This window comes from Salvelinus alpinus, chromosome 30 (assembly GCF_045679555.1).
Source record: "Salvelinus alpinus chromosome 30, SLU_Salpinus.1, whole genome shotgun sequence".
Classification (NCBI taxonomy): Eukaryota; Metazoa; Chordata; class Actinopteri; order Salmoniformes; family Salmonidae; genus Salvelinus; species Salvelinus alpinus.
The window spans coordinates 26,421,015-26,709,372 of NC_092115.1; the positions used below are offsets into that span (position 1 = coordinate 26,421,015).

Here is a 288,358-nt window from a genome sequence, read left to right on the forward strand (position 1 = left end):
AACATCAGGTTATACAATACTGTCACATTCCTGACCTTATTTCCTTTGTTTTGTCTTTGTTTAGTATGGTCAGGTCGTGAGTTGGGGTGGGCATTCTATGTTATGTGTTTCTATGTTGGGTTCATTTTCAATTAGCCTGATATGGTTCTCAATCAGGGGCAGGTGTTTTACGTTTCCTCTGATTGAGAACCATATTAAGGTAGGCTGTTCTCGCTGTTTGTTTGTGGTTGATTGTTCCTGTGTCAGTGTTTGTGCCACACGGGACTGTTTTCGGTCGTTTCGTTCATTTCATTCGTGTGTTCCTTCCTGTTCGTGCGGTTATGTTATATGTTCACAAGTTCAGGTCTGTTAACGTCGTTTACTGTTTTGTAGTTTATCAAGTGTTTTTTCGTGTTCGTCTTTCTTTAATAAAACAAGTATGTATTCAAACCACGCTGCGTTTTGGTCCGATCCATGCTCCTCTTCAGACGAGGAGGACGAGCGTTACAAATACACTTATGTTTTGTTCGAAAATGTGCATATTTAGAGCTGCAAACCGTGGTTATACATTGTGAATATGTAGCATCGATTCACCAAATTGTCCGGAGATATTTTGGACACTCACCTAATCTGACCAAAGAACTCATCATAAACTTTACTAAAAAATACATGTTGGATAGCAAATGAAAGATACACTAGTTCTTAATGCAACCGCCGTGTTAGATTTTTAAAAATAACTTTACCATAACAAACAGCTTACGTTATAGCGAGACAGCGCCCGCAAAAAGTGCGGATAATAGGACTAAACATTTTCCACAGAAATACGAAATAACATCATAAATTGTTCTTACTTTTGCTGAGCTTCCATCAGAATCTTGTACAAGGAGTCCTAGGTCCAGAATAAATCGTTGTTTGGTTTTAGAATGTCCTTCTCTCCTGTCGAATTAGCAACCTTAGCTAGCCATGTGGCGTGAACATGTCCATCTCCTCGTGACGCATAGAACGGAAAACTCCAAAAGACCCATTAAACGTTGAATAAACTGATGAAACTCGGTTGAAAAAACCTACTTTATGATGTTTTTCTAATATGTATCAAATAAAAACAAAGCCGGAGATATTAGCCGTGTATACCGAACGCTTATCAGAAGACAATATGGAGGTGCTTCGCGCGCCTAGGTAGAGAAAGGAAATTCCTGACCTGCCACTCCAAAAGCTCTTGTTCGACCTCAGATCAAGCTAGACACCCCATTCCACCTTCCACTGTTGACATCTAGTGGAAGGCGTATGAAGTGCATGCATATCGATAAATATTAGGCAATTGAATAGGCAGGCCCTGAAACAGAGCCTCGTTTTCAGATTTTTCACTTCCTGTCTGGAAGTTTGCTGCAAAATGAGTTCTGTTTTACTCACAGATATATTTCAAACAGTTTTAGAAACTTGAGAGTGTTTTCTATCCAATAGTAATAATAATATGCATATTGTATGATCTAGAATAGAGTACGAGGCCGTTTAAATTGGGCACGATTTTTTCCAAAGTGAAAACAGCGCCCCCCTATTGACAAGAAGTTTTAATGACTCCAACCTAAGTGTATGTAAATTTCCGACTTCAGCTGTATATATGAAGACAAAAGTAACTGAATGTTTTTCTACATATCACTACCAATATAGAAAACTGACAACAATACATTCATCTTTAAGATAGTGTCACCTCCGTAAAATCGTCTCCCTCTCATGCACCCAGACTGAGAGCTAAAAGTCCACGCTCCAGACTGAGCATGTGCGGCCAGTTTACCAGGTCGTGAGCACAATTTTACACAAAACCAATAACATGTAAAACAAACTCAGAAATCCCTAACAAATGGATTCTTTATAAAAATCTCCTAGACAAAATCCAGTACAAGTAAGCTACTCAGTAAACAGTCTCTGTGACACGTAAATCGTTTTTACAGCAGCTAGCATCAAGCTAACATGTACTCTCACTCATTGTAAATCACGTTCTTCTCTCACTCAATTTGACACAAAACCAACACAAAACCGTTCCTAACATGATGATACCTTGACAAAGTTATTAAATAGCATGTTATTACATATTCTTTCAATATTAGACAGTTTGGAAGTTCTGTTACATACCTGTAATAGTAAAAAGAACAGACACAAGTTTACATCTGCAAAGTTCTGGCGCATTCTTTATTCTGAAGAATGGTGCACGCACTTGGCCAGGACTTGCTGTATCTCCTACTACCACAGTGTAACAGCGCCATCTATTGGCCTGATGGACTGCTAATGCTAAAGCATGTAGAATATATAATTTTGCTTAAGACAAATACATAAACAAATTTGTTTAAAAAATAAAGGGGTTTCTATTTTTAGTGACTTAGTTTTCAAACCATTACACTAGCATAGCGAAATGTACAGTGCTGTAAATCCACATGTCGTAAGTTCATATACAGTATAGCTCAATGAGTAAATCACTGGTTTACCAGTACTAACGCTACCGCATCGCCTTAGTTGTGTTACCTAACACAAAACTGTCTCCAAAACTGCAAAGTGCACAGTACAGTAATAAACCTACCGGTCAAAGGGAATGTGCTTGATGGCCAATGTGATACAAAATGCTGCAAAGTAATATCAAAATGTGCAAACTACAGTTCAGGTAAAGTTGTAAAGACAAATTATCATTCTGTTTTAATTAGCTAACTAGCTTGCTTTCAAAGTTGAGAGATTGGGTGTATGTAGCTACTGAAATGAGTTAATCTCTCAATTTTGCATTCTGTCCTATCCAATAACATTCTGTCCTATCCAACAGGCACCACATGTGAGAACTAAAATTGTCGTTGTCTACATGCAATTTTCTCTTAATAAGCTACCCATCGTACCCCCCCGCCCCGCTTTTCTCTGCCTGGCGACAGAAGTGAAACCATGGCCAGACAAACACCTCCCTCTCCACTGAGAATATTTAAGTATGTCATTGTCAAGTTCATAGGATTTAGGCTATAGATTGATCCATGACAGACAGACAATGTTACTATTCACTAACTCCACCTTGTGTCTGTGTTTCAGGAGTCAACAGACAACACAAAAATACACATTCATTTGAGTAGCTTATTGTGGAGGTAGGCCTATGTCACTGTAAATAACATCATAACTCACACATGTCCAGTAAACTGAGAAAGAGAGGATTCTTTCTCTCCCAACAAATGCAAATCAAGTCACCGTCCATGACTGCCCAACCCTGCTAACATCCATACACCACCTAGATGAAGTAGAGTCAGGACTCTAACAAGGCTTGACAATCATGGGAGGCTTGACCCGGGTGTTGATTTCCACAGTGGGTAGGAACCCGACGGCACTGTCTTGACTGTGTACAGAGAGAGAGAATCCCTGCCTGATTCCTAGGTCTCTGGGCTGAACTGAGAACAGCAAAATGGTCATGTATGGACCAGATCCATGACAGACATAATGAGAATTCAACAACTTACCTATCTGTTTCATGTGTCTGACAGGACTCAGGACTCCCGGGCTGTGTGATGCAGACCAAGGACAGAGGCTGAGCAAGCAGCAATATTGTAATATTGACATAAAGTGAAGATGTGGATATTCTGTTGTTCTGTTTATCATTCAATGTCTGTTCTGATAATGTTTAAATAACATACTACAATTACAATATGAGCAAACACTGGAATGGAAAATAAATTATTATTATGTATAGAAAGCCCACATGTTAATTATAGACTACTGCGCTCACGGTCCTATCACACGATACCCTTCATTGACTGAGGGTGCCCAATGTTACAATATGTTTGAGGGGGGCCACATTGGCATTTCAATTGTTATGGGAGTCCTCATGAGCACCACTGAAGATAGAACCATGTCTGTACTCTAACACGCCACCACTCCCTCCTGTCTTGGCTATAACCTATAGTACAGTTGTAACGATCTTCGTCTTCATTGGATGAGGAGTAGGAAGGATCTGACCAAAATGCTGCGTTGTAAGTGTCCATGATAATGTATTATATCAGAACACGAAAAATACAAAATAACAAAGTGAATGAAAGAAATGAAAATCGAAACAGTTCTGTATGGTGAAAACACAGACACAGAAAACAACCACCCACAAACAAAAGTGGGAAAACAGGCTACCTAAGTATGGTTCTCAATCAGAGACAACGATTGACAGCTGCCTAAACATAGAAATACAACACCTAAACATACAACATAGAATACCCACCCACATCACACCCTGACCAAACAAAAAATAGAAACATACAAAGCAATCTACGGTCAGGGTGTGACAACAGTATACTGTACACATTCTGTTACAGGAACACTAGTGTTATGTTTAGAGAATACAAGCTAACTAGTCATTTTGTATTCTATATAAATCAACAGTGTAATATCTGGCTCATCAAAACAATGTTCAATAAACTGGGCTATTGTATTAGTAGCTATCTATATTGCTATACAAGTATTGGTGCAGATTCTAGCTAGTTGTTGCTTTCCTTGGCTCCCTACAAAAAGCTTTATTGCTAACTGTTATATTGGTCATCTACTAGCCAGCTAGTGGAGATACTTGTAAACATTACAGCTAGGTCCTTCCAGCTGTTGTTTAGTTAGATAGCTAGCTACTAACTACCTAACCTTTACTCTTCAGATAATTAGCATAGTTACAGGTACTCTTATGCATGAAACAAATTTGGAACCAATTATCCACAGTAGCTAATAGTTACTGGTAGCTAGCTTTATTGGCCCAGAGAGTAGGTTAGCTAGCCTCTAGCTTCACTTGTAAAACTCCAGTATTATCGCTAAACCCTGAATTTATCCTTGATCATTTAATTCCGTTGCAGAAGGACAGGAGGAGAGTGGATGGTCCTTCACCTTGTCGTAACTATCGTTAGCTGTGCTGTGCTCCATAGCAATTAGCGAAGCTACCCTGACCTTGACTTTTTGGTTTGTTTACAAATCGCAGAGTGTGGGCTGTGCCAGAGACCATATGGGCTGTGCACTCGGAGGAAGGTGGAGATTTGCACACCCAATTAATCAATATTTAGATTGTGCCATACGTCGGTGTTCAGAGGGTGGAACTAAACAAGCATTTCCGCACTAGGACAGGAATTAGGTCAAAATAGGCAACTTACTCTGGAGGGGTCCTATGAGCACCTTATGCCAAGACCAAATTTAAAGAGATGCATTCTACAGACATTTTTGTGTTGGGAGAGCAAAGTTGGGAGAGCATGAAAATAATTTTTAACTGGTATAGAAGTAATATAATTTATTGATTTAAACTCACAGGGGGAGGATTATAGCACAAAGAGGCCCTCTAGAACCAACCCCTTCACACTCTAGAATCTGAGGGTGCTCTTATCAAAGCAGGTGTACTATTTCACTGTGAAGTTCAAGTTTAATTGTCACGGCTAGAGTGTTAAACACTTCAAAACAGCCCAGAGTAAAAAAGTAAAGGGGTCGATCACAAAACTACATTTAGTAACGACGGGCGCATGCAATTAAGGGGCCCAGGATGCAACTGAGATCATTAGGCAGGTTTGAGCTTGGAGCCGAGGGCTATTTCACGACAAGGATGGGCCCTTGAATGAGTGGATAGCGGAGGCTTAAATAAGAGTAATACCACCATGGGTGCCTCTGCCTGGGTCCAAATGGATGTCTGACAGTAGTTGGAAGTGATCGATGATAGGGACTCGTTAGGAGAACAATACTATATTAGATAGCTAGGTAGGTAAACTTCAATAACTCAAGGTACCCTCTCTGTGATGCATTGCTGGATTTGTGGTTCCTGGCATTGCTGAAGTTGGGTATTTATGGTTTATGATAGTCTGAATATTGTTATCAGCTCTGGTTTATATGAAAACTGCAAAAATGTGGCATAAAAATAGCAACACAACATACATCCATTGTTCGGCTAAACATGTTGGAGAATGATTGTTGCATATGACACGTCTCTAGAAATAGCCTTATACTATAGACTATAGACTATAAAGCAAGATTATGTTTGGTGTTAAATTAACTTAAAAGGCCAGTGAAGAATGTTAACAAGATGAGTCTAATCAAAGATCTAATCAAATCAAATAATTTCTATTTTTAGAATGAACTAAAACGTCAATGCTTCTAGACACCACTATGATGGTTACACAGATGCTATAAATGGCATCTTTCATTCCATTGAGCTTTCATTAGGGGCACCATAGTGTGATGCGCCATAGCTGTCATACAACTCCAGACAGGTCATTATTCTTAGTCAACAAAGGTTAATGTAAACAACAGTCCAAGTCAGTATCTACTCTGCTCACATAGCTGTGTTTCTGACGGGCAAAAGCATAAAGACAGTCGGACAGAGGAAATAATGTGACCTATCAACTGTAAAAAATTTCAGCCTGCATATCTACATGAATGGCGTCTGCAAGTGTAGGGTATGTGAGGGTCATGGTTACACGTCTTTATAGCGTTGAGTGTTAATAAGGGTCATATCCTGCATGCATAATGACTCCACTGTGCCTTGAATGACGCCACCTCCAGATCTGTCTCTGTTAAACAGGCAGAGCTATTGGAGAAATAGCTAGTTAACATTCAAACAATGTACACATTCATGGTATATATCAAATCAAACTTTATATGTCACACAATACAATAAGTGTAGACCTTACCGTGAAATGCTTACTTACATGCCCTTAACACACAACAGTGCAGTTCAATATTTACCAAATAAACTAAAGTTAAAAAATAATAAAAAGTAACACAATAATAACGAGGCTATATACAAGTACAGAGTCAGTGTGCGGGGGTACAGCAGCCACTACACAAATGGAGGGGGGGGGGGGGGTCAATGTAAATAGTCCGTGTAGCCATTTGATTAATTGTTCAGCAGTCTTATGGCTTGGGGGTAGAAGCTGTTTAGGAGCCTTTTGGTCCTAGACTTGGCGCTCCGGTACCACTTGCCGTGCGGTAGCAGAGAAAACAGTCTATGACTTGGGTGACTGGAGTCTCTGACAATTTTATGGGCTTTCCTCTGACACCGCCTATTATATAGGTCCTGGATTGCAGGAAACATAATGTATTCTGTAGAATGTATATACCGACTATACAGACTACTCATTATTCATATAAAGTACATACAGTGCATTCGGAAAATAATTCAGATGCCTTGACTTTTTCCACATTTTGTTATGTTACAGCCTTATTCTAAAATGGATTAAATAGTTCCCCCCCCCCCCTCATCAATCTACACACAATACCCCATAATGACAAAGCAAAAACAGTTTTTTAAAGATTTTGGCAAACTTATAAATAAAAATATACATTTGCATAAGTATTCAGAACCTTTACTCAGTACTTCATTGAAGCACCTTTGGCAGCGATTACAGCCTCGAGTCTTCTTGGGTATGATGCTACAAGCTTGGCACACCTGTATTTGGGGAGTTTCTCCCATTCTTCTCTGCAGATCCTCTCAAGCTCTGTCAGGTTTGATGGGGAGCGTCGCTGCACAGCTATTTTCTGGTCTCTCCAGAGATGTTTGATCGGGTTCAAGTCCGGGCTTTGGCTGGGCCACTCAAGGACATTCAGAGACTTGTCCCGAAGCCACTCCTGCATTGTCTTGGCTGTGTGCTTAGGGCCGTTGTCTTGTTGGAAGGAGATCCTTCACCTCAGCCTGAGGTCCTGAGCCCTCTGGAGCAGGTTTTCGTCAAGGATCTCTCTGTACTTTGCTCCTTACAGCTTTCCCTCGATCCTGTCTAGTGTCCCAGTCCCTGCCGCTGAAAAACATCCTCACAGCATGATGCTGCCACCACCATGCATCATCGTAGGGATGGTGTCAGGTTTCCTTCAGACGTGATCCTTGGCATTCAGGCCGAAGATTTCATCAGACCAGAAAATATTGTTTCTCATGGCCTGAGAGTCTTTAGGTGCCTTTTGGCAAACTCCAAGCGGGCTGTTGTGTGCATTTTACTGAGGAGTGGCTTCTGTCTGGCCACTCTACCATAAAGGCCTGATTGGTGGAGTGCTGCTGATATGGCTATCCTTCTGGAAGGTTCTCTCATCTCCACAGAGGAACTTTGGAGCTCTGTCAGTGACCATTTGGCTCTTGGTCACCTCCCTGACCAAGGCCCTTCTCCCCCGATTGCTCAGTTTGGTCGGGCGGCCAGCTCTAGGAAGAGTCTTGGTGGTTCCAAACTTCTTCCATTTAAGAATGATGGAGGCCACTGTGTTCTTGGGGACCTTCAATGCTGCAGAAATCTTTTCGTACCCTTCCCCAGGTCTGTGCCTTGACACAATCCTGTCTCGGAGTTCTGCGGACAATTCCTTCAACCTGGTTTGGTTTTTGCTCTGACATGCACTGTCAAATGTGAGACCTTATATAGACAGGTGTGTTCCTTTCCAAATCATGTCCAATCAATTTGTAGAAACATCTCAAGGATGATCAATGGAAACCTGATGCACCTGAGCTCAATTTCTAGTCTCATAGCAAAGGGTCTGAATGCTTATGTAAATAATGTATTTGTTTTTTAATTGTAATACATTTTCTAACATTTCTAAAAAACGGTTTTCACTTTGTTGTTATGGAGTATTGTGTGTAGATTGATGAGAAAAAAATATACATTTAATCAATTTAGAATAAAGCTGTGACAACAAAATGTGGAAAAAATCAAGGGGTCTGAATACTTTCGGAATGCACTTTAGACTTCTGTGTCAGGATCAACTTGAATCTCTATGTAAGGTATGTGGACATATGTTTCAACTCAAAAACAAATAATTTTAATTGCTCCCAACATCCCTCTGAATTCCTCTGAAAACAATGCTTTCCTTACTAAAATGAAAGCATAAATATTGCATAATTGTTGCCGGTTTTCAGATACCTAGAATTGAGAATGATTTTGAATAAGATAACAGCCATCTCCTTTGTCTTTGTCCTGACAAGCAGACATCCTAATTGCTCAGAGAGAAGACCAACAGATGCCTCAATAATGTAACTGCCCTCATGCAGCCACTCAAGTGTCTCCTCCAACGTCCCCATCCCCACAAGTCCCCATCCCCACAAAATAAAACAGACGGACAATTATCTTCGATGCACCCCTGTGACACTATCATGCCATGATTTGCTCAGTTGGGCATTTATACAATATGGCTTCCTGCCAACACAGCCAGGCAGACAGATAACCTCTGAATGAGAAGTTTATGAGCTCTACTGTCTCCACCATAGCCATGGGCGACTGGCTAACGCACATCACAATAATTGACGTCACCCTGTGTTTAGTCTGCAAGAGGAGTAGAGGGTTTTGGCCGACTGGCGCTTCCTGCTCTCTCAACTCCGACGCATGCACAGTGGTGCCACGGCTGGCATGCTGGGGTATGTCACAGCTACATGCCTTTTCACACCCCGCACTCGGCACGCTGTAACATGTCCCATTTCCTCCCTACCAGGTCAAAACAGGACCACGGCACAAAACAATTAGGCAGATGTTCTCTGACGCCATCAACGAGGGACAATGAGACATGGCCGAGGTGGTTATTATCGAGGCAATCGGACATCTCATGAAGCTAGTTTCAAGAATGTATTTTATTTGATGGTTAATTTGTGATGGTTAATGATGATTGAATGTTTGAATTAAAGGGTAAAATATGTTTTACTAATGTGTTATAGATACAGATCAACATAAAGGCATTTACAGTTTATTGCGTAGGTAGGCATGCTGTAATAAGACCATTGAAAAAAGGCTTTACCCAAAGGCAAGGATATATTGTACCATACTGACTGCTAGTGCTGGACTAGAGCGTCGATACGTCTGCTGTACCTCCTATACTGTCATACAGTAATGTCACAGCTCCACAGGAGTTACTGATGCATGAAATGACAGGCCACTGAACAGGTGAGTGAAATGAGCAAGATAGGCTTGGAATTTCACCTCCAGCTTGAACAGATGTAGGATCTTAATTTGGTCACCCTGTTGCAAAACATGTGTATTTGAGGTCTAAAAGGCTTCTGAAGTTTGTAATTTCCACTTAGAAATTTCAGACTTGATTTCACTTACGAAAAATGTATTAACCCCTACAAAAATGACCATTAATTCTAATTTAAATAATAATTGAAGTTGCACTATGCAGAAATGGCTCCATTTACTGGTTGGAAAAATTATAATTAGTTTGCTTAATTTAAGTTTATGTGAAAAAACAAGCAAGTATAGTGTGGAGAATCATTGTACCATCTAAACCACTGTGAAATATATATATATTTTTTAAGTATTTTCAGCTGATTGAATCTGGTGTACATAACCAAAAGTAAAAGACGCAAAAATGAAACTTAAGAATGTGAAGCATAGGAATAGCGCACATTGAAAAGATCTACCGCTTCTTAGACTTGATTTAATTTAATTTCTATGTAATTTGGTCGGGTCACCCAAAACATTAAATATTGCACTTTAACATTTCCTGTTGCTGCAGGATTATTTTTCTGCTGTAGCAAACTGGCTCAAATGTAGATCCTACATCTGTAGTGCACACGCACACACACACACACACACACACACACACACACACACACACACACACACACACACACACACACACACACACACACACACACACACACACAGCTGAATAGGGCTGGGCGATATGGCCAAAATATCATATCACTGTATTAAAAAAAAAATGGCGGTATTTGACAGTATTTTATTTTTTTGAATAATAAAAGTGAATAGTGCGTGACCCTAGGGTGGCAACACATACATTCTAAGTGATTCTCTATTTTGGTTGTTTTATACTGTTCAATTCAACTTTAACCCAAAATTATTTTCAGCATTTTCAACCATTTCTGCATTTCCTGCACTCATTTAAGATCATGCATGATATGGGCAAACAATTTAGGCCGTATTTTTTACCAAATGTTGCAACTGCAATTTGACTTGGGTGAACTGTTGAAATCATGGAAACAGAATGATTATTCATATTCTATAGTTAGAATATAATAGTGGGCACTTCGAATAGTGTTTGACATGACAGCAAATACCAGGGATGGAGTTAATGTGACAGGGTAGGAACCAAAGTGTTGACAATTGTTTCCTAGGGGACCCTATAATCTTTGGTTACATTGAATGTTTTCTCTTAGCTACTTCATATAGCTAACATATTCTTGCTTAGCATATTCCTCTTTGATTTAGAAGATACTGTTGCACAAAAACATGGTCTACACCATCACTGGTATTATCAAGCTGTATTGCTAGTTATGTTTTGCTATGACTCAGTATATTTATTAGCTAGCTAGCGATTAGCATTAGTGACTAACAAGATTTAGGCCCAACTTACTAAGAAAAAACAAACTAGCTGTTTGCAGATGTAAGAAACATAAACTAATTGTGTAATTATAGAATGCTAGTGGATTTATATTAGGAAGCAAAGTGAAAACAGCATTGTTGTCATCAACATTGTTTAATGTGCTGCATTGACCATGCAAAGACTGAACACAAGTGTCTTGTGGTAGAGTCACAAATGTGTTCCTTGAATGACAGGGGGCGGGGCTAGGTCTGTATGGAAAGAGAGCAGAGAGAGATGACTCAAGTAAGGAAGTAAACTCCAAAAATGGATGTTGCATACGGTATATCACATTTAACAAACCAAACATTCAAATACCGTTATAGAAGGACAAGTAAAAACCCAAACCGGTCCGTGCATCAATACCGGTATATCGTAAAAGACGGTATAAAACCCAGCCCTACAGCTGGACTGTAATTTTTGAGATGCATCACCAAACATCCAGACCAGTGCTAATGGTACTAGATCTAAGATGAGCTGGGATCCATGGCAGTGGCACCTGTTGAGTCCTCATGTTGTGTTGTTGCATGAACCCGCATGTGTTCTCACTATAATTTGATCAAATCCCAGTGACAAAGAGAAAAAAAGCTGTTTGTCATGTGCCAAATAACCTAAAGCTTTTGCAATTTTCAAGATGCTTAAACAAGGCAAATCTTTTGAAAAGTAGCTCAATAAACAACAGCATAAGTCAACAATAAATCAAATCAAATCAAGCTTAATTCATACAGCACATTTCAGACAACGCAATGTGTTTACAGGAAAAAACTATATACATAAAAGCTGAAATAATTACTACACAACAAACATAAGATAAAAAAAACAAGAGAATGATACAAACTGAACAACTAAAAGCACCCTAAGGAAAAGCAAAGCTAAAAATATGTTTTAAGATCTCTTTTAAATATGTCCACAGTTTCGGCCCTCTCGGGTCCTCTGACAGGCTATTCCAGAGGCTGGGGGCATAATAACTAAAGGCTGCCTCTCCATGCCTCTTGGTCCTAGGCTTTGGGATAGTTACAAAATAAATACCAAGTTAACACCCTAAATTGCTACTGAATTTCATACAAATCATTGACAACTAACGCAACGTGTATTACAAGTTATTAATTTCAGACTTGTAATACAAAAAGCAGATAGTCTTGATTACATTGCGATGATAAACTCTCATGACGATGACTGTAATTAAAAATCTGAATCCTTTCTGTACACAGATCATTGAATCTGAGTTTATAGGAAAATCTTTCACGTCCTACTGTGACTCTCTCCAATCAATTAGCTGTAGGAGAATTCCACTGCACCAGAAGGGAATTGGATTATGTCATAGATTACGTTATGCAATTGTTATTCATCACGTATCGGTTTGTTTTTTAGTAGTGTGATGGAGGAGAATAAGAGATGGGGATAATGTCTAATTGGTATTATCCCCTTGGCTGACTCAAGGTCAGAGACATCGGCTGCTTTTCATTATCCACATGATATCATATGATAGCATAGACTGCTGCCGTATATTTATCTCAATGGTTTTAGACAGAACTATGTTTCTCCCTATTGCTAATTATTGTATTATACATTTTAACTCTTCAGAGTTCTTTGAGGACTACTTCTGAGTTCATCATAATTAAATGCTACTTCACACCCTCCCATGTAAAGCCAAGCTAGGCATGATCCTTTTCCTTCTTCTTTTCCCAGCATTTGGATGAGCTGAGCATCGTAAAGAAAATCAGTTTCTGGTGACTGAGCATAATTCCAGGCAATTCCTCATGCTCTTTGATCAATGATGACTGAGAGACAATCTGTCATGACAGTTTACTGCTGGTGTGGTTATTATCAACAGTAGACTGCTGAAATCTGGATAATTATGTCACATTTTCACAGGCACTTTCACCTCACCAAGTCAGCACCTTGGGAAGTCAAGACCAGGCTCAGGGTTCAAATCCTTGGGCGCCATAATGGAATGTCAGTTAAATTTAGGCCCTGTGCTGTAGTCTAGGATTTGGAGTCAGTCAACTCCTAAGGCATACTGTCCACTCAACCACAACACATTCGCTCAAATGTGAGAGATATAAAAAATAGATATAAATACACTGACCTCCAAAATTCTACAGTGATGTCCACTGAGAGGGTAAATGTGAACATGGTTTAATTGAATTAAATGTGCATTCCTTGGGTTTTTATTTGTATTGCACATAGAAAAAAAACAAATGCAGAAAATAGCATCTTTGTGAATTGGAAACACTAGTGAGTTCTTAGTGAGGAAAGTTGTTATCCTAAGCCACCCTCTGCCTTGTATTCGTCTGCTTGGTGAACACAATGTCGGAATCAATCTGATACTCACTTGTGAAAGTCACAGTAGAATTTAAATGAATCAAATCAGATAAACATGCACAGACACATGCACACACACCACACACATGCACACACACCACACACATGCACACACACACCCACACACACACCAAGACTCGCTTATCATGATGACACAGCCACTTACTACCCACGCTGAAATTGAATTAAACACATGTTCGTTCCAATTGCTTCAATGTGAGCAAATATGAGTTAAGCAAAAGTCTCTCAGATAAATATGTGCATTACAGTGCACTGATATACTCTGAACATTCACATTGACTTTGAATCTAAAGGCAGAAAAGACTGTAGCTAGCAGCCAAGTACACAACCTTATCACAACTATATATCAACCGGCCTTAATTGGGAGTCCCATAGGGCGGAGCACAATTGGCCCAGCGTTGTCCGGATTTGGCCGTTGTAGGCCGTCATTGTAAATAAGAATTTGTTCTTAACTGAATCGCCAATTTAAATAAAGGTTATATAAAAAAACATATATATATTTAAACAGAGCAAGCCATAATTGTACGAGATGTACGTTCAATGACAGAAGAAACTGTACATCAATGCGTTAAAACGTAATATCTTCTATCACAACCACTAACATGTTATCTGCTCTACTACAGGCCAGTAATATCTTCTCTCACAACCAGTAACATGTTATCTGCTCTACTACAGGACAGTAATATCTTCTCTCACAACCAGTAACATGTTATCTGCTCTACTACAGGACAGTAATATCTTCTCTCACAACCAGTAACATGTTATCTGCTCTACTACAGGACAGTAATATCTTCTCTCACAACCACTAACACGTTATCTGCTCTACTACAGGCCAGTAATATCTTCTCTCACAACCAGTAACATGTTATCTGCTCTACTACAGGACAGTAATATCTTCTCTCACAACCAGTAACATGTTATCTGCTCCACTACAGGACAGTAATATCTTCTCTCACAACCAGTAACATGTTATCTGCTCTACTACAGGACAGTAATATCTTCTCTCACAACCAGTAACATGTTATCTGCTCTACTACAGGCCAGTAATATCTTCTCTCACAACCAGTAACATGTTATCTGTTCTACTACAGGACAGTAATATCTTCTCTCACAACCAGTAACATGTTATCTGCTCTACTACAGGACAGTAATATCTTCTCTCACAACCAGTAACATGTTATCTGCTCTACTACAGGACAGTAATATCTTCTCTCACAACCAGTAACATGTTATCTGCTCTACTACAGGACAGTAATATCTTCTCTCACAACCAGTAACATGTTATCTGCTCTACTACAAGACAGTAATATCTTCTCTCACAACCAGTAACATGTTATCTGCTCTACTACAGGACAGTAATATCTTATCTCACAACCCCTAACATGTTATCTGCTCTACTACAGGCCAGTAATATCTTCTCTCACAACCAATAACATGTTATCTGCTCTACTACAAGACAGTAATATCTTCTCTCACAACCACTAACATGTTATCTGCTCCACTACAGGCCAGTAATGTCTTCTCTCACAACCACTAACATGTTATCTGCTCTACTACAGGACAGTAATATCTTCTCTCACAACCAGTAACATGTTATCTGCTCCACTACAGGACAGTAATATCTTCTCTCACAACCAGTAACATGTTATCTGCTCCACTACAGGACAGTAATATCTTCTCTCACAACCACTAACATATTATCTGGCCTACTACAGGACAGTAATATCTTCTCTCACAACCAGTAACATGTTATCTGCTCTACTACAGGACAGTAATATCTTCTCTCACAACCAGTAACATGTTATCTGCTCCACTACAGGACAGTAATATCTTCTCTCACAACCAGTAACATGTTATCTGCTCTACTACAGGACAGTAATATCTTCTCTCACAACCAGTAACATGTTATCTGCTCCACTACAGGACAGTAATATCTTCTCTCACAACCAGTAACATGTTATCTGCTCTACTACAGGACAATAATATCTTCTCTCACAACCAGTAACATGTTATCTGCTCTACTACAGGACAGTAATATCTTCTCTCACAACCAGTAACATGTTATCTGCTCTACTACAGGACAGTAATATCTTCTCTCACAACCACTAACATGTTATCTGTTCTACTACAGGACAGTAATATCTTCTCTCACAACCACTAACATGTTATCTGCTCTACTACAGGACAGTAATATCTTCTCTCACAACCACTAACATGTTATCTGCTCTACTACAGGACAGTAATATCTTCTCTCACAACCAGTAACATGTTATCTGCTCCACTACAGGACAGTAATATCTTCTCTCACAACCACTAACATGTTATCTGCTCTACTACAGGACAGTAATATCTTCTCTCACAACCAGTAACATGTTATCTGCTCTACTACAAGACAGTAATATCTTCTCTCACAACCAGTAACATGTTATCTGCTCTACTACAGGACAGTAATATCTTCTCGCACAACCACTAACATGTTATCTGCTCTACTACAGGACAGTAATATCTTCTCTCACAACCAGTAACATGTTATCTGCTCTACTACAGGACAGTAATATCTTCTCTCACAACCAGTAACATGTTATCTGCTCCACTACAGGACAGTAATATCTTCTCTCACAACCAGTAACATGTTATCTGCTCTACTACAGGCCAGTAATATCTTCTCTCACAACCAGTAACATGTTATCTGCTCCACTACAGGCCAGTAATATCTTCTCTCACAACCACTAACATGTTATCTGCTCTACTACAGGCCAGTAATATCTTCTCTCACAACCACTAACATGTTATCTGCTCCACTACAGGCCAGTAATATCTTCTCTCACAACCAGTAACATGTTATCTGCTCTACTACAGGACAGTAATATCTTCTCTCACAACCAGTAACATGTTATCTGCTCTACTACAGGACAGTAATATCTTCTCTCACAACCAGTAACATGTTATCTGCTCTACTACAGGACAGTAATATCTTCTCTCACAACCAGTAACATGTTATCTGCTCTACTACAGGACAGTAATATCTTCTCTCACAACCAGTAACATGTTATCTGCTCTACTACAGGCCAGTAATATCTTCTCTCACAACCAGTAACATGTTATCTGCTCTACTACAGGCCAGTACTATCTTCTCTCACAACCAGTAACATGTTATCTGCTCCACTACAGGCCAGTAATATATTCTCTCACAACCACTAACATGTTATCTGCTCTACTACAGGACAGTAATATCTTCTCTCACAACCACTAACATGTTATCTGCTCTACTACAGGACAGTAATATCTTCTCTCACAACCAGTAACATGTTATCTGCTCCACTACAGGACAGTAATATCTTCTCTCACAACCAGTAACATGTTATCTGGTCTACTACAGGACAGTAATATCTTCTCTCACAACCAGTAACATGTTATCTGGTCTACTACAGGACAGTAATATCTTCTCTCACAACCACTAACATGTTATCTGCTCTACTACAGGACAGTAATATCTTCTCTCACAACCAGTAACATGTTATCTGCTCTACTACAGGACAGTAATATCTTCTCTCACAACCACTAACATGTTATCTGCTCTACTACAGGACAGTAATATCTTCTCTCACAACCAGTAACATGTTATCTGCTCCACTACAGGACAGTAATATCTTCTCTCACAACCAGTAACATGTTATCTGCTCTACTACAGGACAGTAATATCTTCTCTCACAACCAGTAACATGTTATCTGCTCCACTACAGGACAGTAATATCTTCTCTCACAACCAGTAACATGTTATCTGTTCTACTACAGGCCAGTAAAACTTCTCTCACAACCAGTAACATGTTATCTGCTCTACTACAGGACAGTAATATCTTCTCTCACAACCACTAACATGTTATCTGCTCTACTACAGGACAGTAATATCTTCTCTCACAACCAGTAACATGTTATCTGCTCTACTACAGGACAGTAATATCTTCTCTCACAACCAGTAACATGTTATCTGTTCTACTACAGGCCAGTAATATCTTCTCTCACAACCAGTAACATGTTATCTGCTCTACTACAGGCCAGTAATATCTTCTCTCACAACCAATAACATGTTATCTGCTCTACTACAGGACAGTAATATCTTCTCTCACAACCAGTAACATGTTATCTGCTCTACTACAGGACAGTAATATCTTCTCTCACAACCAGTAACATGTTATCTGCTCCACTACAGGACAGTAATATCTTCTCTCACAACCAGTAACATGTTATCTGCTCTACTACAGGACAGTAATATCTTCTCTCACAACCAGTAACATGTTATCTGCTCCACTACAGGACAGTAATATCTTCTCTCACAACCAGTAACATGTTATCTGCTCTACTACAGGACAATAATATCTTCTCTCACAACCAGTAACATGTTATCTGCTCTACTACAGGACAGTAATATCTTCTCTCACAACCAGTAACATGTTATCTGCTCTACTACAGGACAGTAATATCTTCTCTCACAACCACTAACATGTTATCTGTTCTACTACAGGACAGTAATATCTTCTCTCACAACCACTAACATGTTATCTGCTCTACTACAGGACAGTAATATCTTCTCTCACAACCACTAACATGTTATCTGCTCTACTACAGGACAGTAATATCTTCTCTCACAACCAGTAACATGTTATCTGCTCCACTACAGGACAGTAATATCTTCTCTCACAACCACTAACATGTTATCTGCTCTACTACAGGACAGTAATATCTTCTCTCACAACCAGTAACATGTTATCTGCTCTACTACAAGACAGTAATATCTTCTCTCACAACCAGTAACATGTTATCTGCTCTACTACAGGACAGTAATATCTTCTCGCACAACCACTAACATGTTATCTGCTCTACTACAGGACAGTAATATCTTCTCTCACAACCAGTAACATGTTATCTGCTCTACTACAGGACAGTAATATCTTCTCTCACAACCAGTAACATGTTATCTGCTCCACTACAGGACAGTAATATCTTCTCTCACAACCAGTAACATGTTATCTGCTCTACTACAGGCCAGTAATATCTTCTCTCACAACCAGTAACATGTTATCTGCTCCACTACAGGCCAGTAATATCTTCTCTCACAACCACTAACATGTTATCTGCTCTACTACAGGCCAGTAATATCTTCTCTCACAACCACTAACATGTTATCTGCTCCACTACAGGCCAGTAATATCTTCTCTCACAACCAGTAACATGTTATCTGCTCTACTACAGGACAGTAATATCTTCTCTCACAACCAGTAACATGTTATCTGCTCTACTACAGGACAGTAATATCTTCTCTCACAACCAGTAACATGTTATCTGCTCTACTACAGGACAGTAATATCTTCTCTCACAACCAGTAACATGTTATCTGCTCTACTACAGGACAGTAATATCTTCTCTCACAACCAGTAACATGTTATCTGCTCTACTACAGGCCAGTAATATCTTCTCTCACAACCAGTAACATGTTATCTGCTCTACTACAGGCCAGTACTATCTTCTCTCACAACCAGTAACATGTTATCTGCTCCACTACAGGCCAGTAATATATTCTCTCACAACCACTAACATGTTATCTGCTCTACTACAGGACAGTAATATCTTCTCTCACAACCACTAACATGTTATCTGCTCTACTACAGGACAGTAATATCTTCTCTCACAACCAGTAACATGTTATCTGCTCCACTACAGGACAGTAATATCTTCTCTCACAACCAGTAACATGTTATCTGGTCTACTACAGGACAGTAATATCTTCTCTCACAACCAGTAACATGTTATCTGGTCTACTACAGGACAGTAATATCTTCTCTCACAACCACTAACATGTTATCTGCTCTACTACAGGACAGTAATATCTTCTCTCACAACCAGTAACATGTTATCTGCTCTACTACAGGACAGTAATATCTTCTCTCACAACCACTAACATGTTATCTGCTCTACTACAGGACAGTAATATCTTCTCTCACAACCAGTAACATGTTATCTGCTCCACTACAGGACAGTAATATCTTCTCTCACAACCAGTAACATGTTATCTGCTCTACTACAGGACAGTAATATCTTCTCTCACAACCAGTAACATGTTATCTGCTCCACTACAGGACAGTAATATCTTCTCTCACAACCAGTAACATGTTATCTGTTCTACTACAGGCCAGTAAAACTTCTCTCACAACCAGTAACATGTTATCTGCTCTACTACAGGACAGTAATATCTTCTCTCACAACCACTAACATGTTATCTGCTCTACTACAGGACAGTAATATCTTCTCTCACAACCAGTAACATGTTATCTGCTCTACTACAGGACAGTAATATCTTCTCTCACAACCAGTAACATGTTATCTGTTCTACTACAGGCCAGTAATATCTTCTCTCACAACCAGTAACATGTTATCTGCTCTACTACAGGCCAGTAATATCTTCTCTCACAACCAATAACATGTTATCTGCTCTACTACAGGACAGTAATATCTTCTCTCACAACCAGTAACATGTTATCTGCTCCACTACAGGACAGTAATATCTTCTCTCACAACCACTAACATGTTATCTGCTCTACTACAGGACAGTAATATCTTCTCTCACAACCACTAACATGTTATCTGCTCTACTACAGGACAGTAATATCTTCTCTCACAACCAGTAACATGTTATCTGCTCCACTACAGGACAGTAATATCTTCTCTCACAACCAGTAACATGTTATCTGCTCTACTACAGGACAGTAATATCTTCTCTCACAACCACTAACATGTTATCTGCTCTACTACAGGACAGTAATATCTTCTCTCACAACCAGTAACATGTTATCTGCTCCACTACAGGACAGTAATATCTTCTCTCACAACCAGTAACATGTTATCTGCTCTACTACAGGACAGTAATATCTTCTCTCACAACCAGTAACATGTTATCTGCTCCACTACAGGACAGTAATATCTTCTCTCACAACCAGTAACATGTTATCTGCTCTACTACAGGACAGTAATATCTTCTCTCACAACCAGTAACATGTTATCTGTTCTACTACAGGCCAGTAATAGAGGCACAAGGTGCTCTGGATAGATGTGTAGACGCAGCCTGTACTTATGGATGATTATAGATGATTAGTAGGGATGGGTAAGTATCCCCTGAAATGAGCGCCACGCTCATTTCAATCATATTTAGCCAGTCAGTTCTATATATATCTCCCTAATCCATCTGATCCCTCACTGACTGTTTGTTCCCATAAAAACCTGTTCATTAATTTATATCAATACCAATCTGTGCAAGCATGCCTTGCACAAATGGAACTAGGGGTCACACCTGCTTGGTAATTCACCAGAACACGATGTGTTTTTGTTTGGTGGTTATCCTTACCATAATCTAATCTATTTTGCTATGGGAAATGATGCCTCTGGTACATGTATTTACTGTGCATACTTGGAATATTGGCTTGCCTATAGAGATGCATCTGATTCTTACCATAATGGTATCGTGATATTGTTCCTAAACCGAATCCCTCATAAGGAATTTAATGACATTTGGGAAAATTGATAAAATCATAGTAATTTTGTACTAATGCAAATTCAGAAGTTAAGATACTTATAGGCATATCATGTTTACATATTTTATGCTGGCACAATACCATCACCTTTGAAAATGCATGAACAAGAGAGACTTCCATAGAGTATGTTGATGTGTTATACTGTAGCAACATCAAAGGCAATGTCCTAGTCAGTACAATTCTCATTAGGACTGTTGAAAAATGCTTTATTCTCTGCTCAATGATTTCTATCGCTTTGTACTAGTGAGACATTAAGCCAAGTTTTTTTTAATTTTTTGTTGTTGTATAATTTGGCAACATTATAGACAGCATATCTGACTGCAGGTTTACATCAACTGGTAAAGTAGGAAGAAAATAAGATGAAATAAAAAAATTATCAATAAAAATAACCCCCAAAACAAATAATAGTTTAACTATACAGTGTTACTTTACCTTCACATGCCAGTATTGAAGCCAAAGTTATGCTCTCTTTTCTGGAGTGCTGATGTAGTTTTGTACAGTTACACAATCAACACACTTAATCTCATTTGGACATATAGTATAAAGTTCAAGCTTGAAGGCTGATCTACAAAACAGTGTACTACTGTATTGGCCACACCAAAAGCTTAGCTTATCTTGATTTCTCTCTCCAACTAGTGTGAGATTTATTTATAAGGAAGACTCTAGCTAACTTTAAACAGCCTGACTGGTCATCAAAGAACATTAGGAATCAGAAAGGCAGTTCTTTGCACACAGATGATGGAATTAACAAATGCTACAAGGAATTAGTATTTCTAAGTGGCATACAAATGAGTTGTTATGCTTCGTCTCTCCCAGTGCTGCATCACATACTTCCATGCGGTGGTGTATGTTTCACTCTGGTTGGATTAGTGAATATTATGCAGCACTGAAATCTACTGTCAAACCCATTCGTTGTGTAAATTAGTCCCAGACAAAGATTTCTGGCAAGGGGGAAACCGCCTGATCATTTGAGAAGAGATCTACCTTCTAGATTTCCAACAGGAAGTATGCATGTTATGTGGCTCCGTATCTGCTCTGTTGTCACATTAAACCAGGGACAGAAAGCAGACACACGCCTCGGGAAGCCTTTAGAATAAAAACATAAATAAACCCTGGCACTAAACGCGTTGAGACTTTCTGGGTAGATCCAGAGGCAAAGCTACCCCCAAATTCCTCGATCTTTGGAACGATAAATTATTTGTAATAAGATCTATATAAAAAAAAAATGCTAATGGATTCCTCACTCTACTCCCCTTTACGAAAACAGTCTGCAGTCAGAGTGCAGTATAACTGTAGTTAGAATGCAATATAACTGCAGTATGCTGCAAATACTGTGCCCAAAATAACCCAGTTTTTCTTACTGCAGTAATTTGGCAGTGTAACTGCAGTTACAGTGCGGTGTAATTACAGTTACAGTGCAGTATAACTGCAGTTACAGTGCAGTATAACTGCAGTTACAGTGCAGTATAACTGCAATCACTGCATCCAAAATACCACAGTCAACTGCAGTTACTACACTTTTACTGCAGTTTCAAAACAGCAATCTTTTTTTGTAAGTGTCTCTTTGGTGCTGACTGGCTAGAACTGACTGGCTAGAACTGACTGGCTAGAACTGACTGGCTAGAACTGACTGGCTAGAACTGACTGGCTAAATACTTGAGCTGATCAACACTGCTGTTGATTAAGTGAAGTGCTGGTAAACTACTGTATTTTCCCGTAGGCAGATGGAGTAATCATAAAGCTTTTTCCCACTGATCCATTAGCATGAATAGGCTATGTACCAATTCAGTCAGATGCTTGTATACTGATGTCAAGAGTCATGTTTTTATACCATCCTAAATCTAGGTAGGATAATCATTACAGATAGACCAATTATGTCCTTTTCAAAAACGCTAATAATTGCACCTTTACAGAAACCAGTACATTTTAAACGACGACAACACCCATAATAACGGTTGACTCATCGAATCAATGTTCCTGTTCAATGACAAACAGGATATACTGTGAACAGCCATCACTCCCAGAGGAAGTGGCTGCTTTTCGACACGAGCCTTTAGTCATGAGCTGTGTGGAAAAGTCTAGGTAAGTACTGATGGATTTAGGGGTCACACCTGGTCTGGTAGGGCCTCCGGTCATGTTGCAGCCCTTCCTCTCTCCTCTCCTATTGGTCTCACGTGAGGCACCCAAGGGCAGCCAGGAACTGTGACACCTCCTGCACTGTCTGGGGCTACTTCCTGTCACCTGATCTCATCCTCAGTTTCCATGGAAATGTCATAGGTGGTTCTGTTTAACTGATCTGGAAATAAAATGATAACTAGATGAATTAGAAACAATAGAATATATTGAATCAAGGTGATTAGAATAAAACTACACACACTGTTGTATAAAAAAGGTTTCTTGATGTAGACCCATTATGAGTCGAAACGTTGTACTTATGAAAAAAACATTGTGTTGTTTTATTCTAATTGCTGTGACCTGTTTTTCGTTGAATCCAGCACCTGGCAGAAATGCTTTGGTTGTGTACATTTTACATCTGAAGAACATATGTGTCAGTACATAATACTGTAGCTTATCGACATGATTTCCCAAATGTTTGTGCTGAATAAAGTCATGCATCAAAGCCATACAGGAGGGGATGAAAACAGCCCTGGACACGAACACAGTATTAGGTCTGTTGAAAAGAGATGAATGAGACTTTAGTCAATGGGCAGGGGGGCAACAATCAGGACTCTTGATAACGTTGGAGGGAATAGTCCGTAAAGACTCTACACTGAGCCGCCTAACAAATTATTCTCTGATGTCTGCAGGGAGGATAAGACTTCCACTGCTTTGTACAAAAGACATTGCTAAAGTTATGAGGGTCAAAACTCAAATTGCAATTTAATCCAAGGGTTAATGTAGTCAACTCTTGGTAAATTCACAGGCATTGGAAGAGATTGGTTGTATTGTTCACATTATTGACATTGTGGCTGGGCAAAATAGGGTAATTTTAGCCATATTGTTTAATGGGTACACTGTACAACAGCTGAATACAAATGACCGGTTACGATATAATACCAGTTTTACAAAGTGTGCGTGCCGATTGAATCCAAGTACCATTGCCACAAGTCAGAGAACAGATTCCATCTGCATTCTACTTTAAAAAATGACATCATTCTCTGAGTCTTTGTCTTCCCCTAGGCCTCCACTGCTAATGGATAATGTAAGCTAACACACCTACTTAACCAGTCTAGGCTTCAAGCAACAGTAAAAAAAAATTAACAAATTAAGACATTGCCAAGAAGAGGTTAAAATTAATACATTTTCGAAATATAAAATATGTTTTCTAATAAGTCAATAGTGTATGATAATTTAGAGACCGTTAGACCAGGCTCTGCTGTATGCTTTGGGGGTTGTGAAGCCATATGGGGATGTGATGTAGGAATGTTGCACAACACTGCCCTCGGGTGGTAGAGCAGACACTCAAATACTGGAGCACCTTTAGCTCTTTAGCTCTTTTTATTCCGAAGAATCAAGAGAAAGCAATTCCTTGAGAATTGTGAGACTAGGGAACCCTGCATAGGGTATATTATTAGTGTACTGTAGGTTTATACTGTGCTAGTATAAGATTATTCTCAGTGCTGATACTAGTGATCTTAATTCAAATACCCAACATCTGTAGGTAAATATGTGGTTCTGTTCTGTAGCCTATTTTCTGCAAGACCTCTACTACCAAGTCAAAACTGGGGAATAGTGAAGCTGATTGTGGCCAAAAATGGGTACAGGAAGAAAAGTGTTATTTTTATGCTGATGTGTAATTTTGCATCGTCTCCTCCAGAGCAACAGTGACGCTTATCCAGAGTGGCATGTTGTTGTCTGTCTGCCCTCATCACCGTTCCACTCCACTAGCACTAAGCTATTTGACAGATATGTTCCAGACTGCCTTTGAAAATATATGCTGTTAGCAAACTTTTGCTTATGATTATTGACAAAATAAATGTAAAAAAGTTGTGGGGAAGAAAGAAACATCGCTCTGAATCCAAATTGGTATTTATCATTCACACATAAACACACAACATGGCATATAACAAATACTTTGCTACATTACATCACTCCCCTTTGTCATTTATTAATACTGTAAGCAAATACCCCTGCATATTGACTCAGTACTGGTACCCTGCGTATATAGCCAAGGAGTGGGCTTCTAGTCAGACTCAGGTGTGCATACCATCCACCGCTTCCGAGTATATTACTCGCTTACGTTCAGTCCCTGGCCAATAAAGTAGACGAGCTCAGGGCGAGGATTACCTTCCAGAAAAACCATTAGGGATTGTAAATTACTGTTTTACGGAATCATGGATCTCTTCGGATATACTGTCCACTCAGCCAGAGGGGTTCTCTGTCCATCGCATGGACAAGAAGAAAGAACTTTACGGGAAGAAGAAAGGTGGAGGTGTATGTTTCATGATTAACTACCCATGGTGTGTTTGTGGTAACGTACATGAACTCAAGTCCTTTTGTTCTCCTGATCTAGAATACCTCACCATCAAATGCCAAGCGCATTACCTCCCAAGATAATGTTATTCGGTCATCGTCACGGCCGTGTATATTACACCCCAAGCCGACATCACGACAGCTCTCAAGGAACTACTCTGAACTTTGTGCAAACTGGAAACCGCATATCCCAAGGTCTCATTTATTGTACCTGGGGACTTTGATACAGGAAATTGGAGGAAAACGCTATATCCACATCATTTTCCTTCCTCATGTTGCCATCTATTTTGTGAAGTGCATCAGTCCCTCCTGCAGCAAAGCACCCCCATAACATGATGCTGCCACCCCTTGCTTCACGGTTGGGATGGTGTTCTTCAGCTTGCAAGCATCCCCCTTTTTCCTCCAAACGTAATGATGGTCATTATGGCCAGTTCTATTTTTGTTTCATCAGATCAGAGGACATTTCTCCCAAAAGTAAGATCTTTGTCCCCATGTGCAGTTGCAAAACGTAGTCTGGCTTTTTCATTGTGGTTTTGGAGCAGTGGCTTCTTCCTTGCTGAGAGGCCTTTCAGCTTATGTCTATATAGGACTCGTTTTACTCTGGATATAGATACTTTTGTACCCGTTTCCTCCAGTATGTTCAAGGTCCTTTGCTGTTGTTCTGGAATTGATTCGCACTTTTTGCTCCAAAGTACGTTCATCTCTAGGAGACAGAACACGTCTCCTTCCTGAGCGGTATAGCGACTGCGTGGTACCATGGTGTTTATACTTGCGTACTATTGTTTGTACAGATGAATGTGGTACCTTCAGGCATTTGGAAATTGCTCCCAAGGATGACCCAGACTTGTGGAGGTCTACACAGGTCTTGGCTGATGTCTTTTGAGTTTTCCATGATGTCAAGCAAAGAGGCACTGAGTTTGAAGGTAGGCTTTGAAATACATCCACAGGTACACCTCCAATTGACTCAAATTATATAAATTTGCCTATCAGAAGCTTCTAAAGCCATGGCATCATTATCTGGAATCTTCCATAATGTTTAAAGGCACAGTCAAATTAGTGTATGTAAACTTTTGACCCCCTGGAATTGTGGTACAGTGAATTATAACTGAAATAATCTGTCTGTAAACAATTGTTGGAAAAATGACTTGTGTCATGCACAAAGTAGATGTCCTAACCGACTTGCCAAAACTATAGTTTGTTAACAAGAAATGTATGGAGTGGTTGAAAAACTAGTTGTAATTACTCCAACCTAAGTGTATATAAACTTCCGACTTCAACTGTACATCGTCATTGAACACTGGTCACTTTAAAAATGTTTACATCCTGTTTAACCCACTTCATATTATATAGTGTTCTAGTCGTGGCTCATCCTATATAACTACTGCTGTACAAACCATTCTATTCATACAGTGCATTCGGAAAGTATTCAGACCCCTTCCATTTTTTTCACTTTTTGTTACGTTACAGCCTTATTCTAAAATATATTAAGTATTTTTTTCTCCTCAATCTACACACAATACCCCATAAAGATGAAGCGAAAACTGTTTTCTTTACATACGTTTTCGGACCTTTTATATTGAGCTAAGGTGCATTCTGTTTCCATTGATCATCCTTAAGATGTTTCTACAACTTGATTGGAGTCCACCTGTGATAAATGTATTTGATTGGACATGATTTGGAAGAGCACACACACCTGTCTATATAAGGTCCCACAGTTGACAGTGCATGTCAGAGCAAGAACCAAGCCATGAGGTTGAAGGAATTGTTCGTAGAGCTTCGAGACTGGAATGTGTCGAGGCACAGATCTGGGGAAGGGTACCAAAACATTTTTGCAGCATTGAAGATCCCCAAGAACACAGTGGCCTCCATCATTCTTAAATGGAAGAAATTTGGAATCACCAAGACTCTTCCGAGAGCTGGCCGACTGGCAAAACTCAGCAATCCGGGGAGAAGGGCCTTGGTCCGGGAGTGGACAAGAACCCAATGGTCACTCTGACCGAACTCCAGAGTTCCTCTGCGTAGGTGGGAAAACCTTCCAGAAGGACAACCATCTCTGCAGCACTCCACCAATCAGGCCTTTATGGTAGATTGGCCAGACGGAAGTCACACCTCAATAAAGGGCACATGACATCCCACTTGGAAAAGGTACCTATAGACTCTCAGACCATTTTAAACAAGATTATCTTGTCTGATGAGACCAAGATTGAACTCTTTGGCCTGAATGCCAAGCGTCACATCTGGAGGAAACCTGGCACCACCCCTACTGTGAAGCATGGTGGTGGCAGCATCATGCTGTGATGCTATTTTTCTGCGGCAGGGACTGGGAGACTAGTCAGGATCGAGGGAAAGATGAACGGAGTAAAGCACAGATAAATCCTTGATGAAAACCTGCTCCAGAGGGCTCAGGACCTCAGACTGGGGTGAAGGTTCACCTTCCAACAGGACAAGGACCCTGAGCATACAGCCAAGACAATGCAGGAGTGGCTTCGGCAGAGGACTCTTGAGTGGCCCAGCCAGAGCCTGGACTTGAACACGATCGAACATCTCTGGAGAGATCTGAAAATAGCTGTGCAGCAAAGCTCCCCATCCAAGCTGACAGAGCTTGAGAGGATCTGCATAGAAGAATGGGAGAAACTTCTCAAATACAGGTGTATGTCACGCCCTGACCATAGTTTGCTGTGTATGTTTCTATGTTTTGTTTGGTCAGGGTGTGATCTGAGTGGGCATTCTATGTTGTTTGTCTAGTTTGTCTATTTCTATGTGTTTGGCCTGATATGGTTCTCAATCAGAGGCAGGTGTTTGTCAATGTCTCTGATTGGGAGCCATATTTAGGTAGCCTGTTTTGTATTGTGGGTTGTGGATGATTGTTCCTGTTACTGTGTTCCTGTGTTTGTGTTGTCACTTTACGGGACTGTTTCGTCTTCGTTCGTGTATTCGTTATTTTGTTTGTTTTAGTATTCCTATTATAATGGATACTCACCACGCTGCATCTTGGTCCGACATTTCTTACTCCTCGTCAGAGGAGGACGAAGAGAACCGTTAGTGTGCCAAGCGTATAGTGTCATACCCAAGAAGACTCGAGGCTGTAATCGCTGCAAAAGGTGCTTCAACAAAGTACTGAGTAAAGGGTTAATGTAAATGTGATATTTCAGTTAAAAAACAGATTTTGCTTTGTCATTATGGGTTATTGTGTGTAAATTGATGAGGGACATTTTTATCCATAAGGCTGTAACGTATCAAAATGTGGAAAAAGTCAAGGGGTCTGAATACTTTCTGAATGCACTGTATACACTCAATTGTATATATATATATGTAAACTCAGCAAAAAAAAGAAACGTCCCTTTTTCAGGACACTGTCTTTCAAAGATAATTCGTAAAAATCCAAATAACTTCACAGATCTTCATTGTAAAGGGTTTAAACACTGTGTCCCATGTTCAATGAACCATAAACAATTAATGAACATGCACCTGTGGAATGGTTGTTAAGACACTAACAGTTTACAGACGGTAGGCAGTTAAGGTCACAGTTATGAAAACTTAGGACACTAAAGATGCCTTTCTACTGACTCTGAAAAACACCAAAAGAAAGATGCCCAGGGTCCCTGCTCATCTGTGTGAACGTTCCTTAGGCATGCTGCAAGGAGGCATGAGGACTGCAGATGTGGCCAGGGCAATAAATTGCAATGTCCGTACTGTGAGACGCCTAAGACAGCGCTACAAGGAGACAGGACGGACAGCAGTGGCACACCAACAACACTGCACAGGGTCGGTACATCCGAACATCACATCTGCGGGACAGGTGATGGCAACAACAACTGCCCGAGTTACACCAGGAACGCACAATCCCTCCATCAGTGCTCAGACTGTCCATAATAGGCTGAGAGAGGCTGGACTGAGGGCTTGTAGGCCTGTTGTAAGGCAGGTTCTCACCAGACATCACCGGCAACAACGTTGCCTATGGGCACAAACCCACCGTCGCTGGACCAGACAGGACTGGCAAAAAGTGCTCTTCACTGACGAGTCGCGGTTTTGTCTCACCAAGGGTGATGGTCAGATTTGCGTTTATCGTCAAAGGAATGAGCGTTACACCAAGGCCTGTACTCTGGAGAGGGATTGATTTGGTGGTGGAGGGTCCGTCATGGTCTGTGGGAGGTGTCACAGCATCATCGGACTGAGCTTGTTGTCATTGCAGGCAATCTCAACGCTGTGCGTTACAGGGAAGACATCCGCCTCCCTCATGTGGTACCTTTCCTGCAGGCTCATCCTGACATGACCCTCCAGCATGGCAATGCCACCAGCCATACTGCTCGTTCTGTGCGTGATTTCCTACAAGACAGGAATGTCAGTGTTCTGCATGGCCAGCGAAGAGCCCGGATCTCAATCCCATTGAGCACATCTGGGACCAGTTGGATTGGAGGGTGAGAGCTAGGGCCATTCCCCCCAGAAATGTCCGGGAACTTGCAGGTGACTCGGTGGAAGAGTGGGGTAACATCTCAGAGCAAGAACTGGCAAATCTGGCGCAGTCCACGAGGAGGAGATGCACTGCAGTACTTAATGCAGCTGGTGGCCACACCAGATACTGACTGTTACTTTTGATTTTGACCCTCCCTTTGTTCAGGGACACATTATTCCATTTCTGTTAGTCACATGTCTGTGGAACTTGTTCAGTTTATGTCTCAGTTGTTGAATCTTGTTATGTTCATACAAATATTTACACATGTTAAGTTTGCTGAAAATAAACGCAGTTGACAGTGAGAGGACGTTATTTTTTTTGCTGGGTTTATATATATTTATATTCCGGACTCTGACATTGCTCATTGTGATGTTTCTTAATTTCTTTCTTCACATTTTGGGGGTTTGTATGTATTGTGTAGTATTGTTCGGGACTACTGCACTCTTTGAGAAAGAAAGCAAGAATTTCGCTGCACCTGCAATAACATCTGCAAAATATGTGTACGCGACCAATAGAACTTTATCTTATTTTTAGTTTTGCAGTTATTTTAGTTTTTCCATTATTTAAAAAAAATCTCTGCATTGTTGGGAAGGGTCATAAGTAAGAATTTCACTGTTAGTCTACACTTGTTGTTTATGAAGCATGTAACAAATACATTTTGATATGATGAATTTGTTTTGAAATAGGATGGAAAACAAAACAAAACCTTGCATGGTAGCCCATGCCAACCCTCTTCCACAAAAATAGAATAACAGTCTATCTTCGCTCCAGCATCACCAGCATCACCACGATCATTCTGGAAAGCATTCATTATATGCACCTCCTCCAGTGCTACATAACAACAAACAGAACAACAGAAGCTGGAAGTTGGTGGGTCAGGCACTTTCCTCATATGCAGGAGCCAGGGGCTGATGTGACTTAATGAGCTGTCCCATTTGGCTAGCTGAGTTCCTCCAGGCCCGGCTCTAATAGAGGAGAGGCTCCCTCTCTTCTCTCGCTTCTCTTGCTTCCGTGACCTTCTCTTGTCTTCCCTGTCTTCACAATCAATTCATCTTCCTCCATGTGATTTGCAAAAGGGACTCAATTGAATGCAGCCTAGATCCGTGTCAAGGATTTCTCTTTCTAAACTGCTATCACAGAAACCGAAAGTGGTTGCTTTCAAGGATAAAGGGAAATTGGTTCCAGCAGTGGAATATTACTTACTGGCACAAAATCTGACTTTTAACAACACACACGTCCTCCTCAAATTACATGAGATGCTTAGGCCGTCCATCACAAGGACGTCATTTTGAAAATAGTCATGCATTTTTAACTTCCATAGAAGATTTTCCTTATGGTGTGGAGGAGTTGGTATAATATTACAATATACCTACAATATATGGCCACGTAATTAGAGCAGTAAAAATAAAAGATTTGTCATACCCGTGGTATACGGTCTGATATACTACGGATTTCAGACAATCAGAATTCAGGGCTCGAACCACCCAGTTTATAATTCTGATTATAAATCACCAGGCACAGAATACAGATAATCTTGACGGAAAATTGCTTTTAGTTACACATATCCACCTCAATGTGTCATATTTTTTAAATGTGCATGATGTGTGGGGCGTGCCCAGAAGTCTGGAAAGAGTCAAAGGTTAAGTGTTAAGTAAATGATTAGGGGAATCTTGCAAATCCAAGATTAATTCTCATGAATGGCTAAAGAGTATGGATGACAGAAAGTTAGTGGGCGTAGTGTTGTTAAGACTTTAGTGCTGCTTTTGATGTAATTATCATCAACTGTTGCTAGGTAAACTCAAATGTTATGGTTTTATGTCTGTTGCTCTTTTTCTGAATGGAAAGCTTTCTATCACAAAGAAGGGAAAACGTTTTTCCTTAAATGGTGGCTTTTCAGACAGTAAAGACTTTACAATGTGTTGTTCCTCACGGCAGCTGCATAGGCCCACTCCTCTACTCTTTCTTTACTAATGATTTACCCTCAGCAATGAATAAAGCAAGAGTGGTTATGTTTGCTGATGACTCTACAATGTGTAGCGCTGCATCAGCATGTAAGGAGCTAACAGATGTACTGAGCAAAGAACTAAGAACGGTGTCCGAGTGGGTTAATAATATGAAAATATTGGTGTTGAATATTTCTAAAACAAAATGTATTGTATTTGGTCCAAGATATGCTTGCTGTTGACCCCCAATTGTGAGTAGAAGAAGTTAAAAAGAAACAATGTACTTAGCGTCACGTTGGACCTCTATCCTGGTCTGAACATGTAGATAATATTGTAAATAAAATGGATGAGGGCATTGCTGTAAAAAGAACATTTTCTGAGTATGTAACATCCAGCACTCTGAATCAGGTTATTCAATCTTTGGTTCCATCACACCTAGAATACTGTCCAGTCATATGGTCATCTGCAGAAAAAGAAATGTCTAAAAAAGCTCCAACTCGCTCAAAACAGGGATCCCAGAGTAGCTCTCCTTATTACTGTCAACCGAATGCATCATAATCTCTCATGGCTTCCCGTTGAAGCAGATTATATCCAGTCTTGAATTTCTTTAGGAATGTTATATAAAAAACATTCAGGGTCTCTGATACCCCCCAGGCAAAAGACAAATCTCCTCAAATCTAGTTATATAAAGAGCCATCACTGAATGGAATTATTAACCAACTCACATCTCAGGCAAAAAGTAAATCCACCTTAAAGAAAACAATAAAATAACATCTAATGCGATTGACCATATAACTGGACAGATACTAATCTCAGAGAGTATCTACTGAATGTTAAATGTATCATCACCTGTTTGTTATATAAATAGGCTTTAATGCCTATTTGTAAATGTTTGTAATGTAAATTAAAAAATTTCGTAATGTATTTTTAGTTTTGTAAATAGTTCTGTAATGGTGATTGGCAGGACGTTATGGCGACAGCTAATGGGAATCAATTCAGAAATCAGGTACCAAATAATATTTATATTGAAAGGAGGGCAAAAACAGAACATTTGTGAAATGTTTTCAGATTTCATTATTATTATTTTTGCACTGTTGTAATCAGAATGTCTAAGAATATTACAGTAAGTATAAACACATAAGTACTGTAGAGTACTTAATGTTACTTAAACCACATACCCCTCTGTTACAATTACAGCAGAATAACTTTGGGCTCCCGTGTGGCACAGAGGTCAAAGTGCAAGAGACGTCACAATAGTACCTGGTTCGAATCCAGACTGTATCACATCCGGCCATGATTGGGAGTCTCATAGGGCGGCGCACAATTGGCCCAGCGTCGTTGGGGTTCTGCCGGAGTAGGCCGTCATTGTAAATTTGTTCTTAACTGACTTGCCTAGTTAAATAAAGGTTACTATTCAATATAGTATGATATAGGCTACATATAAATGTACTGTACTGTATCTCATGTTGAGTGTACCTTGTGTAACTTGTCAGTCTGTAAGTTACCAATATCGTAAGGTTGTATTGTCCCTTTAGTAATGCAGAGTCAAATCTGAAGTGACATACACTATGTATACAAAAGTATATGGACACCCCTTCAAATGAGTCGATTTGGCTATTTCAGCCACACCCGTTGCTGACAGGTGTATAAATTCGTAGCCATAGCCATAGCCATAGCCAAACATTCTATAGCCATATTCCATAGCCAAACATTGGCAGTAGAATGGCTTACAGAAGAGCTTAGTGAATTTCAACGTGGCACAGTCATAGGAGGCCACCTTTCCAATAAGTCATTTCGGCAAATATCTGCCCTACTAGAGCTGCTCCGGTCAACTGTAAGTGCTGTTATTGTGACATGGAAACATCTAGGAGAAACAATGGCTCAGCCGCAAAGTGGTAGGCCACACAAGCTCACAGAACAGTGTCCTGACCTTAATCCCATCGAACACCTTTGGGATGATTTGGAATGCCGACTGCGAGCCAGGCCTAATCGCCCAACATCAGTGCCCGACCTCACTAATGCTCTTGTAGCTGAATGGAAGGAAGTCCCTGCAGCAACGTTCTAACATCTAGTGGAAAGCCTTCCCAGAAGAGTTGGAGAGGCTGTTATAGCAGCAAAGAGGGGCTAACTCCATATTAATACCAATGATTTTGGAATTAGATTACAACAAGCAGGTGTCACATACTTGTTTATCTAGGAAACAATATGAATCAACAGGAGAATCTTTTCCAACATATTTATGAGGTCTTATCTCGAGGTCGGGGCCACTCTCATTTTATAAGGCTGTTATCTGCTAGCTAGGCCTAATTGAGGATATGAGAGAGACTGACTAATCTAATTCTGCTGAGATCGTAAGATGAATTTCAGAGCAATTCCTGACATTTAGGAAATTGTTATGTTGAGTTTCACCAGCTAAATTAACCCCAGGAGGCTAGACTCTAGCCTGAGGTTACTACATTGAGCCAATCAAACAATGATTGGCCGCCGGACAGGGAAAATAATTAGTCAGACTGCCCATGGCTCAGGTGGGTCTTTTCCAGATACCTAAATCCCTTTAACATGTCAGAAAGTAAGACACCATGTGGTAGTAGAAACTACTCTGGGATGTCACAGCTCTGGGATGTCATAGAGATGTAGGGCTCTCTTGCTCTCTAGAGTCCCATGGAGGTGAAGGAACCAGTACTTTGCTTCTGAAAACTTTTAATGAGAAAATGGGGAATTTCGTTCCATGTTGTTGTTTTTTTCTTATTTGGAAATAGAGAAAAAGTGTTCGTAAAAGAGGTTGGATATGTTAGAGGATAGTGCTCCGACGAGAGGTTCCGGAAGTGGATTCTGAATCCTCGCGATAGAGATATTAGTGTGTAACTTTGAGATTCAGTTTTCTCAGAAGATTGCAAAACAATTTGTATGTTGATGTAGGTCCCATCAGTTATGAATGTTTCAAACTCTGAGTTGAGAAGTGTTTTTACCATCGGTTCCTGGTTTCAAAGAGCACCAAAAACTACACTAACCATGAGCCTTAGCGTTTCTACCATCACAGAAACAGACCCTGGGCAGAGAGAAAGAGGCAAAGTGAGGGGGGAATGAGAGTGTCGAATTTAGTCAAGATAAAATTGCTATTTTGATATGTGAGACTTAATTAATATAATAGAAGTTTCGTAATATTTAGTTTGTTACGAGTGTACTGATATACTGTAAGTGTGATGCATGTGACATCCCGGCAACTGTGAGAAAAAATAATTTATAAGGGAGTTGAAATTTGAGATGGTCTATGCATGAGGCTAACATAGCATCTCACTCTCCATTGAATACAGGCGGTTGACGTCAACACACCTCATCGAATTAAAAAAATCTATTCACATAACAAGATGTATTCAACAATCCAAAGAGAGGAATATGTGGGAGCTTCACAGCCCGCCGTTCTGCTCTGTAGACAACAAATCCCATTGTTAGGGCGGAGACTCAAGAATTTTGTCATTATATCCAGTATCTCTGCTCTAGGTCTGTTCTAACACAACTAAAATCTTGCGTAATTTCATTCGATGCTCGATCTGCCCATGGGAGATTATAACACAACCCTTCAAATTAAGATTGTGCCTGTGACAGTGCAATCTAGTGCCATCATGTGTTCACTAAGTTCTCTTGGTTTATTTTAGGGCTGTGTAACTTAGCTAGCTAAATTACTATACATTGGAAACGCAACACCTCGCCCAACCAACAACTGCCATGTTTCTCAAGATGACCAAGTAAAGATTCCAGTGGTCTAGTGACTTGTATCTGCTCTATAATTGGACATTTCAAACCGCAATGCTGAATGGGATGAGTAGTTTTCTTCCCCACTAACTCTGGTATATACACAGTCTTGTACTCTCTACTTTTCTTTCATACACTGTACAGTACCTGTCAAAAGATTGGACAGACCTATTCATTCCAGCGTTTTTCTTAATTTTGACTATTTTCGAAATTGTAGAATAATAGTGAAGACAAAAAATTATGAAATAACACATATGGAATCATGTCGCAACCAAAAAATTGTTAAACAAATTAAAATATATTTTATATTTGAGATTCTTCAAAGTAGCCACCATTTGCCTTGATGACAGCTTTGCACACTCTTGGCATTCTCTCAACCAGCTTCATGAGGTAGTCACCTGGAATGCATTTAAATTAACAGGTGTGCCTTGTGAAAAGTTAATTTGTGGAATTTATTTTCTTCGTACTCTTCATACTCTTGAGCCAATCAGTTGTGTTGTGACAAGGTAGGGGTGGTATACAGAAGATAGCCCTATTTGGTAAAAGACCAAGTCCATATTATGGCAAGAACAGCTCAAATAATCAAAGAGAAACGACAGTCCATCAATACTTTAAGACATGAAGGTCAGTTAATACGGACAATCTATAGTGCAGTTGCAAAAAGTGCAGTCGCAAAAACCATCAAGCGCTATGATGAAACTGGCTCTCATGAGGACCGCCACAGGAATGAAAGACCCAGAGTTACCTCTGCTGCAGAGGATAAGTTCATTAGAGTTAACTGCACCTTAGATTGCAGCCCAAATAAATGCTTCACGGAGTTCAAGTAACAAACACATCTCAACATCAACTGTTCAGAGGAGACCGCGTGAATCAGGCCTTCATGTTCGAATTGCTGCAAAGAAACCACTATTAAAGGACACCAATAAAAAGAAGAGACTTGCTTGGGCCAAGAAACATGAGCAATGGACCGGTGGTAATCTGTCCTTTGGTCTGCTTAGTCAAAATTTGAGATTATTGGTTCCAACCGCTGTGTCTTTCTGAGAAACAGAGCAGGTGCTCCGCATGTGTGAATCCCACCGTGAAGGATGGAGAGGGAGGAGCTTTGCTGGTGACACTGTCTGATTTATTTAGAATTCAAGGCACACTTAACCAGCATGGGTCCCACAGCATTCTGCAGCGATGTGCCATCACATCTGGTTTGCGCTTAGTGGGATGATCATTTGTTTATCAACAGGACAGTGAGCCAAAACACACCTCCAGGCTGCGTAAGGGCTATTTGACCAAGAAGGAGAGTGGTGCATCAGATGACCTGGCATCCACAATCACCCGACCTCAACCCAAATGAGATGGTTTGGGATGAGTTGGACCGCTGAGAGAAGGAAAAGCAACCAACAAGTGCTCAGCATATGTGGGAACTCTTTTAAGACTGTTGGAAAAGCATTCCTCATGAAGCTGGTTGAGAGAATGCCAAGAGTGTGCAAAGCTGTCATCAAAGCAAAGGGTGGCTACTTTGAAGAATCTAAAATCTAAAATACTTTTTGATTTGTTTAAAACTAGAAAATGGAAAAAATAGAAAATGGTAAAAATAAAGAAAAACCCTTGAATGAGTAGGTGTGTCCAAACTTTTGACTGGTACTGTATATATATATTTTTTAATGGTTTTGAATTAATTGTTCACCCCAGAGATTTTTGTACCTATTCAACATTTGGAACCAAGCGACCAGCATTTTGTTGAAATTTGTATGCTTGAAATGAATGGGTGTGTCAGTTCCGGAACCATAACCGCGGAAAGATCATCGGTTCCCTATTGGGTTTTTCTATGTCTCATTTTTATAATGCAGGTGTATTTTTCTATAATGCTAGTTAAAAATACAGTGTAATCATTCATACAATTTCCCCAGCATTTCAAGTAATGCATTGGCGGTATACATTACAGAGATAATGTGATGAATAACAATGCAACCTTTGATGCATTCAAGTACATTCATAGTTCCTATGTGATAAATATTTTCATGAATATATTCAAAAGGGTCTATTTTTGAACATAGTGAGTCACAGAGTGTGACTTGCTGACAGACATTCCCAACCCCTTCTGATGAATGCAATATGCTTGGTATTTTGGTAATATTTGGTATATTCTGCATTCACAGCCTTGGCGTCGGCTGGTACACTTCAATCAGCCTAATCCTGGCAGGGACTTGGGCAGGAGAAAGAGAAAGATTAAAGAAGGCCACATTTTCAACAGTCTGATCATTCAAATGTGACTGTCATTTCTGGCATTGATGATTGACATTCCTCCTGGCCACAATGTCACTTTTATGAAACCAAAACAATTCAAATGCTTCAGGTATTTGTGGTTGTAGAACATTTCCCAAACTGTGTGGCATGGCTCCCTGAGAAAGTTCCCTAATCAGCATCTTAACCAATCACTGAAAGGGATTATGACGAAAACTCATGAAACGTTGACGATGAACACTTTTACATGATACAAAAAGGCTGCACTTCGAAGAAAAAAATAATAATCTACAAAGCGTAATATAACACATGGCTCATCTTTAGAAGCAATAAGCATGCTCTCATTAACGCAACATGTTGTTACCTCCGTTCACCAAAAATCCCACAAGCTCACACCACTTTCTAAGAATGTTATGCAAATATGCTTACAACTGAAATCAAAGAGGAGCATTTATCTATGCAATGGTATGTCTATAAACTACAGCTGTTTAGAAGCAGCCAGCTACTGTCATTTTTTCTATACTCCAATTGTCAAGAGCACACCTCTGCAGGACTATGAACTAGTAACACAATGCAGTTGGGTCTATAATTGCAAGTCTGATCTAGGAGCTACTTTCCCTGTCACGACCAAATGTAAAGAGTAGGCCTATGCAGCAGAGAGACTTTGGCGTTGTGATTAAATTCCTCAGTAATGAAAGCTCTCCTGGGAGAAGGGCATTGTGCATTGGGAACAATGTGAATTAATATGCCTTCAATCCAGAAAGTTCAGATCAAGTCGCTGCCAAGCGGGGGGTATACATTATTAAAGCAATAAAATATGAAAACCTTTAGGCCAGCTGTTAAAGGAACAAGAGCATATGAAAATGTTGAGTAAATGAGTCCGAGAGATAACATGACAGATGGAGATGAAACGTGCGTCTTGGGAATCTCTGTTTACTTTGGCACTAAATAAGCCACAGCGCTCTGTGATCATCAGAGTAAATAAACACATTCCACCCACAGAGTAAAAAAACTATGTGTTTTATTTTGTAATGCAAACATCCCTTTCATTTCTCTCCCCAGCCTGTGCTGTAAACTCCTGTGTAGACGTCCCCTGGAAATACAGACTACAGTGCACAAAGTCTTTGATTCTCCAGCCTCAGATCTTTCTTCATCATACAGGTCTGTGTCATGGGGAGGGTTCCCTTGATGAGTTCCGTGAATGGCAGCATTCTAAAGTGAGCTCAACGTGAACGACAACTGTTCTGGAAGTCAATATCACGCCATGTGTCAATCTTGACATGCATTAGACACATGTTAGTATCATTGTATCGCTATATTGAGACCAAATCTAGCATATCAATTAGGTCTATCACTTGCGAGTGGCCTCGTGCCATTTTCAAGTCCTCAGAAATAGTTTTAGAAGTATGATCTCTATCAAGTAAAGGATCCTTGGCTTCAATGTTTACTGAGTGTGACCATTCCTGAAACCAATAAATAAAACTAACCTTGTCAATACTGTACCCAGGCTTGATGGAATGACTGCCGTATGCACTTGGCAAACTGGCAAGAACAGTACATTCCATTTTCAATAAAGACGTTCCAAAGTAAGGCGTTGCCAATGCCATGCTTTCAAATAAAAAATTGAATGATGAACACTGCCAACGTACAACAGATTGAACTCAAATTGATCGTCTGTTTATGACAGAATAATGTCATATTCAACATCTGTATGAAGCAGTCAGCGATGCGCAACATTAGCTGCTGTAGTTTATGTTAATAGAGTACCAAGAGCCAGAACAGACAGAGGAGAAGAGCTTTCAGTTAGCAGCCAGTGGAGGCAGAGGGAAGGCAGAGGGAAGGAGGCAACCAGGTGGTGGTTTTAATTGCTTTTTTTCAACCCCCTCTTCAGCAGGCCACAGCGGCCCGAGACTATGGTGTGCACTAGACCTTGTTCCAGGCCTCTAATTGGAATAAAGTCAATAGAAGATTCAAAAAACATATGTTTTCAGTCTCCATCTACAGTAGTTAATGATTGTTCATTTCATATACATTTGGAAGCCTACTGAAGTAAGGCAACGCACACTTTATAAATATTTGGCAGGAATACTGTACGTTCTTCTTTGACTTGTAGAATGCAAGGATGAAGGACATCAATCTTTAAAATTGCTGCTAACAGTTGACCTAGCTGGTTTTAAGAGGTATTTCCTTTCTCCACACAGTTTTAAAGGATAATTATAATTTACAGGATAAATCATTTCATGATTTTGGATAAAGCTTTCTCAAAGTGCATGTGTCTTAAATTTACAGTCACAGAAAAGTATCCTGATTGCTGAAGTTATTTTTTCAATGGATTAGCTCAGACAAGTATCACAGGGAAATTACTAGCCTATATTGGAGATTAGTTAAACTGTTTACCAATGTAATTATGGCATAGCATTTGTAGGGAAGGAGAGGTGTCTGTTGGCACAGAGACAGTGATGAAAACGGCATGCATTATGCAAGCTGGGGAGAGAGACCGAGTGGGAATAAATGTGTTCTGAACTGCAGTAGTGTGATGTATCATTGTTTTGCACTGAGTATCAAACAGCAGCTAAAGAGAACCTAAGTTGGGTTCGAATACTCATACTAACCGCACTATTTGTGATGTAAATTGAGTATGTAGTATGTTTATTGGTCATACAGTATTATGGATATAGTCTCTCAAGCAAAAAGTTGCATAGCAACAGCATCTACTTCCGGTAGACAAGCGAAGCGCTAGTACACTCAACTGAAAGGATACAGTTCGTTTACAGTATACTAAAATTAACTAATGGTATGTAGTGTATATACTGATTAAGTATGTAGTATACAGTATGTTAGCATGGGTACAACATACATTAAATACTGGAGTAAGGATTGGAAGGTTCCTCAAGGGCAGGATTAGCTGAGAAGTCATCTGTACTGAGCTCTGGTTGTACAATGTCAGATGATGGGATCTGATGGACAGGCATAAATTATCCCTGACAAAGCATCTGACGTAGAAACTCAGTGAGTCCGGCAGTCCTGGACGCTGCTGGAAAATGAAACCTCTCTATGGCGGGACTGAGGAAATGAAAGAATACCCATTAATGGAAAATGAAACCTCTCTATGGCGGGACTGAGGAAATGAAAGAATACCCATTAATGGAAAATGAAACCTCTCTATGGCGGGACTGAGGAAATTAAAGAATACCCATTAATGGAAAATGAAACCTCTCTATGGCGGGACTGAGGAAATGAAAGAATACCCATTAATGGAAAATGAAACAACATTAAATGTGGGTAAAGAGTGGGAGTACAGAGTTACATAATTTAGTCTAGAAGATTTGAGTAGCCTACTTTACTTTTGCTAACTATAGACAGTGAGGTGCAGGTGGATTGGCAAAGACCTGTCCACAAGATCAATAGCCCTATAGAGAAACTGACCGCAAACCCCTCATCTAACTGACCAGCGAGTGATTTATATACTTGCCAAAATATATTGGCAGGCTACCAGTGTTGAAATCAAACCGGAATCATTATTATTCTGACAGGCTGACTGATGTGGACGACAGAGAGGAGAGAAGAGAAGACAGGCAAATGAGGGACATTTCTTATTGTCCTACAGCACAAACATTTGTGTAATTGACTGGTTTTAGCTTTCATGACAACAGAGGAGCTGATATTTGCTGAGGTAAGAAAGCAACCGGAGCAAAAATGTCAATATATGTCAGGTGAAAGACATGTTGGTAAGAGAGGAACTTTTAATTGGCTAAAGTTGTGCACATCCTGGCACATTTTCCAATGCCTAAAACATGTCTCCCACGCTCACTGCAATACAACTGTTGATCACTAGTAGGCCCACATAATAAACGTACACAACACAACAATCAAACTTGAAATTGGGCAAGGGCGAGGTCGAGGGACGTGACACTGAGGCTTGTCCACGCACATTTTGAACCAGTGTTTGAGAGGGCGCACAAAGTGATAGAATACTTATAGATTAGCATGATGGAAAAAAACATTTATTGTCAGAAGTATTTCACATTTAACTTTAAAAGACGCTCATTACAACAAAACATCATCACTCTTTGCACATTATTTTTCTGAAGACTGTTTCCCGCAGTGCCCACTTTCTCAATCAATCGCTGATTCTTGAGAGGTTTCTAAAACATGGCAACTTCTATTCTCCTTGACATTTTTGTTTTCTGTTCTTATGAAGAGCCTTAACTATAACAGCGTGATCCAAGCTGAGAGGCAGTTCTCTTAATGCAATAATCCCCCTGCTAAGGGCATGGAGGGGCTAGGGCAATGCGGTGGGGTGCCAATCCCTGCACAGCGGGCTGGTAAGTGAGCGCTGCTGAGTTTCCAGGTCAAGGATGACACATTCTAATATTCAACCTTGGGCCTGGTAGTATTAGCATGTTTTTCAATTGCTTTTAACAAAGTGAGGAGATAATTGTATAACTCTGGTACCTCTGGTGACAACAGAGGCTGTCCTTGGATTTAGTTCTTCCTTTACCTTGAGCCGGACCACCGGAGACAGCTAATGTAATATTACACCATCTCAGGTAGTTAGACTGGACTTAAATTATATAGTACGTCCTTGTTGTTATTGTAAGGATGAGAATTGGATGTTCATCATTCATGACTAATGCCTGACATGTCTATAAATGAACCTGTGTCTCGTGAACTAATCTAAAGATGGTGGTTGCATGTCCGGGAATAAGGTGAGCGCCGTATGCTGTCTTGTGTCCAAATTTCATCTTTCCTTTATCCCACAATGAGCCATTTTTTACAAAGATCTGTGTAAACAATGGCTTGTTGCAGGATGAAGCAAATCTTTCCTATAGCTGATGGTCCACTCTCCGAACCCTCCAAACTGCGCTTAACATTGGTGGCAGCAGTGAAAAAATCTGCTGAAGTTATCACTGTATCAAAGAACAAGTGTCTAAATGTTAGATAGCATACAGAAGGAGCAGAGCACCACATTATTCTTATTTGCACAGTCATCTCCATCACTACTAGATGTCGGGCAGGTGAACAGTGAGTACTACTTAACTGTCCACTTGTCTGAAACATCAATACCAATTAATAAATGGATGCGACTAGGTGCAACAAATCAACAGTTGAAATCGGAAGTTTACATACACCTTAGCCAAATACATTTAAACTCAGTTTTTCACAATTCCTGACATTTAATCCTCGTAAAAATGCCCTGTCTTAGGTCAGTTAGGATTACCACTTTATTTTAAGAATGTGAAATGTCAGAATAATAGTAGAGAGAATGATTTATTTCAGCTTTTATTTCTTTCATCACATTCCCAGTGGGTCAGAGGTTTACATACACTCAATTAGTATTTGGTAGCATTGCCTTTAAATTGTTTAACTTGGGTCAAACATTTCGGGTAGCCTTCCACAAGCTTCCCACAATAAGTTGGGTGAATTTTGGCCCATTCCTGACATAGCTGGTGCAACTGAATCAGGTTTGTAGGCCTCATTGCTCGCACATGCTTTTTCAGTTCTGCCAACACATTTTCTATAGGATTGATGGCCACTCCAGTACCTTGACTTTGTTGTCCTTAAGCCATTTTGCCACAACTTTGGAAGTATGCTTGGGGTCATTGTCCATTTGGGAGACCCATTTGCGACCAAGCTTTAACTTCCTGACTGATGTCTTGCGATATTGCTTCAATATATCCACATCATTTTCCTGCCTCATGATGCCATCTATTTTATGAAGTGCACCAGTCCCTCCTGCAGCAAAGCACAACCCACAACATGATGCTGCCACAACCGTGCTTCACGGTTGGGATGGTGTTCTTCGGCTTGCAAGCATCCCCCTTTTTTTCCAAACATAACGATGGTCATTATTGCCAAACAGTTCTATATTTGTTTCATCAGACCAGAGGACATTTCTCCAAAAAGTACGATCTTTGTCCCCATGTGTAGTTGCAAACCGTAGTCTGGCTTTTTATGGCGGTTTTGGAGCAGTGGCTTCTTCCTTGCTGAGCGGCCTTTCAGCTTATATCGATATAGGACTCGTTTTACTGTGGATATAGATAATTTTGTACCTATTTCTTCCAGCATCTTCACAAGGTCCTTTGCTGTTGTTCTGGGATTGATTCGCACTATTCGCACCAACGTACGTTCATCTCTAGGAGAAAGAATTGCTCCGAAGGATGAACCAGACTTGTGGTGGCCTACAATTTTCTTTCTGAGGTCTTGGCTGATTTCTTTTGATTTTCCCATGATGTGAAGCAAAGATGCACTGAGTTTGAAGGTAGGCCTTGAAATACATCCACAGGTACACTTCCAATTGTCCTAACCGACTTGCCCAAACTATAGTTTGTTAACAACAAATTTGTGGAGAGGTTGAAAAATGAGTTTTAATGACTCCAACCTAGGTGTTTGTAAACTTCTGACTTCAACTCTATATTCAATGTGCGGGACATAATTAAGGCTATGATTAAGAAGTTGGAGCTATTTTCTTTCTGGACAACTCTTTCCACTCTTTCCATCGTTGTATGATTTTTTGTGTGGAAATGAACTCAAGCTTACAGAATATGTCAGATGTGATGTAACGAAGCACCTGAGTGACCTGGGTGCGCAATTACGCAGGTACTTTCCCCAAATAGACGGCACAAACAACTGCATTCGTTATCCCTTTCATACCCTGCCTCCAGTCCACTTACCGATATCTGAACAAAGAGCCTCATCGGAATTGCAACAAGCGGATCTGTGAAAATTGAATTTAATCAGAAGCCACTGCCAGATTTCTGGATAGGGCTGCACTCAGAGTTTCTTGCCTTGGCAAATCGCGCTGTTAAGACACTGATGCCCTTTGCAACCACTTACCAATGTGAGAGTGGATTCTCGGCCCTCACTAGCATGAAAACTAAATACAGTCACAGACTGTGTATGGGAAACGATTTAAGACTGAGACTCTCTCTAATACAACCCAACATTGCAGAGTTATGTGCATCCTTTCAAGCACACCCTTCTCATTAAACTGTGATGAGTTATTCACAATTTTTGATGAACAAATAAGGTTTTATATGTAAGATGGATAAATAAAGAGCAAAATTATTGATTATTATTTTTGCCCTGGTCCTTTAAGAGCTCTTTATCACTTCCCACAAGCCGGGTTGTGACAAAAACTCACACTCATTCTTGTGTTTAATAAATGTATTGTATAGTGTGTGTGTGGCAGGCTTAGAATGATGGCAAAAAACAACATTTGAGAGTGCGCTGACCCTGGTGCTAGAGTGGGTACGCAGCTGGAGGTTGAATGTCTGAAGGGGTACGGGATTATAAAAAGTTTGGGAACCACTAGTCTAGCCTATACTCCAAAATAAAAACAATTTGAGTAATCACCGTTGAGTGTACTGGATGGACTGGTTACCTTATGCTATGCTCCAAAATGTCTATCCATGAATCTGGGAGAGAAGGTATAGCCACCCCTAGGCGATGCTGTTTGTTCATTGATTGTGCAGGGCGACTTACAGTTAGCCTACAATTAGTGAATTTGTATTTGATTGAATAGCCTAGGAATAGGGATTTGTTTTTATATTTTATATAATTCATTGGGTGACACATTACCTTTAGCTATACAGAATATCTCACCACCATGTGTTTCCATCTCCTCCTCTATTCCTTTCTGAAGCGTGCAGACGGGCTGTCAAAAGTTTTGTGAAATATGTTTCCTTGCGAAAACATGTTACTATTGATGTTCCCGAATAGATTCACTTGGTTTCCCAAATGAAGCACTGGGTAGCTGCAGGTTGGAGAGCCCATGGCATACAGAGTTTGGGCGGAATATCACCTGTCGGGCAGGGAGAGCCTGCTCCTCAAACAGGAATATCACCTGTCGGGCAGGGAGAACATGCTCCTCAAACAGGAATATCACCTGTCGGGCAGGGAGAGCATGCTCCTCAAACAGGAATATCACCTGTCGGGCAGGGAGAGCATGCTCCTCAATCAGGAATATCACCTGTCGGGCTGGGACAGCATGCTCCTCAAACAGGAATATCACCTGTCGGGCAGGGAGAGCATGCTCCTCAAACAGGAATATCACCTGTCGGGCAGGGAGAGGCTGCCCCTCAAACAGTGGTTGATGCTTGGAGTGAAGTAAGTGTTGTTATATTTATTTCTCTCCTGTCTTTTTTCCCCTGTCCCTGTTCCTGCCCCTGTTCCTGCCCCTGTTCCTGTCCCTGTCCATTTGATAATGGGCAATTCTAAATGTAAACAAATTGTACATATTAGTAAAATCAAGATTAATTGAGAATGGTCTGATGGGTGAAAATATGATCACTTGATGAGAGAACAGCCTGAAACAAGGAACAGAGCAGAAGCTTTTTTTCCTACTTCCTCAAATCATCAATAGGCTATCGTCGCACCATGCAGCCCATCTATATCTTTTTATTTTTAAGATATTCTAAGGTTTGTATCATTCACAACCAAAGTTGCCAAATAACAAAAAATCTAGCATATACCTGTTTCAAATGATCACTTTTACGCTCAACATAGCCACTTCACATGCTCTGTAATGGGAAAATCTGATAAAATAGAATCATGGCATGAGACTTATAAGCATATCTTGTCAGCTATATGAACAAGCCTACAGCCTATGGCATTGAGCATAACCAGATAACATAGGCCTACTGTCACGCCCTGACCATAGCTTGCTTTGTATGTTTCTATGTTTTGTTTGGTCAGGGTGTGATCTGAGTGGGCATTCTATGTTGTATGTCTCGTTTGTCTATTTCTATGTGTTGGCCTGATATGGTTCTCAATCAGAGGCAGGTGTTTGTCGTTGTCTCTGATTGGGAACCATATTTAAGTAGCCTGTTTTGTATTGTGGGTTGTGGGTGATTGTTCCTGTTACTGTGTTCCTGTGTTTGTGTTGTCACTATTTCGGGACTGTTGCGTCTTCGTTCGTTTATTCGTTATTTTGTTTGTTTCAAGTAATCATATTAAAATGGATACTCACCACGCTGCATCTTGGTCCGACATTTCTTACTCCTCGTCAGAGGAGGACGAAGACTTCCGTTACACCTACAGTAGGACAATTCATATTCTGTTCTTCTAAAATACATTCTCTTCATATAGTGTTTCTTTAGACCTGACTAAAATACATAACGGATTCATTGTGATGGTATACATTTAAATTGATTTATTTTAAAAAATGTAGATGTTCCAAAGGTGCGCATCAGCGGCTTGTATGCATGGAGGCCTGGAGATGCTTTTATTTAATTTATTCAACCTTTATTTAACTAGGCAAGTCAATTAAGGACACATTCTTGTTTACAATGATGGCCTACCCCGGCCAAACTTTCCCTTAACCCAGACGACGCTGGGCCGCCCTATGAGACTCCCAACCACGGTTGGTTGTGATACAGCCCGGGATTGAACCAGGGTCTGTAGTGATGCCTGCAGCACTGAGATGCAGTGCCTTAGACCGCTGCAAAACTCGAGAGCCCTAAACCTATTTATGGTTAACGGGATCGATATGACAACAGCCAGTGAAAGTGCAGGGCGCCAAATTCAAAACAACAGAAATCCCATAATTAAAATTCCTCAAACATACAAGTATTTCACACCATTTTAAAGATACACTTCTTGTTAATCCCACCACAGTGTCCGATATCAAATAGGCTTTATGTAACGCTCGTCCTCCTCCTCGTCTGAGGATGAGCAAGGATCGGACCAATATGCAGCGTGGGTTGAATACATAATGATTTATTAAAGAAAGACGAACACGAAGAACACTTGACAAAATACAAAATAACAAAACGACGTGAACAGACCTGTACTTGAAAACATAAAACAAGAACGCACGAACAGGAACGTACACACGAACGAACGAACGAACGAACGAATGAAACAGTCCCGTGTGGCACAAACACTGACACAGGAACAATCACCCACAAACAAACAGTGAGAACAGCCTACCTTAATATGGTTCTCAATCAGAGGAAACGTAAAACACCTGCCCCTGATTGAGAACCACATCAGGCTAATTGAAAATGAACCCAACATAGAAACACATAACATAGAATGCCCACCCAGCTCACGTCCTGACCAACTAAACAAAGACAAAACAAAGGAAATAAGGTCAGGAACGTGACAGTACCCCCCCCCCCCCCCCCCCCAAGGTGCGGACTCCGGCCGCAAAACCTGAACCTATAGGGGAGGGTTTGGGTGGGCATCTGTCCACGGTGGCGGCCCTGGCTCTGGACGTGGTCCCCACCCCACCATAGTTAATCCCCGCTTCCGTGGCCTCCTCCTAATGGCTACCCACCATATTAACCCCACTGGATTAAGGGGCAGCACCGGACTAAGGGGCAGCACCGGACTGAGGGGCAGCTCCAGACTGAGGGGCAGCTCCGGACTGAGGGGCAGCTCCGGACTGAGTGACGGCTCTGGCAGGTCATGGCTGGCTGACGGCTCTCGCAGGTCATGGCTGGCTGACGGCTCTGGCAGGTCATGGCTGGCTGACGGCTCTGGCAGGTCATGGCTGGCTGACGGCTCTCGCAGCTGCTGGCTGGCGGGCGGCTCTGGCGGCTCCTGTCTGGCGGGCGGCTCTGGCGGCTCCTGTCTGGCGGGAAGCTCTGGCGGCTCCTGTCTGGCGGGCGGCTCTGGCGGCTCCTGACTGACGGACGGCTCTGGCGGCTCCTGACTGACGGACGGCTCTAGCGGCTCCTGACTGACGGACGGCTCTGAAGGCTCAGGACAGACGGGCGGCTTTGACGGCTCAGGACAGACGGGCGGCTTTGAAGGCTCAGGACAGACGGGCGGCTTTGAAGGCTCAGAACAGACGGGCAGCTCAGACGGCGCTGGGCAGACGGGCAGTGCAGGCGACGCTGGGCAGACGGACAGCGCAGACGGCGCTGGGCAGACGGCAGACTCTGGCCGGCTGAGGCGCACAGTAGGCCTGGTGCGTGGTGCCAGAACTGGTGGTACCGGGCTAAGGACACGCACCTCAAGGCTAGTGCGGGGAGCAGCAACAGGGCGCACAGGGCTCTGGAGACGCACAGGAGGCTTGGTGCGTGGTGCCGGAACTGGTGGTACCGGGCTGGAGACACGCACCATAGGGCGAGTGCGTGGAGTAGGAACAGGGCTCTGGAGACGCACTGGAAGCCTGGTGCGTGGTGTAGGCACTGATGGTACTGGGCTGGAAACACGCACCAAAGGGCGAGTGCGTGGTGTAGACACTGGTGGTACTGGGCTGGGGTGGGGAGGTGGCGCCGGATATACCGGACCGTGCAGGCGTACTGGCTCCCTTGAGCACCGAGCCTGCCCAACCTTACCTGGTTGAATGCTCCCCGTAGCCCGACCAGTGCGGGGAGGTGGAATAACCCGCACTGGGCTGTGTTGGCGAACCGGGGACACCATGCGTAAGGCTGGTGCCATGTATGCCGGCCCGAGGAGACGCACTGGAGACCAGACGCGTTGAGCCGGCTTCATGGCACCTGGCTCAATGCTCAATCTAGCCCGGCCGATACGTGGAGCTGGAATGTATCGCACCGGGCTAAGCACACGTACAGGAGACACCGTGCGCTTTACCGCATAACACAGTGTCTGCCCGTACTTTCGCTCTCCACGGTAAGCTCGGGGAGTTGGCGCAGGTTTCCTACCTGACTTCGCCACACTCCCTTGTAGCCCCCCCCAATAAATTTTTGGGCTTGACTCTCAGGCTTCCAGCCTCGCTTCCGTGCTGCCTCCTCATACCACCGCCTCTCGGCTTTAGCTGCCTCCAGCTCTTCACGAGGGCGGCGATATTCTCCAGGTTGTGCCCAGGGTCTCTTACCGTCCAGAATTTCCTCCCATGTCCAGAAGTCCTGTGTATGCTGCCGCTGCTGTCGCTGCTGCCCGTTACCACGCTGCTTGGTCCTTGGTTGGTGGGTGATTCTGTAACGCTCGTCCTCCTCCTCATCTGAGGATGAGCAAGAATCGGACCAATATGCAGCGTGGGTTGAATACATAATGATTTATTAAAGAAAGACGAACACGAAGAACACTTGACAAAATACAAAATAACAAAACGACGTGAACAGACCTGTACTTGAAAACATAAAACAAGAACGCACGAACAGGAACGTACACACGAACGAACGAACGAACTAACTAACTAACGAAACAGTCCCGTGTGGCACAAACACTGACACAGGAACAATCACCCACAAACAAACAGTGAGAACAGCCTACCTTAATATGGTTCTCAATCAGAGGAAACGTAAAACACCTGCCCCTGATTGAGAACCACATCAGGCTAATTGAAAATGAACCCAACATAGAAACACATAACATAGAATGCCCACCCAGCTCACGTCCTGACCAACTAAACAAAGACAAAACAAAGGAAATAAGGTCAGGAACGTGACAGTACCCCCCCCCCCCCCCCCCCCCCCCAAGGTGCGGACTCCGGCCGCAAAACCTGAACCTATAGGGGAGGGTTTGGGTGGGCATCTGTCCACGGTGGCGGCCCTGGCTCTGGACGTGGTCCCCACCCCACCATAGTTAATCCCCGCTTCCGTGGCCTCCTCCTAATGGCTACCCACCATATTAACCCCACTGGATTAAGGGGCAGCACCGGACTAAGGGGCAGCACCGGACTGAGGGGCAGCTCCAGACTGAGGGGCAGCTCCGGACTGAGGGGCAGCTCCGGACTGAGTGACGGCTCTGGCAGGTCATGGCTGGCTGACGGCTCTCGCAGGTCATGGCTGGCTGACGGCTCTGGCAGGTCATGGCTGGCTGACGGCTCTGGCAGGTCATGGCTGGCTGACGGCTCTCGCAGCTGCTGGCTGGCGGGCGGCTCTGGCGGCTCCTGTCTGGCGGGCGGCTCTGGCGGCTCCTGTCTGGCGGGAAGCTCTGGCGGCTCCTGTCTGGCGGGCGGCTCTGGCGGCTCCTGACTGACGGACGGCTCTGGCGGCTCCTGACTGACGGACGGCTCTAGCGGCTCCTGACTGACGGACGGCTCTGAAGGCTCAGGACAGACGGGCAGCTTTGACGGCTCAGGACAGACGGGCGGCTTTGAAGGCTCAGGACAGACGGGCGGCTTTGAAGGCTCAGAACAGACGGGCAGCTCAGACGGCGCTGGGCAGACGGGCAGTGCAGGCGACGCTGGGCAGACGGACAGCGCAGACGGCGCTGGGCAGACGGCAGACTCTGGCCGGCTGAGGCGCACAGTAGGCCTGGTGCGTGGTGCCAGAACTGGTGGTACCGGGCTAAGGACACGCACCTCAAGGCTAGTGCGGGGAGCAGCAACAGGGCGCACAGGGCTCTGGAGACGCACAGGAGGCTTGGTGCGTGGTGCCGGAACTGGTGGTACCGGGCTGGAGACACGCACCATAGGGCGAGTGCGTGGAGTAGGAACAGGGCTCTGGAGACGCACTGGAAGCCTGGTGCGTGGTGTAGGCACTGATGGTACTGGGCTGGAAACACGCACCAAAGGGCGAGTGCGTGGTGTAGACACTGGTGGTACTGGGCTGGGGCGGGGAGGTGGCGCCGGATATACCGGACCGTGCAGGCGTACTGGCTCCCTTGAGCACCGAGCCTGCCCAACCTTACCTGGTTGAATGCTCCCCGTAGCCCGACCAGTGCGGGGAGGTGGAATAACCCGCACTGGGCTGTGTTGGCGAACCGGGGACACCATGCGTAAGGCTGGTGCCATGTATGCCGGCCCGAGGAGACGCACTGGAGACCAGACGCGTTGAGCCGGCTTCATGGCACCTGGCTCAATGCTCAATCTAGCCCGGCCGATACGTGGAGCTGGAATGTATCGCACCGGGCTAAGCACACGTACAGGAGACACCGTGCGCTTTACCGCATAACACAGTGTCTGCCCGTACTTTCGCTCTCCACGGTAAGCTCGGGGAGTTGGCGCAGGTTTCCTACCTGACTTCGCCACACTCCCTTGTAGCCCCCCCCAATAAATTTTTGGGCTTGACTCTCAGGCTTCCAGCCTCGCTTCCGTGCTGCCTCCTCATACCACCGCCTCTCGGCTTTAGCTGCCTCCAGCTCTTCACGAGGGCGGCGATATTCTCCAGGTTGTGCCCAGGGTCTCTTACCGTCCAGAATTTCCTCCCATGTCCAGAAGTCCTGTGTATGCTGCCGCTGCTGTCGCTGCTGCCCGTTACCACGCTGCTTGGTCCTTGGTTGGTGGGTGATTCTGTAACGCTCGTCCTCCTCCTCATCTGAGGATGAGCAAGAATCGGACCAATATGCAGCGTGGGTTGAATACATAATGATTTATTAAAGAAAGACGAACACGAAGAACACTTGACAAAATACAAAATAACAAAACGACGTGAACAGACCTGTACTTGAAAACATAAAACAAGAACGCACGAACAGGAACGTACACACGAACGAACGAACGAACGAACGAATGAAACAGTCCCGTGTGGCACAAACACTGACACAGGAACAATCACCCACAAACAAACAGTGAGAACAGCCTACCTTAATATGGTTCTCAATCAGAGGAAACGGAAAAAACCTGCCCCTGATTGAGAACCATATCAGGCTAATTGAAAATGAACCCAACATAGAAACACATAACATAGAATGCCCACCCAGCTCACGTCCTGACCAACTAAACAAAGACAAAACAAAGGAAATAAGGTCAGGAACGTGACACTTTACAGTAAAAGCACCACAAATGATTATGTTAGGTAAGAGCCAAGTCACAGTCATTTTTCCAGCCAAAGAGAGGAGTCACAAAAATCAGAAATAGAGATAGAATTAATCACTAACCTTTGATGATCTTCATCAGGACACTCATAGGACTTCATGTTACACAGTACATGTATATTTTGTTTGGTAAAGTTCATATTTATATCCAAAAATCTCAGTTTACATTGGCGCGTTATTTTCAGTAGTTCCAAAACATCCGGTGATTTTGCAGAGAGCTACATCAATTTACAGAAATACTCATAATAAACATTGCTAAAAGATACAACTGTTATGCATTGAATTTTAGATCCACTTCTCCTTAATGCAACCGCTGTGTCAGATTTTAAAAAAACTTTACGGAAAAAGCACACCATGCAATAATCTGAGAACGACGCTCAGAGCCCAAACAAGCCAAAAAGATATCCGCCATATTGTGCAGTCAACAGAAGTCAGAAATAACATTATAAATATTCACTTACCTTTGATCTTCATCAGAATGCACTCCCAGGAATCCCAGTTCCACAATAAATGTTTGTTTTGTTCGATAATGTCCATCATTTATGTCCAAATAGCTCCTTTTGTTAGCGCGTTTGGTAAACAAATCCAAACTCACGAAGCGCATTCACTAGGAGCAGACGAAAAGTCAAAAAGTTCCGTTACAGTCCGTAGAAACATGTTAAACGAAGTATAGAATCAATCTTTAGGATGTGTTTAATATAAATCTTCAATAATGTTCCAACCGGAGAAATCCTTTGTCTTCAGAAATGCAATGGAACTCAAGCTAACTCTCACATGAACGCGCATGGTCAGCTCGTGGCACTCTGGGAGAGACCTTACTCAATCCCCTCTCATTCGGCCCCCCTTCACAGTAGAAGCATCAAACAAGGTTCTAACGACTGTTGACATCTAGTGGAAGCCTTAGAAAGTACAACATGACCAATATCCCACTGTATCTTCAATAAGGAATGAGTTGAAAAACGACCAACCTCAGATTTCCCACTTCCTGGTTGGATTCTTTTCTCAGGTTCTTGCCTGCCATATGAGTTCTGTTATACTCACAGACATCATTCAAACAGTTTTAGAAACTCCAGAGTGTTTTCTATCCAAATATACTAATAATATGCATATATTAGCAACTGGGACTGAGTAGCAGGCAGTTTACTCTGGGCACATCTGGGCACCTTATTCATCCAAGCTACTCAATACTGCCCCCAGCCATAAGAAGTTAACACATTGAAGTTTTCCAATATTTTCTTCCTAAACAAGTATAGTGTCTATTTTAAATGTATGAAACAAGGACGTTTCATCTGGCAAAAACATGGGTACCATCATGAAAATGTGTCTGAATGATTTAGTTTTGGTTTTAGATAATCAAACAGTTAAATAAAAAATATGAATGAAATGTTACAGCCACTCCCTTTTATTTGTCTTTTAGAGTTATTTAAGTGATAATGCCCTCGAAATGTCGGCGAGAGACAAACAGCAAAGTTTATACAAATCTCTGCTGTTGAAAACTAAATGTTAGTCTAAAAGAAATGTGAGATAATGTCTAGATGCTTTTTAGAGTGGAGATCAGGTTTATAAATTGCTTGGCTGGGGTGATGAGACAGTGGATTGCGTAGTCAGATGGACGCTTAGTGGGAGGTGGACGAAAGTAAGGATAAGAATTCGATGTTCATCATATTGATTACTTATTCCTAACCTTTGTCACGTGAACTAATCAAGATGGTGAGTTAGAGCTACATTATGATTGATTATCAAACAGGTGGGTCTAATCCTGAATGCTGATTGGTTAAAACAGCATTCTATTTAAGCAATAAGGCACGAGGGGGTGTGGTATATGGCCAATATACCATGGATGTCAGTCAATAAGCATTCAGGGCTAGAATCACCCAGTTTATAGTCCACAAGTTACCACCAGCTAAAACTATGACATTAAAATGGCTATTTACTCTGTTCCATCTGACTACGCAATCCACTGTCTCATCACCCCAGCCAAGCAATTTATAAACCTGATCTCCACTCTATAAAGCATCTAGATATTATCTCACATTTCTTTTAGACTAACATTTAGTTTTCAACAGCAGAGATTTGTATAAACTTTGCTGTTTGTCTCTCTCCGACATTTCGAGGGCATTATCACTTAAATAACTCTAAAAGACAAATAAAAGGGAGTGGCTGTAACATTTCATTCATATTTTTTATTTAACTGTTTGATTATCTAAAACCAAAACTAAATTATTCAGACACATTTTCATGATGGTACCCATGTTTTTGCCAGATGATGCAAAGGAGAGAAATGTGGGATGCTGCAAGATATCATGAAATATGCCACGGGCAATGTCTCAATGAACTAAGGATGTTATGCAATGATATCATCTTAGGACATTCGGGACACAACTTTTCCTGAGTTAGTATTAGCTAATACATTTTTGGCAAAACACAAAAACACAGTCAAATCCGGTCCTACTGCTAGCCAGACTGGTTTGATTGACATGAATGTAATCGTGCCAGACATCATATGAGGGGGAATGGCATCTAGATGAAACACTAGCTAAGGTGCAGTGTGTCCAACAGCCAACTCAGCAGAGCCATCAGGTTGAAAGTATTGATGTGCATATCACATGGCTGATGTTCCAACATGTGTGAAACAGAAACACACTCTGCTATAGACACACAGAACACACGCACGCACGCACGCACGCACGCACGCACGCACGCACGCACGCACACACACACACACACACACACACACACACACACACACACACACACACACACACACACACACACACACACACACACACACACACACACACACACACACACACATACACACACACACACACACACACACACACACACACACACACACACAGATATTTGGCTCATACTAAAATGTGACAAAGATTTGGAAATCGAAAACACTGCTTTTGTGCTAATGACCTGATGTTTGGGATGTTAACAAAGGTGATGATGATGATATTCTCACTGTGTTTAAAAGTCAGATTTTTAGGTAGACTAGCCCGATATACAGTAACGTGTCCTTGACAAGAGGAATGAAAGCTGACAGGCCACCGCAGGCACCACTAGCCTGTAAACAATATTACTGCTGTCAATGTCAATGCACATGGATCCACAAGCCACAGCTGGTGGACAGGCTTCCATTTCAAAGTAGCGATTAAGTCCCTTGTTTTTCACCTGACACCGACTGCTGCTATCATAGATTGAATGATTAAAATTATGGTTCCGGTCAATAAGCCTGTCAGAGCAGATAGGCAGGTCCAAAAAGCTTTCCAAGACAATACCCGTATGCCTTTGGCTCAAGAAGCTATCTGATGTTGTGTTGTTCAAATGTTGTTGGGTTAAACTTTTGGTTGATCTAATCAGTTCTGAATTCAGAGTAAATTCTTTAAACTGTGTATTTCATGCTACAGGTATAAACATTGTTTATATGTTACAAATGTTTTACTTCTACTTTTTAGTAATATAGTTCAATCTAGAATATATATTTTTTCAAATTCAACATAAACACTCTAAGGTAGGTATAGTATTACCTTGGTAATCCTGCCCTCATTTACTGAATGCACCAACTGTTCAGCTAATGCTGAGGGGAGTAGGCCAGTGACCTGGGGCTATCTCAAATTATGTTGGCCGAGGACGGTGGATCTCTAGCCAAAGGGAAATTGTCCCATGTCCCTAGATTAGTGTGAAGTGCAACCCTAACTACTAACAGCCATGAGAGAATAGTAAACTCACTTTAGTAACAGCCATGAGAGAATAGTAAACTCACTTTACTAACAGCCATGAGAGAATAGTAAACTCACTTTACTAACAGCCATGAGAGAATAGTAAACTCACTTTAGTAACAGCCATGAGAGAATAGTAAACTCACTTTACTAACAGCCATGAGAGAATAGTAAACTCACTTTACTAACAGCCATGAGAGAATAGTAAACTCACTTTAGTAACAGCCATGAGAGAATAGTAAACTCACTTTACTAACAGCCATGAGAGAATAGTAAACTCACTTTAGTAACAGCCATGAGAGAATAGTAAACTCACTTTACTAACAGCCATGAGAGAATAGTAAACTCACTTTACTAACAGCCATGAGAGAATAGTAAACTCACTTTACTAACAGCCATGAGAGAATAGTAAACTCACTTTACTAACAGCCATGAGGAACATTTTTGTTTAATAATAAAGACACTTTCCTAACAACAATGAGAGGAGAGTACTCACATTCCTTGTGTTTGTGAATGGAAGCACAACATCAACAGTCACAAGACTATTTCACATTGAAGATAATCAATAACGCAGAAGCTTCCATCAGACCAGTCTGCTGTAGCAGAAATGTTTCATTGCACTTTCAGACAGTATAAATTCCATATCGGCCTCACAATGAATCGCGCAACGATTCTTGTTTAAACGTGATTTATATGGGATTTCACAGGCTATCATTCATATATGGTATTTTAACCATGTTATAAAACAGGGAATAATCACAAGTAGAAACAGCAGTAAATTGAACTGTCAAAACAAAATATGGGAGGTAGTTTATCAGAGAGTACAATGTGACTATCAATGTTCCCTACTTGTCTGGACTTTGAATTTAGCTTTCCATTGAGCAGCAGGCTGTCGAGTGGCCAGGGCCTGATTGGTCTATTTTGATGGGAATGGTGTACCAGCAGGATTTTGATGGCACCAGGGCTTTCACCGACCACTTACTGCATGATTTCAATCAATCAGTGTTGCCGGTGCGCTACCCAGGTTGCTAGGATTTTACTCTGACTGCATGGGATCATTATGATTACGATAATCTTTGGGGAATGTCATGCTTGGAAATGTCAATTTTGAATGGTGTTTTTTTTATACCCTTTGTGGCCTTCATCTTCTCATATGTTCAAAATGTGGCAATTATTGCCTGCAACCGCAATTTGTGATAATTAGAGCCCGACCGATAAATCGGTTGACCGATATTGTCAGCCAATAGTAGCCTTTCACAGAAATATTTGTATCGGTCTTTATTCCACAGATAAAGCTCCAATATTATATACTTAGAATAAACAAATATGTTTGCTCAATTGCAGTAATTTTTTTTAAATTGTCAATGGTTGCCTGAAGAGGGCGCTCTCCTGTTGCTCATTGAACATCATTCAGCCCGAGCTCAGAACGTGAGAGAGAGTAGGAATGGTGGTTTACATGAGTATCTTGCCACAGCCAGCTTATTTGAATAATGAAATAATCAAAAAAGCACTTCACCAAGAAAGCAGCCCTGTCCTCATCACATTCTCACGTACAGTGCCTTCAGAAAGGCATGACTTTTTCCACATTTTATTGTTTTACAGCCTGAATTTAAAATTGTGTCACTGATCTACACACAATACCCCATAATGTCAAAGTGGAATTATGTTTTTGGAAATCTTTATAAATTAATAGAAAATGTAAGCTGAAATGTTTTCAACCTTTTTTTTATGGCAAGCCTAAATAAGTTCAGGAGTAAATAATAATAATAATAAACATAATAATGCATGGACTCACTCTGTGTGCAATAATAGTGTTCAAGCTATATATATATATTTCTTTTTTTTAAAGTATGCTTTTCACCTCTAAAAAACAATGTATCGGCAGATATATCAGTAACCGATTACTTTTGCCTCCCTAAAATTGGTATGGTATCGGACTCTCGTGATTATAAGGCTATAACGTATGACAAGATTACGTGCAGTTATTACTTGTGCAACACATGGACACAATGAAATATGTGCACATTGTCGCATGGGCTTTTATGATGAGGGTTTTGTGAGCATACCAGACAATGTGTCCCTGCCAATCTCAGCCACACACACACACACCAGCGGAGTGTGGCTCCCTCCCTCACCTCTCCACATTGACAAAGCCGCCCACGTCCTGTAGAGTTCCTGCACAGCTCAGCTTGATGTTTCATCATGTGCCTTTTCCTTATGTGACATGTAGCATGGGAAGTCTGAGAAAGTAGAGGCAGGCTGACAGCGTGAATAAGGAGGGGGTGTGGTCCACACAATAATGTGCTGTTCCAAACAGAAAAACCTTTTATATTGTCATCGGTGATATGGTGGAGCATGTGAATTAACTGTTGAACATGGGCACCATGGCTCAGCTGAATCTACCATACCAGAATATTATTAAAGCGGTCTATTTGTGAAACAAGAATTGAGAAATAAATTACTGCTACCATCACTGATACAAGGAGTAATAATCGAAAATAAATGTGTTTTCCAATAAAAATGTATTTTAGTTCCAATACTTTTTACTCATTTCAGAAAACCCAACTATGAAACATCATATTTGAGATGAGTGCACAATCTCCAAGAATACATGTTTTAGTCTTTGGAGTCTACTACATCCAGCCTTGCTACAGCAAATGAACACAGGCATTGTACTTGATGTACTCACTTTGAGCTGGCCAAACCCAGATCCAGAGTGAGAGATTGGAAAGCATTAACATTTAATTTGTGTTCCATCTGTTTCCTTGTCTCTGCTCCTGTACCGTTCATTCCCAGTGGGTCTGCCTCACTATAAAATTGTGCCAATTATGAGAGACCATGTAAGAACAACATTGGTGCATCCAGGAAAACATTAGGGAACAGGAAGAAAGAGAGGAAACTTCCATCAGAGCTTGACCAAGCTGAAACGCTAGACAAATGTCCTGAAGGGGTATTTTTCATTGGGATTGTTGGAGCTCAGCTCAGACAAACCGTACCATTCAGAATTCATGCTTTTGGGATGTTGATATACTTGGCTCCCAGTCCAATTATTTCTGCCTGACAATTGTGGCACCATTACCAAAGTCATCAGAAATAAAATGCCTAAAAGCAAAGCATAACAGTTTGTAATCATTGCCAAGATTATAGGCTTGTGCAAAAACAAGTGTTTGTCTTTTGACAGGGACATACAGGAAGGTGCCCGTGTCCATTCATCTTTCATCTGCACTTTCAAACATAATGCTGTAGCTTCACAAAATGGTGGTACTGTGCATTCTGGTAACAATGACTGTGGCAACCTCTCAGAATGAAAAAAGCAATACATGTATTATTGTGGGTTGGCTACACATCACAACAAACCTACATACTGTCTGTTATCAAAATCATCTCTGGTTGTTGTATCGACAAGTAACACATAAATCATACACCACTGCATTTTTGAAAAATGAAAAGCATGTGAATGAGTGATGTAGGAGTGATGTAGACCACCACCATTCATCTTGCTAATTTAAAACATAATGAAAGCCAACAACTGTGTCTAGAAACTCATCCCAGCACTGCTGGCCACAGACAGAGGTATTGATCTACTCTTTGATCCAGCTCATATACTACATCAAAGTGCAGCTCAAAATGAAAAGAGAAAGAAATCATATTTGCCACCCCTTTCTCTCCCTACGAAGGACAGAGCACTAGCAGACTCTGGTTATGCACCACACCATCACCTGACTATGCACCACACAGTCACCTGGTTATGCACCACATCGTCACCTGGCTATGCACCACACCGTCACCTGGTTATCCAGCCCAATAGAACAGAGAGCTACTGTAACACGTACACGACCATTACAATTACAGTTCTTTACTCATCCTAAACAGACAGATGGTTTCAAATGAAATCAGTAACATTTTAGGGAATTATGTATGACCATACAGGCTATTTCTAACTACCATTTCCAGGAAATACTTTTGAAATCCAAGGCAGGTGTGTCGAAAGAAACAGGAGGTGAGAGGTAGGACTGTAGAATGCAGATGAGGAACGAGTCTTTAAAACAATTCACCTCCCGTGGTGATTGGCTGTGGGAAAATGATTACAGAAGTTGTCACAAAACTTTATTGACTCAGATTATGAACTTCATGACAAAATTTAATTATTCGATCAGATAGACTCTGGCAGTATATGTTATACTTGAATCGACAGCTGTGTTTTTGTTCTCTACGCTATAGTAGCTTCCCAGGAACAATATAGTAAATATACAGTGATAAGAAAATTCAAGTATTTTTTGCATCCTAGTATTGCAGAAAATGTCATGGTGCTGGAGAGAGAGAGACAGAGAGACAGAGAGACGGAGAGAGAGAGACAGAGAGAGAGAGACAGAGATAAAGAGACACAGAGAGACGGAGAGAGAGAGACAGAGATAAAGAGACACAGAGAGACGGAGAGAGAGAGACAGAGATAAAGAGACACAGAGAGACGGAGAGAGAGAGACAGAGATAAAGAGACACAGAGAGACGGAGAGAGAGAGACAGAGATACAGAGACAGAGATAAAGAGACACAGAGAGACGGAGAGAGAGAGACAGAGATAAAGAGACACAGAGAGACGGAGAGAGAGAGACAGAGATAAAGAGACACAGAGAGACGGAGAGAGAGAGACAGAGATAAAGAGACAGAGAGACAGAGAGACAGAGAGACAGAGACAGAGATAAAGAGACACAGAGAGACGGAGAGACGGAGATTCACACTTCCAAAATAACTTCCAAGATGTCTCATGTCTGACACTTTTTTCATATTTCATCCCGTTATATTGATCTCTGGTAATCAGGATATCAGGCAGGGAGGATCAAATCAAATCAAATTGTATACACATGGTTAGCAGATGTTATCGCGAGTGTAGCGAAATGCTTGTGCTTCTAGTTCCGACAGTGCAGCAATATCTAACAAGTAATCTAACAATTCCACAACAACTACATAATACACACAAATCTAAGTAAAGGAATGGAATAAGAATATGTACTTATAAATATATGGATGAGCAATGACCGAGCGGCATAGGCAAGATGCAATAGATGGTATAAATACAGTATATGCATATGAGATGAGTAATGCAAGATATGTAACCATTATTAAAGTGATTTTATTATAGTGACTAGAGATCCATTTATTAAAATGGCCAATGATTTCAAGTCTGTATGTAGGCAGCAGCCACTGTCTTAGTGATGGCTGTTTAACAGTCTGATGGCCTTGAGATAGAAGCTGTTTTTCAGTCTCTCGTTCCCAGCTTTGATAAACCTATACTTGTCACGTTTGCTCCCGCTCTTCCCTCCCCCTGGCGCTTGAGGGCGCCAGGTTTCCCTGCATCACGCACTCCTGCCATCCATCACGCACACTTGTCTTCCCTCGTCACGCGCATCAGCGTTATTGGACTCACCTGGACTCACTTATCACCTGTTCATTTCCTCCCCTATATGTGTCAGTTCCCCAGCTCTGTTCCCCGCTGCTGTATTGTATTGTTTTTGTCTTTAGTATTAGTTTGCTGACGCTGTTTCTGTCTCGTTCTATGTCTGTTATTAATTAAATGTTTCACTCCCCGTACCTGCTTCGTCTCCCTAGCGTCATCACGTGACAGAATGCAGCAGCCAACAAACGAAGCATCGAAGAGTACTTGCGTTCCGGTTGGTATGGTGGCATCGGCTCTGGGTCGCCACTGATGGAACCGGGGGTGCCTACTCAGCTCGTCGGGCTTCCACGCCCTAGCTGGCTCGAGAGGTTTCCTTGCTTCAGTTGGCTCAATTAGCGCCCATCCCACGTCGGGCCTCAGCCGGATCGTCAGTTCTTGTTCGCCCAGCCGTTCCAGGAGTTTTTTGTGTTTTTTGGTGACATCGGGGTGGATTCCGTCGCCGATGGAACTGGGGGTGCCTAAGCCAGCCCGTTGGGCTATCACGCCCTGGCTGGTTTGAGAGGTTTCCTTGGCTCGGCGGCTTCCCATCCCACGTCACTCTCCACCGGATCATCGGGCTCCCTCTCTGCAGCGGGATCGACAGGTGTCTTGCCTCAGCCGGATCGTCAGGCTCCCATGCCTCAGCCGGCTCGCCAGGCTCTCACGCTCCTGCCGGTTCGTCGTGCTTCCACACCCAAACCGGCTTGCCCAGCGCCCATGTCTTGGCCGGTTCGCCCAGGTGTGACGCCGGGTGGCGCCCCAAGGGGGGGGGGGGTTGCTGTCGTGTCTGCTCCCGCTCTTCCCCCTGGCAGGTTTCCCTGCATCACACACTCCTGCCATCCATCACGCACACCTGCCTTCCCTCGTCACGCGCATCAGCGTTATTGGACTCTCTTATCACCTGTTCATTTCCTCCCCTATATGTGTCAGTTCCCCAGCTCTGTTCCTCGCTGCTGCATTGTAATGTTTTTGTCTTTAGTATTAGTTTGCTGACGCTGTTCCTGTCTCGTTCTATGTCTGTTATTTATTAAATGTTTCACTCCCCATACCTGCTTCGTCTCTCGAGCGTCATCACATGTGACAATACTGACCTCGCCTCCTGGATGGTAGCGGTGTGAACAGGCAGTGGCTTGGGTGGTTGTTGTCCTTGATGATCTTTTTGGTCTTCCTGTGACATCGGGTGCTTACTGTAGGTGTCCTGGAGGGCAGGTAGTTTGGCACCAGTGATGCGTCGTGCAGACCGCTATCAAGATGTGCGTACTGGTAGCGAAGTCAGGTGCAGGAGAGCAGAGTTGTGAACAGGCGCACACTTTATTTAGGCAGGAGCAAATAGCAGACGAACGCAGCTGCGTAAAACCTCCAGCACAAACAGGCTAAAGTGCAAAGCGCAAAACAGTCACAAATGCTAAATGTTTACAAAGAAACATACTACGTGGAATAGCCACGGTACAATGAAAACCAGCCTGGCGCGTCACATAAAACACGTAACACAAAACAATTTCAACACAAAGACATGGAGGGGAACAGAGGAATAAATACATGCAGTGTGATTAGGGAATGAAAACCAGCTGTGCAGGGAACAAGACAAAACAAATGGAACAATGGAAAATGGAGCGGCGATGGCTAGAAAGCCGGTGACGTCGAACGCTGCCCGAACAAGGTGAGGAGCCAACTTCCGCGGAAGTCGTGATAACCGCACCACCCTATGGAGAGCCCTGTGGTTATGGACGGTGCAGTTTCCGTATCAGGCGGTGATGCAGCCCGACAGGATATTCTCAATTGTGCATCTGTAAAATGTTTAAGGTGACAAGCAACATTTCTTCAGCCTCCTGAGGTTGAAGAGGTGCAGTTGCGCCTTCTTCACCACACTGTCTGTGTGGGTGGACCATTTCAGTTTGTCCGTGTTTGTCCGTCTGCTGTTTCCTGAAGTCCACAATCATCTCCTTTGTTTTGTTGATGTTGAGTGAGAGGTTGTCTTCCTGACACCACACTCCGAGAGCTCTCACCTCTTCTCTATAGGCTGTCTCGTCGATGTTGGTAATCAAGCCTACTGCTGTTGTGTCGTCTGCAAACTTGATGATTGAGTTGGAGGCGTGCATGGCCACACAGTCATGGATGAACAGGGAGTACAAGAGGTGGCTGAGCACTAACGCTTGTGGGGCCCCTGTGTTGAGGATCAGTGAAGTGGAGATGCTATTTCCTACCTTCACCACCTGGGGGCGGCCCGTCAGGAAGTCCAAGACCCAATTGCACAGGGCAGGGTTGTGACACAGGGCCTCAAGCTTAATGATGAGCTTGGAGCGTACTATGGTGTTGAATGCTGAGCTGTAGTCAATGAACAGCATTCTTACTTAGGTATTTCTCTTGTCCAGGTGGGATAGGGTAGTGTGCAGTGTGATGGCGATTGCATTGTCTGTGGACCTATTGAGGCGGAATGCCATTTTAAGTGGGTCTAGGGTGACAGGTAAGTTGGAGGTGATTTGATCCTTGACTAGTCTCTCAAAACACTTCATGATGACAGAAGTGAGTGCTACGGGGCGATTTATTCAGTCATTTATTGCAGTTACCTTTGCCTTCTTGGGTACAGGAACAATGGTGGCCACCTTGAAGCGTGTGGGGACATCAGACTTGGATAGGGAGAGATTGAATATGTCCGTAAACACACCAGCCAGCTGTGTGAGACACTTCAATGGGTCAGTCACTGCCTTTGTGTTAGAGATGTCAGGCTTACTCAGGGCTTTTACTGAGAACAGACCTAAATTTGCATCCCAAATGACACCCTATTCACTGCATAGTGCACTACTTCTGACCAGGGCCCATATAGGGAATAGGGTGCCATTTTGGACACAAGCCTAAGCTGAGCCACATTTATAATTAGTTGTGAGCATTGTAAATGTGCAGAGCTCTACGGACGATCCTAAGCTTCTCTCTGGGCCATGTGCCAGTGGATGGGAGGGGAGGGAGGAAGTAGCTGGTTATCAAAATCTTTACTGTGGGATAATGGCATCCACAAGACAATTAAAATATTATGTTTTTCGATCACATGGTTTGACTTAATACAATACAACAAAGCTAATTAGGAGTGACATACTGTTAAGTACTAGTAATTCTACGAGTACGATCATCATGAGTAATGCTATGAGTCTTTCTGAACTTTCACTGACAGCCTACTGTAGCCCAATCCTCCTTACTGTAAACTACAGTATACAGCCATAATTCACATGAGTACTATTCAGACGAGCAATCTCATATTAGTCATTATAGTTTTACAGACATCCATGCAGACAGACAGAAACAGACACACACACCCTCTCAGTGCTATTGTCACGTGTATTGACAACACAGATACAGTAAATCATGTCTGTAGTTGGCTATTAGTCACACTTTGACTCATGACAGAAGAGATCATCAGCAAAACAATTTGCTTTATAATGAGACAGCCGTCTTTGTCTATCATTATTCCTTGTTTTTAGGGGGGGGGTTAATGGGAAATGAATGTGTAGGTCACAAAGCTTTCTAAGTGAAACACAGCATCAACATCCATATCAAACACATTAGATTGTAGTATTGATGGAGCAGAGACAATCAACATCTATTTAAGTCTAACATGTAAAACAAATGTTCGATACACCATGGCCGGCATGTACTTTGTGCCTTCCCTACAATGTCCATGGCATATTATCTACCAATCGTAATATGAATTGAAAGCCATCTACTTTATTTCCTATCTTCAGCTTCACAAATGACCTATGGACATTCTGAAGTGTGAGTGTTGGTATCCACCTGCCAATTGCTTACATTTTCTCTGATGACTAAGGCATTTATCTGATGCTAAATGTAATAAATTAAGGGAGTTGTTATATTTAAAGACACAGTGCAGTCAAAAACGTGTTTTCCTGTGTTTTATATACAGTATAATTCCACACCAAGAGCTTGGAATAATACTGTGAAATTGTGAAAATTATAATAATGCCCTGTTAGTGTAAGATCTGTTTGAAAAGACTGCCTGAAATGTCAGCCTGTTTTGGTGAGATGGAGTTTTGGCCTGCCTGGTGACATCACAAGGTAAAAATAGAGTTCCAAACATCTCTGCCAACAACAGCTAGTTTTCAGTTTTCCCCTCCCCACTCAGACTACTCCCAGACAGTACTACACTCTTAGAAAAAAGGGGTTCCCAAAGGGTTCTTCGGTTGTCCCCATAGGGGAACCTTTTTGGTTCCAAAAGGGTTCTACTTGGAACAAAAAGGGTTCTTCAAATGGTTCTCCTATGGGGAAAGCCGAAGAACCTTTATTTGTTCTAGATAGAGTGTAGCAAAATTCTTGCTTGAAAAATTGCTCTTTGCTAAGAATCAATTTTAGTTAAATTTTTTTACCATTTTAATTGAAAACAATCACAGTAAGGTACTCAATTGTTACCCAGAAATTATTTGCTATTGAGATAAAAATGGCTGCATTGGACCTTTAAGAACCACAGCGAGTTAGTGAGTCCTCCAGGAAGACAGACAATCTGCTTCAGTCTGTACTTTATGAGACTGTTCATAAAGAGGATACAGTGTGGATATTTCAGATGTTGCTAGTTGTGACTGCCATCCAGAACGAGAGATCAGGGATGGATGAATGGTGGGTAGCATGCAGGAAAGGTCTGGGGCTCCACCAAGTGGCACCACCAGCCCCTCACACACTGGCAAATCTTTGTCATTCAATCTACCTTAAAGTGGGGAGGTGTGTAGTTGGCTACGTTTAATGATCGTTGAAGAATATGATGCATCTGTTATGATCGAAGTCTAATTTGTTTTAATGGGGTTCTTTACAGTGGCTCTAACGTGGTTTTACACATTCAGAAGCATTTGATTCAGGGTTACTTTCAATAAAGCCACATGGGCGCCACCCAGAGGTTTAGAAATAAATGTCCTCTTTCTCATTTAGGTGTAACAGGCATGGTGAGCCATTCACTAACGAACACTAGGGCACAGACTAACATAGAAATAGGGACGTTACAAACACAGTATAAACCTCTCAAATTGGTTTTTCAGTGTGATGTTATTCACTGTACATATAGGGATTAAGTTCTGTCATGAAACTATACATACTAGGAAAACAACTACACAATAAGTCTTTCCCGATTTAAATAGTTGGCATGCAGTACATTGCATGAAGTATTAGATATTTTGCATTTAGTATTAAGTAAGCATTTCCTGATTCAGATATTTCTATATCATTCAATCAGATATATCAATATTGAATTCAACAGGTTGACAGTACTGGAAATGAGACCCTACAGGATAAGTAACCGACCTTTAACCATTTAAGCTTTCAATGTCAACTATCTATGTGATGAAAACTAATGTTAGGACAGTACCGTCAAGACTAATGGCAGTTCTGCACTCAATCGACAATCTGTCTGAGAGAATAATATGCTTTCAGTGATCATGTTAAAGGTTATCATCATGCCTCACTGAAGATATAAAACATGTCTCATCCTAGTGGGTCGGTATCATACAGTCAAGTGTCACAAGTCACACATTGGCCCAGCAGCAGTTTCTGCCTGGCAATTGGTTATTGCTCCATGCCTAAGGATGTGATGACATTGTTCAGTGTCACTTTGTGCACGTGGAATATCTACAGTGCATTTGGATAGCATTCAGACCCCTTGATATTTTCCACATTTTGTTACTTTACAGTCTTACTCTAAAACTGATTAAGTCGTTTTTTTCATCTCATCAATCTACACACTATACACCATAATAGCAATGCAAAAACAGTTTTTTAAGATTTTTTTGCAAATTGATATATATAACATTTACATAAGTATTCAGACCTTTTACTCAGTTCTTGTTGAAGCACCTTTGGCAGCGATTACAGCCTCGACTCTTGGATATGACACTACAAGCTTGGCACACCTGTATTTGGGGAGTTTCCCCCATTCTTCTCTGCAGATCCTCTCAAACTCTGCCAGGTTGGATGTGGAGTGTCGCTGCGCAGCTATTTTCAGGTCTCTCCAGAGATGTTAGATCGGGTTCAAGTCCGGGCTCTGGCTGGGCCACTCAAGGACATTCAGAGACTTGTCCCGAAGCCACTCCTGCGTTGTTTTGGCTGTGTGCTTAGGGTTGTTGTCCTGTTTGGAAGGTGAACCTTCGCCCCAGTCTGAGATCCTGAGCGTTCTGGAGCAGGTTTTCATCAAAGATCTTGCTGTACTTTTCTCCCTTCATCTTTCCCTCGATCCTGACTAGTCTCCCAGTCCCTGCAGCTGAAAAACATCCCCACAGCATGATGTTGCCATCACCATGCTTCACCATAGCGATGGTGCCAGGTTCCTCCAAATGTGACGATTGGCATTCAGGCCAAAGGCCCGAAGAGTTCAGTCTTGGTTTCATCAGAACAGAGAATCTTGTTTCACATGGTCTGAAAGTCTTTAGGAGCCTTTTCAAGCGAGCTGCCTTTTACTGAGGAGTGGTTTCCGTCTGGCCACTCTAGCATAAAGGCCTGATTGTTGGAGTGCTGCAGAGATGTTTGTCCTTCTGGAAGGTTCTCCCATCTCCACAGAGGAACTCTGGAGCTCTGTCAGAGTGACCATCAGGTTCTTGGTCACCTCCCTGACCAAGGCCCTTCTCCCCCGATTGCTCAGTTTGGCCGGGTGGCCAGCTCTAGGAAGAGTCTAGGTGGTTCCAAATTTCTTCCATTTAAAAATGATGGAGACCACTGTGTTCTTGGGGACCTTCAACGCTGCAAAAATGTTTTGGTACCCTTCCCTAGATCTGTGCCTCGACACAATCCTGCCTCAGAGCGCTACAGACAATTCCTTCGACCTCATGGCTTGATTTTTGCTCTGACATGCACGGTCAGCTATGGGACCTTATATAGAAAGGGGAGTGCCTTTCCCAAAATAATGTCCAATAAATAGAATTTACCACAGGTTGACTCCAATCAAGTTTTGGAAACATGTCAAGGATGATCAATGGAAACAGGATGCTCCTGAGCTCAATTTCGAGTCTCAGAGCAAAGGGTCTAAGGTATTTCAGTTTTTTTTTACACATTTGCAAAAATGTATAAAAACCTGTTTTTGCTTTGTCATTATTGGGTATTGTGTGTAGATTGATGAGGAAAAGCATTAGTTTAATCAATTTTAGAATAAGGCTGTAACATATCAAAATGTGGAAAAAGTCAAGGTCTGAATACTTTCCAAGTGCACTGTATCTTTAAAGTCAATGCTCAGTCGCAACTCACTGTGCTGTTGAAAACTTCAACCTGTTTCGTTGGCTTGTATTAAACACTGTAACATATTTATAACAAATGAATGATTAACCTAATAGATAAATCCAGTGATAAATCATATGTTATATCTGCTCTGGCTTACAAAGACAAGGGGGATAATTTATTCTGAACTCCCATGGACAGGTTTTTGGTATATGGTGATATATTATTGTAAATGGTGGCAGGTTTTTGGTATATGGTGATATGTTATTGTAAATGGTGGCAGGTTTTTGGTATATGGTGATATGTTATTGTAAATAGTGGCAGGTTGTTGTACATGGTGACATGTTAGGGACAACGGCAGTTTTTCATATTTTATACTACCTTGACCAATTATTCGCTCATTCTGCCGAGCATATGAAAACCAGTACTCAGTAGTTAATTACCGTAATTTGCCTCTGCACTGTGTGGTGTGAATCCCCACCCATTAACTGTAGATGAGGGCCATTTGCAAATTATCCAGTGCGATTAATGTACTGCTCTATCCAAAGTAGCTGTATAACAACAGATGGCAGTGGAGGTCATGGAAGAACCATTAGTATGGATTCAGCAGAATGACAAAACGAGAGATAAATAGACTGTGTGCCTCTTCAAAGCTGTAAACACTGGCAGAACCACACAGCTGTCATCAAGGTCACAATCTGACTCTGACTGAGGTATTTCCACTATGTCTAGCAATGTACAGCATAATACATGTTAAGTCAGAATATTTTAAGACAGTACTTTTTTCTATATGTCACAAAAAACCTTGATGAAAAATATTCAATTTTTTTTGCTGATCAAAACATATGCCCACTGTCAGGTTCTCCCTAGGAGAGGTGGGTGTGGAGTCAGGCGCAGGAGAGAGCGAATTACAAGAAAGGGCGTTTAATTACAAGTCCAAAAGAACAGGAACAGGACCACAACAGTAGCCACAAAACGACAGGAACGCAGTCCAGAAAAAACACCCGTTTAACAGAACAAACCAAAACGCAACCCAAACAAATGACAGCTACACGAACAATCCCGCACAAACCCAAGAGGGTAGGGCGAGATTAAATACCCCACTAATAACCTAAACTAGAACCAGGTGAGCAACAAGACAGACAAAACCAAACAAAAAAGAAAAGGGATCGGTGGCAGCTAGTAGACCGGCGACGACAACCGCCGAGCGCCGCCCGAACAGGGAGAAGAGCCACCTTCGGTGGAAGTCGTGACACTCACGTTATAAAATGGCGTTATATTCATGCCTATTTGGTGAATCATACGTGAATTTCATAAGGGCTTGCGATTCGTGATCTGCGTAATAATACATAATGGTTGTCCATGCAGCATGCTGTATAGCTGTCAGAAATCATAATCTTCCTGAATTGGTAAATACAAGTTGAGTCGAGCTGCATAGTGTTTTCTGAGTCTAGAACCCAGAGATAAAATACAGCCCTCCTGTTTTAACCTTCAAGTTTCTGTCCACACCTCCTCTTTCTACTCCAGCTCAGTTAAATGTTGCAGAGAGAGAGAGAGAGATGGACGTGGGTTATTCTGGAGTGAAGTAACAAGACTAACAGGAAAACTGTGTTCACACAGTTAGCCTTCCGCTGCATCAAACACCTCAGGTGAGATGACATTCATATGAAACTGACTTTTTATTATAATGAACTCATAATTCAACCAGTTACTGTAATTTCAAAGAAGACAATGATGCTTACATTTTGAGATTGTAAACACTACGTGACCATTTGAAATTCAGATCCATCCTAATTATGAAGGGAACATGCAGAGTCGTAGGCAGAAATTACCATGTGCCTGGGCCTGAGTAAAAGCGACTGGGACAACATTTTCCTAAAACAAATACGGCAAAAATACCCAGACATCAGTGGTGTAGTCGTTGTTCATAGAGAAGTGTATATATTCAAATTTTGCCAATAAATTCCCAAAAGGCCTGCCTGGCAAATAAAAGGCGCCCTTTGTGAAAACATGTATGAGAAGCAGATGTAGGCTACTCTGAATGACCTAAAATCATGACAATTCAAAATCCACCATGATATCCAGAAATAATAGGCCTAGCGCTTATGGCTGATATGTTAGGCTAAGGGACTAGATAACCGCAGAGGTAAGAAACGGAACAGAATTTTATGGTGGTGCGTTACATGAGAACGGGATACTCGGGGAGTTCCTGCACTTCACAGCAGCTGAAGGCTTAGACGCTAGTCGCTGATGATTCATCTCTTATTGTGCATTTTGCTAAAGGAGATTTATGGGTTATAACTTTGCCACGTGATTTTTGTATGCCTAGGCTATTGTGTCTATAGGTGATATTGTGATCGCTACCAGATCAAGTCAGGGTCCTGGTCTAAACCCATAGACTGTCTATAAAGCGCTTCTATCAAGAAGCTAAATAAATATGCTAAACTGTAGAACTCATGAGAAATTGGAATAGATGCACAATTCTCATTGTGAATGTGAATATCAGGAGTCAGAGAACAGAGCGAAGTGCGGAGCTGTCCGGATGCTGAAATCTTTTATCCAACTTTCGCGGGCTCAGCCAGCGCCGGCCAAGCCACATCGTGCCTGTCGTGCTGAATAATATAGACCTATTATATGGTACCCATACTGCTAAATGTTTGTGTAGGCTACTTTTTGCATAGTATCTCTTTTGGACTAAACAATTGATACAGTACGGCATATACCTCCAAGTGAGTATATGCAATGCCCACTGAAAAGAGGTGGGTATACAGTGCCTTCAGAAAGTATTCACACCCTTTGACTTTTTCCACATTTTGTTGTTTTAGAGCCTGAATTTAATTTACATTTACACATTACATTTACATTTTGTCAATGGCCTACACACAATACCCCCTAACGTCAAAGTGGAATTATGTTTTTCACATTTTTTACAAATTAATAAAAAATGTTAAGCTGAAATGTCTTTAGATATATTAAATATTCAACCCCTTTGTTATGGCAAGCCTAAATAATTTCAGGAGTAAAAATGTGCTTAAAACAAGTCACATAATAAGTTGCATGGACTCTGTGTGCAATAATAGTGTTTAACATTATTGTAGAATAACTACCTCATCTTCGTACCCCACACATACAATTATCTTTAAAGGTCCCTCAGTCGAGCAGTGAATTTCAAACACAAATTCAACCACAAAGACCAGGGAGGTTTTCTAATGCCTCGCAAAGAAGAGCACCTATTGGTAAATGGTTAAAAAAACAGACATTGAATATCCCTATGATCATGGTAAAGTTATTCATTACAATTTGAAAGGTTTATCAATACACCCAGCCACTACAAAGATACAGGTATCCTACCTAACTCAGTTGCCAAAGAGGAAGGAAACCGCTCAGGCATTTCACCATCAGGCCAATGGTGACTTTAAAACAGTTACAGAGTTTAATGGCTGTGGTAGGAGAAAACTGAGGATGGATCAACAACATTTTAGTTACTCCACAATACTAACCTAATTGAGAAAAGAAGGAAGCCTTTACCCAATACAAATATTCCCAAACATGCATCCTGTTTCCAAAAAGCCACTCAATTAATACTGTCCCGAATACAAAGGGTTATGTTTGGGGCAAAACCAATACAAGACATTCCTGAGTACCACTCTGTCACGGATCCCTCCGGTACTGTTGCTCATCCCGTGCAACAGTACCGGAGGGATCCTGTGTCATTATGCACACCTGGTCTCCATATTCTCCCCTGATTACTAATTGTACAAATGTGCCCTTTGGTTCTCCATTGTCTTGTCAATTATTGTTACAATGTCCGTTGGTCGTCTGAGTACCTGTGCTGTGTTGTTTTGGCTTTCGTGCCACTTGTATTGTGCAGATGATTACGGGCTTCGTCCCGTGTGGAATCATTGTGTGGGTGTATGTTACGGGTCTCGTCCAGTGTATTTATTCGAGGTACTCCTCGCTCTTTTGTTTGGGTTCAACCCTGTGTTTGTATACGTGTTTGTTTGGTCTTTGTCCCCGTGCCTTTACATGGCACGCTGTAATTTGGGTCAATAAAAAAAAACATTACGCATTTCTGCACCTGTCTCCCGATCCTTTATACCAGCGTGACACACTCTCCATATTTTCGAGCATAGTGGTGGCTGCATCATATTATGGGTATGCTTATAATCATTAAGGACTGGGAAGTGTTTCAGGATAAAAAATAAAACCTGGTTCAGTCTGCTTTCCACTGGACACTGGGAGATGAATTCTCCTTTCAGCAGGACAATAACCTAAGGCCAAATCTACACTTGAGTGGCTTACAGTTTTGACCTGAATCTACTTGAAAATGTAGGGCAAGACCTGAAAATGGTTGTCTAGCAATGATCAACAACAAATTTGACAGAGCTTGATGGATAAAAAAAAAAATGATGTGCAAATGTTGCACAATCCAGGTGTTGGAAGCTCTTAGAGACGTACCCAGAAAGACTCGTAATCGTAATCGTTACCAAAAGTACTTCTACAAAGTATTGACTTGAGGGGTGGGAATACTTACAGTACCAGTCAAAAGTTTGGACACACCTACTCATTCAAGGGTTTTTCTTTATTTAGACTATTTTCTACATTTTACAATAATAGTGAATACATCAAAACTATGAAATAACACATATGGAATCATGTAGTAACCAAAAAAGTGTTATTTGAGATTCTTCAAAGTAGCCTTGATGACACCTTTGCACAACCTTGGAATTCTCTCAACCAACTTTATGAGGAATGCTTTTCCAACAGTCTCGAAGGAGTTCCCACATATGCTGAGCCCTTGTTGGCTGCTTTTCCTTCACCCTGTGGTCCAGCTCATCCCAAACCCTCTAAAAAATGTAATGATAGGGTATGCTGTGATTGGAATAACATGCTGACTAGACCAGGCACGAGCGTGTGTGCGTCCACATGCGCCATCGCGCACATGTTGATTTTGTCCATCATCACCAGACACGATCAAGACACGCAGGTTGAAATATCAAAACGAACTCTGAACCAACTATATTAATTTGGAGACAGGTCAAACCACATTAAACATTCATGGCAATTTAAATGGCTAGCTTACTGTTGCTAGCTAATTTGTCCTGGGATATAAACATTGGGTTGTTATTTTACCTGAAATGCATTATTTTACCTGAAAGGTCCTCCGACAATGAATCCACAGATTAAAAGGTAAACCTAGTTCGTTTCTAGTAATCTCTCCTCCTTCAGTCTTCTTCTTTTTCTTCTTTGGACTTTATATGGCAGTTGTGTGGCGGAAGAATCAGAATTAGTTAGGTAACATAGATGATTAAGATGTCTTATCTGCATAATATGCTTATATGATATGCTTGTTATTAAAATGTATCCCTTCGGACTCTGGTGTTGGCAGTTGCACTTCTTCCCTCAGCTGGGGCTCAGTCACCTGAGGCCCAGAGAGGGGAGAAGTTAGTCATGTCTTCCACATGTCTCTGGTGCTATGCAGAATATCAGAAAGAGAAGAGAACATTATCCTCATATGTAAATCTGTCTTTACCTATTCTAAACCATGTGAAGGGATGGCATGATTAATGGGGAACCACTTACTTGTCTCCACAATGTCTGTGCGCTAGTCACTCCCTCGTTTGGAGAGATTATGTCTGACCAAAGATGTGTGGGGTAGTGTCTGGAACCATTGTATGTCATCTCTGATGTTGCACCTATCCTGGAGTAGTGTATGACCTAGAGGCTCACTCCCCTCAGTGAGCTTGTCCAGGTGTGTGGTCAAGAAGGTGTTTTACTTGAGATGGGGGTATCTGGAGTTGACAATTGATTTATGCCATGGAATGAATTGGTGTTTCTGTGCTATGAAGTACCAGGAACAAGATCGGAGCTTCGTCTTAGGGGCCAGACTAAACAATAAGAATAGTCTTCATAGAAAATGCTATCTGGCTGCGGGATACTCCTTTCTCATATGCCAAGTGACCCATTCCATACATCTGTTGTTTGTCAAGAAGACTAAAAGTACGTATCTTTTCTATAAAAGATATTTGTATTCGTTGTATGTCAGAGCTAATTGCCACAACAGTTGGACGTTTTGAGCCGACCAGTCTTATCATTATAGAAACAATTGCTCTATGCTTTCCTTATTAATAAGTTTTGAATAAAGTAATATCCTGATTGGTGATTGACCTTGTCTCTCCTCATTGTTGATTAGAATTTCCACCACAGTTGGCAACCAATTTTAAGTGCATTACCACCACCAACTGGACTGGAGTGTGGACCTCAGTTCATCTTTCAATCACACACGTGGCTACGCAGGCGCTCATTGACACACAGTTTGGATTAAATTATTGAATAACATGTACGTGTACATTTATTTTGCATCTCTCACGCACGAGTGGTGTGGTCAGCATGCTAGGCTGAAATCATCATACATAGCGTAATATCACAGGGGGTATGAATACAGTAGCTCACTTCAAATATACAGTAGGCCTACCAAGGCAGACATGAAAACATTAGGCGGAATCATAAATAAACAGTATTCAGGTTTACCTTTCTTGTGTATTTCACGTATTACAGCACAAGGAGTAGACGCCTAGGCTTGGTGTTGGTGTTGAAGATGGAGATTATTTCATTATAGTCCGAAGAGTCACTGACTTCCCTTTCAAAGGACAACAGGGCTAGATTGTTGAGACGTGCAGTCAGCATTCAAGATCTGACGAACGTTGATGATTTGGCCTGTACTGTAGTGGAGACGTCTCTAAATACTATATGAAGTCATAAGAAGGGTGATGATGGCCCTTACTAGCCTATTGATGTCAGGGAAAATGTTAGGGCTGCAGCTGTCCAAAACTTCAATAAGGGACGGGAATTCCTGACCTCCCCCCACTTTCCGACGCAGTTTCTGAATAAATACAGATAATTCAGCATCCTCAACAGAGATATGATAGTGATCACATTGGGCCAACAGTGAGCGAGGCTGCAGACTCAAACAGCTCCTTTTGAGTATCTGGACTCATGAGTCTAGCGTTTTGGGGCAGCTGCTCTAGACGATTTAGAATTTTTGGATCATATTTGTGACTCGTTTCAAGAAACTAGGCGTATGTCGCGGGTCACTACTTCAAAGGAGAGCCATTTGAACGTAAGCTGGAAAAAAAAATCTAAATGCGTTTGTTTGGGCAGAAATACCTTTTGGAACATGTGAACTTTCATGTGCCTTAATAACAGACTTGTATGCCATCTGTAAATACGAACAAAACTGTTAAATTACGAGCCTAGTTGGTTTAGCCACAGAAAAAAACAGCAACCTTCCCGCTAGCCATGATTGGCTGAGATAATGAGTGGGCTGGACATGCCGAGAGATGAGTTTCGGATTGATCTGCCATGTAGCAAGCTTCTGTCTATTTGAGCTGGTCAGTATATGTAGGTAATCCTGTCTAACGCTGCTTTAAAAAAAATGTATCGCGTAGTAGAACTGCATAAGTGTTGCTCTCCACTTTCTGGGGGACCGAATTTTGAAATCAGTGGAATTAGAGTATGATAGCTATGGAGATGGAGAAAACACCTGTCTCCGGATTACATCTTCAAACTAAGGGCAACCATGGCATCTGTGTGACAGGGAGAGGCTTAACAAAAGACTCCACTATGCAAGTAACAATTTCAATAGAATGTCACTGTGACGACTGTTGATAGACGTAGCTGGTAAATTCGCTCTGTCTATCTACTCTGATTTCAGAGCACGGGTAAGATAGTCTAGCTAGCTACATTTTCAGATATTACAAATTTCTAATTTTGACAGAAAGTCATTTTTATTTCAAGTTAGTGTACTGTTAGCTAGCTAGCTAATACTAGCTGGCTGGCTCACTAGCTAACGTAACGTGTATGATCTTATTGTTCGTATCTCAGAGCCATTGCTAGTTATAGCCTAATATTAACTAGCTAACATTGAACCTGGTTGGTTAGCCACCTGTAGATTCATGCAGGGTAGTAACGTCATGAGTTGGGATTATGGTTCAATGTCTATCTAGCTAGCTAACTACATGTCTTAACAAAAGACTCCACTATGCAAGTAACCATTTCAATAGAATGTCACTGCGACAACTGTTGATAAACATAGCTGGTAAATTCGCTCTGGCTATCTACACCAATTTCAGAGCACTCTCATCTGAGTGTGCCAAAGCACAGAATAACTGACGAATTTACGAACGCTCAACACCTGTTGAATATGGCCGGTGTCAGTAAACATTGGCAAACAAGCCTAAATTGTTGCCAGCAGCACAGTTGCACTCATCAACGCTCTGGATAACATAAAAACATCCTAACCAGTTCTGCTAGGGTGAGTAAAATGGTCAGTGAACGGTTCTCTCACGTTTGCCAGTTATCTTGAGTGCTTGACTGTTGTTGTTAGGACAGAACACTTGGATCAACCCTTAAAGAAATGGGTGGGCCTAAAGCTTAAGAGGGTGTGAACAAAGGGCCTAAAGCTTAAAGATGGTGTGAACAATGCTGAATGGGTGTAGACAAAGAAGAGCTCTCCAATAGGTACCAAAACATTCAAAGGCCATTTTCTCAAATGTGAAGTTACAAGTTCATCAACTTTCAAAGCAGAATTACTTTTCCATCATTCCTCAAATGCAGTGTATGATATACCACTTTGTAGCTCTGTGTCTCTTCTTTTATCCAATGTAAAAAACACAATTTCAAATTTTGCAACATAAGACTGAATCAAGGTGGTTTGGATATACATTTGGATATACATTTTTCAAAATCCCCAAAGTTGCACTTATTAATGGCCTCTTCACTCGCCCTATGTCGATGTAGTGCTATGTCCTGTTTAGCGCACAGCATAACAATGTCCAGAACCTCTTTTGCATCACGAAGGTGCTTCCAATCCTTATATCTGTCTCTAACAAATTAGCCTTCCATAGTGGCCTCTAGGAAATGTCTACACATTTTACAGAAAACAGCGTCCCCTGTATTCCAGCCAATAAAACTGTCCTTCCCACTTCCATGAGAAACACAGATTTTTCATTGATCACTTTAATTGGGCACACTCACATTTTTGGTTGTGTGTGTGGTTTGCCAACTGCAGACAAATCTGCAGGTGGATTTGTGATGACAAGCTCACCGTAACAAGGTAGGGCTTGAAGATGGCAACTTAGCTGGGCTGTGGAAGTTGAAGCAGTAGCCATGCTAGCCTCCTCATTGGCTAATGACTAGACAGATTGGACTCTGGGGTCTTCATTCTCCATCCGTGGCTTTTGAAAAAGCCCTTTGAACTTGGGTTTGCCAGAACTTGTGACTAGCTAGCTAGCACTATCTCGCATTAGCAAAGAATTGCAGAGGGTCAAAACAATTTGCCCACTGTTAGCTAGCTAGTAGTACTTGTGTGGGGAGGGTAGAGGTACCATATGATTGCTGGGTCTAATCCTGAATGCTGATTGGTTAAAACCGCATTCCAAGCGGAGTCTATTCCACAAGTTACCACCGGCTAAATCTATAACATTACAATGTATTTTTCCTCTGTTCCATCTGACAGCGCAATCCACTGTCTCATCAGCGCAGCCAGACACTTTATAAACTTGATCTCCACTCTAAAAAGCACGTAGACCTTATCTCACATTTCTTTTAGACTAACATGTAGTTTTCCACAGAGGATATTTGCAGCATTGTTTCAATATTTAAATTCGATCTGCAGCTGTCCCATAGTAATGAACGTGTCGGGAGTCAGGACGAGACAAACAGGCAGGCAGCATTTCTCAGCCAGTCGAAATCATGAATCAGCTGGCATCATTTGAAGGGATATATACAAATAAATGGCAATTGAAAAAGGGATAAATGAAACGAAGTGCAGCTAATTTCCAGTCTTTCCAGCTTCAGTTTGAAGTGATTGTGTTAGCTGTGTTGTTGGCTAGCTCCTCTGAACAACAGTGTTCTGACGAGCGAGCATATTTTCTATGCCAGGAAAAATTGTGCCTCGTTGGCTCATTTTTATGGATGTATCCAAATAAATGTCACTAGAAAACAGCTTAAACAAATGCAAATGCAGCTACTGTTGTTATTCTTTTTGACGTGACTGTAAGTTAGCCGTAGTTGGCTAGCTAGCAAGCAAGGGATAAGAACGTTGTCAGCCAGTATGGCAATGGAACATTTAGAACGAGTAACTGGGTCGCGTCCATAGATACAGAACAAAAAGACTGACCGACTGGGTCGCGTCTCTAGCATCCGAACCTATAGAACAAACGACCAGCTGGATTGGGTAGCAACCCAAGATTTGTGTTGGGACTATATCTTGTGGAAGATGAAATAGTATGAATTATTTCATAAAAATAATGTTTTTAATGAAAATACTGTATGTCAATCATTATTTAAATATGTTGATAACCCTTTGTATAAAAGTGATAATGCCCGAGAAGCCGGTGTTTGTAGGATATATTGGCACGTTTTGCCGGCCCTCGACTTTAATACAAAGTGTTAACAACACTCTGACAATATATCCTCCAAATATCGGCTTCTGGGGCATTTACACTTAGATCCCTAGTACCTCCTACTGCATTTATCGGCATTTCTGATTAGTCAGGAGACAATGCAAACAACAAACATTTATGATTTGTATTTTATTTTTTAATATATGTTAAGCCATCCTGATTGGGTGTCCGAGTGTTCAATCCTCTGGCCCTGCTATTGCTTCAACTCTGGACCCATGTACTAGTAATCCATGAACTGTAGTAACCCAACTCATTATAGTAAATTAATGACAGTAACAGGTTGACATGTGGCTGGTAGGAATACAGTACAGTAGATCCCCTGAAAGCACTGCAGAGATCAACAGGGTTAACTGAAAGTCAATCCCCAAAGTTACAGCAGGCTTACTAAAGCAATACAACATTTTGAGATTATTCTAGGAATCAGGAGATATGGTTTTCCAGGTAATCCATTTGAACAGCTGAAAAACACTCACATATTTAACAAAATATATATTTTTATAGCCTAAACTGTATATTTGTTCATCTGAAAAACCTGACGATAAGTGCACTATACAGTAGGAATGTATAGGTCCATATGTTATACTAGAAAAACCACCCTTACCGTGTGACAAATGACTGAAGCAAGAGGCGACTGTATCAGCACAGCAGATACTATCTCTTGGAAAAAGCCCTCTGGACCTTATATGTGTAAAGTAAAGTTAATTGGGTATTTGTCAGGAGAAAGCTTTGTTTTGTTCATTCCACTAAGAAGAAACTGTGGGCTTCATGGAGAAAAAAGACAATTACTCTATAGAGTAATTGCATAGTCAATTATATTTCTGAATTACGACTAACTACAAAACAAATTGCTCTAGTCTATTTTTATGTGAACAAGCGAAAAAGCTTATGATTTGACCAGCTCAAAACATTGAACACTGGCTGACTATGATAGTACTGTATACAATGTGAGATATTGTATTGGTTTATTGAGGGAGGCATATTGGGGGGAAAAACGAATGAGAAAATACTATAGTATACTATGGTATAAATACTGTAGTATTACAATATTTATATATAGATGCACAGTAAGAGCCTACAGGGAGTTTTAAACAAGTAGTACATGTGTATGTTTTCAACTGAGAAACAAGCCCACAGATGTGAAACTTACCCTGACCTTGGTGGGTGTAGTGTCCATCATTATTTAATTACATGCGTAGCCTTTTCATACTCATGGGATTTTATGAATTCATCAATCAAATCTTACATTCTGAACCACCTTCCCTTTGGAGGAAATAGAATTTGTGGAGTCCATACCAATCTCCAGAGAGGGAAAATAAGTGCAAATGCATTTTACAACATAATTTTCTTTGTGCCTAAATATCCGCATGATGGAAGACAATCATAAGTCTTACCAGGTAGCTATAAGCTGGCCAGGGTGCAATGTTGCAGGAGCCTGATACCACACAATCCAGATACTGCACTGTTTATGCCCAAAAAGTATGTTCATTTCCATTTTGATGTCAGACTGGATGTGAAAATAATGCTTTGCATGTGTAGGGAATCCGTCTAAGCCCTTAAGAATATGCATAAATCCTCCACATATTTTAGCCGAACTAAAGCTTATTTTAGCTAGGAAAAACAACAAGTTTACACACATTCCATGTAATTACGTTAGGGAAGTTGCCGTCTGCTTCGTTGAGCACATTAGGGCTTGATTTGTGTCCACCCTGTCATGGTAGATTAACCACCCTGTTAGAGAGGGTGCTACTCTACTTAGTCATTAACCTGTTCTGACTGACCTTGCCAGGGGCTAGACCCTCTGAGGTCTCACTCTCATGTACAAGCTGAGGACATGCTTCGTTTATATGCAGCGCTTAGAAGCCACTATCCAGTCTCTTATAAGGATCAATAAGGATGATAATATCACTGACTACATTATACAGTATACTATAGATTATATAGTGTTAACAATAACATAACAATCCATTTTAGTAAATTTCTGACCTGGTAATATTATAGGTACTGTAGCCCATTAAATACGTTTTCTCCTGGGGAAAAAAAGGATGAAAAAGGATGATTAATCATTAGATTGAAATATTGCAATATTATTTTCGGAAGGATAACCAAATCAGTTTGTAGCCTATTCTCTGAGACCTCATTACAGTCTGTGGAAGTGAGAGACAGGACAAATTAAATGTGTGTGGCTGACCATGATTTAATTTGATAGCCATTGCAGAATGGCTCTTAGTATCTGATATGTCGCCCTCATTTGTGGTCAGCCAGAGGCACAGGGACTATGAATAGAATAGCCTGTTGGTTCGAACACGGACAGACCTGTATGAATCTAAGCCTCTGCTCTATAATATCATGCAGAATCTAAAAAAGGATTCTGCCCTCTATTCTTCTCTCATATTTTCATTTGGAATCTCGGAGGACATGTTCAGTACCTCTACACCTTTGAAGAACACAAGAGACCTTTCGGTTCTGTTTAAGTTTACAATGAAACGCTAGTGGAAGGATCCAATGAGACCAACATTCCAATCTATTCCAAGTGGTTGGGCAGAAACAACGTCAGGAAAAATCTTCTTCCCCCACAAGGACAATTTCTAACTCTTTTGACCTCAGGGGGAGGTACTGAATGGCCTAGACTACGTGCCATCACTTCCCAAGTAATACATGTAAAGCAGAGGAGGCTGGTGGGAGGAGCAATAGAAAGAAGGGCTCATTGCAATGACTGGAATGGATTTAATGGAACAGAGTCAAACATGTGGTTTCCATATGTTTGATGTGTTTGACACCGTTCCATTAATTCCATTCCAGCCATTACAATGAGCCTGTCGTCCTATAGCTCCCCCCACCAGCCTCCTCTGGTGTAAAGTAAAAATTGTCATGGCAAAACCAAGGTATATGAGAATAGTGGGAACAGATTCAGCATTCTACTATTTCCATAATAGTCAGAATTGCACTATACTCTATAGGCTACTGCCTGGAAAACAATAGTGAAAGCTTTTACTGATCTGCCATCTTAGGTCAAGGGGAAGATGGAAAAACACATGGAGAAAAATCATAACAATGGGAACGGTTATTCTCCCAGGAAATACATAATAGTCACTTCCATATCCAGGAAATGCATAAAAACACACTCTGGATGCTCCTACCCTACTGCATGTTGGGGATTTAGTCTCTTCACACGTCAGAAGAGCTGAGAGACAATATGAGTTTAAAAACAGCCACATGGGCCAGTGCTCTCAGACCTCATTGTTTGTCAGACACGGCACATCGGCAACTGTACAATTCAATTCCCTTGTGATTTCATGAAATCTCATAGCATCTTTGCACAATTCCTTTGTATTGCATTGGATTATCTTCACTTTAGTGACAGCCACCCCCCATCTGTCACAATGGCATGCAAATCCACAATTGGTACAGTAGGGGACATAAGCAGTTTACATTTTTTCGGGGCCTCTAAGCTTCTGCATTTCCTTAAGGCAAAGCAGCAAATCCTTTATCAGGCATCTGGAGCTACTTTAACCTGTAATGAGATGCCTGTTTTATTTGTTCTGACTGCAAAGTGTAACACGGAAAAGGAAATAAATTATCTGCATTATATGGTCACAGTGTGTGGTAGGGCTTATAAGCGGTACGGTAGCTTGTCACATCCCAAGGAGGGTGTGGGGAGTGTTGTGTAGCTACCTCAGTTTATCAGAACATATGATTCTTCCTATTCAGAATGCATCAACAGTACACAAATTCTTCATTAACAGGTTTTGGCAATGTAATTTCAAAATCTGCAAAAGTACAGTCACAACTTCTCCCACGGGTTGCTTGCCAGGCCTGTCATATCTACAGTATCTTTCCACCCTCTCTGATTATCCTGTTTACAAATATGCACACACACACACACACACACACACAAACACACACACACACACACACACACACACACACACACACACACACACACACACACACACACACACACACACACACACACACACACACACACACACACACACACACACACACACACACACACACACACACACACACACACACACACACACACACACACACACACAACTCAGCCCACCATGTGTTAGGAGGATTAAATTGTGTTTCTCAGGGGGAACACCATGCCATCTGGACAGGGGTTGATCAGAGCAGGCAGGGGATTCACATTACTCCATGAACAACAATCAAATTAAGACCACGTTAGGAGAAAGGCAGAGGTTCAGACTCACAGAGAAACGCTATCATGCAATGTTATTATCAAAGTGTGCTACACACCACTACTACCAGTTGCTGTGGCTTAGTCTGTGGGGAGTTTTTAAAGGTCCAATGTAGCAGTTTTTATCTCAATATCAAATCATGTCTGGGAACAAATAAGTACCTTACTGTGATTATTTCTTTTTGACCATTTTAATTAGAAACAAAAATAGCTTCTTAGAAAATAGCCATTTCTGAAGTAAGAATTGTACTAGGACTGTCTGGCAGTGGTCAGAGTGAGGAGGGGGAAACTGAAAACTAGCTGTTATTGGCAGAAAGGTTTGGAACTCTCTTTCTTATTTATCTATTAACTAATTTACCGCCTGGTGATGTCACCAGGTAGGGAAAATCTCCATACCACTAAAACAGGCTGAAATTTCAGGTGGTATTTTCAAACAGCTCTTACACTAAAAGGGCATTATCATCACTTTCCCAATTTCACAGTATTATCCCAACCTCATAGTGTGGAAATACACTCATCTTACAGTTTATTAGGTACACCACCCCGTTCACGAAAATGGATCGCTCCAACAGACAGTGAGTCATGTGGCCGTGGCTTGCTGTATAAAGCAGGCAGAGGGGTCATTGAGGCATTCAGTTACTGTTCTATTGAACGTTAGAATGGGCAAAAGTGAGCGTTGTATGAACGTCAGTGCCAGGCGTGCCGGATCCAGTATCTCAGAAACGGCTGCTCTCCTGGGCTTTTCACGCACGACAGTGTCAAGGGTTTACCGAGAATGGTGCGACAAACAAAAATCATCCAGTCAGCGGCAGTCCTGTGGGCGAAAACAGCACTTTGATGAGTGAGGTCAAAGAAGAATGGCAAGAGTCGTGCAAGCTAGCAGGCAGGCCTCAAACAGGCAAATAACAGTGCAGAACAACAGTTGTGTTCAGAACGGCATCTCGGAACGCACAACTCGTTGATCCTTGACACGGATGGCCTATTGCAGCAGACGACCACACCGGGTTCGACTACTATGAGCTAAAAACAAGAAGAAGCAGCTCCAGTGGACATGCAATCACCAATACTGGGCAATTGAGGAGTGGGAAAACATTGCCTGGTCCGTCAAATCCGGGTCCCTGTTGCGTAATGCTGATAACAGAGTCAGGATTTGGCGTAAGCAGCATGAGTCCATGGACCCATCCTGCCTGGTACACAGTGGTGGCGGTGGTGTACTGGTGTGGGGAATGTTTTCAACGGACGTTTCCGACACCTTGTATAATCCACGCCCCAAAGAATGTGGGCTGTTCTGGAGGCAAAGGGGTGTCCGACCCGGTATTAGATGGGTGTACCTAATAAACTATCCGGTGAGTGTATATATAAAAGACAGAAACAATTGTTTTTTGACTGCAGTGGGCCTTTAAATTGGCTTAATGATGGACAAGACCATGTATTCCATTACTACTTCTGAGAGAGCAGGGAAAACATAATACCTTTGTCCGTCTGCGATGACACAAAGTACACAGATACCATGCCACTGGGAGAGCTGAACAGACCCCTTCGAACCTCTGACTACATCCCAAATGGCACCCTATTCCCTATATAGTGCACTGACTTTGACCAGAGTCATATGGGCCATGGTCAAAAGTACTGTACCACATTGGGAATAGGGTCCCATTTGGGACACACCCTGTGTGATCTGGTGGTCGTGTGCTCTGTCTTAATTGCTTCCCAGCCATGTATGCTAAAGTACTTTTGTTCCATTACTGTGGGAACTGAGCTAGGGTTTAAATCCCTTTTTTCTGTCAGCATCCTAACCGATAATCCACCCACATCACTCTCTCTCTAAACTGTAAACCATTTAAACTCTTGTTTGGGAGGCTCAGTATTCAAACAAAACATGACATTTAGCCCCTTCAGTGCATTTACAGTTTTATACAGTTCATGTCATTTTTGTGCTTTATTGACCAATTCTATTTTCATGGAATTACTTTGTTAAGTTGTTTTCTTTACCCTGCTTACAATTGTTGCTACCTTAAACTCCGCTGTTGGGTAATCTCTTATTTTATCTTAGTGGCTGCTTGTCATAGGCTACAGTGTGTGAGATGACATGCCTTGCTGAGCCGTTTAGAAATGACACCATTTACAAACGACAGCATTTTTTTCATTATCTCTTCCCTGATTTTGGAGAAAACAGCTCTCAGAGAACCAACCAACGAATGAGAGGCCAGAGCTAGACAAGGAGGAAATGATGAGAGAAAAATGTGGAATCCAAAATAGGTCAGCTCATAATGAAGGACATCATACATCAAAAGCTATTTTAAAACATTGAGAACTGGAGCTTTTCTATAAAAAATTGATAAAGTGCATTCATATGAGAGTTTCTCTAATCTATCAATTTCTGAAGACTAGAATATGTAACATTTCATTTCTTAACGAGCCTGTAGCCCACTTTAGTCACACACGCACACACGCACACGCACACACACATACACACACACCCCCTACATGACAGCTCCTCATCAACCCTTGTGTCAGTAATTGGGTCTTTACCATCAAAGTCTCATGGCTCTAGCAAGTTCCTCAAATTATGAACACAACAGAGCACATCACTGGCTGGCTCCAGCAGGGAGTGGGTTCCTCCCCTCTACTAATCCAGGAAACTAGAGGTGGGAGGACGATTCCAGACCAGCATGGGGACCTTATGGGATCGAGACTCTCTGACACCCACTTCAACTATATTCACAACACACGGAACAGGAGCGTATCAGAGTGCTGGGCTTGCAGCTTGGCTTGACGCTCTGTGCACTGCTGAGCACTCCTGAATACAATAGTACTACATACAGCTGATACTCAATCTCTCATTTTTCATCTCTCCTCCACACTCATCTGCTGCGAGATAGTGAGAAGAAAGAGTGTTGGAGAGAGCGAGAGAGAGAGAGAGAGAGAATGTGTTTGAAGGGCTGTAAGTCTGAATGTGTTTTTTGCTCGCAAGGGAGTTGCATTGCTTTTGCCATCAGACATTTGGATTAATCTGGTTTTAAAGCGCACCAGCCGGAGATTCTGGGAGAGACAGTCAAGGTACGTGTCACTGTTAGTGTCCTTAGTTGTTTTGTTGTTGGTTTTTTTAGGATAAAAAAATGTATTAGGCAACAGAGAAGTGGAGTAGTTATACCCACTGGGGTAGATGCTGAAGGTTGATGTTTAGTTTAAGAGAGTTCCAATTAATTTCACTGTTTCATTAAAATAACAATTGAACTAAATATTTTATATTTACAAAGATAAGATATATAAAGAAAAGATGTGAAAGTATTTAAATAAGAAATTACCTTTACAGTAGCAAATCAATTCTGTCCATATCACTATAGGACATACAGCCTACTAACTCTATCTAGCCCACATGGAGTGTGCCCACATGGATTCATTTTGAGATTTATTGCATTTTAAGGGAAAACATGCAGCAGCTCAGTCAGTGGTATTGAGCTCAATGATCTGCACTGGATGAAATTGATGCAAATGGTGCAGGTATTCAAATAGAGTGCACTGAATTCCATATTAAGCTCTAAAGCTGGTATTCTCTCTGTGTATATTTAAATGGTAAACACAAATACAGATGTAAGATATTAATTTGAGCCATTTTGCTACAGCAGTAAAATAATCCAGCAGCAACAGGAAATGTACATTTTATTTGGATTATAATTATTCCACATTTCTGTAAGGTTGATACATTTTTTTTAAAGCCTTTTTAAACCTCAAATACACTAAAAGTTTTACATTTCCTGCAAAGGAAAGTTCTCCTGCAACAGGGTGATCAAAATAAGATCCTTCATCTGTATATGCAAAGAAGACAACTGCTTCAGTTCTCTTTCTGTTCTCTGCTGTTTTTTGCGCAGATTGACGTTTATTGTCATGAGTCTTGTCTTGGAGGCAGAACTGAGCAATTTCCCCTTAGATAGGCCAACTGCAAAGTCAAAATTGGCAATATTATAAAAATTCATGAAAACAAAAATGTGCTTTTTGGTCTTAATTTAAGATTAGAGCTAGTAAATATATATAGGGTTAGCAGTGTGGTTAAGATTAGGGTTAAGGTTATGTTTAAAATCAGATTTTATGACTTTGTGGCTATGCCAGCTAGCGACCACTCTGCAGAGCTGCCTCCAGAACAATATTCATGACGAAAAATGCTAACCTGAGTTTGTATCTTTTATCTTTTATCTTTACTTTCTATTTATTTGTATTTATTAAGGATCCCCATTAGCTGCTGCCAAGGCAACATCTACTCTTCCTGGGGTCAAGCAACATTAAAATCACAGGAGGTTGGTGGAACCTTAATTGGGGAGGACGGGCTCGTGGTAATTGCTGGAGCGGAATAGGTGGAATGGTATCAAATACATCAAGCACATGGTTTGATGCCATTCCAATTGCAACGTTCCAGACATTATTATGAGCCGTCCTCCCCTCAGCAGCCTCCACTGATTAAGATGTATGAACACACTGTGTGCCCAAGCATTGGTTCTTGCCTTCACTGCATTAATACAATATGAGAGTAGGCTACAATAGACCCTGCTAGCACATTTAGTTATTTGGAAGTTGTAGGAACGTAAGTTTATGGTTTCCCATTAATTCTGGGAACAAAGTGATATGTTTCCTGATCTGTAAAACTGAACATGTTCCCTGTTCTAGCAAACATATTTTTTTGTTACGTTGCAGGGAAGTTCTGAGGACGTTTTACTATGGTTCCCTGGAAGTTTTTCAGGGAGGTTTTATTAACATTCTGAGAACAGAAATTAAAATTTTAACTGAATATTTCAATAATGCTAGCTTATTTTAGCTCCAAGCACAGACAGGACAATTCATTTGCTTATGCATTAATCATGCAAACAAATGTTTTATTGTGGCACGATATCAGTGAGATTCGAACGTATTATCTTTTATTTTCTCCCCATGGGATTAGTCCACTGCGCCACCAGGATCGAGCTAGCATCCTATGTTTATTTGACTCATACAAAGCTGCCCATTTCAAAGGAAACAAGCTCTCATTAGGATCAGGTGTGGCCAATTAGTGGGCGAGGCCAACACACCTGAACACACGTAACAAGATAGAGGATCGAGAGAGTTTTGTTGACGCTGAGAACAGAATGTATATGTTTTTAAATGACAATCTTAAAACGTTCTTTGAACGTTACTAATGTTTCTTGTGGTTTTATGGAACATTTTCTTAACGTTCTGAGAACATGACTTTAAATAGAACCATGAGGAAACCTGCAGAATCCAACATAATGGTTCAAGAACATTGTTTCATAACTTTCTCTGAACTATTTGAGAACATTCCCAATGTCAAACCAGTTGGAGAACGTTCCTAGAACATTATCAACATTGAAATTAAGTTTAACCATGTTTTAACTTTTAGGAAACGTTCTATTAAAGTAATGAAATACCAAGAAAATAATGTTTCTTCGTCAAGTTCCATAGATGTGCTGAGAATGTTCCAAAGCCAAGCAACTATCCTGCACCATTACCAGAAATTTGTTAGAAGGTTGTATGCAAAATAATCATAGGACAACCACTCTCTCACCAAGCTCTAAGAAACATATGGTTCTCCGAACGTTATGTGCTAGCTGGGGAATATCTGACTCTCCACTTTTCATTAAAAATATGTATTTATTGACTTTTTTGCAAAGGCCGGTTTTTAGCACAGACATCACCGACACATGATGTGTGCATTTCTTTATGACTTGCCTCAGCTCTATGCATACAGTATGTAATGGAGTTAATTGACTAACATGTCCACACAACATAAAGTTGGTCAAACCATAAAGATAATTGGCCATATTCTATAAAACATTGAACAGTCAGCAAAATCCCTAAATGATTATACAACTTGGGCATCAGAGCAGGTTTCGCGTTATAGGGAGATTGATGTGTGGATTTGCACCGGTTTCCACAATCCATGTAAATCAAGGAGTGCGTGTACAGGTATGCGTGTGTATGTGTGATATTTATTTAGGAACATACAGTACAGATTGTTTAATGTACCATAAGGGCACCTCAGACCATCCCTTCATGCCTCTGGGGATGTTTGTGCCTTTGGCCATGACTTAAAGATATGATTATGCTCAGAGGTTACTGTACAGTACATACAAGCCTGGGGTTCATATGTTGGTGCACTACCGCAAACACTGTTCGTCTAGGCTATGCTGGTTCATATTGGGTTCTACTTCATATGACAAACGGGCTCTTATGTAACAAAATTGCAGTCAAGCAAAACCATTTCCTTTGTCTCGGAATATTGATGCAGCAACAAAATTACATGAAATTGTGTTATACAGCACAAAGATGTCTCCTAGAAAAAAGCTATTGTGAGTAATAGTTTAAGCTTTGTAATTGTCTGCGTCCTTGTACGCCTGTCGTTGCAAACTTGATCTTCATTTTTATCTAAAAGTTTTAACACGTCTCAATGTAGAGAAAGGATGCACATACAAAAACTACAAGTCTGTTATTGCTTACTGTAGTCTTTGACATGTATTAAATTCAATATAGTTCAGCCAGCACAAAAATGTTGGCTTCTGCCTTTCTCAAGGGATGCTGTTGGATCTCTCAACACATCTCTCAACCAACAGTTCTGGAGACCTCAATCTAACTCAGTCTGACATTGTCTGGGAGTTTAAGGATAATTCTGTTGGATTAGGGGTGGCTTTCTGTTAAGTCACATGTTTGTGCAGTAAGGGGGTTGGTTGAGCCCTCGTTGGCCAGTATAAGAGCAGTGCAGGCTCCCGCAATACACAAACTAGTCTGTTCCCATAAGGCCTTCTGCTCTGAGGGCAGACACTACAGGACACATCTTACATTAACTGTAAAATAACTGATGACTGATAATGGCCTGCTGATTAGGACAAACAATAGTTTATAGGACAAAACAATAAAAAAGTAATATGGATGCAAGAACTATATTCAACAAGGTCATCCAACACATGTTATCAGTCAGTTTTTAAAAATGTAACCAGGCAAGTCAGTTAAGAGCAAATTCTTATTTACAATGACGGCCTACCGGGGATCAGTGGGTTAACTGCCTTGTTCAGGGGCAGAACGACAGATTTTTACCTTGTCAGCTCAGGGATTCCATCCAGCAACCTTTTGGTTACTGGCCCAACGCTCTAACGACTAGGATACATACCGCCCCAATTCTTTTGTTGTGGTCATCATTCGGTGACCACTAAACTTAGGAAACTGGGATATGGAATAGTCGAGTGCGACACGACACGAGGACATTTTGTTCATTGTTGGGATAAGAATGGCGGGGGTTTAGCCCTCAGAGAATACAGCAATGGATGCACAATAACTTGTCAACCAAGGAATGTAGCCTACCATCGCCTTTCAACAGACAACACAGGAAGAATGCATTCAGATTGGGACACAATGAAGGAGAGAAACTGTACTGTAAATTTGTATAAACCTGATGCTAAAAATAAACCGGTCTGTTGTAGCAGATTTGGAGGGGGAAGGATTGAAGTAAAGAGGGATGAGGGGCGGGATCAGTGAATGTGGGCCTACACAGTACCTATCATTCAGTACTATGCATGCAGACACTGCACTCTAAACAACTAACACTAGTGTAAAATGTCTATGAGGGTGACTACAAAGTACAGATGTAGGATTTTAATTTGAGCCAGTTTGCTACAGCAGGAAAATAATCCTGCAGCAATAGGAATTGTGATTTATTATGTGGATTATAACTCATGTATACTTTTTTGCAGGGTGGTTGATACATTTTATGTTGGGGCAAATCAGGTCTGAATTTTTTTTGTGGAAATTACAAACTTTAGAACCCTTTTTGAATACACCACACGTTTGCATTTCCTGCTGTGCAGGAAAATTCTCATCAACAAAAGAGTGATCAAATTAAGATTCTGCATCTGTATGTAAGTGGAGAGGTGACAGGACTTCTACTTGATTATGCAATGTGAAAAGTATTCTCTATTTTCTAGTATGCAGTTGTTGTTAGATATGCAGGAATGTCACATACTCCATCCAAAGTAAATTACAAATTCAAACCACTAACAGAGAACCTGAATCCTTGACATCTAGCTTTTGCACTGCTTCCTCCAGATCAAAATTGAAGTAAGCATATGCCGATTAAAACACCTGTTTTTCTGAGCAATCTTTTGAATTACTAAGACATGCGCAGATCAAATACACCGCGTAATCAGCGTTCCAGCGGTGTATTTGATCTGGGCATGTGCCAGCACCAGTAGTGCAAGGCATCATCTTATGCACGAGTGAAGTGAGTTCGGAAAGACTGAACATATGCATCATCTTACAAAATGTTTTTGCATACAAACTTTTTATGTCCGAACTCAGAATCAAATAGGTTTCGCAAAAATAACATGGCCACTGTGGTAGGAAGTTTATTTTGATTGCTGGTTTTCTGCATGAACAAAAGTTCCACCAGGTAGCCTGATTTCAGACGAGTCCATGTAAACAAGATGAAAAGGGAAATCATTCTTTTTGCGAAGCACGTAAACATTTTAAACAAACTTTTATGTTAATCTGACTATGCACAATAATTGTATTCTTGTGTGTATGTAATCGTGCTCAGGGAGTCTCTTTCTTTTATCTGATCTACCTTTCCTCTGTGTGTGCGACTGTGTTTGATGTTTGCTCCTGCTCCACTAAATTCACATTGCCTGACTTGCAGAGTTAAATGCACTCCTGAGGACCAATTTGCTCATGTTTCGTTTTCACTGAATCATGATCCATAAAATCCCTCCAGTAAGATACTGTCAAGCTTGACTAGACAAACATATAAAGTGTATTATGACCTCAATTATGAAATAAATTGGAGTAGACACAGCCTGAACAGATTTTGTTAAACAATGTTGATGAGTTGCTGATCGGGCAGTTATGAGATAGGACTGTTTGAAGTACTGCTGCTTATAACAATGTATTGCAATGTATTATGTAGCCTCGTCCTAGGCTCTATTACCGCATAGACTGAGAGACAGGTTTGACAGAGAGAGTCGGTTGGTGGACGAGATTACTTTCCATGTTGCCTTGTAACTACTTTAACTGCAGTGTAAAGTAAGACCATGTCACTCCTCTTTCCACCAGCAGACTAAGGTCAATGAGGACTAGTTGAGTGAGAAACCAAAGATCCTGGAGGCAAATCTAACAATGTCACCACAACATCCCCCCAATCCCCTTCTACCTTGGGTCTACAACCCAGCTGATATTGTCTAACTCACAGTTTCTCACTGGAATTCAACAGAGATCCTCCACTGCCCAGATTGCCAATGATCACAAGGAACGGTCTCCTGCTGGTCTTTTGGTATCTCTTCGACAAAGGCTTCCTGGCACCCCTTCACTCTCCAACCCAAAGCAGGATGGGAAGAGAGCACCACCTGAGGGGCATGGCAGGACTGGGACTGAGGAGACATGGGGCATCAGGGGTTCAGAGGGTAAAGCGAGGATGGGTGTGGAACCAGTTCTTTGTACTGGAGGAATATATGGGATCTGAACCACAGTACGTTGGAAAGGTAAGGCACCATCATTTTAGGGTTCTGATTCTCTAAGACTGATCAATATACAGTTGAAGTCAGAAGTGTACATACACTTAGGTTGGAGTCATTAAAACTAGTTTTTCAACCACTCCAAAAATGTCTTGTTAATTAATAAACTATAGTTTTGGCAAGTCGGTTAGGACATCTACTTAGTGCATGACACAAGTCATTTTTCCAACAATTGTTTACAGACAGATTATTTCACTTATAATTCACAGTATCACAATTCCAGTGGGTCAGAAGTTTACATACACTAAGTTGACTGTGCCTTGAAACAGCTTGGAAGATTCCAGAAAATGATGTCATGTGTTTAGAAGCTTCTGATAGGCTAATTGACATTATTTGAGTCAATTGGAGGTAAACTTGTGGATGTATTTCAAGGCCTACTTTCAAACTCAGTGCCTCTTTGCTTGACGTCATGGGAAAATCTAAAGAAATCAGCCAAGACCTCAGAAAAAAAATTGTAGACCTCCACAAGTCTGGTTCATCCTTGGGAGCAATTTCCAAACGCCTGAAAGTACCATGTTCATCTGTACAAACAATAGTACACAAGTATAAACACCATGGGACCACGCAGCTGTCATACCGCTCAGGAAGGAGACACGTTCTGTCTCCTAGAGATGAACGTACTTTGGTGCGAAAAGGGCAAATCGATCACAGAACACCAGCAAAGGTCCTTGTGAAGATGCTGGAGGAAACAGGTACAAAAGTATCTATATCCACAGTAAAACTAGTCATATATCGACATAACCTGAAAGGCCGCTCAGCAAGGTAGAAGCCACTGCTCCAAAACCACCATAAAAAAAGCCAGACTACGGTTTGAAACTGCATATGGGGACAAAGATCGTACTTTTTGGAGAAATGTCTTCTGGTCTGATGAAACAAAAATAGAACTGTTTGGCCATAATGACCATCGTTATGTTAGGAGGAAAAAGGGAGCCTTGCAAGCCGAAGAACACCATCCCAACCGTGAAGTACAGGGATGGCAGCATCATGTTGTGGGGGTGCTTTGCTGCAGGAGGGACTGGTGCACTTCACAAAATAGATGGAATCATGAGGGAGGAAAATTATGTGGATATATTGAAGCAAAATCTCAAGAAATCAGTCAAGAAGTTAAAGCTTGGTCGCAAATGGGCCTTCCAAATGGACAATGACCACAAGCATACTTCCAAAGTTGTGGCAAAATGGCTTAAGGACAACAAAGTCAAGGTATTGGAGTGGCCATCACAAAGCCCTGACCTCAATCCTATAGAACATTTGTGGGCAGAACTGAAAAAGCGTGTGCAAGCAAGGAGGCCTACAAACCTGACTCAGTAACACTAGCTCTGTCAGGAGGAATGGGCCAAAATTCACCCAACTTATTTTGGGAAGCTTGTGGAAGGCTACCCAAAACATTTGACCCAAGTTAAACAATTTAAATGCAATGCTACCAAATACTAATTGAGTGTATGTAAACTTCTGACCCACTGGGAATGTGACGAAAGAAATAAAAGCTGATATAAATCATTCTCTCTACTATTATTCTGACATTTCATATTCTTAAAATAAAGTGGTGATCCCAACTGACCTAAGAAGGGGAATTTTATTAGGATTAAATGTCAGGAATTGTGAAAAACTGAGTTTAAATGTATTTGGCTAAGGTGTATGTAAACTTCCGACTTCAACTGTACACCTCTGTTTAACCTCTGCCTTCACTCCTCTGATGAGAGTTTGAGGTAAGAAATCAAATAGAAGAGGAGTTCAAACACTTGGGCATCTGTTCTTTAAGACTTAAAGAATATACCAATAAGCAGCACGACACATCACATCTAATTGCTTGGGCTGCTTGATCGGTTCTGGCTGTGACTTTTGCAATTTTCTCAGTATCATCAATAATTATCCACACACAAAGGAGGTTAAAGAGTGTTTTGTGCCATTCTAAATCAAATTTCAAGAGGCATTAAGAACCATCCTGGAATCTGGCACTTCCAGCTCGAATGGGATAATGTTTTAGATTGACTTGTCAGCTGCTGATGCCAAGGCAATCTACTACGGCCTTTCTCAGTACGCACGGTCCCGCTGGATGTGTTTCCGTTGGCTGAGAAAGGAGGGATGGGACACATTGTCAAACTGATGCTACCGCTCCTGCTTTAAAATTACTGAGTGATTCACTCCTCACAGTGTGTGTCCCCCAAATGGCACCCTATTTCCTACATAGCGCACTCCCTTAGACCAGGGCGGCCCATAGTGCTCAAGTCAAAAGCAGTGCACCATACATGGAAAAGGGTGCCATTTGGGACATACCCAGTTTCTGTGTTGAGAATGAGGACGACAGCATCGAGCCGTGCATGGCCAGCCCCGAGACCACAGATTAATCTGCTGCCAGTTAATAGGGGACAGTGTGAAGGATCAGGACCTTGATTATTACTGTGAGCTACATTTTTGGAAAGCTCAAATCTGGCTTGGAAACAGTGTGACTGCCAGGTCATTGGGAGAATCCTAATTGCATACTTCTCTTGCCTCGCCTTCTTCTCTAAAACCATTGGAGGAGAAGGTCAGAGGGGAGAGAGACCAATGGGTTTGAGAAGGATGCAAGACAAGAGGACGCAAGGAGTATGCAATTGAGATTCTCCCATGGATTCGCATTCAGCTAGGGAGCGCTGTCTAATAGCATCCAAAACTCTATGGAGGCATGTTATTGTATATAATGATAATTTGCACATGAAGACTTTTCTCAGCCATTGCTTTGGTTATTGTTTCTAAATATCACCTTTGAATTGAGATTTAGCGAGGCAATACTATTATTTATAAACAGATACAAAATTGACAACTTTACCAACAGGTAATGACTACATCTTTGCTGGCAAAACAGGAAAACAAGCATTTTCTTCCATGACACCTTTGTGTGAACATTTTAAAAAGAAAATGACTGCACCACTGTTCCACATTGCCGAAAGCTCCTCTGCTGGGTCTGTCCCCATGCATTATGCAACCGTAGAGGCAGACACAGACACAGCTGAGCAGCGGAGTGAAAGACCCACATTTAAACACCAGCTTACCTTATGCTCCTGGATCTGACATTCAGCAAGCTTTAGAGGAAGACAACTATGTGCAACTGTACTATGTACAATTAAACAATAAGTGTCTGGCCCCCATACTGAGCAAAGGCCATCTGCAAGGAAGACAGGGCTAGTGGGCTAGTCTGGCCTCAGCTAAAACACACTAAGCTTTTCTCTAGTCTAAATCACTGGGTTAAATTGTCTGTGGTGCTTATGATCATTATAGCATGCTGGTTGAGTCTCTCAAGGACAGCCACTTCTCAGGTTAAACTACAGCATTTTACTTCAGCTATCATATCATTTAGCATTTTGTATATGTATGCAGCGCCACTGGCCTCCATGACTAGGGGGCAACTTTCACTGGAGGTGGGGGCATGCCCCCCTCCCCCCCAACATTCTGAAATTGCATTTTTGTCCCCCCCCCAGTTTTATAATTGGAATGTGATACAAAACAGGCAACCGTGTGCTTTAGGACCATGTGTACGCTTCCGAGCGGTCGGGTAGGCTGTTGGGAGTGTTTTTCCAAACGGATAAAAAAATTATAATAACTCAAAAAATATATGTCCCCCGCACTTCTAAAACAAAAGTTCCGCCCATGTCCATGACTATCCATTGCTGCAGGAGATGATAAACTGATCATCATTTGTTTTAATCATGAAAAGAGCACACCTCTCATGCCCTTTTGAAGGAGAATACATCACCCCCTTGCCCCCTATTCCTTTTTGCTGGATAACCTTTTACAATGACACATTCATTTATCTTACAGGTGCCCCTGTGCGTGACTTTCAGACACTCAAATAACCACATTATGTATCAGATTGTATGGATTCGGCTAAATATCAACACCACATTCTATTATATAACCGCGCTAATGGCCGACAGTTACTCCATCCCAACACTGATTTGTACTCAGGGCACAAGCTATTCCTCTGCATAAAAGCACTGGATGGATACTTTTAATAATTCTATTCAAATATGTATTTCCTCCCGATTTATTTCAAGCCAGACATTGTTCCTGTGGAGGTCTCATTGTTTTTACCACAAATGGCCTCAATTTTTGATTCACTTTAAAACTCATTATATCCAAACTCACTGTCAAAAAAATCGTGTTCCCCCTGCTGAATGCGTTAGGTACATCAGACAGTAAATGGACATAAAATAATGTGATGAGCAAATGTGTCTTGAGATTTCGCCCTCTGATTTAATTACATTCAATTCAGTGACTTTCTAAATAAACCATTCATCTCATGGAAAAGGTTTAATGGTCCCCTGCATACTGAAACTGAATCACAGTGGTTATGTCCTAAATGGCACTCTATTCCCTATATAGTGCATTACTTTTCAGAAGTAATGCTGTACATAGCGAAAAGAGTGGGGCATTTTATTGCTCTGTTGTTGTGGCTCATGGATTATATGCTACAGATGTAGGACCTTCATTAGCTACAGCAGGAAAATGATCCTGCAGCAACAGGACATGTGAATTATTATGTGGATTATAATTAACAGACATTGTTTGTAGGGGTTGATACATTTTTTGTTAGGGCAAACCAAGTCTGATATTTTAAAGTGGAAATTACAAACTTTAGATCCTTTTTAAACTTCGAATACAGGTTGCATTTCCTTCTGTCAAGAGGTGACAGCAATTCTACTTGATTATGGAATACGACAAGTATTCTCTATTCTCTAGTATGCACTTGTTAAAAATGCAGGAATGTCACATACTCCATGCAATGTAAATTACAAAGTCAAAACGCTAACAGAGAACTTGAATCCTTAATCTAGCTTTAGCACTGCTTCCTGCAGTTTCCGTCATTCATATAAAATAAAATCAATGTTTGGACTTACAGTTGAAGTCTGAAGTTTACATACACCTTAGCCAAATACATTTAAACTCAGTTTTTCACAATTCCTGACATTTAATCTGAGTAAAATTCCCTGACTGATGACTTGAGATGTTGCTTCAATATATCCACATAAATTTCCTTCCTCATGATGCCATCTATTTTGTGAAGTGCACCAGTCGCTCCTGCAGCAAAGCACCCTCACAACATGATGCTGCCACCCCCGTGCTTCACGGGGATGGTGAACTTCGGCTTGCAAGCCTCCCCCTTTTTCCTCCAAACATAATGATGGTCATTATGGCCAAACAGTTCTATTTTTGTTTCACCAAACCAGAGGACATTTCTCCAAAAAGTACGATCTTTGTCCCCATGTGCAGTTGCAAACCGTACTCTGGCTTTTTTATGGCAGTTTTGGAGCAGTGGCTTCTTCCTTGATGAGCGGCCTTTCATGTTATGTCGATATATGACTCGTTTTACTGTGGATATAGATACTTTTGTACCGGTTTCCTCCAGCATCTTCACATGGTCCTTTGCTGTTGTTCTGGGATTGATTTGCACTTTTCGCACCAAAGTACGTTCATCTCTAGTAGACAGAACGCGTCTCCTTTCTGAGCGATATGACGGCTGCGTGGTCCCATGATGTGTAAACTTGCGTACTATTGTTTGTACAGATGAACATGGTACCTTCAGGCGTTTGGAAATTGCTCCCAAGGATGAACCAGACTTGTGGAGGTCTACAATTTTTTTTCTGAGGTCTTGGCTGATTTCTTTTGATTTTCCCATGACGTCAAGCAAAGAGGCACTGAGTTTGAAGGTAGGCCTTAAAATACATCCACAAGTACACCTCCAATTGACTCAAATAATGTCAATTAGCCTAACAGAAGCTTCTAAAGCCATGACATCATTTTCTGGAATCTTCCAAGCTGTTTAAAGGCACAGTCAACTTAGTGTATGTAAACTTCTGACCCACTGGAATTGTGATACAGTGAATTATAAGTGAAATAATCTGTCTGTAAACAATTGTTGGAAAAATGACTTGTGTCATGCACAAAGTAGATGTCCTAACTGACTTTCCAAAACTATGGTTTGTTAAGAAGAAGTTTGTGGAGTGGTTTAAAAACTGTGTATGTAAACTTCCGACTTCAACTGTATGTACTGGACACTGGCACTGTCACGTTCTGACCTTAGTTCTTTTGTTATTTCTTTGTTTTAGTATGGTCAGGGTGTGAGTTGGGTGGGTTATCTATGTTTGTTTTTCTATGTTGGGGTTTTTCGTTTGGCCTGATATGGTTCTCAATCAGAGGCAGGTGTTTGTCGTTGTCTCTGATTGGGAACCATATTTAGGGAGGTTGTTTTCTATTGTGTTTTGTGGGTGGTTATTTTCCGTGTCAGTGTTTGTTCCACACGGAAATGTTTCGGTTTGTATTTCACGTATCGTTTATTGTTTTGTTTCTGTGTTCGTTCGTTATTAAAGAAAATGAACACGTACTACGTGCTGCGCATTGGTCCTCCTCTCTTTCTCCCAACGAAGATCGTTACAGGCACAATACATTGCATCTTTCATGCTCCTTTACAATGAGTATATTTACACGCACACTAATAATAAAAAATGTAACTGATTATGGCAGTAGGCCAAGTATGTAAATACACTACATGACTAAAAGTATGTTGACACCTGCTCGTCGAACATCTCATTCCAAACTCATGGGCATTAATATGGAGTCGGTCCCCCCTTTGCTGTAATAACAGCCTCCACTCTTCTGGGAAGGCTTCGCACTAGATGTTGGAACATTGTTGCGGGGACTTGCTTCCATTCAGCCACAAGAACATTAATGAGGTCGGGCACTGATGTTAGGCGATTTGGCCTGGCTCGCAGTCGGCATTCCAATTCAGATAGGGTAGGGTTAGATAGGGGTGAGGTCAGGGCTAAGTGCTGGACATTCAAGTTTTTCCACACCGATGTTTTATCTCTGTATGGACCTCGCTTTGTGCACAGGGGCATTGTCATGCTGAAACAGGAAAGGGCCTTCCCCAAACTGTTGTCACAAAGTTGGAAGCACAAAAGGCGGGCAGAACAGGCCCCGATTAACATCAATGGGGCTGTAGTGGAGCGGGTCGAGAGTTTCAAGTTCCTTGGTGTCCACATCACCAACGAACTATCATGGTCCAAACATACCAAGACAGTCGTGAAGAGGGTACGACAAAACCTTTTCCTCCTCAGGAGACTGAAAAGATTTGTCATGGGTCCCCAGATCCTCAAAAGGTTCTACAGCTGCACCATCAAGAGCATCATGTCCGGTTGCATCACCGCCTGGTATGGCAACTGCTCGGCATCTGACCGTAAGGAGCTACAGAGGGTAGTGCGAACGACCCAATACATCACTGGGGCCAAGCTTCCTGCCATCCAGGACCTATATAATAGGCGGAAAGCCCATAAAATTGTCAGAGACTCCAGTCACCCAAGTCATAGACTGTCTTCTCTGCTACCGCATGGCAAGCGGTACCGGAGTGCCAAGTCTAGAACCAAAAGGCTCCTCAACAGCTTCTACCCTCAAGCCATAAAACTGCTGAACAATTCATAACATCGCCACCGGACAAATTACTGTGACCCCCCCTCCCTGTTGTACACTCGCTGTTTGTTACCTACTGTATGCATAGTCACTTTGCCCCCACCTACATGTACAGATTACCTCAACTAGCCTGTACCCCCACCCCCTTACTCTGTATTGGTGCCCCCTGTATACAGCCTCGTTATTGTTATTGTTATTGTGTTAATTTTATTATTACTTTTTATTTTAGTCTACTTGGTAAATATTTTCTTCTTCTGAACTGCACTGTTGGTTAAGGGCTTGTAAGTAAGCATTTCACGGTAAAGTCTACACTTTAGTACACTTTTGTATTCGGCGCATGTGACAAATAACATTTGATTTGAGAATCATCTAGAATGTCATTGTATGCTGTAGCGTTAAGATTTTCCTTCACTGGAACAAAGAGGCCTAGTCCAAACCATGAAAAACAGCCCTAGACTATTATTTCTCCTCCACCAAACCTTACATTTGGCACCATGCATTCGGGCAGGTAGCGTTATCCTGGATCCACCAAAGCCAGATGGTGAAGCGTGATACATCATTCCAGAGAATGTGTTTCCACTGCTCCATAGTCCAATGTCAGCGAGCTTTACACCACTCCAGCTGACGCTTGGCATTGCACATGGTGATCTTAGGCACATGGTGATCTTAGGCTTATGTGCGGCTGTTGGCCATGGAAACCCATTTCATGAAACTCCCGGCGAACAGTTCTTGTGCTGACTTTGCTTCTAGAGTCAGTTGGGAACTCGGTAGTAAGTTGTTGCAACCGAGGACAGACAATTTTTACCTGCTACCCGCTTCAGCACTCGGCGGTCCCGTTCTGTTAGCTTGTGTGGCCTCCCACTTCGCGGCTGAGCCGCTGTTGCTCCAGAATGTTTCCACTTCACAATAACAGCACTTACAGTTGACCAGGGCAGCTGTAGCAGGGCAGAAATTTGACAAACTGACTTGTTGGAAAGGTGGCATCCTACGTCTGTATGTAAAACCATCCAGCCAAGTAATGAATCCCTTAGTCTAGGCACAGGTCAACTAAAGGATGTATTTATTAACTCGAGGGAACTGTGCTCTGCCCCATTATGTATCTATCAATGGCACCACATGTTCTCAGCATTTTCATATGGTCAGTGACAGTTAAAAGGAAGGAGGAGGAGCAGGAAATAGACACAGCTCAGCAAGAAAACTCTGTCCCTCTATGCATCTTGTTGTCATCCATCAAACAAGCACAGTAATTACTAATGGTCTAATTATATCATGTCTAGGGGAGTAAAGTACCCTGAGATTCCTCACTTACTTGAATAACATAATGTTGTATAACAGCGGTACAACACAGTTGTGACATGGCTGAAATCTAGCTCATGGAGAAGGTTGGGGAAATGTGAATACAACTAAAGTCACATAAATAACTAGGCCTAGTACATATATACATACTTTGATTCATTGACAAATACAACATGTTTTCTCTATTAAGCTTCACACAGACCGGGACAGGGATGACAGTGAGGTGAAGTACACTCTCTCAGGAGAAGGAGCAGGCACCATCTTCACCATAGACCAGACGACGGGCGACATCCATGCCTTGATGGGTTTGGACAGAGAGGAGAAGTCTTACTACACATTACGAGCTCAGGCTATGGACATGCACACAGGCAGGCCTCTGGAGCCTGAGTCTGAATTCATCATAAAAGTTCAAGACATAAATGACAATGAACCAAAGTTTTTAGAGGGTCCATATACAGCCAGTGTCCCAGAGATGTCACCAGGAGGTAAGAAAGGCACCTATACTGTGTTTTTTGGCTTGTACAAATCCATATGGGGTAAAGCTACTATGACAATGTTGGACAGTGCGCTACACTATGATATTTGACAGGCATCCTTTAGGACTACTGTACAGGCCTAGTTATACTGTCTACGGTTTCATCTTCATAGAATCATATGATTGAGACCGGCATAGGTTGGTTTAATGTCATTGCAGGCAGGTGGCCTTGATGTTTTCTGTTGTAAATGTTTTTGCAGTTGAAGGGTATAAAGTACACTATATGCCACAAAAACACACATTAAAAGCCAGCAACATTCATTCACAGTAAATTGCAGTGGACTCACCCAATGTTGGTCATCTCGAACAAACCGCACCATTTTCTAAGTACGTGCATCGCATGCTGAACATAATGAAATGAGCAGTTGTTTAAAGACCTACACTGGGCTGCAACCGGGGATGAATAACAAAACATTAAGTCAACTCAACAACATTGCTAACGATGTACTACTTTTAACTAGGCCTCAAATGACTCCCCTGAATTCATATAAAATCGAAGTAAGGCCTAAGTAGGTTCTCCTACCTTGATCACTGAGCACAGGTGGGGTACCAGGCTCTGCCCATAACCAGCTAAACCCAACAAAACGTTACACACAGGTATTTCACATTCGTGCCCCTATCGCCGCAAATACTGGCACACACAGGAAAATGCAACAGATGCATGACATGGAAGAATGAAAGAAACACATTCTAAGGAGCGAAATGGCTAAATGTTAGTATGACACAAAACAACACTGGCATTTCGGTAATAGTAACAAACTGAAACCATGTAATTTAACGAAACACTGTGCTGTAAATTATTGGGTAAGATCTTAGAAAAGTGTCAATGATAAATACATTATTTAGCCTACAAGGTGAAATGAATAGACAAGGCCTACGCATTGATCTACATAAGAAGGTTAAATTCGGGATGGAGCGGCTAGGCCACTCCATCTGTCTGGTAAATACAATTACTTAAAGTTAATGGTAAGGTTTATAACACCATAATCTCTTAATTCTCATCAAGTTTAAACCATGTGAAAGCTTCAGATAACCAGCATTCATCCAAAAAGTCCAGCTAAATTGTCTTGCTTTGAATTACATCAGAAATCCTATAGTCTATGTAGGTTACATTGCATGTCAGAATGTGTCTAATTAGGTCATTACATTTTTCTTTAACTCCAAAACCATACAAATATTCTTAAAACGTAATGCTTGAAGTCACAAAAAGAACAATATTTCTAACAATTTCCTTCCCTTGGTCTCTGCCTGACACACAGGTACCTTTGTTATGCAGGTGACTGCCACAGATACTGACGACCCCTCCTATGGGAATAGTGCACGGATCGTCTACAGTATCCTACATGGACAGCCTTACTTTTCAGTCGACTCCAAAACTGGTGAGATCACAACACAGTTCAAATCAAGGCACAACCACAATGTCACATGGAGAGATTTGAAAACCAAATGTGTAACTGGCTTTTACAATGGCAAAATGTAAAGCTGTACCACTGGTGTTACCAAATTAAAACTCCAGGTTGCACAGCAATATACAAAAATGTTCGACCAAATTGGTCACACTTTAGAGCCCTGACCACTGCAATATCTTATTTTGATGTGTTAGATTTTTGTAGATACACTACATGGCCAAAAGTATGGGGCACCGGTTCGTCGAACAATCATGGGCATTAATATGGAGTTGGTCCCCCCTTTGCTGCTATAACAGCCTCCACTCCTCTGGGAAGGCTTTCTACTAGATGTTGGAACACTGCTGTGGGGACTTGCTTCCATTCAGCCACAAGAGTATTAGTGAGGTCGGCACTTATGTTGGGCGGTTAAACCTGGCTCGCAGTCGGCGTTCCAATTCAACCCAAAGGTGTTTGAAAGAGTTGAGGTCAGGGCTCTGTGCAGGCCTGTCAAATTCTTATACACTGAGTGATTCATCACTCCAGGGAACGAGTTTCCACTGCTCCAGAGTACAATGGCGGCAAGCTTTACACCACTCCAGCCGATGCTTGGCATTGCGCATGTTAATCTTAGGCTTGTGTGTGGCTGCTTGGCCATGGAAACCAATTTCATGAAGCTCCCAATGAACAGTGCTTGTGCTGTTCATCATTCCAGAGCCAGTTTGGAACTCAGTAGTGAGTGTTGCAAAGAGGACAGACGATTTTTACGCGCTACGCGCTACAGCACTTGGCAGTCCCGTTCTGTGATCTTGTGTGGCCCGCTGAGCCGCTCCAGAATGTTTCCACTTCACAATAACAGCACTTACAGTTTACCGGGGCAGCTCTAGCAGGGCAGAAATTTGACGAACTGACTTGTTGGTAAGATGGCATCCTATGACGGTGCCACTTTGAAAGTCACTGAGCTCTTCAGTAAGCCCATTCTACAGCTAATGTTTGTCTATGGAGATTGCATGGCTGTGTGCTCGGTTTTATACACGGGTGTGGCTGAAATAGCCAAATTTACTAATTTGAAGGGGTGTCCACATACTTTTGTATATATAGTGTACCCTGAGATAGCCTTTTTTGCAGATAAAGTTGGACTGAGAGTATAGGGAAACACCCTGCTTGACAACACAGTGCAATTCCTTTACCCTTTTACTCATTGTCAGTGGCAACTTGTGACCCCGTTGTCCCTCTACAATGGACTGACTCCTGATCAAACGCTATTCACACATCTTCTATTCACTATTTACACATCTTCTACTCACTATTCACACATCTTCTATTCACTATTTACACATCTTCTACTCACTATTCACACATCTTCTATTCACTATTCACACATCTTCTATTCACTATTCACACAAAATCCACCTCTTCTTAATTCCTTCCAGTAACATCAAAGGGGATACTATATCTTATAGTCACAACTCATCTCTCTTCTACCTCTGCGTTCCCTCTCTCTCTCTCTCTGCCTCTCTCTCTCTCTCTCTTGTTTCTCTCCCTCACACACACGTACATCTTCCCTGTTTGTTTCTGTGACCTTGAACAGGGGTGATAAGGACTGCTTTACCCAACATGGACCGTGAAATGAAGGAGCTATACCAGGTCCTTATTCAGGCCAAGGATATGGGCGGGCAGCTGGGGGGACTGGCCGGAACAACCACCATCAACATCACCCTCAGCGACGTCAACGACAACCCCCCCAGGTTTTCAAAAAGTGTGCCACATTGCATTTAAATGACAACAGTTTTGTTTGCTGTTAGCCAATAAATCTAGTAAGTCTAACTAGTATGAAAGTTGAATGCCTGTGTAAATTGTGTGTGCTGAATGTCACCTTATATCTCTAGGCAATTTTATGTTAATCTAATGATTAATTAGTGTTAATTAGTGTAAATCAATTATAATGAGGTTATGCACTGTCTATACATAATCAATTGTTTAAAATGACCATAGAAGCGATAACTGCACAGAGGATAATGTGAGTCTGTTGTCCTTACTTAACACTACCGCCGGGACTTGACACATACAAGAATCAGCCAATGACAGATTGTATTTGAAACTTTCTTGTCCGTCTTTATTTTCCGGCAGGTATTCTCCACCTCAGGGTCCCAGAATCATCGTCTGTGGGCTCAGCAGTAGGGAAGTTCAGAGCTCATGACCTGGACACTGGGAAGAATGCGGAGGTGGAATATTCTATACTTCCTGGTGATGAAGGCAACATGTTTGACATCACCTCCAACGGGCACAGTCAGGAGGGAATCATAGTCCTTAGAAAGGTAGGAATTCACAACCCTTCACCAGTCACTTAATTTAACTTTCACCCTTTTTCTCTGTGATGAGGATACTGTAGGTCCAGAAATGATATCCATTGCACTAGGCTTTGGGACAGTTTCTCAATTTCCTTCCATGATAATTTCAGATCCTTTAGGATAGATCATGAGCAAAGCTGCTCACTTAGATAATTAAAATAATGGACTACTTGGGCCTTGGAATATGAATAGATCATTTCTGCATACCTCCTCTTATCACAGCTACAAACCACCATCAGAACCTAACCAGGAGGATGTATAGAGAACTTGATGATCCCTATTTTCTGGAAGTCTAAAAATGTTTTGTGATATTTTTTGCAGGAAAGTGCCCACCCACTGGGCACGGACGTCATGTCAATGTCTATTCCACATTGGTTCAACGTCACGTGGAAACAATGTTGAGTCAACCAGTCTGTGCCCAGTGGGCAATGTTTTTGGATTTAGCTGACATGAATAAATAAATGCCTCCGAGGCTAGGATCAGAAAACACACCTCCTGATGGGATGTGACAAGCAGGAACCCCTTTAGACATCCTCTTTACAGCAGCTCTTCTCTCTGTGACCCACAGACTTCCAAACTCTTTTCTTCACATACAGTGGGGAGAACAAGTATTTGATACACTGCCGATTTTGCCGATTTTCCTACTTACAAAGCATGTAGAGGTCTGTAATTTTTATCATAGGTACACTTCAACTGTGAGAGACGGAATCTAAAACAAAAATCCCAAAAATCACATTGTATGATTTTTAAGTAATTAATTAGCATTTTATTGCATGACATAAGTATTTGATACATCAGAAAAGCAGAACTTAATATTTGGTACAGAATCCTTTGTTTGCAATTACAGAGATCATACGTTTCCTGTAGTTCTTGACCAGGTTTGCACACACTGCAGCAGGGATTTTGGCCCACTCCTCCATACAGACCTTCTCCAGATCCTTCAGGTTTCGGGGCTGTCGCTGGGCAATACGGACTTTCAGCTCCCTCCAAAGATTTTCTATTGGGTTCAGGTCTGGAGACTGGCTAGGCCACTCCAGGACCTTGAGATACTTCTTACGGAGCCACTCCTTAGTTGCCCTGACTGTGTGTTTCGGGTCGTTGTCATGCTGGAAGACCCAGCCACGACCCATCATCAATGCTCTTACTGAGGGAAGGAGGTTGTTGGCTAAGATCTCGCAATACATGGCCCCATCCATCCTCCCCTCAATACGGTGCAGTCGTCCTGTCCCCTTTGCAGAAAAGCATCCCCAAAGAATGATGTTTCCACCTCCATGCTTCACGGTTGGGATGGTGTTCTTGGGGTTGTACTCATCCTTCTTTTTCCTCCAAACACGGCGAGTGGAGTTTAGACCAAAAAGCTCTATTTTTTAATCATCAGACCACATGACCTTCTCCCATTCCTCCTCTGGATCATCCAGATGGTCATTGGCAAACTTCAGACGGGCCTGGACATGCGCCTGCTTGAGCAGGGGGACCTTGTGTGCGCTGCAGGATTTTAATCCATGACGGCGTAGTGTGTTACTAATGGTTTTCTTTGAGACTGTGGTCCCAGCTCTCTTCAGGTCATTGACCAGGTCCTGCCGTGTAGTTCTGGGCTGATCCCTCACCTTCCTCATGATCATTGATGCCCCACGAGGTGAGATCTTGCATTGAGCCCCAGACCGAGGGTGATTGACCATCATCTTGAACTTCTTCTATTTTCTTCTATTTTCTAATAATTGCGCCAACAGTTGTTGCCTTCTCACCAAGCTGCTTGCCTATTGTCCTGTAGCCCATCCCAGCCTTGTGCAGGTCTACAATTTTATCCCTGATGTCCTTACACAGCTCTCTGGTCTTGGCCATTGTGGAGAGGTTGGAGTCTGTTTGATTGAGTGTGTGGACAGGTGTCTTTTATACAGGTAACGAGTTCAAACAGGTGCAGTTAATACAGGTAATGAGTGGAGAACAGGAGGGCTTCTTAAAGAAAAACTAACAGGTCTGTGAGAGCCGGAATTCTTACTGGTTGGTAGGTGATCAAATACTTATGTCATGCAATAAAATGCAAATGAATTACTTAAAAATCATACAATGTGATTTTCTGGATTTTTGTTTTAGATTCCGTCTCTCACAGTTGAAGTGTACCTATGATAAAAATGACAGACCTCTACATGCTTTGTAAGTAGGAAAACCTGCAAAATCGGCAGTGTATCAAATACTTGTTCTCCCCACTGTAAATGGATAGTTGCACCAAAAGCTTTTGTACTGGGTTTGAGTGCACCTCTCGTTTGTTCTGGGATGATATTATTACTTGTTCACAGATGGCGTCTGTATCTTGCAGCTATGAGAGTTTCCTCGTAAATACTGTGTTTTCTGTATCTGGAGGACGTCCTTGGTTAGATAGAAGTTTCCCGAAGTGCCACTTGCATTTGTGTGACAATGAAACTTCAAAGCATTCGGCACTTTCTTGCAAATACATAGTGGGAATTATACTGTATATAAATGCCCCGTTGCCTTCTGAAATTGAAGTTATTACAGGGCCATCATTTTGTAGATCTTTGTATCACAGCCATCTGTCTTATTGCTCTGTCTATTGCTCCCACTCTCTAACTGTAAGACATCTACAAGGTCCTGACAAGTAGCCCAAAATGACAAAACATATACCTGACTTGTGTACATTTGCTAAAACAGCACCTGACCACCCACTGTGAAAGCCTAGGTGTCGGAGGAAAGTATAGAAAATTGCTGAGACAGGTTATTTTACTCCCGTCTCTGACTTAGGGAGGGCTCAGCCAAGGTTTGCCACAGTGTGATAAGAGGATTTGGAATAATGGGTTCAAGGGATAATCGGCTCCGTCAAAATAAAAGATTATAGTGAAATGGTAGGTAAACAGTCTGTGGGATTTGAATGCCCTCTACATGTATTTATGTGTCAAGATATCGGGGTCTTTCTACATTGGACAGTTTGCTGGATTTAGTTTCGGTCTGAAAGCACAACCTAATCTAAGATATGCTTCAAGACTCCAGTAGTTATTATCTATAAGGTTCCAACCTGTATACGTTAGACTATCAACCTCTGATTGATTTGAGATAATATGATCTCTTTCCAACCTGAGCTCTGGTATATTACAAAAGTAGTTATTACCATGTGGATTATCAGTGAAATAAAAAAAGTCTCCCCTCTCATTTTAAGTAGTAGGTTGAGGCGCTTTGCTATCCCATTGATCTCCTAGATGATGAGACAAGGGAGGTGAGTCAGGCACACAGGAGGCAAAGTGAAAACAGCAGGAGCTTCCTGGTACAAATACTGTAATTGACACCTCTGTGCCGATGATAAGACATTTCACTAGGTTGCGGATTTGTGGTGGAAGGTAGAGTAGGAGGATATAGGCCCAAACTAACAAAGGGTGGGTTCAAATTCCAGATCATTCATATTTTCCCTGCTAATTTACATTTATGCAGTGTTGCAGGAATTATGTTCCCTGCATGTAACACTGAACGGTGCTTTTAGGATGGGATAGCACTCATGCTGTGGTGTCTGTCCTCCTGCATCACCGGCCCAGTCCTGTTGTCTGTCTGGTTGTTATCTAGTCAGCAGGGTGGCTGCCATTTTCACAGATGACCAGATGTTTGCATGCATGTGCTTCAGACAGGGACTGCTGTGTGTGTGTTGACAGTGAGAACTGTTTAGCTGTAAGCACAAACTAGGGACCCAGCTGAGATAATGTAAGACTGTAACATAGGGTTAGAAAGCTGTTCTCAAAGTCTCTTCCTGAAAATCTGTCAAAACCTAAGCACTCACTTTTCAAGTCTCAAATTGCCTTTACTTAATACCCATCCCGGATCCGGGATCCTCCTCATCAAAAAAGCTGACTAGCATAGCCTAGCCTAACGGGACAGGGATATCATATAATATACTTTTCATGAAATCACAAGTCCAATACAGCAAATGAAAGATAAACATCTTGTGAATCCAGCCATCATTTCCGATTTTTAAAATGTTTTACAGCGAAAACACAATATGTATTTCTATTAGCTAACCACAATAGCCAAACACACAACCGCATATTTTCACCATGTTTCCACCGCATAGGTAGCTTTCACAAAACCGACAAAATAGAGATAAAATTAGTCACTAACCAAGAAACAACTTCATCAGATGACAGTCTTATAACATGTTATACAATACATTTATGTTTTGTTCGAAAATGTGCATATTTGAGGTATAAATCATAGTTTTACATTGCAGCCACAATCACAAATAGCACCAAAGCAGCCAGAATAATTACAGAGAGCAACGTGAAATAAATACGTGATAATAAATACTCATCATAAAACATTTATGAAAAATACATGGTGTAGAGCAAATGAAAGATAAACATCTTGTGAATCCAGCCAATATTTCCGATTTTTTAAGTGTTTTACAGCGAAAACACAATATATATTTCTATTAGCTCACTACAGTAGCCAAACACACAACGCAATTTACTCCCCGCAAAAATAGCTTGCACAAAACCGACAAAATAGAGATAAAATTAATCACTAACCTTGAACAAATTCATCAGATGACAGTCTTATAACATCATGTTATACAATACAATTATGTTTTGTTCGAGAATTTGCATATTTAGAGCTACAAATCCTGATTATACATTGTGAATACGTAGCATCGATTCACCAGAATCTCCGGAGATATTTTGGACACTCACCTAATCTGACCAAAGAACTCATCATAAACTTTACATAAAAAGACTTGTTTTATGGCAAATGAAAGATACACTGGTTCTTAATGCAACCGCTGTGTTAGATTTTTAAAAATAACTTTACCATAACATACAGCTTGCGTTATTGTGAGACAGCGCTCACCAAAACGGCGGAGAATAGGAGTCAACATTTTACACAGAAATACGAAATAACATCATAAATGTTTTCTTACTTTTGCTGAGCTTCCTTCAGAATGTTGTACAAGGAGAGCTTGGTCCAGAATAAATCGTTGTTTGGTTTTAGAATGTCCATTTCTTCTGTCGAATTCGCGCCACAATGCTAGCCAAGGTTGCTAACATTCCCATCCTCTCTTGACGCAAAGAACGGAAAACTCCAAAAGTCCCAATAAACGTTGAATAAACTGATAAAACTCGGTTGAAAAAACCTACTTTATGATGTTATTATCATATGTATCAAATAAAATCAGAGCCGGAGATATTCGGCGTGTAAACCGAACGCTTTCAGAAGACAATGTCGAGCTCCGCCGCGCACCTTCGAAGACAAAGAAAATTCCGGACCTGTCACTCCAAAAGCTCTTGTTCGGCCTCAGATCAAGCTAGACACCCCATTCCACCTTCCACTGCCTGTTGACATCTAGTGGAAGGCGTATGAAGTGCATGCATATCAATAAATAAAAGCCAGTTGAATAGGCAGGCCCTGAAACAGAGCCTCGTTTTCAGATTTTTCACTTCCTGTTTGGAAGTTTGCTGCAAAATGAGTTCTATTTTACTCACAGATATTATTCAAACAGTTTTAGAAACTTCTGAGTGTTTTCTATCCAATAGTAATAATAATATGCATATTGTATGATCTAGAAAAGAGTACGAAGCCGTTTCATTTGGGCACAATTTTTTCCAAAGTGAAAACAGCGCCCCCCTATTGACAAGAAGTTCGCTGAGACACTGAAGAACATGAATCTGTTTTGGAAAAAGCACATGGAAACCAACCCTTTTGGTTCATTTTAGATTAATCAATCTTGGTTGGTGCAGTTAATGGTGACATTTCCATATCAAAGTGCTTGACTTCCGTGTCTGTTGAGCATACTAAACTGAACAGAGGTGTTAACAAACTGAACCAAGACAAGTATGTCCCCCTAAGCTTTGTACTTGACCATTGCACAGTATATTCCATGTTCATGTAAAATGTTAGCTTTTTTGAAGGTGTTAATTCAATCATTCTATGTTGATTGATATTTCTGAGTAATAAATGCATTTTACTTTGATGATTACTCCTTCACTCATTATGTTTCAGCATCTCGACTACGAAAACAAAAAGTCGTACACCTTTAAAGTGGAGGCCTCCAACGCTCACCTGGACCCCCGGTTCCTCCACCTGGGCCCTTTCAAAGACACCGCCACAGTCAAGGTCAATGTGCTGGATGTGAACGAACCCCCTGTGTTCACTAAGACCTCTTACACCATAGATGTGTATGAGGATACTCCTGTGGGCACAATTATTGGATCAGTTACTGCACAGGACCTAGACGCAAGCAGCAGTGCAGTTAGGTTCGTCATCATGCATACATTTATACATTGTATATACAGTACCAGTCAAAAGTTTGGACACACCTACGATTTTCTTTATTTTTACTATTTTCTAAATTGTAGACTAATAGTGAAGACATCAAAACTATGAAATAACACATATGGAGTCATGTAGTAACCAAAAAAGTGTTAAACAAATCAAAATATATTTTAGATTTGAGATTCTTCAAAGTAGCCACCCTTTGCCTTGATGAAAGCTTTACACACTCTTGGCATTCTCTAATCCAGCTTCACCTGGAATTCTTTCCCAACAGTCTTGAATGAGTTCCCACATATGGTGAGCATATAATTCCTTCACTTTACGATTGGCTCATTCACCCCCCTCTCCCCTGTAACTATTCCCCAGGTCGTTGCTGTAAATGAAAACATGTTCTCAGTCAACTTACCTGGTAAAATAACGGATAAATTAAAAATAAATAGGTAAATAAAACTCTGCGGTCCAACTCATCCCAAACCATCTCAATTGAGTTGAGGTAAGGTGATTGTGGAGGCCAGGTCATCTGATGCAGCACTCCATCACTCTCCTTCTTGGTCAAATAGCCCTTACACAGCCTGGAGGTGTGTTGGGTCATTGTCCTGCTAAAAAACAAATGATAGTGCCACTAAGCGCAAACCAGATGGGATGGCGTATCTCTGCAGAATGCTGTGGTAGCCATGCTGATTAAGTGTGCCTTGAATTCTAATTAAATCACAGACAGTGTAACCAGCAAAGCACCCCCACACCATCACACCTCGTCCTCCATCCTTCACGATGGGAACCACACATGCGGAGCATCCGTTCACCTACCAATAATGGAACCAATAATCTCAAATTATGACTCAGCAGACCAAAGGACAGATTACCACTGGTCTAATGTCCATTGCTCGTGTTTCTTGGCCCAAGGAAGTCTCTTCTTCTTATTGGTGTCCTTTAATAGTGGTTTCTTTGCAGCAATTCGACCATGAAGACCTGATTCACGTAGTCTCCTCTGAACAGTTGATGTGTCTGTTACTTGAACTCCGTGAAGCATTTATTTGGGATGCAATCTAAGGTGCAGTTAACTCTAATGAACTTATCCTCTGCAGCAGAGGTAGCTCTAGGTCTTCCTTTCCTGTGGCGGTCCTCATGAGAGCCAGTTTCATCATAGCGCTTGATGGTTTTTGCGACTGCACTTGAAGAAACTTTCAAAGTTCTTCAAATTTTCCGGATTGACTGACCTTCATGTCTTAAAGTAATGATGGACTGTCATTTCTCTTTGCTTATTTGACCTGTTCTTGCCATAATATGGATTTGGTCTTTTACCAAATAGGGCTATCTTCTGTATACCACCCCTACCTTGTCACAACACAACTGATTGGCTCAAACGCATTAAGAAGAAAAGAAATTCCACAAATTAACTTTTCACAAGGCACACCTGTTAATTATAATGCATTCCAGGTGACTACCTCATGAAGCTGGTTGAGAGAATGCCAAGAGTGTACAAAGCTGTCATCCAGGCAAAGGGTGGCTACTTTGAAGTATCTCAATTATAAAATATATTTGGATTTGTTTAACCATTATTTGGTTACTACATGATTCCATATGTGTTATTTCATAGTTTTGATGTCTTCAATATTATTCTACAATGTAGAAAATAGTCAAAATAAAGATAAACCCTTGAATGAGTAGGTGTGTCCAAACTTTTGACTGGTACTGTATTTAATAAGTGTTATTTGCCTACTGTATGTTTACTTAAAGGTGAGATCCATCAAGGCTGGGGTTGAGAAATGGGTTCATCATGGGCTGAGTTACTTTACATTTGGGCACCTATCTCTGACATCTTAAACGGCAACAAAACCCAACTGTCGCTCTGCTCTTTAGAGGTATAAATGAACACTGACATCTACTATCACATTTGGCCTGTTGTTTGTCGTCATCTTTCAAATGTTTTTCAAGTACAGTTGACTTCCACTCTGTTAGTGTTGAGAGCGGGAATGTGAGACGCAGGACATGTCTTGCACAAGACCATCAAAATACTTTGTAGCCCAGCTGTGTGTTTTTTGTTGTCTATGAATATTTCATGGCTTACTACAAATGGAAGAGGCAGTAATTCACCTTGCTTGAAAGGCAGTCTTCGTGATGGCTGCTTAATATTTTAGAGCATTACATTTGTCATCGTTCTTTTGGAATACGGAACACGTAAACATACTAAAACGCTGATCAAAACACAACCAGGCTGCATCCCAAATTACATCCTATTCCCTATGTAGGGCACTTCTTTTGACCAGGCCCTGGGAATAGGGAATAGGATGACATTTGGGAAAAATCCTTAGTCTCTACATGAAAAGAAAAAGATAAATCTTCTGTGTAATGTTTGCTGTCATAGCCTTGGTCTTTATTTGATTGATCGTTCTGACATTTCTCCTTGGGGACCAATAAAATATGTATCTATCGCTATAGATCTATTACGTAGAAAAGGTATGGCAAAAATAGTTCAGCTGTAAGTCTTGATTGAGAGATGCCATGTGAGGTTGAAGGAATCACATGTATATGTTTATTATATGTTTTCTGCGTGTTTTGTAGGTACTCTATTGAGTGGAAGAGGCCTGTGGACAGCTGCTTTGACATTGATACTGTGGAAGGGACCATCTCCACCAACGAGATGTTGGACAGAGAGAGTAATAGGCAGCACAATATCTCTGTAGTGGCCACTAAAGTTAGTAAGTATTGGGACGAAGAGTTAATATGTATATAATATATATTAATATTAGAGGAGGCTGGTGGGAGGAGCTATAGGAGACAGGCTCACTGTAATGGCTGGACTGGAATTAATGGAACGGAGTCAAACACGTTGTTCCATGTGCTTGATGTGTTTGGTAACATTAATTTATTCAATTCCAGCCATTACAATGAGCCAGTCCTCCTATAACCCCTTCCACCAGCCTCCTCTGGTTAATATACAATGCATTTGGAAAGTAATTAGACCCTTGACTTTTCCACATTTCGTTACGCTACAACCTTATTCTAAAATGGATTAAATATTCATTATTTCTCGTCAATCTACACACCCTTTTGCTATGAAACACGAAATTGAGCTCAGATGCATCCTGTTTCCATTGATCATCCTTGAGATGTTTCTACAACAAATTCAATTGATTGGACATGATTTGGAAAGACACACACCTGTCTATAGAAGGTCCCACAGTTGACAATGCATGTCAGAGCAAAAACCAAGCCATGAGGTTGAAGGAATTGTCCGTAGAGCTCAGAGACAGGATTGTGTCGAGGGACAGATCTGGGGAAGGGTACCAATAGATTTCTGAAGCATTGAAGGTCCCAAGAACACAGTGGCCTCCATCATTCTTAACCTCTCTTGGGCACGTGAGACGGTAGCGTCCCACCTCTTCAACAGCCAGTGAAACTGCTGGGCGCCAAATTCAAATACAGAAATACTCATTATAAAAGTTCTAAAAACAAAATATATTTTACATAGGTTTAAAGAGTAACTTCTTGTGAATCCAACCACGGTGTCAGATTTAAAAAATGCTTTACGGCGAAAGCATACATTACGATTATGAAAACATAGCCCACAAGACAACCATTACAAACAGTAGCCAGCCAGATAGAACAGTTACACAATTTAGAAATAGAGATAAAATTAATCCCTTACCTTTGATGATATTCATATGGTTGCACTCAGCAGACATTCATTTACTCAATAAATGTTCCCCTTGTTCGATAAAGTCTCTTTATACCCAAACACCTCAGTTTTGTTCGCGCGTTTTCTTCAGTAATCCACAGGCTCAAACGCAGTCAAAACAGGAAGACAAAAAAATCTAAATTGTATCCGTAAAGTTCATAGAAACATGTCAAACGATGTTTATATTCAAACCTCAGGTTGTTTTTAGCCTAAATAATCGATACTATTTCAACCGGACAATAACGTCGTCAATATAAAATGTAAACAAGAATCACACTCTCTCGGTTGTGCGCAAGAAAAAGCTCTGTGAAACTTTAGGGTCCACTCATTCAGACTGCTCTTACTTCCTCATTTTTCAGAATACAAGACTGAAACACTTTCTAAAGACTGTTGACATCTAGTGGAAGGCATAGAAACGACAAGTTGAGTCCTAAGTCAAGGGATACTGTAATGGCATTGAATAGAAAACTATAAACCCCCCCAAAAACTACTTCCTGAATGGATTTTTCTCAGGTTTTCGCCTGCCAAATCAGTTCTGTTAAACTCACAGACACTATTTTAACAGTTTTGGAAACTCTAGAGTATTTTCTATCCAAATCTACCAGTTATATGCATATCATATCTTCTGGGCCCGAGAAACAGGCCGTTTAATTTGGGCATGCATTTCATCCAAAATTCCGAATGCTGCCCCCTACCCTAGAGAAGTTAAATGGAAGAAGTTTGGAACCACCAAGACTCTTCCTAGAGCTGGCTGGCTGCCCGGCCAAACTGAGCAATCGGGGGAGAAGGGCCTTGCTAAGGGAGGTGACCAAGAACCCAATGGACACTCTGACAGAGCTCTAGAGTTCCTTTGTGGAGATGGGAGAACCTTCTAGAAGGACAACCATCTCTGCAGCACTCCACCAATCAAACTCCCCAAATACAGGTGTGCCAAATTTGTAGCATCATACCCAAGAAGACTTTAGGCTGTAATCGCTATCAAAGGTGCTTCAACAAAGTACTGAGTAAAGTGTCTAAATACTTATGTTAATGTGATATTTCAGTTTTTTACTTTTAATACATTTGCAAACATTTCTAAAAACGGTTTTTGCTTTGTCATTATGGGGTATTGTGTATAGATTGATGAGGAAAAACAACAATTTAATCAATTTCAGAATAAGGCTAAAACGTAACAAATGTGAAAAAAGGGGTCTGAATACTTTCCGAGTGCACTGTATATCCGCCTGCGGCCGTATTCACAAAGCCTCTCAGAGTAGAAGTGTTGATCTAAGATTTCTTTTAAAAATCCTTTTAAATCATCATGAACAAGAGGGGGGCCCTGATCCTAGATCAGTGCTTCTCTAAGACGCGTTGTTAATAACGGTCCTGGAGCAAATAACTTGGATGGAGTTTGCAGTAGTTCACCTACACACACAATGTTCCTTTCTTTTGGCACCATCTAGTGGAATTGACTTATACTCATAGTAATGCAGACTGACAGATTACATGAACTAATGCTATTTCTCCACTGAAAGGGCTGCTTTTCATATGGGAAGCTTTTCAATTGGAAAAAATAATTAGCATGATAAGCAAATCACCCAATACAATCAACACATATTATTAATATCTTATAATTTGTCTGTACTGCCATTTGTTTTTCTATTATTTTTTTCAATTACTTTTAAGTGTTGTGTCATTTCATTGTCAATTTCATATTGATTGAATGAGGCATGCAATTCCAAATGCAAACAGATAGTGTCACTGTTGCATATTTTATCAAGCTAGAATTAACATGTGCCCAATAAACCACAACACTGATTGTTTGAAAAAGCAGTTCAGACATGAGAAGAGAAAGGGCTTTTGCAATGCTCACTCATTTGTGATGCTCACTGAGGTCCACTATGTGCATGGTGTATTTATTATGTGTTGTATGATTACTGTTTTCTTTGATTCTGCAGACAACCCTCTCCTATCCAACAAGGTCACAGTCACAGTCAATGTGCTGGATGTCAACGAGTTCCCTCCGGAGCTTGCCGTTCCCTTTGACACTTTTGTCTGTGAAAATGCAGAAGTAGGCCAGGCAAGTACAATTCCACTGTGAGAAAGGCTGTGTGCGTGAGTGCGTGTGTATGCGCGTGCGTGTGTGAGAGAGAATGAAAGAGAATAATTGTGATAAATAGTTTCTCCACTTGGTTCTAAAGTTGAAAGCTCTTTGTGCTTTGCCAGGTAATTCAGACCATCAGTGCTACGGACAAGGATCTTCCCGCTGTTGGACAGAGGTTCTTCTTCAAGTCCCCTAGGGAAATCAGAAACAGGAATTTCACCGTGCGAGACTTTGGAAGTAAGCCATATTTTTTCCCTCCAGAAAAGAGATCAAGAGAGAGAGATCAAGAGAGAGAGATCAAGAGAGAGATCAAGAGAGAGCGATCGAGAGAGAGAGAGAGATCGACAGAATAGTTGTGGCACGTTCAATAAGGATTTTTTTGTAGAAAGGGTTTTTATACAATAATATTATACAGAGACTATCTATTATGATGCAGTGCCAGTGACTCACTGCAAATCTGTTTTCTTGATACTATCTCCCTACAATATCCACAAACAATTGGTATTGTTAAGAGTTTTTGTCACGACCCAGGGGATGTCAGGCACTGCAGCCCCCACAAGCCCCCCACCCCCCTAGGAAATGATCTCTAAAACAACATTTTCTCTCAGCCTCATGGCAAAATGTGTAAAATAGCTTGACATTTTCTTTTTTCGAAACTGCACTACGCCACTAATACCAGGGTGCAAACGAGAGTGTCCAATCAGGCCCGCGTGTGGTTTGAGTAAAAAATAAAATGAACTCAGTATACTTTAAAATGACTCAAATCAAATTGAAACAAACAATTTGTAGATTGTGCCCAGCTCGCTAATAATCACCAGAATGAAAGCTAGACATAGAAAATTCCCAGAACGATGGATAGAGAACAATTCAGTTTCCAATTTTGATGTAGAGGAAATGCAACAAATTTTCAATGCGGCCCTCCGGACCTCACTGAAGACCGAATGCGGCCCCCAGGGCAAGATGAGTTTGACACCCCTGCCCTAGAGCCTTACCATCTCACCAACCTCTGTTCGTATTTTTCTAACACAATAACGCATAAATATCAGGCTTGATTCAGAGGGACAGCAGCGCTCATGGCAATTGCAGAAAACAGGCACAAGGTGTGCTTTAATGGCTCCTACTTGTCAAGTGAGATCTTTGTCCAGCCAGGCAGAGGGAAGGCTGTACAGAGTCAGTTCACAACCACTATCCTGGTGCTGGAGAGGAGAGGAGGCAGGGCACATCTCGACACTTCATCTCTGTATAGCCGTAAAAACGGCAGGCCTGTGTTTGTTTCTCAGAGCCTTGCATTGTGCTGCTGGCCCTATTTGTTTTCTGTTGTACATTCTAAGTACACACCTTCACCTTATTTCAAATAAGCTGAGAAGCAAAAGTGGTAAAAGTGACATTTCAGATACAATTCAACATCTCCCCTGAAGAAAAATTGGGCTTGATAAAGGTCGGGCTTAGACATCAGCAAATGCATGTAGCCCAAAACCGGCAGCGATGTAGATCTTTAGTACAGGTCCCTATATTCCTCCAGGAACGAAGAGCATTACATAAGAACTAAGGAAGTACTGCATGTATATGTACTCTGTTGCATTACAAGTGAACAATCTCTGATCTCATTTGGTTTTCAGACAACACTGCGGGGATCGTGACCAGACAGACGTATAGGATTTCAGTCAGATATTTAGAGTTAATCGTTAATGGACGTGTGGGGTTTCAGCCATGTTGGGTTAATGGTTGTCATTTGGTTTCCAGACAACACTGCGGGAATAGTGACCAGATGTCTAGGGTGCCAGGATGGATTTATTGATTGATTTGAGACATGTAGGGTTAATGATTGTGTCATTTGGTTTCCAGACAACACTGCGGGAATAGTGACCAGATGTCTAGGGTGCCAGGATGGATTTATTGATTGATTTGAGACATGTAGGGTTAATGATTGTGTCATTTGGTTTCCAGACAACACGGCGGGGATAGTGACCAAGCGTGTAGGGTTCCAGAGGCGGGTCCAGGAGTACTACGTGATACCTGTGGTGGTAGAGGATAATGGGTATCCAGCCCAGAGCAGCACCGGCACCCTCACTGTACGAGTGTGTGCCTGTGTGACTGACGGGTCACTCCTGTCCTGCATGGCAGAGGCAGTCTTCCTACCAATGGGCCTCAGCACCTGGGCAGTGATGGCCATTTTACTGTGCATGGTCATACTCCTGCGTAAGTCCTGTCTATCATTCAGACTGTGATCCTGGTGCAGAAGCAGAGTATTTCTGAACTTTTCATCTGACACCTTGAGAATGAGAGTAATAATGATTACCACAAGTATTAATTTCCAACTACAGTATAGACTCTGTAAATGCAATTAATCGAAATGTTAAACTGTCATTTTACACTAGGGGGAGCTGAAGTCCTAACATACAGTAACTTCATTAAATTGACGTTACAATTAGAAAAATGGCCCTTGAAACAGTCCCATAATCATAATCATACTTATAGGTCGATTTAGCTCACTTATCTTGGTCTGGCCACTCCCCCCCTACTTTTTCCTACTAAAGTATAATCTCTTGCTGTTGCATAACACAGTGAGCACTTCAGTAGTATGGAGTAGGCTGCTGTGCTGTAGTCTCTACTGTCTGCCATTGGGAAAGAGGAAAAGGGGAGGAAGAGGGAGATGAAAGCCAGGTGAAGCAGCCTTTCATCCTGTCTCAGTACTACAATAGTGACAGATAGCATGTCAGAAATGGATCCCGGCTGGCCTCAGGCTGTGATTATTTTAAGTTCTCCTGCTAAAAAAATAATGTCTGGAGAAATAAGGAAATTAGGTAATGGCTCCTAACACATGACATCCGACTGTCTCTCTTCCCATACCCTCCTACAGTACCTTGAAAGGCTCTTGAAATGCACGTCAATGTATATTTTCACTGCAGTACATCTATGTATGTAAAAGATAACACACTGTGTGTGCTTGGTTCTTTTATGCTGTAGCGATCTTTGCACTCTATGTCGGCCTGAGACGGCAGAAGAAGAGGGAGACGTTGATGTCATCCAAGGAGGACATCCGGGACAACGTGATCCACTACGATGACGAGGGGGGCGGCGAGGAGGACACCCACGCCTTCGACATGGGCACTCTGAGGAACACCAAAGCCATCAAGGAAAAAATGCTCCGCAGGGGCACAGGGTCAGAGGTCACCGCCCAAACTGAGATCAATGAGTCGACCCCCACCACAGAGGGCAGCGCGGACATTATCAGGGACTACATCCACCAGCGTCTCCAGGAGAACCACCTGGGTTTCTCTGCTCCGCCGTATGACTCACTGGTCACGTATGCCTACGAGGGGGATGGGTCGGTGGGCGAGTCGCTAAGCTCCATCGAGTCGTGGATGGCAGACGGTGGAGAAGACTTCAAATACCTCAGCGAGTGGGGGACGCCCTTTAAAACTGTAGCGGGGATATTAGACAAAGACAAAACAGATCTTCCCGTGGCGGAAGTGGAGGAGAGCCGAGAGTACTTGTGAGGACAAGAAAAGCAGAAAAGACTAATGTGTTATATTTATGTTAGATTTGTTTTTAAAGACAATGGGAATAAAATCAAGCCTTTCAGTTCAGTTTTAATCATATTTTGTGGTGGTTGTTTATTTAGAAGGCAGAACATTTGAAATGTTTTATTCAAATAAACTTGATAACCCTCTCAAAGTGCCTCAGGAACTGCTCTGTTTGTATGTAACTAAAAAAATTTGTCCGAATAACCAGAATCTACAAAATATCTTTCAAAAAAAGTATATTTAAAAGAGTCCCTCTCAACCACCCTCACATAGGCCAGCTGCACTCACACAATTGTGCTAAACTTGGCCTTTAGACAATAAACCTTCAAAAGCATGCAATTGTGAAAAACTCTTATCTTGGATTCTGATGACTTAGCTCGAATTGACGGTATTGCTAATCACAATAGGCAAATTGTTTCTATCGAAAAAAAGACCCAACCAATGGGACTTGTTTGTCTTGTGCATCAGTGAGGAGCTACACGTTTTCATTCCCTTCTATTCTTGTCAAATTAAATGTTAAGTGATTTTTAAATGTCAACTGCAGTGGCATCTTTTATTGTAATGCAATTTTTGCATTAATTATGTTAAAGACCATGAGGTTAAGACTCTATCTGGAGAAATACAAGCTTTCGACTTAACCACACACAAACTGCATTAAGCAGTCAGATGTTTACATCTCATACATTTACTTTACAGCAAGTCAGCAGGGTAAGCTCAGACAATTTCAGTGCATTATTTGATTTGTTCATCTACAATATGTTTAACATTTTCAATGTAGGCCTATGTTGATCTACCTAAATGCATACATTAACAAAGAACATCATGTTTCCTTTTGAGTTTTGATTCATATCTCCTACGTTGTTATAATACTAAACACACACTCCTTGAGTAGCAAAGTGACAAACAGTTAATTGTTTTAGCGTGTGTTTTATTTGTTGAAGTAAGCAAATAGATTGTGAACCTACACTGAGTGTACAAAACATTTGGAACACCTTCCTAATATTAAGTTGCACCCTCTTAAGCCCTCAGAACAGCCTCAATTCGTCTGTGCATGGACTACAAGGTGTCGAAAGCGTTCCACTGGAGTGCTGACCCATGTTGACTCTAATGCTTCCCACAGTTGTGTCAAGTTGGCTGGATGTCCTTTGGGTGGTGGACCATTCTTGATACACAAAGGAAACTTGAGTGTGAAAAACCCAGCAGTGTTGCAGTTCTTGACACACTCAAACCTGTGTGCCTGGCACCTACTACCATACCCCGTTCAAAGGAACTTAAATATTTTTTCTTGCCTATTCACCCTCTGAATGACACACGTACACAATCCATGTCTCAATTGTCTCAAGGCTTAAAAATCCTTCTTTAACCCATCTCCTCCCCATCTACACTGATTTGTGGATTTAACAAGTGACATCAATAAGGGATCATAGCTTTCACCTTGATTCACCTGGTCAGTCTATGTCATGGAAAAAGAAGGTGTTCCTAATGTTTTGTACACTCAGTTTATTGTCGCACTTTGAAGGTGACATAAAAAGATTTACGGTAATTCCTTTTTTATTGTACTGGTAAAAACAATATGGATGATTTGTAAGTGTGTGGCTCACCAAAAATCCAATATCCACACACAGCGTATTTATTCTACTCCCAGAGAGCAACATGACATACATGTTGACCCTAATCAACATGTCATCATACTAAATCATTGTTATGTTATTCCCATATACAGCAGTAACCCACAGCCCCCAGGCCAGAGGCACCCACACCTCTGGAAGTGAGAACATGGATGAAGACATCATCATCAGGCTGCTAAACTACCGATACCCCCCACTACACAATATTATGTTCCTTGCTCACATGCTGGGGCCTAAATTGGCCATTCTAATTCCGTGCAAAGACATTCATTGTAGCTTTTTAAGAAAATCTCTTTTTCCCCAACACTATACCACCAGCAGAGGTCTAGAATTACTTTGTTTTATTCAGGCAGTTGAAATTGCATTTTCTGAGGAATTCCCTTCTCCATGTTGAAATAGATAGATCATAAAAAGTTCCTCTTTGATGCATCCTCCAAGATGCTAATTACGTGTCTGCTTTCTTTCTCTTTCTCCACAAAACCACTTATTTTGTCCACTTGTTGGCAAACTGTCATTTCCAATGCATAACGAGCACAACATCAGAATTCTTCTTTTAACTACGTAGCTCAATAAGAATAATTATGGAAAGCAGGGGCTGAATCTTGACATCTTAATGTCTCAGTTATCTTGTGAAGATGATTGTTGCATGTTGACTCCATTTATATCTTTGAGATATAAGGTTAATTGGGGGGGAAATCTGTGTATCTCTTGGGGTTCCTACTTTTTAATACTTAATTTCCACATGGATAATTCACTGTCTGATACAATATCTGGAATACTGTAGCCTTAAATATATGAACAGTTGCATAATGTCTTAGCGCTGTAAGTATTTTTTATTGTTAATGCTATTATAAACTGAAGAACCCTTCAATACTCCTTATTTTCAGAGATTTCATGTAATAATGATTCAGGTCAAATCCTGTTACTCTACTCTATTAGATTTTTGAACAAAAATAATGACCCAGACAAGACATTGATTAAGTGCTTTTAGATTAGCATATGCTACAGTACACATACACAGTAGCCTATATCCCCATTAAAGTCCTTTCCCCATTCTTCTTCCAAGTCAACTATATCATTTGTAGTTTTAGCTTCCAGGAGAAAGTAATGTACTTTGTCGAGACAAAAAATGGCAAATGATAGAACCCCCTCAGTTTGAGAAACAGGATTTAGAAAATGTATTGCTGTGCCTTCTTTTGATTCGTTATGTATTCATGGAGGTAGCAGAGGAAGTCAGACCAAGCGAAAACAAACCGGAGACAGTCATAGTAATGTGTTTTACTCCTGCTGTTTCCAGCCACCTTTAGCTTGTTCATGGGTAAACAATTATGAAGAACGTGAGACGCATCAATGTTTGCATGGGCTTATTGTTATATTTGTCTAAATTTCTACATGACCTGAAGGCACACAGTGGGGAGTTACATTCTGTTTTGTATCAAAAAGTGAAGGATTTCAAGACTATATTCCCTAAGCAGGACTACAGTATTCCCTAAGGAAGGTGCCAGTCAGTCCCCTTCACACCCTTTGCATTTTAAATAGATTTTTCTAGATGCTCATATGCATCAATTTGGGCGGTCTCAATGGTATACATGCTGCTGGTTTTTTGGGGGTGGGGGGTGTGCCAAATTTCTCTGACAAACTCTGCCAAATTTCTAATTGGTGTAATGTAATCCAATCAGTACAGTAGCAGCAGCCTCATTTTGATTTTCTTGTTAAATTGAGTCCTATTACAGTTTTTTTATTCGCTTTGGTACAATTTTCACAAGTATGTGATGAATTTAAAAAAAACTCTTAGTACAAATAGGTAACACTTGTAACGCAGCCAGTCTTACATTCAAAACCTTTAATTGTGCATTCATTTCGTTTGTAGACATCTTTCACCACACAACCTTTGATCCAACATATACGTTTAATGTGAAATATAATGAGTACATTGGTTTAATCACAAGTACACAACATAATGATATTTTATCTTTTCATTTTAAAAACCATTTAATCCAATAGCAAAACATGTTTCAAAATTGCCTTTTGAATGTAGTATGCTACAGTACTGTTAATTACAATACATCACACTGTTTTCACATTAGGCACCACTCATAAAAAATGAGTGAACATCACATTTCCATAATTTCTATTCCAGGTGTGATCAAAGGTGTTATAATCTTTCACAGTGTAATCAAGTGAAAGAAATGAAAGAAACAATGTTTAGCAGCTACTAGTTTGCATCAGAATTGCAGTACATATCTTCATTGTTCATGCACCTGGAGAAAAGCCATGTCTGACATACAGTACCAGTCAAAAGTTTGGATATACCTACTCATTCAAGGGTTTTTCTTTATTTGTACTATTTTATACATTGTAGAATAATAATACAAATAAAGAAAAACCCTTGAATGAGTAGGTGTGTCTAAACTCATGACTGGAACTGTACATTATACTTTTATGTTTCTACTTTACAGACATACATTTTCATTAGGTACACTGAACAAAAATATAAACGCAACATGCGTTACAGTCCATTTAAGAAAACCAGTCTATTGAAATAAATAAATTAGGCCCTATCTATGGATTTAACATGATTGGTCATGTTTACCTTAAAAGAAAAGGTAGGGTGAGCCTCCCGAGTGGCACAGCGGTTTAAGGCACTGCATCACATTGCTTGAGGCGTCACTACAGACCCGAGATCGATGCCAGGGTGTGTCACAGCCGGCCATGACCGGGAGACCCATGAGGCAGCGCACAATTGGCCTAGCGTCGACCGGGTTAGGGGAGGGTTTGGTCGGGATTTCCTTGTCCCATCGTGCTCTATCAACTCATTGTGGTGGGCCAGGAACCTGCAAGCTAACTACGGTCGCCATCTGGACAATATTTCCTCCGGCACATTGGTGCGGCTCTTGACCTTCGCCTCTCCCGAGTCTGTAGGGGAGTTGCATCGATGGGACAATAATGCAACTACCAATTAGGGAGAAAAAGGGGAATTTTTTAATAAAAATTAAAGGTAGGTGCGCAGATCAGAAAACCAGTCAGTATGTGGTGTAACCACCATTTGCCTCATGCAGCGCGACACATCTCCTTTGCATAGAAGTGATCAGGCTTTTGACTTTGGCCGGTGGAATGTTGTCCCACTCCTCTTCAATGGCTATGCGAGGTTGCGGGAACTGGAGCACGCTGTCGTACACTTCGATCCAGGACATCCCAAACATGCTCAATGGGTGACTGGTGAGTATGTAGGCCATGGAATAACTGGAAAATGTTCAGCTTCCAGGAATTCTGTACAGATCCAGTACAGATCCTTGTAACATGGGGCCATGCAACATGAGGTGATGGCCGGGAAATGAAAGGAACGACAATGGACCTCAGGATCTCATCACGGTATCTCTGTGCATTTAAATTGTCCTTGATATAATGCAATTGTGTTTGTTGTCCGTAGCTTATGCTTACCCATACCATAACCCCACCACCACCATTGGGAACTCTGTTCACAACGTTGACACCAGCAAACCACCCACCCGCACATCACCATGTCTGCCATCTGCCCGGCACAGTTGAAACTGTGATTGTTGCCATTGTGTTGTGTGACAAAACTGAACATTTTAGAGTGGCTTTTTATTGTTCCCAGCACAAAGTGCACCTGTGTAAGGATCATGCTGTTTAATGGATTATCTTGGCAAAGGAGAAATGCTCACTAACATGGATGTAAAATAAGCTTTTTTTGTGTTTGGAAAATTGGACATATGGGACCAAAACTTTACATGTTGAGTTTATATTTTTGTTCAGTGTAGTTCTCAAAGTTTGTAGTAGACAAAGCAGTTTACATGTCAAATCTCTAGGTTTACCAAACGTTTAAGTGATCATCAATTAACAGCAGTCGGCTTAAGTAATAGTAAAATGTCTTTTAACAAAAGAGAAGAGAATCAAATCAAAAGAAATGTGAGCATTACATTGTGAAAGGCAATTACTTCATATGAACATGTATGGCAATGTGAAACATGTACAATATTTCTAGATGACTGTATGTTTTGTGTGTTGTACTTAGTCAACTGCCTTTTTGATGATCTGTTTTCAGTTTTGTACTGAGTTGTGACAATGTACCATATACTTGTGAAAATTGCACCAAAGCGATTAAAAAACGGTATTTTCCATCAGACCCAATTGATTACACAACAGTAGTGGAAGTGCAAGAGCACAGCAGAGTCTGAGTGTGTGTGTGCGTGCGTGTGAGAGAGAGGGGGGGGGTAGAGAGAGGGACAGAGAGAGAAAAATAGAGCAATAGAGAGGAGAGAGGGGGGACCGAGAAAGAAAGAGAGTGAGAAAGAGGAGAACCAAGAGCAAGAGGGGGAGAGAGCAGACTGCCAGAGTCATGTGCTGTCATACTCTTCTTTTCCCCTGTATATTTAAACATTTTCTTGTAATGGACATTTTTTCCTGTTTGTGGCGGTGCTCAAATGAGGACAATTCACATCCCTAGGTCTCGTGGGTGACTGGAACTCTGGATTTGTTCATTCTTTATAGCATCCGGAATGCAGCGTGTGCATTGCATTCCTCTCTCTGCATGTGGTTTCTGTACCTGAGTCACGCGCCTTTGAGATGGAGCCATGAGATTTCAATGAAAGTGAAACAGGTAGGGCGGAACAGTCCTGAGATTTTCTAGTTGATAGAAAATGTTGTTTTCAGTTACTTTTAAAGAATGCTTTGTGTGTGACTGTCAAGAAAGCTATTTCCGGCTGAGGGAATTTTTACTCAGAAGGGATGGCTTTTGTTGTGTTGTCTTATAAGAGACATTGAGAGGGGGAAAAATATGTTTTATTGTCACATACACCAGATAGGCATGGAATGTACAGAGGATGCGGTGGAGAAGACCGACAATAACATGTAAGAGAGGAATTCAGAAGAGGCAGTAAAAAGTATTTAAAAATGCTGTGTACAATGAAGGTCTTAGTGATGAAGCAATTGAAGTGAAAACAGCCATTTACATGAACTGACAGACTAGCGAGGAGTACATCAAAAAGAAACATCAGAGGGTAAGGGCAGCTCACTTAATTCAGTTTCAGTTCGCATGGCTGGATAACTTCAAGGTTCTGAGGCTGTCGATAGGTGTGTGTCTGTGTGTGTGTGTGTGTGTGTGTGTGTGTGTGTGTGTGTGTGTGTGTGTGTGTGTGTGTGTGTGTGTGTGTGTGTGTGTGTGTGTGTGTGTGTGTGTGTGTGTGTGTGTGTGTGTGTGTGTGTGTGTGTGTGTGTGTTTGTGCACAAGCGTGCGACCAGGCATGTGTGTGTATTGGCAGGGTGGTGTACTACACACTTATGTATTTCATTATAATGTATGCATGTGTGCACCTTCATTCACAGTGTGAAAACACAAAATAATTGGTGAATATATATAGGCAACATTTAATTATGCTTACTTAGTTTCTCAGCGATATCCTGGAAATACTATACCTCAGAATAAAGTGTATCCTAAGTGTTAATGGTACAGCCAGGTATGGAGTGCTCCTCTGTCTGTTGAGGTTCTTAGAGTGGATGCACTAGCACTGACAGCTGCAGCTGGCTTGTGAATCGCTTTTCACACCGCATAAGGCAGTATACACAGAGAGGAAGAGACGAAGCGTGAGGATTTTTACTCTGCTCAAAATCTGTCCATGTTAAGCAGATCATTCATTGTTAAGCAAATGAGTCGTTTTTATATGGGGGGCAATAAGAGAGAGTTGAATTTAGTCAAGATAAAAAAATATATTTATATTTTGATATGTGAGGCTTATTTGATCTAATGGAAGTTTCGTAATGATTAGGTTGTTACTAGTGTACTGATATAAGTAGAACACGCTACATCCCAGAAACCTATAAGAAAAAACACTTTATATCGGAGTTGTCCCTGTAGAAGTTCGAGACGTCTATGCATATTCATGAGTCTAGCATCTCACTCTCCATTGAATACAGGCGGTTGATGTCAACCCCCCTCATTGAATATTCAAAAAAGTATTCAAATAACAAGATGTATCCACCAGTTTGACAGCCCGCTGTTCCGCTCTGTGGACAATGAATCACATTGTTATGGTAGAGACACAAGCATCTCGTCATTGTATCCAGTACCTCTGGTATACCTCAGACAGACAACAGGATCTCAAATCATATGTGGAGAATGTACTGTAGAATAATGCTGGGATATTACACCCTCTGTAATGTGGCCAAAAGTAGTGCACTTTATAAGGAATAGGGTGCCATTTGGGACGCAGATTCATATAACAGTCCAACACCTACTCAAACCATCGAGTGATGATTCTCTGGCCTGACCTAACTGACTGTTGATGAAGTTGTCCACCATTAAAAGTGCTGTGGGTTTGATCTCATGTGGTTTTTATTTGACTTCAGTTGCAGCTTCTCAGCATGACAGCTTAGAGTGTAAATCTCCCTCTGACATCTGAGGAGGAACTCTACCAACTGACTGGCAGTCCAGAGAAATACCCACCATAATAAACTAGTTTAACACATTTTGGGAGATTAGCAGCTCAACAGCTTTCATCACCCATCTTATCAGGTTTGGTTCAATCTTACCTTTTATCAGCTGTCTCTCAGTAAAGAGTCCCATCTTCTCTCCAGAACCCATCAAGCAGCTGTCTTTTTGTTAAAGGGTTTCTTTGGGATTTTGGCAATGAGGCTCTTTATCTACTTCCCCAGCTGAACTAGTGGATACAATAGTTATGTCTGTGTCCAGTATGAAGAAAGTTAGAGGTAGTTTCTAGCAGATACCCATAGACTTCCAGTCATTGCGCTAACGCTAGTTAGCATTGGCTCTAACTTCCTTCATACTGGACACAGAGAAATAAAAATGGCATCCACTAGTTCATCTGACTCTGGGGAAGTAGATAAAAGGATTCATTGCCAAAATCCCGAAGTATCCCTTAATGAACAGCAGCTGTTCTTTAAATATGTTTATAATGGGGACACTTCCACTGTCATTTAGCTCACAAAGTAGTTCAGAAGCTGTCTTCAGGAGAGGGTAGGCTAAGGCACAAACACAAACGTGGACATCTCAATATTGCAGTATGCTGATATGCAGACATCCATCGTTACAGCACTGTCTCATCAGGGTCTGCAGTTGAGTAATGACTATGTGTGATGAGGCTCAGACTGGCATTGTACTCAAGCCCCAAATCCTAATGACCAAAGGTAATTGCATTGGGGATAATTGCTAGACACGTTCATAACACTTTCATGTTAACATCATGATGTGTGGATAATTGTCAGACTTATCAGTCATAACATGAAAGGTCTGCCATACAGTTGATAACTATGTGCTCTTATGGGATATGTTACCCAAATTGGAAGACCATTTTGATATTGACAGATACCAATATATGCAATTTTGTACTTAATATTATTTATCGTACTGCTGTAGTTGGTATATGACCTGTTACTTTGGCTGCCCTGTTTCTGTCCAGCTTTGGCAGCTCCACTGGCATTCCTATATAATATTAAGGCATGCTCTCCAGAATATTCCAGGCAATTATGGCCTACCAGGAGTGTGCTCAGCAAAAGTAAAAATTTGCAGAGGTAACATTTACACAACAGACAATCCCAAACCGATCTGGTCATTTCAGCAACATTCCAAAATGGTGTTTATGTAACACACATTTCCCATTCCCTAGGATAAACCAACAGTAGGCTGGTCTAAGAATAGATACCGTGTGCAACTTGAATGCATAGTGCGTCATATTCGACTTGGATGTTTCAAGGAAAGCTTTATTGTCGATTTGTGTGTCGGTTACTAGCATGAAAATGCATGTGTATAGAGGTATACATGATTATATTCCATTCACATAGTCCCAAAACTATGACTTATCTTCCTATGGCACGTCTTGACACATCTAGTAGAATGATTTTTACTAGAATGATGTGGATTAGTACTCATGTTTTTAGACAGGTCTAACAAAACTAACACAGCCACCTATCAAACTCCAAAACAAACTCTAACAAAACCAAACAGACATCAGGTCATTCTGTGAGAACACATTGAGAATAGAGCAACAGGAAGAAAGAAAAAAAACCTCCCTTGCTTCAGCACCACTACACCCACAGCTTCCCAGGCACCCAGTCAGAATAACAACAGATTGATGCTGATGCCGCCTGCCAGTTGTCTGCTCTTTAGCCACTCTATCACTTACTCAGAAAGGCGCCCTGTCACTGAGAATGTCCACAGGAATATTTGATGGACCTATACCGGTGATCCCAGACAGCGATGGAAATGTGGCCACAGAAATAACAAGCTGATGAGATAGAAGACTGTCAAGTCTCTGTAAGGCTCCATTCCTCCATTCCTAATTTATCTGACACCCCAGTGTCAGAGGATGAGGGAATGTAGGGTGACAGGAAATTGGAAATAGTATAACAGTCCCCAAATGTTGAGAGCAGTTTGGTGGATTATTAAGGGTTATAAGTTGGTAGCTAGCTCCTGAGGAGAAACCTAGAGCGAGCACACTTTTATGTGCAAAGAGAAGTACAAAGCACATGAAGTTGAGTGAAGAAGAAAGAGAGGGAAGTTATGATGGGAACTCTATGTGATGTAAGTGGCTCACTCAACTGCTCAGAGTCAGTGGAGAAGAAAGAAACTTTAAAAGAAGTTTCCATCAAATGCCTAATGTCGTTTCCTAGTTTAGCTTGAACCAGAGAGAGAAATTATCTCAGACGACAACCTACCTCATGGGAAGGGTAAATTGGAACAATTTTAACATTACAATGACCTGTCAGATAGATTATGTTCTAAGATACTGTAGTAAATGTTTATCCAGAGATGTGTTAGTATGTTCACACAGGGAGAGGAAAATTAGTTACCCTCCTCTAAACTTTGTAGAGAATCAAATAGAGTTCCAAGATGTAATAATATATTGCCCTGCTCAATTTTGCCATTCAAATAACAGTTATTAGTGCTATACTATGAACTCAATATAGTAGATATGATTTTCTTGTTGCCCCCTATATCAGAGCTCAGCTTGTGCTTTCTTGAACCCCTGCATGCTTGAGCGTCCCAGGATGTTGACCTTGCAGTAGTTCTGGCCCACTAAAGTGACTGCCTCACCTAGATTAATGCCACCCCTTTTGTAATCTCAGTCACACACCACCACTACCACAGCCATGAAAATAAATGACTAGTATCAGTGCCCATTTGTCATCTTTGACTAATGCCCAACTGTGGAATTGCAATGTGACATTTATTCACAATTTCAAAAGATAAGAGAAGGCTACACCATGTGCATGCCCTCCTCTTCTAAATTGCCAGCTGCCTAGCTGCCTGGAAAGAAAGCACATTTCTGGATGGAAAATGAGCACGAGGGAAAGCTTTCATCACTAAACCCATTGTAATGCATTCATTTAAATTACTAAAAGCCCTTGTCAAAGCTTAGACAAATAAGACATGAACCATGGTATGGATACACAGGCATATTGCATATAATAACCAAGGCCAGGAGTTTTTTGTGCTGACTATGAGATCAGGAAAACTATGGGCCATACAGTGCAAATATCACGTAGTATAGTTCCAATGTTCCATTTTGAAGATATTACACACACTCTCTCTTTTTATCATTTCTGTAACTTGTCTCGTCAAATTCAAATTATTTGAAATTGTGATATTTAAGTCAGTTAATGTAATTGATGTCTTCCTCTTAGGCAAAATACTCCCTGACACCATCTAACACTGATGCCGAATTAAGATATTGGATAATAGGACCTTGTCAGGTCCACTCATTTTAAAGGAATTACTGTCTCAAGGGCTTGGCTAAACCAGTTTGCATTAAACATTGATTTATTTGATGAGCGATCATGCTTTGTGATATGCTGATGTAGATGCCATACAGTCACCCCATACATTGAAAATGCTTTTAAAAAGGGCCTCCCAAAAGTATAACCCTCTCATTCAATTATATGTTGCACTTATAGCCTAACGCCTCATCATCGTGGATCAAATATTTTCTAGCATGACTAAAATCTGTGAATTCTTTGAAATAACTCATCCACCTGGTCAATTCATGTCAGTATGACAAAACGTTGAGGTGAGGGGAATTTAAGGACACCTTCCTAATATTGAGTGGCACACATACACAAAAACATTTTAACTCTTTAACCTGTCTCCTCCCCTTAATCTACACTGACTGAAGTGGATTTAACAAGTGACATCAATAAGGGATCGTAGCTTTCAACTGGATTTACCTGGTCAGTCTATGTCAATGAAAGAGCAGGTTTCCTTAATGTTTTGTACACTCAGTGTATGTTTTTCATAGGTGAAGGTAAAAATAAAAATCTCTGTATTTTCTTTGTAAATCGTTGAATGATGGGAGTATCCATGAACAATTATGTTTGTTGAAGAGTATGTGTGTGTGCAAACACACACACATACAGTACACACACATTTATTCTCACGGCATAAAATGCTGTTTTTTGTCAGAGAAAAGCTATTTCTAAAACATTGTATACTATATTGATTCATTTCCTGTGACAAAAGTCACAATAAACATTAAACATTGTGACAACCAACAACGCACTGTGTGACATCCAACCCCGCGATTGGGCTAGTTGTCACAAGTGGACAGATTGTATTTCATGGCTTATAACGCCATGTTGGAATAAGATATGAGGATCAAAATGTTCCCAATTCCAACCCAGGACCTTGGTATTTCTCCTAATATTGAAAATAGTCTTGTAAGTTATACTGGTGCTGAGAAATACACACAAGAGTAAACAGTGTGACAACCAACCCCGGTCTCCCCTACAGTGTTACATAACTCAACCTGGGGCCCACCAACAGGGCCACTCATAATGTTGGCAGAGGTAAATAAATAAATGAGTCTGAAAAGATAAATCACCTCCCTAGCCTTTGAAGATGTGGGTGGATACCGGGCAAAGATGATGGATGGCATGGGAGTCAACTGTGAAGGTTTGATGACTTTGGGGCTCTGGTATGTAAACCTAGTTTTCCTCCCATAAGCCCTTTGTTATATCACATTCTCATCTCTTTGCTTTCTTCCACGATACTATGCGCAACCCTCCCTCCCCTTTATTTTTTTATGTGCCGGCATATTCGCTTTCATCTCAGTTAAAAATGCCCTATGGTCTGGAGGGGCTTCACGATCTTTGCTGCACATCACTCTTCCCTCCCTCCCATTCACTCTCAGTCTTATATTATTCATTAGGATTCCTTTAGGAGCAACACTCACCTTAAAGCATATTCAACCCTCTGCTTTGAGCTTGTTCCACCTTAGTCACTGATGCAGCAGATGTAGAGAGAGAGAGAGAGAGAGAGAGAGAGAGTGTGTGTTTAGTCAGCCAATCAGAAGCCCACTCCAGAGCTGCAGCAGACAAGTAAGGCAGCAACCTGGCGGATTGGGGAGATGACTCCACTGAGGTGGATTGGGAGCAGCAGTTGACAGATGGGGTGGGAAGCAAAATGAAGAGGGAGAGTCTGATCACAGCTCACTGTTCACACACCTTATCATCTGTTTGGAGAGGAAAGGTAAAGGGAAATTGTTCAGCACTTTCAATCCATCTCTGTTGTCATAGTCTTCACATCTGCTACTGTTTGTGCTTCTACTCCTGCTGCCTCTGCTGTTGGATCCTCTGAAGCTGCTTTTGCCTGTGGTGAGCACTGCTGCTGTGAATAAGTGCAAGTTAATTTGTTTTATTCACGCTGCTTTAGAGCCTCTCTATATGGCCAGGGGTGTGCTAAAGCAAGAGCCCTGACGCCACATTTTCAATGGTTTTATTGTTTGAGCTTTAATGAGCAGTGGTGTCCTTTATATTATCACCAAGGTATCTATCACATTACCATTGGACCTCTCCTAGCCACTCATTGCTCCAGCTCTAAGATGGAACTAAACAGGAGAGTGGAACCCTGTGGAAACAATTTCACTGCTCCATGATCAATTCACTGCAGTCTAGCAATTGACTATGTTAGTGCCTCAGAAGGTGTAGCTGGCTAAAGACCTGGAAAAGATGGTGGTTCTGCAAAAAATATCCACTTAACGTGTAGAGGAAGAATTGTAGTTTCTGCAAGTGCTGATTTGTATAGAATACATAAGCGTGTATGTAAGCTGCTATTTTAAAATGCATTTGTCAGCTGCTGCTCATTACTTTATGATTAGAGAGATCCATGCTAAATGTATGTATAATTCCCTCCATTGAAAGGCCAAAGCAATTCTCCTGAGTTCCGTTTAATCTACAGGGGGGAGGTTTAAGACTCACTGGGACAGACCGTCTCTGCTAGCTAGATACCTCTTCACTAATGCTTTATGCAGTGGAGATGTCAATGTGCCAGACCCACGTCAATTCTTCCCTTGAGTCATTCTCTGGACTAATCCTGTAATGAGCATTCATTCTCACCCTCAGCTCCTGAGCCTTACTAAAACAAGGGGTGGTCTTTCTTCCTTTCCTCTCCCTCCAGTCTACACAGAGGGAAGAGGAAACCGGAAGCAAAGTCAAATTAGATTATTTGTGGGGAGCAAAAATCACCTGCTAGGTTTTGTAGATCTCAAACCCTGGGAGATGAGTTTTATGAAAGACATTTCTGGGTTAATAATCCCATTTGACCATCGTGGAGGATCCATGGTGGTCCCATAATGTTTTACTCCCACTATAACCAGTGACAGTATGTGTTGCTAGTAAAGATAGCGAATGCATTGTCTTCCAAAATCTCACAATGTCATTATTGCCAAGCAGGACATAGCATTTAAGAAAGTGTTTCTTGATGTGTTAGCAAATGGCCAATGAACAGAACATGACAGACCTTGGTCTTGAAGACCTACAGTATAAACTTCAAAATATAAAGCTGCAGTTACAGCAGGGGTGGGCAAACCTTTTGGCTCGAGGGCCTCATCAGGATTTTGAATGCCAGAGGGTCGCACAGATTGACCGATTTGTTTGTCAAAATCAATGATGATTGGGATCAGTGATGGATGGCATGAGTCAACTGAAGGTTTAATGACTTTGGGGCTCTAGCATGTAAACCTCTTTCCACCCATAAACCCTTTGTTGTATCACACAAATGTATCTGTTTGCTTCCACAATAGTAGGCGCAACACTTCCTAGCCTTTATGTTTTATGTCACATCACTCTTCCCTCACTCTTATATTATTTATTAGGATTCCTTTAGGAGCGACACTCGACTTGAAGCGAATTCAGCCCTCTGCGTTGAGTTTGTCCCTTATGCAGCTGATAGAGAGAAAAAAATAGATTGTGTGCGAGAGTAAAACATTTAAGGAAAATGCTGAGATGACTATGTGCCAATCAGGTTTTAAATGTCCCAGGCCACCACCCAGACAAGGTTTTTGTTGAAACGAAATGACTGTATATAAAAAGGATTTCAGGGCATTGTCATAGTATTCACGACAGTGTTACGGGATGTCTTAAAGCAGTACGTCAGTTATCTTGAGGCATTAAAACAACTTACCGAGAAAGGTACTCTTGACTGGACATTCACATTATATTACATGGTGTCAGAAGCGGGATGACAGGCTCACATCCTACTAAGAAAGTAGACTCTGGCGAAGTTTGACCCACCGCAAAACTTTAGCTTTGATAAACCGACAGATGGACAGGTTGGAAACAAGGTTATGAGATTCAGAACCGTGTCCAAGTTGGATCAGGAAGATGGTGATGTACAGGTCAGTTCCCTTATATTCCATGGGCAGCGAGGCAAAGAACATTTTCAAATCATTCATCTTTGCATCGGAGGATGAGAAAGAAGACTTTGAAATTGGCATGAGGAAATATGATGACTACTTTTTTCCCCACAAACAGGATGTTATTCAAGAACGTGCCTGTTTTTAATCAACGAGTACAGAGGCATTTATCAGAGCCCTTTACATGCTTTCAGAGTATTGTGACTGGTGCGAATAGAGATGAGCATATATTCGGGACCGGATTGTCGTGGGCATACTGGATAAAGGACCGTCTCACAAACTGCAGATCTCACGTTAGCAACTATTGTACAAGAAGTCTGTCAAAGGAAGTTAGCATGCAACTAAGCAGGCAGGGAGAAGCTGCGTGATGTGCAGGAGATCACAAGGGGGCACAAGAATGCAAAATGGCACATAAAATGGAATGAAAACAGAGATTTAAGGGACACAGAGTGTGCAGAAGGAAAATGCAACCCTGTGTTGGAAAATGCAACATAAAAAGCAGGAAAGATGTCCAGCTTTCAAGTCGACATGCAACAAGTGTCAGAAAACAGGATATTGGGAAAGAATGTGCCACAGAATATTACGACCAAGCATATTTTTTGGCATCCGTTAGCAATGCCGGTAGGAGTGATGACCAACGGACAGTGCAATTTCTCAGTGGTGCAACACCTGAAAAGGAAACATTTACGCTGGAACAAACGCTAGTGTTATGTTTGAAGAGACATTTGATATGCTCATTCCAGCTGTCTACCATTACTCTGTGAAGTCCCAGGGGCCAGTTGAATTGTTTAGGGCAATTTCAAGTGACCACCACATACAAAGAAAAGCACTATTCCTTCCCAGTATGTCGTTCAGGGACCGTGTGTGAACAACTAACTCAGCCGGTCAACAGCAGCCGAGATTTGCCTGGTGAAACGCATCAAATAGGTTTATGACGCATTAGGAGAACATGGCTTGCTCAACACTGAACCAGTGAAAATACAACTGAAAGAGAATAGTCATATGCAATGCACACAGCGCACACAGCGCACAGAATTTCAATACCACATATGCAGAAGGTGAAAGAGGAGTTGTGTAGAATGGAGGAAAATGACATTGTGGAGAAGGTGACAACCAAAAGATAGGTGTGCACCCATGGTGCCTGTCTTAAAGAAATATATATATATTTATTTTTACATTTTTTTACACCTTTATTTAATTAACCAGGTAGGCCAGTTGAGAACAAGTTCTCATTTACAACTGCGACCAGGCCAAGATTTAGCAAAGCAGTGTGACAAAAACAACAGTTACACAAACGAACGTACAGTCAATAACACAAAATAAATATATATGTACAGTGTGTGCAAATGTAGAAGAGTAGGGAGGTAGGCAATAAATAGGCCATAGAGGCGAAAATAATTACAATTTAGCATTAATACTGGAGTGATAGATATGCAGATGATGATGTGCAAGTAGAGACACTGGGGTGCAAAAGAGCAAGAGGGTAAGTAATAATATGGGGATGAGGTAGTCAGGTGTGCTATTTACAGATTGGCTGTGTACAGGTAAAATGATCGTAAGCTGCTCTGACAGCTGATGCTTAAAGTTAGAGAGGTAGATATAAGAATCTAGCTTCAGAGTTTTTTTGCAATTTGGTCCAGTCATTGGCAGCAGAGAACTGGAAGGAAAGGCAGAAAAAGGAAGTGCTGGCTTTGGGGATGACCAGTGCAATATACCTGCTAGAGCGTGTCCTACGGGTAGGTGTTGCTATGGTGACCAGTGAGCTGAGATAAGGCGGGGCTTTACCTAGCAAAGACTTATAGATGACCCGGAGAAAGTGCGTTTGGCGAGGAATATGTAGTGAGGGCCAGCCAACGAGAGCATACAGGTCGCAGTAGTGGGTAATATATGGGGCTTTGGTGATAAAACAGATGGCACTGTGATAGAGTGTTGGGGCCTATTTTGTAAATAACATTGCCGAAGTCAAGGATCAGTAGCATAGTCAGTTTTACGAGGGTATGTTTGGTGGGATGAGTGAAGGAGGCTTTGTTGCAAAATAGGAAGCCGATTCTAGATTTAATTTTGGACTGGAGATGCTTAATGTGAGTCTGGAAAGAGTTTACAGTCTAACCAGACACCTACCTAAGCCAAATACATTTAAACTCAGTTTCACCATTTCACATTTAATCCAAGTAAAAATTCCCTGTTTTAGGTCAGTTAGGATCACCACTTTATTTTAAGAACGTGAAATGTCAGAATAATATTAGAGAGAATGATTAATTTCAGCTTTTATTTCTTTCATCACATTCCCAGTGGGTCAGAAGTTTATATACACTAAATTAGTATTTGGAACGCATTGCCTTTAAGTTGTTTAACTTGGGTCAAACGTTTAGGGTAGCCTTCCACAAGCTTCCCCCAATAAATAAGTTGGGTGAATGTTGGCCAATTCCTCCTGATAGAGCTGGTGTAACTGAGTCAGGTTTGTAGGCCTCATTGCTCGCACATGCTTTTTCAGTTCTGCCCACAAATGTTCTATGGGATTGAGGTCAGGGCTTTGTGATGGCCACTCCAATACCTTGACTTCTTAGGGCTGCAAGCCCGAGGTCGGTACACCTATGACAACATCCAGCTCAAGTGCAGGGCGCGAAATTCAAAATATATATTTTTAAAATATTTAACTTTCACACATTAACAAGTCCAATACAGCATTTGAAAGATAAACATCTTGTGAATCCAGCCAACATGTCCGATTTTTAAAATGTTTTACAGCGAAAACACCACGTATATTTATGTTAGCTCACCACCAAATACAAAAGAGGACAGACATTTTTCACAGCACAGGTAGCATGCAGGTAGCATGCACAAAGCCAACCTAACTAACCTAGAACCAACCAAACTAACCTAGAAACAACTTCCTCAGATGACAGTCCTATAACATGTTACACAATAAATCTATGTTTTGTTCGAAAAATGTGCATATTTGAGCTATAAATCAGTTTTACATTACTGCTACCATCATAGCTACAGTCAGAAATAGCACGGGAGTAGCCAGAGTAAATACAGACACCAACGTCAACTACCTAATTACTCATCATAAAACATTTCAGAAAAATATATGGTGTATAGCAAATGAAAGACAAAGATCTTGTGAATACAGCCAATATTTCCGATTTTTTAAGTGTTTTACAGCGAAAACACAATATAGCGTTATATTAGCTTACTGCAATAGCTAACACACAACAGCATTGATTCCAAGTAATCGGTAGCGATAGCACAGTTCGACAGATATATGAAATAGCATCCCAAATTGGGTCCTACCTTTGTTGATCTTCCATCAGAATGTTGTACATGGGGTCCTTTGTCCAGAACCGTCTTTATTTGGATCCAGAACGAACTCTTTCCCTCTTGAATTAGCAAGCACACTGGCCATGCGGCGCTAACCTCTCCTTCTTGAACAAATTCATACAACGCATCACGCCTAAAGTCCCGAATAAATTTCAATAATATAATAAAACTATATTGAAAAAACATACTTTAGGATGATATTGTGACATGTATCAAATAAAATCTAAGCTGGAGATCATATTCACCCATAACGACGGCTTTCCAGAAGGCGATTCCAGGTCCAACTTCGCGCCTTCGAAGAAAAAAAATTATGGCGGACCTCTCATTCCAAGAGGATGTATTCAATCTCAGAACAAGATAATCAACTCATTTCTGCTCTCACTTCCGCTTGACACCCAGGGGAAGGTGTATGACGTGTTTCTATAGTCCCAAGTGACATGCCCTTTTATAGACAAGCTCTTGAACAAAGACCTCGCTTTTGGAAATCTCACTTCCGGATAGGAAATGGGCTGCAGAAAGAGTTCTGTTTCACTTAGAGAAATAATTCAAACGGTTTTAGAAACTAAAGAGTGTTTTCTATCCAATAGTAATAATAATATGCATATTGTACGAGCAAGAATTGAGTACGAGGCCGTTTGAAATGGGCACCTCTTTCCAGGTTACTCAATACTGCCCCTTCAGCCATAACAGGTTAAGCCATTTTGCCACATCTTTGAAAGTTTGCTTGGGGTCATTGTTCATTTGGAAGACCCATTTGCGACCAAGCTTTAACTTCCTGACTGATGTCTTGAGATGTTGCTTCAATACATCCACATCATTTTCCTCCCTCATGATGCCATCTATTTTGTGAAGTGCACCAGTCCCTCCTGCAGCAAAGCACCCCAACAACATGATGCTGCCACCCCCGTGCTTCACGGTTGGGATGATGTTCTTCGGCTTGCAAGCATCCCCATTTTTCCACCAAAGATAACGGTGGTCATTATGGCCAAACAGTTCTATTTTTGTTTCTCCAAAAAGTATGATCTTTGTCCCCATGTGCAGTTGCAAACCATAGTCTGGCTTTATGGCGGTATTGGAGCAGTGGCTTCTTCGTTGCTGAGCGGCCTTTCAGGTTATGTCGATATAGGACTCGTTTTACTCTGGATATAGATACTTTTGTACCGGATTCCTCCAGTTTCTTCACAAGGTCCTTTGCTGTTGTTCTGGGATTGATTTGCACTTTTCGCACCAAAGTACGTTCATCTCTAGTAGACAGAACGCATCTCTTTCCTGAGCGGTATGACGGCTGCGTGGTCCCATGGTGTTTATACTTGCGTACTATCGTTTGTACAGATGAACGTGGTACCTTCAGGCATTTGGAAATTGCTCTCAAGGATGAACCAGACCAGAGGTCTACAATTTATTTTCTGAGGTCTTGGCTGATTTCTTTTGATTTTCCCATGATGTCAGGCAAAGAGGCACTGAGTTTGAAGGTAGACCTTGAAATACATCCACAGGTACACCTCCAATTGACTCAAATGATGACAATTAGCCTATCAGAAGCTTCTCAAGCCATGACATTATTTTCTGGAATTTTCCAAGCTGTTTAAAGGCACAGTCAACTTAGTGTATGTAAACTTCTGACCCACTAGAATTGTGGTACAGTGAATTATGAGTGAAATAATATGTCTGTAAACAATTGTTGGAAAAATTACTTGTGTCATGCATGAAGTACATGTCCTATCCAACTTTCCAAAACTATAGCTTGTTAACAAGAAATTTGTGGTGTGGTTGAAAAATGAGTTTTAATGACTTCAACCTAAGTGTATGTAAACTTCCAACTTCAACTGTAGGTATTTGTAGTTGTCCACATATTCTAGGTCAGAACTGTCCAGGGTAGTGATGCTAGTTGGGCAGGAGGGTGCGGACAGCAATCGGTTGAAGAGCATGCTCGGAAGGAGTGTTGTATGGCGTTGAAGCTCGTTTGGAGGTTTGTTAGCACAGTGTCCAAAGAAGGGCCAGATGTATACAGAATGGTGTCGTCTGCGTGGATCAGAGAATCACCAGCAGCAAGAGCGACATCATTGATACATACAAAGAAAAGAGTCGGCCCGGGAATTGAACCCTGTGCCACCCTCATAGAGACTGCCAGAGGTCCGGACAACAGGCCCTCCGATTTGACACACTGAACTCTGTCTGAGAAGTAGTTGGTGAACCAGGCAAGGCAGTCATTTGAGAAACCAAGGCTGTTGAGTCTGCCAATAAGAATGCGATGATTGACAGAGTCGAAGGCCTTGGCCAGGTCGATGAAGACGGCTGCACAGTATTGTCTTTTATCGATTGCTGTTATATCATTTAGGACCTTGAGCATGGCTGAGGTGCACCCATGACCAGCTCGGAAACCAAATTACATAGTGGAGAAGGTACGTTGGGATTCAAAATGGTCGGTGATCTGTTTATTATCTTGGCTTTTGAAGATTTTAGAAAGCCAGGGCAGGATGGATATACTTCTTTAACAGTTTGGGTCTGAGGTGTCTCCCCCTTTGAAGAGGGGGCTGATCGCGGCAGCTTTCCAATCTTTGGGATCTCAGCCGATACGAAAGAGGAGGTTGAATAGGCTACTACTAGCAGTTGCAACAATTTAGGCAGATCATTTTAGAAAGAGGGTCCAGATTGTCTAACCTAGCTGATTTGTCAGGATCCAGATTTTTCAGTTCATTCAGAACATCAGCTGTCTGGATTTGGGTGAAAGAGGCAGGGGGGGGGGGGGGGGGGGGTTGGGCAAGTTGCTGCAGGGGGTGCTGAGATTTTGGCCGGGGTAGGGGTTGCCAGGTGGAAAGCATGGCCAGCCGTGGAAAAATGCTTATTGAAATGATCGATTATCGTAGATTTATGGGTGGTGACAGTGTTTCCTTTCCCCAGTGCAGTGGGCAGCTGAGAGGAGGTGCTCTTATTCTCCATGGACTTTACAGTGCCCCAAAATATTTTGGAATCAGTGCTACAGGAAGCACATTTCTGTTTGAATAAGCTAGCCTTAGCTTTCCTAACTGACTGGGTATATTGGTTCTGGACATCCTGAAAAGTTGCATATCGCGGGGGCTATTCGATGCTAATGCAGAACGCTACCGGATGTTTTTGTGTTGGTTAAGGGCAGTCAGGTCTGGAGTGAACCAAAGGCTACATCTGTTCATGGTTCTACATTTTTTGAATGGAGCATGCTTATTTAAGATTGAGAGGAAAGCATCTTTGAAGAGCAACCAGGCATCCTCTACTGACGGGATGAGGTCAATATTCTTCCAGGATATCCGACGGGCCAGGTCGATTAGAAAGGCCTGCTCGCTGAAGTGTTTTAGGAAGAGTTTGACAGTGATGAGGGGTGGTCGTTTGACCACGGACCCATTACGCATGCAAGCAATGAGGCAGTGATCGCTGAGATCCTGGTTGAAGACAGCAGAGCTGTATTTAGAGGGCAAGTTGGTCAGGATGATATCTAAGAGGGTGCCCATGGTTACGGATTAGGCTTGTACCTGGTAGGTTTCTTGATAATTTGTGTGAGATTGAGGGCATCTAGCTTAGATTGTAGGACGGCCGGGGTGTTAAGCATGTCCCAGTTTATGTCACCTAACAGCACGAACTCTGAAGATAGATTGGGGACGATCAATTCACATATGGTGTCCAGGGCACAGCTGGGGGATGAAGGGGGTCTATAACTAGCAGCAACGGTGAGAAACTTGTTTCTGGAAAGGTGTACTTTTAGAAGTCGAAGCTCGAATTGTTTGGGCACAGACCTGGATAGTATGACAGAACTCTGCAGGCTAACTCCGCCCCCTTTGGCAGTTCTATCTTGTTGGAAAATGTTATAGTTAGGGATGGAAATTTCAGGAATTTTGGTGGCCTTCCTAAGCCAGGATTCAGACACTGCTAGGACATCCGGGTTGGCGGAGTGTGCTAAAGCAGTGTATAAATCAAACTTAGGGAGGAGGCTTCTGATGTTAACATGCATGAAACCAAAGCTTTCACGGTTACAGAAGTCAACAAATGAGAGCACCTGGGGAATGGGAGTGATGCTGGGGGCTGCAGGGCCTGGGTTAACCTCTACATCAGAGGAACAGAGGAGTAGGATAAGAGTACGGCTAAAGCCTAAAAGAACTGGTTGTCTAGAACAGAGAGTAAAAGGAGCAGGTTTCCGGGTCGCGGAAGAATAGATTCAAGGCAAATGTACAGACAAGGGTATGGTAGGAAGTGAGTACAGTGGAGGTAAGCCTAGGCATTGAGTGATGATGAGAGGTTTTGTCTCTAGAGGCCCCATTTAAGCCAGGTGCGGTCACTGCATGTGTGGGGGGTGGAACATAAGGGCTAGCTAAGGAATATTGAGCAGGGCTGGAGGGCCTCAGGGTGACGTCGCAACAGGAGAGCCTGATGAAACACCCTCGAACATTTACGTTGGCAGACCAGTCGTGATGGATCGGCGGGGCTCTGTGTTGGCAGCAAAGGGTCCAGGCCAATTGACAGAAGAGGTATTGAAGCCCAGGAATTATCTGATGGATTTTGTTGGCTAGCCGGGAGATGGGCCTTGCTCGAGGCTAGCTGGTGCTTGCTTCGGGACAGAAACCCCCTCGAAAGGTTATGTAGGTAGACCAGTCGTGATGGATCGGCGGGGCTCCGTGTCGGCAGCAAAGGATCCAGGCCAATTGGCAAAAGAGGTAATTGAAGCCCAGGAATTGCTTGATGGATCTCGCCGAGAGATGGGCCTAGTTCGAGGCTAGCTCCAGGCTAGCTTGTGCTTACTTTGGGACAGAGACGTTAGCCAGGAGTAGCCACTCGGATAGCAGCTAACTAGCGGTGATGATCCATAGTAAAAGTTCAGAGCTTGCAGTAGGAATCCGGAGATGTGGTAGAGAAAAGCAGTCCGATATGCTCTGGGTTGATATCACGCTGTGCAGGCTGACAGGAGTTGACCGGGCTGAGGCTGGCAGATGTCCGAGTTAATGGTGATGACCGCTCGCAGTGGCTAACTGACTACTAGCTAGTTAGCTGGCTAGCTACTGAAAGGAGTTCCGGTTCTAAAGTGTAAACAATAGCAGATCCATACCACATTGGGTGAGGCAGGTTTCAGGAGAGTATGTTCAGTCCATAGATGGAAAATGAGATTTAAAAATATGTACGAAGAAAAAACGGTATATACAAGGGATGGGACAAGACAATCAAAACAGACATCCCACTGCTACGCCATCGTTGAAGTTGGATGGGAAAGTGTGTATGTGTGGGTTTGAAAAAGATTAATGAAGCGATGAAAGAGAACGTATTCTCAACATTGGATGCAGCAAGTGGATTTTGACATATACCCTACCCTGTGACAGAAAGTTGACAACCTTTATTACACCCTTTGGCAGGTACTATTTCCGCTGTCTTCCGTTTGGGATCTCGAGCTCTCCAGAACTCTTCCAAAGGAAAATGGAGACATTGCAAGGCCTTGAGGGAGTTGCCGTTTTTATGGATGACATTTTAGTATATGCGAATACCACGGAGGAGCACAACGAGTGACTAAAAAGAGTCATGCAGAAGATCGAGTTAACCAAACTAAAGTTGAACAGAGAAGTGTGTCCTCAGGCAAACACAGCTACACTTCCTGGGACACACCTGGGGCGGCAGGTAGCCTAGTGGTTAAAGCATTGAACTAGTAACCGAAAGGTTGCTAGATCGAATCCCCGAGCTGACAAGGTAAAAATCTGTCGTTCTGCCCCTGAACAAGGCAGTTAACCCACTGTCCTTTGGCCGTCATTGAAAATAAGAATTTGTTCTTAAATTGACTTTCCTAGTTAAATAAAGGTTAAAAAAAGGCAGCTTTCCCCAAGACCCACCAGAGAATGTGCAAGAGCTGAAGAGAGTTTTTGGGATGGTTAACTAGGGAAGTATATCCCCATCCTTTCCACAGTGGGTCAACCACTGCATGAGCTCCTGAGGTCAAAGACAGCTTCGACATGGGATCACACACAGCAGGCAGCCATCCAGCGCCTCAAAGAACTGATGTTCTGACGTTCTATGACAGCAACAGAGCCACCGAAGTCTCAGCAGATGCAAGCAGCTTTGGGCTTGGTGTTGTACTACTTCAGCTCCATTGAGAGGAGTGGAAGCCAGTGCGTACTGCCACAAGCAGCTCACGGAGGCAGAAACCAGATACACGCAGATTGAAAAAGAGTGCCTGGCGAGTGCTTGAGCCTGTGTGAAGTTCGAGAAACATCTGTACGGCCTGGATGACTTCAAGCTTGTGACAGACCACAAGCCCTTGGTCCCACTAATGAACAGCAAGACTTGGATAATGGAACTTTACGGTGCCAGAGACTACTCATGCAGCTTATGAGGTTCCAACACCCAGCGGAGTACGCGTCAGGCAACATTTTGGTTTTGGCGGACACTGTAATGAATTCCGTTGACACTCACAGAAAATAAAAACAGACACACATACGGATGTGGAGTGTTACATCGCATCCATAATCAACATACCTGCTACACAGACACACACATGGAGAGCATCAGAGCTGCCACCGCAGCAGATGATAGAGATCAAGTACATCAGGTCAGGCTGTCCTGAACATGTGAGTAAAACCCCTGACAGTTCACTTTTCACTGGGAAAAACTGACTATCAGAGTACAATGGTATGGTCACAAGGGGGAACCACATACTAGTACCACAGACAGCAAACATTCTTGATAGAATACACATTGGACATCAAGGTTGTGACTAAATGCAAAGAGAGGGCCAATGCCTCAGTAAGGGTCCAGGGATCTCAGGGATAAAGAAAAAGGTCCTGTCGTGTCAGTCTTGTTGTGAGCTTAGAAAGGCACAGCAAAAGGAGCCACTAATCTCAACGTCACTCTGTGACAGGCAATGGAAAATAATTGCTCTGGATCTATGTGAGCATAACAAACAAAACTATCCGATAATCTCCGACTACTACTCAAGGTTCATCGAGATATTACACACGCCTACAACCACAGCACACAGGTCGCCCTGAAGCTGAAAGGAACCTTTGAAAGGTATGGCATTGCAGATGAGGAGTTTGTGATAATGGGCCCCAATTCTCTAGTTCCGAGTTCCAAAAAATGGCAAAGCAGCTTGACTTTAAGCACATTACTTTTAGCCCACACAACCCTCAGGGTAACGGTCATGCAGAAATGGCAGTGCAGACCGCAAATAGGATTCTCTTGCAGAAAGATCCACTGGTTCCTCATGTGCTACAGGTCAACCCCATGCACAACAACGGGAGCGAGCCCTGCATAACTTCTCATCGGAGAAAAATCAGAATGACACTTCCAACCTTGGAGAGAAACCTGCCACCTAAGTGGTCCAACAAAATACACATCAGGCTAAAGGGTGCAGCAGAAAGAGGAAACAAGCCTTCTACTACAACCAGCGTCACAGGGCGAGACCATTACAGTTGCTACTGCCGGGAGAAACCATGCTTACTAAGCTCGATCATCAAAAAGAGTGGACTACACCTGCAATGGTAACAGGTGAAAGCACCACACCCAGGTCTTACGTCATCGAGATGCAGGAAGGAGGAACACTACGTAACCGTCACCACCTCCAGGCAGTGCCTACCCCAACTAAAGGCATTACACCTGCCTCTCCTGAAAGAAGATAAAATGATGTACTGTCAGACAATGGTCAACAAGAGACCTTGAGTGACAGCACAGACTAGTGGTCAAGAACTGTTACTTAACAGGTCTGGTAGGGTTAACAAACCAGTTGTCAGACTGTACCTGTAAAGAACAACTATAGAAACCAAGAGACATTGAAAAGAGAGGTCAATAAAACTGTCGGGGGGTGGGGGGGGGGGAGTGGTGATGAAAAGAAAACGTACAGGTGAAATGTTGCATTGCTTTAGTGTTCTTTCAAAACCTTTACTGTAACATTGTTTCTGTTTATCGCTATTCTGAAGTATGTTTTTTTCATTATGGTTACACTAACTTGTAGAAGGTGTAAAAAGTAAAAAGTGTGCTAACGTTAAAGAGGGAATTGTCAGTATTGCACAACAGTGTTTTGGATTTCGTAGAGCAGCTTTGTTGAGGCATTCTGGTGAGGCGTGCATTAAAATAACTTATCTAGAAAAGTACTGACTCGACATTCACATTATATTACAGGCAACACAACACAGAACCAGGCCAACAGATAATACAATCAAAACAGTCCATTTGTCCTGGTAGGCGGCATTGTAGTCGTGGCTCGGTACAGGTCCGTTTGGGCATTGTCACTGCTGCCCGACTGCCACACCAATGCTGAATTCGGCAGCCCGCCACTTCAATGGATACTGAACACACAGATGAGTGGAAGAGAGCAAGGGTAAGGAGTAGGCCATTCTCGCCTTATCATTCAGTCTCACTCATACGAGTAATCATTCGTCCCCATCTGGAAGTGACGTGCTTTGCAGCAGGGTCTCTGCGTCGTAGCACATCTTTCAGTCCAGGCGGCTGTAATGGTGGGAGAAGAGCTCCGTGGCAGCAGCTGCAGCTCTGTGGCAGTTGTGTTTCCACAGTAGTAGCTCCTTTGGAACTGAGCTCTCTGCTCCCTTTTCAGCAGTCCATTGCTCGTTAAAGTGATTGCACACAGGTGCGCCCGGCCAGGGTTAAGTCAGTCTCCAAGGAGACTAGACAAAAAGGAGAAGTTAGTAAATAAATAAATTAGGGAAACACAAAGGAAGAGAAAAGGAAACCAAAAGCGATCACACATAGTACAATTAAGCACAATAGTTACTGCAATTCAAACTAAGAATATCACACAAAAAAGGTTGATTAAAATTCACAAATAATTGGTTGGCACCTCTGACATTTCCCTTCACTAAAATACACCTACAATTACTTTTGCTTAGGCCTAAAATACTGCAACCAGGCATCTAGAAACCTAAATCAAATCAAATACTGAATCAAATTTTATTTTACACATGCGCCGAATACAACTGGTGTAGACTTTATGTTTACGAGCCCTTCCCAACATTGCAGAGTTTAAAAATAAAATAAGTAAAATAAGAATAAAATGAAATACACAAGAATGAAGCTATATACAGAACAGGGAGTACCAGTACCAGATCATTGTGCAGAGGTACGAGGTGTTTGAGGTAGATATGTACATGAAGGCAGGGTAAAGACATTAGGAATCAGGATAAATAATACAAGTAAAATAAAGAAAAAATAAAGAACAGAGTAGCAGCCGCAAATGAAAAGTGTGTAATGTGTATGTATGTGTGAGGTGCTGTCAAAAACAGGTTTCTTTGAGATCCCAGCCCGCCACACAGGTAAGATTATACAGGTTAAGTGTTTAATTAAACAATATTCGGTTCACACCATTCACACAAGCATTCACGCCAACCATTCGTCAGTTGCTCATCTGCCGCTGGTACGTTTGTTTGTTCATCGGTAGCCATTTGGCAGCCGTTCCTCATCATCCATTATCATCAAGCATCTGTGGCACCCAGCCCATGGTCCAGTCCTGTGCAGGTGACAGAGAGGTTAGAGGAAAGCATGCAGGGAGTAATTCTGAGCAGAGGGGGAGGAGTCTATAACAAATCAATTAAGATAACAAGGAAGAGAAACACAGCAAACCAAGGTAAATCATGCCACTGTAAATTCTCAAATACAAATGAAATACACACAGAAAGGGCTGGTATCCAATTTGGGGAAGATTTAAGGGTGAGCAACATCTGACATATGCATGTGTGATAGAGAGAGATGGGGAGAGAGAGAGAGAGAGAGAGAGAGAGAGAGAGAGAGAGAGAGAGAGAGAGAGAGAGAGAGAGAGAGAGAGAGAGAGAGAGCATCTGTGTGCGTCTCCATGCCTGTGTGTGTGTGTGTGTGTGTGTGTGTGTGTGTGTGTGTGTGTGTGTGTGTGTGTGTGTGTGTGTGTGTGTGTGTGTGTGTGTGTGTGTGTGTGTGTGTGTGTGTGTGTGTGTGTGTGTGTGTGTGTGTGTGTGAGCCACAGTTTAGTCAGCCACTTACTGTAGAGCCACACCCCAGAGCTGCAGCAGGCAAATGAGGCAGCAACCTGGCGGATTGGGAGATGACACCACTGAGCAGCAGTAGACAGATGGGCGCACTCTGCTGTTGGATCTTCTGAAGCTGCTTTTGTCTGTGGTGAGCACTGCTGCTGTGAAAAAGTGCGAGTTAATTTACGTTTTATTCACGCTACTTTAGAGCCTCTCTATACGTCCAGGGGAGTGCGAAAGCGAGAGCCCTGCCGCCACATGTTAAATGGTTTTATTGTTTGAGCTTTAATGAGCAGTGTTGTTCTTTTTATTATCACCAATGTACGTATCTATCAAATTACAATTGGACCTCTCGTAGCCACTCATAGCTCCAGCTCTAAGATGGAACTAAACAGGAGACTGAAATCCTGTAGAAACAATTTCAGTTCACTGCAGTCTAGCAATTAGCTACTGTATGTTAGTGCCTCACTAGGTGTAGCTGGCTAAAGAACTGGAAAATAGGTGGTGTTTCTGCAAACAATGTCTACCTAATATGTAGAGGAAGAGCTGTAGTTTCTGCAAGTGCTGATTTGTATATAATTCTATTCTAAAATTTAATGCAGTGCATTTGTCAGCTGCTGCTCATTACTTTATGATTAGAGAGATCCATGCTAAATGTATGCATAATTCCCTCCATTTGAAATGCCAAAGCAATTCTCCTGAGTTCCATTTGATCCAGAGGGGGGAGGTTTAAAACTAAATGGGCTAGCTAGATACCTCTTCACTAATTCTTTATGCAGTGGGGATTTCAATGTGCCAGACTCACGTCAATCCCTCCCTTGAGTCATTCTCTGGCCACTGCTAATCCTATAATCAGTAATGAGCAATCATTCTCACCATCATCTCCCGAGCCTTACTAAAACACCACAAGGGGTGGTCTTTCCACTTTTCCTCTACCGGAAACAAAGTCACGTGAGATTCTTTGTGGAGAGCAAAAACCACCTGCTAGGTTTTGTAGATCTCAAACAGTCATGAAAAACATGTCTGGGCTAATCCCATTTGACCATTATGTGGGGAATTCATGGTGGTCCCATAATGTTTTACTCTCACTGTAACCTGCTACACTACATGACCAAAAGTATGTGGATACCTGTTTTTCAAACATCTCATTCCAAAAACATGGCCATTAATATGGAGTTGGTCCCCCCTTTGCTGCTATAACAGCCTCCACTCTTCTTGGAAGGCTTTCCACTAGATGTTGGAACATTGCTGCTGGGACTTGCTTCCATTCAGCCACAAGAGCATTAGTGAGGTCGTGCACTGATGTTAAACGATTAGGCCTGGGTCGCAGTCGGCGTAACAATCCATCCCAAATGTGTTCGATAGAGTTGAGGTCAAGGCTCTGTCCACACCGATCTCGACAAACAATTTCTGTATGTACAGTACCTCGCTTTGTGCATTGGGGCATTGTCATGCTGAAACAGGAAATGGCCTTCTCCAAACTGTTGCCACAAAGCTGTAAGCACAGAATCATCTAGAATGGCATTATACGCTGTAGCGTTAAGATTTCCCTTTACTGGAACTAAGGGGCCTAGCCTGAACCATGAAAAACAGCCCCAGACCATTATTCCTTATCCACCAAACTTTACAGTTGGAACTATGCATTGGGGCAAGTAGCGTTCTCCTGGCATCCGCCAAACCCAGATTCGTTCATCGGACTGCCAGATGGTGAAGCGTTATTAATTAATCCAGAGAACATGTTTCCACTGCTCCACAGTCCAATGGTGGCGAGCTTTATAGCAATCTAGCCGACGCTTGGCATTGTGCATGGTGATCTTAGACTTGTGTTCGGCTGCTCGGCTATGGAAATCCATTTCATGAAGCTCCTGACGAACAGTTCTTGTGCTGATGTTGCTTCCAGAGGCAGTTTGGAACTCGGTAGTGAGTGTTGCAACCGAGGACTGATGAGTTGTACGTGCTTCAGCACCCGGCAGTCCCGTTCTTTGAGCATGTGTGGCCTACCACTTTACGGCTGAGCAGTTGCCGGTCCTAGACGTTTCCAATTCACAATAACAGCACTTACAGTTGACCGGGGAAGCTCTAGCAGGGCAGAAATTTGACAAACTGGCTTGTTGGAAAGGTGGCATCCTATGACGGTGCCATGTTGAAAGTCAGTGAGCTCTTCTGTGAGGCCATTCTACTGCCAATGTTTGTCTATGGAGATTACATGGCTGTGTGCTTGATTTTATACACCTGTCAGCAACCAGTGTGGCTGAAATAGCCGAAACCACTAATTTAAAGGGGTGTCCACATAATTTTGTATATATAGTGTATGTGTTGTCCGTAAAGATAGCTAATGCATTGTCTACATAAATGTCATTGTTGTCAAACACCAAGCAGGATGTAACATTTTAGAAATTGTGTCTTGGCTGAGTGCAGTTGTTAGCAGATTTGTTAGCAAATGGCCTGATGAACAGAACATGACAGACCTTGGTGTTGAAAAGACCTGTAGTATAGACTTCATAATATAAAATGTTAATGTGAATAAAGCTGCACTGACAGCAAGCGTGGGCAAACCTTTTGGCTCGAAGGCCTCATTAGGATTATGAAATTCAACGGTAGGGCTGGAACCGCCAAAACTTATCGGCACTCAATTCCATTGAGATGTGATGTACATACTGTGGATTTGAGAAGTCTCAGCTAGCCTACTCCTGGACTTCCAGCAATGCAAGGGTCCAAGCTTGGTAGCATAGAAGTAGCACGTTGAGTTTATGTATGTGAGGTTTAAGACTAGCTATCTGGTCTATCCCCCAGTAGCCTAGTGTTGAGGGACATGCCCAAAGCTGTGTTAGCTAGTGACTTGATAGTGAAGTGTAAGGCCAGCCTTCTCAAAAGACATAGATACTGTAGTGCAGTGACCAGTAATTGAATTTCTCGAGCATAAATCTAACTGTATTGTGCTGGTTCGGCATAATGTAAATTCTAGTGTAAGATTACGTTGCATTCTAAAAGCACCATTTGCACAGGTTTCAAGCTAAAAGCTAATTTAGCCGGCAAGCAAGCTTGCTAGAGACAAGCTACAGCTTGGCTAAACTGTACAAAATGGCTAATTATGTAAAACAAGTTTTACCAACATGACTCCTAAACTTAGTGTAGTGGAGAAGGGGAGGCATATGCACGGGTCTAAGCTACAGTACCCAACTGGTCATAATGTAAGTCACGGCCTCAGATGTGGTCTCAAGGTCCACAAAGTTTTTCTCTCCAATTAGCAACATTAAATACTTATCAATTGTTAATTTGTTGAGTGGCCCTCAACTACCCAGAACAAATAGTTGTAACACCCTTAACTTGTATTTCATACAGGGACAATCTATTTACCTTGGAAACATTGGATATTTGATTTATACGCTGATAGCCTGGAAGCATGTTTAGCTATACCGTACAACACAGATGTGGGTGTTTTCATGGTATAAGTTATATATTTCCTTTGAAATTTACTATAGAGAGAGAACCTGCAGAGCAATATCCACTATATCTCACTGACTGTTATTTATAGCTACATGCATTTCTGCTGTCATTCTTAATAAATAAAACCATGTTGAGGGATGTAGCAATAGAGTGAATATCCTACGTGAACCTACTGCTTATAGCAATAATTTCCCATGGCTATAATCTCATAGAGCAAATGCTACCTTGATGTCAGAAGATCTATGATCTATGATTGTGGATGTTGATAAACGTAAATAATCACATAAGAAAAGATTGTGGAGCAATTCAGGTGATACTGTGCCCATAATGAGCCCTTAAAACAACGCTGACTCTTGACGCATGAAGCCGCACACATAGAGAATTATTGATTGATATGTACATCAACCTAATGGTGTGCCAAGTTGAAATGAAATGTTTTCTGTAGTTAATGATTCGAAAATTAAAAGCTGTATCTACATAATTTATGAATGCAGTATTTGCTATACACAGATACTGTGATTTAAGTGCTTGGTATAGTACATTCAAGTAACAGTGGCGGTCGGTGCCATTTAAGACAAGGGAGGATGATCATTTTTCTAATGAGCATGGCCTCATTTCTACTATCATTTATATTCCATTCAACCAGCTCAATGTAACACAGATAGATTTAGGTTATTACATGATACTCTAATTTTCCCTATACCCATTATGAGGTTGCTACAACCTAGCCTATGAATGAAGTTTACAACGTAGGTGCACAGGTCGAGAGGAAAAATGTGAGTAATCAAGGTGACAGACAATGACACATTCAATACCGCCGTACACACTCTTGCCTGCATCTAGCTGATCTAGGGTGTAATCATTACTCCAACAGTTGCAAACAAGTGTTTCTATTGTACAAATTCAGGTATGTTTATCCCCGTTTCATTCCCATTTGCTTCCGTTTAAGAAACGTTTTTCAACACAATCGGCTAAAATGTGAATACACCACTGATCACACCCAAACACAGTTAACTTTCATAGCAGCTACATACAAATAGCATGATCACTTTGCTTGTATAATTCCTTCTAGCATCTACACGTTCTCCTCCTCTCACCTTTTCCCTTCGCTTGTGGACTTCAATGCACAATGCATCAACTGTCTGTGACCAGGCAAAAATACCTTTCCAAACCTTCATATCATAACTGATAACCACTACACACAGCCTACATCGTTGTCACCATATTAGCTCACGTCATAGTCAACATAGCTACTAGAACTAAAACCTAGTTAGTAAACCCGCTACAATCATGCAGTACAGTGTACAGTCAGCAAGCAGTTTAGCAATTACACTGGCGGGCTCCGGTGGCATTAATTAAAACATAAACGTACCTTGACTTGGAAGAGTTCCAGTGATGGATAGCCATAGTCAGCCAGCTATAGCATCCCTTGCTGTTTGAGCCAGTTGTTTGAGTAGGCTAAACTAGCTCGCTGCAGTAACTAGCTAATTGAAAGTGAAAAAAATACAACAACATGTAGCTCTCTCTTTCTCTCTCGCTTGCTTCTTAATAATAAACTGTTAATCTATTATCTTTCTCTCTCTTTGAGTCAACTACTCACCACATGTTATGCACTGCAGTGCTAGCTAGCTGTAGCTTATGCTTTCAGTACTAGATTCATTCTCTGATCATTTGATTGGGTGGACAACATGTCAGTTCATTCTGCAAGTGCTCTGATAGGTTGGAGGATGTCCTCCGGAAGTTTTCATAATTACTGTGTAAGTCTATGGAAGGGGGTGAGAACCATGAGCCTCCTAGGTTTTGTATTGAAGTCAATGTACCAAGAGGAGGATGGATACTAGCTGTCATCCAGCTACACCATGGTGCTGTTGAGGCTACTATAAACCTTTATTGCATAACAGTGTGTATAAATCAATTATTTGGTTATGTGAATATACTTAGTATAGTTTTATCTTAAAAGGATAACTTTCTTAATGTTTCACTATTTTTATTTTTATTAAATTCATAGAGGAGAATGGTCCTCCCCTTCCTCCTCTGAGGAGCCTCCTCTGATGGAAAGGCACTATCACTGACCCACTAGTGCTCAATTCATGCTCATTGGATAAATTACGCTTAAAATGTAACCTAATGTAAAGATAAGGCATGACTAGCAGAACTGTCAAATGTATTATTATAATTGCAGTAATTAAAACGAAGACAGCAGTCATTCATAACATGGCCATTTTATAGACATGGACTGCTGCTGGTGTGTTTATTCGGAATGGGATCATGCATTTGTGAAGGCTAGGAATGTTATATAGCAGTGCACCCATACCTGCTTTTCACTCTTCACTTCCCATCACAGAGAAGTCCTAATTTGTATCTACAATACTATACTGGATGTATGGTGGGTGGGTGAGTGGTATTGTAGAAAAACATACAAACACTTAAGTAAAGCAGACCTGGGTTCAAATACATCTATATTTAGGTATTTGTTATTTAAATACTTATTTTCTGTCTATTTCAGTATTTTCAAATAATTTGGCAAATCAGCTACTTCTATTTTCAAAAACGTCCTATAAATATCCAAAACGATTTTCAAAATACTTATTTCCAAATACAGATCTGGGTTCAAATGCATGGAGTATTTTAATATTTAAATACTTTCCAAGTTTATTTCCAAATACATTCCAATATTCAACTACTCATAACCCTTCTTATCAATAGGGATTTCAGAGGTTAGGTTCGCCCATGGCGAATTACAATCTTGACGCTGTTTTAACGTTTAAAAACATCAATAATCATCGCTTGCTAAACGGTTTTCGAAACATATGCTGATATACCTCTTATATTTCATATCAGTGAGAAATAATCTTCCAAATGAAAAAGAGACACTTACTATAAGTCCCCTGTTACGCTTACACACAGGTGTTTGGAGCACGTTACATAACTAATTATCTAAGGTGGCCACTTATTTATTTCTTCTGTCTTCTGTAAACAAGACAGAAGGAATAAATCTTTCACTTGACGGGGAGTTGAGTTGTAGCAGGGTGTTGCGTTCCCTCTTCTTAGAGGCGTGCGTAACAGGCATGTGGAATATTGTCCAATCCTCTTCAATGGCTGTGGGAAGGTGCGGGAACTGGAACACGATGTCGTATGCTTTGATCCAGAGCATCCCAAACATGCTCAATGGGTGACATGTCTGGTGAGTATACAGGCCATGGAAGAACTGGGACATTTTCAGCTTCCAGGAGTTGTGAACAGATCCTTGCGACATGGCGCCATGCATTATCATGCTGAAACATGAGGTGATGGCGGTGGATGAATGGCACGACAATGGGCCTCAGGATCTCGTCATGTTATCTCTGTGCATGGAAATTGCCATTGATAAAATGCTATTGTTTTCATTGTTCATAGCTTATACCTGCCCATACCATAACCTCACCATTGGGCACTCTGTTCACAACATTGACGTCAGCATGCCGCTCACCCACACGACACCATACACGTGGTCTGCAGTTGTGAAGCCGGTCGGATGTACAGCCAAATTCTAAAAATCTAAAAATAAAATGTTCTTTCTCACATGCGCTGAATACGTAGACCTTACTGTGACATGCTTAATTACAAGCCCTTAACAAACAATGCAGTTTCAAGAAAAATAGCACAAAAAAAAAAAAATCACAAATAATTAAAGAGCAGCAGTAAAATAACAATAAGGAGGCTATATACAGGGGGCACCAGTACAGAGTCAATGTGCGGGGGCACCGATTAGTTGAGGTAATATGTACATGTAGAGTTATTAAAGTGACTATGCATAGATAATAACAGAAAGTAGCAGCAGCGTAAAAGAGGGGGGGCAATGCAAATAGTCTGGGTAGCCATTTGATTACTGTTCAGAAGTCTTATGGCTTGTGGGTAGAAGCTGTTTAGAAGCCTCTTGGACCTACTGTAGACTTGGCGCTCTGGTACCGCTTGCTGTGCGGTAGCAGAGAGAAAAGTCTATGACTAGGATAGCTGAATTTTTAGGGCCTTCTTCTGACACCGCCTGGTATAGAGGACCTGGATGGCAGGAAGCTTGGCCCCAGTGATGTACTGAGCCGTACGCACTACCCTCTGTAGTGCCTTGCGGTCGCAGGCCGCAAGGCTCTCTCTGAGAATGGGGGCATGCTCGGTCCTCCTTTTCCTGTAGTCCACAATCATCTCCTTTGTCTTGATCATGTTGAGGGAGATGTTGTTGTCCTTGCACCACACGGTCAGGTCTCTGACCTCCTATAGGCTGTGTCATTGTTGTCGGTGATCAGGCCTACCACTGTTGTGTCATCGGTGAACTTAATGATGGTGTTGGTCATGCCTGGCCGTGCATTCATGAGTGAACAGGGAGTGCAGGAGGGGACTGAGCACTCACCCCTGAGGGGCCCCTGTGTTGAGGATCAGCGTGGCGGATGTGTTGTTACATACCCTTACCACTTGTGGTCGGCCCGTCAGGAAGTCCAGGATCCAGTTGCAGAGGGAGGTGTTTAGTCCCAGGGTCCTTAGCTTAGTGATAAGCTTTAAGTGCACTATGGTGTTGAACGCTGAGCTATAGTCAATGAAGCATTCTCACATAGGTGTTCCTTTTGTCCAGGTATGAAAAAAGGGCAGTGTGAAGTACAATAGAGATGCATCATCTGTGGATCTGTTGGGGCGGTGTGCAAATTGGAGTTGGTTTAGGGTTTCTGGGATAATGGTGTTGATGTGACCCATGAACAGCCTTTCAAAGCACTTCATGGCTACAGACGTGAGTGCTACGGGTTGGTAGTCATTTAGGCAGGTTACCTTAGTGTTCTTGGGCACAGGGACTATGGTGGTCTGCTTGAAACATGTTGGTATTACAGACTCAGACAGGGAGAGGTTGAAGATGTCCAAGAAGACACTTGCCAGTTGGTCAGCGAATGCTCGGGGTACACATCTTGGTAATCCGTCTGGCCCTGCGGCTTTGTGAATGTTGACCTGTTTAAAGATCTTAGGTTGGAGACGGGTTATTGTTGAGAAAGGAACACTAAATTCTCTGGCAACAGCTCTTGTGGACATTCCTGCAGTCAGCCTGCCAATTGCACACTACCTCAACTTGAGACATCTGTGGTAGCGTTGTGTGACAACTGCACATTTTAGTGGCCTTTTATTGTCCCCGGCACAAGGTGCACCTGTGTAATGATCATGCTGCTTAATTAGCTTCTTGATATGCCACACCTGTCAGGTGGATGGATTATCTTGGCAAAGGAGAAATGATCACTAACAGGGATGTAAAGAAATGTGTGCACAACATTTGAGAGAAATACCTTTTTGTGCATATGGAACATATTTTATTTCAGCTTATGAAACATGGGACCAACACTTTATATGTTGCATTTATATTTTTGCTCAGTGTACACCACAGAAGATTTTCAGCATTTTAGTTTTTTATAATGTTGATTAATTATGAAAAATATTTATAACATTCCTCCCATGAGGCCACTAGGTAATTTGACTGCTGGGAAGGGCGACCCTTCTATATGCCGAGAATAATTATTTGTTCATGTCTATATGGCCTTGTAACTAACTAATACACTTGAATTCCGTTCTCATGACCATCCTTTAATCTTAGTCAGCTAAACACATAATACTTGATTGCACATGGTTTACATAGTATAAATAGCAATATGCAAGAGACTATGTAGTCAGATAATTTATTTAATGGGCTAATTGCATCATCGGATGGGAGGTACAGTGGGGCAAAAAAGTATTTAGTCAGCCACCAATTGTGCAAGTTCTCCCACTTAAAATGATGAGAGAGGCCAGTAATTTTCATCATAGATACACTTCAACTATGACAGACAAAATGAGAAAAAAAATCCAGAAAATCACATTGTAGGATTTTTAATGAATTTATTTGCAAATTATGGTGGAAAATAAGTATTTTAAGTGGGAGAACTTGCACAATTGGTGGCTGACTAAATACTTTTTTGCCCCACTGTATATACACAATATAATATGCACATATCAAATATAACTCCACTATAAACCCGTCGTGAGCCTTGAGACTGCTCAATCAAAGTATCTGCTAAGAGTGAAGTTTCAAATGTTTAAGCGAATTCAATATGGCCATTTAGGAAAATCACAGGTGTGTGTGACCGGTGGATGCATCATAAATATTTTGTCTTGCCCATTCTCCCTCTGAATGGCACACACACACAATCCATGTCTCACGTGTCTCAAGGCTTAAAAATCCTTCTTTAACCTGTCTTCTCCCCTTCATATACACTGATTGAAGTGGATTTAACAGGTGACATCAAAAAGGATCATAGCTTTTACCTGGATTCACCTGGTCAGTCTATGTCATGGAAAGAGCAAGTGTTCCTAATATTTTCTTCACTCGGTGTAAATCCCTATATAAAAATGTAGCAGGTGGTTTTGGCATGTGCCGTTGTGGACGTGTGGGTGAAGTAGCCTGTTTATTTAGAACTTAACAGCGTATGGTTCTGGAGTGGGAATTGTATCTAACCGGAGGAGAAAATATTGTGCATATACAAAGTATTCCTTAATTAATTAATCAAGAAACACAATTAGTGAGCGACGATCAAAGTATTATCAAAGGATACACTATAAAACCAGCACAATATAACCCACAATTTGAAATGAAAGTATAATAGTTTTAGAAAAAGGAGTAAAGAATGTGAGTTCCAATTAATGAATATGATGGGAATGAGAGACATCGCGTAGATGTGGTGACTCTTCAGTTCGTTGAACCTATACATTAAACCTTTGAGAAGTCGTTTTTGGAGAAACATTTTTTTGTTAGACAACAGTCATCAATTAAAACAACACACCACTTCACCCAAGAGTTAAAAGAGACTAAAACAAAATAGGAAACGATGCAGAAAGCTGCAAAGAGTAGTTCAATCGATACAATACATTTTAATTTGGTTAGCATTGGTATCTGGCTGATGTATTTTATAATTTGGGTACATAACATATTCATCTCAAAATTGTAGTGTCTTAGCTCTTATTACTTATTTATATAATAAGAAAGACTCTGAATACAAGAAATGGTACTGGAGCTTCACATTTGACTGGAATCAGTTAGTACCAGAATAACATAGAACAACACTGCGCATGACCAAGGGTGCTCCATTCTTACAGGGGACATCAGTAATTAACAGAACATAACAAAAATAATAGACATTAATGAGTGAGACGCAAACGGTGAATACCCAACGGAGACTGGTAATAAATGTATACAGTAAAACCTTTAGGGTTGACTAAAATACAAACGATGCCTTCCAATAAGGAGAAAATAAAGGGGGGACAGTTGCCTCGCTGTGAATAGAAGTTATCATGTTTTGTCTGTAATTAAAACATCTTTGTTCACCTAGTAAAACAAGGGTGATAGTGATTGAGAGAGCTTTCATTTTGGGAAGAGTGGAAGAGTCTGAGTTGAAGGAACCAGACATGTAGACTAGTGAAAGTAACATAAAGAAAGTGTATTCTGAGTAGAAAGGAAGGACATGGAAAGTAAAATGGAAAGATTCATGGTATTGTAATGAGTATTGCCAGTATAGTTCATAATAGTATGTTACTAGTAGCTTTCAGCCAGCACTCTAATGATACAATATCTTAGCAATTTGAAGCTAAGGTTCTCAATACAAGATCACATGATAAATACGAGTGTTGACATCATCTGCTTTCTATTGTTTGATATGCTCCTAAGTAAACAGAGGGATTGAGTGAATTTGAATTATTATTTCTCAAATTAGATAGTTGGAATAACACCAGTGATTTAAATAAGACAGTCATTTCATATAAAATAATATGTTCCTATCACTTGATACTTTATCCAAAATTGAAATTAAGAAGATCCAAATAAAAGGGCTGTGAAACAAAAAAGAGTGGGTTTAATAAAGGCTTCCTGGCAAAATGCAATAAGCTCGATTGGAAAATAGAGGAAGGTACTGTACATAGGCCGAGTAGTACCTAATACTGCATTTTTAGGACTGATTTTACATTTTTAGGACTGATTTTAAGATTTAACATAGGGAAAACTAACAAAATGTTTATTTTCTTTTCCAAGAAAGGATGGGGTGTCCCCTATCAAGAGTTTAACAATGATTATGTATCTCTCCCTTTGAAATACTTCCTGAAGCCTGCTGTCTTGTGAGAGCAGTTAGTGACATTCTACAAGTGTAAAGGTACCCGAATCGGTCCGTTAAGGGAGCTCCCAAACTAAGAAAGGACATTTGTTCGTTTTTTGCCCCTACGTTTTATCCCCCCACCCACAACTGCATCCACACAACACACCAATCTACAAATAGGAATATTTGTTAGTAGTGTTAATACCATGTCTGATTTATTGTGCGTGGTCTTTTTATTTGGTTTTAGTAGGTTATTCACGGGTGAGAAAGGATGCACCTTAAAACTTCTTATGGCTGCAGGGGCAGTATTAAGTAGCTTGGATGAAAGGGGCCCAGAGGTGCCCATAGTAAACTGCCTGCTCCTCAGTCCCATTTGCTAATATATGCATATAATTATTCGTATCTGATAGAAAACACTCTGAAGTTTCTAAAACTGTTTGAATGATGTCTGTGAGTATAACAGAACTCATATGGCAGGCAAAAACCTGAGAGAAAATCCAAACAGGAAGTGGGAATTCTGAGGCTGGTCGGTTTTCAACCAAGATCCTATTGAATTCACAGTGAGATATGGATGAGTTTGCACTTCCTACATCTTCCACTAGATGTCCACAGTCTGTAGAACCTTGTCTGATGCCTCTACTGTGAAGTGGGGCCGAAGGAGACAAGAATTAGTCAGGTCTATCATGACCTGACCATGCTCTGACCATGCGCGTTCACATGAGAGGGAGCAATGTTCCATCGCACATCTGAAGTCAATGTAATTCTCCGGTTGGAACGTTATTCAAGATTTATGTTAAAAACTTTCTAAAGATTGATTCAATACATCGTTTGACATGTTTCTACTGACTGTTACGGAACTTTTGGACATTTCGTCTGCTTTTAGTGAACGCGCATCCTGACGTTGGATTTGTTTACCAAACATGCTAACAAAATAGCTATTTGAACATAAATGATGGACATTACCGAACAAAATGAACATTTCTTGTGGAAGTGGGATTCCTGGGAGTGCATTCCGATGAAGATCAGCAAAGGTAAGTGAAGATTTATAATGCTTTTTATGAGTTTTGTTGACTGCACAATTTGGCGGGTAACTGTATGGCTTGCTTTTGTGGCTGAACGCTGTTTTCAGATTATTGAATATTGTGTTTTGGCGTAAAGCTTTTTGAAATCTGACACAGCGGTTGCATTAAGAACAAGTGTATCTTTAATTATATGTAAAACATGTATCTTTCATCAAAGTTTATGATGAGTATTTATGTTATTTGACGTGGCTCTGCAATTTCTCCGGATATTTTGGAGGCATTTCTGAACATGGCGCCAATGTAAACTGAGGTTTTTGGATATAAATATTAACTTTATCGAACAAAACATATATGTATTGTGTAACATGAAGTCCTATGAGTGTCATCTGATGAAGATCATCAAAGGTTAGTGATTCATTTTATCTCGATTTCTGCTTTTTGTGACTCCTGTCTTTGGCTGGAAAAATGTCTGTGTTTGTCTGTGATTTTGCTGTGACCTAACATAATCGTTTGTGGTGCTTTCGCTGAAAAGCTTATTTGAAATCGGACACTTTGGTGGGATTAACAACAAGATTACCTTTAAAATGGTATAAAATACATGTATGTTTGAGGAATTTTAATTGTGAGATTTCTGTTTGAATTTGGCGCCCTGCACTTTCACTGGCTGTTGTCATATCATCCCGTTAACGGGATTGCAGCCTCAAATCAAATGTATTTATATAGCCCTTCTTACATCAGCTGATATCTCAAAGTGCTGTACAGAAGCCCAGCCTAAAACCCCAAACAGCAAGCAATGCAGGTGTAGAAGCACGGTGGCTAGGACAAACTCCCTTGAAAGGCCAAAACCTAGGAAGAAACCTAGAGAGGAACCAGGCTATGAGGGGTGGCCAGTCCTCTTCTGGCTGTGCCGGGTGGAGATTATAACAGAACATGGCCAAGATGTTCAAATGTTCATAAATGACCAGCATGGTCAAATAATAATAATCACAGTAGTTGTCGAGGGTGCAGCAAGTCAGCACCTCAGGAGTAAATGTCAGTTGGCTTTTCATAGCCGATCATTAAGAGTATCTCTACCGCTCCTGCAGTCTCTAGAGAGTTGAAAACAGCAGATCTGGGACAGGTAGCACGTCCGGTGAACAGTTCAGGGTTCTGGAGCAGCAGCACGGCCAGGTGGACTGGGGACAGCAAGGAGTCATCATGCCAGGTAGTCCTGAGGCATGGTCCTAGGGCTCAGGTCCTCCGAGAGAGAGAAAGAAAGAGAGAAAGAGAGAATTAGACAGAGCATACTTAAATTCACACAGGACACCGGATAAGACAGGAGAAGTACTCCAGATATAACAAACTGACCCTAGCCCCCCGACACATATACTACTGCAGCATAAATACTGGAGGCTGAGACAGGAGGGGTCAGGAGACACTGTGGCCCCATCCGATGATACCCCCGGACAGGGCCAAACAGGAAGGATATAACCCCACCCACTTTGCCAAAGCACAACCCCCACACCACTAGAGGGATATCTTTTAAGTTTTAAGCCTCCAGTCCACCCTCTAATGAACCATCTAGTTTCCATAGCCAAGTCAACTCCCCATCATCCATCCTACCCCAAAGCCACTGGGTGAAATGTAAATATAATATGTACATGCTGATAATTATGAAGAAGTGTATTGTTGTTTTGTTTGTTTTGTTTACTGTCTTTGCTTCTCAACAGTCTGGGGTACTGTTGAGATTCCTCCCCAAGGGTGAGCCCTCTAAATCCCTGACTCTGTAACTCCCAGGTGAGATCGCCAAATATGATAGGGAAGTATAAGCCAACCTACAAAATGATTTCAAAGGTGTTTTAGTATTCTCTTTTGTATTAATAATGTTGGAAAATGTAATAATTAGTCATACAGTGAATAATCTGTCTTGAATTCTTGAATCAGAAATGCCCTTAACTGTTGTTCTGGTCTTTCTTCTCTCGAGGTTATGGCGATTGTGACCCTGGATGGTATCTAGATGCATGGAAGGGATAATTTGACTGAAATCAGTGTGAGCCCCACCCCTTATAACCGGCTGAAGTAATGGCAGCAATGGCGTCCACTGCAGCCCTGTCCCTCAGCACTACTACCTGAGACCGAGCCAGCAACCTGTGTACAGCATTCAGTCATATATCAACTGCCTTTTCTATCAGGAGTGCGGCATGAGTCCCGAGACCGAGCAGGTGGAGTGAGCATGGAGAGAGATCACTTCTGAACTTCTCTCATGCTGCTGGGGCACTAATAAAAAACATGGGCGAGACAGAATTGACAGTAAAGGATGGTTGTGAGAGATTCGTCTGGTTGGGAAAATCTGAATATCCCCCAGATACTGGTTGGGACTACATCAAGGGCCACCAACTTTGACAGGCATGAGTTACATGTGTGCCATTGTGAGTATGAACTGTAAAGCTATCAGAAGAAGAAAAGTAAGAGATACCAGAAGAATGAGTGCCTTGGGGGGGGGGTCTCAACCTTGCCCTTAATTGATTTGGGATTGCCAAAATAGTTTATCTGGGGTATTGGGTTGATTGTGGGGGTCCTCACACTGGGAAATGTATAGTAATCTAGACTTTAAAAAATGCATCGATATACTGATACCACTCACGACAGTATAAGACAAGGACAAATGGGGACCATACTGAGAAAAAAGAATGCTAGAAATTTAACATGAATAAAGTTTATGGTAACGTTAGCAGGATAAATGTCTCCCTTTCTGTAAATGTATGTTCTGCCAGTGTCTGTTAAGGCTAAATCGAATGATAAACTCAACGTGAAGCACCCTTTCATGGGGTTCATCGATTTCGGCTGTGTGACAGTTAAATTAAGAACTGGGTCTACAGTATTTGGCTACATCTGTAGTTTTATTCAGTCATTCTCATCAATGGCTACGAGGTTGAATGTTTTGACAGAAGTGGGGAAGCAGGGACACGACCCAGTAGACTGGAGACCAGAGTGTCAAGTTAAAACGAGCGCTGTGCGAAGTCCCCACTCTGGGAATACCAGATGTATATAAGGAGATTGAGATGTTGTGCACGGGGATAAGGGACTGTCATTCTAAATTTGGGCTGGATAATTTAGCAATAGTTTTAATTCCTCTTTGGACAGGCAAGAAGGAGAGACAGAGCACTGCCCCTGAACGATTAAGAAATCACAAAGGGAGGGGCAGGTGCATTACTCACAACAGTATATGAGAGGTGTGAGAGAAACCTCTATCTAGTCTATTTGATTATTCCTTGAATTCCTTTATGGATGAAAAATGATTTCCTTATGAATTTATCAAGGGTTGAAGTTCTAATTCTGCGTGGGTAATTAATTATATTTGTTCTGATTTGTTTTATTATTCAGAGGTAATATTAAGTTATACTGCCAAGGGGGGTGTTATCATAGAATATGGGGTCATCTTGCAGGTGGTTTCTGAAATGGATTCAATCTTGGTAAGAATCCATTGAGTCTAAGTTAGGGAGGGTTTCCTCCAAGGTCGAGAGAGAAGGACCTGTTGAATACTCCAGCTTCTAACAAGCTACTTGTATCTGTTCTTATGTCAACAACACTGATGTAATGGTTAAGTTCGTCACCTGGAAGCTTAGCCAAGTATGGTCTACCAGTTTATTGAAACTCTACACAATTTGATTACTGTAACCAATTATCTCCAAGTCTTTCTTTTTTTTGCACGTGACTCAGAGTTTTGTGCTCGACACTCTCAACGCCACTACTCTCTACTCCTTTTTTTGTGAACAGATAAACATTTGACATACCTCCCGGAGGTCTGGGACCTTTGTGGAAGGGAGGTGGCGACAGCTAAGGGTGAAAGTGGACACTGCACTGTATAGAATGGATGTATTCAGCTGGTACATCTTTGCTGAATAAACATTTGAAACATCACTCAGAGTTTGGGCTCTTTTGTATGACAAATATGTTTACTGTATATTGAGATATTGGTCTTATCAAAAGGAAAGGAAAACACAAAATGCTTTGCTGCAGTGGAGGATGGTGGGAGGAGTTATAGGAGGCTGTAATGACTGTAATGGAATTAATGGAACGGTATCAAACACATTAAACATATGAAACCACATGTTTGATTCCATTACATTTATTCCATTCCAGCCATTACAATGAGCCTGTCCTCCTATAGCTCCTACCACCAGCCTCCACTGCTTTGCTGAGTAGCAGATGGATAACACGTCTTCTCACATGCCATGGCAATATCCTTTTTAAAAACAGTGATAGAAGGTGTTTTATTGTTTTCTCATAGAATATCCAAACAGAATTATTCAAAAGTGTTTTAAGTACAATATCGACAGAAACTGGAAGATAGAACCACAGCTATGCTTGTGTGAGGGTGTTTACCACGTGACAGATGATCTGTAACAGTGTAATAGATTGGGAGAATCACATGATCGAAAGCAGCTTATCATTGTGATAGACTCTGACAAAGAACGCACAAAAGAATGTCCCCAAAATGCTATTATGGCCTATGGAGATACAGTTATGGCTCTCCTGCTTTCATAAAACCATGTTAAATTGAATGTCTTTCAGTTGTGAGGTATGTCAGAGACGACTTAGCCTTTTGAGCTCAGACTCAGCAATGTCGTTTTGAATCCTCTGGTTTGCATCCGAAGCGGACGGAAATACTCAATTCATGCACACAGCGGAAATTGCATCTCAGAAATCAAGTCAAAATGACAGTTTTCATCAGGAAAGAACATTGTGCTTTTAAAAATGAGTCAACGTGTAATTTCAGAGTACCCGTTCCATCAAATTGCATTGGGGGATTTCACAGAAAGAAAAACATGACTCATTATCCGTGTTTCCTTAATGTTCTTTCTTCTTATCTTTCAAGGGGAAACAGCATGGCAACCTGCTCAGGCCAGACCACTGGTGAAATCTTCTGAGGATCCTCTTAGCAAATTAACAACCGGCATCTCTCCCCTCCGCCTCCATCCGACATGGAAATGGACCTTGGTTCTACTCCTTAATGGACAGACTGAAACAAACCATGGAATTTAAGAGAAACCTCTGGACTGGTCTTATCTACACCTAGTACTGTCTTCCTGTTGAGACGTCGTTGTGGCCTCGGGGTACGCTGTGTGCCTAAGGTACAGTGGAGGACTTAGAGAAGCATACGTTCTCTACCATGAGAATTCCTGCTACCACAGCCTGCCTCTACCCTTTGCTGATCTGCCTGTGCTTTATCCAGAAGAGCTATGGGACGTCCCAGCTCAGGCCCAACGTCAGAGCACCCAGTAACCAAACCAAACACCCAGACGGAGAGAGAGACGTGCACCACCGGCCCAAGAGGGGCTGGATATGGAACCAGTTCTTCGTTTTAGAGGAACACATTGGACCGGAAGCACAGCATGTTGGAAAGGTATGCTATTCATGTTCACCTTTAATGGCATTCTTTTGATGTGAGGTATTTGCATGCTGAGAAGAAAACAGTAGGCCTACATATTGCAGTCTGTAGGTGTTTTTGTATGATACAAAGTTGATGATTGTCACTGCACCTGGGGGTGCACAGTAACAGTCATTTGAGTGCAATTTTGTACGAGGTTATTTGAGCCGTACATTTACGAAGGTTTAGAGCACTTTTTTTTTTTTGGAAAAGATTTTGAGCTAATTTTCAGCAAAAAAAACATATTTCTACTTTATGTGATAAATAACCCAAATTGGTAAACCTATTATATGACGATACAACCTGAAGAAGGTATCTAAATAAATACATTTCTGTACAAATTTGAATGAAGAATACATTTTTGGGGGATACATTTGATCAATTGTTTGTATGGTCATGGTCAGGATAATTCATTCTTATTGAATATGTAAACATGGCAACATTATGAGCTGAAAGCAGTGTTACCTAACTGCCTTATGATACAGCTTACCACAGGAACCACATATTTTGATATTGTATATTGTGTAGCAGAGGCTTCTTGAAATGCACAAGTTGTAGTGGGTGAACTAATCCACTGTGAAACTGACATTGTATGACATTGACACTACAGTATGTACCAAAGGTGAGGGTTAAAATGGTGCATGTGAGAGATGTGGGAAGTGAAAGGCTGGTAAGAGATGGCTCACACACACACATCCCCTGGGGGGGTTGAGTGCATGATTCACTCTCCTCAAAGATGCTGTGATAGTTGAGTTGTGTGTTCTTCTTCCACTAAGATGGCACCTCTCTTGGTATTGATTTGGCCATGAGGAAAACAACAGGTAACAGAGTATCAAGTAGCCATTTTCAACAGCACATACGCCTACATTTATGAGCTTGATTCTTGTCGGCACACTAAGTATACAAAACATTAAGGACACCTGTCCTTTCCATGACATAGACTGAACAGGTGAATCCAGGTGAAAGCTATTATCCCTTATTGAGGCCACTTGTTAAATCCACTTCAATCAGTGTAGATGAAGGGGAAGAGACAGGTTACCGAAGGATTTTTAAGCCTTGAGACAATTGACACATGCATTTTTCATGTGTGCCATTCAGAGGGTAAATATGCAAGACAAAAGTGCATATTTTATTTTATATTTTTTTATTTCACCTTTGTTTAACCAGGTAGGCCAGATGAGAACAAGTTCTCATTTACAACTGCGACCTGGCCAAGATAAAGCAAAGCAGTGCGACAAAAACAACAACACAGAGTTACAAATGGAATAAACAAACTGCTGAGATAAGGTAGGGCTTTACCTAGCAAAGACTTATAGATGACCTGGAGCCAGTGGGTTTGGTGATGAATATGAAGCGAGGGCCAGCCAACGAGAGCATACAGGTCACAGTGGTGGGTAGTATATGGGGCTTTGGTGACAAAACGAATGGCACTGTGATAGACTGCATCCAATTTGCTGAGTAGAGTGTTGGAGGTTATTTTGTAAATGACATCGCCGAAGTCAAGGATCGTTAGGATAGTCAGTTTTACGAGGGTATGTTTGGCAGCATGAATGAAGGATGCTTTGTTGCGAAATAGGAAGCCGATTCTAGATTTAATTTTGGATTGGAAATGCTTAATGTGAGTCTGGAAGGAGAGTTTACAGTCTAACCAGACACCTAGGTATTTGTAGTTGTCCACATATTCTAAGTCAGAACCGTCCAGAGTAGTGATGCTGGACAGGCGGGCAGGTGCGGGCAGCGATCAGTTGAAGTGCATGCATTTAGTTTTACTTGCATTTAAGAGCAGTTGGAGGCCACGGAAGGAGAGTTGTATGGCATTGAAGCTCATCTGGAGGTTAGTTAACACAGTGTCCAAAGAAGGGCACGAAGTATACAGAATGGTGTCGTCTGCGTAAAGATGGATCAGAGAATCACCAGCAGCAAGAGCGACATCATTGATGTATACAGAGAAAAGAGTCGGCCCGAGAATTGAACCTTGTGGCACCCTGATAGAGACTGCCAGAGGTCCGGACAACAGGCCCTTCGGTTTGACACACTGAACTCTGTCTGAGAAGTAGTTGGTGAACCAGGCAATGCAGTCATTTGAGAAACCAAGGCTGTTGAGTCTGCCAATAAGAATGTGGTGATTGATAGAGTCGAAAGCTTTGGCCAGGTCGATGAAGACGGCTGCACAGTATTGTCTTTTATCGATGGCTGTTATGATATCGTTTAGGACCTTGGCTGAGGTGCACCCATGACCAGCTCGGAAACCAGATTGCATAGTGGAGAAGGTACGGTGGGATTCGAAATAGTCGGTGATCTGTTTATTATCTTGGCTTTTGAAGATTTTAGAAAGGCAGGACAGGATGGATATACATCTATAACAGTTTGGGTCTAAGGTGTCTCCCCCTTTGAAGAGGGGGATGACCGCGGCAGCTTTCCAATCTTTGGGATCTCAGCCGATACGAAAGAGAGGTTGAACAGGCTAGTAAGGGATTGCAACAATTGCGGTGGATAATTTTTGAAAGAGAGGTGCCAGATTGTCTAGCCCAGCTGATTTGTAGGGGTCCAGATTTTGCAACTCTTTCAGAACATCAGCTATCTGGATTTGGGTGAAGGAGAAATAGGGGAGGCATGGGCAAGTTGCTGTGGGGGGTGCAGGGCTGTTGACCGGGGTAGGGGTAGCCAGGTTGAAAGCATGGCCAGCTGTAGAAAAATGCTTATTGAAATTCTCAATTATCGTGGATTTATCGGTGGTGACAGTGTTTCCTAGCCTCAGTGCAGTGAGCAGCTGGGAGGAGGTGCTCTTATTCTCCATGGACTTTACAGTGTCCCAGAACTTTTTGGAGTTTGTGCTACACGATGCATATTTCTGTTTGAAAAAGCTAGCCTTTTCTTTCCTATCTGCCTGTGTATATTGGTTCCTATCTTCCCTGAAAGTTGCATATCGCGGGGGCTATTCGGTGCTAATGCAGAACGCCACAGGATGTTTTTGTGCTGGTCAAGGGCAGTCAGGTCTGAAGTGAACCAAGGGCTATATCTGTTCCTGGTTCTACACTTTTTAAATGGAGCATGCTTATTTAAAATGGTGAGGAAAGCAATTTTAAAGAATAACCAGGCATCCTCTACTGACGGAATGAGGTCAATATCCTTCCAGGATACCCGGGCCAGGTCGATTAGAAAGGCCTGCTCGCTGAAGTGTTTTAGGGAGCGTTTGACAGTGATGAGGGGTGGTCAATTGACCGCAGACCAGTTACGGACGCAGGCAATGAGACAGCGATCTCTGAGATCCTGGTTGAAGACAGCAGAGGTGTATTTAGAGGGCAGGTTGGTCAGGATGATATCTAAGAGGGTGCCCGTGTTTACGGATTTGGCTTGTACCTGGTAGGTTCATTGATAATTTGTGTGAGATTGAGGGCATCTAGCTTAGATTGTAGGACGGCCGGGGTGTTAAGCATGTCCCAGTTTATGTCACCTAACAGCACGAACTCTGAAGATAGATTGGGAACGATCAATTCACATATGGTGTCCAGGGCACAGCTGGGGGCTGAAGGGGGTCTATAACTAGCAGCAACGGTGAGAGTCCTGTTTTTGGAAAGGTGGGTTTTTAGAAGCAGAAGCTTGAATTGTTTGGGCACAGACCTGGATAGTATGACAGAACTCTGCAGGCTATTTCTACAGTAGATTTCAACTTCGCCCCCTTTGGCAGTTCTATCTTGACGGAAAATGTTGTAGTTGGGTATGGAAAGCTCAGGATTTTTGGTGGCCTTCCCAAGCCAGGATTCAGACACGGATAGGACAGTCGGGTTGTCAGGGTGTCCTAAAGAACTTAGGGAGGAGGCTTCTGATGTTAACATGCATGAAACCAAGGCTTTTACAGTTACAGAAGTCAACATATGAGAGCGCCTGGAGAATAGGAGTGGAGCTAGGCGCTGCAGGGCCTGGATTCGCCTCTACATCACCAGAGGAACAGAGGAGGAGTAGGATAAGGGTCCGACTAAAGGCTATAAGAACTAGTCGTCTAGTGCGTTCGGAACAGAGAGTAAAAGGTGCAGGTTTCTGGGCACGAAAGAATAGATTCAAGGCATATTGTACAGACAAGGGTATGGTAGGATGTAAGTACAGTGGAGATAAACCTAGGAATTGAGTGATGATGAGAGAGGTTTTGTCTCTAGAGATCATTTAATCCAGGTGAGGTCACCACATGTGTGGGAGGTGGAACAAAGGAGCTAGCTAAGAGCTTGCGGTAGGAATCCGGAGATGTGTAGAAAAAGCAGTCCGGTATGCTCTGGGTTGAATCGCACTGTGCAGACTGGCAGGAGGTGACTGGGCTAAGGTTAGCTGATGACCGCTAGTAGTGGCTAACTGACTACTAGCTAGTTAGCTGGCAAGCTTCTGTTGGGGTTCTAAAGTATTCAAAATAGCAGATCCATACCACATTCGGTGAGGCGGGTTGCTGGAGAGTATGTTGAAATTGAGGTTAAAAATTTAAAAAATATATCCGAAATATATACAAAGAAAAAATATATATATACATGGGACACGACAAGATAAAGACATCTGAACTGCTATGCCATCTTGGAAAATACTGAACAGGGTATGGTATTAGGTGTCAGGCGCACCGATTTGGGCCTGACCTAGAAAACTGTGTTATACTTTTCACAGCTTCATATGTGTCAGTGTGATGAAAGGATGAAAAATGGCCACATGTATCTGAATTTTCTCAACTCTGCTCTGCTGTGACTAATTAGCTATACAACCTTCTCCTACATCACAGCTACTATATATACCTAGCTGTTCTCTGTATAGGCTAGACATGTACTGCACACTGAGTGTTGAAACTACACTTTCCTCTGATTTAGATAACAAGGTTAAAGCCCCAGTCCACATACATCCCAACCTCTTATCAATCAATGGGATTGACGTGTAGAGGTGGTGTTGGTGCAGCGGAGGCCAGAGATGGTTGATATAGTAGCGCACTGTTAATACTACCAAGTCTCTCAGGCAGCAGTGCCATCACCTCTCACTACAATCTTAGAATAAATTGTTCCAAAAGGGTTATTCGGCTGTCCCCATAGGCAAACACTTTTTGGTTCCAGGTAAAACCCTTTTTGGTTCTAGATAGAACTCTTGGGTTCCATTTAGAAACCTCTGTGGAAAGCGTTCTACATGCAACCAAAAAGGGTTCTACCTGGAACCCAAAAGGGTTCTTCAAAGGGTTCTCCTATGGGGACAGCCGAAGAACCCTTATTGGTTCTAGATTGCACCTTTTTTCCAAGAGTGTAGAGTTAGACAGTATGATTAAATATCCCTTATCAGACCTCAGAGACAAATATTACATAAAATCTTTCACCCCGCTTCACTAATACCAAGACTGGGTATGAAACAATTATTGTCAGTGAGCTCTTGCTGCAGCATAAAAATTGACCTTTCCATCAGCGTGCCTCATGTAATTTGTGGTTAGCAGAGGGGGTAGATTCCTGATTTAATCAGTCGGCGGGTTCTTGGAGCGTAGTCAGTTTATCAGCCTCTGTACAAGCCTATACCAGTGAACTTGGCTCCATGGGAATTTATTAGTGGATAGCTGCCAGTGTATGGGAAGACAGTTTTGTGTCATTATTTAAGAGCATTCTAAATGGCATCATTGTGTAATTCAATCAAATCCTACAAAATAAATGTGTAGGCTATGCAGTCTTTGTTTGCAAACTAGGCTATTGCCGCCCTGTGCATACACACTTCTTATTCCAAAAACGCTTCTAAAACTGCTTCTAAAACTGGAAGTATCTACAGTATGCCTGTGAAAGTCTATAACTGGATGTAGTAGTGGAGGGATTTTAAAGTGAAATCTTGCAGTATAGCAACTGAGCCTATTTTTCCTCCCTGTAGATATAAACTCAGCAAAACAAGAAACATCCTCTCACTGTCAACTGCATTTATTTTCAGCAAACTTAACATGTGTAAAAATGTGTATGAACATAACAAGATTCAACAACTGAGACATAAACTGAACAAGTTCCACAGACATGTGACTAACAAAAATGTAATAATGTGTCCCTGAACAAAGGGGGGATCAAAATCAAAAGCAACTGTCAGTATCTGGTGTGGCCACCAGCTGCATTAAGTACTGCAGTGCATCTCCTCCTCATGGACTGCACCAGATTTGCCAGTTCTTGCTGTGAGATGTTACTCCACTCTTCCACCAAGGCACCTGCATGTTCCCAGACATTTCTGGGGGGAATGGCCCTAGACCTCACCCTCCAATCCAACAGGTCCCAGATGTGCTCAATGGGATTGAGATCCGGGCTCTTCGCTGGCCATGGCAGAACACTGACGTTCCTGTCTTGCAGGAAATCACACACAGAATGAGCAGTATGGCTGGTGGCATTGTCATGCTGGAGGGTCATGTCAGGATGAGCCTGCAGGAAGGGTACCATATGAGGGAGGCGGATGTCTTCCCTGTAATCCACAGCATTGAGATTGCCTGCAATGACAACAAGCTCAGTCCGATGATGCTGTGACACACTTCCCCAGGCCATGACAGACCCTCCACCTCCAAATTGATCCCACTCCAGAGTACAGGCGTCGGTGTGACGCTCATTGCTTCGACGATAAACGCGAATCCAACCATCACCCCTGGTGAGAACCTGCCTTACAACAGGGCTACAAGCCCTCAATCCAGCCTCTCTCAGCCTATTGGGGACAGTCTGAGCACTGATGGAGGGATTGTGCATTCCTGGTGTATCTCGGGCAGTTGTTGTTGCCATCCTGTACCTGTCCTGCAGGTGTGATTTTCGAATGTACCGATCCTGTGCAGGTGTTGTTACACGTGGTCTGCCACAGCGAGGACAATCAGCTGTCCGCCCTGTCTCCCTGTAGCGCTGTCTTAGGTGTCTCACAGTACGGACATTGCAATTTATTGCCCTGGCCACATCTGCAGTCCTCATGCCTCATTGCAGCATGCCTAAGGCACATTGACACAGATGAGCAGGGACCCTGGACATCTTTATTTTGGTGTTTTTCAGAGTCAGTAGAAAGGCCTCTTTAGTGTCCTAAGTTTTCATAACTGTGAGCTTAATTGCCTACCGTCTGTAAGCTGTTAGTGTCTTAATGACTGTTCCACAGGTGCATGTTCATTAATTGTTTATGGTTCATTGAACAAGCAAGGAAACAGTGTTTAAACCGTTTACAATGAAGATCTGTGAGGTTATTTGTATTTTTACGAATTATCTTTGAAAGACAGGGTCCTGAAAAAGGGACGTTTCTTTTTTTGCTGAGTTTAGCATTTTCCCTTATGTGAAATTCTATGAAGTAAAGGCGTACAAGCACAATAACTCATTCTTTCACAAAGAGTGACAAAAAACTCACCATATGGAAAAAGTGGACAGCAGACACACAGGCTGCTTGCATATCGTGAAATCAGATCATGCTCTGCATCCATTCTGCAACCAGGCCCCTGGTGATATATTACCAAAGTGGATAGTTCCATATATTTATTTATCTGTTTGGGGTTTTTCCCCCACGGCTCTTTTTTATCCTTTCATCTCTTTGATAATGCAGGGCCTCGGGTAAGCATCAGTCATGAGCTGTACTCCCATTACCCTGCTAGTGAATAAAGGCACCATAGCGAAAGATAAATGAATGCTACTCTCTCACTGCAGGCAGCGTGTTCTGTGAGCGAGAGCAGTATTCTGGGCCAGTGGAAATGCTTGCGCCAGCCCAACCTTCCTGAGAAAGCCAAGGTTATCATCACAGTAGTTCCACCAACTTCCACTGAATGATATCGGCCTTGGATTCTTATGTACTGTATATTACACCTACTGCGTACTACGCAATAACATTTATTATTGTGTCGTAGCCTATTACACTGTGTTTTGGAGTGTCCTAAGAGGACAATAAAGTCCACTACTTAACGCACATGTTGTAAATTTGGTCCTTTATGTGTCTTGGACACCCTCCATATGATTCTGTAGCAAACAGGGTTGCTGCGTGTACCCTCTTCAGGCATGGGAGGCGGTGTGGAGGTGAACACTGTCTTTGCTAATTGCTCTCTGCTAAGGGATTACTCTCACTGCCAAGAATTAAGAGCAGCGTGTGTGTGTGTGTTTAACTATCCTTGTGGAGACCAGAGGGTTAGTTTTAGTGTTAGGGTTAGGAGCTTGGGTTAGGGTTAAGGTTAGATTTTCGGTTTAAAGTAAGGGTACGGGTTAGAGTTAGCTTTAGGGTTAGGGGTTAGCTAAAATAGGATTTTGAACGTGACTGAATTGTGTGTCACCACAAGGTGTGTGTGTGTGTGTGTGTGTGTGTGTGTGTGTGTGTGTGTGTGTGTGTGTGTGTGTGTGTGTGTGTGTGTGTGTGTGTGTGTGTGTGTGTGTGTGTGTGTGTGTGTGAGCGCGCGCGCGAGAGCTGGAGCGTGCGCGCGCGTGTCTGAAGGGTTGAAGGTGGAGGCAATAAAAACCATACACTGAGGAATGTATAATATACAGCTTTATGATTGTAACTGCCAACAGCTGCTGGCTTTGTTCTTCATTCAGGACATTTCCCCTCAGTGTCTGTAGAGAAAATAGCATTCTGCCAAAGAGCAAACACTTGCATTCATAATAGGATAACTGACTTGGCTGGCCAGTTGTGTTGTTATACAATGATGCAAGCCAGCTCCAACAGCTTTGGTGCTGTCAAGCTTTTCTTTAATGGTTTGTTATCCATCATTCACTTTCATCCTTACAGAACTGCCCTCAGCATCAGCACCACAGCTGTCTGGAAACATGGAGGCTTGGGTGCATCCCAATAATCTCTCCTTCCTCCTGAGGTGTGCACTTGTTCACTACTCCCCCAAAATGTAAAAGCATTGGATTGGTGAAGGCATGGGCTAGAGGGAGTTTCCATAAACCAGCATTGTTTTTAAATGAATGAGGGCAACTGAATAACAAGTGATTATTGCGATTCAGCCCATGTTCTTAAGAAGTGGTGTATTGATATGAATGGAGAAGTCATACTCTGGTTGCTATATTTATGATATTCTATCAGATCCATTTTAAAGCTAATGGGGGTGTTTTACACCTCTCTCAAACGACCTTCCACGCCACTTGACTTGTTTAAGTGTTTGTAAAAAGCCATGTGCCAGGCACGCAGGCACAACCCTGAAATATTCAGACGACACGTCAACAAGGTACAACAGATTTTATTTGCAATGATGCAACTTGGTGTAGCACAACTAATCTGGATAGAGCTGGATTAACCCGTTTGTCTGTTCAGACATTGCATTGGCTTTGTTCTGCTAGGCTACGAAGGGGGATACATTAGTATCAAAATGTCAAGGCAGTTAGAAACACTGTTCTTCTTGTTCTTGCTTTCAACGTTTTACATCGGAGTTGACACAGCATTTTTATATAGATCAGTATCATATGATACCCCAATGATTTAGCCTAGCTAAAAGAGTGTGGATTTTCTTTGCATAACATAGGCTGCATGTGATATGTCACAACAACAATGATGCATGATTCATTTATGTAACGATGTACGCTGCGAGTCGGGAAGCAAGTTCAGAGAGTGAATACATTTAATAAATAAATGAAACAAACACGTAACACATACAGCGCACCGACTTGGAACAAAAACAGAAACAATGACGACTGGGGAAGAAACCAAAGGGAGTGACACAAAGGGCAGGTAATCAAGGAGGTGATGGAGTCCAGGTGAATGTCATGATGTGCCTAACGCTGGTGACAGGTGTGCGCCGTAACGAGCAGCCTGGTGACCTAGAGGCCGGAGAGGGAGCACACGTGACAGTACCCCCTCCCCAACACACGGCTCCAGCTTCAGGACACCGACCAAGATGACGATCCCGGGGATCAGGAGCGGACTGGTCACCTCTGCTAAGGCGCGGGAACCTGTCGATCCGGCTGAGGCGCGGGAGCATGACGACCTAGAGCGCCGGAGAGAGAGCATACATGACAGTACCCCCTCCCCGGCGCGTTCAGCTCCAGCCGCAGGACACCAACCACAGGGACGATCCCGGGGATCCGGAGCGGACCGGTCGCCTCCGTTGAGGCGCAGAAACCTGACGAACCGGCTGAGGAGTGAACCTGATGAGCCGGCTGAGACCTCCCCGTTTGCCTCGGCTGAGGCACGGGAACCTGTTCACCCAGCTTCAGCATGGGAGCCTATCGAACCCACTGAGGCATGGGAGCCTACAAACCGGCTGAGGCCTCCCAACACCCGGACCCGACATCACCCCAGACACAAAAATAAGAATTACACTTCCCGATGCTTCCCTTTGTTGAGTCGTCATTCTGTAACGATGTACGCTGCAAATCGGTAAGCAATTTCAGGCACTGAATACATTTAATAAATAAATGTAACACATACAGCGCACCGACATGGAACAAAAACAGAAACAATGACGACTGGGGAAGAAACCAAAGGGAGTGACATATAAAGGGCAGGTAATCAACGAAGTGATGGAGTCCAGGTGAATGTCATTATGCTCCTAATGCTGGTGACAGGTGTGCGCCCTAACGAGCTGCCTGGTGACCTAGAGGCAGGAGAGCTGTATCAGCTGTACAGCAGAGACTTTCCCATTCAGGATTTGTATGAATTAGTAATGTCTACACAACAAACAGATTATTTTTTAACCTCTGAACACTAAAATGGCATGTAGTGATAGCGTTATGCAGCTATGTGAGATTTTTTTTAAAGAATTCTGCCAGTCTGCTTTTGATTTAAGTGAATACAAAAACCGTCGGGTACGCAGGCTACTTGTACACTAAGGGTGGGTTGCACCAACATGGATGAACTCTTAAACTGGGTTAAATCAAGGTTTATCTATTAATCTTGTTGCACCAAATGTTAAACCTAGTTTTAAATGAAGCCTAGTTAAATTAAAACGTTTCTCTAATCTAAATTTAGTTTTCACTTGATTAATTTTAAGCCTGTTGCTCAAAGAATGTAAAAAAAATATATATATACATTTATATTGGAGATTAATTCTAAACTGGCACTTGAGGTGGTTTAACTGATAAAATGGCAGCATATCTTCTGTGGAGAGACCAAAACGACCGAAACGAGTTCTTCAGAGAATAATTAGAGACAGGATGAATCCTGTTGAGTTTATGAAAATTAACTCATTATTAGTAGGCTATTTACGTGGCCCTTTTGTACAACAATTGAATTGGAGCTTATGATATGTCCAGCCTTGGTACGAATGATGATGTTATGCAACATGCTGTAACGGGCCTGATAATGGTAACATTGTAGTGTAGTATCAATCAAATGTATTTATAAAGCCCTTCTTACATTAGCTGATGTCACAAAGTGCTGTACAGAAACCCAGCCTAAAACCCAAAACAGCAAGCAATGCAGGTGTAGAAGCACGGTGGCTAGGAAAAACTCCCTAGAAAGGCCAAAACCTAGGAAGAAACCTAGAGAGGAACCAGGCTATGAGGGGTGGCCAGTCCTCTTCTGGCTGTGCCAGGTGGAGATCATAACAGAACATGGTTAAGATGTTCAAATGTTCATAGATGACCAGCAGGGTCAAATAATAACAATCACAGTGGTTGTTATTATTTGGAACAGGTCAGCAACTCAGGAGTAAATGTCAGTTGGCTTTTCATAGCCGATCATTCAGAGTATCTCTACCGCTCCTGCTGTCTCTAGAGAGTTGAAAACAGCAGGAGAGAGAGAGAGAGAGAGAGAGAGAGAGAGAGAGAGAGAGAGAGAGAGAGAGAGAGAGAGAGAGAGAGAGAGAGAGAGAGAGAGAGAGAGAGAGAGAGAGAGAGAGAGAGAGAGAGAGAGAGAGAGAGAGAGAGAGAGAGAGAGAGAGAGAGAGAGAGAGAGAGCGCAAGAGAGAGAGAGAGAGAGCGCGAGAGAGAGAGAGAGAGAGAGAGAGCGCGAGAGAGAGAGCGCGAGAGAGAGAGAGAGAGAGAGAGAGCGAGAGCGCAAGAGAGAGAGAGAGAGAGAGAGAGAGAGAGAGAGAGAGAGAGAGAGAGAGAGAGAGAGAGAGAGAGAGAGAGAGAGAGAGAGAGAGAGAGAGAGAGAGAGAGAGAGAGAGCAGAGAGAGAGAGAGAGAGCGCAAGAGAGAGAGAGAGAGAGCGCAAGAGAGAGAGAGAGAGAGCGCGAGAGAGAGAGAGCGCGAGAGAGAGAGCGCAAGAGAGAGAGAGAGAGAGAGAGCAAGAGAGAGAGAGAGAGAGAGAGACTTTGACTTTTTGTCTTTCTTTATTGAAACATTCTCATTTCATTTAACACTCACCCCCCCCTAAAAATAAAAAAACAAAAATATATCCTGTACTGCATACATGTACCATACTCACCTTTCCATCTACCACATGATACAAACCAACATCACCATACACAAAAACAATACCCTCTCCTACAACCGTATATCCAAAACATCTTCCCCAGCAATACAGACAGCCCCCCCAACACACCATATCTCCTCAAACATCTCCACACATTTGATCAGTTTATAGAACTCAAACTCAACCCTAAGGCGCGCAGAGACCATCCCATTAAACAATAGTAAAGGGTCTGTTATCCCCCCACCTTTGACCCTGTTTCTCCTTGTTAGCCAAATAGCTAATTTTGCCTGAGCAAACAGAAAATTCAACAAAACACATTTTTCTTTCTCCTTACTCGAATACCTGTATCCCATTATAAACATCCCAACAGCAAAAACCACCCCCAACCTCTCACACAGACATTCCAACAGAGACATTAATGGCATTAACCTGGTGCACACAGAAAACACATGAATCACAGTTTCATTCATTTGACAGAAAGGACACCCCTGCCCAATTCCCGGATCAACACGTGCCAACCAGCTGTTAGTGGCCAGGGCTCCATGAAGAACCCTCCACTGGAGGTCCCCTGACCTCTTTGGTACTGGGGGTTTGTAGAGCGCCCTCCATCTAAAACCCACCATACTCTCCGCCCCACATACCCCCTGCCACTGATGTGCCTTCACTCCTGTTAGACTTCTAATGTTCCTAACCTTAACGCAGAGGTTGTAGAGAGCTTTACCTCCCACCCCCTCAAATTCCCCCAGGCTCGGAGTGTTAAAATCTAACAAGTCCTCCAGACCCCCTTGCCAGTCTCCAGTCTCTGCCGTCACCTGCAGTGGCGGAAACATTGGTGGCCCCTCTCCCTTTGGCCTCTCAAACACCCCCCTTACCTGCTCAGACAGTGCCTCCTGGACCTCCTCCAGGAATCTCTCCAACAGTCTAAGAGACGTTATTCCTGTTTGTTGCGCCAAGACCTCCGGGGTTTTCCACCCCTCCTCTCCCAGCAGTCTCAGGTCACCTAGCCTTCGTAAACCCCCTGCCATCAGTTGCCTCTGCAGGGTGGCAGACTGAACCGATCTCAAAGGGATGGCTGGGTTGTGGAAAATAGGCTCCTCCCACACCCACTGCCCAGGCTCCACACCCCCTTCTCGTATGGGCCTTAGCAGCTGCCAGGCCCTCAGCACCGCAGAGTAAAACTCTGAGAGACCTGCTGTACTCAGCCTCTCCAGCTTCATGAGGAACAGCTGCCGGTCCAACCCTAATCCACCAGCTCTCCTCAGCAGTGCGCATGCTGGTTCCCTCCAGCCAACATCGGTATGATACAGCAGTCTCTGCACCGCCTTTAGCCGGAAAGCAGCCATCCTGCTCTCCAGTTCCACCAGGCCCTGTCCTCCTTCGTGGACGGTCATGTACAACACTGCTGCCTTCAGCCAGTGATGTCCCGACCAAAAGAAATCCACCAGCTTGCGTTGCAGGTCTGCAAGCAGACCGGCGGGGGGGTTGAGGACAGCCAGTTTATGCCACAAGGAAGGTGCCACCAGGTTGTTAATTATCAGCACCCTCCCTCTATATGACACTTGGGATAGGAGCCACCTCCACCTGGCCAGTCTTGACACCACTGCCTGTGACAGCCCCTCCCAGTTCTTCCTGACCCACCTCTCCGAGCCCAGGTACACCCCCAACACTTTAAGCCCTTCACAACCCCACTGCAAACCCCCTGGAAGCAGAGGAGGAGCCCTATCCCCCATGCCCCACATAACAGAGCTTTGCTCTTTCCCCAGTTTACCTTAGCTGATGAAGCTCCCTCGTACACCTTCAGACTGGTCTCTAGTTCCTGCATATCTTGCCCATCCCTGACCATCACAGAAACATCATCTGCGTATGCTGAGACTGCTATTCCTGTCACCACACCCATGCCTGTCCAGCACACTCCCTGCAGTCTCCTGCGTAGCAGTCCTAAAAAAGGCTCAATGGCTAGTGTGTATAGCTGCCCAGATAGAGGGCATCCTTGTCTAATGCCCCGTCTCACCCAGACTGGCCTACTGAGCCCCCCTCCCACCTTAACCATACATGACACCCCAGCATACAACAGCTTCACACAGGTCACAAAACTCTTCCCAAACCCAAACACAGACATCACATTAAACAGATACTCATGATCCACTCTATCAAAAGCCTTCTCTTGATCTAAAGAGACCAGTCCAAAGTTCACATTAGAACCTCTCGACAAGTCCAACATGTCCCTAATCAAGAACAAGTTGTCCGTGATTGAGCGTCCCGGTACACAATATGTCTGGTCCTTGTGTATTATAGAGTCCAGATGGGACTTCAGTCTGTTAGAGAGGACCTTGGCAAAAATCTTGTAGTCCGCACAGAGTAATGCCACAGGCCTCCAGTTCTTAAGTTCACACAAGTCCCCTTTTTTGGGCAGGAGAGTCAGAGCCGCCCGACGGCAGCTCATCGGCAACTCTCCTACCCCGATGCATTCACGCAAGACGCAAAAGAAGTCCTGTCCAATTATTCCCCAGAATTTTTTGTAAAACTCCACTGGGAGTCCATCGACTCCCGGTGCACGACCGGGGGACATCTGGGTTACGGCCTCTGCCAGTTCATGTGACAACAGAGGAATGTCCATTTCATCCCTCTGTGCCCGAGAGAGCTTAGGGAGTCCTGCGAACAAGACCTGAGCACACATAGGATCACACATTTCTGCCCTATACAATTCAGTATAAAACTCCACAGTCCGCTCCCGCATCTCCCCCACCACAGAGGTCACCCGCCCATCAGACAGCCGTAGACAATGCATACCCTTGGCTTCACTGCTCTGTCTTTCCAAACCAAAGAAGAAGGAGCTGGGAGCATCCATCTCCTTGAGCATGGAGAACCTAGCTCTTACAAGTGCTCCCTTTGCTTTAACCTGGAAAAAACTGCCCAGGTCCCTACGTAATTAGTCTAAATTAGCCTGGAGGCCTACATTGCCTTGCCCCACCATCTCTACCTCCATCTCACTAATACACCGCTCTAGTTCCCCCAATACTCTCCTAGCCTCTGATGATGAGAGAGCTGTGTACTGTTGACAGAAAAGCCGAATCTGCACTTTCCCCACATCCCACCATTGACTCAGAGACTCATACTCCTCTCTTCGCTGCCCCCACCTTTCCCAAAAGGTCTGGAAAACTGAGCAAAAAGTGGCATCTTGTAAGAGCTTTACATTGAACTTCCAATAAGATGCCTGCCGGGGCCCTGGTGAAATAGACAGCCGAGCCATGGTTATGTGATGGTCCGAAAACCCCACTGGGAGAATGGTAGCGCCCAGCAGCCTATTGCTCTGATTCCTAGATATGTAAAAACGATCAAGTCGGGCTGCACTCACCCTAGCCCCAAAAACCTTCACCCATGTATACTGTCTTGTGTTTGGATGTTTAGTTCTCCAAACATCCACTAGGTCAAACTGATTAATGATGTCCCCTAACACTCCCACTGACACTGAATGAGGCTCTTCCCCATTTCTGTCTTTTGTCAAATCCATTGTACAGTTCCAGTCACCTCCGATCACCAGCGTCTCCTCAGGCGCTACTTGTGAGAGTTCCTGTCTAAGACTCCCAAATAGAACCCCTCTTTCTCTCCCTGTGTTAGGCGCATACACATTTATAAAAACAAAACCCATGCTGTTAATTTCTGCTTTAACAACAAGCAACCTACCCTTACACACTTCCTTTGAGGAGCAAATTTTTACAGACAGACCCGGTGCAAAAAGGACTGCCACCCCTGCACTAAGATTTGTCCCATGGCTCAACACACTTGCCCCTTTCCACCAGAGCCCCCAATCAACTTCATTCACCACATCACTATGCGTCTCCTGCAGAAATAACACATGTACTTTTTTTTGTTTTACATATTCACCCAACACACTCCTCTTTCCCGCATCTCTGGCGCCATTTATATTAAGCGAGCCTACCCGAAGAGTCTCCATAAGAAGTGGGAGAAAAGCCAGCAGAGAAATAGACCAATAGCAAAGCTCAAAAAGCCCCAGTGTCAGAAAGAAATTAAACATTTAAACAGTGTCTGAAGGTAAACCTTTACGCACTGTTGTGACCCACTTCCTCAACCTAAACCGTTTCTTGGGTGAGAGGACACCATGCCCCTCATTTCTCATAGCATGTTGTACTGATCTTACAAACTTTCTAGGATCAGGAAAAAAAGCCTCAAGATTAACTTTTTTCCCCTTAGTCTCATTCAGGAACCTTGTCAGTTCTCTCAACGTGTACTTAGACCCCTCTGGTTGACTGGCTGTCAGCTCCGGGCCAATTGAAGAGGAGTCTGAAAAAAATAACTCCTCATCCTCTTCCTCAGACTCACTTTCCTCCTCTTCTCTATCTCCCACCCTGACCACCTGCTCTTTCTCTCTGGTTAGGGCCTCACCCACAGCAACAGGCAACATTTCCATGGTGCCTTTGTCCACACCCTTTTTCCTTTTCCGCTTGACACCCTCCTCCTCCCCCCCTAATCTCTTACACTTCCCCACTATACTCTCCTCATCCACTAGAATAACCTGACTAGACCCAGTATCATCTACACCACCCTCCATAGCATGACTAGGGCCAGCCTCAGCTACCCCACCCTCCATAGCATGACTAGGGCCAGCCTCAGCTACCCCACCATCCATAGCCTGACTAGACTCAGCCTCTGCTATACCACCATCCATATCCTGCCTAGACCCAGCACCCTCCATAGCATAACTAGGCCCAGCCTCAGCTACCCCACCATCTCTAGCCTGACTAGACCCGGCCTCTGCTTCCCCACCATCTCTAGCCTGACTAGACCCATCCTCCACTACCCCACCATCTCTAGCCTGACTAAACTCAGCTACAGCTACCCCACCATCTCTAGCCTGACTAGGCCCAGCCTCATCTACCCCACCATCTCTAACCTGACTAGGTCCAGCCTCTGCTGTCTGCATCTCCTTACCCCCTGCACTTTGACCTCGATTTCCCCCACTGGCGCTTGTACCCTCACCTTTTCTACGGCCTTTGTGTGGGCACGCAAAACTCTTGTGCCCCAAATCCCCACATTCAAAACACCGTAGACTATCTGTGCTGGTAAAACCTGCATAGAGCCCCTCCCCATGTCTCACTTTAAAGTGCACATTTAGCTGTTGCTCGTTGTTGTTCAGAAACATAAACACTTGCCTCCGGAACGAAACAACGTGTTTAACGGCATCTGCCTGAAACCCTGCTGACAGTACACGGAAACCGCTAGCAAACTTACCAAAACGACTCAGCTCTTTCCTAATTTGATCATCCTTAATAAACGGATTCTTGTTGAAGGGGTAGAGAGAGGTGAAAGAGGTGAAATTGACACCAACACATCCCTTACAAATATTCCGCTAGCAATTAGCCTACCAACCAAATTAGCCCTTTTCATGAACACAACCACAGCTTTGTTCATTCTAGAAGCAGAATGTATAAACTCAGCTCCTACCTGTTCACCGACCGCGAGCAGAACCTCCTCCACCTTAACTCCGTTCTCAGGAACACACCTGAATCCATGCTGTATAGACAGCGTCTCCTCCGCGCTAGGCTGAGAAGCCATCGCGCACACCACAACTTCCAAACCCCAGGAAAGTTTCTCTGTCCTCTTCCACCCTAACTTTGAAAAAAAACTTTGGATACCGCTAAAACAAATATTGCATTAACCCTCCACCATAGAAAATAACATGTAAAGAAAGGAATCAAGAAAGTTAGTTAGGATAGAGCTTTCCACACCAAACACTCAAACTCCAAAAACACCCAGCATGCACTGCGAGAGAGAGAGAGAGAGAGAGAGAGAGAGAGAGAGAGAGAGAGAGAGAGAGAGAGAGAGAGAGAGAGAGAGAGAGAGAGAGAGAGAGAGAGAGCGCAAGAGAGAGAGAGAGAGAGAGAGCGCGAGAGAGAGAGAGAGAGAGAGAGCGCGAGAGAGAGAGAGAGAGAGCGAGAGAGAGAGAGAGAGCGCGCGAGAGAGAGCGCGAGAGAGAGCGCGAGAGAGAGCGCGAGAGCGCGAGAGAGAGAGAGAGAGAGAGAGCGAGAGAGAGAGAGAGAGAGAGAGAGAGAGAGAGAGAGAACTTAAATTCACACAGGACACTGGATGACACAGGAGAAATACTCCAGATATAACAGACTGACCCTATCCCCCTACACATAAACTACTGTAGCATAAAGACTGGAGGCTGAGACAGGAGGGGTCGGGAGACACTTTGGCCCTGTCCGGGGGTATCGTCGGCAGGCAAGATATAACCCCACCCACACAGCCCCCACATCACTAGACACGGCCGAGTATAGCTCACAAAGATCTCCGCCACGGCAGGACCCGGACAGGAAGATCACGTCAGTGGAAGAGCACCAGTAAGCCAGTTACTCAGCCCCTATATTAGGGTTAGAAGCAGAGAATCCCAGTGTAGAGAGTGGAACCGGCCAGGCAGAGACAGTAAGGGCTGTTCATTGCTCCAGTGCCTTTCCGTTCACCTTCACACTCCTGGGCCAGACTACATTCAATCATATGACCCACTGAAGAGATGAGTCTTCAATAAGGACTAAAGGTTGAGAACGAGTCTACGTCTCTCACATGGGTAGGCAGACCATTCCATAAAAATGGAGCTCTATAGGAGAAAGCCCTGCCTCCAGCTGTTTGCTTAGAAATTCTAGGGACAGTAAGGAGGCCTGTGTCTTGTGACTGTTGCGTACGTGTAGGTATGTACGGCAGGACCAAATCGGAAAGATAGGTAGGAGCAAGCCCATGTAATGCTTTGTAGGTTAGCAGTAAAACCTTGAAATCAGCCCTTGCCTTAACAGGAGGCCAGTGTAGAGAGGCTAGCACTGGAGTAATATGATCAAATTAGCCTTAACGTTAGTTTGAACGTGCATTATAGGCATTGATATTTACCAGTTATTTATGCTTACTAAATATTGATGGGTCAAGTTGTCCGTTATCATCATAGTGGTTATGGAGAGGGGCAAACTGCTGGGGAATCATCTTGCATAACTTCTTGGTGATAGGAACAATTCCCTTGGACGGAGGCCCCCACCGGCTCCGATCTTTAATAGCCTGTCTCTCCTCTGCCGCATCCTTTTTGGCTTTCACTGTAAAAAAAAAAATCCAGCTCGTTTTCATCCGATTTGGGTCTCTCTTCTCTTTAATCCGCATCGATCCATTACATTTGGTGCATAAAATGGCCCAGGTGTCTTCCTTCTTTTTGAAAGTCATGTTGTCTGTCTTCTTATCCTCCAGTACATTACTGAATTCCTCCATCAGCTCCGACAAGAGTTTTTTTCATAAGCGGAGAAATTTGAACTTATTTGACGTGCCATAGTGGACAAATAATAAAATGGCTAAATAACGTTAAGTAATGACAATAATAACTAATATTGTATGCTAGCTAGCTTGGTTTATAAACTAGCTAGCTACAGTAGATTACGTTAACTAACAAATTTGTTTTCTGTCTAGCACTGGCAAATAACAGATTTTATTTCAAATCAGCCAACCCATGAGAACCTTTCAAGATGGAGATGCAGTAATTCAAACATTACATTGCTATTATTTCATCAAGGAACAGCAACATTTGTGACCTCATTTGTCAAGTAGGCTAGCTACTTCGTTTCAACTCACAAAATACTTCATATATTGGTGTAACATGTCACTAATCATAGTTTAACTGATCCAGATTCAAAATTAAGAGGTGCAACACATCTCTGATTAATTATAAACCTAGATTTACAAAACCTAGATTAATCCTAGATTAATTTAAACCATTTTGGTGCAACCCACCCTAACATTCTGTAGATTTATACAGCAGGTACAGTACTCCTCTGGTAAACTTATTTTTAAGTTATGGTTAAGTTACTACCATTAGAAATGCTCATGGAAAATAAGGGGCAATTTTTGTTCCTCTCCTGAAGTGACTGAACTAGAATCGACCTCAACTCCAGGGGTTGCAACCAAAATTATTTTCCAATCGTTTCATTCTGAACTATATATATTTTTTCCCGTTACACTGTTCCGACCAGCAGAATAAAGTTCTGAACCAGAACGAAGCCCCAAAAAGTATGTGTTATATTGTTCCTTTCTGTTCCTCTTTTACCTGTAAAATCAAGTTTTTTACATTTAGCTTATTAAGTTACTTCACCAATCAGTGCAGACAGAGCAGGCAATCTAGTTGTTTACATGCATGATGGACTATGGCGCAAGATGCGACTGCAATTTTGCGGGTGGGGAGTGCGCAAGATAGGGTTGAGCACTGGGCATCTTGTTATGACATGCATTATCTGAAATAGGTCCACAAAATTATATCTAGAAATTTGAATGTCCTTTGAGCTAGCTAGCTAACAAGCTTGTGTGTGCAGAGCGGAACCAGAATTAATGAAGTCACAGGGGACACGTCTTACCTTTTTGTCGTTAATACATCCAACGAAATGCGATAACTATGCCTATAGTATCCTTAAACAGCATTGAAAAAGTTAATCCATTCTTCTGTAGCTAATAAATCATCTCCATCTTCTGAACCAAGCTTCTAAGATAGGTACGGTAGCCTATGCTTCGGAGGGGGAGGGGCAGGTAGCCTAACACACAGGCAAAGATTTTCTGCTTGCAGCAGGCAGACACTGGAATACATTTTTGAGTGACAGAGTGAGGACTTTGCATTAGAGCTTTGTTCCGATTTGTTGTGGGACTAGAAAAAAAATCTGTAATGTAAAATAACGCTATTAAACGGTTCCCATGCTTTTAAAATAATGGTTCTGTTCCGGAACAGTATGGATAATTTTCGTTCCAGGTTCCGTTTCTGTTCATTGAAAAATGTCCTTATTTTCCGGGTATTTGGTTCTGTTCCCTGAACCGGTTCCAACACATGGTCAACCATGGTGGTGAAATCCATGGGTATAGTTTTCTATGTTCAAATGAGTATTGTTATCTGTGTGTAAAATTTCTGTCATTTCCTTCCCAGCTGCACTCCAACTCAGACAAAGGAGACGGCTCCGTCAGATACTTGCTGACGGGAGAGGGCGCTGGCACTATATTCGTCATCAATGAGGTCACAGGGGACATCCATGCCAGCAAGAGCCTGGACCGGGAGAAGAAGGGCCACTATGTCTTACATGCCCAGGCCATCGATCGTTACACCAATAGATCTCTAGAGCCTGAGTCCGAATTCATTATCAAGGTCCAGGATGTCAACGACAATGCACCCAAGTTTCCAGATGGCCCATTTGCTGCTGCTGTTCCCGAGATGGCCGATGTTGGTAAGGCAGAATACTGACAACATATTTTTGAAATGCTGGGTGCACCTGGCTGGAGGGAGCTGGCTTTGTACCCTGACTGTGAGAGCAGTCACATCATTAGCTGGGTCATCAGTATTGCTACAGATCCCTACTGCATCCAGAGGCAGTCAGGCATTAATGTACAACTCTGTAAATGGATTTTGACAGTCCTGATAAATGGGTTTGGATTAATTGGGAGATAACAGATTTCGGCCTCACTTTATGCGATACAGAAACACTCTGTGGTATTTTTAGATTTGCACGTAGTTTTACTATAAAAAAAAACATGACAATATAGTGAGTTGTGCTACATTATGCCATTGTAGTTTTGACAGTGATCATGGCACATTGTACTTGAACTGTCTGTGAGTTGGTGTGGTTGTAGTTAAATGGGTTTTGTGTGGAAATACAGTACTGATATAACCGTTCCTTCCATGCAGGCACATCAGTGTTTCAGCTCACAGCCACAGACGCAGACGACCCCACCTATGGGAACAGTGCCAAGATTGTGTATAGCGTACTACAGGGACAGCCTTACTTCTCTGTAGATCCAAAAACCGGTGAGACGCCTGCCTTCTACTTAACATTCACTGCAATATAACGCTGCATGTGTGAATTGCTTCTGCCAAGTGAAAATAGCTTTGTTCTACAGTATATGTTTTATTAGATGTTGATTGTTGTAATCAGGCTGTTAAACTGTGAAAAGGGCCAAAGTGCCTCATGATGATGTTTAATGACACAGCTGATTACAGAGGCAATAAGCTCAAATTGGGTCTAGTTTTTGAGAAGGCTGCGGTACTATGTGTGTTCAATAAATTACACAGTCGAGGGAAAAAGACAGCAATAGTGTTCCTCGGTCTTAAAAAGAGATACCTGCCAACTGTTCTGTATTCTAGCGTTCTTAATCCCCCTCCCGCTCATTGTATAAAGGTTCTCAGACATCTTGTTCTTTGCTTTGAAGACATAAGAGAAATAAAAAAGCCTTGAATAACTTTGAAAAAACATCCACCCATGACAAAATACACAACATTACCAAAGGTATATGGACACCTGCTTGTCGAACATGTTATTCCAAAATCATGGGCATTAATATGGAGTTGGTCCCACCTTTGCTGCTATAACATCATCTAGGCTTTCCACTAGATGTTGAAACATTGCTGCGGGGACTTGCTTCCATTCAGCCACGAGAGGATTCGTGAGGTTGGGCGCTGATGCTGGGCGATTAGGCCTGACTTGCAGTTGGCATTCCAATTCACCCCAAATGTGTTCGATAGGGTTGAAGTCAGGGCTCTGTGCAGGCCAGTCAAGTTCTTCCACACCAATCTCAACAAACTATTTCTGTATGGACCTCACTTTGTGAACGGGGGCATTGTCATGCTGAAACAGGAAAGGGCCTTCCCCAAACTGTTTGCAAAACGTTGGACGTACAGAATTGTCTAGAATGTCAGTGTATGCTTCAGTAAGACCATTCTACTGCCAATGTTTATCTATAGAGATTGCATGGTTGTGTTCGTGATTGTATACACTAGTCAGCAACGGGTGTGGCTGAAATAGCCAAATCCACTAATTTGAAGGAGTGTCCACATAGTTTTGTATATAAACTGTGAGGATGCTTTTCAAAGGATTCCAGTCAATGTAATATTAAAACGTTTTATTTCACCTTTATTTTATCAGGTAGTCATACACACATCTAAATACAAATACGAAATGAAAGCAAAAATAAAACAAAGTCGTACAAACAAACACATTCGTCAGTAATACGGTCCTCAATCAGCTTTCTGAATTGCCCTAGAGGCACCAAAACATCAAATTGAAGAACGATTTGAAGATTGTTCCACAAATACGGTGTAAAAAAAACTAAAAGCTGATTTACCTAACTTAGTAGAGACCAAAGGAATTTAATCCCTAAGACTGTGTAATAACAATAGTTAGATTACAAATTGCTAAATGTTTGTGTGTGTGTCTGTGTGCAGTACATCCTGATCCTGGGTCCCATGTGGCTCAGTTGGTAGTGAATTGCGCTTGCAACGAAGGGGTTGTGGGTTTGATTCACATGTGGGGCTAGTACAGTTCCCGCTCAGCCCAGTCAAAACTGTTCGCTGCTCTGGCACCCCAATGGTGGAACAAACTCCCTCACGACGCCAGGTCAGCGGAGTCAATCACCACCTTCCGGAGACACCTGAAACCCCACCTCTTTAAGGAATACCTAGGATAGGATAAAGTAATCCTTCTAACCCCCCCCCCTTAAAAGAGTTAGATGCACTATTGTAAAGTGGTTGTTCCACTGGATATCATAAGGTGAATGCACCAATTTGTAAGTCGCTCTGGATAAGAGCGTCTGCTAAATGACTTAAATGTAAATGTAAATGTAGTATGAAACGTTTATGCACTTACTACTTTAAGATGCTCTGGATAAGAGCATTTGCAAAATGACTAAAGTGTGTGTTACAGTGATATGCATACCTAAAGAGAACAAGGTATAAATATAGACATACGTTTTTTTCTTTGCTTCAACAGTCAATGTGTGTTGAGAAGGCAGAGTGAATCTGGCAGTGAGACTGTATTATATGCCATCTGTCAATACTCAAGATGATAGTCCTAGCCATGTTCCCGTCACATATGCTCAAGTGCTATTGACACACATCAACCCCATGTGCCATGAATGTAACCAAGCACTGGTAATACCACTATGATGGGTCTAGTTTTGTCATTGTATCATCTTAAAAGTATGTTTTATCGATGTCCATGTTGCACTGCTTAACTACTTCAGTGAGTGGTCCTGATTTGGTTTGAGGCATAGATGTGAAGTAGCCTGGCTGGATTGTGGCCATGCCAGCTGTAGTGCATCCTGGGCCATAGCCATGGCAATGCAAGCTGTTCCTGCCTCTCTCCAGCAGTTTATTGGGGCCCCATCAGCAGGAGACCCGGTCACTCAGCCCATAATCAGAGCAGAATCAGAGCTGCCTCTACACTACAATCATCTGTCTGTGATCAGGGAGTGAGGTGTTCAGCTCCTGACCAGTGATCATCACTCACATGCACAAAAGCACACATGCACACACGTACGTATGCATGTGCACACACACACACACACACACACACACACACACACACACACACACACACACACACACACACACACACACACACACACACACACACACACACATTTACAAAAATGCTTCCTTTTCAGACATAGCTAATCATAACCCGTACAAAAAGCAACATTTGGACGTAGTGAGCATGCAAATGAATCATGAAGCTTTTCTTATGTATAATCGACCCTTTTATAGCTGTAAAAAGCTAGATTGTTATCATAATCAATCTGACCTGGATTAGGAGGTTGAATAAAAGGCCTGAGAGGATACGATACTAAAACAGTATGAACAGTTTACCTGTATCTTCCAATAGACAACAAACGTCTGGCAGGTAATATTGACTGGTGTAAATAAAGGACCCAGAAGAATATTTCATAATAAGACCTGCATTTAATGGCATTGATTACCCATCCCTGATCTGACTAACATAATTGCAGTAAGCTACCAGTGTTTCCACCATTATACTCCTGTTATATAGTTATATAGACAGCAGTGGTGGAAAAAGTATCCAATGGTCATACTTGAGTAAAACTATAGATGGCTTAATAGAAACTTACTCAAGTAGAAGTAAAAGTCACACAGTAAAATAATACTTGAGTAAAAGTATTTGGTTCTAAATATACTTAAGTATCAAAACTAAATGTAATTGCTAAAATATACTTAAGTATCAAAAGTAAAAGTAGAAGTATAAATAATTTCAAATTCCTTCTATTAAGCAAAGCAGGCCGCTCCATTTTCTTGTTTTGAAAATGTATGGATAGCCAGGGGCACACCCCAACACTCATCATTTACAAAATATGTTTTTGTGTTTAGTGAGTCCGCCAGATCAGAGACAGAAGGGATGACCATGTGCTGTATTGATAAGTGTGTGAATTGGACCATTTTCCTGTCCTGCTAAGCATTCAAAAAGTAATGAGTACTTTTGGGTGTCAGGTAAAATGTATGGAGTAAAAAGTACATTATTTTCTTTAAGAATGTAGTGAAGTAAAAATAAAAGTTGTCAAAAATATAAATAGTAAAATAAATTACAGATACCACAAAAAACAACTTTAGTAGTACTTCACACCACTGGTAGACAGTAAGGAGGACAGCAACTTTCCCGTTTGCCTTTTAAGTAGAATATGTTTTTTGTTTGTTTTCACGCAGTCAGGGGATACCGTCCATTCCACTGACTGAAAGGCTAACACGTGTATACATTTTAAAGTCAGCAGGGATTATCAACTTTTAATTTTTGATCAATTGAAGGAATTGCTTGCTGTCCTTTTGGATTTGATTGATATTTACATGTTCATAGTCAGTCTTCTCTAATAATATGTAGTTCATTCACCACCCACCCCCTCCAATGAAGCTAGCCATCTGGCAAAGCATTATAGCCAACATACTGAGCTACATTGATCTTTAAATAAATATCTCCAGAAGATGCTGTAAGGAACAATGGGCAAATGCCTGACAGTTTGTATGTAATATTACGTTATTTTATCAGATTGCACTAGAATACTTATTAGCAAATGTCAGCTTTGCATCAATCATTGGTATTGTTCTTACTGTATAATGAACAACATGCCTGAACTCTGAATTGCCTTGGCTAAATGAGCAGAGTAGGCATTGTCTACTCTTCAGAGGATCCAGAGGAGAAGAGACTTGTAGTTTGGTTGTGCCTCAGAGAGGCAAAGGGACTACAGTATTGGCTGTGCCTTTGAGAGTCCCTAGGTCCTGAGAGCTGAGGGAAAATGACTAGGGAATCCCAAGGTCAAAAGCAAACAGCACAACAACATGGCCCTAACAGCCTTGTATCCCTTGTCACAGTGGCACTACATTATTCCTAGTGATGGGGGTGGGGGATAAGCACATTTACATATCATAATAATATTTTAAATGATATATCGTATCATATCGTTTTGACAATATCGCAATATTATTTTTGCGCTAGTTGGCTGTACCTGCACCAAAACTTATTTTTCCTTCATAGCTTGTTCTCCATCTTATTTTTAATAGGGAGCCAGTTTGTTTTCAGCACTTTTATTTCCATGACTGATCAAAAGTCATTTTCTCGTGGCTCTCTCTTGTCCCTCTACAGCAGACATATGGCGAGCGATATGTTTGGACCATGGAATCGCATATAAACTCACAGTATTGTATTACAATAGATATCAAATTCTGAGAATCACAATACATATTGTATTGGCACCGAAGCGTTGGTCATATCATATCATGAGGTCCCTGGCAATTCCCAGCACTAATTGTTCCCATATAATGAGAATGGAAGCTGAACAAATTGGTTCTATGGTAATGCCTTAACCTGGACAGAATGAGAATGGAGCGAGACCGGAGTATAATCCATTTGCTGAATTCTGTTATTTGGTCGAGCTAAATTCAGTGTATTCATGTTCAGACAATTTTTTTCTTCTTCCACTGGCTGAATACCGAGAGGCTTTTAAGCATTATTGTGATTTTGGTCTGTTGACAGCTGAACTTACTTGTCCAGGCAGGTGGTTTGTGGCCACAATGTGTTTGGTGCAATCTCTATGACATTCTCTGGGGCGGAACACTTCTCTGTATTTATTTGTTCTGGCAGGTTGAGCTATCTGTTAGCATGTTTTTCTTTCTCTCATTTTCTCACCATTCATTCATTCATTCATTGATTCATTCATTTGTTCATTCATTCATTAAAGAACAGGAAGTCATTTGTTGAGCATTCAGCGACAGAGTATTTTAGTTTCTGAAAGGAAAACAACCCAGTGAATGGTTGCCCATAAGATACACCATAGCATTGGCAAGGTTTTCTAAAAACCTTTTTTATTTTTTTGTTACATTATACAGTAATTTAACTGTAGCCTTGGGAGGCTGTATTTCAGTGCCTTCATGGTTGTATAAGTATACTGATAAAAAGCATGAGCTGGCGCACACCCCAAAAACGCTGGTAGAGGTGCTGACTAACAGCGAGTAAACTGTATGCTATAGAAATAAATTATAGTGTGCGACTCTCTTTTACAAGCTCCCAGTAATTTATTGGGTAAACCACCAACATGGGCTCCTGAGTGGCGCAGCGGTCTAAGGCACTGCATCTCAGTGCTAGAGGCATCACTACAGACCCTGTTTTTTTTCCAGACTGTATCACAACCAGCCGTGATTGGTAGTCCAATAGGGCAGCGCACAATTGGCCCAGTATGGTTAGGGTTTGGCTGAGGTAGGCCGTCATTGTAAATAAGAATTTGTTTTTTACTGACTTACCTAGTTAAGTAAAACATGTAAATGTTTTGGCATCACTGTGCCTTCTTCAGGGTAATGTCATGAATGCTTGAACCAGGTTATGTAGACAAACAGTGCAATTAGTGCACCCAGTGAAATTATTAGGGGTGTGTCATTGCTACATTTTTTTTTCATTCTCATCATCATAGTAAGACAATCGTTTACAGCATGTTGAATATATTAGGCTATTGTTATCATACTGCTACATTGTTTCCATTTCATTTCATCTTTGTAACGTGATCTTTTGATTAAAGCGTAATGCATAATAAGCATCATCAACAATTATCATGCATTACGGTTGAACCAAAAGATTACATGTAACAAAGATGAAATGGAAACAATGAAATATGTAATATGTATATTAAATTAAATAATCGGTATGTAAATAATAATGTATGTTGATGCTATTACTATGTACAATATCTAATTATGTTGCAATATGATAACAATTGCCTAATATATTCAACATTCCGTATATGGTTGTCTTTTATCAGTTACATTGTTTTCATTCGCATCACCCTAATGACTATGACACACCCCTTACTATTGTCTACATAACCTGGTTCAAGCATTCATGACATTACCCTGAAGACGCCACAGTGATGCGGAAACGTTGGTGGTTTACCCAATAAATGACTGGGAGCTTGTCTATATTTATGTACTTGTAGGCTAACCTTGGTCTTTTGAAGTGTGGATACATAGGGTAAAAAGCAGACTGATGTAACCGCTACAGTATGTGAAGGACAATCAAATAAGTTATAAGGACTCTTCATACATTGGAGTGAAGCCATTTCACGCAGGTGCTCTAAAATGTTATCTCCTTTCTGTTCTGAGTAAACGTATCCTGCTCTTTGTCTGTTCATTGAATGTCACTGTACTCGTTGACAAGACATACTGTACTAATTATCTTGATAAACATATAGGGCACAGAACCAATATCTCCTGACTGGTTAATCAACACATTCATTGATTCAATGTGTGGGGGATGGGTTGACTCGTATTTTCAATTAAGGTTATCACATCTCAAAAAGCTTGGGAAATAACCTTCTTTGAGACGAGTCGTCTTACTGTAATCCATGTGATCCCAATAACTGACAAATGCCTGAGTGTTCCAGAATAACTAGTTAACCCCCACAGTGTGACACCAACCGCAGTTAACTATGGCATGTCAGACCCTGTGTTCTTCCGTTTAGTGGTGGTTGTTCCAGCCAATGTTCCACCGAGGACACCTTGCTTTCAGTACTGAGTGAGCTATGTCCTGGCTGTTTTCCCCTTGGCCTTCCTCTTGTACAGGTGCACAATGTACAGTATGGTCAATCTGTTCTCTTTTCCTTCTAGCCCTTGTTCAGTCTTCAGGGTAAGATTAGGGCAGATGGGATTCTCCTTGGTAACGCTGTGAAGCGAGTAATGCGGCATAGCAGTGCCTCTGGCCAGAGCACGGTGTTTAGGTGCGGGTCTAGCTGAAGGTAGAGGAGGTAGGAGAGGGGGGGGGGGGGGGGGTGGCAAGCTGATAGTTCAGAGAGGGGCAAGGCAAGCCAAGCTTCCTTATGTGTTAGCATATCAAATGGGGTAATGAACCAGCACAGGGGTGAAGCATGGGGATGGAGACATTAGGGGGTTTTGGCAAACATTGTATTAAAGCTGGTTGTAATTATGGCTGAATTTAGAAACCCTTTATGAATGATTTATTAACGTGAAGTGATACTCAATTTGAAGAAATCAATGTTCCTTCTCCTGTACAACAAGTTAGACTTTCTTTTCCTGCCTTCAACCTGAATGAAAGTGACCGGTATCTTATCCATCCAAGATTGGAATGATGCTGTTGAGGAAGAAAATCTCTGATTGTCCACGGCCGCTAGACCCTGGCTGTGACCCCACTATCCGAGAGGTGTCTCAGGGAGAGATGGGATATGCAAAAAAACGAATTTACAATTCATACATGCGTATTCATACACGTGTGAAATAGGACAAATATAATTAGCACCCACCAAATTATTATTATTGTTATTATCATCAATACATACAGTATCTACTCTAACAGACCATGTTTATTTATGGTTATTTGTGTGATATAATGAGCATTCTTGTCTTACCATTACCCAGGTGTCATCAGGACAGCCCTATCCAACATGGACAGAGAGGCCAGGGAACGGTACTCTGTGGTGGTCCAAGCCAAAGACATGGCCGGCTCGGTGGGTGGGTTGTCAGGCTCCACCACCATCAATGTCACACTGACAGACGTCAATGACAATCCTCCTAAATTCCCCCAGAGTATGTAGACTGACGTCTTACTGTTTGTTTTTCTACTTCACTGTTTGTCCTTACAGATTGATTCTCTGCTGTAATAAAACACAATATTTATATAGCGCTATATCGAACGCTATATAGGAGTTTAAAACACAAAGATACTTGTACTGTGAGTAATGTACGGTATAAATAGAATCATAGAATCAGTGATTCTGTTGATGTGTAATGCACAGCCAAATGTTACTTTTAAAATCAACTTCTAAAGTTGTGGCCTATAATAGATGTTTTGCTAATGTGGGTGTGGCTATAAGTGATACAAACGTGATGTAGTGTGTAGATGATCATTGAATTGCAAGCAGGCAGGAAATGTGATTAATTAACCCATTTATTCACATTTACAGCTAGCTGGTATGCATAAGCAGTAGGCTAATTATTCCTCCATCTACTCATACATCTTTATCATACATGCTAAGATAATAACTTCTTGCTTATTCATGTGCTCATCCCATTAAAGAAAACTACCAGCTGTACGTTCCAGAGTCTGCTCAGATTGGAAAAGCTGTGGGTAAAATTAAAGCCAATGATGAAGATTTGGGCGTAAATGCAGAGATGAGGTACATCATAACCAATGCAGAGGGGAAGGCCGTGTTCTCCATCACGACAGACACTGACCAGAAAGAAGGCATCATATCACTAAGACTGGTACAGTGCAGTGCTGATGCTCACCTTCATTCCATCACAACAACAACACCTACGCTTATGATTCATGTAATAGTCCACTTTTTTAAAGATGGATATCAAATCATTTAAAAAATAGATATATATTTGTCACATGCGCTGAATACAACAGGTGTAGACCTTATTGTGAAATGCTTACTTACAGCCCTTAAACCAACAATGCCGTTTTAAGAAAATAGAGCTAAGAAAATTTTTACTAAATGAAAAGTAAAAAAACAAAAAAAACAATAAAATATCAATAACGAGGCTATATACAGGGAGTACCGGTACCGAGTCAATGTGCAGGGGTACAGGTTAGTTAAGGATATCCTGGGAAATCAGATATGGTAATTACATAATTGCCTAATAAATATGCCAGGAGGTAACCAAATGTTAAATACTATTAGTAAGTACCCATTGTTACCACGTACTTTCTCAAATACTAGCAGAAACGGGATAAAAAAGCACTACTTTGAAAAGAGGATTGCTTGCCGGTTTCCTCCGCAGCCTTTGAACTATGAGAAGAGGAAAGTCCACACGCTTCACATAGAAGGAGTGAACACACACCTGGACCCACGCTTCTCCCACCTGGGCGCCTTCAAAGACACCACCACCCTCCGGATCATCATTGGAGATGTGGATGAGCCGCCTGTCTTTTCCATAGACTATTACATCATGGATGTATACGAGAACTCCCCCGTGGGAACAGAGGTCGGCACTGTGACGGCTCAGGACCCTGACAGTACCAAAAGCCCTGTAAGGTAAATTACATGCATGTGGCTGACATTTTGTGGGCATTTAAAACACCATCACAAGAATCAAAGTGTAATGAACACGAGGGGAGACAGAGAGCTGGTTTCAAGCGCAGGGCACAGCAGGTGTTAATTGCAAAGGACCACAGGAGGAGGCAGGTAGCTGGGTCCAGGGGCAGGCAGAAGGTCTGTTGCCCTTACAGGCAGGGAAAATGCTAGTAACGTAGTCTAGGAGATCAGGCAATATGTAGATAACAGGAAATACAATAGGGAATAGGCGTCGTTAGTGAGGCAGGCAAAAACTATCATACACGGGAGGAGTACATCACGGGAAAAACATTGCTCCGAAAGATGTGTAACAAAACAAACAATACCTCATAGTGATGGGGTGCAAAGAACTGAAGTAAATAGTGCGTGATAATGAAATCCAGGTGTGTGAACAGGTGATTAGAATTCAGGTGATTGGGATCTGGAGAGTGAGGGGATCTAGGTGTTTGAGAGTGTGGGCTGGAAAGTGAGCTGCGTTCAGGGGATCTAGGTGTTTGAGAGTGTGAGCTGGAAAGTGAGCTGCGTTCCGGGGATCTAGGTGTTTGAGGGTGTGAGTTGGAAGCTGACGTTACACAAAGCTTCTACCTATGCATGTTGAAAGTCAGATATGTTTTGAACGAGAGATTCAACAGCATCATCTGATTTTCAATTGAATTAAATTCAAATAACTTAATTCATTCCATTTTAATTGTTCCCTCTGCTACATGTAGGTATTTTATAGACCACAGTGAAGAGGAGCAGGTGTATTTCACCATTGGTTTGAATAACGGGGTGATCAAAACCACCCGGAGTCTGGACAGAGAGGATGTGGCCTGGCACAACATCACTGTGATGGCATCAGAGGTTGGTAAGTACCATAATACACAGAGGATCATCTTCCCTTATTTATCTTTCAAATAACGATGACTTTATCATGGCTTTCAAAATGGAGGATAAATATGCTCATGACCCTGCATGAATGCATTAACGATGTCACTTTAATAATATGTATCAGTATTAAACACATGGCTCACTAAAATGAACAGCCAGCAGTGGCTTCTGGGATTGATGCCGGGGCTGCATGTAACATCATAGTGTGATGCTGAAGGTGGTCGGGTCAATCAATTTTTCTTTTCCCTCTCTTTTTCCACTGATGCTTATCTAAGCAATTACCCTTTCCTTTACCCTTTTCCGCACAATACTGTTCAGCTAATGGACTGAACTAGCCATTGATAAATGTCAGCTGACACTGTGCTGATGATGTTAAGTCAACATAATTAATGGGAAAACCAGTCCGCACCTTTCTGGAGACTGGTGTATGTTAATGAGGGATTCATGACTTACATAAACACTATACATATAGTGCATAGTGTACAGTGCCTTCAAAAAAATATTCATACCCATTGACTTATTCCACATTTTGTTGTGTTACAGCCTGAATTCAAACTGGATTAAATAGATTTTCTCTCACCCATCTACACACAATACCTCATAATGACAAAGTGAAAACATGGTTATAGAAATGTTTGCAAATTTATTAAAAATGAAGTACAGAAATTTACATAAGTATTCACACCCCTGAGTCAATACATGTTAGAATGACCTGTGGCAGTGATTACAGCTGTGAGTCTTTCTGGGTAAGTCTATAAGAGCTTTGCACACCTGGATTGTACAATATATGCACATTATTATTTTAAAAATCCTTCAATCTCTGTCAAGTTGGTTGTTGATCATTGCTAGACAGCCATTTTCAAGTCTTGCCATAGATTTTCAAGCCGATATAAGTCAAAACCTTGTGTTTAAGGTTATATTACTTCTGGTGGCGGGCCGGCGCATGCACGCTGACTCGTGTCGCCAGTTGTATGGCGTTTCCTCCAACACATTGGTGTTGCTCACTTCCGGGTTAAGCGAGCAGTGTGTCAAGAAGCAGTGCGGCTTGGCAGGGTTGTGTTTCGGAGGACGCAAGGCTCTCGACTTTCGCCTCTCCCGAGTCCGTACGGGCGCAGCGATGGGACAACTACCAATTGGATATCACGAAATTGGGGAGAAAAGGGGGGGGAAAGTACACAAAAATATATATGTTTTAATTGTTCTACTGCTGCACCATCAGGAGCATCTTGACCAGTTGCATCACCGCCTGGTATGGCAAGTGCTTGGCATCCGACCGTAAGGTGCTATAGAGGGTAGTGCGTACGGCCCAGTACGTCACTGGGGCCAACTTTCCTGTCATCCAGGACCTATCTACTAGGCGGTGTCAGAGGAAGGCCCAAATACTCCAGTCACCCAAGTCATAGACTGTTTTCTCTGCTACAGCATGGCAAGCGGTACCAGAGCGCCAAGTCTAGGTCCAAAAGGTTCCTAAAAACCTCTTTGGGTTAGACGTGCCGCTAGCGACCCACCTCGACAACATCCGGTGAAATTGCAGAGCACGAAATTCAAAATACAAAAATCGTAATATTAAACATTCATAAAATACAAGTGTCATACATCATTTAAAAGCTTATCTTCTTGTTAATCCAGCCGCTTTGTCAGATTTCTAAAGGCTTTACGGCGAAAGCATACCATACGATTATCTGAGGACAGCGCCCGCGTACAAAAAGCATTAAAAACATTTTTCAAACCAGCAGAGGCGTCACAAAAGTCAGAAATAGCGATAAAATAAATCACTTACCTTTGAAGATCTTCATCTGTTTGCAATCCCAAGGGTCCAAGCTACATAACAAATGGTAGTTTTGTTCGAAAAAGTCAGTTTAGTTGGCGCGCTTGATTCAGTAATCCACCTTTTCCACTCGTTCAAAATTCATACAAAGCAATCCTAAAAGTTACCAATAAACTTTGTCCAAACAAGTCAAACAACATTTCTAATCAATCCTGAGGTACCCTAATATGTAGATAAATGATAAAATTTAAGACAGAGAATAGTGTGTTCAATACCGGAGATAAATAACGAAGTGCGCGCCCTCATTCAAGCGCACCACAAGACTACAGTCAAAATGAGAGCCACCTTGAAAAACTACAAATTCTAGCTAAGTTTTCAAAAAACAAGCCTGAAACCCTTTCTAAAGACCGTTGACATCTAGTGGAAGCCATAGGAACTGCAATCTGGGAGGATTCCCTTTGATTTTCCTGTAGACAGGCATTTCAATGGGTGGTCACCTCAACAACAAAAAAATTCTGGATGGATTCTCCTTGGGTTTTTACCTGTCATATTAGTTCTGTTATACTCACAGACATTATTTTTAACAGTTTTAGAAACTTCAGAGTGTTTTCTACCAATTATGCATATCCTAGCTTCTGGGCCTGAGTAACAGGCAGTTTACTTTGGGTATGTCAGTCATCCGAACTTCTGAATACTGCCCCCTATCCCTAACAGCTTCTACCCCCAAGCCATAAGATTGCTGAACAATTAATCAAATGGCCACCCGGACTATTTGCATTGAACCCCCCCCCCCACCCCCTTTGTTTTTACACTGCTGCTACTCACTGTTTATTATCAATGCGTAGTCACTTTACCCCTATCTACATGTACAAATTACCTCAACTAACCTGTACCCCCGCACATTGACTCAGTACCGATACCCCCTGTATATGGCCTCGTTATTGTTATTTTATTGTGTTACTTTACTTATTTTTACTTTAGTTAATTTAGTACATATTTTCTTAACTCTATTTTCTTAACTGCATTGTTGGTTAAGGGCTTTTAAGTAAGCATTTCACTGTAAAGTCTACACCTTTTGTATTCGGCACAAATAACATTTGATTTGATTTGATCCTCAAGGAACCCTTAAGTCTATGTGGTAGTGGATCAGATGTGTATATGTAATCCACAAGTGACAGAATGTGAAGTGGCAGTTGCCGGTTCTTATCCAATGATGAAAGGGAGTATAGTATAGTTAAGTGACATGGCGAACCTCAGGACACAGACAAACACGAGATATACCAATGGATGGAGGCTCAGTGGGAATGGAACCTTAATTGATGGAGAGATACTCTGACAAAAGAAGGATGAACATCACATGCGCTAAAAGTGCCTGACATGAACACTGGACAGAAATATATACAGTTGAAGTCGGAAGTTTACATACACTTAGGTTGGAGTCATTAAAAATCGTTTTTCAACCACCACAAATGTATTGTTAACAAACTATAGTTTTGGCAAGTCGGTTAGGACATCTACTTTGAGCATGACACAAGTAATTTTTCCAACAATTATTTACAGACAGATTATTTCACTTATAATTCACTGTATCACAATTCTAGTGGGTCAGAAGTTTACATACACTAAGTTGACTGTGCCTTTAAACAGCCAGAAAATAATGTCATGGCTTTAGAAGCTTCTGATTGACTAATTTACATATTTTGAGTCAATTGGAGGTGTACCTGTGGATGTATTGCAAGGCCTACCTTCAAACTCAGTGCCTCTTTGCTTGACATCATGGGAAAATCAAAAGACATCAGCCAAGACCTCAGAAAAAGTCTGGTTCATCCTTTGGAGCAATTTCCAAACGCCTGAAGGTACCACATTCATATGTACAAACAATAGTACGCAAGCATAAACACCATGGGACCACGCAGACGTCATACCGCTCAGGAAGGAGACGCGTTCCGTCTCCTAGAGATGAACGAGTTTTGCTGTGAAAAGTGCAAATCAATCCCAGAACACCAGCAAAGGACCTTGTGAAGATGCTGGAGTAAACCGGGAAAAAAATATCTATATCCAGAGTAAAACGAGTCCTATATTGACATAACCTGAAAGGCCGCTCAGCAAGAAGGAAGCCACTGCTCCAAAACCGCCATTAAAAAGCCAGACTACGGTTTGCAATTGCAAGTAGCTTGTGGACAAAGATCGTACTTTTTGGTGAAATGTCCTCTGGTCTGATGAAACAAAAATAGAACTGTTTGGCCATAATGACCATCATTATGTTTGGAGGGAAAATGGGGAGGCTTGCAAGCCGAATAACACCATCCTGACCGTGAAGCACGTGGGTGGCAGCATCATGTTGTGGGGGTGCTTTGCTGCAGGAGGGACTGGTGCACTTCACAAAATAGATGGCATCATGAGGTAGGAAAATGATGTGGATATATTGAAGCAACATCTCAAGACATCAGTCAGGAAGTTAAAGCTTGCTCACAAATGGGTCTTCCAAATGGAAAATGACAAAAGCATGGTTCCAAAGTTGTGGCAAAATGGCTTAAGTACAACAAAGTCAAGGTATTGGAGTGGCCATCACAAAACTCTGACCTCAATCCTATAGAAAATGTGTGGGCAGAACTAAAAAAGCATGTGAGAGCAAGGAGGAATGTGCCAAAATTCACCCAACGTATTCTGGGAAGCTTGTGGAAGGTTCCCCAAAACGTTTGACACAAGTCAAACAATTTAAAAGGCAATGCTACCAATTTCTAATTGAGTGTATGTAAACTTCTGACCCACTAGGAATGTGATGAAAGAAATAAAAGCTGAAATGAATCATTCTCTCTACTATTATTCTGACATTTCACATTCTTAAAATAAAGTGGTGATCCGAACTGACATAAGACAGGGAATTTTTACTAGGATTAAATGTCAGGAATTGTGAAAAACTGAATTTAAATGTATTTGGCTAAGGCGTATGTAAACTTCCGGATTTTTAGAAATGTTTGCAAATGTACAAAAAAAAACACAACTGAAATACATGACTTATATCAGTATTCAGACCTTTTGCTATTAGAATTGAAATTCAGATCAGGTACATCCTGTTTCCATTGATCATCCTTGAGATGTTTCTACAACTAGATTGGAGTCCACCTGTGGTAAATTCAATTGATTGGACATGATTTGGAAAGGCATACACCTGTCTATATAAGGTCCCACAGATGACAGTGCATGAGGTCTAAGGAATTCTCGGTAGCGATCCGAGAAAGGATTGTGTTGAGGCACAGATCTGGCGAAGGGTACCAAAAAATGTCTGCATTATTGAAGGTCACGAAGAACACAGTGGTCTCCATCATTCTTAAATGGAAGAAGTTTGGAACCACCAAGACTCTTCCTAGTGCTGGCCGCCCGGCCAAACTGAGCAATCAGGGGAGAAGAGCCTTGGTCAGGGAAGTGACCCGGTGGTCACTCTGACAAACACCAGGGTTATTCTGTGGAGATGGGAGAACCTTCTAGAAGGACAACTGTCACTGCAGCATTCCACCAATCAGGCCTTTATGGTAGTGGCCAGACGGAAGCTACTCCTCAGTAAAAGGAAAATGACAGCTTGCTTGGAATTTGCACCTGAAAGACTCTCAGACCATGAGAAACAAGATTCTCTGGTCTGATGAAACCAAGATTGAAGTATTTGGCCTGAATGCCAAGTGTCACATCTGGAGGAAACCAGGCTTCGCTCATCACCTGGCCAATACCATTCCTACGGTGAAGCATGGTGGTGGCAGAATCATGCTGTGGGGATGTTTTTTTAGCGGCAGGGCCTGGGAGACTAGTCAGGATCAAGGGAAAGATGAACAAAGCAAAGTATAGAGAGATCCTTGATGAAAACCTGCTCCAGAGCGCTCAGGATCTCAGACTGGGGCGAAGTTTCACCTTCCCACAGGACAACGACCCTAAACACATAGACAAGACAACGCAGGAGTGGCTTCGGAACAAGTCTCAATGTCCCTCAGTAGCCCAGCCAAAGCCTGGACTTGAACCCAATCTAACCTCTGAAGAGACCTGAAAATAGCTGTGCAGCGACGCTCCCCATCCAACCTGACAGAGCTTGAGAGGATCTGTAGAGAAGAATGTGAGAAACTTCCCAAATACAGGTGTGCCCAGTTTGTAGCGTCATACCCAAGAAGGCTCGAGGCTGTAATCACTGCCAAAGATGCTTCAACAATGTACTGAGTAAATGGTCTGAATACTTATGTAAACGTAATATACGTTTTTTATTTTGAATACATTTACAAAAAATGCTTCTTTTTTTTGCTTTGTCATTATGAGGTATTGTGTGTAGATTGATGAGGGAAAACAACTATTTAATCCATTTTAGAATAAGGCTGTAACGTAACTATGGCTTGTGATGTGCTTTTTAGAATTGTTTTACATAGGGGGTTATTAGATGTGTTTAGTGTTTTATACATACAGTAGCTATGCAATATAAAAGTGTTCTATTTAATTCAGTTCTTTTGTTTGTTATTTTCAGACAATCCAAGTCTCGTCAACCATGTTCCTATAACAATCCAGGTGTTGGATGTAAATGACAACGCTCCCTACATAGCAAGAGATGATGAGATCATTGTGTGTGAAACCTCCAGGGCAGGACAGGTGAGTATCTTTCATTAAACACACCTCCCTCCATCTTTTCAGCTCTTTTCCACTTTACTCCCCCTTTCTCTCCCACCTCTCCCGTGAGATCATATTCTCCCTTCTTCAACTGTTGTCTTTTAAAACCTCTTATCACAAACTCACATGCATGCAGTCACACACATTCTCCCACAGACATACACGCACAGACACACACAGTACACACACATACCCTCTCTGCCTTTGTTGTGTGTTTGACACCATCAGGAATGGATTTATCTGTGGTGCTGCAGACTTTTGCAGCCTCTTGAACCCATAAATTATTCAGCATGTACCAATTTCTCCACAAGCAGATAGGAGCTGCATTAAGCGCAACAGAGCCAGATTGCAGAAAATGTTTATCATCTCGCATTCAAATTTGGCCCGTGTCCAGCAAACCACGACTGCTCAGATTCACATCGCAATAGCATTCTCTCTTCATATTTTTCCCCTTGAATGAAGATTACTAAACAGGCTGCAGCATATAATCAGTTAGCTGGCTGAAGGCGACAGATGATGCATGCTAAGATGTCGAGGCTCTTTTTCCGAAACTGCAACAAATTACATTAAATTAAAGTAACTTTCAGGAAATGTGGCTTGATGTATGGTAAATTATGCTGTTATGTTCATCGAAAGGAAGTAAATTATTATTTATTTGAGAACTATTTGTACTTTTTTAGGGACACACACAATCGTTGCCTCGACAGCTAATTCTGTATTTCCAAAGCTTAGTGTATTACTGTATCCTACAAAAAGTTCAGGAATGCTTCTTATAGACTGACAATGCTATAGCCAGGTGATTAACCACCAGGCAGTGTAAAGTACTTAAGTAAAAATACTTTAAAGTACTACTTATGTAGATTTTTGGGGGTATCTGTACTTTACTTTACAATTGATATTTTTGACAAATTTTACTTTAACTTCACTACATTCCTAAAGAAAAGAATGTACTTTTTACTCCATACATTTTCCCTGACACCCATAAGTACTCGTTACATGTTGAATGGTTAAGAGGACAGGAAAATGATCCATTTCACACACTTGTCAAGAGATCATCCCTGGTCATCCGTACTGCCTCTGATCTGGCGGATTCACCAAAAACAAATGCCCCATTTGTAAATTATGTGTTGGAATGTGCCCCTGACTATCCTTAAAATAAAAAAGGAATTTGAAATGATTTATACTTTTGATACTTATGTATATTTTTGAAATGACATTTACTTTTGATACTTGAAAAGTACTTTTAGACCTTTACTCAAGTATGGCAGTTGGGTACTTTTTCCACCACTGCCACCAGGGCCGTGCAGAGACCATTCAGAGGGCAGGTGCTTGAAATGAAAAAAAGGCTACAATTCATAACATACACTATATATATACAAAAGTATGTGGACACCCCTTCAAATTAGTAGATTTGGCTATTTCAGCCACACCCGTTGCTGGCAGGTGTATAAAATCAAGCACACTGCCATACCATCTCCATAGACAAACGTTAGCAGTATAATGGAATTAATGAAGAGCTCAATGACTTTCAACGTGGCACCGTCATAGGATTCCACCTTTCAACAAGTCAGTTAGTCAAATTTCGGCCCTGCTAGAGCTGCCTCGGGTCAACTGTAAGTGCTGTAATTGTGAAGTCGAAACTTCTAGAAGCAACAACGGCGAAGTGGTAGTTCACACAAGCTCACAGAACGGGACCCCCGAGTGCTGAAATGCGTAAAAAATTGTTTGTCCTTGGTTGCAACACTCACTACCAAGTTCCAAATTGCCTCTGGAAGCAACTTCAGCACAATAACTGTTCGTCGAGAGTTTAATTAAATTAGTTTCCATAGACGAGCAGCCGCACACAAGCCTAAGATCACGATGCGCAATGCCAAGCGTCGGCTGGAGTGGTGTAAAGCTCACCGCAATTGGACTCTGGAGCAGTGGCCTGCACAGAGCCCTGACCTCAACCACATCGAACACCTTTGGGATGAATTGGAACGGCGACTACGAGCCAGGCCTAGTCACCCAAATTTAGTGCCTGACCTCACTAATGCTCTTGTGGCTGAATGGAAGCAAGTCCCTGCAGCAATATTCCAACATCTAATGGGAAGCCTTCCCAGAAGACTGAAGGCTGTTATAGCAGCAACGGGGGTACCAACTCCATAATAATGCCCATGATTTTGTAATGAGATGTTCGACGAGCAGGTGTCCACATATACAGTGGGGAGAACAAGTATTTGATACACTGCTGATTTTGCAGGTTTTCCTACTTACAAAGCATGTAGAGGTCTGTAATTTTTATCATAGGTACACTTCAACTGTGAGAGACGGAATCTAAAACAAAAATCCAGAAAATCACATTGTATGATTTTTAAGTAATTAATTTGCATTTTATTGCATGACATAAGTATTTGATCACCTACCAACCAGTAAGAATTCCGGCTCTCACAGACCTGTTAGTTTTTCTTTAAGAAGCCCTCCTGTTCTCCACTCATTACCTGTATTAACTGCACCTGTTTGAACTCGTTACCTGTATAAAAGACACCTGTCCACACACTCAATCAAACAGACTCCAACCTCTCCACAATGGCCAAGACCAGAGAGCTGTGTAAGGACATCAGGGGTAAAATTGTAGACCTGCACAAGGCTGGGATGGGCTACAGGACAATAGGCAAGCAGCTTGGTGAGAAGGCAACAACTGTTGGCGCAATTATTAGAAAATGGAAGAAGTTGAAGATGACAGTCAATCACCCTCGGTCTGGGGCTCCATGCAAGATCTCACCTCGTGGGGCATCAATGATCATGAGGAAGGTGAGGGATCAGCCCAGAACTACACGGCAGGACCTGGTCAATGACCTGAAGAGAGCTGGGACCACAGTCTCAAAGAAAACCATTAGTAACACACTACGCCGTCATGGATTAAAATCCTGCAGCGCATGCAAGGTCCCCCTGCTCAAGCCAGCGCATGTCCAGGCCCGTCTGAAGTTTGCCAATGACCATCTGGATGATCCAGAGGAGGAATGGGAGAAGATCATGTGGTCTGATGAGACAAAAATAGAGCTTTTTGGTCTAAACTCCACTCGCCCTGTTTGGAGGAAGAAGAAGGATGAGTACAACCCCAAGAACACCATCCCAACCGTGAAGCATGGAGGTAGAAACATCATTCTCTGGGGATGCTTTTCTGCAAAGGGGACAGGACGACTGCACCGTATTGAGGGGAGGATGGATGGGGCCATGTATCGCGAGATCTTGGCCAACAACCTCCTTCCCTCAGTAAGAGCATTGAAGATGGGTCGTGGCTGGGTCTTCCAGCATGACAACGACACGAAGCACACAGCCATGGCAACTAAGGAGTGGCTCCGTAAGAAGCATCTCAAGGTCCTGGAGTGGCCTAGCCAGTCTCCAGACCTGAACCCAATAGAAAATCTTTGGAGGGAGCTGAACGTCCGTATTGCCCAGAGACAGTCCCGAAACCTGAAGGATCTGGAGAAGATCTGTAGGGAGGAGTGGGCCAAAATCCCTGCTGCAGTGTGTGCAAACCTAGTCAAGAACTACAGGAAACGTATGATCTCTGTAATTGCAAACCAAGGTTTCTGTACCAAATATGAAGTTCTGCTTTTCTGATGTATCAAATACTTATGTCATGCAATAAAATGCAAATTAATTACTTAAAAATCATACAATGTGATTTTCTGGATTTTTGTTTTAGATTCCGTCTCTCACAGTTGAAGTGTACCTATGATAAAAATTACAGACCTCTACATGCTTTGTAAGTAGTAAAACCTGCAAAATCGGCAGTGTATCAAATACTTGTTCTCCCCACTGTACGTATATACCACCACCCAAAAGGGCACTTGGCGAGTGGGAGGGCAAAGGGGCATGTGCTCAGTGTAACCGATGTGAAAAGGCTAGCTAGTTAGCGGTGGTGTGCGCTAATAGCGTTTCAATCGGTGACGTCACTCGCTCTGAGACCTTGAAGTAGTTGTTCCCCTTGCTCTGCAAGGGCCGTGGCTTTTGTGGAGCGATGGGTAATGATGCTTCGAGGGTGGCTGTTGTCGATGTGTGCAGAGGGTCCCTGGTTGGAGCCCAGGTTGGGGCGAGGAGAGGGACGGAAGCAGTACTGTTACATCGGCACAGGTAGACTCCTATCTGTGCATGTACCTGGTAACCACTATAATTGGTGAATTGTCCATATGAGAGTTTTTCACTCAGGTCACCTGCTGACGGAAGCCAGTTTTTTTAATGAACTGACAATACATCAGGGACAATGCTGTTAGAGACACGTCATATGCCCTAGCTCAGATCTATACTCCTGCCTGGAAAAAGGCTGCATGTGGAACAATGGCACGTCCTAATGGAATGGCTAACAGAAAGGGAGGGAGGGAGGGAAAATACGTGTTCCAGTCAGATAATCTTTACTATGATACGAAAGTATATTGTGCATTGACTTACTTAACTTATTCCTATTATATTTAGCTGCTTGTGGAGCAGTACATAATGTACTATGTGTATGTGTGTATATATATATATACATATACATATATATATATAATATAATATACAGTACCAGTCAAAAAATTGGACACACCTACTCATTCCAGGGTTTTTCTTTATTTTTACTATTTTCTACATTGTAGAATAATAGAGAAGACATCACAACTATGAAATAACACATATGGAATCATGCAGTAACCAAAAGTGTTAAACAAATCAAAATATATTTTCTATTTGAGATTCTACAAAGTAGCCACCCTCTGCACAGCTTTGCACACTCTTGGCATTCTCTCAACCAGCTTCACCTGGAATGCTTTTCAAACAGTCTTGAAGGAGTTCCCACATATGCTGAGCACTTGTTGTCTGTTTTTCCTTCACTCTGCGGTCCAACTCATCCCAAACCATCTCAATTGGGTTGAGGTCGGGTGATTGTGGAGGCCAGGTCATGTGATGCAGCACTCTATCACTCTCCATCTTGGTCAAATACACAGCCTGGAGGTGTGTTGGGTCCTTGTTCCTGTTGAAAAACGAATGATAGTCCCGCTAAGCACAAACCAAATGGGATGGCGTATCGCTGCAGAATGCTGTTGCAGCCATGCTGGTTAAGTGTGCCTTGAATTCTAAATAAATCACAGACAGTGTCACCAGCAAAGCACCCCCACACAATCACACCTCCTCCTCCATGCTTCACAGTGGGAAGCACACATGCAGAGATCATCCGTTCACCTTTTCTGCATCTCACACAAATCTCACATTTGGACTCATCAGACCAAAGAACAGATTTCCACTGGTCTAATGTCCATTGCTCATGTTTCTTGACCCAAGCAAGTCTCTTCTTATTATTGGTGTCCTTTAGTAGTGGTTTCTTTGCAGTAATTCGACCATGAAGGCCTGATTCACGCAGTCTCCTCTGAACAGTTGATGTTGGAATGTGTCTGTTACTTGAACTCTGTGGCTGGTAACTCTAATGAACTTATCCTCTGCAGCAGAGGTAACTCTGGGTTTTCCTTTCGTGTGGCGGTCTTCATGAGAGCCAGTTTCATCATAACTTTTGATGGTTTTTGCGACTGCACTTGAAGAAACTTTCAAAGTTCTTGAAATGTTCCGCATTGGCTGAACTTCATGTCATAAAGTAATGATGGACTGTCGTTTCTCTTTGCTTATTTGAGATTTTCTTGCCATGATATGGACTTGGTCTTTTACCAAATAGGGTTATCGTCTGTGTACCACCCCTACCCTGTCACAACACACATCTGACTGGCTCAAACGCATTAAGAAGGAAAGAAATTCCACAAATTGTTAATTGAAATGCATTCCAGGTGACTACCTCATGAAGCTGGTTGAGAAAATGCCAAGAATGTGCAAAGCTGTCATCAAGGCAAAGGGAGACTATTTTGAAGAATCTCAAATATAAAATATATTTAGATTTTTTTAAACACTTTTTTTGGTTACAACATGATTCCATATGTGTTCTTTCATAGCTTTGATGTCTTCCCTATACAATGTAGAAAATACTAAAAATAAAGAAAAACCCTTGAATGAATATGTGTGTCCAAACTTTTGACTGGTACTATATATAGATATATATATACATACTGTACATACATACATATACACACACCCCCATTTCCCTCTCCCTCTCTTCCCCAAACACCTCTCCCTCTTCTCTGACAGGTAATCCAGACAGTGAGGCCATCAGACAAGGACAACTTTGCAAATGGACGATTCTCGTTTGCCCTGCCAATTGACCTTCCAGTCAATCCTAATTTCACCCTGAAGGATAACGAAGGTAGGCTGGCTATTGTGGCTTTGTGTGGCAATTAAAAAAATGTGCACAACATTTTGTTCAACCACCACCAGGGATTCTGGGTGTGGACAGATATTTGTGGCAGATACTCTGGAGTGGCATTACAAACACAAATATATCTAGTGGCGTTTGTTTTCTAACAGCCCCGTTTACACTTTCTCCTCCCTCGAGACATATTTTAATAATAAAGGGAAGGACCTGTAGGGGTGTTTCCTTGGTAACAGACAATAATTTTCCTCGTCCTTATTTTAGCTTAAGGCTACTTGGCTGAATTCAGAGAGAACACAGTTTTTTAATTTTTTTCCTTGTCTGAAAGCCCAATAGCTCCGTTGGCAGATCAGGGAAAATCTCGAGATTAAGGTAGACTTCCAAGACGGATGACAAAAACCTGTAAGATGCCAGACAGAGGCAGTGAGCTTTCACTGAGTTTTGTATCAGCGCTCTGTGCTCTTGGTGGTGGTGTAGCCTAACACTTAGCTTTTATCCCCTCCGACTGGCCCTGTTTTCCCTCAGGCGCTTGTTCAGTGAAACCACATTTCCACTGATGTGCATTATGACTATGTTTACACATACAGGAGCACCAGGTAGTACTCCTCAGCTAGAGCTAAAAGGAACACTGCTGCATCAGTGCACTGATTGGGTGGTAGTAGGATACTCTAGCTCCCTCAGGCTGTGGAATCTAGTAGATGTGGTTGTTATGTTTTGCTTTTGAAAGGTTTTGATTTCCAAAATTATTTAATATATAATCAGTGCCCTGGGGTTAGTCTGGATGATTTCCTGACGTTCACCAACTGATAGTCATGATTGATATTGCCAGAAATGCCTTGTGAATGCAGTAGAATTTTACAGACCTACAGCAGCTTACTCTCCAGGATGTGTTAGAGAGAAAGATAATAATCTATGATTTCCTCTGCTGTAATCATAATCATTTGGAGGAAGAAAGAAGCTGGGAGGTGGCTTTATATTCTATTGTCTCCCAAGTGGAGGATGAATGAGAGATATATTGGGTCTTTTTTGTTTACCTGTTTCCTCTCAGTGGGCGAGGAGGTACAGTAATGAATTTTGACTTGAAGCTTGTGGGCCAGCGCCCCTGCATGCCAATAGGAATCCTATGTAAATGAACGCTTCCTCCTATGCACCTTCCCATGAGCTCGCTCTGTTGGAATACATTTGTTGATATCCAGAAGGTTGGCCCCTCCTCCTCCCCCCACCCCTCTTTCCCTGTCTCTTACCATCCCAAGTGACATGCTTTATCATGGCTCTGTGCGCCTGGGGGAAAATGAATCTGTATTGTGAAGAGGAGGGCCGTGATTGTGCATACAAAAGCGTGGCTCTGGGCCGTGAAAATGAAAATCTGCTGGAGCCTCTCCAGAATGAGAAAAGCTATGGCAACAGCCGTGCTGGGCTGGATAGAATACTGTTGGCCGGTTTTAATAAAGCCTGAAGAGGCAGTCGCTATCTGTCCCCAGTCTATTCTAATAGATAGCAGTGGGAATGAGTGGGGAACTATGGGCATCCTCTGCAATGTTGGAGAACACTCCTCATATCTCAGGGCAAGTTATTTGTTGTACTGGTCTTCTGTTCTTGGTTGCATATGTTATTTCAGGGGGAAAACAGGTCAGGGCAACATTCCTTTTAGATGGTTTATTTTGGAAAAGTGGATAAAATGATGAAAATACACTACATTTTGTAGTAATGTTTGTATCAATACTTATAGGGACAATACAATACAATACAATTATACATCCAGTGTATTTTAAACTTTGTCATTCCGCTCCAGACAACACTGCTAGCATCGTGGCGCGGAGGCGTCAGTTCAGCCAATCGGAGCAGGATCTCTACCAACTCCCTGTGGTTGTGAGGGATGGAGGAGAGCCTGTCCTGAGCAGCACCTCCACCCTGAACCTCCGGGTGTGTGTCTGCCAGAGAGGAGGAGGTGGCAGCAGCAGGGTGAAGGCCTGCCGAGTCCCGGCCTTCCTCTCCACAGCAGGCCTGAGCAACGGAGCCTTCATCGCCATTTTGCTCTGCATCATCATCCTGCTGGGTAAGAGACAAGAGAGGGGGGGAGATGGCATGGTAGGGAAGAGAAGATGGGAGAGAAGGGGGGAAAGAGAAAGAAGGAGAGAGAGAGAAAGAGGGAGGGATAGAGATGGGGAGGGAAAGATATTCTTGCCTGTGTGTGTGTTTAGTCAGCCGCTTAGAGCCACACTCCAGTGCTGGGGGAGGGGGAGAGAGAGAGACCTTCTTGCCTTGAGGTAGAGATAATGAAAGGCTTCACACCAGCTGGAGGAGTAACTCTGGCTGATTTGTTTCCAGCAGCTAAGGCCACAATTCCACTCTCAAATCGATGCATTGGAGAATAGGGTGTGCATTTTGAGCCTGTAATGACATATTGTAAGTCGCTGTGGTCTTGTCCCCTCTCCTCTGTCCTGTACTGTAGCCATCGTGGTGCTATTTGTCATCCTGCGGAGCAAAAAGGGCAAGAAGGAGCCGTTAATCATCTCTGAGGAGGACGTCCGGGAGAACGTGGTCACCTACGACGACGAGGGAGGGGGCGAGGAGGACACAGAGGCATTTGACATCGCAGCACTGCGGAACCCCGCCGGGGCGGAATGGAGGAGGCTGCGGCGGGAGGTAAGGCCGGGGACGGAGGGTTGGCTGGTGGCCTGCGGGCCCCAGAGCCCGTCCCTGGTTCTGCTGGATACAGAGGATATGCACCATGTCATTAGACAGAAAGTGGTGGAAGCTGACAGGGACACCAGCGGGCCGCCCTATGACTCCCTCCAGACTTACTCGTACGAGGGCCGTGGTTCTCCCACGGGGTCGGTCAGCTCTCTGGGGCTGGCCCAGGTCCTGCCCCCTGAACTCAGCTACAGTGATCTGGAGGACTGGGAGCCGGAGGGTCACACACTGTCCAGACTGTTCAAGATAGAACTCTCTGAGACAGAACAGACCATAGCCCCGTAAAACATCTCTCCTCTTCAATCCCGTTAAAGGTTAACCTAACAATACAGAGCTAATTTGAGTTATACAACTTGTTTCGTTGTGGAATTGACTGTCATTTTACACTGGGCTCTGACAAGTGAAGTGGGGGAAAGTATTAACATTTTTGGAGAAAAACGAACCCCAAAAATCATGAAGTTGTTTAAAAAAGGAAACAATTTTCCCTAGTGTATATTTTTATTGATAAATAAAGTTCAATGATTCCGGATAAGTGAATTAATATGCAAGTTATGTGTCATGATGTATAATGTGTCCGGTTCCATAGGAGTTGTCTCCTTAGTACCATTGCGATAAGTCTCTGTGTCAGTATTCCTAAAGTATCTCAGAGTACGAGTACTGATATATGATCAGGGAGGTCCCCTCAGTCCATATTATCATGATCATTATGATCTAAAAGGCAAAACTGATCTTAAATCAGCACTGCTACTCTGAGACACTTTGTGAATATGGGCCCTACAACAGTAACCAACAGTCTTTCAACTCTTTCTTTAGTTAACCAATCTAAATTTGTGTACAGCTCCCCAAAACTACATCAGAGGACCAGAGCAACTTTTAATTGGGAAACAACACCATTCTATGAATGATAATTGGATCCAAATGCTTTGGTGTGCAGCTTTTTATCACTTCCCGGGGATTTATAAATCAGCTGTGAAAAGGTCTTGTTTCCCGCTCAGTCTTGATCAATTCCCAGGAGAGCCCAGCTCCATACAAAAAGCAACAATAAATCATTCCTTAATGTCTTTAATAAAAGCAGGCGATGAGGGGACTTCTATTTGAATTACTGGGCTATTTTTACAATACAATATTAATCATGGTTTCATGTTCTTATAAAACAGGAATAATGATAATCAAGTAAGATCTTATCCATTAACTCACACTATTTCTTATATATCATATTGAAATGATAATGTGTCATGACACTACTTCCATTTCATTGAATATGATAATACAGCTAAACAGCCCATAAGACTATTCCACACCCACCTACAATAATACACAATATGCTGCATTGCAAACATTCCTACTGTGCTGCTTATTCACAGCAAGATAATTAAGGGAGATTTGTGTGTACTTACTCCTTTGAAAACAACTGTGACCCCCCCCCAAGAAAATAATAATTCTGTTGCCATAATGGTTGTTAGATTATGAATAATGCATTACTATATAATTGCATTCTATCTGAGAAGGATGTTTAAAGGTTATGGAGGGTAAATAGCATCTCTGCGGCCTCCACAAATGTGATTACTTGTCCAGTTCCTTTTACCCATCAAAGGAAACCCACCAGATGAACTGTTATGACAATTTTGCTTTAAGGTTGTCGGATCATCAAAGAGCTGATGATAAAAGGAGAATCCTGGTCAATCCCAGGTAATACATTCTAATACAGTATAGATTCCTGTATCTTAGCGTTGGATGATTCTATATACTGTACTTCCTCATGAATTAAAGGGTCTGTCATCAGTTGCTACATCAATTTTTGGACTTATAAAGTAATGTACCCAATGATTCTTGAAGAATATACACTACACAAACAAAAGTATGTGGACGCTTGCTCGTCAAACATCTCATTCCAAAACCAAAATCATGGGCATTAATATGGAGTTGGTCCCCCTTTGCTGCGATAACAGCCTCCACTCTTCTGGGAAGGCTTTCCACTAGATGTTGGAACATTGCTTCGGGGACTTGCTTCCATTCAGCCACGAGCGTTAGTGAGGTCGGGCACTGATGTTGGGCGATTAGCACTGGCTCGCAGTCGGCATTCTAATTCATCCCAAAGGTGTCCCTGCCATACTACAGCTTTGGTGGCTGTATGCATAAGATCCAATGAGTAGAATAGTAGCCATTTTTTAATAGACCTACTGTTAAAGGGATAGTTCGCCAAAAACTACAAAAAATCATATTGGTTTCCTAACCCTGTAAGCAGTCTATGGATAAGGTATGACAGCAATCCATGCTTTGGTTTAGTTTCACTGTCACTGTTTCTGCATGCTAATGTTTTAGCATTTGTGGCACAAATCCCATTCAAGTCATGGTACTGATAATAGCGTTTTTCGCACATCATGTTCAAATCATCTATAAGTGACTTTGTTGAGCGTCACAGTCAATTTTCTGATTATGTGATTATTAAAACGTTAGCATGTGGAAACAGTGCCAGGGAAACTAAACCAAAGCATGGATTGCTTTCATACCTTGTCCATAGACTTACAGGGTAAAATCTTAAACCAAAACAAATGTTTAGCTTGATGAAGGCAAGGTGTTATAAATCATAAAAAAAAATATTCTGCATGGAACGCAACTTGCCATTGTTGCCACAAGCTTAAAATAGTCCGGGTTTCTGAGTTTGTTTACCTGGGGGATTTTAGAAATGTATACTACTTTACAGCCCTTGTCACTTTACCTCCCTCTCTATCATAAGACTAGCTGCTGTTGCTCCTGAATCCTGTCTTTCTTTCAGACAGCACAGAATACTGTAGCTACACGCTCTCCTATTGTGCAAATTGATTAGACACACGTTTAACTACAAAAGTAGACCATGGACGAATGCAGAATGTCACATGCATGTATTTCATTTGATCCACCTCTGCATAAGTAGTTGGGGGAATCAAACAGTGATGAGCTGTTCTACTACATAGACCAAGGCTGGAGTGCTGTAATTTCCCATGCTGACTGACAGCTACAGCGGTACTGGAGCTAAGGCAAAGACATTCTCCATGCTTCTGTTAGACATGACGGCTGGTATTAGAAATAGTAACCTACATAATTGTCTGTCACTATTGGCATTTGGATGAGAGGCAAATACTATCCTTCTCTGTCATTACTTACAGGGATGGTTACGGCCTCTTGGGGATGTTGTTTTTGCCATAATTCTGTTGAACAACTAACAGAACCACCTACTGAAAAGATACTTGTATAGTATATCTGATTATTATTCATGAACATTTACATTTAAAATGACCATGGGTTTCCACAATCTGCTAAGGCACACTTACTTGGAATGGTGGTGTTCCTAACCAAATACAGTGGTGGAAACAAATCATTCACAAAAATTGAATAATTGTGTCTGGCCCACCATTCCAAAAACAATATGTTGCTGTTGCATGTTGACTCTGCCATGCCATCAGTCATCAGCGAGGTAATTCATCTGAGGATTGTTTGTATTCCAACCGTCATACTCAATCTGTGAACTCCATTCATCAACACCCACTTTCCTTTCCCCATCATATGGAATACCCTGAGGTGGGCTGTTTTGAAGCACAAATGAACCTCATATGGTCTTAACAAGTTTGACATCATAGTAAACCTTTGCATAACTCCTCACACGCTGTGCGGAGGAAAACATCTATTGATACCAAAACACCATCTGTGTGGGAAGTATGTTTCTGCATACTGCACAGTGCACATTGTTTCAATGATCAAACTAGAAGGTACAGAACTCTAGAAAATATTACGAGCCACTAAGATGTACTGTACAGGATGTGTGCAATTTTATCTCACATGATTAAATCTCCATATTTCTGCAGCAAAGTGTGCAGCCAGGTAAAATATTAGTGCTATTGCTCCAATGAAATCTAGGCAAGGCCAATAGTTCAAATTATCTGCACCAGTGGAGGCTCCTCAGAAGAGGAAGAGGGGGACCATCCTCCTCAGTGAATTTCTGAAAAATAAAAATAGTGAAACATTTAGAAAAGTGTTCCTTTCTAGATAAAACTATACTAAACATATTCACATCACCAAATAATTGATTAAAACACATTGTTTTGCAATGAAGGTCTACAGTAGCCTAAACAGCACTCTGTAGGTTAGAGCCATGTTGTAGCCGGAGAACAGATACCTTCTGTCCTCCTCTGGGTACATTGACTTCAATACAAAACCTAGGAGGCTCTTGGTTCTCACCTACTTCCATAGACTTATACAGTAATTATTTCTTCCGGAGGATGTCCTCCAACCTATCAGAGCTCTTGCAGCATGAACTGACATGTTGTCCACCCAATCAAAGGATTAGAGAAGGATTCTAGTACGGAAAGCATAAGCTACAGCTGGCTAGCACTGCAGAGCTTAAAATGTGGTGGGTAGTTGACTCAGAGAGAAAGACAATAGTTTGAACAGTTTTTAACAAATTAATTTCTTCAAAAATTAAGATAAAGCAAGAGAGAGAGAGCTATATTTTGTTGTATTCTTTTTCCACTTTCACTTACATACAGTGGGGAGAACAAGTATTTGATACACTGCCGATTTTGCAGGTTTTCCTACTTACAAAGCATGTAGAGGTCTGTAATTTTTATCATAGGTACACTTCAACTATGAGAGACGGAATCTAAAACAAAAATCCAGAAAATCACATTGTATGATTTTTAAGTAATTAATTTGCATTTTATTGCATGACATAAGTATTTGATACATCAGAAAAGCAGAACTTAATATTTGGTACAGAAACCTTTGTTTGCAATTACAGAGATCATACGTTTCCTGTAGTTCTTGACTAGGTTTGCACACACTGCAGCAGGGATTTTGGCCCACTCCTCCCTACAGATCTTCTCCAGATCCTTCAGGTTTCGGGGCTGTCGCTGGGCAATACGGAGTTTCAGCTCCCTCCAAAGATTTTCTATTGGGTTCAGGTCTGGAGACTGGCTAGGCCACTCCAGGACCTTGAGATGCTTCTTACGGAGCCACTCCTTAGTTGCCATGGCTGTGTGCTTCGTGTCGTTGTCATGCTGGAAGACCCAGCCACGACCCATCTTCAATGCTCTTACTGAGGGAAGGAGGTTGTTGGCCAAGATCTCGCGATACATGGCCCCATCCATCCTCCCCTCAATACGGTGCAGTCGTCCTGTCCCCTTTGCAGAAAAGCATCCCCAAAGAATGATGTTTCCACCTCCATGCTTCACGGTTGGGATGGTGTTCTTGGGGTTGTACTCATACTTCTTCTTCCTCCAAACACGGCGAGTGGAGTTAGACCAAAAAGCTCTATTTTTGTCTCATCAGACCACATGACCTTCTCCCATTCCTCCTCTGGATCATCCAGATGGTCATTGGCAAACTTCAGACAGGCCTGGACATGCACTGGCTTACGCAGGGGGACCTTGCGTGCGCTGCAGGATTTTAATCCATGACGGCGTAGTGTGTTACTAATGGTTTTCTTTGAGACTGTGGTCCCAGCTCTCTTCAGGTCATTGACCAGGTCCTGCCGTGTAGTTCTGGGCTGATCCCTCACCTTCCTCATGATCATTGATGCCCCACGAGGTGAAATCTTGCATGGAGCCCCAGACCGAGGGTGATTGACCGTCATCTTGAACTTCTTCCATTTTCTAATAATTGCGCCAACAGTTGTTTCCTTCTCACCAAGCTGCTTGCCTATTGTCCTGTAGCCCATCCCAGCCTTGTGCAGGTCTACAATTTTATCCCTGATGTCCTTACACAGCTCTCTGGTCTTGGCCATTGTGGAGAGGTTGGAGTCTGTTTGATTGAGTGTGTGGACAGGTGTATTTTATACAGGTAACGAGTTCAAACAGGTGCAGTTAATACAGGTAATGAGTGGAGAACAGGAGGGCTTCTTAAACAAAAACTAACAGGTCTGTGAGAGCTGGAATTCTTACTGGTTGGTAGGTGATCAAATACTTATGTCATGCAATAAAATGCAAATTAATTATTTAAAAATCATACAATGTGATTTTCTGGATTTTTGTTTTAGATTCCGTCTCTCACAGTTGAAGTGTACCTATGATAAAAATTACAGACCTCTACATGCTTTGTAAGTAGGAAAACCTGCAAAATCGGCAGTGTATCAAATACTTGTTCTCCCCACTGTAGCTAGCAAATGCAGATAGCTAGTTTAGCCTACTCAAAGACCTGGTTCAAACAGAGCGGGATGCTATGTTACCTAGCTAGCTATGGCTATCCAACACTGGAATTCTTCCAAGTCAAGGTAAGCTTTTGGTTGTATTAATTTATTGCCACCTGACCCACTGGTGTAACTGCTTGCTGACTGTACACTGTACTGCATGATTGTAGTGGGTTTACTAATGCGTTAGTTATAGTAGTTATGTTGACTATGACGTTAGCTAGTATGGTGACAAAGATAAAATCTGTGTGTAGCGGTTAGCAGTTATGATATGAAGGTTTGGCTTGGATTTTTTTTCTGCCTGGTCACATACAGCTGATGTCCACAAGCGAATTGAAACGGTGAGAGGAGGCGAGTGCTTAGATGTGATTTATACAATGATCAAAGGGATCATGCTGTTTTTATGTGGCTGCTATGAAAGTGAACTGTGTTTGCATGTGATCAGTAACGTATTCATTCCACTGATTCTGTAGAAAAACGTTTCTTAAACAGAAGCAAACGGAACAAAACGGGGATAAACATAACTGAATATGTCAAATAGAAACTCTAGTTTGCAACTTTTGGACTAATGATTACACCCTAGATCAGCTAAATGCAGGCAAGCGTGTGCAAGGCGGTATTTAATGTCTGTCACCTTGATTACTCAAATTTCTCACGACCTGTACACCTACGTTGTAAACTTTTATTCATAGGCTAGGTTGTAGCAACCTCATGATGGGTATTGGGAAAAATATTGTATCATGTACTGTAGTAGCCTAAATCTATCGATGTTACATTGAGCTGGTTGAATAGAATATGAATGACAGTCATCCAATATGCTGCAATAGAAATAAGGCCATCATCGTCCTCCCTCATCTTAAACGGCAGCGACAGCCACTGATCTGCACATTGTTGATGTGTATGGGGCTCAGGGACCAGACCAAGACAGAGGGCGTAGGTAGGAGTAGCCGTCTCTGAGAGGGCTTTGGCTCTTTGATATGGAAGCTTGTGCAGGGTATCCTGCTGCTTGGCCTTGAAGACAGACAGACACAGGTGCATCGTGGCTGTCTGGGGGAGGAATTAGAAGGATTACTACATTTACATTTACATTTAAGTCATTTAGCAGACGCTCTTATCCAGAGCGACTTACAAATTGGTGCATTCACCTTATGATATCCAGTGGAACAACCACTTTACAATAGTGCATCTAACTCTTTTAAGGGGGGGGGGTTAGAAGGATTACTTTATCCTATCCTAGGTATTCCTTAAAGAGGTGGGGTTTCAGGTGTCTCCGGAAGGTGGTGATTGACTCCGCTGACCTGGCGTCGTGAGGGAGTTTGTTCCACCATTGGGGTGCCAGAGCAGCGAACAGTTTTGACTGGGCTGAGCGGGAACTGTACTTCCTCAGAGGTAGGGAGGCGAGCAGGCCAGAGGTAGATACTCTGGTAGGTAGATAGATTACTCTCTGGCATGTCTCCACAGCAGGGGACAGGGGGGAGGGAGGGAAGAATGGCAGGCACAGAAGCAAGTCAGGTGGTTCAGACAGGATGGAGATGGAGTCTCTGATGAAGACTGACGCTAGGACAGGAAGACAGCACCAGACCAGCTCCAATGCATGGGGATACCTCACAGTAGCAATAGCATCCAGGTACAGGGTGGTCTGATGGCCAAAGGTTAAAGTAGGATTGTTGGTTCGATTCCTGCTGGGGCCAACCATATGGAAAATGTATGCATGCATGACTTTAAGTTGCTTTGGATAAAAGCATCTTCTAAATGGCACATATTATTATAAATGATGATATTATATAGAGTATGTCATCCTAATGGATATCAGGACTATTCTGCGAGTTCTACCTTTACATTGTTTAGACTAGAGCCGTGTACACTATGTATAAACAAAAAATAACACATTAATTATTTTAGTACAGGATTATGACAGCTCTAAGTCTATTGTATATCTGACACAAAAGAAGATGGGAGAAAAAGATAAGATTTGTGCAAAAATTATCTTAGTTTTTTGAAACGTCAAAACGTGATTCAAGGATTCCATTTCATGACCTGTTTTTTTTTAAATATTGTACAGTGAAGTCAAGGACAAATAACATAATGGCACTGGAAACTGAGTGGCAACAACTTCAAAGAAAATGTCAAAGGAATCGATTGGGAACCGAAGGATGAGACGCAATGAAGCAACGTAATTGATTTCATTATCATGGAAGCGTGTAGTTTACACTTTCTTGAAGCACAACTTTCAGTCTCTCTCTCTCTCTCTTCACCACTGTAACTTCCTGAAAGTTGATGAAAGCAACCTAGACTTTACCAAACCAATTTTGACAGGTGGTATGAAATAAAATATTTTGTCGTCTTTTTTTATGCTATATGTTAGAAACTTTTATCTTTAAACATTTTATATTTCTCTGTCTTATGTCTGATAAGGACCGATGGGTCTCCTGATGGAGCAAGAAGGGTCTGAATCAACCAAATGATGAACTAAACTAACTGCATTAAGAACAATTTTGACAAGTTCTTAATTATGGATGGCAATGGAAAGTATTGCCGTGACATTTCAAAGAGTGGACCACTTTTGTACATGATTAACATTTCCTCTAGGAAAAAAGAAAAGAAAAAAGCTTTGCCATTAGTATGAACAATTTCCTCCTTGACCAACTTATGCACGTCAGGGTGGCTTTCAAGCGCCAGTTGTTCCATTCGAGCCTGCCATGACCACCTTCAATGTCTCTGGAGACACTGAAAAAACACTATATGGAGCAATTTTCACATTAAAGTCTCAAATGCTTAACTGTTGTAGCCTATGTACTTTCATGTTCCACTTATGAGAAAACGTCTAAGTGTGTGCACTTATAGGCTCTGAAGCAGTCCAAAGATTGTATAATGGCAATTTTGATTTGACCTCATTTTAATCTTCTGTTATAAACAGCACATGTTTAACATCATAAAAAAACACGATTCCCCATTTCAGGTTAAAGGGATACTTCAGGATTTTGGCAATGATGCCCTTTATCTACTTCCCCAGAGTCAGATGGACTGGTTGATAGCATTTGTATGTCTCTGTGTCCAGTATGAAGGAAGTTGGACGTAGTTTCACAAGCCAATGCAACTAGCAGATACCATAGACCTCCAGTCATTTCGTTAACGCTAGTTAGCAATTGCGCTAGCGCTAGTTGGCAAAAATGTATTCAGCAGTTCATCCCCGTGCATCCCGCAAAGGCAGAGGTGTTGCTAACATTTACGATAGCAAATTTCAATTTACAAAAAGAAAAATTACGTTTTTGTCTTTTGAGCTTCTAGTCATGAAATCTATGCAGCCTACTCAATCACTTTTTATAGCTACTGTTTACAGGCCTCCTGGGCCATATACAGCGTTCCTCACTGAGTTCCCTGAATTCCAATCGGACCTTGTAGTCATAGCAGATAATATTCTAATTTTTGGTGATTTTAATATTCACATGGAAAAGTCCACAGACCCACTCCAAAAGGCTTTCGGAGCCATCATCGACTCAGTGGGTTTTGTCCAACATGTCTCCGGACCTACTCACTGTCACAGTCATACTCTGGACCTAGTTTTGTCCCATGGAATAAATGTTGTAGATCTTAATGTTTTTCCTCATAATCCTGGACTATCGGACCACCATTTTATTACGTTTGCAATCGCAACAAATAATCTGCTCAGACCCCAACCAAGGAGCATCAAAAGTCGTGCTATAAATTCTCAGACAACACAAAGATTCCTTGATGCCCTTCCAGACTCCCTCTGCCTACCCAAGGACATCAGAGGACAAAAATCAGTTAACCACCTAACTGAGGAACTCAATTTAACCTTGCGCAATACCCTAGATGCAGTTGCACCCCTAAAAACTAAAAACATTTGTCATAAGAAACTAGCTCCCTGGTATACAGAAAATACCCGGGCTCTGAAGCAAGCTTCCAGAAAATTGGAACGGAAATGGCGCCACACCAAACTGGAAGTCTTCCGACTAGCTTGGAAAGACAGTACTGTGCAGTATCGAAGAGCCCTCACTGCTGCTCGATCATCCTATTTTTCCAACTTAATTGAGGAAAATAAGAACAATCCGAAATTTATTTTTGATACTGTCACAAAGCTAACTAAAAAGCAGCATTCCCCAAGTGAGGATGGCTTTCACTTCAGCAGTTATAAATTCATGAACTTCTTTGAGGAAAAGATCATGATCATTAGAAAGCAAATTATGGACTCCTCTTTAAATCTGCGTATTCCTCCAAAGCTCAGCTGTCCTGAGTCTGCACAACTCTGCCAGGACCTAGGATCAAGAGAGACACTCAAGTGTTTTAGTACTATATCTCTTGACACAATGATGAAAATAATCATGGCCTCTAAACCTTCAAGCTGCATACTGGACCCTATTCCAACTAAACTACTGAAAGAGCTGCTTCCTGTGCTTGGCCCTCCTATGTTGAACATAATAAACGGCTCTCTATCCACCGGATCTGTACCAAACTCACTAAAAGTGGCAGTAATAAAGCCTCTCTTGAAAAAGCCAAACCTTGACCCAGAAAATATAAAAAACTATCGGCCTATATCGAATCGTCCATTCCTCTCAAAAAAAATTGAAAAAGCTGTTGCGTAGCAACTCACTGCCTTCCTGAAGACAAACAATGTATACGAAATGCTCCAGTCTCGTTTTAGACCCCATCATAGCACTGAGACTGCACTTGTGAAGGTGGTAAATTACCTTTTAATGGCATCAGACCGAGGCTCTGCATCTGTCCTCGTGCTCCTAGACCTTAGTGCTGCCTTTGATACCATCGATCACCACATTCTTTTGGAGAGATTGGAAACCCAAATTGGTCTACACGGACAAGTTCTGGCCTGGTTTAGATCTTATCTGTCGGAAAGATATCAGTTTATCTCTGTGAATGGTTTGTCCTCTGACAAATCAACTGTACATTTCGGTGTCCCTCAAGGTTCCGTTTTAGGACCACTATTGTTTTCACTATATATTTTACCTCTTGGTGATGTCATTCGAAAACATAATGTTAACTTTCACTGCTATGCTGATGACACACAGCTGTACATTTCAATGAAACATGATGAAGCCCCAAAATTGCCCTCGCTAGAAGCCTGTGTTTCAGACATAAGGAAGTGGATGGCTGCAAACTTTATCCTTTTTAACTCGGACAAAACAGAGATGCTTGTTCTAGGTCCCAAGAAACAAAGAGATCTTCTATTGAATCTGACAATGAATCTTGATGGTTGTAAAGTCGTCTCAAATAAAACTGTGAAGGACCTCGGCGTTACTCTGGACCCTGATCTCTCTTTTGACGAACATATCAAGACTGTTTCAAGGACAGCTTTTTTCCATCTACGTAACATTGCAAAAATCTGAAACTTTCTGTCCAAAAATGATGCAGAAAAATTAATCCATGCTTTTGTTACTTCTAGGTTAGACTACTGCAATGCTCTACTTTCCGGCTACCCGGATAAAGCACTAAATGAAATTCAGTTAGTGCTAAATACGGCTGCTAGAATCCTGATTAGAACCAAAACATTTGATCATATTACTCCAGTGCTAGCCTCCCTACACTGGCTTCCTGTTAAGGCAAGGGCTGATTGCAAGGTTTTACTGCTAACCTACAAAGCATTACATGGGCTTGCTCCTACCTATCTTTCCAATTTGGTCCTGCCGTACATACCTACACGTATGCTACGGTCACAAGACGCAGGCCTCCTAATTGTCCCTAGAATTTCTAAGCAAACAGCTGGAGGCAGGGCTTTCTCCTATAGAGCTCCATTTTTATGGAATGGTCTTGCCTACCCATGTGAGAGACGCAGACTCGGTCTCAACCTTTAAGTCTTTACTGAAGACTCATCTCTTCAGTGGGTCATATGATTGAGTAGTCTGGCCCAGGAGTGTGACGGTGAACGGAAAGGCTCTGGAGCAACGAACCACCCTTGCTGTCTCTGCCTGGCCGGTTCCCCTCTCTCCACTGAGATTCTCTGCCTCTAACCCTATTACAGGGGCTGAGTCACTGGCTTACTGGTGCTCTTCCATGCCGTCCCTAGGAGGGGTGCGTCACTTGAGTGGGTTGAGTCACTGACGTGGTCTTCCTGTCTGGGTTGGCGCCCCCCCTTGGGTTGTGCCGTGGCGGAGATCTTTGTGGGCTATACTCGGCCTTGTCTTAGGATAGTAAGTTGGTGGTTGAAGATATCCCTCAAGTGGTGTGAGGGCTGTGCTTTGGCAAAGTGGGTGGGGTTATATCCTTCCTGTTTGGCCCTGTCCGGGGGTATCATCGGATCGGGCCACAGTGTCTCCTGACCCCTCCTGTCTCAGCCTCCAGTATTTATGCTGCAGTAGTTTATGTGTCGGGGGGCTAGGGTCAGTTTGTTATATCTGGAGTACTTCTCTTGTCTTATCCGGTGTCCTGTGTGAATTTAAGTATGCTCTCTCTAATTCTCTCTTTCTCTCTTTCTTTCTCTCTCTCGGAGGACCTGAGCCCTAGGACCATGCCTCAGGACTACCTGGCATGATGACTCCTTGCTGTCCCCAGTTCACCTAGCCGTGCTGCTGCTCCAGTTTCAACTGTTCTGCCTGCGGCTATGGAACCCTGACCTGTTCACCGGACGTGCTACCTGTCCCAGACCTGCTGTTTTCAACTCTCTAGAGACAGCAGGAGCGGTAGAGATACTCTTAATGATCGGCTATGAAAAGCCAACTGACATTTACTCCTGAGGTGCTGACTTGCTGCACCCTCGACAACTACTGTGATTATTATTATTTGACCATGCTGGTCATTTATGAACATTTGAACACCTTGGCCATGTTCTGTTATAATCTCCACCCGGCACAGCCAGAAGAGGACTGGCCACCCCTCATAGCCTGGTTCCTCTCTAGGTTTCTTCCTAGGTTTTGGCCTTTCTAGGGAGTTTTTCCTAGCCACCGTGCTTCTACACCTGCATTTCTTGCTGTTTGGGGTTTTAGGCTGAGTTTCTGTACAGCACTTTGAGATATCAGCTGATGTTAGAAGGGCTATATAAATACATTTGATTTGATCTAACTCTGGGGAAGTAGATAGTTTCTCATTGCCAAAATCCCAAAGTATCCTTTTAAATAAAAGTGCACATTAAGTGCCAAATAAAGTAATAGGGTTGACTGTAACAGGGTTGACAATTTTATCTTAAATCAGCCATGAATCTCCTTCTGACAAGGGGAATGGAAGCTTGATATATGCAACAGGGAGTGGCAGTTAGTTTCACCATATTAAAACGAGAGTTCAGTTCACTTAACAGGGTAACAGGGTTGACCTTAAAATGAGGGATAGACGTAAATGAATCACATGAAATAAATTATTATCTTCAGAAATTACTTTGTCAAAGCAACAAAATAACTAGAGCTTTACAATTATGGTGAAAACTTGGAGAAATGTTGGGGTTAATTGGGTAAAAATCTTCCTAGAAGTCACAGGGTTTCCGAAGGTGGGTCAAAACGCTGAATTTTGGAACTTTAGCAATCCTTTATTCAAATAAAAAAAATCTGATTTTATAGAATTTTACATGTGGTCTATATTAAAGGGCACTTCGGGGAATATAACAGGCTTTTAAAATTCAATATTGGTGTACTGTACAATTTCTACATGAAACATCAAAGGGGCGCAAAAGGCACTCATTTCATGGAACGACATATAAATTACGTTTTTAAATGTACAGTGAGCAGATTTCATGAATGACTGGATCCAGCAGTAACTCTTCCAAACTGTATAGGCTATTATGAACTCTAGCATTTCCTGCTCCTCCTCTGCTACTTACAGTATCCTACATATAGGTTAAGCTCAGAAACTGCAGGGTGGAGGTATTGTTTGATACTGCTGAGATGAGAATGCATTAAATACTGCAGAAAGAGACGTTTCTGAGTGCTAAGCCGAACTGGAGGTGTCTGCATTGCACTGGCCCACACATGCTGCTGAGCTGTAGCAGACTGTGTGGTGGTAGTATCATGTAATCATTCAGACTTTATTTCACAAGGTTTAGAAGTGGATAAAATGTAAATTCATGAAACCTAATTATGCAGTTGTGATCTTACACTTTCAATGTAAGCAACTTCCACAAGAAACATTTAAATAATTGCACAATATAGCCATTGGAGAGAGAATAATGGGCTTAGGATTTGATGGTGTAGTGCAGACAGTGGTGGAAAAAGTACTCAATTGTCATACTTCAGTAAAAGTAAAGATCCCTTAATAGAAAATTCCTCAAGTAAAAGTGAAATTCAACCAGTAAAATACTACTTGAGTAAAAATCTAAAAGTATCTGGTTTCAAATGTAGGTACAGTGGTGGAAAAAGTACTCAACTGTCATACTTGAGCAGAATTACAAAGTAAAGGTAAATGCTATACATCAAATTCCTTATATTAAGCAAACCACACAGCACGATATTCTTGTTATTTTTTTACAGACAGAGGCACACTCCAACACTCAGGCATAATTTACTATCACTGTATTTGTGTTTAGTGAGCACTACGGATCAAAGGCAGTAGGGATGACAATGCGTTATATTGATACAGAGTTCCCCCTGCTGGTGGTTGGGTTATGGTATGGGCAGGCATAAGCTACAGACAATGAACACAATTCCATTTTATCAATGGAAATTTGAATGCACAAATACTGTAACAAAATCCTGAGACCCATTGTTGTGCCATTCATCAAACGCCATCACCTCATGTTTCAGCTTGATAATGCACAACCCCATGTCTCAGGGATCTGTTCACAATTCCTGGAAGCTGAACATTTCCCAGTTCTTGCATGGCCTACATACTCACCAAACATGTCACCCATTGAGCATGATTGGGATGCTCTGGATCGACGTGTATTTCAGCGTGTTCCAGTTCCCGCCAATATCCACAACTTCGCACAGCCATTGAAGAGCAGTGCAAAATATTTCACATGCCACAATCAACAGTCTGATCAACTCTACACAAAGGAGATGTTGCATGAGACAAATGCTGACTTGTTTTCTGATCCACGCCCCTAACTTCTTTTAAGACATCTGTGACCAACCAATGCATATCTGTATTCTCAGTCATGTGAAACCCATAGATTATTTCCTAATATGAACTGTAATTTAGTAAAATATTTGAAATTGTTGAACTTTGCGTTTATATTTTTGTTCAGTATAGTAAAGGAAAGGAGAGATTCCCCCAAAAAACGACTTAAGTGGTACTTTAAAGTATTTTTACTTACAGTTGAAGTTGGATGTTTACATACACCTTAGCCAAATACATTTAAACTCAGTTTTTCACAATTCCTGACATTTAATTCTAGTAAAACTTCCCTGTCTTAGGTCAGTTAGGATCACCACTTTCTTTTAAGAATGTGAAATGTCCGAATAATAGTAGAGATAATGATTTATTTCAGCTTTTATTTTGTTTTATTCACATTCCCAGGGGGTCAGAAGTTTACATACACTCAATTAGTATTTGGTACTTGGGTCAAACGTTTCGGGTAGCCTTCCACAAGCTTCCCAGAATAAGTTGGGTGAATTTTGGCCCATTCCTCCTGACAGAGTTGGTGTAATTGAGTCAGGTTTGTAGGCCTACTTGCTCGCATATGCTTTTTCAGTTCTGCCCACAAATTTTCTATACGATTGAGATCAGAGCTTTGTGATTGCACCAGTCCCTCCTGCAGCAAAGCACCCCCACAACATGATGCTGCCACCCCCGTGCTTCACGGTTGGGATGGTGTTCTTCTGCTTGCAAGCCTCCCCCTTTTTCATCCAAACATAAGGATGGTCATTATGGGCAAACAGTTCTATTTTTGTTTCATCAGACCAGAGGACATTTCTCCAAAAAGTATGATCTTCGTCCCCATGTGCAGTAGTCTGGCTTTTTCATGGCGGTTTTGGAGCTGTGGCTTCTTCCTTTCTGAGCGGCCTTTCAGGTTGTCGATATAGGACTCGTTTTACTGTGGATATAGATACTTTTGTACCGGTTTCCTCCAGCATCTTCACATGGTCCATTGCTGTTGTTCTGGGATTGATTTGTACTTTTCGCACCAAAGTACGTTCATCTCTAGGAGACAGAACACGTCTCCTTCCTGAGCGGTTTGACGGCTGCGTGGTCCCATGGTGTTTACGCTTGCGTACTATTGTTTGTACAGATGAATGTGGTACCTTCAGGTGTTTGGAAATTGCTCCCAAGGATGAACCAGACTTGTGGAGGTCTACAAAAGGTCTTGGCTGATTTCTTTTGATTTGCCCATGATGTGAAGCAAAGAGGCACTGATTTTGAAGGTAGGCCTTGAAATACATCCACAGGTACACCTCCAGTTGACTCAAATTATGTTAATTAGCCTATGACATCATTTTCTGGAATTTTCCAAGCTGTTTAAAAGGCACAGTCAACTTAGTATATGTAAACTTCTGACCCACTGGAATTGTGATACAGTGAATTAAGTTAAATAATCTGTCTGTAAACAATTGTTGGAAAAATTACTTGTGTCATGTACAAAGTAGATGTTCTAACCGACTTGCCAAGGAATTTGTGGAGTGGTTGAAAATGGGGTTTTAATGACTCCAACCTAAGTGTATGTAAACTTCCAACTTCAACTGTAAGTGTAAGTATTTTGCACCACTGAGTGCAGATTTTGCATAGCCTAAATTCCCCATTGACTGCACCATTTCTTCCTCAAATGTAAGCATCTCTTTCTGACATCCCACCTTTCAAGACATTATTTTTTATCCATGAAACATTTAGGATGAAGTCTTGATATCAGTGATTAACTTTTAAGAATGTCTAAATTACATTTTAATTATTTTCAGCATGTTCTCAGACAGAAGCTCCATTAGGCCTCATGTAGGCATAATTAAATTCCATAGCAGATTCTGTGACTGGGAAATGAGACTATCATCACACTCAGCTATCTGTCTCAATGGCAATGACTAATTATTGGGTCACCAATAGCCCTAATGGACAACTAAAGAAAGTGTCACATCAGGGTTATTTCCTGGTGGCAAAGTCATAAGACTAGTGGGGTTCTGTGTAAATTTTGGAGCAAGGCAGTTTTTCACCCTGACTGAATATCTAGGAATAGAATTGGATTATACTATACAGATAATCAGAGGCTAAAAGCCACCACACAGATTCCGTCATCAAACAAAAAACACAAACTGCTCTTTTAACTTTTGCTGTTCTAATGTGAATTAGCCTAGCAGGAGGAAAATATTGGAATATGCTGACTGCCCCCGATCCATCCACTATCTTGAAGTTTGTCACAGCTAGCTTATAGCAGTAAAAAATAACTGTAATCTATTTACAGTAACACTGTATAGATGTAGTATCTAAATAGCACATTATCCAAACAAGTTGTCACATGGGAGCCTTCAGACTAGCATATTTTCTTCACTCAAAGTCGCCATAAATTCAAAGCACACGCATACTTGACACTACTGGACTGCACATGAGACCCGGATGCAGTGTTCTCATCTGAACTGAAAATTCGATCCTGGTCCGACCCAAGCCCAGTGAGCTGAAGTGATGTGGATGCCAAAGAACTTGAAGCTCTCAACCTGCTCCACTACAGCCCCGTTGAGGAGAATGGGGCGTGCTCGGTCCTCCTTTTCCAGTAGTCCACAATCATCTCCTTTGTCTTGATCACGTTGAGGTTGTTGTCCTTGCATCACACAGTCAGGTCTCTGACCTCCTCCATATAGGCTGTCTCATTGTTGTCGGTGATCAGGCCTACCACTGTTGTGTCATCGGCAAACTTAATGATGGTGTTGGAGTCGTGCCTGGCCGTGCAGTCATGAGTGAACAGGGAGTATGTGAAGGGACTGAGTACGCTCCCCTGAGGGGCCCCCATGTTGAGGATCAGCGTGGTGGATGTGTTGTTAATTACCCTTAACACCTGTGGGTGGCCCGTCAGGAAGTCCAGGATCCAGCTGCAGAGGGAGGTGTTAGTCCCAGGGTTCTTAGCTTAGTGATGAGCTTTGAGAGCACTATGGTGTTGAATACTGAGCTGTAGTCAAGGAATAGCATTCTCACATAGGTGTTCCTTTTGTCCAGGTGTGAAAGGGCAGTGTGGAGTGCAATAGAGATTGCATCATCTGTGGATCTGTTGGGGCGGTGTGCAAATTGGAGTGGGTCTAGGGTTTCGGGGATAATGGTGTTGATGTGAGCCATGACCAGCCTTTAAAAGCACTTCATGGCTACAGACTTGAGTGTTACGGGTCGGTAGTCATTTAGGCAGGTTACCTTAGTGTTCTTGGGCACAGGGACTATGGTGGTCTGCTTGAAACATGTTGGTATTACAGACTCAGACAGGGAGAGGTTGAAAATGTCAGTGAAGACACTTGACAGTTGGTCAGCGCAGGATCGGAGTACACTTCCTGGTAATCCGTCTGGCCCTGCGGCCTTGTGAATGTTGACCTGTTTAAAAGTCTTACTTACGTCGGCTGTGGAGAGCGTGATCACACAGTCGTCCGGAACAGCCGATGCTGTTTAGAAAATGCTGTCATAATGCTGTGCTGATAAACATTTACAATACATGTTTAACATGCTTCAGTGTTACGTGCCTCGAAGCAACCTATGTCTTGTTATTATTGCATCGGTTGCTCTATAACCTATTAGTTCATATGCCTTGACACTGTGATATATAGGCCTAAGGCCGAGAAAATAAATAGACACAGTGGAAAAATAAATTCAACCACACATTTGTGACTCGTTTCAGGAAACTAGGCATATGTTGCACGTCAATACTTCACAGGAGCGGCATTTGAATGTAATTTCTTTTTCTTTTTCAAAATGCATTTTTGAGCAGAAATGCCTTCTGGAATATGTGAACTTTCATGTGCCTTAATAACAAACTTGTTTTCCATCCATAAATACGAATACAATTCTTAAATTACGAGACTAGTTGGTTTAGCCATGGTAAAAGACAGGAACTTTCCCACTAGCCATGACTGGCTGAGATAATGGATGGGCTGGATATGCCGGGAGATGAGTTTGGATTGGTCTGCCATGTAGCATGCCGCTGTCTATAAAGTGAGCTCTTCAGTATGTGTTGACAGTCCTTTCTACCGCAAGATTAAAGTTAGCCATTGAGAACTACAAAAGTTTTGCTGCTTTTCTCAACAACATTGATGCCCTGAATTGAACAGGCGCTATCGACAGATAAGTTGGAAAAAGTGTTGGGCTACTTTCTGACTTTCTGCACATGCCACGGTCAGTGTGAACCGGAGTGACTTGACATAATGCTGGTCAAACGAGATGTAGCTACAAACAAAACAGAGTTAAATGGTTCCAGTCTGCAGTGACGCGTTCATCCATGTATACGAGTAACAGTCTAGCTACATTTTCAGATATATGTTTCTAATTTTGTCAGAAAATAGTTTTATTGCAAGTTAAAGCGTACTGTTAGTTAACTAGCAAATGTTGGCTTGCTGGCTCGCTAGCTAACGTTACGTGTATGATCTGTGTAGTAATATTATTTGGATCAGAAATCCATTTGCATTGCAAGTTATAGCCTAATGTTAGCTAGCTAACATTGAACCTAGTTTGTTAGCTTTAGCTACCTGCAGATTCATACTACAGCTACTGTATGACAATGTTTGTATTCGTAGTAGTATGAGTTGGGATTAGGTAGCTAGCTACATGTCTAAACAAAAGACTCCACCCCACATTACATGACCCATCAAATTAGCCAGGCGTGTCTGGGGGGTGATTATGGCAATCTATTGAATTTCATGAATATGTGTACATGTCTAGACAATAGTGACCCATCCACTTAGCTAGATGTGGCTTGTGGGTGGTTATAGCATTTCCTTCACATGATCCATCAATTTAGACAAGTGTTGTGGGTAAGTGTCATCTAATAATGATAAAATATTTGTAAAATCTGGACACTTTCTGTTTTTGATATTGCTACTATGCAAGTAACCACTTCACTGTATTGTTTACACCTTCTGTATCCTGTGCATGTGACAAATAAACTACATTTTATTTGATACAGGGTGTGTTTACCGCATTGCCTCACATGTGAGTCCTTAAAGAGATGGGTGTGGCTAATGCTTAAGAGGGTGTGAACGATGAAGAATGGGTGTAGACAAAGAAGAGCTCCCCAGTAGGCATACCAAAACATTCAAGGGCCATTTTCTCAAAAATTCTTCATCAACTGCAGTGTATGATAAAGACTTTCCTAGCTCTGAGTCTCTAATTTTATCCAACGTAATGAACACAATTTCAAATGTTGCTATATAAGACCGAATCGAGGCGGTCGGTTACATTTGTTTCATTACAAAACCAGAGAGCAATCTCTGTCCGGTGAAGTCCACCAGACATATTGCATGTAAACAAACATTTGTACATGACTCACAGCATGGTCAAGCAAGTTAATGTTTCATGCGGTAAAATTTTCAGACTACTAAACCAGTATTGATTTGGAACCATGGAGAGTTACCGCAAGTCGCAAAGAAAACAGGAGCTGCCTCCACAATTCGAGCACCATTATAACTTCAACATTTCAACATCATCTAATCACCTATGCTTAGTCTAATACAGTGAGAACTAAAACGATTTAGTTCAATCAACGTAAGCTAAATATGATGTGGCTGTCCATGGTACTGATTTCTGTGTGTGTGCGTGTGTGTATATGTGTGTGCATGTTTGTGTGTGTGTGTGCGTGCGGGAAAGTAGAAAAACATGTTGATTCACCCTACATGTAGAGAAACACCAATGACATCCTCCTCTTTCATGTTTCTAAACGGTGACTGTCATGCAGTACACACTTAGTTTTTGTTGTCCTAGGCTACCTGGCTAAAATACTTGCCTGCTAGCCTAACTTCTTTTCATGGGCAGTAATTAACATCAACTAATTAACATTAGCACACTACATCTAGCTACATGCAGAACTTCCATCCTCTCAGGCCAGGGGCACAATGTATGAATTCATGGTTGGATCAGAATCGCTGTTATAATCATTCGTCAGTATGGAGAATTAAGAAAAACCACAAGTCCAAATCCCTATGTCCATCCATGGCTAATTTAGGAAAGGGACGCTTTTAGCTAGCCACCACGGGACAACAATACATAGAGATGCAATAATTCAAGTTTTTTTCTATCAATAATGACATATGGCTTGTGATGTGATTGGTCTGAAGCCAAATCCAAACTGGCTTTTTTGGTGCGCCAGGACCATTCACAGCTGAGCTCACTCAGTTTTGCTCAATGCTGGCTATTTAATTAAATACATTTTTTATCAAGGGAGACCAAACACTCACTGGCTTCCCTTGCATTCAATGCTACGGGTGTCAACAATGTATACTCTTTCAGACCAGACAGCATCAGATAGATATGCTACACATACTGGGACAGGGGGGCGCAATTTTGTTCACTCAGATGCTTTCTCTGGTGATATATATTCAGCCTCTTGCAAACTGAAAGACATTTATGAAACACAGGGAGACGAAAGATACATTATTTTGTATGTTTGTAAAAACAATTATTGTTCAATTTTTTGGGGAAGCCTGGCTTCCCTTGACAGCCATGAATACACACTACTGCTAAAAACATTACAACAAACCATGCTTAATTTTTATCAATACCATGCACATCATTATGATACATGTGGTAAAAGCAAATTGGACTGAAAACGTGTGTATACTGTAAGTATAAATCACAGCAGAGTTCCTATTAGCTGTATTATATAGAAACCCATATCCCTCGACAAATGTTTTTTTAAATGCCTCTTGAATTCAGTTTATATTAAAACTTCGGGAATAGGTTATCTACGCTACATAGGCCCTTTAAATCCAAAAGTATTGACTGGAATGAATCAATCAACACAATAGTAATGATATACTGTATGAAAATCTTTTTAATTACTGATGCAGAGGCCTACAAAATGCAACCTTGCATGAAGTGAGCTCAGCCCTGTTAGTTTTATTGTCCAATTGCAGTTGTTGTCTCTGTCTGTGTAAAGGTTTTATTTGTTTTCATCCTTCCTAGGGCCAGGAGTTTTTCCGGGATAAAAAAATAACAACATATGACCTGAATAGAAAAATGATCTGGTCCCATCATAGCTCATGTAAAACCGTTTTTTACATCTGATTTATTACTATATCATAAGCTACAACTATGGTCCGCAAGAAAACCTCTGGTCCACAGGAAAACAATCCCCCCGGTCCCCCCACACTGGGACCTGTGGTACCACCTCTCAAATCACTACACAATGTTACAAATGTAAAAATGTATCCTATTTGTATGATCTACATGAAATAAAATAAATGGGGCTCAGTGCAGCCGGTGTGGGAAGATAACTCAATCTGTTACAAAAAGGCCATACAAGCGATGACATTCACTAATATTGTCAGGACCCGGTGCGAGAAACAGTCACTAATAATCGTCAGAACCCAGAAGATGAGGCAGACACAGCAGTACCAGAGATGGTGGTTTAATTAAAGAACAAAATCTTCAGGCAAAGAAACTAAATCCACAATGTCCAAAAATAAAGCCAAGCGGCACAAAATGGAAAACCTCCAAAATACAAAAGAAACTCCACAGTGGTAGAGTGGTAAAAAACAGCAGGGGAAAAAAACCTCAAAAGACTACTCAAATAATACACAAGAACTAAACCAGAGAACCTCTGGAAAATCCAACAAGAGAAATATCTATATAAAACAAGGCTTGGGCTGGGGCTGGGTGCTAACTTACAAACACTGAGCAAGGAACTGAGGAACACACAGGGTATAAATACTAACAAGGGAATGACCTACAGGTGCAAACAATAATTAGAGCAAGAAAAACAAAAAGGTACAAAAAAGGTGCAATGGGGACATCTAGTGACCAAAACCCGAACAGTCTTGGCCAAAACCTGACAGAATCCCCCTCCTAGGAACGGCTCCTGACGTTCCTACCAGCCTTCTCAGGGTGGAGGGTCCTGAACTGACGAATGAGGTCAGGGTCCAGTATGTCCTTGGCAGGAACCCAGGAGCGCTCCTCGGGACTGTAGCCTTCCCAGTCCACCAGATACTGCCAGGACCGCTGCACCCGGCGGGAATCCAGTATCCGGTGGACGGTATAAGCCGACTGGCCACCGATGACACGGGGCGGAGGGGGAGGTCTGCCTGCCGGGATAAGGGGAGAAAAAACAACAGGTTTTAATAAAGAAATGTGAAATGTTGGATTGATCTTAAGGGATCTGGGTAAGTGCAGGCGAAAAGTAACGGGATTGACTCTCCTGGCAATCTTAAAGGGACCGATGAACCTCTGGGACAGCTTGCGAGACTCCACCCGTAGTGGTAAGTTCTTAGTTGAGAGCCATACTCTCTGGCCGGGGTACAGAGTAGGACCGGGACGGCGACGTCTGTTGGCTTGTCGTTGGTACTGCTGAGAGGAACGCAGAGATTAAGACGTGCCTTCTTCCACGTAAGCCGACAGCGTCTGATGAACCTCGAGGCTGAAGGCACTCTGACTTCTGCCTCCTGGTCCGGGAACAATAGAGGCGCATAGCCAAACTGACACTCATGGGGGGATATACCAGTGGAGGAGGAGCACAAGGTGTTGTGCGCGTACTCGGCCCAAACAATGAAGGATGACCATGTGGACGGGTTGTTGGAAACCATGCATCTGAGGGTGGTTTCCAGCTCCTGATTCATCCTCTCAGTTTGGCCATTGGACTCCGGATGGTACCCTGAAGATAAACTGGCCGTGGCCCCTATGAGTTGGCAGAAGGCCTTCCAAAACCTTGAGGCGAACTGGGGACCTCTGTTGGAAACCATATCTTGCGGAATCCCAAAGACTCGGAACACATGGTTAATCACCAACTCAGCTGTTTCCTTGGCAGAAGGTAATTTGGTCAAGGGAACAAACCTGGCCGCCTTAGAAAACCTGTCGACGATGACTAGGATCGTAGTAATACCATGGGACGGAGGAAGGCCAGTAATAAAGTCCAACGAGATATGGGACCAGGGTCGGTGGGGAATAGATAAAGGGTGAAGGAGTCCTTGAGGGCGGAGGTGAGAAGATTTGCCCTGGCAGCACACGGAACAGGCCTTGACGAAAGTGGCAACGTCTTCTTTTATGGTGGGCCACCAGAACTTACGCTGGATGAACTCCAAGGTGCGACCTACGCCCGGGTGACAGGTGAGGCGAGAGGAGTGCCCCCACAGAAGGACTTGGGACCTTGCTGCCTTGGGAACAAACAACCGATTAGCAGGACCTCCTCCAGGGCCCGGTTCGATGGCTTGAGCTTGTTTCACGGTATCCTCCACTTGCCACGAGATCGGAGCCACGATCTTAGCGGCCGGAAGGACAGTCATGTCAGTATCTTCTCGAATGGCAGGAGAGTAGATTCGTGACAAGGCGTCCGGTTTGAGATTCTTCGACCCGGGTCTATAGGTGAGGATAAACTGAAATCGGCTGAAGAAAAGAGACCATCGAGCTTGTCTGGAGTTCAACCGCTTCGCCTGCTGGATATACTCCAGATTTTTGTGGTCCGTAAGCACTTCAAACGGTTGAGAAGCCCCCTCGAGCCAGTGTCTCCATTCCTTCAATGCCATCTTAACCGCTAGGAGTTCACGATCCCCCACATCGTAATTCCTCTCGGCCGGGGTAAGCCGGTGAGAGAAGAAGGCGCAAGGATGAAGCTTCTTGTCTTCACCCCTCTGAGACAGGACAGCTCCAACCCCAACCTCTGATGCGTCTACCTCCACCACAAAAGGTTCATCCGCCGTTGGTAGTGTCAGGATGGGAGCAGAGAGGATGCGCTGCTTGAGTCCTTGGAAGGCCGTCTCAGCTTCTCTTCCCCACAGAAACCTTGTGTTGCCACCCTTGGTTACAGCTGAGAGAGGGGCTGCCACCGAGCTGAAGTTCTTGATGAACTTGCGGTAAAAGTTGGTGAAGCCCAGGAAACGCTGAACTTCCTTAACGGACTTGGGGGTGGGCCAATCCGCTACCGCCCCTACCTTCTTGGGGTCCATCTGGACTCGACCGGGTTCCACTATAAATCCCAGGAATTGTACTCGAGAGGAATGGAATTCACACTTTTCCGGCTTAACGTACAAATGGCTGTCTAGGAGGCGTTTGAGCACTTGTCTGACATGCTTAGTGTGTTCTTGAAGGGAACTCGAAAAGATGAGGATGTCATCCAAGTAAACAAATACGAAGATGTTAAGCATATCCCTAAGCACATCGTTTATGAGCGCTTGGAACACAGCCGGAGCGTTGGTCAGGCCGAAGGGCATCACCGAGTATTCGTAGTGACCAGTAGGCGTGTTGAAAGCGGTCTTCCACTCGTCCCCGGGTTTGATCCGCACAAGATGGTATGCGTTCCGCAGGTCAAGCTTAGTGAAGACAACTGCTTCCTGGAGCAGCTCAAAGGCTGTGGCCATAAGGGGTAGCGGGTAGCGGTTACGGACGGTTATGGCATTGAGTCCCCGGTAGTCAATGCAAGGTCGTAATCCCCCGTCTTTCTTGGCCACAAAGAAAAACCCTGCTCCCGCCGGCGAGGTAGATGGACGCATGAGGCCTGCTGCCAAAGCGTCCTTGATGTAGGTATCCATAGCAGCTCGTTCGGGAGGAGAAAGGGAAAAGATCCGACCCCTGGGAGGGCAGGTCCCCGGCAACAGGTCGATGGTGCAATCGTAAGGTCTATGGGGTGGTAGTTTGGTGGCCCTCTGTTTGCTAAATACCAGTTTGAGGTCATGGTAACACTCGGGAACTCGGGACAGGTCGATGGATTCTAGAGACTCGGAAGGGGAACTCTGGGAACTCGGGAAGATACAAGTGGCTTGGCATGTAGGACCCCACTGCTTGATAGTGCCCACAGACCAGTCGATGTGAGGGTTATGGCTGTGAAGCCAGGGATAACCAAGGACGAGAGGGAACTTGGAACAGGAGATCAGATGAAAGTTCATCACTTCCTGGTGTTGGGAAACTGAAAGTCGCAAGGGGGTAGTGGCACGAGTGACAAGTCCAGATCCCAAAGGGCTTCTATCCAACGTAGTAACCCTTATGGGGTCACTTAGAGGTTCAGAAGGAACGCCATTCTCCTTCGCCCAGACCCCATCCATGAAGTTACCTGCGGCTCCAGAGTCTACCAAGGCTTGAAGAGAAAACTTGTGGTCGTCCCAGGAAAGGGTAACTGGAATGAGCAGGCAGGAGTTGGATGGATGGGAGGAGGTTATGTTTCCCGTTACAGTCCTCCCAGGCCTGCACGGGAGAGTGCGTTTCCCTGGAGCCCGGGACACGTGGAGCGGAAATGGCCCGGTTTGCCGCAATATAGACAGCATCGCTCCCTCATCCGGCGGTCTCTCTCAGCCTGGGAGACGCGTCCAACCTGCATGGGTTCTGGTGGAGCCAGCGAGGATAAAGGTGGAGACTCGGAGCTGGAACCGATAGGAGCTAGGGTGAGCGGTCTACGGTTGAGTTCTCTCTCTCTCAGACGCTGGTCTATACGTGAAGCCAACTTGATAAGGGACTCGAGGTTGTCCGGTGGTTCCCGAGTGGCCAGTTCATCTTGGATGGTGTCAGAAAGACCCTTCAAAAAACACACTGTGAGCGCCTCGTCGTTCCAGCCACTTGCTGCTGCCACAGTGCGGAACTGGATGGCATAGTCCGTCACGCTGCGCCGACCTTGGCGGAGAGTCAGGAGCTGTTTGGCTGAGTCAGGGCCGTTGGTAGGACCTTGAAACACTCGCTTGAATTCTTCAGCAAAGGTAGAGTAGCTGGCACAGCAGGGACTTTGGGCATCCCACACAGCAGTAGCCCAGGCTAGGGCTTTTTCCGACAGCAGGGTGATGATATATGCTATCTTGGACCGGTCGGTGGGAAACGACGATGGTTGCAGCTCAAAGGAGAGAGAACATTGTGTGAAAAACCCCTTACAAACACTCGGATCCCCTGAGAACCGTTGGGGAGGCGGCAGACGAGGTTCAGCCAGGGGGTTAACTGCCAGGGGCACTTGAATCTGATGAACTGGAGCAGAAGCGGTTGCCGGGGAAAGTCGATCCGAAATCTGCTTTATAGAAGTCAGCATCTCTGACAGAAGTTGAGAATGTCTAGCCATTAAGGCCTCTTGCTGAACCAGAGCAGCTTCGTGGCGTTGGACAGTCCCCTCGTGGTGGGACAGCATGGGAAAAAGATCCTGGGTACTGGCTGCCTCTGGGTTCATTATAATGGCTCAGTGTTTCTGTCAGGACCCGGTGCGAGAAACAGTCACTAATAATCGTCAGAACCCAGAAGATGAGGCAGACACAGCAGTACTAGAGATGGTGGTTTAATTAAAGAACAAAATCTTCAGGCAAAGAAACTAAATCCACAATGTCCAAAAATAAAGCCAAGAGGCACAAAATGGAAAACCTCCAAAATACAAAAGAAACTCCACGAAGTGGTAAAAAACAGCAGGGAAAAACAAACCTCAAAAGACTACTCAAATAATACACAAGAACTAAACCAGAGAACCTCTGGAAAATCCAACAAGAGAAATATCTATATAAAACAAGGCTTGGGCTGGGGCTGGGTGCTAACTTACAAACACTGAGCAAGGAACTGAGGAACACACAGGGTATAAATACTAACAAGGGAATGACCTACTGGTGCAAACAATAGGAGCAAGAAAAACAAAAGGTACAAAAAAGGTGCAATGGGGACATCTAGTGACCAAAACCCGAACAGTCTTGGCCAAAACCTGACAAATATAAACCTTTCTGTAATATAATCACATAGTTTACACATACCTGGACCTTTGACAAATAAATCTCAGTGTGACAAGGAATCCCATGGACTGTTTTGTCAACAAACTTAATGTATTCCAAACACTGGTGGTAACCAGATGATTCCAATATTTTAGGTAGCCTAGTAAATGATGCCAGGCTCTGGTACTGTATGTTCTATTGCGAACTGTCTGGGACTTATTGCTGTTTGCCTGTTTACTACTCAAAGATATTTTACTTATTGAAGTCAAAGACGAAATGTGTAACGGTTTTCTTCCTGGGATGAAGGAGAGGACCAAAACGCAGCGCGGCTAGTGTTCAACATGATATAATAAAGAATATAATTTGAACACTACAAACAACAAAACAAGAAATGTGAAAACCGAAACAGTCCTATCTGGTGCAGAACACAAAGACAGAAGACAACCACCCACAATCCCCAACACAAAACAAGCCACCTATATATGATTCTCAATCAGGGACAACGATTGACAGCTGCCTCTGATTGAGAACCATATTAGGCTGAACACAGAAACAGACAAACTAGACACACAACATAAAATGCCCACCCAGCTCACGTCCTGACCAACACTAAAACAAGCAACACACATAAGAACTATGGTCAGGACGTGACAAAATGAGTTGCAATACACTGGTCTCAAATATATTTGCATAACTAGAATACACAGAACCACGGCGGACCCACTCTAAAATGAGAGGCCGAAAATAACGTAGTGGTCATGTGGAAAGGAGTGGGTGTGTCGAAAGGAAAGTAGTGGGTGTGTCAAAGCACTCTGCTATATGTTAGACAGTTTGATTGAGCTGTGTTCTTTTTCTTCAGTTTCTTACCATGCAACTACCGTACATTGAGCCACTGTATCGCAAGAGTTTGGACTTCTGTTTTTAAGCAAAGGATGAGTCTGAGTCGTATTTCACTGTTCGTTTTACACAAATAATTGTACATTTTCAGTTATACAACTGACGATTGTTTATTTTTGATTAAAACTTTTGATGATGGGTGTACTGTTGCTTCATGTGTTGTATGCTTGTGCTTACTGTGATTGTCACCCTGATATTGGCTACTAGGTAGCTACTTCCCATGCCATTGCAGGACACTAGTGTTTGTCAAGTGGGAGAGAAGGGAACTTTGTCCCGGTTTTGTTGCCATCTTGCCATTCATGCCCTCCACATTGAGTAATAGACTGTATGTATGTATCAAGGTGACATCTAGATGGTTATCAATATTAGTGATTTTCTGTGTAGGCTGTTATCCTAATTGAAATAAAATCATGTGAGAGAAAAAAAATTGCTAGCGACATGATCATGATACCCAGTAGGAAGCAAGCACAACACCGGAGTACTGGTTGCCGGCTTACTATCGACTCAGTAGTGCAGCCCAATAAACCACGCAAAACTGTCTTGAGTGGCAACAAATCTGCCCAATTAGCTGATTTGCTTTCCATATACACACTCCTTTCTACACAACCACTCGTCACGGTATTGAGCTGCAGCTACCCATACCTGCTTTAAGCGGGACAACTGTCAGGCGAGTGTTGTGCGCTACCTCCGGAGGTAGCGGTTGAGAAGTAGCAAGTACGCAAGTTTACATTTGAATAATGTGTGTAGCTGACAATATTTTTACGAAAAGTATAGCAAGTGTGAAGAGGCTATAAGACATCTTTGGGGGATTGTACTGATGTTAAAGTGTTACAGTTTTGACAATTGCTTACACATGATTTCAGAAACTATGGCACCTTTTCTCTAGACTCAACTCACAAAACACACACACAACATGCAAAACGTGACACATCTCTTGCAAAACCAAACACTTCATTCAAAACTATTTTATATCTTCTCAAAATTGTGTTTTTTCATCAAAACTCTACACACAAACCATCAAATGATTAGCTCTTATACACGCCAACTACACACGGATGTGACAAATGTAAAACACTACTATCTTGTGTCTTTTGCATGTTCAGTGTGCAGTGGAGTCCACGGCAGTTTGTCAGAGCACTCACACGTACATGTACTGTACACTACCATTCAAAAGTTTGGAGTCACTTAGAAATGTCCTTGTTTTTTTAAAGAAAAGCATATTTTTTGTCCATTAAAATAACATCGAATTGATCAGATATACCGTGTAGACATTGTTAATGTTGTAAATGACTATTGTAGCTGGAAACGGCTGATTGTTAATGGAATATCTACATAGGCGTACAGAGGCCCATTATCAGCAACCATCACTCCTGTGTTCCAATGGCACGTTGTGTTAGCTAATAAAAGTGTATTATTTTAAAAGGCTAATTGATCATTAGAAAACCCTTTTGCAATTATGTTAGCACTGCTGAAAACTGTTGATCTGATTAAAGAAGCAATAAAACTGGCCTTCTTTGGACTAGTTGAGTATCTGGAGCATCAGCATTTGTGGGTTTGATTACAGGCTCAAAATGGCCAGAAACAAAGAACTTTCTTCTGAAACTCATCAGTCTATTCTTTTTCTGAGAAATGAAGGCTATTCCATACAAGAAACTGAAGATCTCGCACAATGCTGTGTACTACTTCCTTCACAGAACTGCGCAAACTGGCCCTAACCAGAATAGAAAGAGGAGTGAGAGGCCCCGGTGCACAACTGAGCAAGAGGACAAGTACATTAAAGTGTCTAGTTTGAGAAACAGATGCCTCACAAGTCCTCAACTGGCAGCTTCATTAAATAGTACCCGCAAAAGACCAGTCTCAACGTCAACAGTGAAGAGGCAACTCCGGGATGCTGGCCTGGTGATGGAGGACGCCTTGCTGGCTGGTGATATTCCCTCCACGCTGTCCAGGGACATTCACAATGGCACAGTGGTCAATAATGTTCCGTCCCCGTCCCCTTTTTTTGGCTAGGTTGAAGCCAGCCTCATCAATGTAAATATAAACGTGCTGAAATGCAGCGGCAATTCAGCGGCAATCCAGCTCCAAGACTCTCTGACAGACAACAAGACAATATGTGACAGACCTAGAGCAGTCAATATGGTGAGGCACAATAGACTGGATTACAGTACTGTAATGTGTCTAAACTGCTGATATGATAGTAAATTCACTGTGTATTATTTACTTGCACATATTCATAGCGCTGTTCTTTAACCTTCTCCGAGTTTCGCTCAAATGGCATCCTGTAGACCTGTTTCATCCGGATTCGGTTGCCCTGTAATACACGATCCAATGTAGACAAACCCACCTGGTAAATGTTATTGAATATTGTGTTGTCTGCAATTATGTGGTTCTGGATTTCTCGTAGTCCAATGGTATTGTTTGCCACCACCATGTTCACAATAGCGGTCTCCTGTTCTGGCGTGAACAGCCGGTGTCTTCCACCATTCCACCGTCTCTCAGTTCTGCAGAAGATCCACAAATATGATTGGTTACAGTAAGCTAAAATAATATATTTTCTCTCAATATGAAATGACATTACTGTAACATTGGCCAACAATCACTGAGTAACATAGGCCTACTGATATGTCGGACTGCAGTATACATACATAAAGAGCATAGTGTAGATGGTAGGTAACTTACCGGTTGTCATTTCTGAATGTACGGATGATAGATGCAACCGTGTTGCGGCTCAGGTTGGGCTGAACTCTCTGCCCAGCCTCCCTCATACTCAATCCAGGGTGAGCACATGGTTAACCAATGTGGCCCTGATCTCATCTGAGACAACTGTCCTTCCTCGTCCTCGTCCTCGTCCTCCTCTTTCTCCTCTTCCTTTCACTCCTTCACCTCTAGCTCTTGCTTCACCATTGACTTCCATTTTCCTCCAGAACTGGAGAGCTCATCTGGGGATTTTTATAGCGCTAAAGCTCTGATTTCTAAGTGAACAATTCAGCAACTAGTGTTCACACCTGTGAGGAGTGGGTGTTGCCAATTAGTGTATAGAGCTTGGCATTGTGATTGGCGTTGCTTTCCAAAGGGACTAAAGATATTTTAATTTTGACGTGCCTAATGTAGAGAACTGTGTGTAGTGTTTTGCAAAAAGTGTGATATAGAATTGAAAACTGAGTGTAAAGCAGGAATTGTACTTGCAATTTTGCGGACTTGGTTTAGGGATTTGGTACATGAGTTTCAGGTTTCGGTGATTGTGTATCAAGTTCATATTTTTGTGTGTAAACAATTGGGTAAAACTGTATATTACTGAATGTTGTGTTGTCAGTGATGATGTGGTGTTGCAGTTGTTGTAAACGTATGCTGTTGTTTGAAATGACCATATTCACTATGTGTTGTTCCTGCTCTGCTGTGAACAGCTGGTACCTGTTCTCATTTCGAAATGTCCGGATGACACTTGCTGCAGTGTATCGGCTCAGGTTAGGCTGGACCCTCTGCCCAGCCTCCCTGAAACTCAAACCATGGTCAGCCAAAGTGGCCCGGATCTCATCTGTGATTGTTCTCCTTCCTCCTCTTCCTTGTCCCACTCATCGTCCTCGTCCTCTTCCCCCTCCTCGTCCTCATCCTTGTCCGCCTCCTCTTTCTCCTCCTCCTCCTCCTCCTCCTCCTCCTCCTCCTCCTCATCCCCCTCTTACTCTCACTCCTCTTTCTCTAACTCTCTCTCCACAATTGGCCTACATTGTTGTCCAAACCAAGAAAGCCAACCTGAAGCCTATTTATAGTGCTCAAGCTCTGATTTCTAAGTGAAGAAATTAGCTATACGTGTTTCCACACGTGAGCACTGGGTGTAGGTAATCGCTAAATGAGTGTGGCATTTGGAATGGCAGTGTTTCCCAAACGAAACACAAGACCTGTTAGTTTTGAATGATTTGTCTAATGTAGAGAACTGTGTTTAGTGTTTTGCAGAAAGTGTGTTTTACACTTGCAAACTGAGTGTTAAGCAGATAATGTGCTTGCATTTTTGCAGACTTGGTCTGAAGATTAGGTACATGAGTTAATGGTTTCACTGAGTGTGCCTCAAGTACCACTTTTAGTGTGTAAGTGATTGTAAAAAACTTTGAGTCCTAACACCTGATTCAATCACCTAGATGGATCAGCCGAGCTTAGTTCAACCTGGCTCACCGAATTCTAAACCTTATCTACGTCCAGCAGCAGGCCACCACACTATGTTCTCAGGGTGGCTCAGAGGGAGAGGAAACAGGTTTACTATGAATGGAACGTAGACAACAGATTGGAATATATTGTGTTTGCATAATGTATTGTATTGAATCAGCAAAATGGTTGTATATGTAATTGATTCATTTTGAGAAACTGAAATGGTTTTCTGAAAATTAGAAATTAAATGCTAAGGGTTAGTTAAATATATTATTTACTCCATTAACACATGTGTAAAACGAAATTATATCACTAATGATGTCACCAATTCTCTACTATGTAAAACTATGTGCTATTAATATATGTGAAAACATGATCACCTATTGAGTTGTGTCACTGCCAAATCAGTCTGTCTGTCACATTACCATCTCATGACACATACTGTCACCAACACAAGTGAGAGATGTACTGTATTAATTATATAGAGGGTTGCCAGGTGACGTATGACGCCTCCTGGCGGCCATGTTGGAAAACACCGCATCCATTCTTCCGACAACAACAACAGATGAGTGGCTACCCCAAACAGTGCCTAAAATGACTGGATTCATCACCATGGTCAATCTCTGTGCAGTATTTGGCTGCTCTAACAAGGCAGGAAAGGCAAAATGAAAAAAAAGTCAGATTCCCGTGATCATGAAACACCAAGGAGATATGAATCAAGAAGTGTCAGAAAAGCGAAGAAATCTTCTTGCCAGTCAAGTCCTGAACCCAGACAGCTGTCAGTACAGGGGCTGCTCCAATCATTGAATCACTGTCTGATCGATTTAGAGTTTAGTTTAGCTGTTAACACTTGGTTAGCATAACAGCTAACAACAAGACTACAATGCATTCGTAAAGTATTCAGACCCCTTGACCTTTTCCACATTTGTTACGTTACAGCCTTACTATAAAAATTTATTTAAACATTTTTTTAGCAATCTACACACAATGCCACATAATGACAGAGTGAAAACAGGTTTTTAGAAATGTTTGCAAATGTATTACAGATAAAAAACAGAAATACCTTATTTACATAAGTATTCAGATCCTTTACTATGAGACTCGAAATTTAATTCAGGTGCATCCGGTTTCAATTGACCATTCCTGAGATGTTTCAACAACTTGATTTGAGTCCACTTGTGGTATATTCAATCGAGTGGACATGATTTGGAAAGGAACACACCTGACTATATAAGATCCCACAGATGACAGTGCATGTCAAAACAAAAACCAAGCCATGAGGTCAAAGGAATTGTCCGTAGAGCTCTGAGACAGGAAGGGTACCAAAAAATGTCTGCAGCATTGAAGGTCCCCAAGAACACATCTTTCTTAAATGGAAGAAGTTTGGAACCAGCAAGACACTTCCTAGAGCTGGCCACCTGGCCAAACTGAGAAATCGGGGGAGAAAGGCCTTAGTCAGGGAGGTGACCAAGGACCCGATGGTCACTCTGACAGTGCTCCAGAGTTTATCTGTGGAGATGGGAGAACCTTCCAGAAGGACAACCATCTCTGCAGCACTCCACCAATCAGGCCTTAATGGTAGAGTGGCCAGACGGAAGCCACTCCTCAGTAAAAGGCACATGACAGCCCGCTTGAGTTTGCCAAAAGGCACCTAAAGGACTCTCAGACCATGAGAAACAAGATTCTCTGGTCTGATGAAACCAAGATTATACACTTTGACCTGAATGCCAAGCGTCACGTCTGGAGGAAACCAGGCACCGCTCATCACCTGGCCAATACCATCAATACGGTGAAGCACAGTGGTGGCAGCATCATGCTGTGGGGATGTTTTTCAGTGGCAGGGACTGGAAGACTAGTCAGCATCGAGGGGAAGATGAACGGAGCAAAGTACATAGAGATCATTGATGAAAACCAGAGCGCTCAGGACCTTAGACTGGGGCGAAGGTTCACCTTCCAACAGGACAACGACCCTAAGCACACAGCCAAGACAACGCATGAGTGGCTTCGTGGCACGTCTCTGAATGTTTTTTAGGGGCCCAGCCAGAGACCGGACTTGAACCTGATTGAACATCTCTGGAGATACCTTAAAATAGCTGTGCAGCAACGCTCCCCATCCAACCTGACAGAGCTTAAGAGGATCTGCAAAGAAGAATGGGAAAACACCCCAAATACAGGTGTGCCAAGCTTGTAGTGTTATATCCAAGAAGACTCAAGCCTGTAATCGCTGCCAAAGATGCTTCAACAAAGTACTGAGTAAAGGGTCTGAATACTTATGTAAATGTTATATTTCGTTTTTTTGTATTTTTATATATATTTGAAAAAATGTCTAAAAACCTGTTTTTGGTGAAACATAAGACACTTCAGTTTTTAATGTCACGTTGGTTGGATAGTCTTGATCTTACATAATCCATTTTGTTTTCCAATGATTGCACATTGGCCAATAGAACGGATGGTAGTGGAGTTTACTCCCTCGCCTACGAATTCTCAGAAGGCAGCCCAACCTCCGCCCCCTTTTTCTCCTTCTTTTCTTCAAGCAAATGTTGGGGATTTGGGCCCGTTCCCGAGAAAGCAGTATATCCTTCGCGTCGGACTCGTTAAAGAAAATATCTTTGTCCAGTTCCAGGTGAGTAATCGCTGTTCTGATGTCCAGAAGTTATTTTCGGTCATAAGAGACGGTAGCAGCAACATTATGTGCAAAATAAGTTTTAAAAAATAAGTTACAAACAAAGCGAAAAAAAACGAACAAAATAGCACAGTTGGTTAGGAGCCTGTAAAACAGCAGCCATTCTGACAGCATTTACCACTCTGAATTTACAAATACATTTCCTTTTAAGATTTGTCTCTGGTCATGAAACAACAATACAGGCTGGATGTCTAAACAAAGTCAAATTTCAATGTCAATGACAACCAGATCTCCCGGGTGGCGCAGTGGTCTAGGGCACTGCATCGCAGTGCTAGCTGCGCCACCAGAGTCTCTGGGTTCACGCCCAGGCTGGGCTGGGTTCGCGCCCAGGCTCTGTCGCAGCCAGCCGCAACCGGGAGATCCGTGGGGCGACGCACAATTGGCATAGCGTCGTCCGGGTTAGGGAGGGTTTGGCCGGTAGGGAGGGTTTGGCCGGTAGGGATATCCTTGTCTCAGTATGTAAAAAATTTAATAAAAATGTATGCACTCTACTGTAAGTCGCTCTGGATAAGAGCGTCTGCTCTTGGCCGGTAGGGATATCCTTGTCTCAGTATGTAAAAATGTAATAAAATGTATGCACTCTACTGTAAGTCGCTCTGGATAAGAGCGTCTGCTAAATGACTAAAATGTAAATGTAACCATTCTAGAACTGAGTTATCACTCATTGAAGTCTGGTATCCTGGGTAATCTGGTTAATGATTATATAATTGATTAACCCCTTTTAATGCTATTATGCTCATCCTTGAAACATGCCATAAGGTCTGAAATAGACACCAAAGTTCATCTACTGTACAAAGAAATACCTAGGCTAAGTAAAAACAAAATATTTTTTTATCAACTGCTCTGCTAACTAGCTAGCTAAAATGGCTAGCTAAGACAGAGAAAGGGGATGCAAATACATGGATTGGGCACAGAAGGTCTCTGGGCACAAAGGTCTCTTATCGCGCTGGTGAACGGTAGCTGACAATGTCAGCTAGAGATGAGGTGCAGGAGCTGCCTGCAAGAATTCGTCTTCCTTAGGTTTTCTCTGTTGCTAATTAGCATTTTGAATTTTGCGAGTAAATCAAGGCGAATATATTGAGAAAACTCACTGTGTTCGAGAGAGAATTACATTGCTATCAAAATTTCAAGCTAGGGTAAGCCTACATGAAACACAGACTTTATATGAAGTAGTTTCAGATGCAAAAATTTACTATGAAAAAAGGATTGGAACCATTACCGGGTTTCACCGCTAGGTTTTCTGGGTATTATGATGTGTCCACTGTGCCGCTCTATAGAGCAGTGGTTTCCAAACTATGGGCCACGCCCCCGAGGAGTCGGCAGGAACTCAGTCCGGCTTTCAACTTATTCCTGAAAGTTGTAATAGTAAAATACACAAGGTGCAATTTTTTTTATTGGGTATATCATCAGCAGTTTTCTACTTGTCATGTCAGTCATTGCAGACCTTAGAGAGCTATTTATGATTTGTAAGAAATGTCCAGATCAACTAGCCCGTGTCAGCTAACATTTTCTCACTAGGTTTTTTGCCCATTGATTTAGTTGTAATGTTTGAGTCACTTACATGCTGTATTGCATCAACACACTTATGACATGGCAAAATATATAGAATTACAGGAAACAAGCATTAAACCTGCAATATGTTCTCTCCACCAACAAGATGGGTGTGAACAGTTTGTGTCATGGACAGTGCTTGTGGATATAGAAATAGACATGGCGCCCACGCTCGCAGGGGGGTGGCGTGGGATGTTCCCTGATGCCAGAAGGGGGGTCTGAGTGAAAAGGTTTGGGAACCCCTGTATTAGTATTTCTTCTCAACCACCACTCAGATCAGTTCCTACCCCGTGTACATACTTAGGCAGAAAGATTACACCATCTAGTGGCATGACAGGAGAAACTGCAGTTTTTATTATTATTATTTTTTTGCATATGAGTCTCATGCTTCTGTAACATTGTGCATGGCACATATACTGTGTGACTTACAATGGTTGGGTGTGGAATCTCCTGACAGCTATTGGCAGTGATCTGTTGGAAATCGTGTTCTACCCCTCACATTTTACAGCGATCCAGAGAATCCAAGCATATCTACTGACGTTGTTGACCCTCTCACACTGTGCAAGGACAACTATCCGAATACTTGTGCCTGAAGTGTAAAGATTTCACCTAGATCGCACCATCAGACAATTTATGGGGAGAAAATACAGTGAGAGGTGATAAATTAGTCAGTGGCAGGCCTAGAGACCAGAGGTGTCCCTCTCAGCTCAGATCATGTTTAACTTTTAGTCTCCTGCCTAGTAATTAAAGTCCATCAACCATGAAATTGACAAGTGTGGGAATCTGTTCTCCCCTGTGAGGCATATGGCGTTATGCCAGTTCTACATTCATTCCACTCTTGTAGAATAGAGCAATGGCGCTGTGTGATAGTCTAATCAGTCTAAATCAACCCAAAGCAAAGATATGACTGGGTGAATAGTGAATACATTAAAATGGTATGGATTAGTGAATTATGCATACATTTAGTATAAGATTACTACATGAAACAACACATTAACATACAGTACCTGTCAAAAGTTGGACACACCTACTAATTGCAGGATTTTTCTTTATTTTTACTATTTTCTACATTGTAGAATAATAGTGAAGACATCAGCACTATGAAATAACACATATGGAATCATGTAGTGATCATAACAGTGTTAAACAAATCTAAATATATTTTATATTTGAGATTCATCAAAGTAGCCACCCTTTGCCTTGATGACAGCTTTGCACACTCTTGGCATTTTCTCAACTAGCTTCATAAGGTATTCACCTGGAATGCATTTCAAAGTTAATTTGTGGAATTTCTTTCCTTCTTAATGTGTTTGAGCCAATCAGTTGTGTTTTGACAAGGTAGGGGTGGTATACAGAATATAGCCCTATTTGGTAATAGACCAAGTACATATTATGGCAAGAACAGCTCAAATAAGCAAAGAGAAACTACAGTCCATCATTACTTTAAGACATGAAGGTCAGACAATGCAGAACATTTCAAGAACTTTGAACGCTTCTTCAAGTGCAGTCGCAAAAACCATCAAGCACTGTGATGGCTCTCATGAGGACCGGCACAGGAAATGAGGACCCAGAGTTACCTCTGCCGCAGAGGATAAGTTCATTAAAATTACCAACCTCAGAAATTGTAGCCCAAATAAATGCTTCACAGAGTTCAAGTAACAGACACATCTCAACATCAACTGTTCAGAGGAGACTGTGTGAATCAGCCATTCATGGTTGAGTAAAGAAACCACTACTACTAAAAGACACCAATAAGAAGAAGAGACTTGCTTGGGCCAAGAAACACAAGCAATGGACATTAGACCGGTGGAAATCTGTCCTTTGGTCTGATGAGTCCAAATTGTTGATTTTTGGTTACAACCGCCGTGTCTTTGTGAGACGCAGAGTAGGTGAACAGATGATCACCCCAACCCCAACCTCAACCCAATTGAGATGGTTTGGGATGAGCGAACAAGTGCTCAGCATATGTGGGAACTCCTTCAAGACTGTTGGAAAAGCATTCCCAGTGAAGCGTGACTAGGCAAGTCAGTTAAGAACAAATTCTTATTTACAACACCAGCCTACCGGGGAACAGTGGATTAACTGCCTTGTTCAGAGACAGATTTTTACCTTGTCAGCCCAGGGACTTGATCCAGCAACCTTTCAGTAACTGGCCCAACACTCTAACCACTAGGCTACCTATCACCCCTTAAACTGCTGAGAGAATGCCAAGAGTTTGCAAAGCTATCATCATGGCAAAGGGTGCCTACTTAGAAGAATCTCAAGTATAACATCTATTTTGATTTGTTTAACACTTCTTTGGTTACTACATGATTCCATATGTGTTATTTTATAGTTTTGATGTCTTCACTTGTGGCAGCCGGCAGGGAGAGGTGGGGGGAGTGGTGATTGAGGGGAGATATCTGGCAGTCTGTTGGCTCCACCCCCAGGCCTTATATGGACTTCCTGCCCCAACGAGGCAAGACTAACTCGTTAAGCAAGGGAGGGTTTGGGGATAAAAGGAGTAAGCAGCCTGCACAACAGGGCAGAGCAAGAGAGAAATTGAGCAATTGAGCAATTACAAGTTGTGACCTGGACTGTCGGACTAACCCTCTGTGTACCGGACCGGATTGGCTGAGAGCCTGAGTGTGAGGATTACTCCTGGGAAAAGGAACGTACAAAGAGAACGGCTTGTGGACTATGAGGTGATTGGTGAATTCCCCCTTTCCCCGTGTACAAAAATCCCTAATAAACTTCCCCTTAGCATTCTATTTGTGCTACTAGTGCCTGTTTTGTTATTGAACTTGGTGATGTGGAAACCCCACACCTTTGATCCTGCTACACACTTATTCTACAATGTAGAAATAGTACAAATAAAGAAAAACCCTTGAATGAGTAGGTGTGTCCAAACTTTTTACTGGTAGTGTATATACAGTATATTTTGCTGTATTTCCTGCTTATTATTTGGCCTATACACGAACTTCAACAAACAGGTATGAACAAGACCCGTCCGACTCAATTCAAAGACATTACGTGTAATTGTATCATTATGATAATGTGCAAATAATTTACTTCAGGCTGTGGGTTGGAAACAACGCTCCTGTTTTGGAGTTCTGGTATCCTGCGGCCTGTTCCACAGAACTCTTATATAGGACCAATAGTTTTTCTGATCATGAAACCTGATCAGGAAAAACTCCTTATAATTGCAGAAAGCCAAACTCTGTCAGAATTTAACCACAAGAGGACACTGGAGGGCTTCATAGTGATTTATACACGCTCCTAATGCCAGTGCACAAAGTGGCCACAAGATGGGGACATTAGATATAATAAAAAAGTAAACAGGAAATGGGTGACTCAGTCCAAAAAGTTTGATAACATTAGGCTAATGTAGTGTAAAACTATAAAAGATAGTTTATCTAAATCATCCATGCTACCTCTCATAGTCTTGGACTGGATTGTAGGCCTACTCACAATTGATCAAAACCCTATCGATAGACCAATATCATCAATGACAAGATAGACTGTGGATGGACAATGGACAATGTTTTGGTGTTTAAGTACAATATGGCATGTAAATTGTGTGTTATGCATTGGTTTATTTTAACACTGCTCTCACCTTGAAGTCTGGCATCTTGTGATATCTTAATCTTTGTACACTGTTCACAAATATTAACGCAACATGCGACACATTCACAGATTTTACTGAGTTACAGTTTATATGAGGAAATCAGTCAATTTAAATAAATTCATTAGGCCGGCCCTAATCTATGGATTTCATATGACTGGATTTCAAACGGGACAGTTTTATCTCCATCTTTACGTTCAAAGACTCATCCTATCCACTCTTATTGACTCATGTAGCTGCTTCACTTGATGTATTTTTGTCTCTACCTTTTTGCTGTTGCTGTTGTCTGTGCCTAACAATATTTGTACCATGTTTATGCTATTACCATGTTGTGCTGTTGCCATGTTGTGTTGCTACTGTGTTGTTGTCATGTTGTGTTGCTACCATGCTTTGTTGTCATGTGTTACTGCTATGTTGTGTTGTTGTCTTAGGTCTCTCTTCATGTATTGTTGTGGTGTCTCTTGTCATGTGTGTTTTGTCCTACATTTTTATTTGTCATCCCAGCCCCTGTCCTCTTGGTAGGCCGTCATTATAAATAAGAATTTCTTCTTAATTGACTTGCCTAGTTAAATAAAAATAACTAAATAAAGATGCTCTACAGACTATTAACATTTCAACTATCTATTGACCCTTACCCTAGGCCTAACTCTAACCTTAACCCTTACGCTAACCCTAATCCTTATTCTAAACCTGATCCTAACTGTAACATTAGCAAGCAGTTGCTTATCAACAGATAGTTTGTTGATAGTAAGTTGATAGAGAATCTACAGATGGATGATCCGGACTATCCAAATAAAGTGTGACCCTTTGAAATGATGGATTTATGTTCATTTGAATGTGGTTAAAATTCATGGAAATTGTATGACGGTAGTATGATAAACAAAATCAAATGTAAATTTACATCAGGTTTTTGACATTTTTATGTTTACTCGCCTTAAATTAATTGTGAAAGCATGTGTGCTATGTGGCAGGTGGTGTGCGTGTCTTTTACTTTGTGTTCCCTTAGAAGAGATATCATGGAATGAAGAGGACATGAGTGCATTTTCTTAGACTAGCCTACAAGTCAAACAGACTCTTTGTTCTTTGCAAAGTGACAGTGTTAGGTGCCTTTTACACTCAAACGTAAAACAGCTAACATGTCTGACGATTTATTTTTTACATAAGACATTTTCTCTGTCTCTATTTTCATTCATTTACATCTCTAGTAGTAGACAATAGCTTTCCTACTTCTGAGACCTACCTGCAGCTCGAACAGCTTCAGCTTTAACTTCATGTTAGAGGCTGATTATGTGATATGTAGATTCATCTCTTTTACCTTTTGGACTCTCGAGATTCATTTCACTGTGAGAAACCCTGAAAGACATCTGCTTTAGATACAGCATAATTACAGTACATTCTATTCTAGATTACACCTACTCCTATATGGGCTCTGACCTCTCACAATGATTGAGGTTCTTCCTGTTTTCTATACAGTATTTTGGCTCCCATGGTAAGGAGGTGCTTATAGTGCAAGGCTTTCATAACAGTATATATTTCAGACGTCGTAAAAGTTACAGATCACACTACTGGGTCTAGGGCATAGTTGAGATCAATGGTAAACCGTCAACTGCTGATCTGGAACAACAGTAAAGTTATTGACTACACATTGTTTTAGCTGGAGTACTTAATCTCTGGACAGCCAAGGGAATGTGTTTCCCACACAAGACAATTACAGTATGATCACACAGAAATGACTGGGCTTCTAAGAGTGAGTCCCATGTTATGTAATGGCCTCCAATTTAGAACTTATGTTGATGAAACAGAACTATTACCAGATATGCTGCTTCTTCATCTTTTTCTGCATGGATGGATCACTTGATGTGAAAGATAATTCACTGTACCACTCTTTTCCACGTTTTGTCTGTGTACATACAGTACAGTAGCATATCATCTTCCCAACCAGTGGATTGAGTGGATTGACTTCTTGTATTAACATTGGTTGATTTATTGTCATTACCCGCTAATGTCATCACTTTCACAAATACTCAGAGCAGTTGATGATCTCCCCAAGGTTGTAGGGATTGCCTCGACTAGCCTAATTAGTCTCACAATGAATCTCTGTATGAACAACTAGGATTGATATGTTAGTATGGTTTATTGTGCATGTTGGAACTAGCCCAGTAAACATTTATACTGGGAAGAGGCAATATGTTAAATTCGGTAAAGGTTGTTGATAGTAGAAATGATATAATGTAAAGATTATAGAATAGAAAATAATATAGAGTATAATAGAATGTTGAAGCCAATTGAGTTCTATAGAGAGGAGCATTATGGGTGACCATTGGCCAGAGGCAGTAAATCACAAGAAGTGTCCAGCTGCAGAGACTCAGAGAACTGTTCGTGTCTGGTGATCTGGTGAGCGGCCTAACCAGGAACACATGTGTACCCTGCCCACTACCTAACCACTAGCCCACCCCCTCACCAGGTACACACTGCAGCCTCCACCAACAGTCCAATTTCCTGTGCAATCATAAGAGGATAAAGGTTTAAAGGACAATATATACTGAACAAATATAGAAACACAACATGTAAAGTGTTGGTCCCATGTTTCATGAGCTGAAATAAAAGATCCCAGAAATGTTCCATTCGCACAAAAAGCTTATTTCTCAATGTTTTGCCCAAATTTGTTTACATCTCTGTTAGTGAGCATTTCTCCTTTTCCAAGATAATCCATCCACCAGACAGGTGTAGCATATCAAGGAGCTGATTAAACAGCATGATCATTACACAGGTGCACCTTGTGCTGGGGACAATAAAAGGCCACTCTAAAATGTGCCATTTGAGAAAAAAATCTGAGATTATGCTACAGGACTGCTTTTCTAGAGGTGACTAGAATATGTTCAGAGTCTCCGCCGATAACATCAAGCTAACCACCTCAGTCACCGGCTTCATAAGGAAATGCATTGGCGATGTTGTCCCCACTGTGAAGGTTCACTGCTTCCCCAATCAAAAGCCCTGAATTAACACAGAGGTTGGAGCTGAAATAAAGGACAGGGCTACCGCACACAGGGCTATCGCAGACAACCCTGAGGTTACGGCTGAGGACAGGAACAAGAACAAGAAGTCCTGCTACGACCTCTGTAGAGTCATCAAATGAGCAAAAGGACAATATAGGAATATGGAATATTACACAGGTTTCGCCACCCACCGCATGTGGCAGGGGCTACAGACCATTACGGATTACAAAGGAAGAATACTGGCTGTGATCTGCCATACGATGCTTCCAGACGAATTCAATGCATTTTTGGCAGGCTTCAACAATAACAACATCGTACCGTGTGTAAGGGCCCCACACCCACCCAGAGGACTGGTTAATCTCACTCTCCGAGCCCTACGTGAGTAAGGTCTTTAATTAACCAGGTCAACGTTTGCAAGGCCGCGGGGCCAGACAGTATTCTAGGGCACGTTCTCAGAGCATGCGCAGATCATCTGGCAGGCATATTCACGCTGCTCTACCTTGAGAGAGGATGGCTGTTGTTTTATTGGTTCTTAAACCAACCGTGCTATTTTGTTTGTTTTTTCGCATTGTTTGTTACTTATTTTGTACAAAATGTTAACTGCTACCGTCTCTATTGACCGAAAAGAGCTTCTGGAAATCAGATCATCGATTACTCACCTTGAATTGGACAAATAACCTTTCTTTAATGAGTCGGACGAAAGGGATTTACTCCAAACACCCGAACAGGCCCTCATCCCCGTCATTCGCAGGAGAAAGAGACTGAGATTTTGCGGAAGGAGATCAGTGTGCATTGTGAGGATCAGGCGACGAGTGGCTAATCTGCCTTTGAAATCCGTACTGCTAGCCAACATACAATCTCTGGAAAATAAATGGGACGAACTAAAAGCACGTATATCCTACCAACAGGACATTAATAAAAACTGTAATATCTTATGTTTCACTGAGCCATGGCTGAACGACGACATTAATAACATACAGCTGGTGGGTTATACACTGTATCGGCAGGATAGAACAGCAGCCTCTGGTAAGACAAGGGGTGGCGGTCTATATATATTTGTAAACAACAGCTGGTGCACGATATCAAAGGAAGTCTCAAGGTCTTGCTCACCTGAGGTAAAGTATCTCATGATAAGCTGTAGACCACACTATCTACCAAGAGATTTTTCATCTGTATTTTTCTTAGCTGTCTTACATACCACCACAGACCGATGCTGGCACTAAGACCACACTCAATAAGCTGTATACCGCCATGAGCAAACAGGAAACCGCTCGTCCAGAGGTGGCGTTCCTAGTGGCCGGGGACTTTAATGCAGGGAAACATTTCTATCAGCATGTTAAATGTGCAACCAGAGGAAAAAAACTCTAGACCACCTTTACTCCACACACAGAGACATGTGCAAAGGTCTCCCTCACCCTCCATTTGGCAAATCTGACCATAATTCTCTCCTCCTGATTCCTGCTTACAAGCTAAAATGTAAAACTTCTTATGGGCAGGTGGGACGGTAGCGTCGACAACATCCGGTGAAATTGCAGAGCGCGAAATTCAAAATACAGAAATACTCATAATAAACATTCATAAAACATACAAGTGTTATACATCGGCTTAAAGATGAACTTCTTGTTAATCCAGCCACTGTGTAAGATTTCAAAAAGGCTTTACGGCGAAAGCATACCATGCGATTATCTGAGGACAGCGCCCCGCTTACAAAAGCATACAAACATTTTCCTGCCAAGTAGATTAGTCATAAAAGTCAGAAATAGCGATAAAATCACTTACCTTTGATGATCTTCAAATGGTTGCACTCACAAGACTCCATGTTACACAATAAATGTTTGTTTTGTTCGATAAAGTCCCTCTTTATAACCAAAAAACTGTTGCCGCATTTTGTTCAGTAATCCACTGGCTCAAAGGCAGACAACAGGCAGACGAATAGATCCAGAAAGTACCGGTAAAGTTAGTCGAAACATGTCAAACAATGTTTTTTATTAATCCTCAGGTTGTCTATTGTCTTTATAATCGATAATATTTAAACCGGACAACAGCGTATTCAATACAAAGGAAAAAGAACGGAGGGCGCTCTCCCGGTCGCACGCGCAAAAAGCTCTGGTTCATTCGACCGACCACTCAGATAATGTTGTCATTTTTCAGAATAAAAGCCTGAAACAATGTCTAAAGACTGTTGACATCTAGTGGAAGCCATAGGAACTGCAATCTAGGTCCCATCCATTTATATGGTGGATAGGCTTTCAATGGAAAAACACTCAATTTAAAAAAAAATGCCACTTCCTGGATAGATTTTCCTCAGGTTTTCACCTGTTAAACTCACAGACATTATTTTAACAGTTTTGGAAAATTTAGAGTGTTTTCTATCCAATACTACCATACATATGCATATCCTAGCTTCTGGGCCTGAGTAACAGTCAGTTTACATTGGGCACCTAATTCATCCAAAATTCAAAATACTGCCCCCTACCCAAGAGAGGTTTTAAGCAAGAAGCTCCAGTGACTCACTCAATAAAAAAGTGGTCAGATGAAGCAGATGCTAAACTACAGGACTGTTTTGCTAGCACAGACTGGAATATGTTCCGCGATTCTTCCGATGGCATTGAGGAGTACACCACATCAGTCACTGGCTTCATCAATAAGGTCATCGATGACATCGTCCCCACAGTGACTGTACGTACATACCCCAACCAGAAGCCATGGATTACAGGCAACATCCGCACTGAGCTAAAAAGTGTAGAGCTGCCGCTTTCAAGGAGCAAGACTCTAACCTGGAAGCTAATAAGAAATCCCCCTATGCCCTCCAACGAACCATCAAAAAAGCAAAGCGTCAATACAGGCCTAAGATCGAATCGTACTACACCGGCTCCGACAGGGCTTATAAACTATTACAGGCTCCAAAGGGAAGCACAGCCGAGAGCTGCCCAGTCAAACGAGCCCACCAGACGAGCTAAATAATTTCTATGCTCGCTTCGAGGCAAGTAACACTGAAACATGCATGAGAGCATCAACTGTTTCCCGAATGACTGTGTGATCAGACTCTCTGCAGCCGATGTAAGTAAGACCTTTAAACAGGTCAACATTCACAAGGCCGCAGGGCCAGACGGACTACCAGGACGTGTACTCCGATCATGCGCTGACCAACTGGCATGTGTTTCACTGACATTCAAAAAATCTCCCTGTCCGAGTCTGTAATACCAACATGTTTCAAGCAGATCACCATAGTCCATGTGCCAAAGAACACTAAGGTAACCTGCCTAAATAACTACCGACCCGTAGCACTCACGTTTGTAGCCATGAAGAGCTTTGAAAGGCTGGTCATGGCTCACATCAACATCATTATCCCAGAAACCCTAGACTCACTCCAATTTGCACACTGCCCCAACAGATCCACAGATGATGCAATCTCTATTGCACACTGCCCTTTCACACCTGGACAAAAGGAACACCTATGTGAGAATGCTACTCATTGACTACAGCTCAGTGTAGTACCCTCAAAGATCATCACTAAGCTAAGGACCCTGGGCCTAAACACCTCCCTCTGCAACTGGATTCTGGACTTCTCCCCCAGGTGGTAAGGGTAGGTAACAACACATCCGCCACGCTGATCCCTTCCTGCACTCCCTGTTCACTCATGACTGCACGGCCAGGCACAACTCCAACACCATCATTAAGTTTGCCGATGACACAACACAATGACCTGATCACCAACAATGACGAGACAGCCTATAGGGAGAAGGTCAGATACCTGACTGTGTGGTGCAAGGACAACAACCTCTCCCTCAACGTGATCAAGACAAAGGAGATGATTGTGGACGAGAGCATCCTGACGGGTTACATCACTGCCTGGTGTGGCAACCGCTCGGCCTCCAACCGCAAGGCACTACAGAGGGCAGTGCGTACGGCCCAGTACATCACCGGGGCCAAGCTTCCTGCCATCCAGGACCTCTATACCAGGCGGTGTCAAATTGTCGAAGACTCCAGCCACCCTAGTCATAGACTGTTCTCTCTGCTACTGCACGGCAAGCGGTACCGGAGCGCCTAGTCTAGGTCCAAGAGGTTTCTAACCTCAATTACCTCGACTAACCGGTGCCCTCGCACATTGACTCTGTACCGGTACCCCCTGTATATAGCCTCGCTATTGTTATTTTACTGCTGCTCTTTAATTATTTGTTACTTTTACTTCATACCTTTCTAGGTATTTTCTTAAAACTGCATTGTTGGTTAAGGGCTTGTAAGTAAGCATTTCACTGTAAGGTCTACACCAATTACATTTGGCGCATTTGACAAATAAAAATGTATTTGATTTAACAGCACTATCAAGAAGGCAGGTCCTACAGGCCCTAGTTTTGTCGTACCTGAACTACTGTTCAGTCGTGGTCAGGTGCCACAAAAAGGGACTCAGGAAAATTGCAATTGTCTCAGAACAGGGCAGCACGGCTGGCCCTTGGATGTACACAGAGAGCTAATGTTAATAATATGCATGTCAATCTCTCCTGGCTCAAAGTGGAGTAGAGATTGACTTCATCACTACTTGTATTTATGAGAGGTATTGACATGTTGAATGCACCGAGCTGTCTGTTTGAACTACTGGCAAACAGCTCGGACACCCATGCATACCCCACAAGACAAGCCAAAAGAGTTCTCTTCACAGTCCCCAAGTCCAGAACAGACTATGGGAGGCGCACAGTACTACATAGAGTCAAGTCTACATGGAACTCTTCCACATCAATTCATTGATGCAAGCAATAAAATAGGAGCCAAGATGATTTGGATGGACTCTGTCATTCCTGTAGAGTATCTTCTGTTTCCAGAAGGTGTCAAAGTACAAATAAAAGTGACTCCAGCAGAGCTACAGTAGTCTTTTAGCCAGATGTGTAATGCCAGAAGTCTGCTGAATCTTTCACACCAGCGGCCCAACGATGGTACTGGACCCCAACACACACACAACATGCATACATATTTACACTGACGCTACACAAATGCACACACACATACAATCATAATTTACATTGCTGCTACTCGTTTTATCATATATCCTGATGCCTAGTAACCTTATCCCTATACATACAGTATCTACTTCTTTCACTCCAGTATCCCTGCACATTGTAAATATTTTCTTGTGTGTTTTTGTTCTACCTTATGTTATGTTTAGTACTACATTGATATTGATTGCTCCATTGGGTTTGGAGCTTGCAAGAAAGGCATTTCACTGCACTTGTGCACGTGACATTAAAAACTTGAAAAACCATGTGTAAAAATAGTGCAAAATCCATAGGCTGTTTGTAACCAACTGTACTCTTCAAGTCTTGCTACCCTGTTCTTCTTCACCCAGTATCTTTAGTTGGCAACCAGATCCAATGTGTCTGTGAGTGATAATCATATTGAATACTTGCATGGTGCACTGCATGAAGATCTAATACATGCTGTGGAAATGTTAGTACTATATTGTCTAGTGCTATAGTCCCAGTTAACTGCTGTACTGGTATAGCTATTTAAGTCATGCCCTTTAACTGGTCAATGGTGCATAGGCTCATCTGTAATCCAGGTCACAGGCATGCCTCTGGAGAACTCCTGACACATATCCCAGGATAGATGTGATAAAATTGATAGAAATTAACATATACATTCATAAAAATCTAAGAAGTAAAACAAATAAAAAAATGTGGGATGCATGCCAGCATAGCCACTATACAACACAACACTAAACAATACATTCATTCCACTATAACGGTTACAAATGGTGCCCACAAACTGTTAGGTCCTACATAAAGCTGTCCCAACAACAGAGTCCCAACAGCAGTCCCAATACCTTACCACTGCTACACCTGGCTATCAGCGGAGCCTTGACTGGCAGCGAAACAGTTCATTCAGCCTCATTTACTGACTTAAAAAAAAAACATAGCTGATATGGCTGACTTGCTTAAAACAAATGTGATTTCTACTGACAATTGAGATGTACAAAATATGGCATAGGGGACGACAAGCAGATAAGAGACCATACGTAATTTTGATTAAGACATTAATGAGCGAGCTAGGATGGACGTGGTCAATAGAACTATTTGTTCAGCACTTTTGAAATGTACAGCAACAGAATTCAGAACATGAGCCATTCTTAGTGTTCTCCCTGTACACCAAGTCAGAACCGTAGGATAAATAAAGGGGGCTTATAAGCAGACAATGAAAGCTCTTACAATATTCAATGATTACATTTCTCAGAAACAGGTTATAGGCTACATGTGCACCACCAAGTCAGAACAGTAGGTGAAATTAAGAGATGAAAATAGACCAAATTATTAGGGTGAGGCACATGGGCTACTAACACCTTACAATACAACATACAATTAGTATTACTTTCTTAGCTACAGTATACATATCTCCCTGGCATATTACATAATTTATGCTGCAGCATACAAGACATTTTTGGACTCCCCTTGTTGTGCTGTGCTTACTTGAACAGGAGGGTAGCGCTGCAGTCCTTCATGGGCAAATTTTGTCATCAAACCTTTTCATCAAAGTCTGGCAATCTTTGGATTTATGGTGCTTTCAAGACAACTGACAACTCGAAAAGAAAGTTGAATCATGATGACGTCAGTCGTAGCTCTAGAAAGAGGCCTGAGTTCCGAATTTACACTTCTGAGTTGGATGAAAGTTCAAAACGTATTTTCCCAGTCATAGCTCGTTTTTCCCGAGTTCCCAGTTGTCTTGAACTCACTAAAGTCAGATTTTACAGTTCCGAGTTAACAGTTGTTTTGAGCGTGACAAAAATCATGCTTCATTGACAGCATGGCCAATGTTGAGCGTTTATCATTTTAAACTAGGAATAGAGACCCTTAATCTTAGACCTGGGACCACACAGCCACTCCACTGAATAGCAGGCTACTGATTGCTTTGCAATGCTTGCAGTTAGCCACTGATTCCTTCCAAACCACTCATTGTTGAATTTGCGATTTCCAACTTGTTGTGTAATGTTTATGTCCAATGGCCGTGGAGCACCGATACGTTTTATCTATAATTTCTCTGCATTATTTCTCTTCATATGACAAGGATTAAAAAGGATTTGCCAGTAGATTGTCGACTTGATTCATGATGATGACTGCTAGCTAAGATTTTGAAGTCAGTCCAATCAAAGCTACTGTAGATATAATGTGATTTGATGTAATTTTATCTGTGGCCAATGACCTTCTTGGATCGGCACTTCTAATGTAACTCTATGGCAGCACCCAAGGGTCTTGAATTTTCTAGCTCAACCCTTAGACTCGGCAGTGACGTAGTGTCCCCATGAGTGACAGAACACTGAGCCAATCACGGCACAACGCTCCGTATTTTCTGCTGGCTTGCCCCACCACCACAGAAAGCACTGAGCTAGCCTGAAACACCAGCATTTTGGAGCTGCCTTACTCAAAAAACAAAAAAGAGACCATGTTTTTAATGCAGCTTTATTAACTCAATGATATACAGTATATATATTTTTTAACATTGTTTGCAAACTGATATGTGACACGTATTAATGCCAAAACAACATGCACTGCTTGCAGGACTATAGATTTACTGTACTTTGGTCATATGAGATGATCCATAAGGTTTACTTGTTCTCTATGTTGTTGATTTTGTAGGTTTATTGGTTAAGTAGACAAGCCCGTTTTGAGTACAGGAACAGGTGTGAAGTGATGTTTAGAAGCTTTTCAAACACACCTGTTTCATTTACTGGTCCCAGGGGCCTGAATGTAGTTATGGCTACAGTGTAGATCGAGCAAGGAGGAAGGCAGGAAAGTTACATTACAATGGGCTAACTATGAGCAGTGTAGTGACTTCTGACCAACAGATACCATGGCAGTAATCTAACATTTTTACAAGAAATCTGAGTTTGTTCATCTAGTTACCAGGATATTCAAACTAGTTGCATCAAATCCATATTTTAGAGCTAAAGTACTATTCCCACTAACCTCAATTACATATTCAAGACTAATCCTACCTAGCCATGCTCCCTCTCCCCCTTTCAGCTGATAACACTTGTTTCTCTGTAATTATGTTCTTAGAACCTCCCATTTTAGGGATTGACATTAAGGGCTGGCCTATTGCCTCGTGCATGTGAACTGAGCCGTAGAGCAAATTAAGCTTGCTCCGAGGTTACCCCAATGGGCAAGTGATTTTTTTTTAAAAGCGAAAATAACCAAACTGCAAAGAATTCAAATAGCATAAAACTGATCTTTCTGGTTCCTCCCCATTGTTTAAGTGAAAGACAGGTCATTGGTGACGGTTGAGCCTGCTCTGAGATTTTTTTAAATAATAACAACCAAAATAGAACAATTCCAGTGCTGATATTTCTGATTCCACCTCTTTATGAAAGGCAGGCCTTATTTGGCACTTCTGCATGTAAATAGTTCATTTTCATTTTTGGGCAAGTGATCAGGATTTTCTGGTAACCAAAAAAATACTCCTGACTTGCCCAATGGGCCAATGCCTTTCAGACTTTAATGTCAATCCCTGAACTCAGACACCAAAATACCAGTTAGTTGAAACAGCCATAAAGTGGCTTGTGAAAGTATTCACCCCCCTTGGCATTTTTCCTATTTTGTTGCCTTACAAACTGGAATTAAAATGTATTTTTTGGGGGGGCGTTTGTATCATTTGATTTACACAACATGCCTACAACTTTGAAGATACAAAATATTTTTTGTTGTGAAACAAACAAGAAATAAGACAAAAAAAACAGAAAACTTCAGCGTGCATAACTATTTACTCCCCCAAAGTCAATACTTTGTAAAGCCACCTTTTGCAGCAATTACAGCTGCACGTCTCTTGGGGTATGTCTCTATAAGCTTGGCACATCTAGCCACTGGGTTTTTACCCCATTCTTCAAGGCAAAACTGCTCCAGCTCCTTCAAGTTGAATGGTTTCCGCTGTTGTACAGCAATCTTTAAGTCATACCACAGATTGATGATTGAGGTCTGGGCTTTGACTATTCCAAGACATTTAAATGTTTCCCCTTAAACCATTCAATTGTTGCTTTAGCAGTATGCTTATGGTCATTGTCCTGCTGGAAGGTGAACCTCCGTCCCAGTCTCAAATCTCTGGAAGATTGAAACAGGTTTCCCTCAAGAATTTCCCTGTATTTAGCGCCATCCATCATTCCGTCAATTCTGACCAGTTTCCCAGTCCCTGCCGATGAAAAACATCCCCACAGCATGATGCTGCCACCACCATGCTTCACTGTGGGGATGGTGTTCTCAGAGTGATGAGAGATGTTGGGTTTGCGCCAGACATAGCATTTTCCTTGATGGCCAAAAAGCTCAATTTTAGTCTCATCTGACCAGTGGAACTTATTCCATGTGTTTGGGGAGTGTCCCACATGTTTGCAAATGTTTTTCTTTAAGCAATGGCTTTTTTCTGGCCACTCTTCCGTAAAGCCCAGCTCTATGGAGTTTATGTCTTAAAGTGGTCCTGTGGACAGATACTCCAATCTCCGCTGTGGAGCTTTGCAGCTCCTTCAGGGTTACCTTTGGTCTCTTTGTTGCCTCTCTGATTAATGCCCTCCTTGCCTGGTCTGTGAGTTTTGGTGGGCGACCCTCTCTTGGCAGGTTTGTTGTGGTGCCATATTCTTTCCATTTTTTCATAATGGATTTAATCGTGCTCTGTGGGATGTTCAAAGTTTTTGATATTTTTTTTATAACCCAACCCTGATCCAGAACTTTGTCCCTGACCTGTTTGGAGAGCTCCTTGGTCTTCGTGGTACTTGGTGGTGCTTGGTGGTGCCCCTTGCTTAGCGGTGTTGCAGTCTCTGGGGCCTTTCAGAACAGGTGTATATATATATTGAGATCATGTGACAGATCATGTGACACTTAGATTGCACACAGGTGGACTTTATTTAACTAATTATGTGACTTCTGAAGGTAATTGGTTGCACCAGATCTTATTTAGGTGCTTCATAGCAAAGGGGGTAAATACATATGCACGCACCACTTTTTCAAGCCTCACCAATGTGCTGAGCTTGGAATACAAATAATCATTAACTCTAATGAACGTATCCTCTGCAGCAGAGGTAACTGTGGGTGTCCCTTTCCTGTGGCGTTCCTCATGAGAGTCAATTTCATCATAGTGCTTGATGGTTTTTGTGACTGCATTGACTGACCTTCATGTCTTAAAGTAAAGTAATGATGGACTGTCGTTTCTCTTTGCTAATTTGAGCTGTTCTTGCCATAATATGGACTTGGTCTTTTACCAAATAGGTCTATATTCTGTATACCAACCCTACCTTGTCACAACACAACTGATTGGCTCAAACACATTAAGGACAGAAAATTCCACAAATTAACTTTTAACATGGCACCCCTGTTAATTGAAATTCATTCCACCTCATGAATTTTTTGGGGTTGAGAGAATACCAAGAGTGTGCAAAGCTGTCAAGGCAAAGGGTAGCTACTTTGATGAATCTCAAATATAAAATATTTTGATTTGTTTAACACTTTTTTGGATACTACGTGATTCCATTTGTGTTTTTTCATAGTTTTGATGTCTTCACTATTATTCAACAGTGTAGAAAATAGTCCAAATAAAAAAAAAACCTTGAATGAGTAGGTGTGTCCAAACTTTTGACTGGTACTGTATGTACTAACTGACATTGAATTACTAACCTGAAATCTGGTGTACATTTTAATACCAGCACGCCACAGTCTTAAGGCTACAGTGGACTGGTGTACCATCCATCTGAGAATGGATGGGGTGGTTTACTGACTGTCAGTAAGGGTACTGTACCTATAATGATCCAGAGGAATTCACTCACAAAGGGTCCCTGCCTGGCGAAGGAACCCGCAAACACAGAATGGCTTATGTAAGCCTGAACACAGGCAATAATTAATCAGCCATGTCTCAAAGCAGTAATGAGATGTGAATTGACATCCAACTATTTTGTCATCGCTGTGACAGTGTCAGACAAATAGTTGTTAACTTGTTTTCTCTCTATCCATTCAGTCGAATTTGACTATAACCCTCACTTTGTTCTCTGTATTTGTGTCAATACTGTCAGAGGAAATAGCTCACCAACTCTGGTAAATATTGGTTTTATTAACCCATTCATGTCCATAACACTTGTTCTCTGCACTTACTGATGGACAATATGACGTTCATCTATAATATGAGTTTTTGATATTGTACTATATTTAGTCTTTGGACATATGGGGTTACTGTTTAGTTTTTTTATACACATTTCAGGAATCAAGTCATGTGGTATATACAGTGCATCTGGAAAGTATTCAGAACCCTTGACTTTTCTACATTTTGTTATGTTATAGCCTTATTCTAAAATTGATTAAATTTATTTTTTCCCACATCTACACACAAAACCCCATAATGAGAAAGCAAACACATGTTGTGACATTTTTGCTAATTTATAAAAAATAAAAAACTGATATTACTTTCACATAAGTATTCAGACCCTGTACTTAGTTGAAGCACCTTTTGGCAGCGATTACAGACTCGAGTATTCATGGGTATGACGCTACAAGCTTGGCACACCTGTATCTGGGGAGTTTCTCCCATTCTTCTTTGCAGATCCTCTCAAGCTCTGTCAGGTTGGATGGGGAGCATCGCTGCACAGCTATTTTCAGGTCTCTCCAGAGATGTTCAATCAGGTTCAAGTCCGGGCTCTGGCTTGGCCACTCAAGGACATTCAGAGACTTGTCCCGAAGCCACTCCTTGAGTTGTCTTGGCTGTGTGTTTAGGATTATTGTCTTGTTGGAAGGTGAACCTTCGCCCCAGTCTGAGGTCCTGAGAGCAGGTTTTCATCATGGATCTCTCTGTACTTTGCTCTGTTCATCTTTCCCTCGATCCTGACTAGTCTCCCAGTCTCTGCTGCTGAAAAACTGCAACCACCATGTTTCACCGATGGTATTGGCCAGGTGATGACCGGTGCCTGGCCTTCAGGCCAAAGAGTTCAATCTTGGTTTCATCAGACCGTAGAATCTTGTTTCTCATGGTCTGTGAGTCCTTTAGGTGCCTTTGGCAAACTTCAGGTGGACTGTCATGAGCCTTTTACTGAGGAGTGGCTTCCGTCTGGCCACTTTACCATAAAGGCCTGATTTGTGGAGTGCTGCAGAGATTGTTGTCCTTCTGGAAGTTTCTCCCATCTCCACAGAGGAACTCTGGGGCTCTGCCAGAGTGACCATCGTGTTCTTGGTCGCCTCCCTGACCAAGGCCCTTCTCCCCTGACTGGCCAGTTTGGCCGGGTGGCCAGCTCTAGGAAGAGTATTGGTGGTTCCAAACATCTGCCATTTAAGAATGATGGAAGCCGATGTGTTGTTGGGGAACTTCAATGCTGCAAACCTTTTTTGGTACCCTTCCCCAGATGTGTGCCTAAACACAATCCTGTCTCGGAGCTCTAAGGACAATTCCTTCGACCTCATGGCTTGGTTTTTGTTTTGACATGCACTGTCAACTGTGGGACCTTATATAGACATATGTGTACCTTTCCAAATCATGTCCTATCAATTTAATTTACCACAGGTGGACTCCAATCAAGTTGTAGAAACATCTCAAAGATGATCAATGGAATGCAGTCGAGCTCAATTTCGAGTCTCATAGCAAAGGGTCTGAATACTTATGTAAATAAGGTATCTGTTTTTAATTTTTTATAAATGTGCAAACATTTCTGAAAACCTGTTTTCGCTTTGTCATTATGGGGTATTGTGTGTAGATTGATGAGGGACTACAAATCGTTTTAATCCGTTTTAAAATAAGTCTGTAACGTAATAAAATGTGGGAAAAAGGAATGGGAATAAATATTTTCCAAGTGCACTGTATCTACACTGAGTGTACAAAACATTAGGAACACCTTCCATGACAGACTAACCAGGTGAATCCAGGTGAAAGCTGAAAGCTACAAAAGATTTAAGTGCCTTTGAACAGGGTATGGTAGTAGGTGCCAGGCGCACCAGTTTGAGTGTGTCAACAACTGCAACGCTGCTGGGTTTTTCTAGCTCACAGTTTGCCTTATGTATCAAGACTGGTCCACCACCCAAAGGACATCCAGCCAACTTGACACAACTGTGGTAAGCATTGGGCCAGCATCCCTGTGGAATGCTTTCGACACCTTGTGGAGTCCATGCCCTGATGAATTGAGGCTGTTTAAAATAGTCTTTGCTGAGTCCCCAACAACCGTCTGTTCCGATTTGCAGAGGAAATGGAAAGAGAGTCTGTGACTCAACTACCACTTTTGGACGTTAACAAGGCGACACACCATCTTAACTCCTCCTCCACATTTACTGGATTGGTTGAACAGTGCAGAAAATAACCTCCCCCTGACATTTTTTTTTCTCCATCAAGACCAGTATGTAGTGAATATAGTTTCACGCATTTCTTTTACGCCTGCAAAGTTAGGTTACACTTTAAGTTATGTATCTTTTTTTTCTGACTTTTTCTTAATGTGGTTTGCAGCCACACTTGAAATATTTACAACTTATTTCTTACCTATTAGGTGTGCTTGCTGAAACCAAAGCATAACGCTAGATATTTTTACATACTCATTAATGTACTTGCTGAAGGCAAGACCACTCTAGATTTATTACATACTGTTATTATTGATATGCTTGCTGAAGCCAAGACATCAGATTTCTTAGGTGTGCTTGCTGAAAGCAAAGCAAAACTTTAGATTTCTTACATAATAAGGTTTCTTCTTCTTCCACTCTCTGGTGCTTAAAACCTCTCTAGGGTACGTGAGACGTTAGTGTCCCACCTCTTCAACAGCCAGTGAAACTGCTGGGCGCCAAATTCAAATACAGAAATACTCATTATAAAAATTCAGAAAACAAAACATATTTTACATAAGAAGTTAATCTTTTAACCTGTGAATCCAACCACGGTGTCAGATTTTAAAAATGCTTTACGGCGAAAGCATACCTTACAATTATTTGAGAACATAGCCCAGCAGACAAATCATTACAAACAGTAACCAGCCAAGTAGAAGAGTTACACAAGTCAGAAATAGAGATAAAATGAATCCCTTACCTTTGATGATCTTCATATGGTTGCACTCAGCAGACATTCATTTACTCAATAAATGTTCCTTTTGTTCAATAAAGTCTCTTTATATCCAAAAACCTCAGTTTTGTTCACACGTTTTCTTCAGTAATCCACAGGCTCAAACGCAGTCAAAACAGGCAGACAAAAAATCCAAATTGTGTCTGTAAAGTTCATAGAAACATGTCAAATGATGTTTATATTCAATCCTCAGGTTGTTTTTAGCCTAAATAATCGATAATATTTCAACCGTACAATAACGTCGTCAATATAAAAGGTAAACAAGAAAGGCACTCTCTCGGTCACGCGCATGAAAAAGCTCTGTGACACTTTAGGGTCCACTCATTCAGACTGCTCTTACTTCCTGATTTTTCAGAATACAAGCCATAAACAATTTCCAAAGACTGTTGACATCTAGTGGAAGGCATAGGAACTGCAATTTGAGTCCTAAGTCAATGGATACTGTAATGGCATTGAATAGAAAACTACAAAACCAACAAAAAAAACTACTTCCCGAATGGAGTTCTCTCAGGTTTTCGCCTGCCAAATCAGTTCTGTTACTCACAGACACTATTTTAACAGTTTTGGAAACTTTAGAGTGTTTTCTATCCAAATCTTCCAGTTATATGCATATCATATCTTCTGGGCCCGAGAAACAGGCAGTTTAATTTTGGGCATGCTTTTCATCCAAAATTCCGAATGCTGCCCCCTACCCTAGAGAAGTTAAACAATTTAAGCTATTAACACAAAACCACCTAGTGCAGACTGACCCAACTTAGATGGCTTGAGAAAATATTTTTGATAGCATTATAATTTTGTACTGCAGCGCTCCTCTGGGCCGTACCCCTCCCAGTCCACCAGGTACTGGAGCTGACCCCCACAACATCGGGAGTCCAGGAGGGACCTGACGTCATAGGCGGGGGTCCCATTGATGTCCATGGGAGGCGGAGAGGTGTCGCGGGGGACAGCACCTGCCAGGGGAACAGGAACCACCGACCTCAGGAGGGAAACATGAAAAGAGGGTGAGATCCGGTAGTTGGTGGGGTATTGTAATCGATATTCTACCTAGTTGCCCCTCCAGAGGACCTTTAAACCAGGGACCTAGCAGAGCTGGAGGTTCCTGGTAGAAAGCCAGACGCGATCACCAGGATGGAACATGGGAGCCTCACTGCCGTGGCGGTCCGTCTGCTCCTTCTGGCGGCGGACGGCGGTGCTGGAGCTTCACATGGGCAGTATTCTAAGCCTCCTCTGCATGCCGGAACCACTCGTCCACCGCAGGGGCTTCAGTCTGGCTCGTGGTCCACGGGGCCAGGACCGGCTGATTTCGCACAGGGAAAGAGCCGGGCCCACTCCCCCTGCCGGTCCTGGCAGTGAGTCCTTTGGAACTCCCCAGCTCCTCTCCACCTTCTCTCCCACTTGCTTTTGGATTTCAGTAAAGAAATCTATGGACAGATGGGACCAAGGCCGCTGAGGCATGGGATAGGGAAAGAGTTTTCCCAGCTGGAGCATGCCGGGAAGATTTGGTTTGGGCACATACGGCGCAGGAGTTGACAGAGGGCAATGTCCTGCGCCAAGATGGGCCACCAGTACTTTGCGGCGATGGATGGAATGGTGCGGGTGATACCTGGGTGTCCCAAAGCACGGGGGCAACGATTCTGGAGGGCGGAATGATGGGCGCACTCAGGACAGAAGCCCTTCCCGAATCATGGAGATGGGACAGGGCATCTGCTTTGATGTTCTTTGAACCTGGGCGATATAACAGGGTAAAGTTGAATCTAGTGAAGAAAAGGGCCCACCTTGCTTGGCGCGGGTTCAGCCGCCTCGCCATCTGTATGTACTCCAGGATCCGATGGTCGGTGAGGATGAGAAATGGGTCCTTGGCGCCCTCCAGCCAGTGTCTCCATTCCTCTAATGCCAACTTCACTGCCAGGAGCTCCCGGTCGCTGACGTCAATGTTCCTCTCTGCAGGAAACTGTTTTTTGACTAGTAGGCACATGGATACAATTTCTGTGGGTTACCTTGGCATTGGGACAGGATGGGCCCCACGCCCATTTCTGAGGCGTTCACCTCCACCACGAAGGGCAACGTAGGATCTGGGTGTTTCATCAAAGGGGGGAGGTGAAACACCCTTTCAGTAGGTGGAAGGCCTCATCAGCTGCAGGACTACACACCAACTTATGGGGACTGCCCTTGAGAGAGGAGAGGCAATGGAGTTTATGTTTTTAATGAAGCAGCGATAGAAGAAGTTGGCAAACCCCCCAAAAACGTTGTAGCCCCGTTATAGTAGTTGTAACTGGCCATGACCTGACTGCCTCAACCTTCCTTTTATCCATTATTACTCCCTGCGGTCTGATCCGGTATCCCAAAAAGGAGATAGTGACCTGTTTGAACTGGCACCTCTCCGCTTTCACATACAGGCGGTTCTCCAGGAGGCATCCCAGGACTACTCAGATGTGAGCAATGTGATCCTCCATTCATTCCCCTCCCGGATGAGGATCAGATTGTAGGTACTCCGCAGGTCCAGTTTAGTAAAAAAACGGGCCCTGCGGAGCTGTTCGATAGTGGACGGCACCAATGGAAGAGGGAAGCGGGACTTGGTGGCGATGGAATTGAGGCCTCTGTAATAGATGCACGGACGTAGACTTCCATCCTTCTTGGCCATAAAGAAGAAGCCTGCCGACGCAGGGGAGGTTGATGAGCAGATGGAACCCAGTTGGAGAGCCTCCTTGATGTACTCCACCATGGCTTCAGTTTAAACCACCGACAGAGGGTAGGCGCAGAGCCTGCAAGTAGGTCGATGGCAAAGTCCCAGGGGCAATGAGGAGGGAGTGGTGGGGTCATGAAGTAGGAAACACGGGAGGCCGAGGATGACTTTGTGGTGCGGTGATGCTGAGGAAGGGAATGCTTTCTTGGTGCATGGGTCCCACAGTGAGGGTGAGTGGCGCTGTGTGTGATTGTGCCGGATCCCACTGGTTGATTATCCAGGGCTTGGACTAGGAAGAGGAGAGGAGTGCAGGTACGAGATGATGTTCAGGGAGGAGGCAAGGGCCTGGTCGATGAAATTCCCTGGGGCACCAGAGTCCACTAGGGCTGTAGAGAACACATGAGGAACTGCCAGCCAGTGAAATGGAAACCAGGAATGGTTTGGTGAAAGCAATGCTGATGGAATACACGCCTACCCTGGAATACGGATAATCATGTGGCCGCCCCTCTGCCCCTGTGGATCCCGGGTTGGGATGCACCGAATACCGCTGAAGCTGGTGCCTCTCCTGGCCGCAATAGGAACAGAGCTCCAGCTGTCTCCGGCAATGCCGTTCTGCCACGGGGAGGTTTGTGGCCCCTACCTCCATGGGTTTAGGCTCTGCCTTAGGACGGCCAAAGGAGGAGGGCGAGGGGCGAGGTGGACGCCGGTGCTCCCGAAGACGGTTGTCCAGATGGATAGCAATCGCAATGAGCGTGTCCAAGGAAAGGTTGTCGTTCCGACAAGCCAACTCCGTCTGGACCCTGTGGTGGTTCATTTCTTTACTATCAAATGAGGAGACAAACTTATCACACAAGTCAGAGTTATATTTAAACTAAATCTTTATTCACTTATTAATAAGGGAGCATGTCAATACAACACACATACTACATCAAGTGAATCGATTAAGTGATCTACGTTAATGATGGCTGGTCGACGAATCACCCTCAGATGATTCGTTGAGAGCCCTGAGACAAAAGTTCAAAGGTCTTTTATAGCCAAGATACACCCCAGGCTACATGACAAACAGATGTATGGAATGGGTCACAAGGTTAAGATTAGTATGAAAGATACTTATAATTCACAGCAAACTCATTGGGTAGAGACCATGGGCTGGCCCTGGAGTTCTCTCTCCCCGGTATCTTATAGAACAGAAAAATTAACTTATGCTCTGGAATGCGGTATCACCCAAAGACATCGTAAATCTTCCAGAGGCCCATCCTCAGTAGAACACACACAGATGAGCGTTCTAACAACCCCTTATTCTGTTGCATAAAGCTATTTGATGCAATAACAGCATTATGACATAATCTTGGAATTTCTGTTCTGATGCAGTCCACTTCAGGAATAGGGTGCGGAGCGCCGGCTCATACCATCCGCTGGAGGCCTGGGCACCCTGACCGGAGTTGGAGTAGTCGCTCACCTCCCTCTCCGCCCTCCGGTGGATGGTCGAAGACCTCCCTGGACAGGGCCATGAACTTCTCATAGGAACTAGAAGTCGACCGATTAAATCGGAAGGGCCTATTAATTAGGGCCGATTTCAAGTTTTCATAACAATCGGAAATTGGCATTTTTGGACACCGATTGTGGACGATTTAAAAATAAAATATATACAGTATATATATTTTTTAACCTTTTATTTAACTAGGCAAGTCAGTTTAAGAACAAATTCTTATTTTCAATGACTGCCTAGGAACGGTGGGTTAACTGCTTTGTTCAGGGGCAGAACGACAGATGTTTACCTTGTCAGCTTGGGTATTCAATCTTGCAACCTTCCGGTTAGTAACCACCTGCCTTACATTGCACTCCACGAGGAGCCTGCGTGTCAGGTAAGTTGCTAGTTAGCATTAAACTTATCTTATAAAAAACAATCAATTTTAACCACATGGTTGATGATATTACTAGTTTATCTAGCGTGTCCTGCGTTGCATATAATAGATGCGGTGCGCATTCGCGAAAAAGTACTTTGTTGCTCCAATGTGTAACCATAAACATCAATGCCTTTCTTTAAAATCAATACACAAGTATATATTTTTAAACCTGCATATTTAGTTAATATTGCCTGCTAACATGAATTTCTTTAAACTAGGGAAATTGTCATTTTTCTTGCGTTCCGTTCAAGCAGTCAGGGTATATGCAGCAGTTTGGGCCGTCTGGCTCGTTGCGAACTGTGTGAAGACCATTTCTTCCTAACAAAGACCGTAATTAATTTGCCAGAATTGTACATAATTATGACATAACATTGAAGGTTGTACAATGTAACAGCAATATGTAGACTTAGGGATGCCACCCGTTAGATAAGATACGGAACGGTTCCGTATTTCACTGAAGAATAAACTTTTTGTTTTCGAAATGATAGTTTCCGGATTTGACCATAATAATGACCTAAGGCTCGTATTTCTGTGTGTTATTATGTTATAATTAAGTCTATGATTTGATAGAGCAGTCTGACTGAGCGGTGGTAGGCAGCAGCAGGCTCGTAAGCATTCATACAAACAGCACTTTCCTCCGTTTGCCAGCAGCACTTCGCAATGCTTCAAGCATTGCACTGTTTATGACTTCAAGCCTATCAACTCCCGAGATTAGGCTGGTGTAACCAATGTGAAATGGCTCGGTAGTTAGCGGGGTGCGCGCTAATAGCGTTTCAATCGGTGATGTCCCTCGCTCTGAGACCTTGAAGTAGCTGTTCACCTTGCTCTGCAAGAGCCGCGGCTTTTGTGGAGTGATGGGTAACAATGCTTCGAGGGTGGCTGTTGTCGATGTGTTCCTGGTTCGAGCACAGGTAGGGGCGAGGAGAGGGACGGAAGCTATACTGTTACACTGGCAATACTAAAGTGCCGATAAGAACATCCAATAGTCAAAGGTATATGAAATACAAATGGTATAGAGAGAAATAGTCCTATAATTCCTATAATAACTACAACCTAAAACTTCTTACCTGGGAATATTGAGGACTCATGTTAAAAGGAACCACCAGCTTTCATATGTTCTCTTGTTCTGAGCAACGAACTTGACACGTTAGTGCAATATGTGCCATGTAAAAAAGCTTTCTCTCTTCTCCAACACTGTTTTTGCATTATTTAAACCAAATTGAACATGTTTCATTATTTATTTGAGGCTAAATTGATTTTATTGATGTATTATATTAAAATAAAAGTGTTCGTTCAGTATTATTGTAATCATTATTACAAATAAAATATATATTTTTTTTTTAATCGGCATCGGATTTTTTTGGTCCTCGAATAATCGGTATCGGTGTTGAAAAATCATAATCGGTCGACCTCTAATAGGAACTCAGCTTTTCCGCTCCTCTCTCTGACGGCCATAGCCCACTCCAACGCCCACCCTGTCAGCAGGGAAATTACCGTGGCAACCTTGGACCTCTCGGTTGTGGTCTGCTCCTTGGCCAATTAAGCTATGAAACCAGCTTTAAAACATTCAGGCTATCCTAGCTTCAAATTCTTTGAACTCTTTATCAACTATAACCTTTTATGGCTAGGGGTTCTGCTAGCGGAACGTTTCGACAACATCCGGTGAAATTGCAGAGTGCGAAATTCAAAATAAATTAGAAATATTTTACTCTCATACAATCACAAGTGCAATACACCAAAATAAAGCTTAATGCAACTGCTGTGTCAGATTTCAAAAAAACTTTACGGAAAAATAAACCATGCAACAATCTGAGACGGAGCTCAGAACAATAGCCAAATTAGCCGCCATGTTGGACTCAACAGAAACCAGAAAATACATGATAAATGTTTCCTTACCTTTGATGAACTTCATCAGAATGCAGTCCTAGGAATCCCAGGTCCACAATAAATGCTTGATTTGTTCGATAATGTCCGTTATTTATGTCCAATTAGCTACTTTCGAATTGTTTACCAAACTCCCTAACCAAAGTCTCAAAGCACGTCCACTATAACGTGACGAAATGTCCAAAAGTTCCGTTACAGTCAGTAGAAACATGTCAAACGATGTACTGAATCAATCTTTAGAATGTTGTTAACATACATCTTGAATAACGTTCCAACCAGAGAATTACATCGACTTCAATTGACCGATGGAACGGAGCTCCCTCTCACATGAATGCGCCACTTCAATGCGGGCACCTCATGGAAGTGATTGCTCATTCCTGTCTCCTTCGGCCCCCCTTCACATTAGAGTCATCAGACAAGATTCTATTGACTGTTGACATCTAGTGGAAGCCGTAGGAAGTGAAAACCCATCCATATCTCTCTGTATTTTCAATTAGAGCTTGGTTGAAAATCTGGAACCCCCAGAAAATATCCAAACAGGAAGTGGAACTTCTCAGGTTTTTGCCTGCCATATGAGTTCTGTTATACTCACAGACATAATTCAAACATTTTTAGAAACTTCAGAGTGTTTTCTATCCAATACTAATAATAATATGCATAAATTAGCAACTATGACATAGGAGCAGGCCGTTTACTCTGGGCACCTTTCATCCAAGCTACTCAATACTGCCCCTTCAGCCATAAGAAGTTACAAGCGGATAAAATTAAAGTGGAGCGAGCGCCAGGTCACGCGCCCCAAACACAACAGTACACTAGACTCGACACTCAGTCTGAACAGCCATACTTCTTCATTACTCAAAAGAAAAACAACCAATTTCTAAAGACTGTTGACATCTAGTGGAAGCCCTAGGAACTGCAACCAGATGCCTCAGAAATCTAGATTCTCATAGAAAACACCGTCACCTCAACAGCAAAACATTTCCTGGATGGTTTGTCCTCGGGGTTTCGCCTGCCAAATAAGTTCTGTTACTCACAGGCATAATTTTAACAGTTCTAGAAACTTTAGATTTTTTTCTATCCAAATCTACCAATTATATGCATATCCTGGCTTCTGGGCCTGAGTAGCAGGCAGTTTACTTTGGGCACGCTTTTCATCCGGACGTGAAAATACCACCCCCTATCCCAAACAGGATAACTACAGTGAATTCAGAAAGTATTCAGACCCCCTTGACTTTTTCCACATTTAATTACATTATAGCCTTGTTCTAAAATTGCTTAAATCGTTTTTTCCCCCTCAATCTAGACCCAATATCGCATTAAATATTTTTGATGGCATTTATACTTTTGAATTTTATTTATCTCCAGTGCACTTCTAAAAATCAAAATGTCTAAATGCATCTCCTCTTTCACCGTTTAAGCTATCAACACCAATCCAATGTTGAGACGTTCAGACTGGCCCAATTTAGATTGCTTGCATTCAGATATTTTATATTTTTTGAATTATAACCATTTGAAATTGGCATAAATTAATATGGGTTTGAATAAGAACCAAGGGAATACAGTGGTAGCTATATACAATGAAAAACAATTAAAACCAACTTTAAAATGTTCAGGCTATCCAGGCTATAGGCTATTTTTAACTATACACATTTTGCATCAATTGGAATAACACTTTATGGATTCAATGCCAACCATTTTAAGCTACAAATATTAAAACAAATGTTGTATAAATTATTGTATAATTTTGTATTGTTGGCATTGTATAATTAATAATAATTGTATAAATTATAACTATTGACATTTGCATAAATTGGCATAAAATAACCCAACAACAATAATAATAACTTTTGAACCGGTCAAGCTTGTCACGTTCGTGATGAGAGACGGCGTGATTTTATAAATTCCATTTTTTTTTTTTTCATGGTGAAACTTCCAACAAAACAATAAACAAATAACGAAACGTGACTTACGTGGTGCAACAAGCACATGCACAAACAATATCCCACAACCCAGGTGGGAAAAATGGAGAACTTCAGTATGATCCCCAATTAGAGACAACGATAATCAGCTGCCTCTAATTGGGAATCACACCAACATAGAAATAGGAAAACTAGAACACCCCCCTAGTCACGCCCTGACCTACAACACCATAGAGAACCAAGGGCTCTCTATGATCAGGGCGTGACAAAGCTAGAGACACCAAACCAACTTTCACATATTCAGGCTATCAACTTATTTCACAACCAGAGATACTTCAAGACAAACTAGCAAGCACACCACATTTCCTTTAGGAAATATACTTTTTTAGTATTATGATTACTTTTCCTACAATTTTGAGGGGGTTTGCTACTCCTCTTGAATTGTTTAAGCTTCAACATCGAACCAATTTGAAAGGTGCAGACTGACCCAACTTAGATTGCTTGTATACAGCTTTTAGATACTATTTATACTTTTTGAATTATAACTATTTTACATTTGCATAAAAGCTCCATATACTTTAATGTTGAATTGGTAAAGAACGCCGCAGCCCGTCTGGTGTTCAACTTTCCCAAGTTCTCTCACGTCACCCCGCTCCTCCGCTCTCTCCACTGGCTTCCAGTTGAAGCTCGCATCCGCTACAAGACCATGGTGCTTGCCTACGGAGCTGTGAGGGGAACGGCACCTCCGTACCTTCAGGCTCTGATCAGGCCCTACACCCAAACAAGGGCACTGCGTTCATCCACCTCTGGCCTGCTCGCCTCCCTACCTCTGAGGAAGTACAGTTCCCGCTCAGCCCAGTCAAAACTGTTCGCTGCTCTGGCACCCCAATGGTGGAACAAACTCCCTCACGACGCCAGGTCAGCGGAGTCAATCACCACCTTCCGGAGACACCTGAAACCCCACCTCTTTAAGGAATACCTAGGATAGGATAAAGTAATCCTTCTAACCCCCCCCCCCCCCCCCCTAAAAGAGTTAGATGCACTATTGTAAAGTGGTTGTTCCACTGGATATCATAAGGTGAATGCACCAATTTGTAAGTCGCTCTGGATAAGAGCGTCTGCTAAATGACTTAAATGTAATGTAAATGTAATGTAAATGTAAAGAATGTGCACCCTATTCTCTCTGTTTAAGCTATCAATTCCAAACTAAGGTTGTAATGTACAGAATGACTCAACTTAGATTGCTTGCATACAGCTTGTTGATACTATGTATACTTTTTAAACTATAACAATTTGAAATGTTTCAAATTAACATTGGTTTGAATGAGAACCATCTGTTTTAGACTCCGCATCAGCTACTTTCTGTCAGGACCCGGTGTGAGAAACAGTCACTAATAGTCGGCAGAACCCAGAAGATGAGGCAGACACAGCAGTACTAGAGACGGTGGTTTAATCAAGGTAAAAGATCTTCAGGCAAAAAATATAAATCCACAACGTCAAAAGTAATGCCAAGAGAAAAAATGAATATCCTCCAAGATACAATGAAAATCCACAAAGTGGTAAGAACAGCAGGGAAAAACAAACCTCAAAAGAATAATAAAAAATAAACAAGAACAAAACCAGAGTACCTCAGGAAAATCCAACTAGAGAAATATATGTTCACAGCATGGCTGGGGCTGGGTGCTAACATACAAACACAGAGCAAAGATCTAAGGAACACTAAGGGTTTAAATACCTACAAGGAAACGAGGCACAGGTGCAAATAATAACTAGAACAAGGGAAAAAACAAAAGGTTCAAAAAGGCGCAATGGGGGCATCTAGTGACCAAAACCTGAACAATCCTGGCCAAATCCTGACACTTTCTTTAAGCTTTAAACTTCCTTTAAACTTCCCACTGTTGAGTTAACTGCCATGAAACTTTCAGAATTATCAAATTATTCTAACACTAGTTATGCCACATAGTTCACTCCAACCCACTCCAACCCCACACTCACTAAACACTCTACAATAGCTACCCCACTTACCATAGCTAACCCATATGATTATTTGATTATAGTCCTACCTATCTACACCAGTATCTATTACTATTGCAGTATACTGATACGACGTCTACTACTATTATGCTTACTTCTACCATAGTCAATATTACTACTACTGAACACCTTCTTTGCCCGCTTGAGGCTAACACAGTGCCTCTGACACAGACCGCTCCCCAGGACTCCTTGGCCAATGTAAGAAAGACATTTAAGAGTTTTTAACCCTCGCAATGCTGCCGGCCCAGACGGCATCCCTAGCCGCGTCCTCAGAGCATGCGCAGGCCAGCTGGCGGGAGTGTTTACAGACATATTCAATCTCTCCCTATCCCAGTCTGCTAACCCCACTTGCTTCAAGATGTCAACCATTGTTCCTGTACCCAAGAAAGCGAAAGGGACTGAACTAAATGACTTTCGCCCCGTAGCACTCACTCATGTCCTCATGAAGGGCTTTGAGAGGCTAGTTAAGGATCATATCACCTCCACCTTACCTGACACCCTAGACCCACTGCAATTCGCATACCATCCCAATAGATCCAATGGATGTTTCAATCGCCATCACACTGCACACTGCCCTATCCCATCTGGTCAAGAGGAATACCAACAGTCATTAAAACTCATTCTTCAACCACTCCACAAATTTCTTGTTAACAAACTATAGTTTTGGCAAGTCAGTTGGGACATCTACTTTGTGCATGACACAAGTTTTTTTTCCAACAGTTGTTTACAGATTATTTAACTTATAATTCACTGTATCACAATTCCAGTGGGTCAGAAGTTTACATACACTAAGTTGACTGTGCCTTTAAACAGCTTAGACAATTCCAGAAAATGATGTCATGGCTTTAGAAGCTTGTGATAGGCTAATTGACATCATTTGAGTCAATTGGAGGTGTACCTGTGGATAAATGTCAAGGCCTACCTTCAAACTCAGTGCCTCTTTGCTTGACATCATGGGAAAATCAAAAGAAATCAGCCAAGACCTTTCGTAGACCTCCCCAAGTCTGGTTCATCCTTGGGAGCAATTTCCAAACTCCTGAAGGTACCATGTTAATCTGTACCAACAATAGTGCGCAAGTATAAACACCATGGGACCACGCAGCCGTCAAACCGCTCAGGAAGGAGACGCGTTCAGTTTCCTAGAGATGAACGTACTTTGGTGCGAAAAGGGCAAATCAATCCCAGAACAACAGCAAAGGACCTTGTGAAGATGCTGGAGGAAACCGGTACAAAAGTATCTATGTCCACAGTAAAACGAGTCGGCCGCTCAGCAAGGTAGAAGGCCGCTCAGCAAGGTAGAAGCCACTGCTCCAAAACCGCCATAAAAAAGCCAGACTACGGTTTGCAACTGCACATCAAATCAAATCAAATGTATTTATAAAGCCCTTCTTACATCAGCTGATATCTCAAAGTGCTGTACAGAAACCCAGCCTAAAACCCCAAACAGCAAGCAATGGTGGCTCGGAAAAACTACATAGAAAGGCCAGAACCTAGGAAGAAACCTAGAGAGGAACCATGAGGGGAGGCCAGTCCTCTTCTGGGGACAAAGATCATACTTTTTGGAGAAATATCCTCTGGTCTGATGAAACAAATATAGAACTGTTTGGCCATAATGACCATTGTTACGTTTGGAGGAAAAAGGGGGAGGCTTGCAAGCCGAAGAACACCATCCAAACCGTGAAGCACGGGGGTTGCAGCATCATCTTGTGAGGGTGCTTTGCTGCAGGAGGGACTGGTGCACTTCACAAAATAGATGGTATCATGAGGGAGGAAAATTATGTGGATGTATTGAAGCAAAATCTCAAGTCATCAGTCAGGAAGTTAAAGCTTGGTCGCAAATTGGTCTTCCAAATGGACAATGACACCAAGCATACTTTCAAAGTTGTGGCAAAATGGCGTAAGGAGTGGCCATCACAAAGCCCTGACCTCAATCCTATAGAAAATGTGTGGGCAGACCTGAAAAAGCGTGTGGAGCAAGGAGGCCTACAAACCTGACTCAGTTACACCAGCTCTGTCAGGAGGAATGGGCCAAAATTCACCCAACTTATTGTGGGAAGCTTGTGGAAGGCTACCAAAAACGTTTGACCCAAGTTAAACAATTTAAAGTTAAAATGTAAACTTCTGACCCACTGGGAATGTGATGAAAGAAATGAAAGCTGAAATAAATCATTCTCTCTACTATTATTCTGACATTTCACATTCTTAAAAGAAAGTGGTGATCCTAACTGACCTACATCAGGGAATGTTACTTGGATTAAATGTCAGGAATTGTGAAAAACTGAGTTTAAATCTATTTGGCTGAGGTGTATATAAACTTCTGATTTCAATATAAACTCAGCAAAAAAAGAAACGTTGTCTCACTGTCAACTGCGTTTATTTTCAGCAAACTTAACATGTAGGAACATAACAAGATTCAACAACTGAGACATAAACTGAACAACTGTATATAAGAATGCTGTTCATTGACTACAGCTCAGCCTTCAATACCATAGTACCCTCCAAGCTCATCATTAAGCCCGGTAACTGAACCCCGCCCTGTGCAACTGGGTCCTGGACTTCCTGACGGGCCGCCCCCAAGGGGGTAAAGGTAGGCAACAACACCTCCACTACGCTGATCCTCAACACAGGGGCCCCACTAAGGGTGCACTCTCAGCCGCCTCCTGTACTCCGTGTTTACCCATGACTGCGTGGCCACGCAACCCGAGCCACAGCCTGTTCACCCCACTACCATCCAGAAGGAGAAGTCAGTACAGGTGCATCAAAGCTGGGACCGAGAGACTGAAAAACAGCTTCTATCTCAAGGCCATCAGACTGTTAGATAGCCATTACTAGCCAGCCTCCACCCAGTACCCTGCCCTGAACTTAGTCACTGTCACAAGCCGGCTACCACCCAGTGACTCATCCCCGCACCTTAGAGGCTGATCCCTTATGTTCATAGATATGGAACACTGGTAACTTGAATAATGGGACACTGGTCACTGTATAATGTTTAAATACTGTTTTACCCATTTCATATGTATATACTGTGTTCTAGTCAAGGCAATTATATTCAGCTATTGCTGTACATATACTATTCTATCCACATATTCTTCAGATATACTACATATTCTGTCCACATACTGTCCATAATGTCTATACATCCCACCTTATATCCACACTTGTTATGTTACAGCTTTATTCTAAAATATTTTCCAGTTTCCGGTTCTGTTCCCTGAACCAGTTCCAAACCCTGGTCACTGCTACACTGGTCTCAATTTTTGAACAAAACTTTTTCACCCTCACTTCCCTATTTGATTTTGGCAGAATGCAAATGGAAATCATTACTACAAAACTTAAACATTTTGAGATCTTGAAAACATATTCTATGGCTTATGATGCTGTAGTACTCTGTAGAAATGTATTTTTCAATGTCTGCTTACACAAAATATATTGCTGTGTGTACATGAGGTTTCATAACCAAAATATGTTTTACTGAAACAGAGACATAGATGTTGTCATCAAAAAAAAAACAGTGTGCTTATGACTGTTGTTATAGACTGGATGTTAACATTTTTACATACCGTGTTAGCAAAGGCGAAGGATAAAATGATATTAAGATCTACAGTTGTGTCCGAAATTATTGGATCCCTTGATAAAGATAAGCAAAAAAGACTGTATGAAATAAATAATTCAAATACCGATGCTCCAAAAATGTAGCAATTATATAATTTTATACCAATATAATTGCGCAGAGAAATTGATTTTGTTCAAGAAGTAATACAAAAAATTGCAACAAGATAGGGGTCAAAATTATTGGATCCCCTGTTTTCAATACACCATCACCCTCCCCTTGTCAGGATAA

The 288,358-nt window shown here is 42.1% G+C and overlaps 2 protein-coding genes and 1 long non-coding RNA gene across 4 annotated transcripts; all 3 read left to right on the plus strand.

Moving 5' to 3' along the window:
- The first annotated feature begins 86,410 nt into the window (after window positions 1-86,410).
- Window positions 86,411-122,150, plus strand: LOC139560055 (cadherin-12-like). Its single transcript, XM_071376548.1, has 12 exons — window positions 86,411-86,842; window positions 93,027-93,294; window positions 102,254-102,548; window positions 103,858-103,977; window positions 105,575-105,742; window positions 106,114-106,301; window positions 112,326-112,579; window positions 115,161-115,297; window positions 118,215-118,336; window positions 118,483-118,597; window positions 120,308-120,559; window positions 121,328-122,150. The coding sequence occupies exons 2-12, from the start codon at window positions 93,052-93,054 to the stop codon at window positions 121,858-121,860; spliced, it is 2,427 nt and encodes an 808-aa protein (XP_071232649.1). The 5' UTR covers window positions 86,411-86,842; window positions 93,027-93,051; the 3' UTR covers window positions 121,861-122,150.
- A 5,671-nt stretch (window positions 122,151-127,821) lies between these two features.
- On the plus strand, window positions 127,822-218,145 carry LOC139559874 (cadherin-18-like). Its single transcript, XM_071376302.1, has 12 exons — window positions 127,822-128,136; window positions 167,916-168,443; window positions 189,696-189,990; window positions 190,449-190,568; window positions 198,459-198,626; window positions 199,117-199,304; window positions 199,827-200,080; window positions 200,830-200,966; window positions 207,259-207,380; window positions 213,549-213,663; window positions 215,462-215,725; window positions 216,122-218,145. The coding sequence occupies exons 2-12, from the start codon at window positions 168,210-168,212 to the stop codon at window positions 216,646-216,648; spliced, it is 2,424 nt and encodes an 807-aa protein (XP_071232403.1). The 5' UTR covers window positions 127,822-128,136; window positions 167,916-168,209; the 3' UTR covers window positions 216,649-218,145.
- Window positions 134,876-166,957, plus strand: LOC139559992 (uncharacterized). Of its 2 annotated transcripts, XR_011671857.1 has the most exons (3): window positions 134,876-135,015; window positions 164,767-164,833; window positions 165,021-166,957. It is a non-coding gene; the product is annotated as an uncharacterized lncRNA (long non-coding RNA). The 2 variants fall into 2 exon arrangements; XR_011671856.1 differs by having other exon boundaries at window positions 164,767-166,957.
- Window positions 218,146-288,358: the final 70,213 nt, after the last annotated feature.

Coding starts and splice junctions, on each gene's coding strand:
- LOC139560055 (XM_071376548.1), top strand. CDS start 93,052: ATGATCACAAGGAACGGTCTCCTGCTGGTCTTTTGGTATCTCTTCGAC. Junction 112,580..115,160: donor GCAAGCAGCAGTGCAGTTAG/GTTCGTCATCAT, acceptor CGTGTTTTGTAG/GTACTCTATTGAGTGGAAGA. Junction 118,337..118,482: donor AAAATGCAGAAGTAGGCCAG/GCAAGTACAATT, acceptor GTGCTTTGCCAG/GTAATTCAGACCATCAGTGC.
- LOC139559874 (XM_071376302.1), top strand. CDS start 168,210: ATGAGAATTCCTGCTACCACAGCCTGCCTCTACCCTTTGCTGATCTGC. Junction 189,991..190,448: donor TCCCGAGATGGCCGATGTTG/GTAAGGCAGAAT, acceptor CCTTCCATGCAG/GCACATCAGTGTTTCAGCTC. Junction 199,305..199,826: donor GCATCATATCACTAAGACTG/GTACAGTGCAGT, acceptor TTTCCTCCGCAG/CCTTTGAACTATGAGAAGAG.